The sequence below is a fragment of the Meles meles genome, chromosome 2, assembly GCF_922984935.1.
Source record: "Meles meles chromosome 2, mMelMel3.1 paternal haplotype, whole genome shotgun sequence".
Classification (NCBI taxonomy): Eukaryota; Metazoa; Chordata; class Mammalia; order Carnivora; family Mustelidae; genus Meles; species Meles meles.
In genome coordinates, this window is record NC_060067.1 from 62,833,147 (window position 1) to 63,121,504 (window position 288,358).

Sequence of the window (288,358 nt, forward strand, 5' to 3'; positions counted from 1 at the left end):
TGCTGATAATTTTTTTTTTCTTTGCTAAGATTCTTACTTTTTCATTTGTTTCAAACATGTTCTTAATTGCTCACTGAAGCATTTTTGTGATAGCTCTTTAAACTTTTTCAGATAATTCTGGCATCTCTATCATCTCACTGTTGGCATCTATTGATTGCCTTTTTTTCATTAACCAGAACTTGCTCATTCTTAGTATGATGAGTCATTCTAAATTGAAACTTTAGGGGTGCCTAGGTGGCTCAGTTGGTTAAGCAACTGCCTTCAGCTCAGGTCATGATCCTGGAGTCCTGGGATTGAGTCCCACATCAGGCTCCCTGCTCGGCGGGGATCCTGCTTCTCCCTCTGACCCCTCCCTTCTCATGTTCTCTCTCTCACATTCTCAATCTCTCTCTCTCTCAAATAAACAAATAAAATCTTTTAAATAAATAAATAAATAAATAAATTGAAACTTTATGACTTGGGTTTTATATTATAGGATTCTGATCTTATTTAAAACTTACATTTTAACTGGCATCCTCTGACAAGGGAAGGGAAATGCTGTCTCATTAGTTCCAGGGGCAGTTTGAGTGTAGAAGTCTAGATTCTCCATGTGGCCTCTATAGTATCCAATGTGGTGTGTTCCTTGTTACTGGTAGGTGGATGTGGGAGCTCTCCTCCTAACTGGGTCTCACTTATACCCCCTGTTTGGGGGTTGAGGAATAAGAGTTCTCTTTATAACTCTCACTAGACACATCTGGTGTGTAGAGGGGTGGTGAACACCTCACTACTGCCCAATGAGGAAACCCACATGGTCTCCACAGACACTCTGATGGAGAAGGGGCTCATTATTGTCTGGAAGGGATGAAAGTTCCAGCTCCTTCCTCAGCCTCCTCTGACACCACTCCAGCAGGAGGTTTGGGACCTCTAATGACAAACTGGGAAGATAGAAGTCTAGCTTCCCACTCAGCCTTTGCTGTCCTGAGTGGGCCACAGTTTTTTTTGTGGTGTTTGGGTACAAGAAAGGGATTATTTTTTAGATGTTTTCTGTCTTGGTTGCCTGCCCCTTTCCTGTTCCTCTGGGTAGTGAGGTTATGCTTTTTTGAGGCTGTTTTTTTCTGTGCCTGTTGGCATTTCTGAGTTGCTGGCTTCATTAGCTCTAAGTCTGGGACATGTGAAGAAAAAGAAAATTCAGAAACTCACCACCTTGTTTCTTTTGGAGGTCTAGAAGTCTCCAGCCAGTCTACCATCTCCCCACATTTCAGAGTTTCCACGTACTTTTGTTAATGTAACATCTAGGGCATTTAGTTGTACTTAATGAAAAAAACAGGTCAAAGTCCATGTCTTCCATTTTCCAAGAAGGAATAGTCTGAGGGCATTTTTCAAGATTCCTAAAGAAATATTAAATTGCTCACACATTTGGCCTCAACTGAGACATTTATGTATTTCTTAATAATCCATTTACCTGACTTTACCAAAATTCCAAATCTCAGAAAACAAAAAGTCAGCAGGAGGGGAGAGGACAAAGTCACAGAAGTATTCCTGAGCGAGGAGACTGTCAGTGTTAACACTTAAAGGAGAAATTTCTTGAGAATTAATTCAGATGGAAACTGCTTATTTTTTAATATTGCTTGAAACCTCGATTTGGCGGCATTCACTCAGAAATCCCAATTTTAAAAATAATCTTGCATGCTCAACTTTTGGTTAGATATCATTAAAAAACTTCCCTACCTTTTCAAACAATAGAGACACAGGAAAGGAATTCACTTCTTGATGACTCAGATCCCAATTCTAAGCTGCTGGGGCAGGCAGCTTTGCTTTCTCTCTGCCAGGCAACTGCAAGCTCCCAATGCTGTTCTCACAGATGCCTTTCCCACATCCCTAGCCCCTGCTTATAACGTTCTGGGGAATTAGAAATAAGAATACCATGCTTGGCAGTGTTATGGGTAGATCAAGAGCAAGATGCTTGGGTTGAGGAGACAGGGTCTCTTCTAACATGCGACAGGCAGGGGATTTGACTCATTGTGGGTTTGATAATTTTAGTGTCACTAAATAATTTAAACAATTCAATATTCTTAGTTATACTCTGGAAGGCTGAGATCGCCAAATAACCAGAAGTTAAAGCAAAAGAAGAAGAAGAAGAAGGAAAGAAAGAAGAAAGAGAAATTAAGTGTTATTTTTACAATGGTTGGTTTACTGTTATCCTGTTGGAAACGAATTTGTGGACTGTGGGTATGAACCAGATAATACACCAGATCCATTATGGATGTTATTAATTTGAATAGAGTCTAATTTGCAGAGTCAAGGCAAAATATGTTATCCACATTTTTTTTTTTTTAAATGAGAGAACCAGGTTTGGGTTACACCCACTGCAAACAAAGTAGCTGGATTAAAACCAGTTCTGTTCTTATCTTTTCCAAGACAGTGCTGTAGAGTGGGTGCCACAAAATCTAGTTAAGCACACAGATAATAAATCCCACGTTCCTACAACATGGCTATCTAAAAGAGTGCTTCTCAAACTCTACGGACTTAAGGATTCCAACAGAGTAGGTCTAAGACAGGCAGCCATGTTGTATATTTCTTACAAGCTCTCAGATTTTCCTGATGCTACTGGTGCCCTGGGTACATTTAAATATCAAGGATCTAAAAGATCCACTTTGATATATGCAAAGGGCAGGAATATGAGTTTGATCTTTTAATTGAAGGTATTTCAGGCAGTTCATTGTTTTGGTTATTTTCTTTTTTTTTTCCTTTAAAAAATGCAGCATAGTCATAAAAATTACATGGCTGCTTCATAACTGATACTGAAACTGAATAGGAATGTTGATGTAAGGCAAGGGAAAAAAATTTTAGGGCATATAAATGAATTAAAAGTAAAATAAACATAAAAAAGAAAACTAATTCCTTACCTATTACCAGTAGTATTCAATATTCTTTAGCTTCCATTGACCATAATTACTAAATCAAAATCAGAATACATGATTTGATGATTCAACAAAAGATTAAAAATTAAAATTTGGTAATTAGGTGACTTCTCCACTGAGAGCTAGAATATTTCACTGTTAAAGATATGAAATGAACATGAAAATAACCCCCCCCATATACACATAAATACCCCACTATAAATGTGTTACCTAAAATACTCTAGACTAAAAGAGATCTAAGAGCCTAAGGATGCTTATATACCAGCTGCTATCCTGATTTTTGAAACTGCAATTTGTGTAAATCAAAACAATAACCCTCTGCATACTGATCTGAAAGAAAATATTTAGCCCTTTAAACATATATCTAAGTACATTCCTGATGATTCTATTTCTCAAGCCCCTGCCTCTAAATTCTCTTAAGTAACACAGCACATTTCAGTGAGCTTAAGTCCCAAGTATAATCTTGCTTTACTATTTAAAAAGCATATTTCCTAATTTTAAAAATGAAATTTCAACACTGATTTAGAATTGCATTTCCTCCCCTACCCCTAGTGGAAAGGCTGCACTCAAGAAAGGGCCTCCAGGTGACATTTTCTCTTTCCCCTCCCTAGCACTTTCTCCTACCACTCCCCTCAGAGCCTACCTGTCTAGGTTTGAAGCATGTGGGGAAAGAAGTAACAGAAAGGTTGACTGGAAAGTTCTTGTTTGCTAAATAATACTGTGAGCTGGTAGTCTGGGTTTGGCAGTTCTAACAAGGATGATTAAATATCCAAAAGAGGGTCAACCTCTGAGACACCACTCACCCTTGTGCCTGTTTTTAGCCATCTCCCACTGCAGTTCTCTGATGTGGATGATGCCCCTATCTTCCTCTAGCTTCTCCTCTACCTTCTCTACCTTCTTTTCACAGAAGTCATTCACCCTTCTGGGTGCCATCTTGGTCAGGTGCTAAGATGGCTCCATACCAGCTCTCTCTTGCATATAACACTGATGTTGTCTAGAAAATACTCACTGAGTATTCACAGAGAAATTCAGAATATCCAGCACAGCCAACACCACCTCCCAGCACTGCCAACCCCCATTTCATCCATTTGCAGCTAATCAGCTCTGCCCTTTACACTTTTGATTTGTAAAAGAAGACTCAGATTCCAGAATACTCTGAGCACCCTCCCTCCCACGGCAGGGGATTTACACAAAACTCTCTGAGTGGTCCTGCCAAAACCACCCCCCACCACGTGTGACATGAGTAACACCTACCTCCTCTCTTTCTTCTTTGTGAGGTATAAGGGTTTCACAGCTCAGCGATTATTTTCCAAAAATACGTATTCAAAAAAATTCTCTCACTCTCCACTCTGCTACCCTTTTGATTCCCATATGTGGTGTGACATCCCACTAGCTTTTGATCATCTACTTTGAACTTTCTGCATATGATCTAGTACCTTCTTTGAAAGGCAATATCCATTGTCTCCTGGTGCCTCAGCCAACATTCTGTTAAATATGCTAATGGACCTCTGGAATCCCAAAGAGTGTTTCTGAAACTTCTTCCAGCTTCAAATCTTTTCATAGGACAGATCACAGAACTGGTTTGAAGCACTTTTTTGTAAACACTTTGGTAAGTGGCTGGCATTGAAAAGGACATTAGAAATAACCCTTCCTTTAGTATAGTAAAGAAGGTGATCTGGGGCCCAGAATGTGTATTGATGAAGTAAAGTGACCCAGGTTCTGAACAGGAAAGCTGGAATGAGGTCAGCTATTCAGCTGGCAACTCTTCCACCATACGAGGCCAGGACAGAGACAGAGTTCTCAAAATGTTTGAAATTTGATAAAACTGAAGGAGCCTAAAAATGTCTTACTTTTTTGAAGGGAATTAAACCAGTCTTTCAAAAGAAAAAAAAAAGTCGGTGAAGAAAATATCAGCATTATGTGTTCCCAAGACTCTCTGTTCCAGGATTCTAAGACATCTTGTTTTGTGGATTAATATATATCTTTATATTTCAGAATTATTTGGTAGCTATTCTGTGGAGATACTCTTTTGTGACTCAGCAGTATTAGGCTAGAAGGTCTTGCATGAGATGAAGGATCAGAGTCAGGGCGCACTTTTTTTTTTTTTTTTTTTTTTTTTTTTGACTAAGAAACCAACAGTTCTTGTGTTGTGTTGGAAACCAGGTCCTGCACTGCATTAAAGAAGCTCAGTACTCTCGCTGCCCCTAAAGCCCACAACTTCAGTGTAACAAAGCAGTTAAGAGCAAAGATGCTTTACAGTTTCAGACATAAATTTGACCACTAGCTCACACATTTAGAGAAAGAAGAGCAGGTCACCCACAAGTTCAAATTCTATTACATTGGTCTATAGAGTTTCCTCTTTACTGAGAGTCTAGGATCTTCACACCTTGAGTTAGAAACCACCCAAGTCCAGGTCAAGCCTTTGGGCTCCAAATATTACTCATCCTTTATTAATAGTCAAAGGCCTCGGGTGCCTGGGTGGCTCAGTGTGTTAAGGCCTCTGCCTTTGGCTCTAGGTCATGATCCCAGGGTCCTGGGATCGAGTCCCACATTGGGCTCTCTGCTCAGCAGGGAGCCTGCTTCTCCATCTCTCTCTGCCTACTTGTGATCTCTGTCTGTCAAATGAATAGATAAAATCTTTAAAAAAAAATAGTCAAAGGCCTCAAGCCCAGAAGGAGACATCCTTACAGAATCTGGTATCACATTCAAAACAAATCAGCTTTCCTACTCAACTAATCTATGATGATGCTCTCCTTGCACACCAGAGAATATGTGAAGGCGACCATATTAAAAATTAATAATTAAAAATTCAGGCTGGAAGCTTGAGGAGGTGATAGTGTAAATGGAGGCAGCATGCCCCTCTCTCACCGTACTTACCCGATATGTCGGAGAGGAACCAAGTAGTTTGAGAAAAAAAAAAAAACACCCTAATTTTGGAGTTGTGGACATCACCACAATTCTGTTTCCAAGGTACAGTGACTTCACCTCCTCAGTCAAGCTCCTTTACTTCCAAACAACAGTGTCTTCGGACATAAAATGGGGATAGGGCAATGCCCTGCCTTAAGGAAGTATTGGAAAGATGAACTACTGAGTTAACACCTTCAAATCAGCTAGGATAGGGCCTGACACACAATCAGTGTCCAACACACATTAGCTCATGTCACTGGAAGGACTACACCAAGGAATACATGCCAAATGAACACACAGAAAAGCCTGGTATCCCTTCGCTTCTTTATGAGTGTTCCTGTAGCCCACAATTTTCCCTGCTGCATGGTCATTCTAACTAGCTTCGCTTTCGCCCTCCTCCCAGGAAGCTGGATGGCCACCCCAGCATGAGCCAGTCTCTCATACCTGTCCATCCCCATCACTCATCGCCCTCAGACTGAGGACGACAGAGAAGCACCCACTTCTGATGCCTCATACCTCTTCTCAGAAATCCAAGGAGCAGTTACTGCCCAGAACTTCAATCTCTGCACTTTCTTGACTTATAATTCCCAGAGAGAAGGACACCTGAGGTAGCTCTCTTTTGCTTATTACCTTTCAGAAATGATCCAGTCTAGATACTAAACCAAATGATTATCACATCAGTTATCAGTAATGCTACATAACAAACTCCAACCCAAGGACTTAATAAACATTTATTGAGCTTATGAGTTGGAGGGTTGGACTTGCTGGGCAGTTCTAACCTAATCCCCTCTGTACTACTGTGAGCTGGGTTCATGCCTGCATCTGTGACATCAGCAGGAATATATGATGAAGACTGACCGAGCTAGAATGCCCTCACATGTCTGCAGTGTCAGCTGGGGTGGCAGGGCTCCTGGACCATATGTCTCCTCCCAACTTCCACAATTTAGGCTAGTATTATTCACTTGGTGATCTATGTTCTCCCAGAAATTTGTATGTTGAAGCCCTAACCCCCAGTGTGATGGTATTAGGAGGTGGGACTCCATGATGGGACTAGTGTCCTTCTAAGAGGAAGAAGAGACCAGACATCTCTCCTTCTACCATGTGAGGACACGTGTCACTTAAAACCAGGACAAGGACCCTCACTAAGAACCAAATCACTCAGCACCTTGACTTCTAGTCCTCAAAACTGTGAGAAATAAATGTCTGTTGTCTAAACCCACATCCTTGCTATTTTGTTATACAGCTTGAGTTTACTAAGCCAATGGACTAATTGACAGCATTCTAAGAGAGCTAAGGAATACATGCAAGGTTTCTTGAGGCCTAAGCTTGAAACTGGCACATACTTCCACTTCATTCTACTGGCAGAGAATTCTTGAGACAGTTTAGATTTTGGGGGCAGGGAAGTAGATTTCACCACTTGAGAGGAGGAACAGGGAAATCATGCTGCAAGAGCCCAACTGATAAAAAGAGGATGAGAATCATGACTTCTTCTGCTATCAATCCACCAATGTCATCAAACTCAGAAATAAGGGTTTCCGAGTCAGAAAAATTCAAGTTTGAAATTAGCTGTGAGGTCTTGGGAAAATGATTTATTAATCTCCTGAAGACTCCCATTTCTTCATCTATAAAGTAGCAATAGTAATCACAGCACCCCCACATTGCAGCTCTAATGATTAAACTAGAACATTCCTGAGTATGGAGTCTGGACATAGTTAACTATTGGGTTTTATGGTGGTACTCAATAAACATCAGCTTCATAGATATTTTATGTAAAGTATCTTCCAGTGAACAACATTTTTTGAGTCTCTCAAGGACTATATTTTACAAGTGGGAATACAGAGTATAAGTCTCATTCTCAAAATTCCTGATTCTTGTCAGATACCATACCACTATCTGTGATTAAGGGGATCTTATTAATATAAAGCTTACTTACTAAAACTATTAAGTGAGTATCCTTGCTTATGTAGAGTATTTTAATGCTGCTTCCTGTGTTCATCCAAACTGACTTGTAAAACCAGGTTTTTCAATCGACCTTTTCATTGCAAATAAAACTCTGGAAAGACAGCTTTATAACATAATCATAGAAATTGTCTTTGTGGCATTTTGCCAGTCCTGAGAAGAATCTTGGTCTCTTCTCCTTTAACCTGTGATACTGTGACTTCTTTCTGTGATACTCTAAAGTCTAGGAATAAGGGGTCTTGATCTCTTTCATAAAACTTAAGATTTTCTCCAATATTCTGAAAAGCCAATATTCTGTTTTATCCAGTCTAAGACCTCCTATATATGGCCATCAGAGTGATCACCTTAAAATGAAAATCTGACAAGTCATTCACCCCCTTCTTTGAGCTCTCACAAGATGCCATGCACTTTCTTCTGCCCCTCAGGTTCCCATAGCTGGTCCCAGCTCTGGATATTTTCAGATGCCTCAGGAGGGATTGAAACAGTCTGACCCTTGCCCACTGAAATCCTAATGTTTATGTTGGCATCCTGCTCATAAACCAGGGAGTCCTGCCATGTAAACCTTGGCTGGGAATTTCTGTGTGGAGTCAGCTCAACACAGAAAAAAATTCCAAGATGGTTTCTAAAGGTCTCCTATGTGGGCCCCTTTAACCTTAAATTTACTGTAATAGAAGCACAATCCTTGGGAGGACACTGGAGGTCCAGGAATTCAGACTTTACATGACTATTCTATGGAAGGCCCAGATGAGAAGCAGAAAGGGGGTGACCTTCCCTAAGACACACTCAGCTAGAACTCTGAGATTTTTGAACCTAGTGGGCATTCCACTATACCCATTACCCATGTTCTTCCCTTTTGGTGGGAACTGCCTAGAGTATCTTCAGAAATATGCAATTATGTTAACCCCTTTAGAGAATAAAACAAAACATTATCACAGATCTACTCCTTTCCTGCTTCTTCCTGCTTCCCATAGCAGACAAGGCTACTGATTCACAGGTGAATAAATAGGGAGCGATCCAACTAAATGACTCACTGGCTCACACAGTTCATGAACAGTGACACCAAAACCAGAACCCGTGGCTTCTGAAATTAGTCCAATGCCCCTTACCTAATGTAAACAGCACATTTGATTTTGTGTGACAATGCCAAAGATAGCCATGCCCTCATTTCCAGAAACTGTAAATGTGTTTTTGTGTTATGTAGCAAAGGGGAATTAAGGTTGCTGATGGAATGAGGCTGTTCATCAGTTGACCTTAAAATTGAGAGATCATCTTGGATTATATGGGTGGGCCCAATGTAATGATAGAATCATTAATGTGGAGGAGGGAGGTGGGAGAGAGGGTCAGAGGGATGCCACTGGAGAAAATTCAACCCTACATTGCTAAAGATGAGGGAGATGCCATGTATCGAGGAACCAGGGGCAGCCTCTAGACGCTCATAAGGGTAGAACATAAATTCTCCTATAGAACCTCCTGAAGGAGCACAGCCTTGCCCTCACCTGAATTTTAGCCCAGTGAGACCCAGTTTGGACTTCTGACCCTGAAACCATTAGATTATAACATTGCATTGTTTTAGACACTAAGTTTTTGGCAATTTGTGATAGCAACAAATAAAAAAGCAATACCGTGTCTAGGTATAACTAGTATTTCCCAAGGTCCTACCAACTGAGGAAGGACCAATGGGTCCTAACATGTAAGCGTGTGTTGTGTTCAATTCTTTCTCTATACTTATGGGAGAAGGAGTTTCAGCCTTCAGACCACATTCTTTCTACCCTGTTACTATTGGTGGTTCTTTGCTTCATGAAGGCACATCCTCTACACCGACCTCCTGCACTTGAGCCAAACCATTCTATTCCTCTATACACTTAGATACCACACGGACCACCTTGGTCCAACTTAGGCACTGGAGTCCTTGATGTCCCCAAGGAGAGTGTTGTTTCACCAAGTCTTCCACTCACTAGAGTTCAGTCCCTTCTCCCTAAGCCTCTCATACAGCCCCCCATGGACAAATGTTCAAGAACAAATCTACATGGCAAATACCATCTGATTTAGGTATTTCCTAAATACCTAAATGCCCTGATTTCTGACCCCAGAAACATTTCTAATGATCATGCATATACCCCTGAGCCTGTGTCATCTGAATAATTTTGCTGGGGGATCCTTCCATTCTTCATGGGGCTAAGAAATCTCAAGTCCAGATGGACACCTTTAGAGATGAATTTAAGAAAGGTAGGAAAACCAGTAGGGAGTAGGTCTGTTTTGGTTTATATTCCCTGCAAACCAACTGTGTGACAGGCATTTTACCAGACACTTTATATAATCATGTCATTTATTTCCCAATTCAGGGATCTGAAGTTCAGAGTTAACTCTTCCTCAAACCCACAGCCAGGAAGTAGAGTGTCTGGAATGTCAGGCACAGGGAGGCTGGACCCCATGTGTACAGAGATTCCATCCATACCAGCTACTCTAAGAAAGTATGTCATAGCTGGAATGGGGAGTGGGTACTATCTTAGCAGCTTTCCCCTGCCCAACCTGGGTGATGGACATGGATCTCCTCCAGAGTATGGTTTGACCATGGAGGGAGGGAAGAGAGCTGAAGGCAGCACCACCCCAGGGGCTCGGGGTAGGCAGCTGACATTAACCAGCAAGGGAAAAAAATGCATTTTTAAAATAGCAGAAGAAAAATTAAACTTGCTGCTCCATCATTTCATATAAAAAATCAAGGATGAAAATAACCATGGTTCCAAGTTATTTTATTCTGAATTTATTTTTAATGCCAATAACAACAAAGTAGCTCTTTTATGAGTCATTTTACAAAACAGAAAACATGATTTCCTGAAATGGCATTTTACGGAAGCTTAAAGGAAACTACTATTTGACATGAGAAAGATGGAATGCAGCTAACTCTGTGCACCTGGAGGGGTCTTCTCCCACCCTACTCCCTAGAATACCCTTCCTCTCTTTAGCTACCTCCCCCTTCCTCCTAAAATGTCACTTATGCTGTTATTTCTTCAGGGATTTCTTCTCTGGTCACCTTTCCTTTTTTTTTATTTAAATTCAATTAATTAACATATAGTGTTTCATTAGTTTCAGAGGTAGAGTTCAGTGACTCATCAGTTGCAGATAACACTCGGTGCTCATTACACCAAGTGCCCTCCTTAATGCTCATCATCCATTCCCCTTCCCCCAACCCACCTCCCCTCCTGCAACCCTCAGTTTGTTCCGTAGAGTTAAGAGTCTCTTATGGTTTGTCTCTCCCTCTGTCTCTATTTCATTTTTCCTTCTCTTCCCTTGTATGTCTGTTTTGTTTCTTAAATTCCACATGAGTGAAATCATAATTGTCTTTTGCCGATTGATTTATTTCACTTAGCATAATACCCTCTAGTTCTATCCACATCACTGCAAATGCAAATGGCAAGATTTCATTTTTTATGGCTGAGTAGTATTCCATTGAGTGTATAGGTATGTGTGTGTGTGTATATATATATATAGATATAGATATAGATATATAGATATATATCTCACATCTTCTTTATCCATTCATTTGTTGATGGGCATCTTGGCTCCTTCCATAGTTTGGTATTGCGGACACTGCTGTTATGAATTTTGATGGTCACTCCCTCATTTTATTTTTTTTAAGATTTTATTTGTTTATTTGACAGGCAGAGATCACAAGTAGGCAGAGAGGCTGGCAGGGGTGGGGGGGAAGCAGGCTCCCTCCTGAGCAGAGGGCCCGATGTTGGGGCTAAATCCCAGGACCTTGGGATCATGTCCTGAGGAGAAGGCAGAGACTTTAACTCACTGAGCCACCCAGAAGCCCCCACTCCCTCATTTTAAATAATGTCTCCCCCATTACATGCTCTCAAAGAACATGGTACTATTTCTTCATTGCATTTCCTGAAATTACGATAATTGTTCTGTGTTTATGTGCCAGGCGCTTAGACATGAGATGTGCAGATCCAGACAACCCTTCTCTCTTGGAGCGTAGAGTCTAACTGGGGGAGAGGGATAGTTTCAGTGTCTCTCTCCATCAATTATACTGAGGAGTGCAGAATTCCAGAAAACAAATGGACTTCAGGCAAGAACCATGACAGCAGAGAACAGAGGACATAACTAGTCATGCTTACACATTGAACACACAGATAAATATATGTCTCCTTTTTGAGATGTTGTCTGTCCTGTTTGGCACATATTAGGAGCTCATTAAATGATTATTAAAACACTTAATGAAATGGAAAGTAGCCACTTACAACATGTGGGCTAGTGAGGTAGTTAATGCCTGTGGCTCCTGGTTCAAAGCTGAATGTGCAAGCCTACAAGATAAACATTTCAACAATTATCACTAATAATCCCACAAGGTGCATGCCAACTCTCATCTTTGAGGTGGATTCCAAACCTAACAAGTTACTTGCCATCTTTAACTTAATTGTCCTGTCACATGGGTTCTGCCCTGTTGACACCATCTCCTTAAAGAAATGTGCCTAATGTGACATGAGCTTTTGCTGATGTTCTTCTTAGTCTCTGGATGGTACTTCTAATAATCTTCTTCAATTCATTTCTAAGTTGCTGGTCCTCCTCAGTCTTCTCTCTCTGCTTCCTGCCCAAGGCCCAATATATACAGAGCAAGAAGAGAAAGCTCAGATGCCATCTAGATGGGAGTTCTTTTACTTATTTTGTTGAATAAGTACTTGTACAACAAAGAGTAAGTTCCAGGCACTATTCTAGATGTTTTGGTTAAATAATAATACAATTATGGTTAATAACTTTCACAACTCAAAATAAGACGTGACTAGAAGCAGAATTCCAGACTCGTGTCCAAGAAATGGTGGTGCAAATAGATGATGTTAACAGGACTTGCACTGCCCCATAAAGTCCTACAGCACCTCTTCTCTTGAGATAGAGCCAGTTGTCCAAATCACTAAATACCACTGTGAGAAGCCCCCGGCCACTTCTACCCAGAGTGCCATCTCTCAGCCTCTCCCTCCAGGTGCTGGTCCCTACCATATTCATCTGTAATGTGCCCATATCATCCCAGGCACATGTCCCAAGTACCTCCAGCCCTCCAAAACAGTGCCATCTTCCTCCTGCCTGCTCCATCTAATATGTTCCTATAGATACGTCCAACTTGGCCACAGTTCTCAGCATCTTCCTCTTCACCCACCTAGCCCATCAGTTCCAAGCCTTCTAGTCCGTCTTGGCAGTCTGCTCTTTCTGCCCATACTATCTTTCTGTCCCCTTACACCTAGATGATTGTGAGAGTCTCCCTGCTGCCCTCTTTGCTTTAGATCCCCTCTCTATTTTCTAAATATATACTTCCCTAGATATTAGAGACCCTATATACTTCACTGGATGTTCTATATACTTTACTAGGTGCTCTAGATACTTTCCTTCATACCTCTTCCAAATGACCTCATGGAAAATGGAAATCAGAGCATGGCACTCCTCTTTGTAAAATTTTTCAATGGCTTCTTAAAAAAAAAGATTTTATTTATTTATTTGACAGAGAAAGAGACAGTAAGAGAGGAAAAATAAGCAGGGGGAGTGGGAGAGAGAGAAGCAGGCTCCCTGCTGAGCAGAGAACCTGATGTAGAGCTCCATCCCAGGACCCTGGGTCATATCTAAGCCGAAGGCAGATGTTGAATGACTAAGCCAGCTGGGCACTCCTTTTCAATGGCTTCTTGTCTTCAGAATACAACAGGGCAGTGTTTATCTGGAAGGAGCAAGATAAATATGCTGACAAGTCTAACCTTACCTTTGTCCTATGTGTCTTCATATTTGTGTTCCACAAGCATCCCAAGGTGTAGGTCTCCAACACTCCCTCATCTTTGCAGTCGCCTCTGCCTCTATATAGGCAATTCTTTCTTCAGAGAATCTGCTTCCCAGCTCCCCCCAGTTAACCACTCTTCCCCTGACCACCAGCTGAGAGGATGGCAGCTAAGTATATGAGCCAGTCTACCTGGATTCAAATCTCAACCCCCATACCTGTAGGATGACCTCACACTACTGCTTTTCTATGCCTCAGTTTCCCTGTCTACAAAATAAGGATGATGGTATGTTTATATATATTAGCTTTTCTTGTCCTCACAATAATTCTGTGAAGTAAACATATGGTAACCTATGACAAGCACTATGTGAGTTTTTATTATGATCAACTCCTACACATTACCAGCTTTCTCCACAAACCCCTTATGCATATCTTTTATTTGTTCATTCACCAAATAACTTGTCTATTTTCAGTCACTCACCTCACTGCAAGTTCCTTGAGAGCAGGGACTGGGTTTTATCCATCCCACCAACATCTAGCACAGAACACAGCAAGGTCCAGAAGCTCAGTGGAGATTTGCAGTCCTAACAAATAATGTCAGTTTTCAGCTGTGTTCTCACATAGAGAACCTGATACAGAGTGGCCAGGTCATAACATTTATGTTATGCAGTTTATGTTATATACTATATATATAATATATATTGTGTTATGCGGGACCTTCAACCACACTGGTAGAAAAGAAGCAAGGGAAGGAGTAGTTTTAAGAAGAGGATTATATTTTATGTCCACAGGCAATAGATACAACCAAGCCTGAAATAGACAACTTCTGCTTACAAAATCTGTAGCATGATTTTCAGCATTTGCTTGTCAAAGTATTGACAGAAAAATGAAAAATATGTATCTTATTCATGTCCAGAAAAGTTGGATGGTGATAGCCCCATGGAATCCTGATTTAAAAAATGAAGAATTTATTGAGAGCTTAGATAAATTATGACTAGGCAAAGGGTAGAGCTGCTAAAACCTCTTATAGGTGCAAAAGATAATACTATACGACACTTAACTATAGGAAAAAACTGTAGGTTGCTAGAGGCAAATTAGTTGGGGGGGAGAGTAATTGGGTAAAGAGAATTAAGGAGGGCACTTGATGTAATGAGCACTGGGTGTTATAAGTAACTGACAGATCACTGAACTCTACTCTGAAACTAATAATACATTATATGTTAACTAACTTGAATTTAAATTAAAAAAAAGATGATAACCATTTTTCAACAAGTTGGAATCATCACAATTTGCTGAAATGTTTTAGGAAATAAAAGAGTTGAATGATACAATTTCTAAATGCAAAGCTTCTGTGTAATTATATATATACACCATGCATATATTCTGCAATGACATTTGCATATTCCTGTTTGCATTGTTTACACAAAAGCTTGTTTCTTTTTTTTATGAAAGCAGATTTTTTTCAGGTAATTGTCTCCATCCATGCTTGTTGCCTCAATAGATCCAGTAAGAATCTAAGCTCTTTTATTCATCTCTGAATAAGGGGTGATGCACATGCCTTAGAGTCAGGAAGTCTGAGCTCCAATATGGTTGGTCACTGCATTCAAGCTGCATGATTAACAGGTCTCTTAACTTAGCTGAGTCTCGAGCTTCCTTATCTGTAAAACTAAAAATAGTATCTACATCACAAGTCAGGATCTGAGGTTTGAATGAGGTAATGAGTGCTAAATTTTTGGAGACTATGAAGCACTGTGGATGTATAATGGGAACCCATTTACATCATTCAGGCAAAGTAATGGATAATCCCAGGGTCTCTATAAAATCACCATGAACATATCTTTGGCTTTGGAGTGGGACAGACTTGGATTCCTTTCCATATTTCCTAGATATCTTTAACCACAGTTACTTTAGCTTCCTAGAGAATGACCTTCAGTTTCCTGTAGAATAATCATATCAGTGTCATAGCATTTACTGAGTATTTATGACATTGGATGCATTATGTAGACAATCTCATTTGATCATCACTGCAGTTCATCTTCTTTACCCACAAAGTCAGCACCTTCACTTCCACCTTATTCCTTAAATTCCATAACTAGACATTCTTCCCTTTGTCAAACTTGTTTCTTTTCTAATTTCTATTGAAATACAAATACTTTATACATGAATGTATTAGTCAAGAGTTCTACAAAATCAGACAGAGATGGATAATAAGAAATGGGCTCACATGGTTACAGAGGCTAAAAAAAAGTCCCAAAATGTGCTATGAGTAAGACAGAGATCCAGGGGAGTGAAAGTGTAGTTCCAGACTGAATCCAAAGGCCTGCGAAGTAGGAAAGCATATGGCTTCAGTTCCAGTTTGAAAGCTGGAAGTCTCGAGACCCAAGAAGAGACAATGTTTCAGCCCAAGTCCAAAGGCTAGAAAAGACTATTATCCCACCTCAAACAGTTAAGCAAAAAGATTTCCTTCTTACTCAGCCTTTCTTCTCTTCTAGTCAAGTCTTCAGATGATTAAATAAGGCCCAACCACTTTGGGAAGAACAGTCTGCTTTACTCAATCTACTGATTCCCATTTTAATCTCATGCAGAAACATTCTCGTAGATACACCCAGAAAGATGTTTAGCCAAATGTCTGGGTACTCCATGCCTCAGTCAAATTGACATATATAATGAACAATCCTAATGAGGGTCTATGAGATTCCATCACAACATAAGCTGAATAGTGTTCCCTGACCCTTCCTTGAATATTTCAGTTAGGAGGTGGAATTATCTGAGAAATAGGATTTTGGAAGGTGTTCCATCAAGAGACAGGTGGGTCTTAGTGTGGGAGGAAAAAGCAGAGAATACCAAGTACCAAATTAGCTTCACAGATTTTCAGAAATATGACTAAACCTGTTGTATATATATTGTCAGATTTTATTTTTCCATTAGTCATCCATTCATATATTTACATATTCACTTTTCAACTAACATTTACTGAAGGCATAATATGTTCTAGGTATTACATGGGTGCAAGAGCCAAACAATCAATTGAGGTAAGAAGTTTGCTCTCAAAGTACACTAGAAGCTAAAACCATGTTTTCAAATTTCTTCTAAATGATATGCTCATGAAACTCTAGACATATTTGTTTGGAATTTGCCTTAAGTCTTATGTAGTTCAACACCAGCAACACCACCATCTCCACCAGGGACTTCTGACTTCTAGTCCTACCTACTTAGACTATGATCACTCAACCCACCATCTGAGTTAACATTCCTGTTTTTCAGTTTAATTCTGAGTAGGAAAAAAAAATGCCTATTTCAGCTTTTATCCACACAGTCCTATTTATATCACACAAATCAACACAAAACAGTCAATAATTCCATAGATGCATATCTTGTTACTGTCTTCTTAGCCCAGTTTGGTCACCATAAGGATGAGATGACAATGGCATTTAATGACCATTTCTTAAATTCCTATTCCATGCCATGCCCTTTTATAATTAGCTTCCTCTTATTCTCACAACTTACAAAAGCTAAAGCAAAGTGTCCATTGTCCAAATAAGTAGACCAAAATTTAGACACAAAGAAGAGTTTGCTCAATGTTCCCAAGATAGTGAAGAGCCAAGTTGGGTTTTGAAGCCATTTCTGTGTGACCCCTAGTTCATTCTTCACCTGCCACACTTAGGTAGCTTTGCTGAAAAGGAGCCAGCAAAGACAAATTTAAAGTAAAAGTGCCGTATACATACTCAGTTGCCTTGCTAGCTACATGAAGAATGTGTTTGAGTGTGAGAAGCCCTTCTTGTTGGACCCTTGAATTAGTGAATTATTTGGGAGAAAGTAGGCAAAATGCTTTTCTCCCTCACAAGTTCATTTATTGCTAAAATTTTGTTTTCACTACACAAATACTTGCAAACACTATCATGGTTTCTTTTGTTCACAAAGAGAAATGACGGACTGAAATTTCTTGGCAACTCCAACCCTTATTCTGCAGGGACTTTTCTAATTAAGTCAGTTGGGAAGACTTTTAGAATATTGCCTTAGTTTTGCCAAAATATCCACGTCTTCAGATTTTAGATGTTAAATAAGTTATACTAAGGCTCAGCAATTCCTCATGGTTAACTTTGGGATGGATGAAGGCCTGGCGCCAATCCAGTGTCAGTGAGAATCCTGCCCTGAATCTGTGTGGTAGTTTCTGGTGACTATAGGTACATAACTGACTTTTCTTTCTTTTTTTTTTTAAACTTTATTTTTTGAGTGTTCCAAATTCATTGTTTATGCACTACACCCAGTGCTCCATGCAATATGTGCCCTCCATAATACCCACCACCAGGCTCACCCAACCCCCTAACCCCCTCCCCTCCAAAACCCTCAGTTTGTTTCTCAGAGTCCACAGTCTCTCATGGTTCATCTCCAGAAGCTTTTGATCTTGATGAAGTCCCAAAGTTCATTTTCGCTTTTGTTTCCTTTGCATTTGTAGACATGTCTTGAAAGAAGTTGCTGTGGCCGATGTCAAGGAGGTTACTGCCTATGTTCTCCTCTAGGATTTTGATAGATTCCTTCCTCACATTGAGGTCTTTTATCGATTTCAAGTTTATCTTTGTGTATGGTGTAAGAGAATGGTTGAGTTTCATTCTTCTACACATAGCTGTCCAATTTTTCCAGTCCCATTTATTGAAGAGACTGTCTTTTTTCCATTGTATATTTTTTTCTGCTTTGTCAAAGATTATTTGACCATAAAGTTGAGGGTCCATATCTGAGCTCTCTACTCTGTTACACTGGTCTATGTGTCTGTTTTTGTGTAGGTACCATGCTGTCTTGGTGATCACAGCTTTGTAGTAAAGCTTAAAATAAGACAACATGATGCCCCCAGTTTTGTTTTTCTTTTCAACATTTTCTTAGCAATCTGAGGGTCTCTTCTGGTTCCATACAAATTTTAGGATTGTTTTTTTACATCACTTGGAAAAAATGCTGGTGGAAACTGATTTTTCTTGAATGGGCTTTAATATTTCTTTTGCAATCACGTGTCTGGAATCATTCACTTGTGACAGGAAATGTGTCATAGTTTGGGAGGTGATAGGAGGGTTTGCAAGCCATAGCTAACATTTCTCAGTAGTTCCAGGCAAATAAGATGTCAAGGACATATACTTTGCCCTTCTTCCTCAGTTTATCCTACACTGTAACACTGGTTCTCAGATTCTGATGTACATGAGAGTCACCAGAAATGTCTGTTTAGAATGCACAGCACTATACCTAAAACTCAGAGATTCTAATCATAGGATGGGTCCCTGGAATCTGCATTTTTAACAAGTGTCCCAAATGACTCAGAGAAAACACTATAAAATCAGTGATAGGGGAAATTTGCCTTAACTTTGTTCCCCAGAAAACAGACCTTAAAGCATTAATAGTTGGCCACTTCACTAGGAAATTTCATCCTAGGGAAGCTGGAATGAAGGCACATGGAAATACGACAGGTTAGGAGGGAGACCCAGTGTGATAAGTGACACTGAGCTAGCTGAGCATTTTTTATCATGCCCAAGTAAGAGTTCCATCCCTCTATCACATGGTACTATCTTCCTAGGGCCCTCAAAAAGTATTGAGTCCTAGGCAGTCTTTTTTGAGTAATGAAAGGGAAAAGCTTATCTGTGAGCTTATATTTCCCAATATTCCTTAGGCATTTTAACTCTGTGTGCTTCCATTTGGGTTCTGCATAGGTTTAAGTGAGCACCACAGTACCTCATGCTTCAGTGGCAAGTGAGGTCCTCAGCACTGGAGATAAGAGGCTCAAGTAATGAATACCAGACTGGGTGCTGGTAGATTTTATGAAGTAGATGTGTAATAGGTGCAGCAGAGGTGGCTGATGAAGCTCATGTAGAATATGACTGTCAGCCAGAGCTGACAAATGGCCAAAAGGACCTGTGGTGGCACATAAAAGCCATCTGATACAGAGTCCATGGTCAACTTCTTCCTTACTCCATCTACCAGGGGAAGAATGTCTATGGACCAGGACAAAATGGAGTCCTCAAAGACAGCCAGGGGGAATGAACTCTGTGGGCTATCAAATTAAATTCAGAGCTGGAAACTCCCCTCTTCTCACCATGTGCATCTCCATGCAAGATGGACTGGAAAACCACATGCCTGGAAAGTGGCCCTGGACCAGACTGGGAGGAAGATGAAAGAGAGCCTTGAGTATGTGACTTGGGGGAAGGACTTCATTCCTTCTTCTTATCTCTTACTTCTGTCACAATAAGATTCAGAAGGCCTTGCAGGGTCAGCAGGGGCATAAATAGAAGCAGGCATGGGCATGACATGGAGTTTAGTCTGGGAGGAAAAGCATAGTAAGTAGAGGTTTCAAGTCAGCCAGGTGTGAGTTAGGGCAAGCCTGGATCCAAAGACTATCTGATTTGATAATACTAAACTCTCAGAGAGTCAGTCTCCTTCTCTTTATAGGGATGATGTCCACCTTGAGAAGCTGTACCAGTGCTTACCCAAAACAGCATACACATAGTACCTGGGGATATACAGGTATCCAACCAGTGTAAGTGAACATATTCTTCACCTTCTTGTCCAAGGTGTAGTCTAGTGGTGTTAAGGTAAACAGAAGTCCCACACTCAGTCCCACCTGCTTGGATAGAAATTAAATAGAATTTGGGAATCTTGCACAATCAGCAAAAGAAGTTTTATTGCACTGTATTTGTGCTGTTGGTGTTTATGCTGATGTGGCAACTGTGGGGTCCTGGGGAGTAGTTCAGTGATGGTTTCCACACATCCCGCATAACCAAGAACAAAGACTAGAGGAGCTAGTACACCAAGACAGGGCAGTCTTTCTCTTGAAAGGCCTAGAAGACTTGAATACATTATCTCAGGTGCTAATTAAAGAGAAATTACAACTTCTAGTACAACACAGGATCTCTGGCCACCTGCATTTAAAGCCATGGACTCCTCACTACAACACATGAACATGATCTATCATATTTGCATTCCTGAAAAACCTCAGATCATGTATTTAAATCAAATTATAGGGGCGCCTGTGTGGCTCAGTGGGTTAAAGCCTCTGCCTTCAGCTCAGGTCATGATCCCAGAGTCCTGGGATCAAGCCCCACATTGGGCTTTCTGCTCAGCAGGAAGTCTGCTTCCCCCTCTCTCTGCCTACTTGTGATATCTGTCTGTCAAATAAATAAATAAAATCTTTAAATAAAATTATAAAAACTTTGTTTTAGTGAGGATAAATGGGGTTTGGAACTGGTCATGCAAGTTCTTGAAATAATGGTGTTTTAAAGTTATAAATGTATATCTCTACATTAGTTTCCTAGGGGTGCTATAACAGGTACCACAAACTAGGTGGCTTACAACCACATATATGTCTTCTCTTTCAGTTCTGGAGGTCAGAAGTCTTCCATCAGGGTGTCAGTAAGACTTTGCTCCCTCCAAAACCTATAGCATAGCATCCTTCCTTCCTGCTGCCAGCTTCTACTGGTCCAGGCTTCCTTGGCTTGTGGCCACATCACTCAGATCTTTGCTTTCATCTTCATACAGTCATCTTCTCCCAGTGCATGGCTGAGTCTTAACATGGCATTCTCCTTTCTGCATGTCTATCCTCTTGTTAAAGGAACACCAGTCATATTGGCTAGGAACACCTAAAGGAACTCATCTTAAATTGGTTGCATCTACAAAGAACCCATTTCTAAAAAAGCTTTCATTCTGATATACTTGGGTTATAATTACAACATATCTCTTTAGGGAGGACACAGTTCAACCCCCAGCAGGCTCTAAAATCAAAACATCACTGAACAAATCCATTCTTTAATTATACCTAACTTTCACTCATGAGTCTTTTCTCCCATCCACACCATCAGAATCACTATCACATTGCTTCTTACACATGCTCATCCCTTTCACACCCATTGCTACGATAGACCAAGCTCAAGAAGAACCAAATAAAGCAGCAGCCTTGCAACCCAACAGCTTCCTTGATACCCCATAACTGGTTCTACTTCCCAACTGAAATTCTATTACATATACACTCACAGGTCTATTATGAAAACCCCATCCCCTAATCGATTGATTATAGTATATTCAATCCATATTGAGCAATTGCTCAGTACAGAAGATATGCCTTCATCTAAAACCTAGTACTAACCCTGTGGAAGCTTAGTATTCAAGTTATTTGGCATCGAACCTATTTAACATTTTATTTTCTTTTTCCTTTTGCTAATCTACAAGACTGCATAAGTACTACTTCAGGTGCTAGAACAGAGCTTAAACAACACAGATCAAGCCCAGGCTGCATGGAGTGTGTATCACTGAGAACCTACTCTGTGCCCAGAGATCTTCGCTATGGCAAATTCCAAAAGGGACAAACCCCACCACTGAGGAGCACCCTCTTTGTTCTCCCTCTAAAGGACTATAGAATTCTTTCATTCCTACAAGCTTCTTCTTAGGATCATATTTGGAGAGGACTGAATGTTTTTGGGTCCCCTCAAAATTCAGACATTGAAATCCTACCCTCCACCCCAGTGCAATAGCACAAGTAGATGGCCCCTTTGGGATGTGATTAGGACAAGATTAGGTCATGTGGGTGAGGGGACCCAGGAATGAATCAGTGCTCTTGTAAGAGTCACTAGAGGGCTTGCACCCTCTCTCTGCTGTGAGAATACAGCCAAAAGCTGGCAGTCTACAACTGAAAGACAGCTCTCACCAGACTCTAACCATGCTGGAGCCCTGATCTAGGACTCCCAGCCTCCAAGAATGTGAGGAATAAGTTCCTGTTGTTGATAAGCACCCCCAGGCTATGGCACTTTGTTACAGCAGCCCAAACTAACAAAGACACTAGTCTTCCCCTGGCTCCTACAAAATACTTTTAGTATTTTTGATGTATGATCATTAAGGAACCATGTTCCTACTGTTCCTTAGAAAACCCCTAAGTCATAGAAGGTTCCCAGCACAGCGATGGCAGCATGGATGTGTAACTCCAGCCTTAAAATGATCCAAGTCACAGGACTGCCAGCTTCACAACTGTTTACAGAGGACTCAGCCCCTAATTTTCACTTCATTGAGCTTCTGTGTCCCCCTTTTAAAGAACAAAACATTACTGACTGGGGCAAGAGGCTTGAGGGTTGGAGACCCAGGTTCGTCCTTGCCAGGTTTCCTAGCTGCGGGATCCAGGCAACACTTGTAACTTAACTGCTTTGAATCTCCAAAAATTATGCTGAGTGGTAGGTGCATTACAGACTAAGATGTAAATGAAGAAAACGTTCAGAAAAGCAGGGTGCCTGGGTGGCTCAGTCAGTTAAGCATCCAGCTCTTGATTTTGGCTCAGGTCATGATCTCAGGGTCCTGGGATAGAGCCCTGCATGGGGATTCACATTCAGCAGGGTGTCTGCTTAAAGATTCTCTATCTCGGCCCCTCCCCCGGATCTCTCTTGCTTTCTCTAAAATAATTTTTTTTCTTTTTAAAAGGGAAAAGAATCTAAAAATTGTAATTATCCTACTTATGACAGCTATGGTTATTCCTATTTGTCTCAAAGACAGAAAAGCAATTTTAGTTTCCTTCTCCTTCCTTCTAGAACAGAAAAAAAATTAAGAAAAAGGCAGGGAGAGAGAACGAGAGGCTAAAAGCCCTGTCTCCATTTAAAAGCCAAAGGTCCAATTCCATTTTTGGTGTTAAGCTTTGCCTCCTTCTTCTCTTCTATTCTAAGTCCTGCCTTGCTTCACTGTCTCCCCTAACTATGGTTTGTGCCACGTTCTAAGCAAAACCTATCAAGGGTTGTTCTGTGCTGTTCACGATGTTTTCTTTTTTCTTAATCCGATTCTCACTTCAAGACCTAAATTCAACCAATATGAGGACAGATGGTGTAGGGCCCTTTGCCCTGCCAATTTAGCAACCCTGGCAATGATTCATCTCCTGAACATAGAGGGAGTGATTTTGCCTGCATGATTTAAAAATACCACAGTGTTTTAACCCCCTGGCAAAACTGTTTGGCAAACAACCCCTAGCAGATTTGTATGTGTGTGGATGATGTCACCACTCCTTACCAGATTTGTCTAAACAAGGTTTGCTCAAGATAAACTATGGCTGCCATTTAAATGTAGAATCAGGAGACCAAAGCTGTGCAAGCCTGGAAAGAAATTTAGCTGAGAAGGTGGAACTTGTGCCACTATCTTCATTCTCACCTTGGTGGTCAGTCAAGTTTCCTCTACTTCCTCATTTGAAAATGAGAGATGTAATCTACAGCCAATTCTGTTCATCCAATTGCTGGGTGATACACCATGGGTTCTTGATATTGCAAAGGGTTCCAAGATGAGAAGCAACTACAGCCACCCTCAAGGAATTTATGATTTAATGAAGCATATGAAGTTCATCCCCCAAAGCTCATCTGTTCCTCAACAAATTCTTATGAGGTTATCTCAACTCAGAAATCCCTTCTCTCCAAATTTCCATCTGGCTGAGTACTTTTCCTCACTCAGGCCTCAGCTAAACGTCACCCCTGCAGAGATTCTACCTCACACTGCCTGATATGAAGAAACTCTCTAGCCCATACATTCCTGGCCACTCTCTGTCCTGTTATCATGTATCACTCCTTCATTGAGCTGCCACTTCCACTTATGTATTTCTTTCTTACTGGTACTTCACTAGGTACAGGAGCCTCTGCTGCTACTACTTTCCATGGCCTTGGTAGGAGAGAGACACTAGTGTTCTGGAGCCCTCGTGATGCCAAAGCTAGGAGGGAACCAGTGGAGGCAGTGGGGATAGATGACTCTACCATCAGTGTGGTGACGCTGAGTCTCTGCTCTTTCACATGGATAATAGTAATAGTGATGCCAACATAGAAGCATTATTATGATAATTAAATTATGGATTTATGCAAAATGCCTAGAACAATGAGGTCTTACTTAATGTTAGCCCCATGAGGGTCTTCTGGGAAAAAGTAATGTGAACTAAGCACTGAATTTGTGTTTAATAGATCTTCATTAATGGATAAACAAACTAACATTTCTGTGAATGAAGAATTAAAGGAATCCAAGGAACATCAGTAGAGATTTAAGGGAAAAGCTCTTTCTTTATGCATTTACTTGTCACTTCCACCCTGTGACTTCCAAAGAAGTTATGCATGAATGCAACAAAACTTGGCTAAAAAATCAACCCACAGTCAGAAACCTTCTTATACTCAGAATGGCCCTTGAGCTCTCGTCTGTGAGGTTGAGAGCTCTTACACTGAGCCCCAGGTCTACCTGTGTTGGGGTTTGCCTTCCTATTGGTTGTGTTAGGGTACTCAGCCTAGGAAGCCAGGGATGCCTAAAGGTCCTTTCTGGAGAGAATGGACTTCTATGGGAACAATCCCACCAGCTGTTACTACCCAGATATTGGATGAGTTTGAATATCAACTATGTTTAAGTCGAGTTTTCCTCGGGAGCTACTTCTTGACAGTCATAAAAATTGCCCAAGTGGGGACAGAGACCCAGTTGACACTGAGCCTTTGAAACACAGCACAGAACTCAACTCACACTCACACCAAGATTCCTCTTTCCAGAGTGCTCATGTGATGTGTTAGAGAGAACATAGCTAATGGAGAGAGGCTCATAACATGCTTCCTGGAGGAGATAGGTTATAAAATGAAAAGCCAATAGCATGAGGTGAGTCCCTTTCAGGGGTCCAGAGTCAAACTACCCAAAGCCCAGACACAACGGGTGCTAAGCTATTAAGAAACCAGAAATGCTTGTGGCAATTAACCTAGGTTCTCATAGGAGCTCTTTTATAATTTGTGAAAAGTACGTGGATTTTGATCCATTACAAGAGACAGTACCTTCAACTGGGAATTTTTAAAACAAACACACACCTACCAAGATGATCTTGAATAGTCTCTCTTGTGTTAAGGGGTTTATGAATATATGTGCAACCTGAATATATGTGTCGAACCCAGGCCTTGACACCATCTTGACCAGCTGTCGAGATGTCACACCAGCTGTGTGACAGGATCCTGAATTTGGCAATCACCACCCTCCAAAAGGAGGACACCAAATATCACCCAGTATTAGGATGTTGACCCAGGACCAGGAATTTTTTTTTTAGTCACATGAATTTATTTTGTTCAAAAAATCTTAAAAGAAAACCAATGAGAAAGCAAGAACAGCAAGAAAGTGGTTAAGCCAGGCTTTATCATCGTTTATTTTTCTTTCTTTTCCAACATATCATACCAGCTTTACAGAAAAGTGAGTGCTTCTGTGTAGAATGTTTATTCATAAGAAATCAGTTTCTCCAGGGAAAAGTGGGTGTCATGTACTCCATGGGATCTCTCTATGTGATTTTGGCAATTGCTTGTAAGTCTGTAATTACTCCAAAATAAAAATTGTTTAAATAAGACAATATTTTTTAAATTTTATTATGTTATGTCAGTCACTATACAATACACTTTAGTTTCTGATATAGTGTTCTATGACTCATTGTTTGCATATAAAACCCAGTGCTCCATATAATACACATCCTCCTTAATACCCATCACCAGGCTAACTCATCCCCTCACTCCGCTCCCCTCTGAAACTCTCAGGGTTTTTTCCTGTAGTCCATAGTCTCTCATGGTTCATCTCCCCCTCTGAATCCCCCACCTTCATTAAACTACTGGGTATTTACCCCAAAGATACAGATGCAGTGAAAAGAAGGGCCAAATGCACCCTGATGTTCATAGCAGCAATGCCCACAATAGCCAAACTGTGGAAGGAGCTGAGATGCCCTTCAAGAGATGAATGGATAAAGAAGACATGGTTCATATACAAAATGGAATATTAATCAACCATCAGAAAGGATGAAAACCCACCATTTGTATCGACATGGGTGGAACTGGATGAGATTATGCTAAGTGAAATATGTCAAGCAGAGAAGAAAGGGAAAAATAAATAAGACAATAATTTCTTTTTTATTTATTTTCAGCATAACAGTATTCATTATTTTTGCACCACACCCAGTGCTCCATGCAATACGTCCCCTCCCTATTACCCACCACCAGGTTCCCCAACCTCCCACCCCCCACCCCTTCAAAACCCTCTGGTTGTTTTTCAGAGTCCATAGTCTCTCATGGTTCATCTCCCCTTCCAATTTCCCTCAACTCCCTTCTCCTCTCCATCTCCCCATGTCCTCCATGTTCTTTGTTATGCTCCACAAATAAGTGAAACCATATGATACCTGATTCTCTTTGCTTGACTTATTTCACTCAGCATAATCTCTTCCAGTCCTGTCCATGTTGCTACAAAAGTTGGGTATTCATCCTTTCTGATGGAGGCATAATACTCCTTATCCATTCGTCCGTTGAAGGGCATCTTGGTTCTTTCCACAGTTTCGTGACCATGGCCATTGCTGCTATAAACTTTGGGGTAAAGATGGCTCTTCTTTTCACTACATCTGTATCTTTGGGGTAAATACCCAGCAGTGCTATTGCAGGGTCATAGGGAAGCTGTATTTTTAATTTTTTGAGGAATCTCCACACTGTTCTCCAAAGTGGCTGCACTAACTTGCATCCCCACCAACAGTGTAAAAGGGTTCACCTTTCACCACATCCTCTCCAACACACGTTGTTTCCTGTCTTGCTAATTTTGGCCATTCTGACTGGTGTAAGGTGATATCTCAATGTGGTATTAATTTGAATCTCCCTGATGGCTAGTGATGATGAACATTTTTTCATGTGTCTGATAGCCATTTGTATGTCTTCACTGGAGAAGTGTCTGTTCATATCTTCTGCCCATTTCTTGATATGATTATCTGTTTTGTGTGTGTTGAGTTTGAGGAGTTCTTTATAGATCTTGGATACGAACCTTTTGTCTGTACTGTCATTTGCAAATATCTTCTCCCATTCCGTGGGTTGCCTTTTTGTTTTGTTGACTGTTTCCTTTGCTGTGCAGAAGATTTTGATCTTGATGAAGTCGCAAAAGTTCATTTTCACTTTTGTTTCCTTTGCCTTTGGAGACATATCTTGAAAGAAGTTGCTGTGGCTGATATCAAAGAGGTTACTGCCTATGTTCTCCTCTAGGATTCTGATGGATTCCTGTCTCACGTTGAGGTCTTTTATCCATTTTGAGTTTACCTTTGTGCATGGTGTAAGAGAATGGTTGAGTTTCATTCTCCTACATATCGCTGTCCCGTTTTCCCAGCACCATTTATTGAAGAGACTGTCTTTTTTCCATTGTATATCTTTTCCTGTTTTGTTGAAGATTATTTGACCACAGAGTTGAGGGTGCATATCTGGGCTCTCTACTCTGTTCCACTGGTCTATGTGTCTGTTTTTATGCCAGTACCATGCTGTCTTGGTGATCACAGCTTTGTAGTAAAGCTTGAAATCAGGTAACGTGATGCCGCCAGTTTTCTTTTTGTTTTTCAACATTTCCTTAGCAATTCAGGGTCTCTTCTGATTCCATACAAATTTTAGGATTATTTGCTCCAGCTCTTTGAAAAATACCAGTGGAATTTTGATCAGAATGGCATTAAAAGTATAGATTGCTCTAGACAGTATAGACATTTTAACAATGTTTATGCTTCTAATCCAAGAGCATGGAATGGTCTTCCATCATTTGTGTCTTCTTCAATTTCTTTGATGAGTGTTCTGTAGTTCCTCAAGTACAGATCCTTTACCTCTTTGGTTAGGTTTATTCCCAGGTGTCTTATGGTTCTTGGTGCTATAGTAAATGGAATCAATTCTCAAATTTCCCTTTCTGTATTTTCATTGTTAGTGTATAAGAAAGCCACTGATTTCTGTACATTGACTTTGTATCCTGCCACGTTACTGAATTGCTGTATGAGTTCTAGAAGTTTGGGGGTGGAGTCTTTGGGGTTTTCCATATAAAGAATCATGTCATCTGCGAAGAGAGAGAGTTTGACTTCTTCCTTGCCAATTTGGATACCTTTTATTTCTCTTTGTTTTCTGATTGCCGTTGCTAGGACTTCTAATACTATGTTGAACAAGAGTGGTGAGAGTGGGCATCCTTGTCGTGTTCCTGATCTCAACGGGAAGGCTGCAAGCTTTTTCCCATTGAGGATGATATTTGCTGTGGGTCTTTCATAGATAGATTTTATGAAGTTCAGGAATGTTCCCTCTATCCCTATACTTTGAAACGTTTTAATCAGGAACGGATGCTGGATTTTGTCAAATGCTTTTTCTGCATCAATTGAGAGGACCATGTGGTTCTTCTCTCTTCTCTTATTGATTTGTTCTATCACATTGATTGATTTGCAAACGTTGAACTATCCTTGTAACCCAGGGATGAATCCCACCTGGTCATGGTGGATAATCTTTTGAATGTGCTGCTGGATCCTGTTTGCTAGGATCTTTTTGAGAATCTTAGCATCCATATTCATCAGTGATATTGGTCTGAAATTCTCCTTTTTGGTAGGGTCTTTGCCTGGTTTGGGGATCAGGGTAATGCTGGCTTTATAAAAAGAGTCTGGAAGTTTTCCTTCTGCTTCAATTTTTTGAAATAGCTTCAGGAGAATTGGTGTTATTTCTTCTTTGAAAGTTTGATAGACTTCCCCAGGGAATCTGTCATGTCCTGGGCTCTTGTTTTTTTGTAGGTTTTTGATCACAGCTTCAATCTCGTTACTAGATATCAGTCTATTCAGATTGTCGATTTCTTCCTGGTTCAATTTTGGGAGTTTATAGTTTTCCAGGAATGCATCCATTTCATCTAGGTTGCTTAGCTTACTGGCATATAACTGTTGGTAATAATTTCTGATGATTGTTTCTATTTTCTTGGTGTTAGTTGTGATCTCTCCCTTTTCATTCATAATTTTGTTAATTTGGGCTTTCTTTTATTTTGGATTAGTATGGCCAATGGTTTATTGATTTTATTGATTCTTTCAAAAAACCAGCTTCTAGTTTCATTGATATGTTCTACTGTATCTCTGGTTTCTACCTCATTGATCTCTGCTCTAATCTTGATTATTTCCCTTCTTGCATATGGAGTTGGTTTGATTTGTTGTTGATTCTCCAGTTCTTTAAGGTGTAGAGTCAGCTGGTGTATTCTGGATTTTTTCTTTTTTTTTTTTTTTTTTGAGGAAGGCCTGGATGGCTATGTATTTGCCCCTTAGAACTGCCTTTGCTCTATACCATAGGTTTTGGACCAAAGTGTCTTCATGCTCACTGGTTTCCATGAATTGTTTAAGTTCTTCTTTGATCTCGTGGTTGATCCAAACATTCTTAAGCAAGGTGGTCTTTAGCTTCCAGGTGTTTGAGTTCCTTCCAAACTTTTCCTTGTGATTGAGCTCCAGTTTCAAAGCATTGTGATCTGAGAATATGCAGGGAATAATGTCAGTCTTTTGGTATCGGTTAAGTCCTGCTTGTGACCCAGTATGTGGTCTATTCTGGAGAAGGTTCCATGTGCACTTGAGAAGAATGAATATTCTGTTGTCTTAGGGTGGAATGTTCTGTATATGTCTATGAGGTCCATCTGGTCCAATGTTTCATTCAATGCTCCTATTTCTTTATTGATATTCTGCTTCGATGATCTAAGACAATAATTTTTAAAGTATAGATACGAATTTCAGTTTCTTCTTATGTGCATTAAATTCACATTGAAAAAATATTTAGATAATTCTTTGAAAGGGCTCCAGGTTATTGATATATGGTTACACTTTCTCCTATACCACCATTTATGAGGTAAATTTATCATTTTGTGCACTGGAAATGCTATGAGGTTAGTAGTGTCACACTCCTTTTTAAAGGTGAGAAATGGAATATTACTCAGCCATAAGGGATGAGATCTTGCCATTTGTGACAATGTAGATAGACATAGAGACTGTTATGCTAAGTGAAATAAGTCAGGCAAAGAAAGACAAATACCATGATTTCACTTATATGCAGAATCTAAAATCCAAAAAAAAAAAAAAAAAAAAAAAAGAACAAAAACACAACAAAACAAAGACTCGTACAGAGAACTGGTGGTTACCAGAGGGGATGGGGTGGGAGGGAAGGATGAAATAGGTGAAGGGAATTATGAGGTACAAATCTCCAATTATAAAATGAGTAAGTCACTGAGATAAAAAGTACAGCATATCAGTTGCATTTCTGCACACCAACAACAAGACAGAAGAAAGAGAAATTAAAGAGTCAATCCCATTTACAATTGTACCCAAAACTATAAGATACCTAGGAATAAACCTAACCAAAGAGGCTAAGAATCTATACACAGAAAATTATAAAGTACTCATGAAAGAAATTGAGGAAGACACAAAGAAATGGAAAAATGTTCCATGCTCCTGGATTGGAAGAATAAATATTGTGAAAATGTCTATGCTACCTAAAGCAATCTACACATTTAATGCAATCCCTATCAAAATACCATCCATTTTTTTCAAAGAAATGGAACAAATAATCCTAAAATTTATATGGAACCAGAAAAGACCTCGAATAGCCAAAGGAATATTGAAAAAGAAAGCCAAAGTTGGTGGCATCACAATTCCGGACTTCAAACTCTATTACAAAGCTGTCATCATCAAGACAGCATGGTACTGGCACAAAAACAGACACATAGATCAGTGGAACAGAATAGAGAGCCCAGAAATCGACCCTCAACTCTATGGTCAACTAATCTTCGACAAAGCAGGAAAGAATGTCCAATGGAAAAAAGACAGCCTCTTCAATAAATGGTGCTGGGAAAATTGGACAGCCACATGCAGAAAAATGAAATTGGACCACTTCCTTACACCACACACGAAAATAGACTCCAAATGGATGAAGGACCTCAATGTGAGAAAGGAATCCATCCAAATCCTTGAGGAGAATGCAGGCAGCAACCTCTTCGACCTCAGCCGTAGCAACATCTTCCTAGGAACAACGGCAAAGGCAAGGGAAGCAAGGGCAAAAATGAACTATTGGGATTTCATCAAGATCAAAAGCTTTTGCACAGCAAAGGAAACAGTTAACAAAACCAAAAGACAACTGACAGAATGGGAGAAGATATTTGCAAACGACATATCAGATAAAGGGCTAGTATCCAAAATCTATAAGGAACTTAGCAAACTCAACACCCAAAGAATAAACAGTCCAATCAAGAAATGGGCAGAGGACATGAACAGACATTTCTGCAAAGAAGACATCCAGATGACCAACAGACACATGAAAAAGTGCTCCACGTCACTCGGCATCAGGGAAATACAAATCAAAACCACAATGAGATATCACCTCACACCAGTCAGAATGGCTAAAATTAGCAAGTCAGGAAATGACAGATGCTGGAGAGGATGCAGAGAAAGGGGAACCCTCCTCCACTGTTGGTGGGAATGCAAGCTGGTGCAACCACTCTGGAAAACAGCATGGAGGTTCCTCAAAATGTTGAAAATAGAACTACCCTATGACCCAGCAATTGCACTACTGGGTATTTACCCTAAAGATACAAACATAGTGATCCGAAGGGGCACGTGTACCCGAATGTTTATAGCAGCAATGTCTACAATAGCCAAACTATGGAAAAAACCTAGATGTCCATCAACAGATGAATGGATAAAGAAGATGTGGTATATATACACAATGGAATACTATGCAGCCATCAAAAGAAATGAAATCTTGCCATTTGCAACGACGTGGATGGAACTAGAGCGTATCATGCTTAGTGAAATAAGTCAATCGGAGAAAGACAACTATCATATGATCTCCCTGATATGAGGACATGGAGAAGCAACATGGGGGGTTAGGGGGATAGGAGAAGAATAAATGAAACAAGCTGGGATTGGGAGGGAGACAAACCATAAATGACTCTTAATCTCACAAAACAAACTGGGGGTTGCTGGGGGGAGGTGAGATTGGGAGGGGGGAGGGGGCTATGGACATTGGGAAGGGTATGTGCTATCATGAGTGCTGTGAAGTGTATAAACCTGGCGATTCACAGACCTGTACCCCTGGGGATAAAAATACATTATATGTTTATTAAAAAAAAAAAATTTGGAAGGGGAGGTGAACCATAAGAGACTATGGACTCTGAAAAACAACCTGAGTGTTTTGAAGGGTCAGGGGTGGGAAGTTGAGGGAACAGGTGGTGGGTAATGGGGAGGGCACGTTTTGCATGGAGCACTGGGTGATGTGCAAAAACAATGAATACTGTTACGCTGAAAAAATAAATAAAATGGGGAAAAAAAAGTACAGCATAAGGAATATAGTCAATAATATTGTAATAACTTTGTATGGTGACAGATGGTAACTACACTAATCATGGTGAGCACCACATGATGTATACAACTGTTAAATTACTATATTATACACCTGAAACTAATGTAACATTGTATGTCAACTATATTTCAGTAAAAATATAAAATTAAATTTATTTTTTTTTAAAAAGTTGAGAAATGAAAGAATCAGTTAAGTTAGATAACTTGCTGGAAGTCATTCAATTAAAGCTAGAGTAATTCCAAGGCCCAACAAAGCTAGAGTAATTTCAATGCCCAACAGTCTTGCAGTTCTGCCTCCCCACAGGGCCTACAAGAGCCAGGAAAAGCTTTCTTTTTCTCCATCCCAGGAACTGCAGTCTTGAACATAATTAGGTCTCAAAAGTCTTGCTTTCTGGATTTTTTTGTGTTTATTTGCTTGTCTGTTTGTTTTTCCTGTGATTCTTCCATACAATCTACCCAAGGTCTTCATACCCTAGGTGGACTAACCAGAGTGAAATCTTGACAAACTCACTGTGTCAAGCATTGTTCCTTTCAGACCCAGAATAAGCTCAGCTCAGCCCATACACTACATCCTTTGTTCACAGATGTAGTGGACCATTCATCCACCAGGTAGTATTTCTGGAGGTCTCATATTATGCGTTAGTGACACCGCAAGAGCGTCCCAGGGAAAAGCAAGAGACCAATATTAATAGATGCCAAGCACAGTACAGGACACTCTGCAGGATGCAAACAATGTACCAGATTACAACAGGCATTTGAAAGAACTTGCTGCCAGCTTAAATAAACCAGAAGTAAGGCAGAGAGAAATTAAATATCCTGAGTACCCAATATGTGCCCTAAATCTTGCTACATCTCTTAGCTTACACTATTTTGTTCTTTTCTTGGAACAACTCTAAAATACAGATATTATTATCCCTTGATCATAGACATGGAAGCTATATGAGAAACTGCACCTTGTCCAGGATCACACAACTAACAATTAGTACAAGAGTAAGAGCAAGGCATTTCTCTTTCCAGACCCCATGTTCTCTCCATGACACCTGCGGGATCTGGTCCATGGGTCTTATGTGGTCTCAGGGAGCCACTGGCAACATCAAGTCATAAAATAATTAGTATTCAGTGCACAAGTGAAACAAGACCAGCAAAACCCACCTTTGATGCTTGAGTGCTGTTCAGCAATCCATTTTAGTGTGTTCTATAATTGTGATGGGCCACTCAGGGACTCCATGTATCTTTAAGGACACCCTTTTGGGTCAGAAGACTTCAGCTTCAACGACTTCACGTGCTGTGTTTCGAATGAGGAGGAAGTTCTACTCACACACAGGTCCTACCACCCTAATCTGTGGTCACATTTCACAGGAAACCAAACCTAAAACGGACCTAGGAGGGACTTTCTGCTAAAGGACACTGCTTAGAATTGAGAATAATTCACCTCATTGCATTACGGATTACTGGCTCCCAGAGTATTCTGCAATGCTGCCACGGTGGCCCCTTACAGGAGACCAACATCTCAGCACGGGACCTTGTGCACCTCCACGGCTTTTCAGGTAAACTAAGGAGGCCAGCTCCCTCTGAATGCGCATCTTACTGGCATAAATGATCCTTAGGAAAGAGCTGACACCAAGCAAAAAATGTTTTTATAACATTCAGTGCTGGGCCTTCTTTTTTTTTTTTTTTTTTTTTTTTTTTTTTTTTTTTTTCTCATTTTATTTATTTTTTCAGCGTAACAGTATTCATTCTTTTTGCACAACACCCAGTGCTCCATGCAAAACGTGCCCTCTCCATTACCCACCACCTGTTCCCCCAACCTCCCACCCCTGACCCTTCAAAACCCTCAGGTTGCCCCAACCTCCCACCCCTGACCCTTCAAAACCCTCAGGTTGTTTTTCAGAGTCCATAGTCTCTTATGGTTCGCTTCCCCTCCCCAATGTCCATAGCCCGCTCCCCCTCCCCCAATCCCACCTCCCCGCAGCAACCCCCAGTTTGTTTTGTGAGATTAAGAGTCATTTATGGTTTGTCTCCCTCCCAATCCCATCTTGTTTCATTTATTCTTCTCCTATCTCCTACCCCCCCATGTTGCTTCTCCATGTCCTCATATCAGGGAGATCATATGATAGTTGTCTTTCTCCGATTGACTTATTTCACTAAGCATGATACGCTCTAGGGCATAAAGAAAGCCAGCTCGCTTAACTCAGTTTTTAAAGAACACTTCACTGTGCTGAAAGAAAAAATCAAGATATGTACCAATTAAAAATTAAAAGACTAGATGTTTTCAATCTTCTCATTCTGGAGCTTGGACCCCCTGTTTGGTACTAAAACCTGAAGGCCAGCCTGGTTGCTGGCTCTCTTGGCTGACCTTCATTAGGACAGCCCCCTAGAAAGGCAGACACACTTCAAAGTAGGTCATTGAAAGTAGAAGTTAACTCCTGGAGCCCCTGTGGATATATGTTTCTTTTTTTAATGTTTTAAATTGAAATAATTCCCTTTCTCGTTTGGCGTGACTTTGGAATCATGCCAACCATCCTTCCACTCACAGGGGTGAGGAGTCCAAGAATAAGAGTGAAGGTGGGTACAGTGTTCACCCTCCAAGATGCCAGGAGGCATCTCTGCCAGGTATTTCTTGGAGAGAACAAACAAGACATCAAAGAGTGAGATAGAAAAGAGAGTTGGTGTCCTCAAAGTCTGTCTGCTTTATAAGATACTGACATGGCTGCTATCAATACCGATTTTTTTTTTTAATTGTGTGCCAGTGTTACTTATCTGATTACCCTCTTTGTTCTATTGTAGCATAGACCCTCAATGATGTTGCTCCATTGGATTCCTGGGGGCGGGGGGGCTCAAACCACAGGGAATGGTTATTTCAAATCTCAGGAAGACAGCTGTAGGCCAGGTCAATTGGAGGTCTGCCAGAAAAATGACAAAACTTCAGAAAACCTCTGAGAAACTCAAGATAAAATATGCCCCAGAGAAGCATGAAATGCAACTGGCATTTACAGCTCTGTCTCTTGCTGGCCAGTCTGTAGGTGTTAACACCCTTGATCATCACACCCAACCTTTTGAGTTAGGTTAGTATTTTCCCCCATTTACAGAAGAACTTGAGTGGTCCAAGTAAATGTTCAAGGTTGCCCAGCTACTAATGCCATAAGAGAATTCAAAAGTACTCTGACTGCACCTGAGCTGACTGATAAGAACAATGTGTCTTGGCAGCTTCCTGGGGTTCATCTTGAAGCCGTTCCTGGAGTAGTGTTAGAAATATTTAATGGCGATATTTCTCTTCTCTCCAAGGAGCCCACTTAGACAACTCCATGAACAAGAACATTCTAAAACCAAAGATTATCCTTTTCTGTACCATCTGGCCAGCGCTGGCCTTAGCATCAGGGGACCATATTTCTAGCTCACTTTGCCATGAGTCAGGTTCTGTCCTGGAAAGACTGTGGGATTTAACATCTGACGAGTTGGACAGGATCCAAACTCTTGCCACTAGGACCAATCCTCAATTCCTGCATCTTTATAAGGGACCAATATCACATAACACTTGCACTGACAACTTTTTAGCCTCAATAATATACTATTTATACTAAATGAAATATGGCACATATTTAATACTTAGTAAGTACTCAATAAATGTCAGTTCACTCATCATTACTTTCCTTACCCCAAATCAGTGCTGGCCTTACTCCTAAAACATTCCCATAATTGCCATGGAATTATTAATATGGATGAATTTATGAATATTTTATTTTAATAATCTCATTAAACAATAGTAATATATCACAGTTGCATAGTCTTGCACAAGAAGCCTTTACTAAGTAGACAGGATGACACCAGGTCATTTAAGAGATGTTTCCACTGAGGCTCTGGGAAGTTGATGTGGTTGTACAACATGGTGAAATAGAAAACGAAGGTGCTTTGAGGTCAGTCAACACTGTATGTGAATGTGATGTGTAACTTGTGTGTCTGTTGATGATGTGTTGTAACTCAAAACTGGGTAAAATAATACACTTTGTGAGTTCCTGTGAAGATGAGAGCAAATGTACATATGGTGTCTGACACAGAAATCACGTTCAGGAAATAGACAAGTGGCAGCTGAGTGGTGTCACTGCCAAGGTCAAACAGTGAGTAGCAGAGCTCAGTCTAGAAGCATCTTTTTATGAACACCACTACATAAAGCACTTATATTCTTATCTCAACTATAATTCAATAATAATTTTTTTAAAAAGAAGTTACAGACAACACTGTAGACAATTGACAAGGTCTACCAAGACCTGAGTTCTGAAGAGCTCCCCCAGGCTATCCCTATCTGTTCTAGTGTGAGAAAGATACAGGGCTCTAAGGGGTTACATCATTAAACAGAGATAACTACTTGAATCTAAATTAGGTTGAAGATTTTTACTGATGAAACAAAATGTCCAGTGATGTTGCAAAGTGAATTATCAGTAAGTCTGGAAAGATATGGCTAAAAGTTCAGTATCAGTAACTTAAGAAAGAAAAATTACCATTGAAAACAGAACTGTGAAAAAAGTCATTATGGGAATATACTTTGTGGGTTTTTTTCATTTGTTATTTTGTGGGTGGAATACATTGGAAATCATCTTCATGGTTTACTCGCTTTTTTTAGTAGGTATATTTAGTCTTACTCTGTACAAAAGGATGCTGATGTTCAGAGAGATTCCTTACATTGTCCACTTTACACAGTGAATAAGAGGGAAAGCCAGAAATGAGACCCAGGTCTGCCTGAGTCCCAAGCTCCTGCTTTGTGCACAACGCTTCCTCAGTGCTCTGCTGGATGTGTTCAGGGTCATGATCATAACAACATTTTCTTTCAAACTAAACAACAGCATTTTTTTATCTCTCAGACCACAAGCAATAGCAAAATTGGTGTCTGGGTTTGGTTATTTTATCTCATTGGTGATGCTAATTGAAGGACTATTTCCCAAACACTTAAGCATAAGAAATAGAAGTCCACCATGCTGACACAACACTGTGCATAGTTACCTGCCACCTAAACTAAGAGGAGTCAAAAGATCTGAACATGACATGGAAATTCCCTATCCATGTGTTTGAAGACACAGCCTTCCATTGTCGTGGGTTTTCTATTGAATTAATGTGAGATAAATATGAAGGGTTCCTAAGGCCCAGACCCAACCTCTGAGAGAGTTAAACTTTTGTGGGGTTCTGGTGGACCCATATTTAATCATGGGCTTTGCAGATTTCATCTAAGGCATTCAAAGTTTATAGGACTCAGCAGTATTATCTCATCCTGGCATTCTGGTCCATGTGTCTATCTTCTGTAACTCTGCAGTGTTGAAAGTGACTTTGGTTATAAGTTCCTTACCAATAGACAAATCTATCTAGGAAACCAAATTAATGTAGGGAGGTAGCTTCATGAAAAGAAAGTCAGAGCTGTGTCATTACACTCTCAACTCCCTGAACTATCGATAGTCTGATGTCTTGATAGGCACCTGGGAGCTAATCTGCCCCATAACACCTATGGATGTTCACAGCTCAGGTCCCCCTTAGTCCTGGGCATGTCCGGGGATCTCCTAACTCTATGGGCATTCCCCATAAGAACACTTCCTAACCCCAAACTTTTACTTCTCTTCCCAAGATCTTCCTACTACTTGGCTCCACCTACTCTTTGAAAAAGAAAGAACCTGGGTTTGGGGTCAGACAGTTACTTCCTAGCAGAATGATTTCAATAGCTTATTTAATCTCTCAGAATCCCAAGTCATTCTTTATAATACGGAATTGCAATACTCACCTTCTGGATGTGTGGGGAAGAATGCAATGCAGTACATAAAAAATTACGTATTATAGTGCGTGGCAATTATTAAGAGCCAAGTAAAGGATAGTGGCTATACTATCATTTTTGACACAGTTATCATCAGCTTAATTTGTATTCAAGCAAACTTCCATTAGGTTCCTTGACTTCGTTTCCCTCTTTAAGAGTTTTGACCTAAAGAAGTCCTGTTTTAAGGTGATTTCTCCAGAAAGCTAATTTCCTCATTTTCATATTTATTTTAATCATTCATCTTTCAAAGCTTTGGTAGTATCTTACAACTCCTCAAATGTACCAATCCTCTAAAAATATTAAGACTTAATGAAAAAAGATACGAATTTCTTTAGAACACTTTCCTTGCCAATTTGAAATCCTACTGTCCTTCACAGTACTGACACTTTTAGAAATTGCTCAATAGTTACCAGTTGAACTAGATGGCATAACCATTTATAGTTGCCAAGATACTTTCACTTCCGTCATCCCATTTGGTCTTCAAACCCATCCTATGAGCAAGGGAAGGTGAATGTTTATATCCCCTTTTTTGGGCTGGAGAAACAGAGTCGAAGTTGCACAGTGCTCTGTACAGTTAAGCACACTGGGTCTTAAAGACATGCTTCCTATCTTGCCAGGCCAGTGATCCTGAATAAAAGAAGGGGGAGAAGAAAGAGTTAATTATATGGAGGAAGCTCAATTCAGGGGTTAAGTTCTAAATGCACTTGAAGTTTCAAAGAAAGCAGTGACCTCATCTGAATCCATACTGTGCATTTGTTCACTAGACAGATTTGGCTCAAGAAGGCTCTTGCTGAACAAAATGACAGAACTGTTCAATATTGAAAAATCTAGGTCATTTGGATTGTTGCCTTAGGATGGAATCTAAAGTAAACAGAGTGTCCTACATAGGGTTCTGGCATTCAGGAGATGGTGTTATTGTTATTGTTGTTGTTGTTGTTGTTGTTATCATTGTTACTGATTACATTACTCTCAGTTCAGTGTCTATTAGATTACCTGGCTTTTCTTGTCCTGTCTTTGGGCTTAAAGTTGTTCTCAAACTTCTTTGAGATCTACCTTACCGTGAAACAGATCCTCAGAAAATGACCAGCATATAGCAGATGCTTAATAAATGACTATTTTAAAAATGACAATGCTTTCACTATGGACCTTTATATGTCCATGGGGGAGGTAGGGCCCTTGGACCAGTCTCTACCCAAGGGCCAGCCTGTAAACTGTGTCAGGTAATCGCAGAGAGATGATAGATTGGTAGATAGATAGACAGACAGATAAGGGCCTGGCAGTACTAGCCCCACTCAGTGTGTTTCTGCCTTGATTTTATGAAAGCCATATGTAAACAGGTTGAAGTAAACAGGTAGACTTTTATTTTTTCTGATTTTGTTTCAATTTTTATTGTGTTATTTTAGTCACCACACAATACATCATTAGTTTTTGATGTAGTGTTCCAAGATTCATTTCTTATTATAACACCCAGAGCTCCAAAACATCTGATTAAGCTCTCAATAATCTACATTTTGTTTTTGCTACAGTCTAGTTTTATCTGAGCAGTAAAATCACTTCAATGATAAGAGCAGGAAGAGGGAAGGATGGGAGAGAAGAAGGAGAAGGAGGAGGGGAAGGACGAAGGAAGAGAGGATAGAAGGAAGAGAGGGCAGTGGGAAAACAGCATGAGTGAGTGAGAAAAAGGATAAAGCAAGAGGCTATTTACTACAAAATGGGAAAAGTGGGGAAAGAAAAACCCTACCACGGAAGGAAGGGAACATTTTCTGCAGCAGAGAAAAAGATACGACTTTTGAAAACAAAATTCACCAGGGGGGATATATTCCAAAATCTATAGTTTGCATCAGATCATTAAGGGTGTTTTCAAAAGCATTTAAAATAAAAGAAAAATGGATACAGGTGCACATTACCTTGAGATACTTAAGGGAGGTTATTTCTTACCAAGGCAGTTGCAAAATCTTTTTTTTTAAATATGCCCATACTTAATAGCAGAAAAACTAGGTAAGCAGTCTCCTATATTCCTAAAAAAAAAAAAAATCTATAATAACAATCCATTTGACTCAAATGCCTTCATTTGTTGGAAATCCAATAAAATTAAATGTTATACTTAATTAAATGTAGCTGATTGTTCTGACCAGGGTACAGAAATAGAAATCCAATCAGCATACAGCTTCCTCTACGTCTGAGCATCTCTAAGATGTAACTTTCTCCTTTTTTGTATGAAAATAGAAGAAAGCTGCATATAACTGTGACCAAATCAATAAGCATCTGCATCTGAGAAGTCAGATGTTTCAACATGTTTACTCAAAGCATATGCATGTGTGCATGGACAGACATACATGTGCACGCACAAACACACGAGCACACTCCTTGGTCCTCATCCTCAAAATATTCACACGGTAACCCCTCATTCCCTGCCTCAACTCCAAGTGACATCTGTCATTTGGGATCTGTTGAATATGACTATTTAGAGATCCAGATGTGTACTGTATGCACTTTATGCTGGGTTCTTTCTTGTTTTCATGGTTTAATGAAAAAAAGCATCAAGCCTAAATTCTGACCCTCCCCTCCAGCCTTGACCCAGTTTCAGCTGCAGAGTACATCGTGGCTTCCTGACCATCTCTAATATCCTCCCCGCCAGTTCAGAGTTAGCTTTCAGCCATTTCCTGTGTCCATTCGGGTACAGTCATTACTGGCATGATGTTTCTTAAACTTTGAAATAAAGAGGCTAGCATTTTTATAATAAGTCTTATCTTTGAGGAATAAGTGAGAAGTATTTAAGAGCAAAAAAAAATCTTCACCGTAAATGCATTGTTTTTCTTCATAAAATATTAATTTTAGATCAGGTGAAATGCAGCAGAAATATTTATGATAACATGTCTCTTTGCAAGCTCAGTTTGGTAGCACTGGTGAATTCCCAGTGAAGAACAAGAGTTCTCCAGGATAACAAGGAAATGTGATTTGTTGCTTTACATATTTCCAATTGTTAAACTGCTTATGGTACCATAAGGGTATTAATTATTTTCGGATTAAGATCCACACCAAAATCCAATCCATTTATAAAACAAGTCTTCCCTTCCTAACATATTCACCGAGACCCCAGATGAATTTCAAGCTTAGAAATAGCCATCCTGGTTTTAAAACCCAAATCTAATGTACATCCTTTGGAAATCTTAAGCAAACACCTATCTTAGGACATTGCTTTCTTTATTTTAATAGTTTTCTGAAATATTTATGTGCTTTAACCATAAAATCCATTATCTTCTTAAAAAATGCTTTTCAACACACAAAGTACTTAGTAAGCTAATTGAATGTAGTAACTGAGACCATCCCTCCAAAACTGTGGGGCTATTTGGCCAAAATGGATGTTTAGGGCAGGAACTCCTCTACTCTCAGGACCCCTACCACGCTGTGCTCCTCTCTTTGATATGGCCCTCTGTATCCCTTGAGAGCAATGGATTGGCTTTTAGTGTTGGTACCATAGGGTAAAGCAATGTTGCTCAAACTGGACTCTTTTTGGACCCCAAGGAGTTCCAGAGCCTTAGATGTCTGTAAATCCCATGAGAATTCTGTCACTGAAATGAAAGCACAGATCTCTAAGCCAGAATGAATTAAGAGTGTATTCTGTTTCTCCTGCCTAGGCTTTGGAAGCTGGTACATTAGCCTGGCAATTACATTGCCCATGTTGGCATTTAAGATGAGATTTGCATTGGCATCTAACGTTTAATACAGTTGATATCTCTCCTTGTTGGAGAAATAAACAGTGATCATGAAAAGAGATGGCCTGTCCTCACAGACTCCCCAGGGCCCCAGGATCTCCTGCCGGGTTCCTCCCTGACTGTGGGCCCCCACAGGCAGAGTGCAGTCTCTTTTCGGGAACCCCCCGTGCTTCTGCCACCATCCCCACTGCAGAGCCAGCTCTGGACATATCAGTGCCACTTGCACCAAGGACCCTGCTGTGACTGACAGATGGCACCTGAGCATGCCTTCTCTTTGATCACAAAAGCAAAGTTTAGCCTTTGTTTCTGTGGCTAACTAGGAAGAGAAACCGAAGGAAATGCCCCAATTCCTAAAAATAAATAAATAAATAAATGTACAAACACATGAGATTTTTCTCCCTGGCTGGACCTTATAGTATCTCTGGGTTGCTCTTTTATCTTGGACAATCTCTAGACCCGGAAGCAATATGATGGCCTGGGGGTCCCCTCTCCCTTCCATTATCATGTCCCAAGGAGGAGTCAGGACAACTCATAAGGAGCAGTAGAGAAATGAGTAAGGAAATCTTCCACTGACCCCAAGAAGGTGCATGGACCCCTCTGGGCATGCCTTCCTCTGTGTTCCAATACCACCATATATTCTTCGATTATTTACAGACACATATTTAATATAGTTGCTTACAGTGCCATGAAGAAACAAACCAGTGTTACAAGACAGGGCCTTGTTCTGTGGTCTCTAATTCCTAATATCTACATGGATGGTGCTTAGCACACAGCAGAACTTCACAGAATACATGAACAATTCCAAACCCAAACGACAGTTGTGGGAGCCTGAGTTTTACTCACTCATTGCCTATAGCGAGACCTGATGCAGGAATCACTGCCTGGTGAGATTCGAAGCCTTTCCCACTCTTATCTGTGGTGTCAGTGTTTGGACGCGGTGGGTTTCCTTTATGCATTTCACTGAAAATTAACTCAGAAATAACTCCAAGCATATAGAGTTATTATGAAAAGTGGCATGGCTGAATTTCCATTTAGGATGAGCTGGGGACAGTGAGGCAGATGGACGTGCCCTCCTTTGGTACTTAAGTTAGGAATGAGAAAATGCCAGTGTGTGGCCCCAGGCAGAGAGCTGAGAAGGGAAGCTCTCACGTCCACTTCAATCTACTGCCATGCGCCTCAAAATACCCGGAGCATTTTTAAAAATATCGGTATCTGGGCTCCACCCCATGACAACTGGATAAAATTTTATGGGGCTTCAGTATTTGTAATAGCTCCCCAGGTAATTCTGAAGGGCAGAGAGCTGTGAGAACCCCTGCTTGCCCCACCTGTGGTCATGAGCAGAGGGAAGTGCTTCTCATTTTTGAAGACGAAAGCCTCTAAGTCATACAGGACATTTCATCTTAAAGTTCAAGTTAACGTCAGTCCCTATCTTTCCATATCTTAGCTTAGATATCCTTCCTGTAATCCTCACAGGAGCCCTACCACAGCTGTTGTGTTACCCCCATATCACGTATGAGCAAACTGAGGCTCAGAGCAGGTAGATTGTTGCCCCGATGCATTACTAAAATGTATCAAGGGCAATGGTTTGCAACACCAGCTTATTGTACGTGCAATGTAGGGCCCGTTACTTAACTTCCGTGAATGTCAGTTTGGTTTTGTTTAAAATAAGGATGATAATACAGAACCTACGGGTTATCTGGGGCGGAGCAGGGACACATAATAGGCATCGGATGTTCATTACATACACGTGTCAGGAAGGGAAGAGCCTTGATAATGTACCACCTTTCTAAAGCCTATGGACACGAAATTCTTTCTGTCTGCCTAGCCTCACCTCATTCTCACCACATCCTTTTCAAAGTGACTGAGATCAGATAGAACTACAGCATTCTGGGGCAGCTCTTAGACACTCGGAATAAAGCAAAGAGCAGCTTATCTTGGAAAGCGCCACCCATTACGTCATGCTGATGCCACCACCTGGCTGTCTTGTACTTTGTTGTGGGTCACTAAGACCCCAAATTTTGCTTTCTAAATGCTAGAAAGTTTGGACACCTCTCACGACATTTTAAAACTCTTTTTATACAATAGGCTGTTCACATCTCTCGCAAGCTGCTAGTTATATCTTTTCTGAACACTTACTAAGATTTTAAAAACACGAGCTGTTACAGATCAAATAATTTACAAAGGTTTAAGGACACAGCAAAAGTTAAGGGTTTCCTCCTCAGCCCCTCCCCTGTCCATTCCCGACGCCCTCTGTGTGAGCACCTCAGCAAAGCCTCTGCAGGAAGCTTGAGAGAAGACAGTAAAATGGGAGAAGCATAAGAACATACATCCAACTTTTTTAGACTATTTTTTGTCACCAAATACGAAAGAATTACAGGGGTTTTTCTTTAGGATTTTTTTTTTTAATTTCTTTCAGTGTTCCAGAATTCATTGTATATACACCTCAGCCGGTGCTCCATGCAATACATGCCCTCCACAATACCCACCACCAGGCTTACCCAACCTCCCACCCCCTCTCCCCTCCAAACCCCTCAGTTAGTTCCTCAGAGTCCACAGTCTCTCATAGTTCATCTCCCCCTCCGATTTCCCCCAACTTTGAGAGAGCACAGAGAAAGAGGTAGAAGCAGACTCCCCACTGAGCAGGGAGCCCGACATGGGGCTTAATCCCAGGACCCTGAGCTGAAGGCAGATGCTCAACTGACTGAGCCACCCAGGCACCACAGAATTATAGTTTTTTTTTTAAATAGAACTATTCTTTGTATCTTTTTTATATTCACTTTTATTGTGTTGTATTAGTCACCATACAGTACATCATTAATTTTTCATGTAGTGTTCCATGATTCATGTTTTGCATATAACACTCAGTGCTCCTTGCAATGTATGCCCTCCTTAATACCCATCACAGGACTAACCTATCCCCACACCCCCCACTCCTCTAAAGCCCTCAGATTATTTTACAGAATCTTTGAGCTGGAAGAGACCTATTTGGCCAAACTAATCATTTTTCAGGTGAAAAACTGAGGCAGAACACTTCAGTACCTTGTTCAAGGCTATACAGAAGATGGCAGGTTAGGCTGCCTAAGCAGCTTCTTCCCTGAGCCCACCTCCCCAGGCCTCTGATCTGAAGCAGTAAGCCCTTGGAGGGGACTGTCCTGCACCCTATGATCCTTCCATTAAAATTATCTTCCTGTATCCCATCTCAACATTGCTAACTGATGCACTTAAAGAAATGAAGGGAGTGTTTAAGCAACACATTTAAGTGGTGGATGGTCCTGAAGTGGGGAAGGGGATGCAAATCTGTCCTATGTGACCATAATCAATTTAATTTAATTCCTCTAAATATTAATATCCAAAAATCAATGTCAGCGTAACCCTAGAAACCCAAATGTAACATAGCTGAGGTTACAGCAGTCTGCAGACTTTGTTATACAAGTGATTGCCTGTGCATCTTTCCATAATGTTGTATCATTTGCAAAACATTTTCAGATGCATCAACTGATTTCATACTTAAAACACCACAGTAAAAGAAAGATTTATGCATTAGCATTTATAAATGAGGAGACACCGACTGCTCCTACAAGGTCACACGGACAGTTAACAACAGTGCTGGGACCAAGCAGCATCCTTCAATGTTCAGTGCAGGACCTTTCCAGTATTTGGTGCACATTGTTTGTGTTATATGGGTAAATGTTCAAGCCCTGTTCCCCACTTCCATGGAGGAGACAACCTTCAAAGAGGCCAAGCCCTAGATATACCACACCACATGCAGAGAGGACTGTCCGTGGATGAGAGCCTAGCAGCTGTCTCCCCTTTCCATACAGCGACTCACTGGAAGCAGAAAGTGGGGCATGCAGCTGTGAAGTCACACACAGGGTTTCTGAACACCTGGAGCTTAGTCTGGCTCTTTAATAACTCTCCTGCCATTACTGGTCCAGGACACACAGCTCAAGTCCAAAGCCCAGTCTTTGTCATGCATGGTCCCTAACAATCAAAACCCAGTGGATCCCTTCCCATATACTGTCAACATTCAAGCTGCTGACCCCTGTGTTCCCACAAGCAGGAGAAAGCCTCTCAGAAACACTGGGTATTCTAACATCTTCATATCTTTGCACGTGTCACTGCATTTTCCCAACACACTTCCCCTACTTCTGGGCTAAGAAAAGGTAGACTCACTCTGCAAGACTCAGTTCAAGGACTCTCTCTTTTGTGAAGATTCCCCTGGACTCCAAGGCATAGAGGATTTGTTTTGTTTCATAGGCATTTGTTTTTACAAAGCATTTAGATAACAGCCATCCTAGAAAGAGGCAGAATCTATATGATACTGAGTTTTAGGAGTGCCTTGAGGACAGAGACTATGTCTTATTGGGCACAGTATTTGCACAAAGTAAATTTTCAGTAAATAGCAGTTGGATAGATGGATGGATAAATGCCAACAGATGGCTGGCAGGATGATCTAGAAGTGCCTAGAGCTCAGTGGGGTGTCATACAGTAACTGGCCAAGAAATGGCATTTTTAAGTCCTATGCATTCAGACTTTTCCTGCAGATGGGTGATTTGGGGCACATAAGTTAACTTCCCAGAACTTCATTCTTTCTACCATTGAAGTCCACTCCCTACCTGCTATGCTCAGACGAGAGTCCCAGGAGGCTGATGGGTAGAAACTGCAACAATGCCTCCTCACCCTTGGGTTCCTGTTGAGTTTGGCCAATGGGAGATAGCAGTAGGAGATCCTGGCCAAGAGAAGTGTAAGATGGGGTTTTCTCACCCACCACACTTCCTCTCTGTGTGTCCCTCATACTGTGGAAGCCTCGATTCCTGTCCCACTAGCCCCCTGTCTGGATCCCAGTAACCCCTAGCTCCCCTGACTCCTCCAGGCACAAGCATGGCAAAAACACTCCCAGGCCCTTCACTTTCCTTTATGGTTTCCCCATACCTTGTTCATACCTTTAAAATTTTTTTTAATTTATATATTTGACAGAGAGAGATCACAAGTAGGCAGAGCAGCAGGCAGAGAAAGGAAAGCCGGCTCCCTGCTGAGCAGAGAGCCAAATGTGGGGCTGGATCCCAGGACCCTCAGCGGAAGGCAGAGGCTTAACTCACTGTGCCACATAGGCACCCCTGTTCATAACCTTTAAACCATCTTTTTATTAAACTTCTCTAAATTATCAATTTGAGCATACTGTTTCTTGCTAGAACCCCAACTGATACCATGGGCAATATCCTTCATACCCCCAGGGCCTTTGTGTAGATTAAATGTAATCACTGATGTAAAGATCCTACTGAATACTCCCAGGGTCTCTACGGCTAATTTATATGGTAAACGGAGTTAATAATCTCTCCTATGTGGGTGAATACAAGCCACAAATAAAATGTGTTCCGTGCCAAGTGCTATGGAATTGGAGCTTTCCAATAAATATTTCATGGCAGGTCACGCTTGGAAAGGAGAAGCATTCCTTCTCCTGCCCAAGCACAGGCGCCCAGAGCAGAACCCCCGCACTCCCCTCCAAGCAGGGGATAACACGTCCTGGGTGCCCAGGGGAAGTACACAATTGCACGCTCGGGAAAACCAGACTCAGGATGTGTGTGCTCAGCTCCCCGGGGCAGACAGGATGGATCCTGACAGAAAGAGGACAGCATGTCAGGGAAAAGTCCCCTCCCCCACCCCGCTCCAGAAATAAACCAATTATCGACCTGGATTGATTCTCTCCCCATCACTTCCTCTTAGCTGGCACCTGTGTCCCATTTTAACAAGAAACGACAGTAGCGTTCACCAGAATTAAAACATGATGTGTCTGGCTCAGTAACGAGTTCACTTTTTGTTTCTACAGGCTGAACTGAAGATCCCTCTTATTTGCGGGGCGCCAAGAACTATGAACAGACAGTAAGTACCATGACGTCGCTGTGAGTCCCAACCTCCCCTCTCCTGGCGGAGGAAAGAGGGGTGTCCACGCACCCCCGTGAGAAGGGCATTTCCGGTGTCAGGGCCAAGCCGGAGAGTCTGGGGTCGAGGACGTGCGTGTTCGTGTTCACTGAGCATCTTTCCGATAGCACCGGCTTTTTCTGTGGGCAGTCCACTTGTTCTTGCCCAGCATGGGAGTGCCGCCAGGACAGGGACAAGACACCCCAGCACCAGAATGCTAGAAGACCACCCCAAAATACCACCCATTGTGTTACACCCCATTGCCTGAAGGTAGAACCAAAGCGACCATGGTTGTCACACTTGTTCCCACCGCAGAGAACTTGGAGTCCAGCTGTCTCTTTGAGGAGCACCCAGAGGGGTGAAGTGGTCAGTTTAGGGTATCCTAATGTGTATCTGATTCCACAAAAAATACCCATCCTGCTCCTGATGTCTATGACTATAATAAATAAAAAAGAGCAGACCTCCAATTCGTAAGAGATATTTATAATGCAAAACACACAAAAAAATGTTTTTAATTGAAAAAATTTGATGTACTAATTTGAAAATCAATCTACTTTGCTTTATTGTGCCCTTTGGAAGGGTAGTGCTGTTATTCTCACTGTCATTGTGTGAGATAGAACATGAGTTTCAGAGTTAGGAATTGTGGATCCCTTGTTTTGCTCCATCATTTTACAGCTGTTTGATATTTGGACTTCCCTCCAGAAAACAGGGTCTGTTCTGGAGAAGGAGAACTAACTGGCTGGTTTCTAGGTGGATTCCTGGCCCTGGAGGGAGCCTGGGGGACAGCCCAGGGTAACCAGGTGATGCCTGGGTCTCGTAGGTGGGTGCTGCAGGCAGGGTTGGTGTCCAGAGTGACACGGAGGCGGCAGTTCCAGCATCACAGCTGTCCCAGTTGCCCCCAGGTATCTGGAGGGGGGCAAACTGACACACAGCCAGGCCCAGGCCTGTGGGATGTAGAAGCTGGGGCTGTTGCATCTCTTCTTGCCATGCACAGGTGGGCTCTGCCTTTGGCTCAAGAATCTAGCTCATGGAGCATCTCCTTGGTGTGAGGTGCCAGGACGCCTTTCTTTTCTTTGATCTTACGAGTGTGGTGGCTAGTGTGGCCAGATGGCAGGCACCACCATCTTCTCTGGGCATCAGCTTCTTGGTCTAAGTGACTCCTCTGAGACAGCACAGAAAGTGGGGATGGAGCCAGGGCTGGAACTGGAGTCTGATTCCAAATTCTATTTATCCCGCTCTGCAGGAAACTGAGGAAGGCAGGGGCTGGGCAGGTGAGGCCAGCGTAGGTCAGAGAGTTGGCTGATCAGGGTCACATGACAAAGACAATGAACTATAATCATTGATGGACATGGCAGTCAGCAGCTTCACTGTAAGATAAACAAATAAAGTCTGTGTCAGTGGAATGAATAGTAAGGCAGGTGCATCTGCTTCCCACCTACCTGGGTGGCTTAAAACAACAAAAACTGTGTTCTTTCAGAGTTCACAGAGATAAAATTCCAAAATCAAGATGTTCACAGGTACATCTTCACCCTGCTCACTTCAAAGACTCAGAGGAAAACCCCTTCTTACCACCACCTTGTCCCCAGTTTCTGGTGGTCCCAGGTGATCCTCGGCTTGTGCCTACATCACTCTGCTGACTGTCTCCACTCTCACTGGTCTTTTTCTCTGTGTCTATGCCTTCTCTTACTTTGCCTGGCTCAGATCTCCCTCGTGTTTCTCTTATAAGGACATTTGTCATTTGGTTTAGGGTCCCTCTAATAATCCAGGATGATTTCATCTCAAAATCCTTAACTTAATTACATCTGCAAGGACTCTTCTTCCTCATAAGGTCATGTTCACAAGTGCCTAGGATTTGGGCATGGAAATATTTAGGGCTGTCATTCAACCTGCTAGGGCATGCTTTATTTTCGGACCCACCCCCTTCTTAGGGGGCACTATGGGGTTACTTTGACAATCTCAGCAGTATTTGCTATAAGTTTCCAACTGGTTTTGTGATTGAGAGCCCCTACCCTGCATCCCTGCTTCTGTTTCTCCCTGTGATTCCACACTATGCCAACAATCTCCTGCATCGAGAAGAGAGGTGTCTCCCTCTTATGAGGACTTTAGGTAGCTTTGATTTTTGGTCAGACAGTTGACCTCTTGGGGATCTCATCTCATCAGGCTTCCAAAAGGAGGCTTTAAGAGTTCAGCATTAAAATCGTGTGTGATGTGAACCTCCCAGAGGACAGACTGCATAACCACAACTTCATAAATATTCCTTTTCTCCTCTTAGGATTCTGAATCAGAATCTGTATTTTCACAAGCTCCTCAGTTGATTTCTAGCCACATTTAAGTTTGAGACACACCTGGCTAGAACAGTGACCCAGAGAGCACTCTCCCTCCTGGCATGCTTGAGAAGCAGCTACAATATTTGCCAAGATAGGACTCAGAGAAGGCAGTCACATATGGGATGTTGCAAGAGCATAATTTGGAAATGTTTGACCCTCCCACCATATACACACATACACAAACACAAACACACACACACACACACGTTTTGTCCTGCTCTGCCTTGAGGGAGCACTCCTTTCTCTGTGAAAATCATTAGACCAGGGCAGTAGATTTTAAATCTGACTGAACAATAGGATCATCAACAAGGCTCCAAATGAAAAGCAATTTCAGTGTCCTCCCCCAGACCAAAGGAATCAGAATGCCTGGACACTGACTTTACTTATAATGCTCAACTCAGTCTTATCCACAGCTAGGGTTGCAAAATGCTGTTGCAAGAGTACTTGCAACTCTGTAACCTGGAGTTCCTTGTAATTTTTTAACCTGGAATTCTAAATGGCCTTTGTAACTACAGCTAGTCCCTTACTGTCTCCCATTGGGCACTTTTACAATGAATGAATGAACGAATGAACGAACGAACAAACGAATGAACACAAATGAAAGGATGGTATAGAGATAAATTACACATTTACACACACACATGTATGTATACATATATGCACAATACAAGTATGTGCACATGTATTTCCCTATTAATGTGTTAGTTCAGTCAACAGCATTTACTGAGTATACACTGTACTGGGTTTCAAGCTAGGGACCTCCCTTGTAAAGATGAGAAAGTTCTAGTCCCTACCCTCAAATAGCATTAGCTGTATGTTGTGCAGATCATTTTAGTCTTACACAAAAAGTGATGGGAGAGCACCACCAATGCTAAGGACTCTGGATATCATGGTCCTAAATTCCTTCTGAAATTAGCAGGCTATTTCATATTTCCTCTCCCTGCAACAAACTTTCAGCCTCCTGAACAATCTGTCAAAGTACCTAAAGTTCCACTCCCTGGAGTGCATCGGTGTTGTTAGAGTAGAGTAGATAGACCTACCTACTCCGTTGGGGCTGGATGAAGGGGTCTTGGCGTTTGGTTCCAGGATATCTTCATCATTCTGAACAGAACTGATAAGAACATTGGTGCTACAGCTCTAAGTGTTTTTAAAGAGATGGAGGTCATGGGAGTGATTGCCTTTGGGCCCTTATAGTAAGCAAATGCCCTACCCTGGCCAGGCTGCTTTGGGATCTCAAGAGGGAGACACACTCAACACATCCCAGATTGGAGACTGATGGGGGCAAGCGCCCCTGTGGTGCACACTTTGAACTGTGCTGAAAAGGTATGATGGCTAACTGACTTTGCTCATTGTTAAAATTACTCAGTCTTCATGGAAATTTTAGGAAATATATAAAAGTACAAAGAATGAAACAAAAGTCACCATTTATCTTAGCATCCAAATATAACCACTATTTTGCTGCAGGTTTCTGAAGTCATATTTCTGTATCCTTGTGTAATATATTAAAATTTCAGCAAATCTACTTTTAACACTTCTGCTGTTTTCATTCATTCAGTCACACCATTTTGTGTTATGAGCACGGTCCCACATTATGACCTTCTTCAAAATCACAGTGTTTTAAGGCTCATGCTTAAACAAGGTTCACAATCATTTAACCATGATTCCAAAGCCAAAGCCTCCAAAATACTAAAAACTGTCTGTAACTAATTTGGCAGTAAAACTTGACCTACAATGAAATGAAGTTATGTATGCTCTTCATTTATCCCACTTACTGTTAATATATCTTCATGTTTCACAGCAGAAATATCAGTGTGTTTCATGACCAGGCATTGCTCCAAAACCTACAGGTGAAATTGCTGGTATCATTACATGCACAATACTACTTTCCAAAAATCCAAAATATTCTGAATCCCTGGCCCTAAGGAATTTGGATAAGGAATGGCAGACATGTATTTTATCCAGTGGTTTATTTTATCTTGACCTTGGTGTTGAACATTTCAGTTGTTACCCATAAAGTTTATGAGGCAGTTTTATTGCCAATTTAAACTTTATACTCTAGGAGTATGAGAGAAGGCTGTGTCACTCTGGTCCTAGCATGCAATGCTGTGTGTCCTATCGCATGTAAAACAAATCATGACCGTCTATTATTAAACAGGGACACAGGTTCGTTCAAGTTATCTGACAACAACTCACTATTTCTTCTCTTGTTTTAGGAAACTTGTCTTTCATATTCCTTTATTTGGGCAAGAGTTGATGGTAAACAAAGCAAACCAATAAAATAATTTGGGAGTTAGAGAGAGTCTTAGAGGTATGGAATTCAAGTTGCTACCCATGGCTGTAACTCCAGACTTGAGAATCTTCTTGAATACTCACTACCTTCTGAGGCAGTCAGCTTAAAAATTGGAGGAACGCTCCTCTTTGTATTGACAACAACAAAGCCAGCTTCCAGGCTGTGTTATTCGTTGACCCTGTACATTTCGCTAATGAAATAACAATGTCAAACAACCTGAGGGTTTTGAAGGGTCAGGGGTGGGAGGTTGGGGGAACAGGTGGTGGGTAATAGGGAGGGCACATTTTGCATGGAGCACTGGGTGTTGTGCAAAAACAATGAATACTGTTACGCTGAAAAAATAAATAAAATGGGGAAAAAAAAAAAAAGAAATAACAATGTCCCCTGCCATACTTTTCCAATCTAAGTGCACAGTCTGCTTGTGCGAAAGGAAGGGTAAATGACAAACAGTGCTACAAACCGAGAGTGCCTACAGACCGGCACACCACTAGCCATTTGCATGAGGATCTGTGCCACACTGTGTGGGTACTTAGCACAAGACCCCACTCCCAGGTCACCCCATAAGACTGCAACCAGGGTAACATGTTTCCCAATTCAGAGTCAGCTAGAGTCACAGGTGTTGGATTCCAAAATCCATGATCATTGTGCCATATTGAACTGTTTCATGATGATCAAGAATATCATCTTTATGTATTTCTCATCAGGGACACATCCCCAAATCGAACGACTGTTTTGCTTATGAGAGACATATTTTTCTCTTTGAAACTTGCATGATAAAAGCCACTCAATTGCTGGGTGGGGATGGATATCAGCTTCTCTCCAAAGAGCCCAGCTCACTGTCTGGTACACAGGAGATGGCCCATAAATGACATTTCCCTCCATATGTATGCATGATAAAACTCCCAGTAAACTCTAGGTCATTATTTTCCTCCATGATATAGGTGAACAACCCCTGCCTTCAACCTCGGGGAACAACTTCGTTTTGATTTGCAGAAATTCATAAGTGTAAATCCCACTGAATCTTGGGGAAACGAGAAGCTGCAATTTTGGCCTCCCGAGATCAGAGTCTTGCACCCAGCAGAGTCAGCAGTGTGGCTGCCTTCCTAGTTCCCCAGAAGTAATTATGAACCAGCTCCCGGGCCAACCAGGCCCATCCGCTGGTGCCATCAGAGTCGCATCGCTACCATTCAGCTTCCTGGTTGGCTGGTAATTAAAAAGCTGCCAGCTGTGAGAAACACAGCTGAGATCCAGGGCGAGCGTTTGCCAGAGGTTGCAGACATGGCCGGTGGTTCCTGTGCCGGAACAGCAGGGACGGCTGGCCCTGAGACTCATGGAGATAGGTGGGGATGGGCCAATGGAGAAGTCCAAGATAGCCTTCTTTCCCCTTAATGGCAAAATTACCAGCTGGTGAAGGAACGACCTGACTTCACTCACCGGCCGCCACTCAGGAAACTCCCAGTTGACCAAACTTAGTGTCCTGCTGACTAGCCACAAGGTTGGAGTTTTCATGCTTACGCCTTTAACATCAAGGCTACGACTTATTTTGAGTTTACTGCTGTCATACCAGTAATGTATAGTCATTGTAGGAAATTTAGAAATACAAAGACATCCATACAAAGGAAAATACCTTAACAGAACAACTGAAAAGTGGTCAGCGTTATAGGCATATTTTAAGCTTTCTTATAAAACTATGCATTCTATTTTTTAATGTTAATATATTATAACTGTTTTCCAGTGTTTCTAAAGTCTTTTCCATAGCTTTACAGTCTTTCATCATTTAGACAAGTCATATTTTATATTCTCCCACTGCTAGAAAACAACACTTTGACAAGTTCTATTAATACCTCTATGTCTTAAGATACTGTGTTTTATTACCTGGAAATACACAAAACCAGCCACCCCAGGGAAGTCCCATGAGCCAGGCCAGTGTTTGGAGAACCTGACCCACAATGGCAGTTTATAATAATTGCATAGTATTTGAGTGTGTAAATGTGCAGAGAAATGGAAAGCAAGGTCCAGTCCTCCACGAAGTCTAAACCACTAGTCACCCACTTGTTCTAGTCTCCATATACACAACATTCCCCCACCAATAAGAGACAGGAAGAGAGGAAAGTGGGCCTCATGAAAATTTTGGTCATGTTCAAATTCTCCTGATACCAAAACACTGAAAAAGTTTTCAAAATTGTGGAGGGACTTGATTTGGGATCAAAAATCAGGAATCTAGAAAAAGGTACTCATTAGAAAGAGCAAAAAGAATTTCCCAGAGGTCTGGATACACAGAATTCCAGTATTCCTGGTGAAGACAGATCAGGTCACAAACCAGAGCACAAGCCAAATATCAAGTAGAAGAGTAGGAGGGCATCCTGTATGGTTCTGTTCTCACTTTCCATTCTTTACCATTACTTGTTCTGGACGGGGGTGGGATTTTTTTTTTCAGTGATTTTATTTGTCTTTGTTTCTTAAATAAGTAGGCTTTTATTGAACGTTTAATTTTGAACTACTTTTAGACTTACAGAAAAATTGCAAAATAGTACAGAGTTTCCATGTATCCTTCACATACATACTCCCAATTTTTTTTATTATGTTCAGTTAGGCAACATACAGTTACACCATTAGTTTTTTGTTGTTGTTGTTGTTGTTTTTATTTTATTTGACAGAGAGAAATCACACGAGGCAGAGAGGCAAGCAGAGAGAGAGAGAGGAGGAAGCGGGCTCCCTGTGGAGCAGAGAGCCCAATGTGGGGCTCGATCCCAGGACCCTGGGATCAAGACCTGAGCTGAAGGCAGAGGCCTTAACCCACTGAGCCACCCAGGCGCCCCTACACCCTTAGTTTTTGATGCAGTGTTCAACGATTCATTAGTTGTGTATAATACCACGTGCTGATCATAACACGTGCCCTCCTTTTTTTTAAGATACATAATTTAAGAGCTTAAAAATTATTCTGTTGAGTTAGTCAAAGAGGAAAGTAATAAAGTCAAATGTTTAGTTAGTTCTCACAACAAGGAGGCCAAACACTTCCGTGATTAAGAGAGTGGACTCTGGAGTCATCTACTGGGATTATCAGCTCTGCTACTTACTGGCTGTGACATTTAAGGCAATTAATGAGCCTCTCTGAGCCTTTGTTTATTTGTTTGTTTTGGTTTTGTTTTGTTTTGTTTTTATCTAGTAAGTGGAAGTAGTGGCTATCTCAAAGAAGCCTGAGAAGGGTTAGGTTAAGTGACTTAATATATGCAGTATGGGGTGCTGTGGTGGGTCAGTCATTTAAGCATCTGCCTTTGGCTCAGGAAATAATCTCAGGGTCCTGGGATCAAGTCCTGAGTTGGGCTCCTGGCTCAGCAGGGAGCCTCTTTCTCCTTCTCCCTCTCTCTCTCTCTGCCTCCCCCCTGCTGTTTGCACTCTCTTTTGCTCCTCTCTCAATAAATATAATCATATATATATATATATATGATATATATATATATATATATATATATATATATATATATATGCAATATATTTAGCACTGTGTCTGACACGGAGGGGGCACTCCACAGATGTTATAGCAGATTGTATTTTCCGAACATGACACATGCTCTAGTGCAATGTGACCTGGATACTTCCCATTCAGAAGTGAATGTGTGTGGGCCTGTGACAGCACTGACCAATGGAATATGACAGAAGGGACAACTGTGCCAAGTCTGGGAACAGGGCTTCACAGCCAGGCGGCTCTGGTTCCTGCCTTTGGAAGTTGGCTTCCACTGGTCATAGGCTATGACCACCATGCCATGAGAAGTATAAGCCATGTGAGAGAAGCCCCCATGGAGAGCCAGGGAGGTTAAAGGGCACCAGGCACCAGACGTGAGAGCTGGAAGGCCATCTTGGGCATTCAGCCTGGCCCAGCTCTGAGATAACCAACCAAATGTAACAGCAAGACAGAGCCTCAGAGGAACCCACCCAGCTGAGAGCCTGGAGAGATAAAAATAAATCCTCATTTCTAAGCCACTGCTTTGGAGTGATGATTTATGTAACAATAGATGTCTAGAATAGATATTGTCTACTATTTTTTTATCACAATTATTACTTCATACAAGACCCTTTGCTGTTGAATATTCAGGATATAATTTAGAGATTCTTATGACTTGGTATCCCACTTTAAAGAACTCCATTCTAGATGAGAATGGCAATAAATAACTAATAGTGGGCAAACAGAATGCTAATAAAGTGTTCTTTGCCCCAAGTATGTGTGAAGTGCTAAAGGGACACAGGGTTATTTTGTCTGGGAGCAAGTCTTGGAAAAGGAGGGCAGTGGCTGGTAGAAGAGACATCATCACAGAATAAGTGGCAGTTGAGCTGAGCTTAGAGGCTGATGCGACGTCACTAAGCAGCAAACAGAAGAGGGAGCAGGGATGGAGTAACCACCACAGCTGGAAGAACTCTATAAGGATATAATACAAAGGGGTAACTTTAAATTGACTGATAATTTGATTTTTATTCCTTAAAATCTAAGTAATTGGAGAGAGAATTTCTTGGTGGCTTATGATGGATAGTAGAATTCTACTTCGCACACCTCTTTATTGGTGGGGGGAAAAAAAAAGGAGCCACAATCTATAATCAGAAAGAGATAAAGGTCTGGGTTGGAATAGCAACATTTAAAAACTCCACTGATGTTGCCTTTCAGACAGGCTGCAATTAGAGGAATTCGGACTACTATTTGTTGCCATTGTTTGTTTGAACAAAAATTCTTTGAATAATGAAAATTCTACATCCAGATACTCTTCTGTGGACTTTTCTGAGGATTCCATCAAAGATCCAAGATAAGTTATGTGGAAGAAACAGGAAACTTCCTCTGCCATCATTGGCAAGTTCTTATTTTCTTCCTTTAGTTTCTTCAATTGCTTTCAATATTGATTAGAAACAAAACAGTAGTCATAAATATGCATAAAGCATAAAGAACAATAAAAAAGTTCTGCTATTTAAAATTACCACTGCTTTTGAAGTTGCATCCACTTTTCTGTGATCACAAATTCCCACCCCCACAGGGAAAAACTGTCCTGAATCCTGTGTTCATCCCTTACTTACTTTAATTTTTCATTTTACCATGTGTATTTGTATCAGTAAAAAAAAAAATGCATTTGGTTTTGCTTGGTTTTGAAACTTAGGCGCCCCAAAAATCATACAACAGGGTATATTTTGCACTCAGACTATGTGGTTTTTGACAGCTGGTTCTTCCAATTATGGGCTATGAAATCTTAAGCAAGTTAGTAAATGTCTCTGTACCTGTTTTCTCAACTGCAAAATTGAAATAATAACAGTACCCATTTCTCATGAAGGGGAGCTCATTTGTGTAAGACATTGGAAGTGCTGCCTGGAACACACAGTGTGGGCTCCATAAGTACTAGCCATTATTCTCCAATCCGTTTAATGACTGCCCCAATTTACATTCCAAAGATAATCCATGCTATAGTGGATAGCCATAAATCCTTTGATTTCATGGCTATATACTATTTCTTTATGTGCATAAAATAGTATTTAATTATCCACTGTCTAGTCAGCAGACATTGGATTGTTCTCCAGATTTTGTTTACACCAGTGATGCTAGGAAAATTCTAGTTTGTTGGAGCATATATTCTAGGCTGGGGACAGATACTCTAGAGTTAGCTGTATATAGAGGTATGTTCTCAGAATTAAAATAGCCGGAGCACAGAGCAGGCACACCTTCAACTTTACTAGACATAGTCATAGTTTCCAAAGTTGCCCGGCCATTGCACATGCCCACAAGTGTAAGTGACCCAGCTGCTTTGGAACCTCACCCACCCTCCAGACTGGCAATTTTCATTTCTACCCAGCAGGGGGTGATTTTAATTTACCTTTTTGATGACAGACGCATTTAAGCATCTTTTCAAATACTTGTTAGCAGGGCACCTGGGTAGCCCATTCAGTTAGGTGCCTGGCTCTTGATTTTGGCTCAAGTCATGATCTTAGGGTCCTGGGATTGAGCACCACATCGGGCTGTGTTCAGCTGGGAGTCTGCTTGAGATTCTCTCTCCCTTTCCCTCTACCACCCACCAACCCCCGTGCTCTCTCCATCTCTCAAAAAAATAAATAAATAATAAATCAAGATATCAAAATTCCATGTTTTTGTGTTTGTTGCTGCCAATACATTTTTAGAGATGATATATATATACAGCTGGCCTGCTCATGCTTTATAATTCATTTGTCAGTTTATTCTTTAGGGTTTGCTATGTAGATGACAATATCATCTGCAAATAATTGAATTTTATTTCTTTCTTTTCATTTTTTATACTTTTTTTATTCTTGCCTGATGGTCCTGGTTAGAACCTCCAAAACAAAGCTAATTTAAAGTCATGATAGGGAGCATCCTTGTTCTTAATCTTAAAGGGAATACTTTCAGGGTTTCAGCACAAAGCGTAAGAGATCATTTCCAGATTTTGGTACACTTCAAACACCAGATTAAAGACACTAGGTCCTCAGGAGTCTGTTTATTTTTATTATAAATAAATGTGAAATCTAATCATTGGTTTGTTATGATGATTACGTATATTTTCCCTCCCCTTCTGTTTGAAGGGTCCCCAGATTAACATTAATAGATTTTCTAATTCTCAACAAAACTAGAATTTCTGAGATAAACACAACTCAATCATGACGTTTTGTTATTTTGCAACATATTGGCCCAATGAATTATTATTAATGGGCTTTAGTGAGAATGGCCTATAGTCTTGTCTCTTCCTCTCTTCACTGGACTTGGCATTGGGTTCGTGCTAGCTTCATCAACTGAGTTAGGGTCTTTACCAATTTTTCTGTTCTTAACAGAGATGTGTGGTAGGGAGTAATTTGTCCCTTTAGTGATAAAACTGTCTTGGACAGATATTTCCCTGGGGGGAGATTTTTAACTATTGATTCAGTGTCAGTTATAGAAGGTATCATTGTTGGTTAATAGCCCTTCATAGGTAATTTTGGTTGTACATATTTTTCTAAGTACATGTTTGTCACTAATATTCCTCTAGGATTTTAACCTCTGTTTCATCCTTAGTTATGTCTCCTTTTTCATTTCTAATTTTTTTTTTTTTCATTTTATTTATTTTTTCAGCATAACAGTATTCATTCTTTTTGCACAACACCCAGTGCTCCATGCAAAACGTGCCCTCCCCATTACCCACCACCTGTTCCCCCAACCTCCCACCCCTGACCCTTCAAAACCCTCAGGTTGTTTTTCAGAGTCCATAGTCTCTTATGGTTCGCCTCCCCTCCCCAATGTCCATAGCCCGCTCCCCCTCTCCCAATCCCACCTCCCCCCAGCAACCCCCAGTTTGTTTTGTGAGATTAAGAGTCATTTATGGTTTGTCTCCCTCCCAATCCCATCTTGTTTCATTTATTCTTCTAATTTTGACTGTGGTTCCTTCCCTTTTATTTCAGATCAAGCTTGCCATGGGGTGTAAATCGTATTACTCCTCTGTTGTAATTCCATGCTCTATTTTGGTAACTCCTGATCTTTGCTACTTCCTTCTGTCTGTGTTCTTGGCATGAAGCTTTTGTTATATCACCAATCTACAAAGTTAGTGCATCAGTGATTAAATTTTAGCTTTTCTCCTTTTCTAATATTTCACTTCTATATTTCTACATTATTGTTGTGTCTTAAATTGCTTTATTCTCCTTACCATTTACTCTTTGACTCATGACTTGCTACTTTCCAAATAAATTTGCATTCTTTTAAATTGCCTTTTTGTCACTGATTTCCCTCATAGTATGGCGGTCATAGAAAACGTCTCCATATTATTCTGTGACTTTTTTTTAAGGGAATTCGCATTGCCTTCAATTATAGGGCAATTTCCTTTCAGTATGAAGAATAGAATTTGGAGTGTGTGTGTGTGTGTGTGTGTGTGTGTGTGTGTGTGTGTGTGAAGGCTTATTGTAAGAAAACATTTGTTGGTGCCAAAAAAAAAATTTTTTTTTATTTTGCCCTCATTCTCATAATGATATCTTCATTCAACATGTAATTCCAGACTGGCAATGCAAACCATGGAGTTATTTTTCTACACTCTTTTGTCAACCACTATTGTCATTAACTATTGCTGAAAAATCAATTATCAATACAATTGCCATTCTTGTGAAGATGATATTTCTTTTCTCACTGGATGCCTGTAGGTTCCTCTCTTTGTCTTTGGTTTTCTACAGTTTCAGTATGCTGTACCTAGGTGTGAATTTTTTCTTATTTATCCTTCTTCGGATACATTGAATACTGATTCTCTGTTTTGAAGTTTTTCACCATTTCTGAGAAAAATTCCTTATATTGAAGCCTCTTATTTTTTATTTAAATAAGAGATACTTGGGACGCCTGGGTGGCTCAGTGGGTTAAGCCGCTGCCTTCGGCTCAGGTTATGATCCCGGGGTCCTGGGATTGACTCCCACATCGGGCTCCTTGCTCAGGGCTGAGCCTGCCTCTCTCTCTGCCTCTGCCTGCCTCTCTGCCTGCTTGTGTGCTCTCTCTCTCTTTCTGACAAATAAACAAACAAAATATTTAATAAATAAATAAATAAGAGGTACACACTTGGTGTATATTCTTTGTCTGATAAGTTTAATATCTAAAGACTGAGTAGATGATTCCATTGTCTATTATTTCTTCCATCTTACTTTGGTTCTTTGTTATTTTAAGGGTTTTCTGATTTTGTGTGTATGCTCATTTTTCTTTGAAATTAATTTGGGGGGGGGGCATCTGGGTGGCTCAGTGAGTTAAGCCTCTGCCTTCAACTCAGGTCATGATCTCAAGGTCCTGGGATCTACCCCGGCATCGGGCTCTCTGCTTGGCAGAGAGATTGCTTTCCCCTCTCTCTCTCTGCCTGCCTCTCTGCCTGCTCGTGGTCTCTCTTTCTGTCTCTCTGTCAAATAAGCAAACAAAATATTTTTAAAAAAATTATTTTGTGGGAATTCATTCAGGCCTGGGTTGAAGGTAAGCTCCTCTAGAGAGGATTTGTGCTTACTTTTGTCAAATGCTTGAAGGAACTGCAAAAACAGAACTTATTATATGGTTTCACTTATTTGTGGAGCATAACAAATGACATGGAGGACATTGGGAAATGGAGAGGAGAAGGAAGTTGAGGGAAATTGGAAGGGGAGGCGAACCATAAGAGACTATGGACTCTGAAAAACAACCTGAGGGTTTTGAAGGGGCGGGGGTGGGAGGTTGGGGAACCAGGTGGTGGGTAATAGGGAGGACACGTATTGCATGGAGCACTGGGTGTTGTGCAAAAACAATGAATACTGTTATGCTGAAAAAAATAAATAAATTAATTTAAAAAAACAGAACTTATTTACTCTACCTTCTCAATTTGAAGGTTTTTAGGCATTCTAGGCTAAAAACCAATGTGTACTTATGAATTCTCAGGGGAGAAGCCCTGCCCTCTTCACTCTGCACCAGTTTTAGAGAGTGGGAAAGTGGGCTTCTCTCTAGTTCATTCTTCAACTGAGGCTCTATCAGTTTACACTCCAGTTTATATTGGGGTGGGTTCTCACACTAGACTCTCCATAGTGTAGGTGATCTGAGCCTTATTTCAAGTCCACTGCGTTCTGTGACGTCTTGAAAATCAAAGACCATTTTCCCTGTAGTAGCAATTCCAGCAAAGAGACAGCTGGCTCCCGTGCTCCACTTCCATCGCTGAGTTCTAATCTTCTTTCAGATTTTGGGCTCTCTCTGGGAAGTCCTTACTTTTCCCAGAAATTGATTGCAAAGTTAGTTGTTTTTTCAAAGCTGCTTTCTGTGCAAGATTCAGTCAGGTATCTAGTTCATTATGCTATAAGCAATCAAAGACATTCTCCCATTCTCTGTATGGAATTCAATTTTTTTAACTGTGTTTTGACAAAAAATTTAACTAAAAATAGAATAAAAGAAAATTTCCAAGTTTTCTGTTTTATCAATGATGTTCTTATTTTTATATAAAGAAAAGTAAATCGTGAGTGCTGTGAAGTGTGTAAACCTGGTGATTCACAGACACCTGTACCCCTGGGGATAAAAATACATTATATGTTTATAAAAAAAAAAAAAGAAATTAGAAGGGGAGGCGAACCATAAGAGACTATGGACTCTGAAAAACAACCTGAGGGTTTTGAAGGGGCGGGGGTGGGAGGTTGGGGGAACCAGGTGGTGGTTAACAGGGAGGGCACGTATTGCATGGAGCACTGGGTGTTGTGCAAAAACAATGAATACTGTTACGCTGAAAAAAATAAATAAATTTAAAAAAAACATAATATTACCTACAAAATACTTATTTTTTTAAAAGATTTTATTATTTATTTGGCAGAGAGAGATCACAAGTAGGCAGACAGAGAGACAGAGGGAAGCAGGCTCCCTGCTGAGCAGAGAGCCCGCTGTGGGACTCCATCCCAGGACCCTGAGATCATGACCTGAGCCGAAGGCAGCGGCTTAACCCACTGAGCCACCCAGGCGCCCCCAAAATACTTATTTAGAATGAATGAAGAATTAATAACATAATTTTAAATGCTGACAAATTACATATGTATTACAATATCCTAAATAAATAACTTTTCAAATAAAAAAAAGAAAAGTAACACATCCCTTGGATTGGTGTGTTCTTTGCTTGATGTGATTTATCAAAGTTTTTGCAAATGCTCATTCAATGATCATGAATTAAGCTCTTCCTACATGCCAGACTTTGTGCTATTCATATTTGAATATATTAGCTCATTAGATTTAATCTTCAGAAATAAAGGATTCAGGGGTTACCCTATCCATTAAACTGGGAAAACAGCATTCTGTGCAAAGCTAATAAATGCCTGCCAAGTGCCCAGACGTATTAATAGGTTCATGTGCACATGACAGATTAATTTTTTTATGCGTAAATAAGAAAACAAATAATAAACACATCAATAAATAGATTCAAAATACATGAACAGCCCTATATATATATATATATATATATATATACTGTTATGGAATGATTATAGAGTTTGGCTGTTACATGGGCTATGCTAGTTGTTAAGACAAGAGTACTGGATTACTAATGTCACCTTTCTATGCTACAGTTTCCTGGATCAGCAGGAGACAATATTACTCTACCTCATGGAATAAAAATAGGGATCAAATAGGTAATGTATATGAAAAACACCAGTGTTAGCTCAGCCCTTCTTCTCCTTTTTTTTTTTAATTTTTTAAAGATTTTTATTTATTCATTTGATAGACAGAGATCACAAGTAGGCAGAGAGGCAGGCAGAGAGAGGAAGGGAAGCAGGCTCCCTGACAAGCAGAGATCCCGATGCGGGGCTCGATCCCAGACCCTGAGATCATGACCTGAGCCAAAGGCAGAGGCTTAAACCACTGAGCCACCCACGAGAACCTTTTGAAATTTTTTTAAAGATTTTATTTATTTGACAAAGAGAGACAGCCGGAGAGGGAACAAAAATAGCAGAAGTAGGAGAGGGAGAAGCCAGGCTTCCCTCAGTGCAGGGAGCCTGACATGGGGCTTGATCCCAGGACCCTGGGATCATGACCTGAGCCAAAAGCAGACACTTAACGATTGAGCCACCCAGGTGTTCCCCTTCTTCTTAATCAGTCAAATTATATTTGGTGACATCTCAGCTGTGTGACATTAAACAAATTACTACACCTATGTGTATTCCAGTTTCTTTTTCTGTACAGTGTAGGCAATAATAACACTAATCTCATTAAGTTGTCCTAACTGCTAAATCACAACCTTATATGTGTAGAATGCTTAGAATCTTATCTTGAATATAGTAATCCTTTATAGAGTTTTAGCTCTTCTCAACAGCTATTGCGACCTCAATTTAAGAGAACACCTAATAAGAACTAGGTTTTCTAATATAAGAAATGTTTTTTTTTATTAAGATTATATTTGAGAGAGACAGCATGAGCTGGAGGGAGTGTCAGAGGGAGAGGGAGAAGCAAACTCCCAGCTAAGCAGGGAGCCCAACATGGGGCTCAATCTCAAGGCCCTGAGATCATGACCTGAGCCAAAAGCAGATGCTTAACCGACTGAGCCACTCAGGTGCCCCAAGGAATAAGATTTTTAAAGAACTCTGTTTTTTCTGATTATAAAATAGGAGCACATTCATGTGAAATACAAAGATAAGTCACAGAGGTACAGAAAAAAAGGTAAAAGGAGACAAAAATGTCCATGTCAAAGATCATTGTGCCATTCTAGGTATAAAAATGTCTAAAAGGGTACACACTAAAATGTTAACAGTGATCTCTGCATGTAGGATCAGGACAATTTTTATATGGGTACATAATGTTGATGTTGATGAATAGAAGGTTATTCAGGCTATATATGCGTATGTAGATAGATCCAGCTGTCTGTCTCTTTATAATTCAGTCATTGAAATAGGCTCAGTTAGTGTCTAAATTAAGACTTCAGTTGAAGCAATCCTTTATTATTTTCTTTGCCTATATATTAATCCAGCTCAGTGTCTGTTCATTTGTGCATCCACTCATCCATTTATCTCCTATGTAAAAAGCCCCATGCTGGTTGCTAGAGGCAAATAGATGGAGACATCTCAGTCCCAAATTTAACAATCCAGTGGAGCTGTTACTGCAACGAACCAGTAAACAAGGAGTTTCTAAGCCGTGGTACATATTAAGTACCAGCAGAAAGTGAAGGGCAATGCAGGAGCACAGAAGTAAAGGCACCTATATCTACTCAGGTTGGAAGGTCAGGTGGGAAGTATTATATTGGAGACAAGCAGTTTTTCAGGTATATACATGGAAGGAAATTCTTTCTTAGCCTGAAAGTACTTAGGAAGTTCTGAAAAACATGTGTTTGTTTGTTTTTTTTCTATGCCAGGGAAGACCACTGTTTCTGTCCTCCCAGGAAAACTAGACATCCCTTCTCCGAGGGATGAAAATAAGGGTATTAGCTCAGCATTTGGAAGGTTATTAGTAAATAAAACCTAGCTACTTTAAGCTTTGGGCACTAAGGTTAGTCTAGGATAATAGGGTAACCAATGACTGGGAACCAGAAAGTCTGTCTTTGTCCTCTCTCTGCCACTCACAAGTTCTTTAAATCCATGTAAGATCTTTATGAGTCCTGGAATCCCTTATCTGAAAAGAATATAATAGTACCAATTTTCTCCACCATCTTTCATATGTCAGATACTTGAAATGGCAGTATGTTTGATCATGAAGATAGATGATTATGGTCTCTGTGAAAAAAGATTATGTGAAAAGAGATTAAACCTTAAAATCAACCAGACCACAGTTGCAATCTTTCCCCCATCACTTTCTAGATCTAGATAAGGGTTACACTATATAATGTACATAAAGTACATAGGAAATGCCTAGCATCAGGTGCCCCTTAGTTGTTGTTCCTTGAACTTGGAGCCATAGATGGTAACAGCTCCAAAATTTAGTTGACATTTGAGACTCAGATAAATTGCCCAGTTTCCTCATTTATAAAGCAGAGGTGTCTCAAGATAGCAGTCCTCTAATGTCACTTGAGATAACACGTGGGGAAGACTTAATTAGTTCAGTGGAACCAAAACAACTTGATGTGTCATTACGTGATAATTTGTAGGATGAGATGCTTTGCTGGGAAGATCAGTAACAGGTTGAGGAGCCTGTCCTATAACACCAGGATGCTAGTGACATACAAAACACAATGATGTATCCTTCAAGTTTCTGACCTAGGCAGAAGGGGAAACTGCCAAGAACTCATGTCCAGAGAGGGGTCACAGCAGAACAAGTGAATTTGGCACGTTTGAAGGTAGTGAAATGAGCATGTCTTGGTGTTCCTTCTGTACAAACTTTCACCCAAGCTTAGCTTTTGAGGATCAGAAAAAAAATGTCTATGGGCTTTAGGGCATCTAACATGTCAGCGTTCTTTACTTTTGTATCGCTATCGCTAAGAATAGTGTCTCTTATAAGTGAGCCGTAGGCTCACTTGTAATGAAGCATTTTTTTTTTAGTTAACTCCCTGCTCTGTGAGATGGTGATTATAATACTTACCTCTCAGAAATATGGGGACAGACAGAAAAGTGAGAGGGAGGAAAGAAGGAAAGAAGGAAGGAAGGAATGGAGGGAGGGAGGGAGGAAGGAGGAAAGGAAGAAAGAAAAATATATTTTCTTCGGTGTACTTTTAATAACAAGAATCTTCATTCAGCAATTTCTTCTTGTAGGTAAGTCTATGGACTTGAAAATAATGCTGGGATCAACCCCATTCCTGTAAAAACAAATGCATTGAGTCCATCCTGGTGGACAATTACGGGTTAGAAATAATGGTTTGAATGCTGGCTGCTTAAGGTTCTGTGAGTCAAAGAGAGTTTCATTTGCCCATGAAAACACTTGAAGCTTTACCTATAAAAAAGGAAGGAGCGGGTGGGAGGAGACAGCTTTCCGCTGTCACAGCAGCATGGCCTGGAGGAGACAGGCTTCCCAAGCGTGACTATAGTAGTGAGGCTAGGAAGTCATGCTCCCTGCCAGGAGGCACAGAGCCTGGTGGCCGGCTTCTATCTCCTACTTCTGTCTTCCTTGGCTCAGGTTCAACAACGGTAAGGAATTTCTTCTTGACAAAACAGATTTGCTGGGGCACATCTGCTCCAAAGCTGATAACTTGTCCTGAAAACCCATTATTGGACCATTTCACTTAATACCTCAAGGCTTGGGTCTATTTCCCCAGCTGACACATAAGGGCCATATACAGTCTCTTCTTCCAGAGCTCTCTGGTTTGAAAATAAACCTTCACTTTCCACAGTTCAGCCTCTAATTTGCTTTTGATTGTGTTGTGTTTAAATGAAGCATTAAAGTTAAAAAATGCAATTAGAATTTGAAAATTTCCAAACAGACCTTTTTATATAAAAATGCAAAGTTTGTGTATGTGTGCACATGTGCGCCATTTTTAAAATGCCCAATATGTACCTGGTACATGTGTTATGTCATAAAATCATCCTAAGGATTAAATGAGGGTTAAACGTATTACTGTCTCCAAAGTTAAGCAGTTAAGTATGTAAACAAGCACTTACGCCGCTTCTTAACTCTGCTGATTTGTAAGGTTCCTACCCTGAGAAAGGGAGAGATTGATATTTCAAGATGCATATAGAATCTTAGCACAACAGGGTTAAAAGTCCCCCAAAGTCTCACTTTGCGGGTGTGAAGTGAACTCTATTTTAGGCTGGACACTGATGAAACTCTGAAACAGTGACAGGAGCACGTTGTCAATCATCCTCTTAGCCATGTCTTCCCACCACATCACTGGCTGTTGAGAGACAACAAGGGCTGGGTGCTTGGTATCATGAAGAGGACTTCTGCCACCTCTGGGTGGAGCCAGAGCCCGAGCCCAGATATAAGGGGATCAAGGAAGGTCTTTCAAAGGGAATTTTCATCATTCATTGCACTTCCACTTGTGGCCCAAGTTCTCACAGCACTCTTCACACTAGCCAAGATATGGGAACAACCTCGATGTCCTTAAAGAAAGGATAGATAGATAAGGTGTGGTCTATACTGACCACAGAATACTATTCAGCCCTAAAAAAGAACTTCTGCCATGAGGTATCTAAAACAGTTAAAATCATAGAATCAGCGAGTAGAATGGTGAAGGCCTGGGGGAGGGGAGTAAAGGGAAGTTATTGATCAATAGGTATGGTTTCAGTTGAGCAAGATGAGTAGGTTCTAGAGGAGGTCTGCTGCATAGCATTGTACCTACAGCAAACAATTCTGTCTTGTGCACTTAGAAATTTGTTAGGAGTAGTGCAGATCTCATGTTCTTACCACAATCAAATGATTTATTTAAGGAAGAGATTTGAGTACCACAAGCAAAACAAACCTGGGACAGTTATCCTGCCATAAGCTGGGACCTTCTTGAGAACTAGCAAGGATTGGCATGAACACCCTTCTCATGTTTTAGCAGTTTATAGCCTTACCTAAGAATTTTACAAATCTCAGCATAAGTAACTTCTCAGAACTATCTCTGGTTCAGAGTGGAGGATAAGAACTGAAAATCAACAGGAATATGTGTCTCCCCTTAGTATTGCACTAAGCTATATTTGTAGTCAGTGGGAAAAAGAGAGTCAGTAATGCTCACATGGCCTTTATTTTGAAATGTGACTTTTTTTCATAATTGATTTTTTCCATTAATTTTGATTTTTTTTTACATTATTGCTGCCTAGGGACACCTGGGGGGCTCAGTCGGTTGAGTGTCTGCCTTCAGCTCAGGTCATGAGCACAATCCCAGGAAATAAAAAGATTGCTATCTAACCATATTCAGTTTGGTTACTACTGAGTTTTTTGATGCCCTCTTAAATTTTGTTTCCAAAGTGAATTTGGGAGACCTGCCTCCCCCTGGTCTCCCCACTGAGTCTCCACCATTCTGGACTACAGCATATAAGCTCTCTGAGCCTAACCCTGGACTTTGCCTTCTACTAGAGGGGAGACCTCATACAAATGATTAAGCCTAACTGTGCCTCAGTTTTCTCATCTGAAAATGGAGATGATATCAGCACAACAGTTTTGAGATGTAATTGAGTCAGTACATGGGATGTAACAGAGGAGGCCCTGACACCTAATAAACACAATATTAAGTTATTATGAGAGCACATAAGTAAATATGAGCCACCATCATCCTGAGAGTGTCCCCACTTCTCACTATAGCAACAGCTGGAGTAAGCCTGTTCTGTGAAGCAAAGCCTGGAGATGTAGGGGTAAAGGAGCATGGAGACATCAAACTCACCACCAGCCACAGTTTAGTGCTCGCCATCTGCAGACATCCATCATGGGGCCACATTTCCCTGCTGCTCTATCCCCTACCCCGTGCCTCCAGTGCTCAGTTTCCCAACACCCCACTGGCTTCTCCCTCTGCCCACCACCGTATATGAACCCCTCCCACCTTCTTACTCCTGCGTGGCCCACATGCTGCTCTATGTTGGAACATTTTGACCTTCTCCAGTCCCTTCTTCCAAACTGTGTTGGAAATCCTGGGACTGGTAGGCTAAATTAAGAATATGCAGATTATGACCTGCTGGCTAAGGAGTCACGAGCTGCTATGGGGTGGGCAGGTAGTTCCCTTGGTGTCTCAGCTCCCACTTTGGGGAAGTGAAAAGCCCAGGGCCCTTTTGATTGGAGGTGCAATTTCAATACGGTCACACAAAGGAGATAACTCACAAGGTTTATTAGGTACAGATCCCAGGATAGGGACTCAATGAACCAGGGGTGGAAGCAGTTCTCTGTCCCTGGTCATGAGTGCAGGAGAAAGAGAGCAGAGTTACACCTACTATTTATAAGGTGATTGGGGCAGAGGTCACTAACTTTTCAAGGGCTGACTCTAAGTGGTTATTTGAAAAGTGCCCCCAGGAAAAACAAAGCAAAAATTGGTGGCACTCATCCTAAATTCAAGTGCTTATCTCAATGTCCAGACTCTGAGTGTGAGCAGGTTGTCATCCTGTAAAATGCCTGGACAGAAATGCAGGATGGCTGTTTCTTCAACACATAAACCAAGCATCAGGCCCGCTGCACATAGCCAAGCTCATCGGGGTTGACAGCAGAATAAGGGATTTCCGAGTACCGTGACCTAGGGACCTACGGTTATAAACAACATAAGAGATCAAAGAGCTGAGGAACCACAAGATATTTGGTGTGGGTGGTGCCCAGTGTTGTCACAGTAGGATTTCTCTCTGCGACATCTAGACATTGCTTTGGGACACTAAAAGTTTACAGTTGTGTTGTTACCGTGGATTGCCATGACCTAATCTTGAATGTTTTTTAGGGGTACATCAGAAAGTGGAGGGAGTTTGAGGTTGTGGGGATGCTGTTACACGCTTCCACCCTATGACCAGCCTGTGACTATATGTCTGCATGTGGCACTGTATCTTCTCCTTGTGTGTTGTCTTTTGTCACTTGCACCGATCCTGGTGGCAGCAGGAAATTCTGAGCCAGCAGTGATAGGTAAGAGAAAGGAAATCATTTCCTATAGACAATAATAATAAGCTCTTTTCTTGCTTCTGGACAGCAGGCTCCATAGGGCAAAGACTATGTCACCAGTACATAGCACAGAGCCTAACACAGAGTAGGTGTTCAGTAGGCATTTGTCAATGGGGTTATTGCTAGAGTAATTGATTGAAAGGAGAAGAGAACCTAAAGACGGAATCTCATAGGAGTTCCTCCCCCTGCAGCCATCCCAGGGAGAAGAAACTATGAAGAGCTATCTGCTCCTTTCAGGAGGATCCATGCTTCTCCAGGTGATGTGAGTCAAATATAATCAGCAAAGAGAAACATGAGGCCAGGATCACGTAGTAGTCAAGATCCAGGACATTTACATCTGACAGGTAGACCAGACACTTTCAAGCATCACGCCTGTGAGTCTGCCTATGTGTGTGTGCATAGAGCTGGGTTTTGTGTTTGATAGACATGCCAGCTATCTTGCAATATGGACTTACAGATACCCACTAAAATAAAAAGTTTTAAATTGTGACTGACCGCTTAGCAGCACTTAACATTTTAAGAGACCTTCAGAGTCTACTGTTGTACTTAGCCTTCCCTACAGCTCTGTAAGAATATCAGGGCAGATAGATGGATTCCCACTTGGGAGTTGACAGAGAATTCAAGAAATTGACTCTCCCAGGGCCACCCAGATATGAAATCACAGCGCAGCCTGGTGGGATGGGTAGGGTCATTGTTTTGTTGTTTGTTTTTTTTTGTATTTTTTTAAATTTCCTTTTCTCCTTTCTGTTCAATTGATGGGGAAAAAGAAACTCAAATATTCCAAGCTTGCCCAAGTTCATACAGGTCCCAACACTGCCAGTGTCAGGATTCAGACTAGCAAAGTCAGATGGCCTGGGTTTCCTTTCTAAACCCCATCTCCTTCCACACTGTTGCCTCCCTGGCCCTGTCCAGTAGCCTACTCTGCCTGGAATGACCTCCCTCCCCAACAGGTCTACCTCCCAGATGTAAATTGAGTGACTCTCCTGCAAAATGTGTCCTTTATTCTCCCAGGCCTCCCCAGACATCCTCTCTATACCCACTCACTCTCTCTTTGCTTGCACTCACTTTGCCTCTACATCTCAGTCAGCAGCTCCCTGAAGAAAAATGCAAGGTCTTTGGCCAGTTGCGTGGGGCAGGTATCTAGCAGGAGGCGCTAGGCAAGAAGTCAGAAAACATACAGGGTAAGCTGAAAATAGTAAAGGGCTGTACTTGCGTATTTGTTTTTACCCTCTTATCTTCTTTTCCAAAATTGACTTAAATATATTTATGTCTCACGTGTTAGTTAGTTTGTTAGTTAGTTACTGTAGGGGTGTTCTAGAGAATATCAAATTCATGCATGATGTATTTGAAGTATGTGCTTCCACCATTCATTCATTCATCCACTTCCTCACTCAGATAAAGAAGTCCGACAGTTGTCTAGAAGCAACATGCCCAGTAGCTGGGACAATACATCCCTCGGGCCCCCAGGAGATGGGGCACATGAGAGTATCCATGACAGAGAGCCTTGGCATGGTATGGACCCTATACCGAGGGCAGTCAGGGATCCACTGAAGTGACAATGGTGTCTGCAGTTGACCCTCCACTCCATGTAAACTCTTGTTTTCTACTGAGGTCATACCGGGCTCTTACTGCAGATCCAGATTTAAGATTGTGTCTTTTGGAACCACTTGGTTGTCTCTGCCTCCCCTGAGTCTTCTGCTCTAAGCAGCATAACTTTGGCGATGCACTGAAATTACCCATGCCTCCATGCCAGTCCTCAATTCCGGGGAGCCTGCAGAACCCCACTCAGCACCTGCACACCACCCCCAGCAACATGGCCAGGTTCTTCCCCACCCCAAGCTGTCCCTCAAGGGGCCAATTCCTCTCTACACAGGGGTCCACATCAGACTTGAAAGCACAATCTAATTCCCCTCCAGCTTTAAAACACCCACAGCAAAACTCATTCTGATTTGATGTTTGATTATCATTTCACATGAAAGATGGCCCTAACATGCTCAGAGGTTAGTTGGGTGGGCAACCTTCCAGAGGCATCTGCCATGAGCCCCTCTTAACTGTGGCTTCACCTCCAGCTGGAGCAAACTTCTGCCTCTGAAGTTGGAAGCACAGGCTCTCAGGTGAGCACCTCCCACTGGTTTCAAGCATCTGCTTTTCATCTGCCTATAGGATGGTTTCACGCTGCTGTTTATGCTTGTTGTGAGGAGGACAGCTGTTGGGCAGGAGAGCAGAAGCCTGCAGCGCTTGGGAGAGGCACAAGTATGATAACAAAAAAGAGTGAGACCCATAGCAGCAGCTCATGCATGCAGCCTGCTTCTCACATGTCCATATGGTCAGTGTAGCCTGGCAATAGAATCCTTATGTTACAAGTGAGCGAGAGTGACAGATTTTTATGTGGTTAATTTAACGTTGCTCAGTAGTTAGAAGTAGAAGAAGAATTATGGTACAGGAAGGGTGTGTGTGTGTGTATGCGTGTGACAGAGACAGAGACAAAAATTTTTGTCCAGCATCCTGCCCAGCAGCCATGCCCCAAATAACCACCCTGGCAGAGATTCCAGAGCCAGAAGCTTCCTCATTCCTCAGGGCCTCACAAGTTAGATTCCAGGGTTGTTGATATTAAGGACTGAAGAAAAAGAGTCCATTCAGCTTTAGGTAGGAGGTCGTGTGGGGTAATGAAACAGAACCCAGACTTTAGAAACTGGACAGTTCTGGAGTTGGATCTCAGCTCTTCCATTTCACATGTGACATGGAAGAAGAACTTAAGAAATGATAATGTCCTTCGGGGGGCAAGGTCTGGAAAGTGCCCAGAGTGGCGCAATTCAGCAGGACTTTCTGCAGTGCTGAAAATAACCCAAATCAGGACTAACCAAATGGTGGCCATTCACCACACATGGATGTTGAGAACTTAAATGTGTCTAGGGCAACTGAAGAACTGAAGTTTTATTTTTTACTTGCAATTAAGTATAAATTAAGTAGCCACAAGAGTATGTGGTTGCTATATGGGGTAGTACAGAAATAGAAGCTACAAATCCATGAGCTCACGTGTTCTCCATGAGAACTTTGTGAGTTACATGGTGCAGGAAGTCTGTTCTCATTTTATTGACAAGAAAATTGAGTGTCAAAGAGATCCCACTAGGACCTCATGCGGGTATCTCATGCTGTGAGCTGGCTTCTGAGTTAGGAAGCTATTGGCAGCCCCCTCCCACTCAGTCCAGCAGAGCACAGGCAAGCCCAAAGGCCAGTCAGGCACTGTCTGGGCAGAGAAAGCGCTTTGCACAATGAGCCAAAGCCACTGACAAAATATTATTCGATGTGTCAGTGTTAAGGCATTCTGTCTAAACCATTTCCCATCACCAACAGGAGAGGGCTGGCTGGGTAGGACGCCCAGACTTGTTCAATCAATCTCACGGAGGCTCACTCAGCATGGCCAGAACGGGCTTTGCACTGGTCAGAAATACTCCAGCTCACCATATCAAGAGAAGTTTTGAAATTCCCTCAATACAATGGGTTTTGGCCCTGAACTACACCAGCATTTCTGGGGATGGGGAAGACATCTATTGTGGGCTGAATTGTGTCTCCCCACCACCCCACCAAAATCACATGCTGGAGTCCTAACCCCCAGCACCTTAGAACGGCACTGTGTTTGGAGAAAAGGATTTTGAAAAATTAATGAAGGTAAAGATGAGGCCATTAGGGTGAGCCCTGTCCCATGATGACGGATATCCTTTAAAAAGGGGGAAATAAGGGCATAGATGCACAGAGACACAACCATGTGAAGACACAGGGAGTTGAAGATGGCCATCTGACAGCCAGGGAGGGAAACCTCAGGGAAAGAATCCTGCCCACAGCTTGACCTCAGAAATCCTAGCATCTAAAGCTGTAAGGAAATAAATTTCTGCTGTTTAAGCCACGTGCTCTGCAAATGTGTGTTACAGCAGCCCCAGCAAACTAATACAATTATTTATATTTGATAAATCATCCCAGATAATTCTAGCAAGCAGCACAGGTAAAGAATCCCAACTTCAATTCACTAAAGAATGACAGTTGTTAACAACACCAATGTCAACAACAAGGATGACAATAATAAATTAAAATATTATAGCTTTTCACAGGGAATATGCCACATTCACATACATTTTCAACAAGTTATTGTGAGGACAAGTCATTCTTCCCACTCTACAGATAAGTGACTGGAGCCTCGGGAAGCAGAGTTTGTTCAAATTCACAGAGTCCCTAATTAATGAAGCCAGGTCACATATCCTAGGTCATGGACTCCTCAATCAGTTAGCTGTTTTTCACCAAAACCACCTCTGAGCAGGGTGGCTGGTGCGTCCCGTTTGCCCAAGACAGTCCAAGTTCACACTGTTTCCCCAGAGCCATTAGAAATGGTGTTCCTCTCTCAAAAGCTTTCTGGGATTTTTTGCGATTTATAACATGGTCACCTGACAGATAAGCCATATCGATACTCTAAGTCCCCCGAGAGGTTACACATCTTCAGGAGAGCACAGCAGCTATCTGCATGGAAAGGGAATGCCCTCGTGCAATTGGTGGTCCCATGGGCTCTGCTAGTGGTGTGGACACAGGCTGGATGACAAGTGCAGTGTGAGGAACAAGGTGGGCTTGAGTGCTTAATGAAGGACTCTGGTGCTGTTCCGTGACCTGCTGCGGGTTTACAGACAACCCTGAGCTCTCTCCAGCTTCAATTCTCTGGTTAATTTGATAAGTGCTCAATATGTTCAAGGGGCTGTGGGCAGGAGTCGGCAGTAAAAGAAGAATGATTCCCATGGTGTGGGGTCTTCTCGAGAGGTGGGACATGCATGTAATTCTGATATTCTGCCTCCACACATCTGGACTATGTGTTGCTGGTTTGTCACAGTAACAAGCACACCCCAGAAAGGCCAGTTTCTTCAGGCAGGAAGATTTATTGTTTTGTTCACACACAGTTTGCTGTGAGTCGGGCAGTTCCCCTGGATGGATCCTTTCATGCAGTGGTGCAGAGATGCAGGCTGGCATCTGAGCTATGCCACCTGGAGCAGGTGTCCAAGGCCAGGGGAGAGAGAGCTAGGGGGTGATGATTCTGCTCACACCCCATTGTCCAGAACAATTGCACCCCCACACCCTGGCTGCAAGGTTACCCTGAACATGCCTGCCCTTCAAAATACCATCCCAGAGGCACCTGGGTGGCTCAGGTCGTGATCCCAGGGTTCTGGGATCGAGCCCCCATCTGGCTCCCTATTTGGTAGGAAGACTGCTTCTCCCACTCCCACTGCTTGTGTTCCTGCTCGCTTGTGCACTTGCTCTTTCTCTCTCTCTCTCTGTCAAATAAATAAATAAATAAAATCTTTGAAAAATAAAATAAAATACCATCCCAGTCCAGCACTTCAGTCTCATGGCCAGCAACCCCCTGCCTGCCCTCCCAAGTTCCAGACTCACTCCCAGTACATGAAAGGGAAGCTGCCTCCATGACCTGCCATGCCGCCGTCCCCTCCCAGAACACTTCCTCTCCTCTGCCCAGCACCACTTAGACCCTAAGATCCATGCATGTGGTATCCACTTGTATGAGCTTCCTAGGGCTGTTATAACAAATTATCACAAATTCAGATGGTTTCAAGCGTGGAAATTTATTCTCTTGTGGTTCTAGAGGACAGAAGTCTGAAACCAAGGCTCTTGGAAGGACAACCCTCTCTCTCCTAACTTCTGGTGGTTGCTAGTGGTTGTTGACCTTCTTTGGCTTGCCACTCCTTTACTCCCATTTCTGCCCCATCCTCATGTGGCTCTTTTCTGCTTATCAACATACACCAGTTCTATTGGGTTTAGGGCCCACCCTACCCCAGTATGACCTCAGCTTAAAGTTTTATTATAACTGCAAATACCCTATTTCCAAACAAGGGCATATTCACAGCTACCAGGGATTAGGACTTCAATAAATATATTTGTTTTGTTTTGTTTTGTTTAAGATTTTGTTTATTTATTTATTTATTTATCAGACACAGAAAGAGAGCACACACACAGGGGGGCAGCAGGCAGACGGAGAGCCAGCTCCCCACTGAGCAAGGAAACCTATGCGGGACTTGATCCCACGCCCCTGGGATCATGACCTGAGCTGAAGGGAGACACTTAACCAACTGAGCCACCCATCCCTCAATGTTCACTTTTGGAGGACACAAGGCAACCCACATGACTGCTGAGAAGTCTCCCCAGGCACCCACGAGCAGAATTGCTGTCCCACTTCTGCGTTCTCATGGATCACATGCCACATACCTGAGCACGGCATTGGTGCCAGTGTGGAAGGCAGTGGTTTGCACACCTCCCTGTAGTGGGAGGGACAATGCCTTCTGTGTCCTATGCCTTCTGGCAGCAACTTCCAATGCCTGACTCTGTACAGAGCAGCCTGGTCTAGAAGAACACTGACTTTCTAGAGAGGTGTTAATTTCAACTCCAATTCTGCCACCTGCCAGCTCTGTGATTTGGGGCAAAGTATTTAACCTACAAGATTTTCAGTTTCTTCATCTTTAAAATGGGAATAATAACCCAGCCAAACCAGCATAAGACACAAAAGGAATTTATTCTCTTGAAGACAACCCAGCCCAACAGCACATTTTACCAAAATTCCTTCCAGCAGTTATGTTCTCAGATCTTTCCTCGTCTCTAATGACTTTCACTAATCCGAATGAACCTGAAGGGAAAAGTCAAATTGTTCTCCTGAGCTCTGCACCAGAAGGAAGCAAAAAATCTTCAGAAGGCTGAACAGTGACAGGTGTTTCAAAAAGCCAGTTTGATTGGGAAAGCTGGAAACGCAGAGGTGTCTCTGAGAAGCAGTAGGGCAACCAAAGTACTTAAATTAATTAGCGTTAAAAATGCGCAGTCTTTCGGAGAGCGGCGTAAGCCCAGTAGGCACCATCCAGGCTGCAGAGACATATTCTCTCCCATTAGATCATACATGGGGAGGTGGAGGGCATGAAGCTTGAGGAAATGACAGGCAAATGCAGTAAATAGAACTAATTAACTTCAGCTTCATTCCCCAGGTTGCAAAGTGTGGAGCACACACAGCAAGCCGGCAGGGAAGCTGCGGGGTCTCTGGTCCTGCCCGTTGACAGGGGATAACTTGTAAGATGCCTCCCAAAGTGACAGCCCAAGTGTTCCCTTTGGTCTGAAACTTCCTGGGGGCTACTTTTTCAGGGCAAATATTCAGTCTTCTTCCCTCTGTCTCTCCTCAGTGTCCCCTCTTGTCTCAGAGACCTTCCCTGCAGACCCCAGCAAACTCTATCCTCCTCCTATGAGCTCCAGCACCTTCAAGAAACAAGTGGTGGCCAGGGTCAGGGAGTACCACGCAAGGATTCAGGACAGGGCACAGGGGCACAACTGATGGTCTGAATCCAGCTGATCTGTGTGATTTTGTAAGGGTACTTTCTCCCCTCCCCCCCCCACCCTATGACTTATTTTCCTTGTCTGTAAGATGGGAGTCCTAGTTCTAACCTCACTGGTGGTCCTAAAGACTAATGGGAACACTAAACCCGACGCAGAGCTCTCATCGTCATGCAACCGAGCACCCAACATTGTTTTACTCTGTTCCATTACTACCAACCTCATGGGGTGGACATAGGGAGCAAATGAAATAGTGTATGTGACATCACACAGCAAGGCGTCGCACCTCTCACACTGGGAATGCCCATCCTACTGGCACCATGTGGGTGCGTTCTGTCTGCTTCTTGCATAGGCATCTTTCAGCCCAGTGACATCCCTGCCATTGGGAAGGGTGTGGAGTGGTTATAAAAGTTCAGAGTAGAAAGACAGCAGCACTCCTGGCCTTCAGTGAACTTGCAGGCACCCAAGAGGGTATCATGGTCCAGGGGGAAGAGCTCCAGTTGTAGGGTCAGATGCTCCCAGCTTGGGCATACCACCCCACCAAGCTGCTCATCTCATGTTTCTCCCCTGCAAACCTCAGTTACATGGGAAGTAAGAGTCAAATGAGAGAGTGTGGGTGACAGGTCGCAGATCACCTGACCTGTCATCATCAGTACATCCTCAGGAAAGGCTGGGTTCCATCAAATCCCAGGGAAGCCCCAACCCCATAGCGAAGACAGCGAAGATGATAACAATAGTGAACAGCCCAAAGACCCCGCTCTCAACCTGAGGACCTGCGGGCCTCAATAACATGTAACAAAGCCTCAGTTCTAGAAACGGAGTTCCAGATTTCTGTTGGGAGTTGCCTGGCCAAATTTGTTTCTTTGAGCCTAGGTTTAAAGTATTTAAAAAAATACTATTCAGTTTCATAATATGTGATAAGTGCAAAAGTGGCAAGAGTGTGGAAAGTGGTAGAAATAATGAAGAATTTTTACATGAAAAGTGAATAAAAACCATGTCCTATGGTTCATGTGGCATGACTCTTTTAATACTAGGAACATTCTTGAATACAAGCAGTGAATATGATTTGTTTGAGAGGTGTGGCCAACGTGCACTAGCAGCAGTTACCAAGACACAAGGAAAGCGATCATGGGACCCTGGGCTAGACTCAGAGAGCTGCGTGATAAGGTGGCGGAGGAAGCAGATATCCCACAAATAGTCACAGGAAGGTCAGACATTCTGGATGGAAGTTGTATGTGTAATATGTGTGAAGTGCTGTGCAGATTGCCAGCACAAAATCAGAAGTCCCCGACTTCATCGTTGGTACTTTGGAGGGAAAGTCTCTAAGATCGGGTAACAGATAGTAGCAGATGACTCCTGGACTCTTCTACTGCATAACCAGGTGAGAGAAGGTGCCATTCACAGAACCAAAGAAGCCTGCAGAGATGGGCATTTGAAAGATGTGACTTATATATTGGGTATTTTAATCATTAGATGCCTGTCAAGCATCCAGTAGGAAACATCAAATGATCAACCTCTGCAAGAACTATTCATGCATTCGGCTATATCTAATACTGCAACTCAGGCTGCGAATTAGGTACCCACACACTGAGTGAGCCCTCGACTCAGTGAAAGAGGCTAAGGGCTCGAACAAAAAGGCCTCAGAAGCAGACACATTTGAATCCCCACTCCATTGTCCATTAGCTGTGAGACATCTGAAGGACAATTGGGAAAATCCTTTGGCTTTTTGAACTTCACTAAAAAGCAGAAATAATTCCTCTGTTACAGAGTGGCTTCGAGAATGAAAGGAGATGGAAAACCTTCTAATTGCCAGACATTGTCATTGAACTAATTCCTCTTTTGTTTCATTTCCCTCTTTCTCCTCTATCGCCCCATTACTTGGTGATGAGGCTGAAGGGAATTAATATTAATGTGTAATTAAAGATCACTGAAATAGTTATGTAATGTTGAAGGGTTTCAGTTTTTTTGGTTTTTGTTTTTGTTTTTGTTTATTTTTGCTTTACCACAAGTTCCTGACTATTTCATATAGATAGACCAATCAATAAATTGGTAGATACAGACACACAGAGAGAGGGAGATGGTGGATAGATAGCAATAGATGGGATCTATCCATATAGATCTATCTATTTAGATACAGATACATAAACAACAGGGACATAAACCAAGTGTTCTTATCTTACTGTTAGACAACATGGTGATCTGAAAAGTTTCTACCTCTCTGTAATTGTGATTGTTCCTCTCTGGCCATTTCATTTCCTGTTCCTCCATCTGAGCACCTGCCCCAGTGGGGATGTCTGTCTCCCCTCCACCTTCCTCTAGTTTGAAGCCTCTGCTTTACCCTCTGTTGCCTGTCCAACCACAGAACACAATTAAATGACTTCCCATGGAAGGCAGCTAGAACACTCAGCCTTTGTGTGAGAGGATGCCTACCTCAGGCAGCTTGAGAATGCGTTTCCATCAATGTGCTCTGGGCAGGGATCCCTCAGACAGTTCTTCTGTCCTGCGGGTTCATCAGGAGCTGACCTCATCATGTTGACCCCAAGACAACCAGACACCAGGAGGAGCAGGAGGGAAGTGAATGGAAGGCCAGGAGAGAAGGCTTTCATTATGCTGTGATGGGGAGTGACAGTGAATCAGCAAATGCTGATTCCCTGAAGTAGCTCTGGCATTTGATGCGATACAGTAGAGGATAGAGGATATCTTTTCTTGAGCTTCTCCTCTGTACTTTCTGTAATACCTTCATTACAACCCTTATTCGCATGCCCATCCATTCATTCATTCACTCAGCAAATGCGCCTAGAGTTAATCGTACATGGAGATAAACATCACCCTCCATTCTCTTGCCTGTTTAAGGGGCTGTCCATGATAGCATACATAGGACAATAGAGCCTGCCTGGCTTACAGTAGGTACTCCAGAAACAATAAGTTACTGGTGTAATTGCCAAAGAAAAGTGTGAATTTGTGATTAAGCGAAAGGATGGACAGATTAAACAATGAATGAGAGGGAAGGATGCTCAGTCCAGCCTATGAAATTGTGGATCGTGTGGGTGGGAAATGGGAATGAGGCATGCTGATGAAAGGAAGATAAACATTCCCACTCCCACTGTGTTGCTATAATTAGTTTTATTGGCTCCTCCCTTCCTCAAGTTCACAGTCTGTTTGGAAAGAGTGTCTCCATAATTTCTGAATCTGAAACCCATAGCACAGGGCTCAGCATAGAGCCAGAAGAAAGTCAGGGCAGCACTGAGGTAGGGGCAGGATGGATCCCAACTCCACCACTACCACCTGCAAGAGCTTGAGCCTCCCGGAGCCCTGGGATCTCCACTGTGTTCCTCCCTAAATGACGGTCGTGAAGGCCTCTCCCTGCTTCTCTCTCGGAGTGGTCACAGAGTCCAAATAGACAAATATGCATCATTCAAAGTTGTCAACCACCAAGCAAACTTGTTCAGAGGAAGTTGTCCCTTATTCTGTCAGCAGACAGAAGTAAAATGAATACGAAGCAAACCACATCCAGCGCAGATGTACAGTGTTGAATTGGCATCCACAAGGCTGAGGAATTTTCACAGAAAATAATCCAACTCCTGGAGTGAGTGGGTAGTGAGACTATTCTAGTGTGTCCCCTAATTATTGTGCATCTTTCCCATTTGGGACCCCCAACCCTCGGAGGTCTTCCGGTCCAGTGCTTCTCAGACACTTTGCATGGAGTGGGAATGGCTGGCAGCATCAAAAGCACAGGGAGGGGTTTTTCTATTTTCAAATATTTTATGAAATATTTCTGAGGCGTTGAAAAAACTGGGTTCCCGGCTCTCCCTTGTGCAGGCTCTAATTCTGAATTCTTGAGATAGACTATGACTATCTGTTTATACAAGACCTTCCCAGTGGGCAACCAGGGCTGGGGACCACTGACCCACTCACCACCATGTTCCTCATCCTTTTGGGCTCTACAGCTTGGAAGATGTTGCCTCAAACATACATGGGCTTACGAGACACTGACTTGGGGTGGGGGCGAGGGGTGTCCTCATAGATAAAGGGGAAAACTCCGTGAGTTGGCTGCAACTCCAAACCTTGATTTGAGGTTTTCTAGACCCAAGAATCCCCTTTCATGACTTTGAGAGATGGCAGCGCTTCCTCTCTCCTGCTGGGTCTGTGCCTACTTCCAGTTCCTGGTACAGGTGAAACAGCAGAGGGCCTCCCAAGTGAACACTCTTGTTCTGTGCCTTGGATCTCAGGTTGCCAGTATGTCCTGAGAAGGTAAGCCCAGTATGTCTTAGGACATACTGGCAATCTGAGCCATATTATGAAATGTTATGCAGCCATCAAATATGATTTCATGGAGGTATATTATGCACATATTTCTTACCAAAGAAAAAAAAATTTTACTTGTGTGTGTGCTATAAGCCAGAATATGTCAAGATCTGTATTGTCATCATGGTCAGACCATTGCCCTCAAAGAAATCTTCACTTCATGGCTGTAGAATTTGAGGTCTGGGGCTCTAAGGCAACTTCCCCCAGACTTAGAAGGGAACAAACAGAGCTGGCCCCAAGGACCACAGTGGAAAAGACATGCTCTCTGGGCAAAAAAATTCCTGTCTGTAAGGCTGGTGCCACTACCTGCTAGCTGGACCGGACAGACAAATCAAGGATGAGAATAACCAATCCAGGGCCCAAAGATCCCCGCAAAGCATCAATTAAATGAGCAGCCGAAATTATGTGCCTAGTACAGAGCAGGTCTCAAGTGTGGCTTCTTTTCCTAGTCTAGATAACCTCTTCCCCCTTCCAGACAGGAAACCTCCCCCAAACCATGTTAGCCCTCAGCTATGTCCGTGGAAGTCTGACGGGTCATACAATGAAAGAAGGCTTGGTTTGGGTGCCTATCTGTCTCTTGTCTGTCCCTCTCTGGCTGTCACTCTCATCTCTGCCTCTCTCTCTCTCTGCCTCTGCCCCTCTCTGTCACAGAAGAACAGGCCCCCACACATGTACTCTTAGTCCAATAAATGCCTGGCATTCTTCATTTCCAAAGTTCATAAATGATTTCACTGGATCTAAAAGAAATGATCAACTGGGAAGAGGGAATGAGCCCAGAAGAGCCAAGCTTAGTGTAGAAGCAGTGAGAAAAGCAAACACAAATTGTTCAAATTAACTTGCGGCTGTGTCAGCCTGTCGTGTTTGCCTCCAGGCTCCCCCTTTAAACACAGAACACCTCCCCTCCAGGGCAGGGCACCGCCATGCTTTCAACTATGTCAGCTAATGTTTCCCTGTAACAGCAAGTCTCAAATCCTGTCAGATATCCCCAGGGCTGGGTTGACTGGTTTGTTCAAAGCCTTGGGTGGCTTTACAGCTCCATATGCAGGACATCTTCATGTCAAAGGCATCTTGAAGCCATGTTCTTGGTGTGTCTGGGATTTGGGGGCTGGAAGCTCATTCACATTCACAATATTATGATGGTTATTATCCTCCTGTCCAGGAAAACTACTGCAATTCATTCTTCTTAGAAACCACCAAGAAAGACATTGCACTCTTTGTTCTATAATCAGTAAAGTTGGGGCACCTGGGTGGCTCAGTAGGTTAAGCCTCTGCCTTTGGCTCAGGTCATGATCTCAGGGTCCTGGGATCGAATCCCGCATCGGGCTCTCTGCTCAGCAGGGAGCCTGCTTCCTCCCTCTCTCTCTGCCTGCCTCTCTGCCTACTTGTGATCTCTGTCTGTCAAATAAATAAATAAAATCTTTAAAAAAAAATCAGTGAAGTTGAACAAAGGAATATTTGAGACCTGCCTGGATTCACCACCAGCTGGGTTGGACATATGGGGCTGGTCACTCTCCCTCCATACGGTAGTTCCCTTGGCCCATCCAAGGAGTTTGGATGGAGTCACCATTTCCCAAAGTGTGTTCCTCCAAGCATGAGTCACCAAAATTCTTCAGAAAAATAAAATGGGTTGTTTCTTAACCAAGTAATATGGGAAGGAGGAGAAACCCTCTGTCTTGCTTATTAGCATGTGAAAGTTACTAAGAAGTCTTGCTGGAATGATGCTATGTTTACTATCCAATGGGCTAAACCAAACAACTGGACATTAGTTGCTTCTCCTTGTGCAAAATCTATTATTTAACATGTCTTGATATTAGAGTCCAGCATTACACATTCATGCTTCCCTGTCCCAGCATTGACTGATGTCCCTCCAACTCTAATATCCTAAACTGTTTGAATGATATAAATCTAAATTATGCAAGCTAATTACTTCTCTACCTATGGGTGAGGAGGAAAGAAAGAAACCCAAAATGTTGGGCTGCTCCATTCGCTGGGACAAGCACATCTCCACATTTTAACTTAAACACGTCTTGCTCAGTGTGACATCTAACATGTTTCTTCCCCTCTTCCTGTATACCTTGCTACACTCTAAGTCTCGACATCAGCATCCTGACTAGGGGTCCCACGTGGGCTCGCGGTCCCCTCCAGTGACAGTTTCAGCTCCATGTCACAGTATTCTGTGCTGAGTTGGAACTGCTTGTTCTCTTGGCGATTTCCAATACTATACTCAGAGTCTCTAGAAGTCACAGCACCAAGTTTGTAAGCATTGTATCACTATGTGCCTGACACTTAGAAATAATGTCCAAAATCGTTGAGTGCTTAGAATATGTGAGGCGCCATCTTATTTAGTCATTTCAAGTATCTAGTGAAGTAGATATTGGTACCACCTTTGATGCACAGACGAGCAACCCGGGGCTCAGCAATGTGTACTGACCTTTCCTAAGTCCACACAGCTACGAGATGAGGCTAGAATTTTGAACCCAGGCTATCAGACCCTGGAACTCTTGCTCTCACCACCATATTCTGCTGCCCAGAGGCACTGATGAGATGTTCCATAAATATGTATTGAAAGGAGAAAAGCACAAAACTTTATGCAAGGAACTTTCTGTAAGGGGGTGCTTTTCTGATTCTGCACTCTCTGTATCTTGGGGCTAATAATCTGTTAACCCTCTCCAACCAAGAAATTAATCCCTAAAACCCATAGTGGGACTTGTTAAGTCAGGGGCTCATTAAACCAACTAATGTGTTACTTGAGTTTAGGAGGATCCATTCTGGATTCTCTGGAATGAGAATTGTATATAGTATATATCTTTTATATAATCCATTATCTTTGTTTACTATGTATCTTTTAAATATTTTAACAACTCTGTTAAGGTATAAGATACATAATAAAAATCATTGAACTGTACATTTAAAATAGATGAATGTCATAGTAGAGATTTGTTATGTATTTGTACTGAGGCTTCTTCCATCAAACTGTTGGGGCCAATTCCACATTAAAACCTGTTAAACCCCTAGGGTCTGCTGGGCCTACTTAGCCATAGTGACTCCATGTTGCCTAGATAGACATTTTGTTGTTTAATAAATGCCTCAGCAGTTACTGATATCAGTTCCAGGTAACTGTTGCTAAAACACATACCTAAAACAAGGCCATTTTGTTTAATAAACGCCTCAGCAGTTACTAGTATCGGTTCCGGTAACAGTTACTAAAACACAAAGGTAGGAGACATCCAATCAGCCAAACCCACATATGTAGAGGTCTGCAGTTTTGCCCTATAAAACTAGCCTGTAAGACCAAAGAGGGATTGCTCTCTTCGGAGGCAGCCCTGGCCGGTCAGTCTGACTTCTGATGCTTGGCATAGAATAAAGCTTTACATAACTTTCACTTTGTCTCAGCCTCTTTCCCCTGGCCGGTCAGTCTAACTTCTAATGCTTGGCATAGAGTAAGGCTTTGCATAACTTTCACTTTGTCTCAGTCTCGTTCCTTTGATAACGGACCCAACAAAACCATGACAAGGGTTTGGGGGATTTGGGGGGGAGGGGGTTTTTTGTTTGATTACGTTATGTTAGTCACCATACAGTACATCATTAGTTTTTGATGCAGTGTTCCAAGATTCATTGTTTGCATAAAACACCCAGAGATCCATATAATATATGCCTCATTAATACCCATCACCAGGTCACCCCATCCACCCATTTCTGCCCCCCTGAAACTCTGCTTGTTTTCCTTAGTCCATAGTCTCTCATGGTTTGACTCCCCCTCTGATTTCTGCCCTTCATTTTTCCCTTCTTTCTCCTAATGTCCTCCATGTTATTCCTTATGCTCCACAAGTAAGTGAAACCATATGATAGATGACTTTCTCTGCTTGACTTATTTCACTCCGCATAATCTCCTCAGATCCCCTCCATGTTGATGTAAAAGTTGGGTATTCATCCTTTCTGATGGAGGCATAATACTCAATAGTATACATGGACCATATCTTCTTTATCCATTTGTCTGCTGAAGGGCATCTCGGCTCTTTCCCCAGTTTGGCGACCGTGGCCATTGCTGCTATGAACATTGGGGTACATATGGCCCTTCGTTTCACTACATTTGTATCTTTGGGGTAAATACCCAGTACTGAAATTGTTGGGTCATAGGGGGTAGCTCTATTTTTAACTTTTTGAGGAAACTCCACACTGTTTTTCAAAGTGGCTGCACCAACTTGCATTTCCACCAACAGTGTAAGAGGGTTCCCCTTTCTCCACATCCTCTCCAACACTTGTTGTTCCTCACCTTGCATGACAAGGGTTTGATACCAAAGTCATGCTCTTTTTCAATAAAGAACCAGCAGTGTGGTAGAGACATCTTTGCTGTGGTGTGTAGGCCCCTTTCTGCCCCACACCTTTTTGACCGAGGATTATAAGAAGACCCTCTTCATGGAGTCATGGCCCTCATACCTGTTACAGTTATCTCTGAGCTGTCATAGCCAGTCACATCTAGTGAACTGTGAGCTCTCAGAGGAGGACAAGAGGAACCCAAGAATGAACAAAATAACATAAATGTCTAGAGAAGGGACTTAAAATCAGGTGACCCAAGTTTGCTTTCCAGCATTATCCCTTTTGCACTGGGTGACTATGAGCCTCAACTTTCTGGGTTGAGCTAGATTCCAGGCTGACTCTGTGCCTAACAATCTATATGGCATTTTCCAAATAAAGGGGTAACACTCACAGACATTTAAGTATTTTCTACTCCTGGAAATCTTTTCAGTTCCTAAAATGTCAGGACTCAAATTTTCAAGCAAAACCTTTTCTCTTCTTTCTTTCTTTCTTTTTTTTTTTTTTCTGGTCTAGCCTCTAAGCAACTATTGTTCCCAAACCACTTGCTTTTATGATCTAGACTGCAAATACCAAGTCCTGTTTTGCCCAGATGAAAGAGTGATTGGAGAACCATTTAACAGTGTACATTTTCTCAGCATCTCAATCACAGAAATACTTGGGATAAACGGCTCAGTGCTGATCTGCTGTGAAAATTTGTGCAGTGTTCAATTACCCTTACAATTGTTCATCTCTTACCTGTGGAGCCCCAATGTTAAGTCATGGGACAATGGGCTGCCATTGGGAATTTTTTTTTTTCCTGCACACAAAAGCAGTTCACAGAGAAGTCACAGACCCCAGGCCCCACCTGGAAAATGAGCCATCCTTTGCTTTTCAAAACGTACATCATCCTTTCCTTGACATTTTGTTTTTAATATCTTCCTGGAGAAGACAGAATAATAACAGTGAATCTGACATTGGCTTATGGCATCTGAGGATAGAACTAATTCAAGGGCTAGAGATTGCAGTGGCTAGTATTTGTGGGTCTTCAGACTTGTGGCGCATTTCTGGCAGCAGCTTGCCCTGGCAAGGATTATGCCTTCGACTCAATAGACCCTAAAATGGAAAGGCCCAGCTTTCTCATGTTTGGTTATAGACTTATTCATCCAGTCCTTATTCCACAAATGTTTCATAAGTATCAATTATCTGTCAGTACACTCTTTGGGGCTAGGAATTCAGAGCCACACAAGATAGGTCCCTGCCCTCAGAATCTCCCTGCCTGGAGATGTGTTCCTATTATTCTGACCTCTACAGGATGTTTCTATCCTGTCTCAAGGGACAGACAGGCAAGCAAGCCGGTAGTTCCAGTGCACTACGGTCAACATGATGAGAGCTGTAGGCGCAGAGCACCATGGGAGCCTGGCGATGGGCCATCTAACAGGTGGGGTGGGCAGGACATACTCAAGGAGGCTGAAGGGGATCTTGGTTTTCAAAGGTGAGTAAGAGTGCTGGCTGACGAAGTGTTGGGGAGCAGGAGAAACTCCATGGTTATACCTATTACACACAGAGGCTAGTGCCTTTATGGGAAAATGCAAGGGGGCAAACACTAAGGATAGATAGGGTCCAGCCGAGGAACTCCGGATATAATCAGTGACAGTTCTTTGACGGTTAAGTCAGCGCCTGAGGGAGGAGACTTTATGAGAGGCATAAACCTAGACACTCCAGGTACCAAAAACTCGCTGAAAAGGATAAAGCAATTGGTCCCCCCAAAGAGGCACAGATTCCTAGTAAAACAGTGCATCTCAGAAACAGAAGTATCTCTGGCTATTGCCTGGCTGTAGGGCTTGGTTACGTGGCCCTCTGTTTCTGGACTTCAAGTCTCTTCTTTGCATGAGGAGCTGTGAGCTCTAAGGTTCTGAGATGAGGGGGGTGGTGTAAGAAAAGAGAGGTGCTTGCTCGGTGCTCGTTCTGTATCCCGACACACAGCATCTCCCACTCACGTGTGACGACCAAGGCGGAAGGAGTGTCCAGGCCACAGATTTCTCACATTCTCGTGTAAGAAGAAAACCAGGGATTGTTGTTTAGGCACCCCCCTCCTTCTTGTACCATTTAGTATCCATGAATGACTATTAGGACAGGGTCTTCTGGAAAGAATCCTGGGCTTTAGCCCAAATAGGAATAAGTTAGGCTGGCAGCTCCCACTTACGGGTCTCAACCTCCCTGGGGTCCCTACGTATGGTATTCAATCCCCTTAGCCTCCGTTTCTTTATCTCCAAAATGGGGGAAAGAACACCAGTAGTCTGAGAAGATTTCCTGAGACCCTACATGTGAAGCACACAGCTCGCTGATGCATTTAAACACCTTTCTATTTGTTTGCTTTGATGTTTGCTTTGGAAATCTATTCCAACCCATTCATAATGCTGAACATCCTCTGTCCTTTTTCTATTTCCTTTTCTTTCTTTTTTTTTCTTTTTTTAAATCCTGGTCACAGTCTACTCCCAAAGCTCCCCCTCACACACACACACCTGTGTTTCCTACAGAAATAAAGCTGATTCTAACAACCAATTACTGAGGTCATTGTCACACAGAGAGCGGCTGAGGTGCTCTGAGAAGGTGGTCTGTTTCCTCATAACATTTAATTTTATTTCCGACAAGGTATTGACCACACTGTTTTTACCCAAACACAGTCTCAAAGACTCCATCTGTCTGCTACTGATGGCTCTTCCCAGTCTGCTAGCGACAGCTCAGAAGTCTGGTCAGTTTAAAAACACAAAGTTCCTAAAACCAGAGCCAGTTTATTTTCCTAACACGTGATTAGTGTGTTTGGTTCTAATTTAGCGTGAGAAGCCTCCAGCAATCACTCCGGGGAGAGCTGGGTGGTGGTTGAGTGAATGGTGGCATTTGGTCCACAGGTGCTAGTCCACCTGCAGGCACCGTTCCAGGGGAAGGACAAATCCCTTCTGGAAGCTTAGCCCAGCTGAGTTCAGGGGACCTAGAGCATAGAGCTCCTCGTGGCTGTTCTGTGGACAAGGACATCACAGCCTAGGGCATTCACTGATGAGGGATCAAAGCTGAAGGATACTGCCAATATTCAATTTTCTCCTGAACCTTCTTCTAAATAACTTACTTAGTCCTACGTTACATGTCATCCATTTCAAGCATATGATTCCATTTTCTTTAGTAAGTTTAATGACTTGGGTAACTATCACCATACATCAGCTTGAGAACATTTAGAACATCTCAATTAGATGTCTCACCCCCTTTCACTGCGATTCCAACTCCCCAGCTCCCACCCTCCGCTCCAGGCGACCACTAATCTACTCTCTTTGGGGCTAGATGGTCTTTTCTGGGTTTGTCTATGGTATACTAGGTGGACTCCTGTGTCCAGCTTCTTCTACTTCACATATTTTTGAAGTTTGACCAAGTTGTGGCATTTGTAATGGCTCACTTCTTTTTATTGCTAAATAGTATCCCATTGCATGAATGATGCCACATGCAATCTGTCCACTGACCCAGCAGTGGGCACTGAGGTTGTTCTCCATTCTGGATGCTAAGGAAGAATGCTGCTAAAATCATCCCTGTGAAGTCTTTGTGCAGCTCTATATGGTCATTTCTCTTGGGTAGATACCCAAATGTAGACTTGCAAGGTCATATGGTACATTGGTGTTTACATTTCTAAGATAATGCCTCCAGAATCTTGATTCTTGTAAGCTCATTTGCTCTCCCCTTCCTAACTAAAAGGCCAACAATTCTAGCACAAGGACCCTGCTCCCCTTCTCTCTATTTCCTTATAGCCCAGGATGAAAAACATAAAACAAAAACAAAAACCAAAGCTGTTCTTTCTCTCCTGGTGATACACAAAGTGGAAGAGATGCAAAGGGTTCAAACCCAAAGGAAGCCTGTCGGGGGAGGAAGAAAGTCGTTCTGCTCTCTCCCATTCTCTTTTCTGTGTGGTACAGGGCAGACAGAGGTTACAGGGAAATCAAGCTTCAGATGGTAGTCTTGGCTCATAAATCACTAAAGTCTTTATCTTTAATGCTCTGGGCAAACGTTAACTATTACCTAATTAAAATTTAATTTACTGAAGAGTTTGGGTACCTACTAAGTGCCTGGCACAGAAAAAGGAGCGAGTACAGAAATAATTTCGATCAAGGAGTACCCTCTGTCCTTCATCAGCTTGCATCACCAGTGATGAGAAACCTATCATTATAATCAACGCGTTGTAGTTCAGGAGGGGGTTGTGGATCGGCTCTCCTCCTCGGCTCACATCAACCCTGTTGACAAAGAATTCCTTCCCAGGGAATAAAAGAGAAGGGGATATTTGAACTTGGACCTGCCCTGGGCTTAAATCTCCTCCAGCTACAAAGGAGAGATGCTGGGATTGATCCTGAGTACAGGGAGACAAGTAGTGAAGTCATCCGCATATTTTTGAGGGGATAAGGAGGCACACTGATTTATGAACACTTTGGGACTTGGGACAGGGAGGGAGGGGAGGAAGGCAGCAGGGTTCTATGGGACTTTTATTCCTTCTAGGTTCCTATACTTGAAAGGAGAAGAGAATCAACTGTACTGGGCACCCAGCCTCACATCACACCTACTAAGACATCACTAATGTTGCCACTTTCGAGATAAGAAACTGTGGCTCAGAATACTCTGATCATTGCCCCAGGCCAGAAACCCGGAGTCTAATCACAGGTGCGCTGTGTACCAGCTATTGACGACACCAAAGCTGAGCTCATTCTGTCATAGGACACTCTAAATGGTTATCCTTCTGGTAAACTTTAGTAAATATTTAACAAACCACTCCTGAGCTGGGGGTGCACATAAATGCACACAATTTGCCATAAATGTTACTAATACGTGGAATGTACAGTATGCAATTTACGGATAATAGTGAAATACACAGCACTCTTTAAAATTTCCATAGCGCCAATTGGTTCTCACAGAATGATTTCACTGATTTTTGTTGTACTCTTACATCCCTAACCAACCCATGGTTGCAATTGACAAATGAGCACCGTTCTCACATCAGTATTGACTGAAATCTTCCTTTGCATGAATGAGTAAAACAGAAAGGAAACAACAAAGAAATCTTCCAGAACTTCACTTGTCAGTGATGTGAGTAACTTCTCTGCTGTATCCAGTTTTGAATACTGGAAAAATATCTCCTCAATATCGGTGTATTCATGATATTCCAGCTATAGACATGACATACTTTTTTTTAAGATTTTATTTATTTGAGAAAGAGAGACAGCATGAGTAGGGAGAGGGGCAGAGGGAGAAGGACAAGTAGGCTCCTTGTGAGTGCAGAGCCTGCCTGCAGGGCTCCAACCCACGACCCTGAGATCATGACCTGAGTGGAAGTCAGATGCTCGATCAACCGAGCCACCCAGGTGCCCCTGACATGACACACTTTTTTAACTGGCAGGGACAGTATTTTTTTTTAAGATTTTATTTATTTCTTTGACAGACAGAGATCAGAAGTAGGCAGAGAAGCAGGCAGAGAGAGAAGGGAAAGCAGACTCCCTGACAAGCAGAGAGCCCAATGTGGGGCTCGATTCCAGGACCCTGGGATCATGACCTAAGCTGAAGGCAGAAGCTTAACCCACTGAGCCACCGAGGCACCCCATAACACACTTTTAAATTAAACCTGCTTTATTAACATTTTTCATTCATTTTCTTGAGTTAATCTAGCAACAAAGCAGTAAGCAAACCCTGACTTACATCATGTGTCAAGTTCTGTGATATAAATGTTCCCACAGTGGCCAAAGTCAAAACCAGCTTGAGGTCACTAAATGCAGAATTGGGAAGAATGCACATGTTTCCATCACATGGATACAATAGACGTGAAGAACATCAAACCACAGGTATTAGAAAATGCAGGAAAATAATTAGGAAGAGATGTGTTTTGAGTATTTATTACCTTTGTTTTTACTATGATTTATTCAATTATAAATGTATATAATTTAATTTTCAACAAGTCATTTACCAACTGGCTCTCAAATTCCTACCATGGTTAACAATCAGCCCCACTGTGTAGTGTTAATGCACTCCAGCACATCACCAATAGCCCCTGGTGGCCCCCCCTCACCCTCTTCCACCCCATGCAGGTCTGATGTGGAAGGTCTCCTCAATTCCTGACATCTTACAGCTGGAGAAATAAGATCTGGAGATAGCAAGCATGCCATGAGGCAGAGGCTGAGTGAGAACGAATAACATTTCCTCTCTTCTCCAGCCAGTGTGGCGGTTACCACTGAGAGTTCCCCAGGCCCCCACCAGCTATCTGCTTCTTCTGGAATCCTAAGCACAACTAGCTCAGTGCTCCAGTGGGACAGAGCATCTCCAGGAGGCCATCAAAGGCGAAGCCAAAGGGTTAGAACAATAATGCAAAATGGAATAGGGAAAAACATGAAACGCCGGGATGCTTGCTTTTTGAATGGTTTCCAGGGGAGCCAGCATTAAGGAGAAATTAACTCTGTGGATGAGGTTGGGAGAGGTGATGGGGGAGAATGCCATAGAGTCTCAGCCATTGCTACAAGGGTGATGAAACCTCCCTGGTCCCCCACCAGCTTGTCGTCTTCATGGTCCTGGGTCTCAGCTAGCATCAGTTCCTGTCTGGGTCACTTCAATCACTTCCCCAAAGATCTCTCCACTTTCACCAAATCTGCCAAAAGTCCAGCTATTCTCCACACAACAGTCAGATCCTACAGAAACATACTTGACATCACTGTGTTCTTCTGTCCAAGATCCTGCCATAGCTTCAGTTTTCTCAGAGCTTAAGCCTGAGATCTCTCAATGACTAGGGCCTTACCCCATCTGCCTTCACTCCCCCAAGGACGGGAACTCTTAGATGGTCTCCGTGCTCACTCCTGTTCAGCCACGCTGGCCTCCTCACCTTGACCCAACTACTTAGCCATGTTCCTGCTGTCACCTTCAGGCTGTCAACCTCACTGCTCCCCTGTGCCTGGATGCTATTCCCAAAGATACCCCACAGCTGACTCCCCACAGTGCCTTCTCTTGGCTCTCACCTTGTCAGCAAGTCCAACCCTGGCCACTCTGTGACCTGCCCACCCCTCTTTCTACCTCTTGCGATTGTTTACCTTCTCTTTCCCCAGGACAGAGAGCCTTTTGTGCTTTGTTCTATGGAAGGCAGGAATCCTAGCTTCGTTCACTTACATATCCCAAGCATAAGAGCAATTCTTGGCCCATAATGTGCACTAAAAAATATTGTTGTATTAATCCTGATAAAGATTTCCAACTCAAATATTTATTGAGGATGTATTGTATTCCAAGCTCCGTTTTGTGTACATTATCTCATTTAATTCTCATAGCCTACCCCAACCAGCTCCATGCAAGGTCAGGCCAGTGGCTCATGATGGCTACTATTAGGATGCAAAGCAGAAACCACAGAAAGCTATCTGTGGAAAGTGTCAGGAAGACCATGGAAAGCCTGTGTTCCACGTTTGGGACATGAACCATAAATGCAGTGAGAAGCCCAGCCGCAACATGGCAGATGAATGGGGGGAAGTGAAATAGGGTGGGACTGGAGGGGAAACATTTCGGCCAACAGTGCTGCAAATTCCCACAGTGGGGAGGTTAGAGCCCCAGCCCAGGACGGGCCATCTTGTAGAATCTTCCCCTTTTCCTCTTATTTCCCTTTTCCATCTTGATTTCCCTTCCTTTCTTTGGGCCTTCTGGAGTCAGAACGTGTTGGGCCAGGAAATGGAGGAAAGCCTATTATCTTGAGGGACCATACGCACTAGAGGCCCCTCCCACCATGCAAGCAGGAGGCCCCTCCCTGGCATCCCTGCAGGTACAGGTCAGTTATGTCCCCTTTTACTCTTGAGTTTATGCTGGGTGTATATTTTTTTTTAATATTTTATTTATTTGACAGAGAGAAATCACAACTAGGCAGAGAGGCAGGCAGAGAGAGAGGAAGAAGCAGGATCCCTGTGGAGCAGAGAACCCGATGCGGGGCTCAATCCCAGGACCCTGAGATCATGACCTGAGCCGAAGGCAGAGGCTTTAACCCACTGAGCCACCTAGGCGCCCCTTGCTGGGTGTATATTAACCAGGCACAAATCAAGCATTTGTTTTGAGGGATTTTTTTTTTAAATACACGTATTTTTTTAAGTCCCCTTCTATCCACATCCAGTAACTTTCAGGCATGTCCATCTATAAATTAAGTTCCACTTTGAATACCTCTTTGCATGCATAAAAAGGGTAATTCACTGTTGTTACTGTATTTGCTCATTGCATACCCTGATGGCCTATTAGAAGCTACATCACCTGACAGTCAAGACTGAAGAAAAAAGAGAGAGAGAAAGAGAGAAATCATTTGAAAAGCTGATCTGTAAGACTTCTATTTTTCTTGGTTCATTTGTTTCCTTTTGCTGAATCAAAATTTAAACAAAAAAGCAAGTGGGAATAATGTTTTGTGGGTTTTCTTGAAACTGGACATAAAGGATTCAGGATTACTTTCTTATGGTCTAAATTAAATTATCTTTCTTTTGTCTTTCATTATTTCCTCAAGAAGATTAAAAAGAAAATGAGGAGAAATTATTTACAAGGCACACAAAGAGGTTTAATTAAAAGGGCAAGCCCTGGGGATGCAAAGGCCAAATGAAATGGACCTTGAGCACCACCGGTGGAGCTAGGAGCTGAGCCAGAACTTTCTCTGTCAGCATCTGGCTAACTCGGGCAGGTCATTCCACTTCTCTGGGTCCAACTTCTCCATTAGTAAGATTAGCAGGTTCAAGGAGATGATGTCTGTCCTTCTACTCAGGTTAATGCTCTGAAAACCTTTGAGGCCAAAACTGGAAAAGGAAGGAGATAAATTCATACACCACCCTCCACTCTGTATCTGCAACCTATAGACAGAGATGATCTCTTCTGGAATGTTCTGAGTCCATTTTCTGCCTTAATAAACAAGAATGAGTAATTCCCTCAAGAGAGTCCTGTCTCTATCTAGAGAGCTTCTCGTGCACAAATATTTCCTTTGCTGCTATTCTTGGGGGGGAAGGGGCAGCGACAAGAACAGAGTTTTTGTGGTAGATGTGCACACCATTAAAGACCATGCAGGTAGTAATCTCTGAAAATCCAAGCCTGGTCCATTTCAACAGAGAACCCAGAGCCTTTCTCTGAGTCAGGGGAAGCTAGAGGACAGAGTATAGTCCAAGTGGATCCCAGGAGCCTGTAAAAGGTTCAGAAAGGGGCTACCTCCCAGTCTGATATAAATCCAGCCATTAGTCAAAGCTGTGAACAAAAAAAAAAAAAATCAGGTTAGAACCAAGTGGACTGTCCTATAATTGTGTAAACATTCAAATCAGGAATAAACAAAGATAGGAAGCCATGGATTAAAAAAAAGAGGCAGAAAGATGGACTCTTGGCTCATCAGCTTGGTTCTCACTCATGTGGTTGCCAGCTTCACAAAGGTAGGACCTTCTGTGTCTTGTCCACATGTGTCCCCAGGCCTAATACAATGTCCAGCACATAGTAGCATTGTGGAATACACCAGGGTCTTCTTCCCAATTTCAATTCAGTTCAGTAAAAGACTTGAGTCTAAGAGGACTTTTTTCCCATGACCACAAGACAGAGCCTCTCAGGAGTTCTCAGTGAGGATGCAGAAGAGGCCTTAAGTCCAGGACAGGTGTGGGGGCTTAGGAAACTTGGCTGTCATCTACTAAGGCAGAGACAAGCACCATTCTAACTCACAGAGGGTCATGGGACTTCTTCCTAGACACATTTTTTTAAAGATGTGTTTATTTATTTGAGAGAAAGAGAGAGAGTGCATGTGTGCAAGAGTTGGGGGGAGGGGCAGAAGAAGAGACTCTTCAAGCAGACTCCCCACTGAGTGTGGAGCCCTATACAGAGCTCAACCTCACCTCCCAGGAGATCATGACCTGAGCTGAAACCAAGAGCCAGATGCTTAACTGACTGAGCCACCCAGGCATCCCTTCCTAGATACATTTTCGAAAGATGATTGGAAAAGATGACATCTGTGCTGGGCCCAGAAGAACAAGACATGCTGAAGTTGTGCACGTGCAGAAGGAAAAGAGGAAGAGAGGGAAGTGAATCACAGGCGGAGGCGGCAACATGAACAAAGAGTATCTCAAAGAGCTCTATTTTAGACCAGCAGAGGTTCAGTTTGCCTGAAATGTAGGTCTGTAAAACAAAACTGCTGAGTTGGAATAATAGCCAAGACAAAAATTGTAGGGGCTTCTTGTGGAGAAAGGACTTGATGTTGAGGAGATCAATTAAGGAGCTCTTGTAGCAGGGGATTCAGTGAGCACAGGACGCATGAGTTAAGTCATCCTTTTGCCAAGCCATGTAAAGCATGGTGCATATGCACACCCCACTTATGACATGGTTTTTAACACTCTGCTGCTAGACTTACAGCTGCTCTGATTCACCACTGTTTAACACAGGGACAAGAAAATGCTCAGGATGCATTTAGTGACAGGGTGCATCATGGACACACCTATGCCATGTAACCATCATGGGCCCAGAGTGGTTGAGTGGTGTAGGTGAGATAATACAAGGAGGAAGTAAAGGAGTTGGGGCTCAAACCCTAACTCTAAACCTGAAGTTATGTACCCCAGCTCCCCTTCCCCTCCAGCTGGCTGTCCAGCAGAGTCACTGTCCAGGATTGTAGATAAAAACACAACAGATAGGAGACATTGGACAAGACAGACAGAACCCTCTGGGAAATTCCCTCAAAGCTGAAACTGCTTCGGAACGTAAGTCTGTTCTTTATCTGGACCATTTTCCCCACTTTCTGCTATGCATGTAGTGTCAGAAAAGGCAGAAACAGCCTCCAGAGTCCTTGGATTGTGATCTCCTGGGGTGGAGAGAGTCGGGGAGTACCTTGTCTCTGAGTGTTCTTGTCTCTGAACAGGGACTGAAATATGCCTCATCAGCAGTGCTGGCCTCCCAACAAATGTAGTTTCCAATGGATTATCTAGGCGTGGGTTCACTACAACAACCCAGGTGGACAATGAGGTCATGTCTTATAGACAAGGGCTCCCATTTTGTCCTCACTAGCAACTCAAACTCCACTGTAACTTGGGCACAGAGAAAAAGAGAACATCCCACAGTGGGGGCCACAACAACCAAAGAGGATCTTCTCCCATGGCCTCGCCCCTAGGTCTCCTCCACAGAAATCAGCTCAAAGCCTTGCTGAACCCTAGAAGGATCCATCACGACAAAAAGTCTCCTGTGTGCATATCTTTCCTCTGTTCATCAGACACTTGATGTGGTGTACAGTGGAGTCTACTACATGTGGAGTCCGTTCAGTGAAGGAACAGGTTTTACATCAAGATTTGTCTCAATACAGAACCTCATTAGCTAGAGGCATGAGTCCTCATTTTGTCATCTATAATAAAATGAGGACAACATGAATTGCCCTCCTCTAATATAAAGGTTTGTTGTGAGGATTAAGTTACAACACCTGCAGTACTATCTGGCATATGGTAGACACATACTACCTATTAGTTACATATCCTTTCTTCCCTGTGTGTTGAGAGGCACTTTCCATTAAATAAACTTCTGAGAAGTATATTAGTCAGGGTTCTCCAGGGCATAGAACCAAAAGAATACATGCGTACATACAGAGATTTATTTTAAGAACTTGGCCCACACAATTGTGGGAACTGGCAAATCTGAAATCTATATGGCAGGCCAGCAAGTTGGAAACTCATGTAGAGTTGTGCTGCAATCTTGAATCCAAATTCTGCAGGGCAGAGGCTGGAAACTCAGACAGGGTTTCCATGTTGCTATCTTCTCCTTCAGAAAACCTCAGTCTTGGCTCTTAAGGCTTTCAACTGATTAGGTGAGACCCACCCACACTATGGAAGCTCATCTGCTTTACTCAAAGTTCACCGACTTAAAATGTTAATGACATCTGGGGTACCTGGGTGACTCAGTCGGTTAGGATTCCCAATTCTTGGTTTCAGCTTAGGTCATGATCTCAGGATTGTGAAATCCAGCCCATGTCAGGCTCTACACTGAGCATGGTGCCTCTTTAAGATTCTCTCTTTCCCTCTCCCCTCTCCCTCCACCACTCCCTCCCCGAGTAGGACACACACTCTTTCTGTCTGTCTCTCTCTCTCTCTCAAAAAAAAAAAAAAAAAAGGCATATATATGTATATATGTGTGTGTGTGTGTAAACATATAATATATATAAAATTATATATTATATAATATATAAATGAAAATACCTTTTCAACAACATCTAAACTATTGTTTGACCAGACAAGTGAGCATCATAACCTAGCTAAGTTGACACATAAGATTAGCCATTAAAAAGGTGTGAATACATGAGGGATAGCAATTAAAACATCTCTTTATAGTCAATTCATGAGTTGACTCATATAGTCTACTCATGAGTGGACTACCCTCTAAAATTCCCCTGCAAAGAGTCACCAGCTCAAATTTTAAGGGGTCAATGAGCATGTAGGGAAGTGTAAGATATTCAGGAGCTTGAGATTAAAGGCCCCATGTAAATATATTCAAGTTCAAAATTTTTTAAAAAAGTGGCAAAAAAGTTGTACATGTCCTTCAGCTTTCCTGGGTTCAGCAGCGAAGCACATAATGATATCCAGTATCTAGACTGTAGCACATCATGTTCCCAAGAAACTGAGCTTTTCCAGATGCTCAAGGAGAGCATTTCTTTATATGTATTTTTATTTTATTTTTTCAGTATTCCAAAATTCATTGTTTATGCACCACACCCAGTGCTCCATGCAATACGTGCCCTCCTTAATATCCACCACCAGGCTCACCCAACATCCCACCTCCCACCCCTCCAAAACCTTCAGTTTGTTTCTCAGAGTCCACAGTCTCTCATGGTTCATCTCCCCTTCTGATTTCCTACAACTCACTTCTCCTCTCCATCTCCCAATGTCCTCCCTGTTATTTCTTATGCCCTACAAGTAAGCAAAACCATATGATAATTGACTCTTTCTGCTTGACTTATTTCACTCAGCATAATCTCCTCCAGTCCTATCCATGTTGATACAAAAGTTGGGTATTCATCCTTTCTGATCGAGGCATAAAACTCCATTGTAAATAAGGACCATATCTTCTTTATCCATTCGTCTGCTGAAGGGCATCTTGGTTCTTTCCACACTTTGGCAACTGTGGCCATTGCAGCTATGACCATCGGGGTACAAGTGGCCCTTCTTTTCACTACGTCAGTATCTTTGTGGTAAATACCCAATAGCGCAATTGCAGGGTCATAAGGAGCTCTATTTTTAATTTTTTTTATTTGTTTATTTTCAGCATAACAGTGTTCATTGTTTTTGCACCACACCCAGTGCTACATGCAGTATGTGCCCTCCCTATTACCCACCACCTGGTTCCTCAACCTCCCACCCCTGCCCCCCCTTCAAAACCCTCTGGTTGTTTTTCAGAGTCCATAGTCTCTCATGGTTCATCTCCCCTTCCAGTTTCCCTCAACTCCCTCTCCTCTCCATCTCCCCATGTCCTCCATGTTATTTGTTATGCTCCACAAATAAGTGAGACCATAGGATACTTGACTCTCTCTGCTTCACTTATTTTGCTCAGCATGATCTCTTCCAGTCCCGTCCATGTTGCTACAAAAGTTGGGTATTCATCCTTTCTGATGGAGGCATAATACTCCATTGTGCATATGGACCACATCTTCCTTATCCATTCATCCGTTGAAGGGCATCTTGGTTCTTTCCACAGTTTGGCGACCGTGGCCATTACTGCAATAAACATTGGGGTACAGATGGCTCTTCTTTTCACTAAATCTGTATCTTTGGGGTAAATACCCAGTAGTGCAATTGCAGGGTCATAGGGAAGCTCTATTCTTAATTTATTGAGGAATCTCCACACTGTTCTCCAAAGTGGCTTCACTAACTTACATTCCCACCAACAGTGTAAGAGGGTTCCCCTTTCTCCATATCCTCTCCAACACATGTTGTTTCCTATCTTGCTAATTTTGGCCATTCGAACTGGTGTCAGGTGGTATCTCAATGTAGTTTTAATTTGAATCTCCCTGATGGCTAGTGATGATGAACATTTTTTCATGTGTCTGATAGCCATTTGTATGTCTTCATTGGAGAAGTGTCTGTTCATATCTTCTGCCCATTTTTCGATATGATTATGTGTTTTGTGTGTGTTGAGTTTGAGGAGTTCTTTATAGATCCTGCATACGAACCTTTTGTCTGTACTGTCATTTGCAAATATCTTCTCCCATTCCGTGGGTTGCCTTTTTGTTTTGTTGACTGTTTCCTTTGCTGTGCAGAAGATTTTGATCTTGATGAAGTCCCAAAAGTTCATTTTCGCTTTTGTTTCCTTGGCCTTTGGAGACATATCTTGAAAGAAGTTGCTGTGGCTGATATCGAAGAGGTTACTGCCTATGTTCTCCTCTAGGATTCTGATGGATTCCTGTCTCACGTTGAGGTCTTTTATCTATTTCGAGTTTATCTTTGTGTACGGTGTAAGAGAATGGTCGAGTTTCATTCTTCTACATATCGCTGTCCAGTTTTCCCAGCACCATTTATTGAAGAGACTGTCTTTTTTCCATTGTATATTTTTTCCTGTTTTGTTGAAGATTATTTGACCATAGAGTTGAGGGTCCATATCTGGGCTCTCCACTCTGTTCCACTGGTCAGTGTGTCTGTTTTTATGCCAGTACCATGCTGTCTTGGTGATCACAGCTTTGTAGTAAAGCTTGAAATCGGGTAACGTGATGCCGCCACTTTTCTTTTTGTTTTTCAACATTTCCTTAGCAATTCAGGGTCTCTTCTGATTCCATACAAATTTTAGGATTATTTGCTCCAGCTCTTTGAAAAATATCGGTGGAATTTTGATCAGAATGGCATTAAAGTATAGATTGCTGTAGGCAGTATAGACATTTTAACAATGTTTATGCTTCTAATCCAAGAGCATGGAATGGTCTTCCATCATTTGTGTCTTCTTCAATTTCTTTCATGAGTGTTCTGTAGTTCCTCGAGTACAGGTCCTTTACATCTTTGGTTAGGTTTATTCCCAGGTATGTTGTGGCTCTTGGTGCTACAGTAAATGGAATCAATTCTCAAATTTCCCTTTCTGTATTTTCATTGTTAGTGTATAAGAAAGCCACTGATTTCTGTACATTGACTTTGTATCCTGCCATGTTACTGAATTGCTGTATGAGTTCTAGAAGTTTGGGGGTGGAGTCTTTGGGGTTTTCCATATAAAGAATCATGTCATCTGCGAAGAGAGAGAGTTTGACTTCTTCCTTGCCAATTTGGATACCTTTTATTTCTCTTTGTTGTCTGATTGCCGTTGCTAGGACTTGTAATACTATGTTGAACAAGAGTGGTGAGAGTGGGCATCCTTGTCATGTTCCTGATCTCAACGGGAAGGCTGCAAGCTTTTTCCCATTGAGGATGATATTTGCTGTGGGTCTTTCATAGATAGATTTTATGAGGTTCATGAATGTTCCCACTATCCCTATACTTTGAAGCGTTTTAATCAGGAACGGATGCTGGATTTTGTCAAATGCTTTTTCTGCATCAATTGAGAGGACCATGTGGTTCTTCTCTCTTCTCTTATTGATTTGTTCTATCACATTGATTGATTTGCAAACGTTGAACTATCCTTGTAACCCAGGGATGAATCCCACCTGGTCATGGTGGATAATCTTTTTAATGTGCTGCTGGATCCTGTTTGCTAGGATCTTTTTGAGAATCTTAGCATCCATATTCATCAGTGATATTGGTCTGAAATTCTCCTTTTTGGTAGGGTCTTTGCCTGGTTTGGGGATCAGGGTAATGCTGGCTTTATAAAAAGAGTCTGGAAGTTTTCCTTCTGCTTTAATTTTTTGAAACAGCTTCAGGAGAATTGGTGTTATTTCTTCTTTGAAAGTTTGATAGACTTCCCCAGGGAATCTGTCACGTCCTGGGCTCTTGTTTTTTGGGAGGTTTTTGATCACAGCTTCAATCTCGTTACTAGATATCAGTCTATTCAGATTGTCGATTTCTTCCTGGTTCAATTTTGGGAGTTTATAGTTTTCCAGGAATGCATCCATTTCATCTAGGTTTCTTAGCTTATTGGCATATAACTGTTGGTAATAATTTCTGATGATTGTTTCTATTTTCTTGGTGTTAGTTGTGATCTCTCCCTTTTCATTCATAATTTTGTTAATTTGGGCTTTCTCTCTTTTATTTTGGATTAGTGTGGCCAATGGTTTATTGATTTTATTGATTCTTTCAAAAAACCAGCTTCTAGTTTCATTGATATGTTCTACTGTATCTCTGGTTTCTACCTCATTGATCTCTGCTCTAATCTTGATTATTTCCCTTCTTGCATATGGAGTTGGTTTGATTTGTTGTTGATTCTCCAGTTCTTTAAGGTGTAGAGACAGCTGGTGTATTCTGGATTTTTTCTTTTTCTTTTTTTTTTTTTTTTTTTTTTTTTTTTTGAAGAAGGCCTGGGTGGCTATGTATTTGCCCCTTAGAACCGCCTTTGCTCTATCCCATAGGTTTTGGACCAAAGTGTCTTCATGCTCATTGGTTTCCATGAATTGTTTAAGTTCTTCTTTGATCTTCTGGTTGATCCAAGCATTCTTAAGCAAGGTGGTCTTTAGCTTCCAGGTGTTTGAGTTCCTTCTGAACTTTTCCTTGTGATTGAGTTCCAGTTTCAAAGCATTGTGATCTGAGAATATGCAGGGAATAATGTCAGTCTTTTGGTATCAGTTGAGTCCTGCTTTGTGACCCAGTATGTGGTCTATTCTGGAGAAGGTTCCATGTGCACTTGAGAAGAATGAGTATTCTGTTATTTTAGGGTGGAATGTTCTGTATATGTCTATGAGGTCCATCTGGTCCAATGTTTCATTCAATGCTCTTATTTCTTTATTAATTTTCTGCTTCGATGATCTGTCTATTTCTGAGAGAGGCGTATTAAGATCTCCTACTATTATTGTATTCATATCAATATGACTCTTTATCTTGATTAATAGTTTTCTTATGTAATTGGGTACTCCCATATTGGGGGCATAGATATTTATAATTGTTAGATCATCTTGGTGTATATTCCCTTTAAGAATTATGTAGTGTCCTTCTGTATCTCTGACTACTGTCTTTAGTTTAAAATCTAATTTATCTGATATGAGAATTGCTACCCCGGCCTTCTTTTGAGGCCCATTGGCATGAAAGATGCTTCTCCATCCCTTCACTTTCAGTCTTGGTGTATCCTTAGGTTCAAAATTGGTCTCTTGTAGACAACATATGGATGGGTCCTGTCGTTTTATCCAATCTGCAACCCTGTGTTGTTTTATGGGCACATTAAGTCATTCACATTGAGAGTGATTATTGAGGGATCGGTTTGTTTTTTAAAGATTTTAATTTTATTTTTTTGACAGAGAGAGAGATCACAAGTAGATGGAGAGGCAGGCGGAGAGAGGGGGGGGGGGAAGCAGGCTCCCTGCTGAGCAGAGAGCCTGATGTGGGACTCGATCCAGGACCCTAAGATCATGACCTGAGCCGAAGGCAGCAGCTTAACCCACTGAGCCACCCAGGCGCCCGAGAGATAGGTTTTTATTGACATCGTGTTACCTTTGAAGTCTTTCTGTCTGTAGATTGTTTCTATATTTCTGTTCAATGATATTATTAAGATTTTTTTCTCTTTTATAGGAACCCCCTTAATATTTCCTGCAGTGTCGGCTTGGTGGTTGCATAGTCTTTTAAGCATTGCCGGTCTTGGAAACTCTTTATCTCTCCATCCATTTTAAATGTCAGTTTTGCTGGATAGAGTATTCTTGGCTGCATGTTCTTTTCATTTAGTACTCTGAATATATTTTTCCAGCCCTTCCTGGCTTGCCAGGTCTCTGTGGACAGGTCTGATGTTATTCTAATGGGCTTTCCTCTGTATGTAAGGAGCTTCTTTGTCCTAGCTGCTTTTAAGAGGGTCTGTCTTGAAACATAATTCCTCATTTTAACTATAAGGTGTCGCGAGGACTTCCGAGAATCTAAAATCTTGGGGGAAAATCTCTCTGCCTCTAGTACATGAACGTTGTTTCCGTTCGTGAGATTGGGAAAATTTTCATAGACAACTTCTTCCACTATATCTTCTAGACTTCTTTCTTTTTCCTCCCCTTCAGGGATTCCAATAATTCTGACATTGGAACGTTTCATGGCATCATTTATTTCCCTGATTCTGTTTTCGTGGCTTCTGAGCTGTTTGTTCCAGGCTTCCTCCTGATCCTTTCTCTCTATCTGTTTGTCCTCCAGATCACTAATTCTATCTTCTGTCTCAGTTACCCTAGCTTTTAGAGAATTTAGATTAGATTGGAACTCATTGAGAGCATTTTGAACATCATCCCTGGTGGCTTTCAGTTCTGCCCTAACATTGTGAACATCATCCCTGGTGGCTTTCAGTTCTGCTCTAATCAATTCTGTTTGGTCATCCATGGCTTTCTCCAACCTAGCTATTGCCTGGATAATTGTTAGTCTGAATTCCTTTTCCAACATATTGTCTATGTCAATAGCCATTAGCTCTGTTGCAGAAGGTCCATCCTCTGTATTTTTCTTCTGTTGGGTATTCCTCCTCCTAGTCATTTTGGTAAGAGATGACTGAACAGATGCAGCTGGATTTATCAATTGTGGTGCAGTCAAGGTGCACCCTGGAACGCTTCCGTGCAATCAGGATTCCCCACCCAAATGAGAGAAAAAAGAAAAGAAAAAGAAATAGAGAAGAAGAAAGAAAAAAAAGGAAAAAAAGAGAGAGAGAGAGAGAGAGAGGGAAAAAAGGGAAGATAAAAGTGAAGGCTCAGCCCAAATGGGCCCCAAGGTAAGATTTATGAAGTATACAAACAAAAACAGACAAACAAAGAGACTGTCACTGGCATCTTCTTCTCCTGTAGAGATCTAGACATGTATAATTCTGATCTCAAGCTGATTTCATGGGTGGTCGGAGTTCTTTGGTAGGTAATCAGCTCACTTTAGTGTACAGGTTGAAACGGTGCCTCCTCCTACTTCCCTGTCATCTTGACTCCCATTCCTGTTTGCGGCAACAGCAGCAGCACCCTCAGGCCCTCCCATGAGAGGGTGGCAGCTGCAGCAGCGGCGCATAGATTTAAATAATGAGCCAGTAGTCACCCTGCAGTCACACTGAAAGCATGAAAGACCTGGATCTAAACTGAAACAGGAAGCTGTGAAACAGAGAATCCCACGCATGCGCCCTCTATTTTTAATTTTTTAAGGAATCTTCACACTGTTTTCCAAAGTGGCTGCACCAACTTACATTCCCACCAACAGTGTAAGAGGGTTCCCCTTTTTCCACATCCTCTCCAACACATGTTGTTTATTGTCTTGTTAATTTTGGCCATTCTAACTAGTGTAAGCTAGTATCTCAATGTGACTTTGATTTGAACTTCCCTAATGACTAATGATGATGAGCATTTTCTCATTTGTCTGTTAGCCATTTGTATGTCTTCTTTGGAGAAGTGTCTGTTCATGTCTTCTGCCCATTTTTGACATGGATTATCTGTGTGTTGAGTTTGAGGAGTTCTTTATAGATCTTGGATATCAGCCCTTTGTCTAATTGCCTACTATTAATATATTTATATCAATATGACTCTTTATCTTGATTAATAGTTGTCTTATGTAGTTGGCTGCTCCTGTATTGGGGGCATAAATATTTATATTTGTTAGATCTTCTTGGTGGATAGACCATTGAAGAATGATGTCGTATCCTTCTTTATCTCTGACTACAGTCTTTAGTTTAAAATCTAACTTATCAGATATGAGAATCACTACCAGCTTTCTTTTGAGGCACATTGGCATGAAAGATGCTTTTCCATCCTTTCACTTTCAGTCTGGATGTATCCTTAGACTTTGTATGGGTCTCTTGTAGACAACATATGGATGGGTCCTGTCATTTTTATCCAATCTGCAACCCTGTGTCCATTTATGGGAGAGTTTAGGCCATTCATGTTAAGAGTGATTATTGAAAGATAAGTTTTTATTGACATCATGTTGCCTGTGAAGTCCTTGTTTCTATAGATTGTCTCTATAAATTTCTGTTCTATGACTATCTTGGGTTCTTTCTTCTTTTATATAACCCCCCTTAACATTTCTTGTAGTGCCATCTTGGTGGTCACAAACTCTTTTAAACCTTGCAAGTCTTGGAAGCTCTTTATCTCTCCATCCATTTTGAATGTCAACCTTGTTGGAAAAAGTATTCTTGGCTGCATGTTCTTCTCATTTAGTGCCCTGCATATGCCTTGCCAGCCTCTTCTGGCTTGCCATGTATCTGTGGACAGGTCTGACATTATTCTGATGGACCGTTCTCTGTACAGAAGGACTCTCTTCCCCCTAGCAGCTCTCAAAAGCTCTTATCTAAAATTATGATTCATCAGTCTCATAATCAAGTGTCTCGAGGTCTTTCTAGATTCATTGATCTTGGGGGGTCACCCTTTCTGCCTCTAGGACACAAACGCTGGCTCCATTCCCCAGACTGGGAAAATTTTCATGGAGAATTTGTTCAGCTATATCTTCTAGTCTTCTTTCTTTCTCCTCACCCTCAGGGATCCCAATAATTCTGACATTGGAATGTTTCAAGACATCATTTATTTCCCTAATTCTGTTTTCATGGCTTCTAAGCTGTTTGTTCCAGGCCTCATCCTGATCCTTTTCCTCTATCAGTTTTTCCTCTAGATCACTAATTCAATCTTCTTCCTTGGTTACCTTAGTTGTTAGAGTATTTAGATTAGATTGGATCACACTGATACATTTTTAACTTCTTTCCAGGTGGCTTTCACTTCTGCTCTAATCAATTCCATGTTGTCACTAGTGGTTTTCTCCAACCTAACCATTGCCTGGATAATTGTTACCCTGAATTCCTTTTCCAACATACTGTTTATGTCCATATCCAATAGCTCTGATGGAGAGGGGCCAGTCTCTGAATTTTTCCTCTGTTGGGTATTCCTCCTCCTAGTCATTTTGGTGAGGGGTGGTTGAGGGGATGTGTAGCTGAATATATCAACCATGATCCATGCAAGGTGCACGCAGGAATGCTTCTGAGCATTGGAAGTTACCACCAAAGAGAAAGAGAAAAGAAAAAGAGAAAGAGAGAGACAGAAAAAGAGAGAGAGAGAGAGAGAGAAGACCCAGCCAGAATGGGTCCCAAAGGTAAAATTTTTAAGGTATACAAACAAAAATGGAGAAACAAAAAGACTGACACAAGTAAATGACAAGAAAGAAAAAAAAAAAAAGAACCGTGCCAAAAAGAACCCCAAATATAAGATTTATGTAATACCAGAACAAAAACAAATACACAGAAACACTGATTGAAGAAAAGGATGGGATGGTGGTTATAAATCTTCAGTGTGCGCTAGGGAAGTTATTTTGATTCTTCCTGGATGTACCTTGATATCTTTGTTAAAGGACTCAACTTTCCAGAGATAAAGAGGGATTAAAACTGGTTTTTATATAGGGGAAGAAGATTATCTTGAAGCTTATCTCTATGTGAATATTTTTTAAAAAATAGAAAAGAAAAAGAAAAACACAAGTATATGTATAAAAAAGTTCAAGTTAAAAGGTTATTATGGAATATGTTGTATTAAACCTCTAGTTGTAATGGTAAATAGGTTTTAAAAATTAAACAGAACAAGAATAGTGAGAACTATTCTAAAAAATATATTTTTATTTATTAAAAATAAAAGTTGTATCTATGAAATATACAGGTTTTAGGGCAATACCAGAAGCTTAATATATTGTTTTCCCCTGATATTAGAGCTTTACAGTTTTACGGGGACCCTGTGGTGGTTGTCCTCTCATTGTTTTGGCTGGCTTCCTGGGGGAGGGCCCTGCTGCATTGTTTTTCAGGCAGGCTTGCTTGGACTGAGTCCTCCTGCCCCATATCAAGGGGCTGGGTTCTGTGGAAACCGGTTTTTCAGGCTTTTGTTCTCTGGAGGGTTTTTTTGTTTTTTGGTTTTTGGGTTTTTTTTTCCCCCCTTTGGTGGTTTTTTGTAGCTTTTTGGAGGTTTAGTGGAAAGCAAACTGCACCCAGACCTCCTTCTCAGAGAGAAGCCTCAGTCTGCTCCCCTCTGGGTGGTCCAGAACACACAGACTCCCCCTCTGCAAATTCCTTCTGCTGAGCCATGCAACCTCCCACAGGCAGCGCACGTACTCAGCCACTGTCTCAGGGGTCACCCAAAGCACTCGCTTGTCTCTGCACCCCTGTGCCACTGAAACTGCAAGCACTGCAAGCAATAATGGTCCAGGGAACCCAATTCCTGTGGCTACCTTTGCTGGGACTGTGTCTGGGGTCCAGATTTCAGGCTGCCACCATGGGAGATCGCACTGAGTTCCTCCCAGCCCCAGCTGGGAGAGTCCAGACTCTCCACTGGTCCTAGAGACCACGGGCTAGCACCAGGATGAAGCTTTCTCAGGCGCCTACGGAGAGTGGGTCAGACCTAGTAGCACAGTGCACAAAAGTTCTAGGGAGCGCAGGCTGGCACCATCACCAGACTCCCTCATGCAGGCGCGGGAATGTGCCCAGCTGAGAATGATGCAAGCCTGCAACCCTGGAGGCTCTGCCACACTCTGTCTGGCGTGGGTGGTCGCTGGCAGTGGCCATCCTGGGACCGTGGGTTTAGACCCATGCCCATGACCACCCAATTCCACCAGTTACCCCTTAAGATCTTTTCCCTCTTTTTGAGTGCTTTTAACCAGACTCCAAGTTAATGCTGGTCCACAACCACAGGGCACTCTCATATTGGGGTATTACTTTCCAATGTGTCACTTCTGGTGGCTCCCTCTCCCTTCTGTTTATCCTCTGATCATTCCCACTCTGCTTTACCTCTCCACTGGAGTCTTCTGCTCCCACAGAGATCCAGAAATGTATAATCCTACATCTCAGACTGGTTTCATGGGTGTTCAGAGTGTTCTGGTAGATAATTAACTCACTTTAGGGGACTGGTTGAAACAGGGTCTCAACTTCTCCACCATCTTGCCCCTCTCTTCTTCAAGGAGAGCATTTCTTAGGTTTAGAAGAAACTGTGTAGGAATATACCACTTGAAGGAAGCTTGCACATACCTCCCACACAGCTTAGGGACCAAGTGGAAGAAACAAAATGGGCATTTCTCACTTGGAAAAGTTGAGACAACTGATGTGGTGACTATTTTAAGGGAGTTAGAAGCACTGCATCCCACTACAAAAAAAAAAGATTGCGGTGGCCTCTCATGCGCAAAAGAGTTAGAGAACCAGTTTATTCTGGTCTTGGCTGGAGCTTTCTGTAATTAGCTGAAAAACCTTCAAAAAATGACCTGACATTTTCAGAGGTCATAGAAAGTTATAAAATAGGCCACAAAAGGATTTGAGCTGATTTGGTTTTTAGGTTCGCAAAAAATCCTTCCAGACATTACTAAAGTGTCATCTGTAGTCATGCTTCCACATTGAGTAGACGATATGCATGGCATACAGACACTAAAATGTGTCCTCCCCCCAATTATCTATCCCCTGGTACTCATGTTCCTCCCTGTGTAATCCCCTCCCCTGGAATGTGAACAAGTGTTGTGGTTCAAGGAAATGGGTTGTCACTTCTGTGATTATGTTGCCTAAGATTACAACTTCCTCTTGTCTTCTTGGTTGGCATGCTTTGATAAGGTAAGTGGCATGTTGGGGAGGTCCACATGGCAAGGAACTGAGGACAGCCTCCAGCCAACAAACGCTAAGAACCTGAGGTCCCTAGCCCAATAGGCCTCAAGAAACTGACTCCTGCCAACAATCATGTGTACTTAGGAGCAGTGGAGCTTTCCAACCCTGGCTGATACCTTGACTGAAGCCTCAAAAAGACCCTAAAACAAAGGACCCAGGAAAGCCATGCCTACATTCCTGATCCACAAGAACTGTGAAATAATAAACATGTTGATTAAGCTATAAATTTGTGATAGTATTGATACACAACAATAGGTAACTAATACAGTATGGCACATTTTTTAAGGTGGAAACAAAAGATGATATAACATCTCTAAAGATGCTAAAATAGCAAGTGCATTCTCATCCTTCTGAGGGCACGATAGCAGAAACTATTAGAAGAGAACTGATAATCGTAGAAGAATTGATCAATTGTATAGGAGAGAAAATGATCCTGTGAATTTATATGGGAGAAAAAAAATCCAGTGGATTTTATAAGGGAGTAGAAACTCTCACAGATTGTTTAAAAGAGAAGGAAAGCTCATGGATGCACAAATTAAAGTTCAAGGTGATGCTGGTACGAAGTAGGAGTAACACATAGCATAGTGGAGTCCATGGCTCTTGAAGGGCTGTGCTAATGAGTATGAGGTCTTTTGGTTGGGCTGGACTCAAAGTGGGATCCCAGGAGACCCTATAAAATAATGCTACCACCCTTTCTAGATAGACTCCTCAAGTCAATGAAGACCTGTGCCATTGTGTGGTGTTCATCTCTCAGGCTGAGAAAAAAGACAACACAGTGCTGTGTGTACAGAAGTGTTCCAAGGCTCTGTAGCCAAATTAATGACAGTATAAGGAAACCAGTAGGTTATGGTGTCCATATTTTAAAAGTTCTCATGAGGAGCAAATGTCTTATACTTGGAGGTTGAGTGGCAGAAACAGACTGAGCCAAAGAGATCATATCACATGGACAGCCATGACTTGCTCTTTAAGTATATGCTCTACATAAATTTACTGAAGCATTCAAAGCCACTCACCAGAAACAGCAAGAAAATTGTAGAGTTAAGGCCAATGACATAATCTCTAATGCCTATAAAGTATTGGATTCGATAATGAAGTTGAATTTCCTGCTTTAAAAAAAAAGGTGGGGGGGAGACCTGTTGGAATCCAATATTCTATTTACCTGGAAAAATATTGGGCAATTAACTCACTGCCGAGGAAGCAGTTGTTACATTTAGATTAGATAGGATCCTTATGGATGACCAGCCAGTACAGCCAAGCACCCAAAACAAATGGCTGGGTAAAAGACCAAAATGACAGAGCAGCTTAATTGTACTTTCTGTAAAGTCCCTATCACCAGTAGGTCTCCATTTTTTCTAGCAGATGCTTCTCACTCTCCTAAAGTTAAGGAGAGCTTTATGTTGGTAGCCTCAGCTATATGAGATAATAATCACATGCTGGTTGTTCTCAAAAGAAAAATCAGAAAACTAAAAAGAAGCAACCAACAAACAAATTAAGTAATATTTAATGCCAGGATTTTATATCTCTCCAATAAAATAACCACCATTTTGACGCAGATGAAATATTTTAATTATCAAACTTCCCTTTTCAATGCTATTGGTTGTCCACCTCTGGTAATCTCCAGTCATTCTCAATGAGAATCAGGTCCTAGGTTAAAAAAAAAACAACACTAACGTGCAGTTGATACATGAGGGAGGTATTGTAACTCTGCCTTTCCTTGAGTATAAAATGGGGATAATGAGATAAATCAGTTGGCAGAATTCAAATCCAGATCAAGTACAAGTGTGTGCTCTTTTTTTTTTTTTTTAAGATTTATTTATTTACTTTAGAGGGTGGGGAGCAGGGGTCAAGAGAGAATCCTCAAGCCAACTCCAGGCCGGGTATGGAGCCTGACACAGGGCTCAATCCCACAACCCTGAAATCATGACCTGAGCCAGAATCAAGAGTGGGACACTTGACTATGCCACTCAGGTGCCCCCCCCCCCGAAATGTGTCCTCTTAATGCTGTGTCCACACCATTACCTTTGTGAGGACTGACACCTCTCTGACCTGATAGTCTCCTTCTCGGGGGACAACTGCCCTTAAAATCATTCAACTTTGTCCCCATCCTTCCTTCCAATTTCCTTTCTCTCCTACTGAAAAATAGAGCCAATGCCCATTTTGACTTTGAGATCTCAGACTTTCCAAAGAGCCAGAATGCAATGTGATTTTGTGCTAGACTTTGTGAATCTCCACCTAGGTTTCCCTCAACCTTCTTTGTGAATTGCCTTGGTTGGATTTGGCTTACCTGAAACAGCCCATATCCACTGACTGGTCCACCCAGAGGCACAAAAGGCCAGCTCTCCTACCACAGTTCAGGACACTGTGAAGGGCCGTCGTGACAGCCTCAGAGCACAACCCATATTGTTCCCTTGCCAATCTTGCTCCTTTTCTCTCCTTTCTTGGGGACTGATCCCAGGAGCTCACCCCAGTGCATTTCTTACATGATTCCATTTCAGGGCCTATTTCCTTAGGATCCCAACATCATCAATTCCTGAGGAGACAGAACATGAGTTAAACACGACGTGAAGAAATCCAGTAGAGCAGGGGATAGAATGGGATATGTCTCTTTCAGAGAGTACTGTGAGGACTTCATGGATTAATATGTGTGAAATGCCAAACAATAGCCAGTAAGCTATGAATCCCGTGTAAGTTTTGAGTTGTCATTATGATCATTATATAGTGTTATATATCATTACCAATCATAATCTTGGAGTCAACAATCCAGCTGCACAAGTCATTGAAGGATTATGACTTAAGAGCAATTTATGTGATTTCTCAGGAGTCTGCAAGATCCCTGTGAATGTACAGAATGGGAAGCTTCTGAAAAAGTTGCACTTGATCTGAAAGTTTATGAAGAGAAGTGTAGTTTCACAACAGAAGAAATGGTAGTGCTTTCTCTGTGTTGGTCAGACTGTGTCTGCCATATTGGGTGTGACTCAGAGTACAGAAGGTGAGAAATTTGAGGGAAATGACCAGGACAGATTGAAGCAGGTGTCTTTAGCTTTAGATTTTTTCCACCTTCCTCTCCACCTCCCAGCTCACCCCATCATCTGTCTGAGAACTACCTGTAGATCCTCATCCATCACTTTGGGGAAGCTGCTCTTGACTACCTTCTCACTTAAAGATTTAACCAGTTTCTTCCTTCTTTTTCCTTCCAGATCATATATGGGTTTTGTTGTTATTTTTTTATCGTTGCATCTATTGTTTTGCCTTAATTTGGATTTGGGTCTAATTTATTTTCTGTCCCTTAAGACAGGTTAGACTCTTGTATGTTAGTTTCCTAAGGCTGCCATCATAAATTACCATAAATAGGTGGCTTAAAACAACATAAACTTATTTTCCACAGTTCTGGAACCCAGCAGTTTAAAATCAGCTGTGTTGTGCTCCCTCTAAAGACTCTGCAGGAGAATCCTTCCTTGCCTCTTCCAGCCTTGGGTGGTTCCATGGCTCATGGCTCCAGTCTCTGTCTCCATCTTCATGTGGGTCTTCACACATCCTTCCTCCATGTTCTTTCCTCTCTTCTCAAAAAGCCCTGTCATTGGCTTTAGGGTCCATCGTATTCCCAGGTGATTCCATCTCAAGATCCTTAACAGGATTATATTCTCAAAGAATCTTTTTTTCCAAATACAGTCATATTCATAGGTCTCAGGAACACATATTCTTGGTAGACATCCCTCAATCTACTACAACATGTATATATTGATTTTACCATGGAACTAGTCCACCAGTTCTAAACTGTCAGGTAGGTTAGGTCTACTCAAAAAGCAATGGGAATCATAGAAGGTATATTAAAAAAAAAAAAAAGGAGGGGTCAAGAAAACAAATGTGTGAAGGGATACCAGATGAGTTTTGTTAACTGACCATGCAAGTGGGAGGTGGAGAAGAGAAGAAAATCAAGGATGGCCAGAAGGTGTCAAACCTCAAGTGCTGGGAGGATAATCAAGAAGAGAGGCTGGAGGTGTGGGGTGATGTGTTCTTGCTCTTGTTTTGGCAGGATGTGAGATGTTTGGAAGAACAATTAATTGGCTCACCTGCTGGTTCTCTGTTCCCTTGCCAATCTTGCTCCTTTTCTCTCCTTTCTTGGGGACTGATTCCAGGAGCTCACCCCAATGCATTTCTTACATGATTCCATTTCAGGGCCTATTTCCTTAGGATCCCAACATCATCAATTCCTGAGGAGACAGAACATGAGTTAAACACGACATGAAGAAATCCAGTAGAGCAGGGGATAGAATGGGATATGTTTCCATGGTTTCCCCACAAGCCAGTGGCACTTCTCACTTTTATAGGATGTCCTGAGTTCTCTGGGCAATGAATTAACTTGTGTTGTTTCCCTGGTGGGCACTTGAGTAGGATCAATGACAAGTAATAGAGTAGCAGTTTAAAAATGCTGATGTGATTCATTTTACGACATGGGTGGGACAGGCTGAGTGGCCCCCAGGAAGGACAGCTGGTCCCAAATGTTTGAGGCCTTGTAAAATGATGCATATCTACTTAACACTGCTGTAGTAAACAGAACTGTCATTCCCAGGCTCACAGACACAATGGCCAACTTGGGAATGCTGAACCTTCCAAGGTCAGATCTCAATTTAATGCAAAGCAAACAATCTTGACCCACAATGATTAACATTCTTAAGCACATTTTCTGTGACAGACTGAAACTTTATGATTCTTTCAACATTGTACATTTTTTTAAAAAAATGTGTCTCTAAAAACTGGAGCCCTAAGGAATGATTTGAAATAGAGAAACCTGGTAGGGGGTAAAACTGTGGAACTGGACATTTCAGGTTTCCCTGAGATTAGCAAACAAAATTCAAAGCCAAATAACTGGGAAGGAGCAGGAAACAGGGAGAGAACCACTTTGATTTCTAATCTATGCTCTTTCCATGCATTTCCAAAGCAAATAGACTTTAACTACTTACTATCTAGGTAAGTTGCCATTTATTTGCCAGCTTCACTAACAGTGTCCTCACATAATCCATTGTGGGAGGAGGACCTCTCCGCCCGGCCCATTTTCTCTATGTTCCTCAGTGGTTTTCAGTGAGGTCCAGCCCTGAGCTTCTGGAAATCACTGGCTCCCGGTTCCCCTAAAGCACATCTGACATGCACCTGGCCGGAGGTCAGAGCTCTGGCCTGCAACCAGCCTGCTCACTATAGCCAAACCCCCTTGGCTCTCAGGCTCCTGTGTCTTCATCTGTATCTTGGAGCTGAGAAGGAGACCTGCCCATCTGAGGGTTGCTGTCAACATCAAATACAAAAAGACTTTGAATTCAACTCTCTTCTTAAAGTTCAAAAGTCGAAAACATTATCTGGAAAAGTAAAGGTAGCATCCACGATGTTGGGTTCTTAAGGTATCTAGAAAGAGGTTGAGGAAATTCTCAGAATCTTTCCCATTCTCCTACCATGGGATAAGTTAAAGCCATTTAGGCAAACATTAAGTGGGCTGTCAGAGTGCATGAATGCTCTGACATGATAGAATGAAACTGAGGGCCTCCTTCTCTGTGCAGGGACAAGTCAGGATTTCCCTGGTAGCAGAGAGACCCACAGGATTCGGCACATAAAGGGCATGCTCACTTCTGTGGATGAGTCCAATGAGCAGGCCATTTGTTGATTCTTTATTGATTCATTTATGTGTATCTTATGAACATTCCTGAAGTCAGGGAGCCGGTGTGCTGGGAAAGAAATAATTCCCAGTATATGGCTATACTGTCAAGCCGCTAGTCCAGGGGAACACAAACGCATGAACAGGCAATACAAGGCACTATGATTTAAAAAAAAAAAAGATTTTTGGTTTACTTGTTTATGGCCTATCTCCCCAACAACAGTAAGATTCATGAGGTAGACTCCATCCATCTTCTTTAACAACTGCTTCTCACTGCATGGCCTCCAGCCTGGTACAGAGTAGATTTGATAACTCTTCATTGAGTTAATGAGTGAATATATCTGTGAACAAATGAATGAATGATTAAACAGGGATATATCAAAAGTCCTAAAGAGGAAGGAGCATAGAACTCATGAGAAACTAGTATTGGAACTAGACCCTGAAGAATGGAAAGGTTTTTGGCAGATGGAGAGGAGGCCAAAGAAAAATCTAATCAGTGATGTGGGAGCATGCAGAAGTAGGGCCCAGAGAGAGGACAGTTTGGGGCCCTGGCAGGGGGATGGGATGGGAGGGAACAGAGACACAGACAACAGAAATGGTGCGCAAGGCCGCTGAGGCAAGCATCTCGGCGATCATGGGAATGAGTTTGGATTTTGTGCCCCAGAAAGAGAAAGTGGTGTGGCTTTTCAAGCAGGGAGTTGACGTGATAATATCCTCCTAAGTAGAAAAGTCACAGTCACTCCTGTTGCATTTTGGTGTGTGGATTGGATCCGGAGGCCAGGAAAGCAGGTAACAACTTGATGCTGGGGATTAAACTGAGATAAAGAGAGCAGAATAAAGATGGAATAGAGCGAGGAAGAAGGGGCAGGAGAGGGGAAATCCAGGCATCTGCCAACAGAGCATGGCGATGTTGGTGTTGGGGACGGGAAAGAGAAAGCTCAAGGTTACTACCCATGCTGCTGGTTTGGAAACTCTATGAGCAACAGAGGTGCTCACTGGGAAAGGGGCTCTGTCTGGAGGATAACCAAGCAGAAATGTCCAGAGAAGAGATGCCCATGTCAAGAACTTAGAAGGCATGAAACAAGTTTTGCCCAGATAAATAGAAAATAATGAATTATATGAAATAATACAATAATTAAATGATTTTAAATCATGAAATGATGAAAAAAATAAATGAAAAACAAACTGAGGGTTTTGGAGGGGAGGAGGGTGGGGGGTTGGGTGAGCCTGGTGGTGGGTATTTAGGAGGGCACATATTAGATGGAGCACTGAGTGTGGTACATAAACAGTAAATTTTGGAACACTGAAAAATTTTTAATTTAATTTAAAAAAATAAAATAAAATAAATAAAATAACACTTCATCTTTGTGTCAGTTTATACAATGATGAACTATATCAAACGATGCACTAAATTTTTTTAATTTATTTTATTTTTTTTATTTTTAAGGATTTATATATTTATTTGAGAGAGAGAGCATGAGCAGGGGAAGGGGCAGAGGGAGCGGGAGAAAAAGAAACCTTAAAATAGACTCCCTGCTGAGCACGAAACCCCTGAGATCATGACCTGAGCTGAAACTAAGAGTTGAATGTTTAACTGACTGAGCCACTCAGGAGCCCCACACTAAATTTTTTTTTAAACATTTATTTATCTATTTCAGAGAGACAACAGGGGGAGGGGAAAAGGAAGAGGGAAGGAGAAGTAAATGGAGAGACAGAGGATCTTAAGCAGGCTCCACACCGAGCATAGAGCCCTACGCAGGGCTCGATCCCCACGACTCAGATCATGACCTGAGACTGGATGCTTAAATGACTGAACCACCACAGTGCCCCTCACTAAATTTTTTATTTATCACTTCACAGCCTATAGGCTGCACACAAAATTCAAGATGGACAGCCCAGTCGCTGATAGGCATTTCCCGGAGTCCTTGACTCCTGCATGCACAGGCTGCCCACTGAGGGCCCACTGTAGGCCAGGAGCTGACCCCCACCCTACAGAAGCACAGTCTGCACATCTCTGCCCTCACAGGCATGTCGTTGAGCTAGCTTAGCAGACATGATCACAAGCTACAGCTTAAGACCAAAGGAAAATTACAACTCGGACACATGCTATGAAGGATCCTGTCTCAGAGGGCAGGGAAGGTTCCTCTGAGGACTGGGCACCTGTGCTGAGCTCAGAAGTAGGAGTGAGAAGAGAGACAATAAACAATACCTGAAAGAGTCCTGGGGGTTAGGGCAGAGAAAGTCCAGGGACCCGGAAGAAGCAGGTTTGTCCCATGCGGAGGAAACCAGGAGGACAAGAAGGTCAGCCGAGCTAATGAGGCAGCTATCGAGGAGCATTTGTGGAGGAAACCATTATCAATAAATGTCTGCTAACATTCACAAAATACCTGCAAAAGAAATGGAAGTATCTCAAACGTGGGTAATTGAACGAACGAGGACACATAATAGTGATGGTTTACGACAGTGAGTGTGAACAGATTGACTCAATTTAAAATAATTTAATCTTTTCACAGTAAATGCTATAGCAAAGTTTCTAAGTTATATAGAATTCCAATAAATATTATTTGAATCTGAATTGCTATTGCTAAGTAATCTTCCTTCCTACATTGGATGATGTCTGCTAGCGTGGGGTCAAATTCGACTAACAGAGGAAGCATCTAGAACATTCTTTGACCCACAGGCCCTGTCTCTCTTTGACAGCCTCCCATCAATCACATGGTGAAGGTGTGCTTCATTTTACAGAACAATGTCACAGGGACTCGCGCAGCTTGGGGAGGGTGCCAGCCTGAGCCTGCTGATGTGGGACAGCAGCCCACATTCTCATCCTGACTGGGGTGCTTCTTCACCCCACACTACCGCTCCTTGTAAAATAAAGCTCTTACATTTAAAAGATGTATATTGTAAAGTAATTAAATTACTTTAAACATGGATTTTTTTAATCCCAATGGAAATGCAAAGAGAGATTTGGAATTATGTGTGAGACATTCATTACTTAAATCTGACTGGGTGGCTGTTTCTATGAATGAATGCACTTAATTAATTTTTTCCCCTAGCTTCTTGCTATTTCCTGACTGTAATCTATTTTCCTTCATCCCAGGGGCAACAGAAGGACAACAAAAGAAGGATCCAGTGATTTGAAATTCCAGAACCTCTGTCTGCCAAAAAATAGGTCAGAATATTTCCTTGTTTATTAATAGAGGAGTGAAAACGTAGCGTCTGTGGCAAATCAGCTGACCACCATACACTCACACACGCACGTGTGCACACGCACACACACACACCAGGTTAATGTGATAGAATTTTATTGCTGCCAGTGGTCTTAGAGATCACATGGAGACCAAGATTCAGGAGGAAAAGAAACTCATGTGGGTTGAAGTACCAGCACATGGGTGATGCAGGGAGAGGTTGAGAAGCCCTGCAGTATCTGCAGAATTTCCCATGAGGGCTACTTCCACCACCCACCAGTGGTCCAAACAACCCAGGAGACAGCCACTAAGATGGAAACTTCCATTCCCAGCTCATGAGTGATTTAAATGATGGATCATAAATGCATCAGGCCATGAGCCCACCACCAGCTCTCATGCATGAGGAGAATAGAGGAAGCCATGTACCTGTGTGTGTTTTTCTCTTTGTCCTCCAGCTGAGCAAACACTTACTAAGCAGTCATGGCATTAAGACTTGCACAGGCTAGAGAATATGAGAGATGAAAGACAAAGTCCTACCTCCAAGGGACTCAGAATTGAGTCTAAAAGCTCAGAATAGGGGCTAATTTCGTGAAAGGACAAGATTCCAATCCTGAAGCCAATCCAGGTCAGCCATTGCCCAGCAGCCAGACCCTGGGCAACACCCTGATGCCCAGAGAGGGTTGGTCTCCCTGAGCCCCAGCAGAGCTCCCTCACTGAGCCCTGCCTGAGCAGCCTCTCTGCCCAGAAGCCCACAAGGGTCTCCATATGTTATACCACGCCTTGCATCCCAACACACTTCAACCGAGTCAACTGCCAAACACCCATTCAGTTCCTACTATGTGCCAGGCACCCAGGCATTCTTAGCACCCTAAGATTTACTTGAAGAACTATTTTCCCTAAGACTAGTAAATGAATGCCTGTAAAACAGAATATTTGAAATATTGTCAAAACCACATTAAGCAAAGGAAAATTTGTGGCTATGCTCAGACTTGTTCAATGTTTACATTAAATACATTTGAATAATGCATTTTAAGTCAGTTTTTCTTATTTCTTGACAATAGCAAGAGATGGGAGCTGGAAGGGTTAGAAGTCTTCCTTCAAATGAAGATGGTTGCAGCAATCACATACATCAAAGTAATATTTACAGCTACATTTGAAAAAGAGAGAGAGAGAAAAAGAAAGAGCAGTGCTTTTTTCCGCAGCAAATTATTTCAGGATGTGTCATAGCATGCTCAAGATATATTAAAAAGAGCAACAGACGATGCTTCTGCAACCTGTTCCAAACCATTTATAAACCTAAATTTAAAAAAAAAAATCCCATATGCATACAAATCTCTGTACCACTGCGTATTTTATAATGAAAGTATTATGTGAGTATAAATTCATATTTGAGATATATAAATTAAATCAAAATGTCTGAAAACTACATATTTGGGTCTACTGTCATACATCACAAACTATTAAACCGATTAATTCATTCTCTGTACAAATGACAATTATCAGCATTTGGCAGGGAAGAGAGAAGAAAGGTGCTGGGGGCAAGCAGGGCAGACCCCTGGGGCATCGGGAGCAGACCCGCTCCCTCCCGGAGCGACTCAGTCTGACAAGCCCATTTCCTATCAGCGCCTCATATACTTTAGAAAGGCTATTTGAAAGCGAATGGGTAGGCCATCTTGTCCCCCACTGACCCCTGTACATAAAGCAGTGCCTGTGTGGGGGAAATAAATGGGGGACCCCTGCAGCGTGCCTAGAATATAGTAGGTTCTCAATAAATAACAGTAGCTAATGGTCGCTGAGTGGTCGTGTGACTATCATGTGACCATGTGCTGGGCACCATTTTAAGAGTTTAATAGGTGCTGTCTCCCTGGATTCCCACAGTCCAAGTGTTATTAGTCTCCTTTTTATAGGACAGAAGGCATGCCCAGGATCAGTAACTTCCCCAAGGCTGATGAGCCAGTTGCTTTTCCAGTCGTTACTGGTATCTAAAACAGACTTGGCACTCCATGCGGCTGCCCTCAATACTGCCAGCCCTTAGTTAGGTGAGGGGTCAGTTCCTGCGACAGGTGCAGAGGGCTGTCCCCCAGCCTCCCTCCCCACACACCTCCCCCCCCACACACACACACTCAAACATGCATGCGCCTCCGGACCACAGAAGATGCCCACGCAGATGCTGAGTGCCGGGGCCCCACCCATCTGATGGGGTCCAAAAGATGATCCAAGAAAAACACAGGAGCCCATCCACATCCAGTGCCCACGACGCCTCCACACTGGTGATACGAACACATCCTAGAACTCCCCATAAAATTCATCGAGCTGAATCCCCAGTATCCACTCCTGTTCTGTACTGTGTCCCCAAGTGTACAGAAAATGGAAAGATACTGATTGATGTTTCACTATCGAGTCCAAACTCAAATTCGTAGTTAAGTGCCTAACGTGCACCAGCCACCACGAAAGGAATTTTGGCATTTAATCCTCGCAGTACTGATCTGAAGTAGTTATTCCAAATCCCATCTTATAGTCGAGAAAGAGAGTCTGAGAGAGGTTCCATTTGTGGTCAGTCACAGAGCTGGTCACTGGTGACAGCTGGATTTGGATTCAGTCTCACTTCAAGTCAAGTGCCATTTCTGGGTTCTAGGTGACCCCAACTTTCTGCTTTGTCGGCATAGTCATATGGATTTCGCTTTCTGTTCCTGGGAGTATCCATTCGGCTCATGTCAAGACTGACATGAAGAAGAAGCATGTGCATGGGCCCCCTGAGAAGAACGTCCACATCCATGACACAGCCTCACAGCGGCAGGTCCTGGAGTGTGGCCCTGGACCAGCATCCATCACATCACCTGGGAACTCTGTAGAAATGCAGATCCTCAGGCCCTGACCTCCGGAATCAGAAACTCAGGTGTGGGAGCCCAGGCCTCTGTGTTTCAACAAGCCCTCCTGGTGAACCTGTTGCCCGTTCAAGTTTGAGAACCTCGACTTTATCATCGCTACCTGGAGTGCAGCTTAGGAACAGGATTAGGAGGCCTCTGGGCCCAGCACTTACTCTTCCCCTATGCACTATCTCCAGGAAATGGGAAGAAGAGAAGAAGATGCAAGAAGGAGGCTGGGAGGGTAGGAGGAAGGTGGGAGAGTTCAGTGCACTGGGGACATGGAAATGCAGAGATGAAGACGTAGCCCTTGCCATCTAGATGCTCAGTCTCTGGTGGGGGGAAAGTCAAGGCTGATCACAGGACACTGTGCCACGTGCAGTGATAGAAACAGACGCAGGCCCCGGGGGACCTCCAGGGGACACTGGGGGCACTAACGGTCAGGGAGACTAAGGGCTTGCCCACAAGTTTCCCAGCCATGCCTTCACACTCTGCAAGTGGAGACTCTTCCCATTCCCGACGACAGCACTCTAGTTATCACTGTCACTCATGCGTCCCACACTTCAATGCTCCCAATCCCCTCTCCTCATTGACTATCCATGTGTTCCCTTTTGCCAGGAATACCTGAGCCGTAATAGTTAATTCCCCAGAGGTTGGTGGCTGTAATTCCTCAGGGCTAGGAGAGCCAGCCCTGACCCTTCAGATGCAGCAGCCCTGTTCCTATGCTAGGAGGCCCCCTGCAGGACACTCGCAGCAGGCAGCCCTCCCCCAGGAGACAGACCCAGTGTCAGGGTTCCCTCCTGCTTGTTGCTCTTGACCGCTCTGCTTTCACCCTACACCTCTGCAGCGACCCTGAGCATCCACGGCAGTGACAGATCCGAAAGAATACCACTCCCTCTGGCCCTCCTCGCTGGGCAGAAAGGGAGGTATTTTTCTAAAACATGGCCGGCTGAGGGCTTTACAGAGGGCCCAACATGCTTTCACAGAGGGTGTGTGGACTACTGTGCGGTGCCTGGTCCCTGGGAGCTCCCCAAGGTAGATGCTCACGAAACATGGCTGAAGGGACGGGAGGAAGAAGGGCTGGAAGGACCCACCAGGAGGCCGTTGGATCGTACGATGCCCGCGGCCTGGCACATACTAGACACTTGAATAGGTGGTAGAAGGAACTTTTTACCAGAAGAAAAGGATTGAAGGACACAGAAAGAAGACAGAACAAGTCAGGGACACCAGGGGAAAGGGTCAAGGCCATGGACTTAGGACTCGTCCACCAGCTGGAGGGGCGCCAGAGATAAACCGGGCACACAGGGCCTGCCATGCAGCCACAGCCCTGGTTCTCTGCAGTGTAACCTATCCAAATGCCAGATATGGTTGTTTTCACCCTTCAGTATTTGTCAGGGACTTGGAGAGCCCACACAAGAGGGATACTGCGTTCTGTCCTTGTCAAGGAAAGAAAAAACACAAGTTTTAACAATGAGATTTAAATTGGAAATTCATAACTCCATACTCCCTTTGGACTCTCCTAGTGTGTTAGGAGGGCAAACAGTAGAGGGAGGTTCGCAGGCCTCAGAGGGATCCTAAGGGGGTGAGGGGGCAGGGGTCCCCGAGCCTGAAAGGTCCTGGAAGGTGTGAGCATTCACATCTCCAGACTTTTCCCTAGGATCCTTCCAGGGACAGGCATGGCCCAAATATGTGTTTTGTTTTGTAAAAAATAAGATAGAAAAGAGGAGGATTCTTGAAACTAATCAAGCATTCCTTTAACCAAGAATGAGTCCATTCTTTCACTACTTAAATATGAGCATTGACTTGAGGCCACCTTGGTGTGAGTTTCATCTACTGCAAAGTAATGTGTTTTGGGTATTGGGAGTGGTTCTCCAGTCTGGGATCCGTAACGAAAATGCAAACCAGTTCCAGAGGGGTTTATGTGGGATGTGTGTCCACGCGTGGAGCAGGTTCGTCCCGTGTAGTGGACTCTCTGCCAGCCCTTGCCAGGGCAGGTGGGTCCACATAGAGACCCAGACATGGCTGACCATGCATCTCTAAGCTGCTCTACTCTTGCGACGCCCTCTAGTCTCTGCTTGCCTGTGCACCTGTACCCTGCATTCATTCCCTCGTCAGTGCTCTCACGCATGCTTACTTGGCCACACGATTGTGAGTACATGATACGTTCCAGGCATGTTCTGTATTCAGTGCCTGGTCTCTCTTTTAGGGACTGGGGCCCTGAGGAAGGGAGTTTGAGAAATCAAGCTGTACTCTGTTCTGCTTATAGGGGTGTGAGTTCCACTGGAGAAGCACCACATGAGCAGAGAAGGGCTCTGACGGCCACACGGGAAGTTGGGAAAATGCCCACTGCCGAGGCTGGTGCTCACTCTCACTGAGACTGCTGCACACCCACATGGCCTTTCTGTGATGCAGCTCTGAGCAGGCTTTACCCAGCATCTCACCCAATTCCACCTGCTTCCAGGACCACGCGGGCCTTCTAGTGCTCCCCTGCTGGTTCCTCACTTCCGGGGCATGAGCGCACCATGCCTTTCCACACTCAGCTCCACCAGCACCCTCATGCCGACCTGTAACTCCCTCCAGTGCTGGAGAGGAAGGAGGGTGTACCCTACCTACAGACTGGCTGTACCCTGGGGGGAGGGGTAACCTGGGCCTCAGCCAACCCAGCCCCAAAATGAAAGGGCCAGTTCTGGTAGTTAGCCCTAACACTGAGATCAAGATTCCCGTCCACCAAGAGTTGCCAGGAGGTTTGCTGAAATGATTTACATTAGGCTCACCCTTTACCAGCATGGTGCAGGCATCCAAACAGAGGGAGGAAGGCAATGAATTTAGAACTTCAGAGTCACCTTCATTGCTCCTTAGACTGTATTAAAAGTGAGTTTAGCAACTCTTCTCAGTTGTCTGACAAAAATTAGAATTTTAGTCTAAAGAACCCTCTTAATGTCCAAGATGGTGCTTAAGGTAAGATGTGGCGCTGAACCAGTTAATCTTGGAGGCTTGGGACAGGGTGTGGGCTGGCAGGTGAAATTACACTGACCATCTCCCAGGGGGCTTGTTGTGCATTCTGCTCCAGCAATGGGTGCCTGGGGAGACCCAGAGGGGACCATACGCGTCACACTCGAAGGGGCGATGAGGAATTATCTCCACACCAGGAACTTGACCCTGGAGACAGGACCCAATGTTGTCTCTATGGGACAGGAAAAACAACACCACCCAAACTTTGTTCCCATGGAAAAGTAAGACGCAAGTGCACCCCGCCTACCCAATCAGATCCAGTTCTCCCAATCAGATCCAGTTCTCCCAGAAGGCAAGGGGAGGAAAGGAGGGATGGGTTTAATTTAGTGCCCTTTCCAGGTTAAAAATTATTAAGCCTATTAAATTATTAAGAAGTATTAAAAATTAAAGATAATTCAGAAATTGAAATTCTTTATTTGTAATAAGGCTTAAATATTGAAAACCACAAACTGCCAGAGGTCAGTCTTGTTCATTTTATATTCTGTAAACTCCCCCCACCGCAATGTGGACACCTGCCTGCACAAGCCAGAGATGCAAAGGAAGGCAGGTTGCCCAGAGGCCCAGAGGTGGAAGGAGCACGGAGTGGGAAAAGCAGAGGGGTGGCTGCCGTGCCATCCCCCTGTCCAGCCGTGGCCCGTCCACATGTGGCCATGTTATGGATGCCGTTGATGCAAGGGAGCCAAGGAGCATCCTTGTAATTCCCTGGCAAGAGGCAGCTTGCTAACAAACCTGTGGGGCTTTCTTGAGCGTAAAGAACACATCGGATCTCCATGAAGTTTGCCAGCAGCCTCTTTTGCTCATCACCCTGGGCTGTCCAACTGCAAAGAGCATTAACACAGGAGCCTTTTCAGGTAGCCTGTCTGTCAGCTGCCAGTCTGCACTCCAACCAGACATAACTGTGGAGTGCAGGTCCCCTCTGGGGTCCCCTCCTTCCCAGGCCCTCCGAGGACAGTTCCAGGCTTCCTCCTCTCCCTCTCCCCTTTCTGGGCTCAGCTGGAATAACAACGCTGCTCCCGGCTCTGCTGATGCTTCCTCTGCTAATTCATTTGGCTTGTACTGACGCACAGAGGGCCCTGGGGTGCAGAATCCCAGAGGATATGACATATGAATGAGCCCCATCGCTTGGGGACCCCGCCAAGAGAGAGAGTGGATCAGAGAAGCCTGGACAATCAGGAGGAAGCTCCCAAGCACAGAGTGCTGGGCGGTCTACTGGCTGCTATAGGCTTGGAAATAATAAGGGTGGTGGGACAACTCCTGGCCCCGCCGATTGCTTGCTGGGCCATTTCACTTAACCTCTTCCGAACTTGAGCTGCACCTGCAAAGTGAGGAAAGCCAGCCAGCCGGAGCAGAGCCTCGCTCAGTGCCAGACAAGCTCCACTCTTCATAGGTGTCAGAAGACCCCCAGGTCTACCTTTGAGGGTCTGAAACTTGGAACAACAAATTGGACAACATTGCCTCCGATGTGCTTTTTAGCTTTGACAGTCTTTGATTCCAAAACCCAGGTGAAGCCAAGGTCAGAAGGACAGAATCCTAACTTAAAAGTCCAAGCTCTTGCTAGGCTCCCCGAGGAGACTGGCATCCTCTTCTTCACCCCTGGGCCCGGGACGCTGCCTGTGCTAGGTGTGATGCTTCCGGGCAAGGGCCTGGCTTGCCACACTCCCATCAAGCGCGCTGTGCACAGTCGCGAAAGCATATCATTTACATTCCCCATGTCATGAGTGGCAGGTCTGGGGAACCTTCGGAGGCCTTGATCTAAGACAAAGATGTCAAGGAAGAGCCCATGCGTTCAAAGTGTCAAGAGAAAGCTCCGAGGCCCTAGATAAGTGATCTGCCCTTTCCTGGCTGGTTTACTGTTGATTTCTGCAGACTGTCGGGCTGCTTGAAAGGATGCCAAGAGCTAACCACAAGGGCTCCGAGACCACAGCTGCACACTGCTTTTGGGCTCTCCACCATCTGGGGCCTGGGGTCAGGGAGGCGGCGAGGACAGGGGGATCCAACAGTCTGGTGTCAGGCCCCTCACTCTCTGTGGGACTGGGCAAGTTGGGGAGCTCTCTGAACCTCCCATTTCCTCATCTGTAAACTCAGGACAGCATTAACCACCCCACAGGGCCACTCCGAGTATTAGAACGGCAGAGGACGAAGGGCAAACAGGAAGCCAGACTCAAGGGCGGAGGGCTGTGGTCTCCTGGTTACTCTTGTCTCCCAGCTTAACTATTCAGTGCCCGATGTCCCAGCCACCACCCAGGCCTCATAAATATTTACACCTGGTGTGTGTTGCGATGCTCAGTTAATTGCCCCTGTGACGTACTTTGAGAGCCTCGGAGGATAGGTGCTGCATGGGGCCCAGGATTATTAAAGGCACAAACAAGTTGGCTCAGAAGCAGCACCCTCCAGAGCCTTCTGTCGCCCCAGAGTTTTTCAGATCTTCGCCCAAAATCTAACCAAAAGGTGCTTCCAAAGGCACCCTGTCCAATGTGAATGTGGCAGCCAAGAAAAGACCCTACTAGAAAATGGACAAGCACATGTACAGGTAACTCACAGCAGAAAAAATCCACTAAAACCACTTGGAACATAATAACAATAATTCAGTCTTACTAGGCAGCTAGGAAGTAAAACAGGTAAAATAAGGAATCAGGTGCCAAGTAGGCAGGATCATTTTAAAGGATGGATTTAAGGGTGGTGAGATCCAGCGAGACGGTCTCTTCCAGCTCTGTGGATTAGCATCTCCATTGATCCAACCCACGTGGAGAGCAACTGAGTGATCTATGGCGAGGGGCGTGGATGACCCCCATTGTTTGACCTCTTCACTGCACTTGGTGGAGTCTCTCCATGGGAATATTTCAGGGATTAGATGAGAAATGCAAGCATGGATATTCCCTGCAAGATCATTCACCATAATAAAAACTAGAAAGAACCTAAATGTCCCCTCCAAAAATCACCAAATAAATATCACCAAATAAAAATAAAATCACCAAATAAATATCACCAAATAAAAATCACCAAATAAATGTCCAAATAAATATCATGTCTTAGAATAACAGCTAAAGATAGATAATGCATTTTTAACATCAGCAGCCCATAAATTCCTGTGCTACTTTTATACACCTGTATGTTTACACACACATACCCTTATTAACACGTGTGCGTAGGTATAGCAGACTTGCCAAAATATTACCTGAGGCACTGTTATTTTCTTCTCTGTGCATTTTTCTATTTTCTGGATTCTCTATAACAAGATGTTGTTTTGGATCTAGAACAATAAGAAAATGAGGAAATTGTTCCGTAGGTTGATCGAATGTCTGTGATGGTTGCCACTCCTCTGGGGAAGGTATGTGGCCCGCATGCCGCTAACACTGACCTTGGTTCTCTTTCCTGCCCTAGGTCATGGCCTCCAATCCACAATGCCACCGGTGAGTCAGGAGCCCTCTGTCGCCTAAGTAGTGGGAAAGTCAGCATGGCTCTGTTACTCTTCCTTCCATTCTTTTCTGCTTTTCTTTCAATGAAACTATTGGCCTGTTCCAACTGGCATTAGCCACTGATGGTCTCTCCCTCTGGTTGCTCCTGGAGTGCAGCCTGGCCTGTGACTTCCATGAGCTCTGACAGGGAACCCTAGCTCCCCACTTTTAAGCTGTGAAGCATAGGTCCTTTGGGCTCAAGTTCCTTCATCTGGAAAATGGGTGAAAGTCTGCCTAAACGTCAGGGTTGTGGCCATTCCTTAGTGTTCGTACAACTGAACTCTATATAATGGCTTCCCCCAAAAAATATGTGTTACGCAGATGATTGATTCATTTTATGCTTCTCTTGCATCTCTTTTCAGAGCCTAGTTCTGAATCCCTTTAAAGTTTGAGTAAAAGTACATAATATTCATCTTGGAGCATTATTGTTTCAGGTAAAGTCCAATAGAAAGTCCCTAGAAAGCTGGTGGCCACAAATGATGGCTGCAAAGAAACAGAATAAAGTGAGAAATAGACAAGAAGTGTGCAAAGAAGGGATAAAATCATAGGAAGTGATGCAACCTACCAGTGAGCTCCAAGGTTCATATGGTGCATGCTGGAGCATGTCCCAAAGAGCCACGAGGAGGGGAGAAAAGAAAAGTCCGAACTGCAAGTATGAATATAGATAAGAAACAAGCACCCAGCTCTAATCCCTCTTAGAGAAAATGCTTTTAGTAAGCTTCCCAGTCCTTTGCTAACAAAGATTGCTTTCTCTCAAGGTAGACACTTCCAAACTATACCAAAGTCTTTTATCCCAAATACACCTCCCTCCATCAGCTCGCTACCTCTCACCCCTTCCCACCACCCACTTAGAGTCCTGGGGGTACTCTAGACCCTTCCAAAGGGGATGGTCCCTGCAAAGGAAATTGCCAATCTGACACAGGGGCTGGTGAGTTATAAACCACATGACCCATACCCCTCCCCCTTCGCTCCTTCTCCATGCTCCTAAAGACAGAGAAAAACTGACAGGTGGGTATTCCATTTAATTAACAACATTCAAGAGACAGAAGCTGGGGTGAGGTGGGGGGGCGGGGTGTGGACGTGGACAAAAACAAATCAAAATCCCAAGAAAAATGATTGAGATAAAGCTGCCCAGGCCTGCCCATACCCACTGGAATCTATATTCTGCTAAAAATATTAACGACAAATCACACCACCCCAGTCTATGCACCTTTATGAACCAGAGCAGATATCTATTAAAATATAACAGAGCTGATATAATTAAGGATGCTTGGGATTCGCATAGCAGGCTGTTTGCCACGATATTTATAACATTTCTAGATATTTTTAAGTTGCTTGCGATTTTTTACCATGGGATTAATTGAACATATGGTGGGGCTCCAGTAGGAGGGAATACTATATAGCCATTAAAAAGATGACACTGAGGCATATTTAGTGACATGGATATGTTTTCTTCTGCTATTCTATGACAAAGCAGGCAAGAACACAGTGTGCTCAGACCTACAGAGGTTATATCATGTGTGCATGTGTGTGTGGGAGTGATCAGGCTACAATCAAATATTTTTAGTGTGTGTCTTGGTAGAGGGACTTTATAGTAATTTTTATCTCCTTCTTTTTTCCTCAGCTATATCTTATCATTTTCTACAGTAGCATATATTTTATATGCTAAACATTATATATATATATAAAAATACATATTACATAACATATATACATTCATAATATATACTATATATATATTCATTCCAGGCCTGGAAAAGACAAACACCAAACACATGTCCAAACTTGGACAATCTGTCAATACCAATACCTTCTGTGAGGCTGATTTACAGAGAATAGGGCCATGTTTTTCCATAAAATAAACTCAGGAGTTTCTCTCCTTCCACTGATTAAAGAAGGAAATGAAAGAAGATAGCCCTTCTCTCTTAAGGCACCATATACAATAAAAACCCTGATAAAGACATATATTGGCTATTTCAATTAAATGGACAAGAAATTTCGTTTTGTCCAGGGGCACTTGCTTTGTTTTAGTTTTTTGTTTCCCAAGGAAAGCAGTCTTGAAAGGTGGTTTTTCCCACTTTCAAAAGAAAAATTAGGAAGGATTTTAAGAGTAGGAGGAGGAAAGGCAGGAATGGGATACATGCGCATCCAATGCCCCCTGCTGGCCCTTTATAGACATTGCAACATTTGTATTAATTTCGCAGAGGCTGGCTTTCCCGCAAGATATGGGCAAAATCAGTGGACAGAAACAATGTGAAAAGTTGGTGATTGAATACTGGGAAAATGTGTTCCCCCAGTTCGCATAAGCACAAGCCAGAATTTCAAATCGCCCATGATCGGTAAACCCAACGATTCAGAGCTGTCTTTAAAATGTGTTGTGTATCAGAATCACAGTAGTCACAAATGTGTATTCTCAAGCCCACGCCAAGGTCTGTGCTTTCACAGGTCTGTTGTGAGACTAGCGAGTCCTTGCCTTCCTGAGATAATTCCATCTCATGTAGTGCTAGGGCTGTCTTTGGAAAATCACTGGCTGAAGCAACAATAAATAAAAAGGAAGCTATGAAGACTGCCTTCACTAAGAAGCTGCTTGCAATTCCCTGGACGACGACTACCTCAGAATATTTTATTTGAATTTCAACAGAAACCATGCAGTACCTAAAAGACAAACACTGGTGAAGGCAGCACAGGGAAAGAAAAGAACCTGGAGCCCTAGGTCTGGAGCCCAGACTTTGAAAACTGGTTCTCCCATGACATTAACGAGACCTAGGACCTGTGAATGAGAGAAAATGGAAACTAACAACATAATGAGTCCCTAGTTTGTGCCAAGCATTTGATAGATGTCTCTAATTTAGCTCTCAGATGCTGATAATACTCACAGTGTAGATTAGGTAAACTGAGCCCAAGAGAAGTTAGATTCCCTCCAGGGAATAAGTCAGCAGGGTAGAACTCAGATCTGCCACAGTACTCTTGTTCCTGCTGGAAGCGAGCAGTGTTTTTCATCTTTCAGCTGAGGCTGTCAACCAGCCGTGTCACTGAATCCCTGAGCCTCACAGCGAGGCGGGTTGTGCTCAACGGACCACTGGGGAGAATGGACAGAGCCACACCAACAGAGCTAAGTGTTGAAAAACGCGCTGCTTTTTTTTTTTTTTTTTTTTTAATGAGAACTCAGTAACGAACAAGTTTCCAATATAGGTCAGAAGGCAGAGGACTCACAATCTGGATTGAATGGAAAAGATTTGGTCATGACATTGAACTTGAAAGGTGAAACACAGCCATTCATTGGGGGGACACACTACCAAGCAGTTATTTCTTTAAATTTCTCAACTGCTATTTGGGGGAGACACAACTTTTCTCGTTCTACAAGCTGATATCCGTTAACTGAGGCTTACGTGCTTACCTGAGGTCACGTGGCCAGAAACGGCCAGGTTTTGAACCTAGAATTTCTAACTTCTCATTCAGCGTCCATGAAATATGTGTTCATGACTTCTCTTCGGAAGCTCTGCCACCGTTTCGGTGAATTCCAAAGCTGACCTCCTCAAGGAGATTAGACAGTACAGGCTGAAATCACAGGGGCTTAAAACGTGACTTGCTTTCTTCTATGTAACTCAAGTCCAGAGGTAAGCCCTCCAAGGTTGTTTGGCAGCTCTGTTCCCCAGCTCCTCAGAGATGCTGCTCCCTCCCTTGCATTAGCCTCAATCCCATTGCCTAAAATAGTGATAGCTGTGCTCTAGGCAGCAGGAAGGTAGAAGGGAGGAAAAAGAAGAAATCAACAGTGCACAACAACTTCTCTTCTGAAAGTTTCCTGAAAACTGAATTGATTTCCCACCTCTTCCATTTACCAAAACTTAGACGCATGGGCACGTAGGACTACGAGGAAGACCGGGTTGTAGCAAGTACTCGGTCTAGGTGCCCATATAAGCAGCTGATGGTCGGGGCTTCCAGGATGGATGGGGGTAGTGGACATTGAGAGACATACAGCTTTCTCCTCTACAGAGTTCTAGTGACGGGGCCTTGGGACCCACTGGCCTCTCCCTTATCACCAGATGTTGCTGAGTAAGACCAGCTGGCAGCCTCTGGAGCCAGAGCCAATGCTCACCTTCGCCATACCTCTCCCCACCGCCCCCCACCCACCCTCCAAAATCTTGTGACTGCTTTGAAAAGAGAAGCTGGGTCTGCTTGGGGAACCTGACTGGTTTGGGAATGCCATCATCCAAAAAGCCCGCTGACTCCACTTCCCAGAGAAAGGGGAACTTCTAAAGCACTCCAGGCTCCCTACTTTCACTTCCCTTCTTGCACCAGAGAACAAGACTCTCTAATGGGACCTGCTGGGAACTGTTTCAGCCAGTGATTTCCTTTAAATGCAACCATCCCATGGAGCCAGCCCTTGGGGACACAGCCAGCACCGCTGTGCCAGTAGAGGCACTAAAATGCACCAGCATCGGGCTCCAGAAGCTTCCGTTCAAGGATGTGTTTACAAGTGCTGATAGTCCGAGCTTCTCTCTAACTTTATCTAACAAGGCCCATCCCCTCATGGAAGGGAGTTGGAGCTTCTAAGTCAGCACTCCGCAGACATCAGTGTGAGTGGACGTCACCACAGAAGCTTGTGCAGAAACTAACTGGTTTGCACTGTGAGCCTGGTTGTGCTTTCTTTCCTTACTTTTTTGTTTTTGGTTTTTGATTTTGTTTTTTTGAAATGGGAAACAAAAAAAAGTATGTTAATCTGGAAGAGCTAACATCCATAATGCATAAACTACAGATGCTGGTTTAATAAGATAAGGATTTACTTCTTGTTCACATAACAATCCAATGTGAAACGAAGGAAGTCTTTTCCCTAAACACTCATTCGGGATTCACTCTCCTTTTACGCACTGGCTTCCATTATCCCTGAAGACCTCAGGGTCTTCTCTCTCTAGATGAGTGTCGAGAGGGTCACGAGAAGGAGAGGGTCAAGTGGGTCATCCAGGAGGGACGCACATGCACCCACCTTGTCCTGGCAGCTAGAGCACCATGCCATGGCCATGTGGCACAAGGGACACTGGGAGATGTGTGCCAGCCAAGGGTCCACAGAGAGAAAAAAATGGGGCTCAGTGCATCTCCTCACGGTATCTTCAAAGCCATTCGAGGCACGTGAGGTATTGAGGCCCAGGACTAGAGAGGTGCTCCTTCGTTTTTACCTAAGATTGGTAGTCAGGGAAGCTCCCTCCAGGGAGATGACTTTTAAGACATGATCTGATGGATGAAAAGGACCCAGACACAGGTAGAGCCAAGGAAAGAACGTTCCGGACTGTGGCACAGTGTGTGCAGGTCTCTGGGGTGGAAGGAGCTTGGCGTACTGGAGAGACTCGAAAAGAAGCTGGGGTAGCTAGTTTCAAAGGAGAGGAAGAAACTGGAAAGACGTATGATCAGAGAGGGGCCAGGAACAAGACTGTGCTGGAGGCTGGGAGCCACGGCAGAGAATCCAGGTTCCACAGGGTGTGCCATGGGCCATGAGTGACGTGAACCGATTCACAGTTTTAAAAATATGCTTTTAAAATTATATCCCAAACCTGCACTGTTAGGAACATAGGGACTGCAGCAGATAAAGATAACTCCTTCCCTAAAGAACGGCTAAGGACAGGAGCACCTGTGTGGCTCAGTTGGTTAAATGACCCCCTCTTGATTTGGGCTCATGTCATGAGGTCTGTGTCAGAATCCATGTTCAGGGCAGAGTCTGCTTGAGATCCGCTCCCTCTCCCTCCGCTCCTTCCCTGGCACACGTGCTCTCTAAATAAATAAATAAATAAAATCTTTTAAAGGGGGGGTTGAGTACATACCCATCAAAGAAGTTATCAAATGCTGCCTATTTTATGTAGCTGTCCCAGTGAGTGAGACAGAAAGTAACTGTCCTGACAATTCCATGACATTAAGGTCACCTAGAATGGTCAGAGAGGGGAGCCCCAGGAGGATCTCAAACAGCACCGAGCATTATGGAAACCAACACAGAGGAGGTGGGAACTCCAGCTGGATTCAACCCAAGTAAAGACTCAGAAGTGGCATGAAACATATTTGGAGGATCCAGGAGAGTCTCAGGCTGCAGGCTCGTGAAGGAAGAGACCCTACAGCTCTCCATGTCAGAATAATGACCACATCTGAGGAGAACATAAGGACCGCCTGGTCCCTATGGGTGACCTTATTAATGTAACTCAATTCATGAGAGAGTACAGGTTGCTACTGTGAAGGGCCAGAAAACCTGTGGGTTTCTCCACCAGGGCTATAGGTAGGGGTATGATTGTGCTGGGACGGGAAGGTGTCTTCAGTGCCCCAGGACAGTGGTAGCTGCAAGTCCTACCACCGGGATGGGCTGGGACTGGGCAGCAGACGCAGACAGACTTCTGCTCTTGCCTGCTCATTATCTCAAGGAAATTAGCTTTGGCTAGTTAACACGTCCCTGATGCACTGGTCCTAAGCAAATTCCAGAGAGCTGTGTTTCCACTGAGCCAAACTTTCATTAATTTACACATTACAGTCTACACAAGGCTTGGGCATGCTGACACAAATCCCCAGCTATTAATTGCATATTTTGGTATGGTAAAAAAATTCTGGGTGGAAGGGCAAAAGCCTAAGAACATGATGAAGCCAGAACAAGATGCAGAAATACGAATCATCCTGTGGTCCTCTACGTGACTTGGACAGAGGCCAGAAATTTGCCCTCAGATTCTGAACAGCCAAAGGAGGAAGGAAAATAGGATCTCTTGTAAAATCAGTGTTTTCCATTAAATCAAAGCAAACCAATTGCTGAGAAGCACACAGCTCCCGAGACCCACTAGAAACTTCTCACATATGTGCTAATAAAGAGGATGTGATAAGAACATTTTCTGTTTATAATGTTCCTGCATGCAGACTAACAGCATGACACTATAATGCAATTTAGGAAAATTAAGTCTAGAGGAAGCAAAAAACCCTGCAGATCATGTGAGCAGTTCAGTGGTTCTGCATCATCTGAGGGTAGAGTTTAAAGCAGGGCATCGACTGAGTGCACTAGACAACCTCCAGGCAATCTTCCATAAAACAAGTCCCAGTGAGGGGGCCAGGCATTGACAGACCTCACATGAACAACACTCACTCAACAAACACCTGTCAAGAACTCATTTGTTCAGGGGGCGGCTGTGTGGCTCAGTGGGTTAAGTGTCTGACTCTGGATTTTGGCTGGGGTACTGATCTCCAGGTCATGAGATCAGCTGAACATCGGGCTCCGCACTCAGCATGGATTCTACTTGCCTCTCTCTCTGTCCCTCAGCTCCCCTCCTGATCTCTACCTCTCTTTCTCAAATAAATCAATGAAATCTTTTTTTTTTTTTTAAAAAACTCGTTTGTTCAATGTTGGGCCCTGGGCCTAGAGCTAGGGACAGATGAGTGAGTAGACCTGTCCCCCTGCCCATGAAATACTTCAAGTCTGTTCCAGGAGATGGACATACAGCTGATTATAGCAAAATGCAGTGCTGTGCCAGAAGGTGGGGGAGGGGCAAGTAAACCTCCTCATGGGCCCAGACACCCAGGGAGTCATGACTGGGTGTATCTGATGGGGAGAAGGCGAGGGTCCTTCTAACCTGATGCTGACCTTCCATAGAAGGAGCGAGCCTTTCTAGTTTGGATACGATTGTCTAGCCTCCTTTTTTATCACCCTTGCTTTGCGAGAACAGCAGATAGAAGGAAAAGTATGCTAAGCGAAATAGGTCAATCAGATCTCACTGATCTCACTGATATGAGGAATTTGAGAGGCAGAGTGAGGGGTCATAGAGGGTAGGGATGAAAAAAATGAAACAAGATGAGACCGGGGAGACAAGCCATAAGAGACTCTTAATCTCAGGAAACAAACTGAGGGTTGCTCAGGGGAGGGATAGGGTGGCTGGGTGATGGACATTGGGGAGGGTATGTGCTATGGTGAGTGCTGTGAATTGTGTAAGACTGATAATTCACAGACCTGTACCCCTGGGGCAAATAATGCATTATATGTTAATAAATAATAATAATAATAACAAAAGAAGGAAAAGTATGGACATACATACTGCATTTTAGGCGATCTCCTTCAAGAGAAATAAATGGCAATGAGCACAAAACTTCCAGAGAAACACAAGGGTCACTCTTTTCAAAGTGTTTTGTTTTTTTGTTTGTTTGTTTGTTTGTTTTAAGATTTATTTATTTATTTGAGAGAGAGAGGCTGAGCCAGAGGGGCAGAGGGAGAGGGAGAGAAAATCCCAAACAGACCCTGCACAGAATGCGGGACTCGATCCCACGACCTCTGAGATCACGACCCTAGTGGAAACCAAGAGGCAGTCATGTAACCAGTTGTGCCACCCAGGCACCCGCACTCTCCTCAATGTTTTGCAGTAACACTTGGTCCACTTCTGTTCGCAGGCCAGTACCGGGCTATCGAGGAGCCTCTTCTGGAACATGTAAGTCAGCCGCTTGTCGGTCTTTGACATTTACAAAGTGAGTGGTTCTTTTCAAGGTACTTGGGTGAATTTAAAGAAATTTAAACTTCAAGAAACAAAATTTAGAAAAGAAACAAAAACAACAACAAACTTTTCCAAATGGCATGATTTCCTAGCAGAGACACCTGCATTTCGGTTCTTGGGTATATCCTGTCTTCCCACAATATACACTGTAAATCAAACCATTATGCTGTATGCCTTAAACTTACATAGTGATGTATCTCAATTATTTCTCAATTAAACTGAAAAAAATAAATAAGTGGATAATAAGGCATGAATAGACAGACAAAAAAAAAAGAAAGAAAACTGTCTTCCAATTCCTCAGCTATGAAATGCAGACAAAAATTAACTCACATGGCCACTGAAAAGATGAAATAAGATGAAAATACCACCACATGGTGCTGGCAAGAGGGAGACAAGAGAAGCACTTCCTAAGGCTCATGGTGAAATCTTAAATTGGAACTCACTTTCTGGAAAGGCATTTCATAATAACCAATCAACATAAAAATGTCCACTTTCTTTAGCCCAATAATCCTATGGCTGGGAATTTAAACTGAGAAACTAATCTGAAATTTGGATTAACATGTAAACATACTCATTTGTATTTTATAATAATATAGTTAAAGAGAAACACTGGAATCATCCTAGATATTCAATAATAGAAAACAATATTGACTAGATTATGATGTATTCATATGATGAAGCCATTAAGAGTATTGATAAGAATTTTAATGACTAAAGAAAATTTTAAATTTATAACATGAACTCAGCTACCTAATGTTATATCGGTTTATTGTTAAATTGTACATCATTTAAATAGTTTTAACTAGCATATCTATAGATAATATTGGGAACAAGTAGAGAAATGAGAGGGAGAGAGAGAATCTGCCTTTAAGATCATTGGTTCTTCACTGTTTGAAAGCCTTCTTTAGAATCAGATTAAAGCTACAGATCCTCATCCCAGGACACACACGCATAACCAATCAATCAACCAATCAATCAATCACAAATATTTTATAAAGTAGGAGGCTTGTGGACAGAAAAGACTGAGTTTTAGTTAAGAAAACCCCTGCTATTGATAGTAGTAGGTTGATAATGGTTTATTAAATAGATGCAAGTCATTATATTTAAAATAAAATTCTGTCTCTTTCTCATTCTGGAAAGAGATAAACCAAAATATTTACATTTAGTCCTGGGGGCAAGATTCTCAGGGTCTGGTGTAGATTCTTTACAGACCTGGGGTGATGGTTGCTGTTCCCCCTTGTGTCTCTCTGCGTCCTGACACCACAAAGTCTAGCAAGGGGATTAGACTAAAGATCTCTGTCTCAGATTCTTCTAGCGGGTCCAAGATTTCCCAGAGGAACTGCACTCTGCGGAGTCTTGGTAGTTGCTGTAATAGTATGTAAATGATGTCCTTGCACAAAATGTCCATCTGCCAAATCCCAAAAGGAGTTGCTCCAGGTCAGAACTCACTTCTGTGTGCAGTTTTGAGGGAGAACAGCCCAGCCACCTTCCCCTCTTTGCCACGTCAATTGTGAAAACCCCTGGAGTTCCCCTCCTGGCAGGCTAGCTTTGCCCTGGGCACTCAGCTGTACCGAAACTCAGGACATTAACTAGAGAGAAAGGATCTACCACAGGCAGGTGTCATGGGTGGGTGTCAAAGTAGAGCCTTTATGGACATTTTACTCAATTAATCTCCAACAACAACCAAATAAAGCAGATTTAGCCATCTCCAATTTACAGATTAAGTACGTGAGTCAGAGGGATTAAGTTACCTCCCCAAGGTCATAAAGTGGATCCAGTTTAGATCTAGGAGTGGGTGACTCCATCTTGGATCTATGCTGCCCCCAAGCAGACCAATCCTGTCTGGTCTCCCACCCAAGAATTCCTGGTCTGAGCCCTGCTTTCCTCCTAAGACCAGACCAAGAAGGCAGGGTTTCATAGCTGTAACACCTGGTTGCTCGGGGCACAGCGTCCAGGCAACCATGCCAATGGCCCAACTCCAGCTTTGTTCAGTGACCTAACCTCTTTTCTGTTGGTCATCAGGGTCCCCCTTTTGATCCTGTTCCTACTCCTGGGTCATTGTGCTGGTCCCTGTTCTCTTAGACCTGAGCCCCTTGAATTTTATAACTTCATAACTTGCCTGAGCCTCAGTTCTTGTAGGACTTAAGCCTTGGTCTCCTTTAGGAGCACTCCGATAGGAATCAGGGGCAGCACACTGAAAGCCAAACTCATAGTCTTCACCTCCTTTATGCTCTCCCATGGAGAACACTGACGTACTCTTGCATCAAATAAGCAGAGTTACTTAGAGCCCAGGGAAAGCTTAAAAGGCCTTCCAGACAGGGGTTCGTGAGTCCCCACGGCACTCCTGCTCACCTGGAAATTGGGACCATCACGGACATTGTCTTTACCTGTGCCAAACTGCTTTGGCAGAGCAATGATGAAAAGAGTCGTGCTTGGAGCTGGTAAGCAACTTGCCCACATACACTAGAGAACTGGAATCCTGCAGAGCTGGAACTTAAACACAAGCCCCTAATTCCAAGCCCCTCCACGATAATAAAACCACCTCCTAGACTGCTGTGTTCATACAACAAAATAACGTACCTAAAGCATCTAGCGCATGTCAAGTCCTTAACAAACATTAGAGAGGCTCTAGGGGAGGATTGGCAACCTTGCTTTATCTCTGCATTTCTTCAATTGTCATCAGCACAGCAGCAGCCACAGTAATATTTACATATGTATATGGTATTATATACAATACCATCAGGTATTTTGCTCAAAACTTTACATGCATTGTCTCATTTAGCTTCTGGTTGCCAGTATCACTCTATAACTCTGGGTGATTGTAGTAGTGTATCACCTAATTCAAAAATAAATTTGAAGTGGCCTCCAATAAAGATTATCTCTAACTGGGGAAATTACAGGATCAATGAAAAATTTTAAAGCATACCCATTATTACACACTAAATCTAGTTAAAATCCATTATTTCATGTACTTGCTTATTTAACAAGCACATATTAAGAATCTACTATGTGCAAAACAACAACAACAAAAAAAAACACAGATATGGTGAAGGCTATAATGTGGTCACTTTGACGTTAAGCCTTCAGTCTTTGACTATAAAATAACTGGGAGTCCAAAGAAAGATTTAGTGGGCTGCCCAATTCATGTAGTGTGACTAGGATAGGCTGGGAAGAAGTGAAATGCCCTCTATAGAATCAAAAAGGAATTTAAAAACTCAGGATCTGAGCCCAGGCTCACACTGTTTGCCATTGCACTCCCTGGTTAAAAGTCAAAATTACGGATGTTGCAACACAAGGAATGCCCTAGATTCTTTGCCTTTCATCTCAGGCTCAGAACAATTTTAATACCCGGCACTGGATTCTAGAGGAGGTGGATGGGGCAGAAGACCTAGGTTCTGCCTATCGATGGCACCTATGACCTCTGCGGTTTTCAGAAGTCACCATGTCCAGTTTCTATATTTATAAAAGGAAGATGTAAGTTCTTAATCCTGAGGGCCAAACTGCGGGATGTGCATGCCAATCTCTTGTAACTGGATCTGTTATTCATAAGCATGGCCATCTGGGGTCTTAGTGGGAACTTTAAGAGAGACAAGGGATCTTTCTGTATGAAAGACCATTGAGGTTAGCATTTGGGCTGAAAACAGCACAATGCTGAATCCAAATCCCAACACATAAGTGAAGATTCCAGAATTTCTGTGATGGGGATTACATCTCTTGCTGGTTGGTACCCCATCATGCCATCCTCAGTGTTCAGACTTGGATCTCATTAATGGTATATAGAAATACAACCCAAATTTGTGTATTGACCATGTATCCTGACACCTTGCTGAATTGTTTATTAGTTCTAATAATTTTTTTAGTGTGTTCCTTGGAATGTTCTACATGCAAGGTGCCGTCATCTGCAAATAGATCTCCTTTCTTCTTTGAAAGGCTCATGTGATTACACTGAACCACTCAGGTAATCCAGGATAACATCCCTATTTTAAGGACAGACAATGAGTAATCTTAAGTACCTCCTTAATGTCCCTTCATAGCAGTACCCAGATTTTGGATTTTTTTTTATTGAATATTTTTTGATTGAATAACCAAGAATGGGAATATTTGAGGACATCTTTAAGATTCTGCCCACCATAAGAATTTAACTGCCCAGATTCTTACAGGTTTTCATCTAAGAGAATCTATACATCACTGTAGCCCCTCACCTTTGTTATGGCTGAATCTTCCCTTGACTCACTCAACCGTTTCCTCCTGCTTAGGAAAGGAACTTTGCTGTGGCAGTTCTGGATGGATCGAAAGACCACACGGATGGCGACTATGAGGACCCTGAGCGTCACATGGTAGAAGCATGGCCATCAATACAAATTTTGCCAGCCAGGCCTATAAAGGAATCGGAATATGCAGGTAACATCTGGGGTCTAAAATCTGGGAATGCACGTCCACGACGCAATACTGTACGGCAATTAAAGCCGCAGATGCTGAATTAAACAACTCCAGGCTAAAATCCTGCCTCCGTGGCTTACTCGCTGTGTGGCCTTGAGCAAGCCTAAAAAATCCATTTTCTTTACCTAAAAATGGTGTTCATAATAACAGAACTTACCCTCCAAGAGTTCTTTCAAGTTCTCAACAGGGGACTTGGCACAGAGTCAGAACTCTGTAACTACCAGTTGTCACGATCGTGATGCTCTTCCTGAGTCCGAGGAGCAACCGGGGAGCATGGCAGAGGGTGGACAGGCAGCATGGGAAATTTAAGACAGAGTTTGCATAATGGAGAGTAACATGAAAGGGAAGACTTTTCAACTTGGCTGACTTGTTTTTTAGGCAACCAGGATATATGTAGACCCAGGACATGGCAGCAAAGCCACACTTTTTAAGAGTAAGGAAGACATAATTTCACATCCACCCTGCCTCTTCCCAACTGGGACACATTCAAGTTCTTAACTGTAGATACAGCACAGGGCTGTAAGGGAAAAGAGGAGGAAGCCCTTGTGATTTCTCAGGACCTGACCCACAGAGACGAGTCTACAGAAGTTGTTTCAGGAAGAATCACCTTGCAGATAATGATGAAACTCCTTTGTTCATTCACTCAACAAGCAGTTACTGAGTACCAGCCATGTGCAGTTACTGAGTTAGGACTGATCAAGGGACACAAAGATAAACAAAGCAGGATCTCCATTCTTGGGAAGGTCAATCTAGGGGCAGATGCAGAAAGATCAACAGATAATTAGGATAGACTATGTTAGGTATGCAATATAGAAAGAAGAACCACAGTGTTGGTGTTGGTGGGTGGGATCTAGAAAGATTTGCAAAGGGCGTGACAGCACAGGGCTTGAAGGGTGGGCAGGAGTTCCCAGAGACTGAGAAGAGTAAAGGATTCTCAGAGCCAGACTCTGGAATTCACACTTGTGGACCGAGAGGAATACAGGTCCTGTATGACCGAGAGGAATACAGGTCCTATATGTATGAGGAAGTCCTCATACCTATGTTGTGATGATTGAATGAGTTTGTAGATATGCACATATTTTGTTAATTGTAATGTGCTGAGTCCACATAAAGTAAGACTTTGAATTTTTCTCTTTCCACAGATACACGCTATTTCAAGGGTGTGATGGACACTCCCAATCCCTTAGACACCAAGACCTCTGTCCTCACGGAGCGCCATCCCTGGTGCACACAGATGGGGCTGGAGAAAGTGAGTAAAGTTTTGGCCATGTGACCCAAACATGGACAGGGCAATTCCTAGCAGCCGGGAGCTTCCCCATCTCTCATTCCCAAGGCATCTCGCTGGATGAGCACACTGAGTTCAGCAAGGTGTAGGGGAACTGATTTCTATGACTGCTGAAGTCATGGTCCCAGGGAAGGAGCACCAAGAAGGGAAGAGGACTAGCATTTGGGAAGGTTTTCTGTGAGGTGCTGGGGTGGGGACTCCTCACAGGCATTGCACCTGAGGCTTGCCTCCTTTTCCAGAAGCAAAATTTGACTCAGATCTTATTGATAATAACATGTCATTTTGCCCACACTGTAGGCCCAATGCTGGTAGCTGGTAACAGGGTGCTAAGAAGTAAGTCAAGCAACCTCTCTTAGTCCTTTGTAACCTCATCTGTGAAATGGGCCTAACAATCCCTACCATGCTTTACTTTGAAAGGCTGTTTGGACCCTACATATAAGAGACTTATGAGTATATCCTGTAAATACAAATGTTGTTTGTATACAAATGTTGTTGTTTCCTTTGATTATCAATATTAACAGGAGCCCTAAAGTTAAATAGATAGACAGTGTGAACCAATAATGCACAAGGAAAAATGCGCTATAAATATTTAAAAGCATGTTCATGCTCACTAATAAATGTGATACAAATTTAAGAAAAGGACAGTGAAATGCCTTTAAAAATGTGATTAATAAAGCACTAGCCAGTTTTGGTGAGAGTCCTGTGAGGTGCACATTCTCATACAAGGCTTCTGGGAGGGTAAACTGAAGCAATTTTTCAGGAAAGAAATTTTACAACATGTACCAAAGCTTTTAAAATGTTTTTACTCAATGGTTAAGTAAAATTACTAAAAATCCCATGATGAGGTATGATATATCTATAAAGATTATGCCATTAATGCTTGTTTATCTCATGGGAAATCATTTTATAAGAAGAACTTAATAGGAAAAGAAAAAAAAAAAAAAGCAAATGTCTATGACACTGGGACTGTCTTGCATGAAATAGGTCTGCACAGAAAATATGGACACAAAATGTCACATGGCATTGTGCCTGGTAAACCCTGGTAAATCACCACTCCAGGGGTGATTCATTTGTATTTCTGCATTAAGAAAATGTGCTGCGGGGAGGTGGGATTGGGGGAGGGGGAGCGGGCTATGGACATTGGGGAGGGGAAGCGAACCATAAGAGACTATGGACTCTGAAAAACAACCTGAGGGTTTTGAAGGGTCAGGGGTGGGAGGTTGGGGCAACCTGAGGGTTTTGAAGGGTCAGGGGTGGGAGGTTGGGGGAACAGGTGGTGGGTAATGGAGAGGGCACGTTTTGCATGGAGCACTGGGTGTTGTGCAAAAAGAATGAATACTGTTACGCTGAAAAAATAAATAAAATGAGAAAAAAAAAAAAGAAAAAAAAAAAAGAAAATGAATCATTTGAAAAGTGTTACTAAGAATGAAATTTTATAGGGTGCCTGGGTGGCTCAGTGGGTTAAGCCGCTGCCTTCAGCTCAGGTCATGATCTCGGGGTCCTGGGATCGAGTCCCGCATCGGGTTCTCTGCTCAGCGGGGAGCCTGCTTCACTCTCTCTCTCTCTCTCTCTGCTTGCCTCTCTGCCTACTTGTGATCTCTGCCTGTCAAGTAAATAAATAAATAAAATCTTTTAAAAAATGAAATTTTTTATATATATATATGGCATTTATATATATATATATGGCATTTGTATATTTTATATATATATATGGCATTTGTTCTTATGGCATAAGTTCTTCTTATAAAATGATTTCCCATGAGATAAACAAGCATTAATGGCATAATCTTTATAGATATATCATACCTCATCATGGGATTTTTAGTAATTTTACTTAACCATTGAGTAAAAACATTTTAAAAGCTTTGGTACACGTTGTAAAATTTCTTTCCTGAAAAATTGCTTCAGTTTACCCTCCCAGAAGCCTTGTATGAGAATGTGCACCTCACAGGACTCTCACCAAAACTGGCTAGTGCTTTATTAATCACATTTTTAAAGGCATTTCACTGTCCTTTTCTTAAATTTGTATCACATTTATTAGTGAGCATGAACATGCTTTTAAATATTTATAGCGCATTTTTCCTTGTGCATTATTGGTTCACACTATCTATTTAACTTTAGGGCTCCTGTTAATATTGATAATCAAAGGAAACAACAAATATTACCAGGCAATGTCATTTACCCAGAACACATCCAGGAGAGTTTGGGAGAACAGGATGAGGGATGAAATATTGAACACTTCCGCTTTACACAGGCAGCAACCTAAACTTTAATCATTCATTCAACAAATTCATTCAAGAAATATGTGTTGAGTGCCTGCCACGGATCAGACACAATGATGAGCTCCCACGTGCACTGGTGAATAACCAAGGCCCTGGGCTCATGAAATTTACATACTGGTGGGAGGAGACTGGAAATAAATAAATAAACAAGCAAATAAATAAATAATAGACAATATGCTAAGTTATAAATACTTTTTAAAAATCATTAAAGCAGGGTAAGGGTAGTCAAGGAAGGTCCCCCTGAGTAGAGATGGGAATGAATGAATAAATGGAAGAATGAATGACATTTAATCCTAAAATACCCTTGCAAGATGAGCATTATAACCCCCATTTTAACAGCTCCAACATTTTTTTATGATTTTACTTATTTATTTGACAGAGTGAGAGAGATGGGGGAAAACACAAGCAGGGGGAGCAGTAGGCAGCAGGAGAGGGAGAAGCAGGGTCCCTGCTGAGCAAGGAACCAGACTTGGGGCTCCATCCCAGGACCATGGAATCATGACCTGAGCAGAAGATGTTTAACCATTTGAACCACGCAGGCCCCCCAACAGCTCCAACTTTTATGAGCTCTTTGAGCCAGTTACTTACCCTCTCTGAACCTGTATTATCTTAGCTATAAAATCTCATCGTTGTTATGATAATACATACAGAGCATAGTGCCCAGCAGGAAGCAATCAGTCAATAGCAGACCTCTTCTTGAGAACAGGGACCATTTTAGCCCCAGCACTTAGCACAGCACTTTTATGTAAGAGGACCTCAGGAGATAGTGGTTAAATAGAGGAAAATGAATGAACAAAGAAACTCTCAATCATCTGAACTGAATCTTGAAATATGAGCAGCTGTTTCATAGGGAAAGAAACCCAGGCTCTACTGACTTCTGTCCACATGGAACACTTTTCAGCCTGGTCTTCAAAGTTCTCAGGTAAATATTTGCTGCTGTCAGCAACATCTGCACTGGGGCAGCCCCACAGGGGTTGTTGGACAAGGAGGAGGATGCTTCAGGGCACTCATCACGGGAGCATAAAGCATGTTCAGGGAAAAGTAAGAATTGCAGAGCAACTGGACCAGTGGCTGAAGATACATATTCTGGTCTGGTTATTAAAGAATAGAGAATATTCACCTAAAAACTGGAGTTTCTCTTTCCCCCAGAATTCAGTGATTCATTCCCCTTTACATGTAAGTAGGCCTTTGTTAGAAGAATTTTTTTTTTTTAATTAGACTCTAAGTTTAATGGCTAGAGTACAGGTTCTGGATTCAAATACTGCCTCCTGGGTACCTCATTGACTCTAAATTGTTCCTATTCTTTTTTTTTCATTTTATTTATTTTTTCAGCGTAACAGTATTCATTGTTTTTGCACAACACCCAGTGCTCCATGCAATACGTGCCCTCCCTATTACCCACCACCTGTTCCCCCAACCTCCCACCCCTGACTCTTCAAAACCCTCAGATTGTTTTTCAGAGTCCATAGTCTCTTATGGTTCACCTCTCCTTCCAAATTTTTTTTTTAATAAACATATAATGTATTTTTATCCCCAGGGGTACAGGTCTGTGAATCGCCGGGTTTACACACTTCACAGCACTCACGATAGCACATACCCTCCCCAATGTCTATAACCTCCTCCTTCTCTCCCAATCCCACCTCCCCCCAGAAGAATTTTTTTAAAGATAATTCTCGTTGGAGTTTTTAAAACAACTATGCCAGAATGTAAGCCTCCATTCTTATTACTTTATAGTTCCTTCATAATATCCTTATAGCTTTCTGTTACAAAACAGATTTCTTCCTTTAGCTAGATCACTTTGCAAGTGGAACTATAACCTCAGCATTTCAAGTTAAGTGAAATCATGTGAGAAAAAGAATATGGGAGACTCAGCACAATGTTGGCGGCAGGGTGGGGAAGTTGAAGTATTAATTAAGTAAGGGCTTGAGCTCAATTCAAATAAGGAGGGAGTTTTATTCTTATGATCAATACTTGAATAATCACATTTTTATGAGAAGCAAATTCTATTTTTCATTATAGCCTCATTCTCAAGAGTTAATTCTTACTACTTCTATATTCGCTGTAACCTCTGTTGAGAGTAAACCATCAATGAAAGGGATCTTCAATAATCCTGACAAGAGGCCAGTTCCTACCTAGACTCCTTAGGTTGGCTACAACTGTCTTCGACCACTGAGCCTCTGCCCATCTTTTCATTTATTGAGCATTTGCTATGTACCAAACACCGTGCTCAACAACGGGGATGAAAAATGAGCCAGTGCCCAGAGTCTAATGGAAGTGTAATGTGAAGTGCTAAGACAGAAGTGAGCATGGTCACAGAAGCTGCATCACTTAGCCCAGCTAGAGGCTGTTGAGAAGCCTTCTGGAAGAAACAGTGCAAAGCAGTCTTTGATGCATCATTGTATGGTCATCAGTGGCCCTCATTAGGGACCATTTTGCCCCTAGGGGACAGCTGACAATGTCCAGAGACAGGCTGGTTGTCAGGACCAGTTGGGGAGTGCTAGTGACATCTACTGGTGAAGAACAGGGATATTGCTAAGAGTACTATAATGCTCAGGGCAGCTTCCACAACAAGGAATTGTCCAGCCCCAACTTTCAATGGTGCCGAGGTTGAGAAATCTGTGTTATAATGTGCTATAAGGTGTTGTGAGCTCAGACCTGTGTGTATGTCTGAGTCCTTTAGAATCCAAGCTCTTATTCCTCTTTTTCCCTCATATCCCAGCATTGATGCAGGCTTATAGTGGGCACGGATATATATTTATCAGACAGAAAACAGGAGGAGCCCCCTTGGAAGGGGTAGAAAATATTCCCAGTCCTGGAATCCTATACTAACACCATCAGAGGGCACTTACTGCTTGGGCAGGTGTAGGGCAAAGAAGTTCTTTCACACAAAAAGGCCGGATGGATCCAAATGTCCAAAGACACCAAATTAATTTGGACACCAAAGGGGAAAAGTGTGGGAATGCTGAGGAACCCCCATCCCTAAGATCCTAAGCACACTGGGTCCACCTGAGATAGAGACAAGAGAGAACCTCTACTGCTTCTCTAATCGGGCTTGTGGTGGGAGGTGGACATAAGCCTTGAAAGACCCCATCTGAAAGGCAGGCACACAGAGAAAGCTGAAAGTTGAAGGCACAACAGAACATTGAAAAACCCATCCAGCACCCCAACCTCCACAGAGTAACACTTAAGGAACTGCAAGTCGTGAAGGAGGCCATAGTGACAACATCAAAAAGGACGCTCAACTCTTATTAGATTAATGGACCAGTGAAAGACCCACACACCTTCCAGGCATGTACGGTGGTCCCTTATTCCACAGAGGAAAAGAACGAGACATTGAACATCATAGGGTAATAAGTAACAGTCTTTTCAATGATACTTCTCCCTCCCACCATCCATCTTGTCTACCTCAACTTGATGCCAATGAAGAGTAATGCTACAACCTGTACTTTCAGCGTTCTCTAGAAACATAGGAGATAGATGACAACATAGGAGATAGATGACAGAGAGATACAGAGATACAAAGAGACACAGAGACAGAGACATAAAAGAGTGATTATGTGGGCTCCTTTCCTTGATCTACCATCTGAAAGCCGGAGCTCCAGGGAAGCCATTGGTGTAAGTTCTAGTCTGAGTCCGAAAGGCCTGAGAACCAAGAGAATCAATGATGTAAATTTCAGTCTAGGGCAGGAAACCAATATTGCAGCTCAGCACTCAAGTACAGAGACAAAATCCTTCTTTCCTTTCCCTTTCTTATTCTATTCATCCCCAACAGATTAACTGATGCCCACCCACACTGGGGAGGGCCATCTGCCTTACTCAGTCTACTGACTCAAATGCCAATCTCATCTGGAAACACCTTCACAGACACACCCAGAAATGTTTAACCAATTATCTGGGAATTCTGTGCTCCTGCCAACTTAATACATAAAATTAACCATCATAGACCCCACTGCTGACCTAGGCTTAAAGGTTTTCAAAAACACTGGGCATCATTATGATATCTTCATTTTCTTCTCCACACTCTTGCCTAGCAATTGTAGAGCCCCTAATGGTTGACCAGTGCCTTTAATAATATTAATAATGATAGCTAATAACTCTTAAGCTTTGTTGGTGCCATTCCCTATTCTAGGAACCTTGCATGGTATGTCTCATGTAATCACCCCATCCTCATGATGTATCAGTACTTTTGTTACCATAATTTCACAAATGAGGAAATTGAGGCTCAGAAGGTTAAGTGACTTGCCACATTTTCAAACACAAGCATTTTTATGCCAAATACCATCCAAGGCCACTGCAGTTGGCACGGTGGTTCACACATTTAATTTTTTTTACATGTGTTAACTGACAGCCAACCGTACACATACAGTGATTCTCTAAGAATGATGTGTCCAGGGACTTATGCCCTGACCTTGGGGAGTAACCCTACAGAGGTGGCAACACATTTGATGGTATCATAGTCACAACTGAAGAGATAACGGTGCCATGTTGTCTTCCACAGGTGGACAAACCCGTTTCCAAGGATTCCAGAAGCCAACATGTTAAAGGTAAAGTCAAGTCACAAAGTTTGAAACACAAGGATATGTCTTTGCTTCCAAGAAATCTGTTGGTGGTCACAGGTTATCTTTGTTGGTGGTCACAGGTTATCTTAAGCAAGATGATTTATTGGACTGTCCTCCATGAAATAACTACTTTTGGAAAGGCTCTTACACATCTTATGCCTTTTTATCACCTTACCTTATTGATGAAGAAACTGATAGTGAAAATTCATATTCCATGGCTATGCAATTTCAGAGAGGAATTGCTTTGAAACATATGGGTTGCATTAAAATATAACTAAGTTATTTCTCCAAGCATATCCCCTGTAAAATCACAAGATAGAAATCTAATTTTAAAACATTGATTAATTCATATGAAAACAGATTTTGAAAGCTTTAGGCAAAGCAACTCAATTTGGAGATGAAGATACAGGTAGGAAGCTGAAAGGAAATAATCAATTTCAGTAGTGCTGGAAGCACACATGGAGGACAGCCAAAGAAATTTAATTGGATCATACACATTATAGCTCCTCTCATCATCTCTCCCATGCTCCATCTTCTCTCACAATGTCCAAATGGAGAAGAGGGCAATGATTTACACTTCCCAGTACTTGAAACATATCAAATTTATCCGTTATGGGTCTAATGCTATATTCTATAACCTATTATTAACATCGTATTTTCTTTCATGGGAAGGTGTAACAGCTAGAATCCTAATAGGAGACAGATGGCAAACCCAAATTAGGATGACTTACGAAACTTATTTACAAAGGAACAATTTACTGAGGTGTGTGGGGAGTATAGCTGATGTGGGAAGTGGGGCTAACAGCAGTGGCGTTGTCGCCACCCCCCCGCCCAGAGGAATGAGGGGACACTTACAGAAAACCAGAAGCATACCACCTTGAGAGGAGGGACACCACCAGCCCCACTGAGCCTCATGGAGGGGAAGCCAAAGGAACACATGTCCACCAACTTCCCTCTCTAACCTGCCTTTGAATTCCTACAGGGACTTTGCAATGACTGAACCCAGCCAGAAACCAGAGGGCAGGGCAGTCAATATGTGGTCCATGCTGGTTGGTCCTCAGGGATGGAGAGTGGAGTGGAGCAGAGGCAGATGGAGATGGTAGAGGATGCAGGAGCATCCAGGGGCACAGAGGAGATCTGCACAACAGGAAGCATGGTGGAAGGAGCAATCAGAGTAGCCAAAACATAGGCTCTGCCCCTTTCCTGGATGTGGGACCTTAAGTGAGGCACCTAACCTTTCTGGGTCTCACTTTCCTCCTCTTTGAAGTGTGAAATGGGCAGGGTTTTTACGAATACTCAATTCAGGAGCATTCACCGAGGCAGGAAAATATAGCTATTCTCAAACCTCCCTCCTCCCCCGTCTGTCTTCCTTCCATACCACCCTTAAACCTCCCCCAAAATAGGAGCTTCCAAATCGGTGCCTCTTTAGTCCTTAAAATGTCAGTACCTTCAATGTATACAGTACTTGATTCAGTGCTCTTCTCCATGAACTCATGTGTTTTATGAGAACTCATATAACTCAAAGTGAATTATGTAGACCAAGTATTTTCAGACCTCTTGACAGAGAAAGGGACCAGAAGCACAGAGCGATCCCAGATGAGAGCATAATCATTTGATACATGAATGTTCCACGTCATCCTAGAACCTTCACAGACACATGTTGAGAAATGAGTCCTGGAGAGAGAGAAGACAAAATGGACCTCACAATTCCTTCCTTTTTTATAGTTCACCATAGACATCCAACTTCACTTCTTTGATTGCGGAAGCTTCTTGGACCATTATTCTACATTATCGACATGTCTGTTGGTCTATTAAGATGTTTTAATCCCCATTCCAATATGCATGTTGGGGGAGCACTTCCCCCACACCTCCAAGCTGTCCTCAGGCACCAGCTGTGTGTCTACAACTCAACCCAATCCTGATATGATCCACCCAGAGGCAGCATCAGATTACACAAATTGAGGGCTCAGTCCACAAGCCTGTCCCCACTTCAGATGTCAGTCACAAGTCCAGATTGTCACCTGTGTTTCTGACAGAGAGGTCATAGATTAGAGGTCCCAGTGACACCCTTTTCTTAGGTTCCACTAATTTGCTAGAGAGGTCACAGAACTCAAAGCAACGTATTACTCATTAGATTACAGTTTATTATGAAAGGATGTAAGTCAGGAAGAGCCAAACAGAAGAAATGCACAGGATAACATACGTGGGAAAGGGTGTGGCGCTCCCATACTTCCTTTATCTCCAGCCCAAAAGCTCTATGAACCCCAACCTTTTTGGTTTTTATGGAGACTTCATTACATTGGCATAATTGATTAAATCACTGAGCATTGGCAAATGAATTCAATCTCAAGCTTCTCTCCCCTCCCTGGGGTGAGTGTGGGAGGTAGAGAAAGTTCCAATTCTCTAATCATATGGTGGGCTCTCCCCATCCCCCTACAACCATCCTCAGATGCAGTCCAAAAGTCACCTCTTTAACATAAGAAGACACCTTTATAGCTTTCATCACTTAGGAAATTCCAAGTGATTTATGAGCTCTGTGCCAGAATCCTGGAGATGAGGATCAAATATATATTTCTTATTATAAATCACAGTATCATAACTCTCCATGCATATATTTATCTATGCTTTACCTGAGCTCACAAAGCTACTGGGGTGGTTAACAAAAACGTACATAGTAAAATGGAAGAAAATAAAAATAAAATCCTAGATTGAATCTAGGTCGACTATAACATGAAGACAAAGATAAAATTCAGGACCCTCGGGTACACATCACTACACTCTATTAAAATTAAACTACTGGCTCGCCTCCTCAGCTTTCTGGTAGTCTAAGCAAACAGGAGGTCATGCTTCTTAATGTGATATTAATTGCCCATAATGGAAAAGCAAACTAATTTCTAAGAAAGCACAACAAGGACATTTCTTTCAGAGTTATGTCAGTGCTGTCAATCTTGCAGTGAATGTAGGCTGGTATACGGGGACCATGGCTGCAAAAACATGACTGTTTTTGAAAAGGAGCCCCCCACTAGACTGCATACAGGACATCAGTGAAAGCAGAGTTCCCAGAATTCAGGCTTGTAGGGAGTAAGTGAAGGTTGCATGAGAAACTTCTGCAGTAAGAGTTACTCTCTTTACATCCTCTCTTCCTACATTTCCCTAATTGATGGTTCTCCATCACCCCCCAGAGCGCTAAGGAACCACACAGAGAAGGAAGCTCAAAGGGGTGAAATTAATATGAATACCCCCATTTTTAGGACCAGGCATCTTGCTGGAGAATGCTTGAATGATTTATGTGTTTATTACAAAATTCTGTATTTTTGATGGAAACACATTCTCAGATAATTTATTCATTCTCACAAAATGTCATGGAAAAAACATATCGGGTGGTTCAGAAATGACAGAATTTTATGGTGATATTTTTCATCAAGTTGAGCAGTTATAGATTTATGTTAATGTACACTTCATGTCATTTTTCTTGCGATCGTATTCTGACATTATCTGGAAACTGTCAGATTTCAAGATCTTATCTTCCCTGAAACTTGGCTTTTTTAATTCTAAAAATGGGTGAAAGTTTATTTGGGGGCAAAGTATTTATATATAATAGTAGTACAGCTTGTTTGTGATGAGCCATTAGCACTCACCACAAATCCAAAAAAACCGTCTTCTTTTCAGAGAAGGATAGCTGTAATGTTCAAATATAGGGCAGCTTAGCTTATTAATGCTGAGAATAAAGGATGTTAAAGCGAATTTCTCTTGGCCTCAGATGTGAACCACGCACAGACTGTGAACCAATTTTCTCTGAGGTGACAAGCATACCATATGCAAGAGCGAATTTATAATGAAATACAATGTACTATCCCAGAAAAGAAAGAGAATTATGCACAGGTGACTGAACATGTACATCCAGAAACATGAGCTTGGTTGAAAAGAAGCAAAATAGAATTCCACATAATACCATCAAAAGGCCTTTCTTCTCGTTTGCTTTTAGAGGAATTTGGATGCCAACAAAATTAGAATCAGAGATGAGTTTGAGTTAATCTGGTCTAACTCCCTCATTTTATGCAAGGAAATCTAGCAAGAGAAGTGGCTAGCTCAAGGTCACAGAGACCAGAGCCTAGACCAGAACCCAGGGTTTTGTCGATGATGGCAATGTTTCCAGAGTTTTGCTGTATTTACTAGTACCTAAAATCCATTCTGCAAACTCCCCCTCCTGTTCCAGTTATCCCACGCATCCAAACGCTGCAAGGTTTAGTGCTGGACATGAATTGATGGGCGATACTGCCCCCTAGTGCCAGATTATGGCAACACAAAACGTCGCAAAAATGATGGACTTCGGCATCCTTTGGATTGTATCTTAAACAAAAATAACAAGCCTTGGGTCACAGAGGTTATCAGAAATAAATTTCAGATTACTCTCCTATAATTTTAGATTTAAATTTATTTCAGACACGACAAAATCTCAGACATAGCTCAAAAGCAACAGAAGCAGAGATGCCTGGTGGCTCAGTTGGTTAAGCAGCTGACTTCGGCTCAGGTCATGATCCCAGGGTCCTGGGATCTAGTGCCGCATTGGACTCCTTGCTCAGTGGGGAGCCTGCTTCTCCCTCTGCCTCTGCCTGCTTGTGTTCTCTGTCTCTGACAAATAAATCTAAGAAAAAAAATTTTTCAAAAACAACAGAGGCATTGATACAAGATTCAATTCAAAGTTGATGTCATAAATTTATTATAAATGGTATAAATTTTATAAAAATCCCTCAGTAACAGGACTACAGGAAAGCATTTGCCTCTCCATCACATGCATAGGAAAGAATAAGGCTCAGAGAAAAGGAAGGGCGTCTGATAACTGCTCATTTTAACACATACGGTTTTCTGAAAGAAAAATGAAAAGTAGCCACAAATAAAGGAATGAAAAACAAGGGACTTAGCACACTGTGTGATAACTGCCAGGGTCACAGGGCACTTTGTTTAAAATTACTTGTTGCAGGAATTGAATAGCATAAGACCTTAGACCATGAAGAGCCTGCAGTCTGGTGCAGTTAACACTAAGTATTCTGGGAACTCAACAGAGTGAACACTTAATTCTGCCTGGGGGGAGAACTGTGTCTCCCAGGAAGGCTTCACAGAGCAAGGGACATTGGTCTGAAGTGGGAGACAATGACCTCACGGGAAGTCAAACATGGTTTCGGATGCTTAGAAGTAGCTAGAATATGGTTGCATGAATGTGAGACCTGGGGACATGGAGCCCTGGGTTCACATCCCAGCACTACTGCTTTCCAAATAAGAAAACTCCAAGGATCTTAACCTCTCCACATTAGTCTCCACATCTCTAAAGTGGGGGAGATACCAGCTAGATCATACAATATCTGTCTTTTTAAAGGTAAGGACACGTGAAAACCTATAGCACCATCACTGACTCACGGTGGACTCTCCACAGAGGCCTACTGAGCTGACCAGATTCACAGGGTTCTGGGCTCCCTCTGACCCCTTCCTTTCTCCCTCTCTCTCTAAGACTTTAAGAGAGTCTTCCTGAGTCTCTAAGCTAAAACCATTTATGCTCTATCCAGTCTGGTGTTCAGGGTACAAAATAAATCTTGTAGATGAATATGAAAAATGAGTTAGCATCCTCAGTCACAAGGATCAATGTTTATTCAACATTGTTTTCCCTATAGCAAACACATAGCATTGTGCTACACACATAGTGGATGCTTAGTAAATATTTATTCAATTAAGTCTAAAATTTAGTCCATTTTAATAGTGTATTCAATCAGCATTGCCAGGTGTCACCGGACCACCTAGTGATGAACCCGTGAACCCTTAGTGGGGGTCATGTACCTGCACTAGGTGGGGGCCTGTGGAGGAGCAAGTCAAGAGGCCCGTATTGCTTGCTTCTGGTCTCATTTCTTTCTCTGCCTCTAAATCTAGGCAAATGATATTCCCTCACTGGGCCTTAATATCCCATCTGCAGAAAGACAGCAGAACACAATGGTCTCTAGCATTTTGTGAATCTCTTGGTATTGTTCAGACACACAAACCCAACCACCCCACTGCCCATGTCAGCCCTGAAGTATTAGTCCTTCACGTGCCCTGCCTGCCCTCCCACCCTCATTCCCTGAAACACCAGGTCAGGGAAGAAGAGCTTCCCCAGGCTTGTTTGAGGAAGGAGCTTCTGTCCTACAACCATCACCAACCCCAACACACAGCTGTCAATTACATGGTCAAGTGTGTGTTGATGTACACGCTCCTGCCACTGTACTGTCTCACCTGACTTGAGCAGTTGCTTAAGAGTGTGTGTCCCTCTCAAATTCATGGCTTTTCCTAACTTACTCTCTCCCTGCCCCACCCAAAGAATGGTGTCAGCAATTTATTGTTGGAATTAATTTCTGAATGCTTCAACAGACTTGGAGACGTTCCTCAAACAGACCTTGTCAAATCTACATTACCCACTTGGATCATAAGTTGCTTCGTTAGGCTCTTCCATAATTAATCATCAGGACATGCAGTCCTAAAGGTCCATGTCCATATATCCTAAAATCATTAGACATTGTGACTCAGCCCAGATTTTATCCATTTTTGTCCAGAGCCTATTTCTCTAATTACAGAACATTACACTGATGGTCTATTTCTGAAGTAATGATCTTCATGATCATATTTCATAGATAAAGAGTACGGCATATATTGAACACAAATCAAATGGCAGTTAAGTGAAAACCAAGTATTGTTTTATTTAATTCTAACCACATCCAAGGAACTATGCTTCACAATCTGCATTCTACAGACACAGAAACCAAAGCCCAGAATGTTTCCCTAGTGTTCCCAAGGTCACTCAGTGACAGAGGAGGATTAGAATCCCATGTGAATGATTTCAAAGACCCCATTTGTTGCCACTCTGTTGTGTCATTGTCCCTTCTATGAAGAAACACATTCTTGGATCCTACATATCTTTGTCCCTCCATTTAAGTCACAGATGAGGACACTGAACCCCTGAGAGGACTAACAATCTGTGTTAAGTCACTCAGCTCACTAGTGGCAACACCAGCACCAACTCACAAGCCCTGGTAAATGTCTGGAAACAGATCTCTGGGGGAAAAAAGTATGAGAATAGATTTGGAGAGCTGACACTATCCTACTTCCAGACATACTGTAAAGGTCCGGTAATCAGGACAGTGCAATATTGGTGAAGCAACAGACAAATGCATCAGTAGAGCAGAATGGAGAGCCCAGAAATAGACCCACATACAGTCAGCTGATATCTGACAAGGCAGCAGAGGCAATCCGATGGAATAAAGATTGTCTTTCCAACAAATGGTGCTGGAACAACAGGACATCCTCTTGAAAGAAAGAGAGAGAGGAAGAAAGAAACCTAAACACAGACCTTACACCCTTTACAAAAACTTACTCAAAATGGGTCAGAGACTAAATTTAAAATAAAAACTATAAAACTCCTAGAAGATAACACAGGAGAAAACCTTGATGACCTTGGGTGTGGTGATGCCTTTCCAGACACAACACCAAAGGCACAATCCATGAAAGAAATCATTGATGAGTTGCACTTCCTGAAAATTACAAAGTTCTGCCCTGGGAAAGACAATGTGAACAGAATAAGAAGACAAGTCACCTTACCTCTAGAGAATATGTGCCAAAGCCACATCTGATAAAGGACTGTTGTCCGAAATAGGCAGAGAACTCATAAAACTCAACAATTAAAAAACCAACCGTCCAATTAAAAAATGGGCCAAAGACCTCAATAGACACATCACCAAAGTAGATATACAGATGGCAAATACGCATATGGAAAGATGTTCCACATCACACATCATCAGGGGAATACAGATTAAAACAATGAGATGTCACTACACTCCTTGAAGAATGGCCAAAATCCAGAACACTGACAACACCAAATGCTGACAAAGAGGTGGAGCAACAGGAACTCTCATGCACTGCCAGTGGGAACACAAAACAGCACAGCCACTTGGAAGACAGTTTGGCAGTCTCAGATATAATGAAAGTGTGTGTGAAATAATTTATTTTTTGATAATGGCTGTGTTTAACAACCGCATTGCAAAATTCCTAAAGTTCAACAGCAAGCTTCGTAAGCTGGACCAGTTGCTCCAACACAACCACAAGTGGGTCTTGTGATACCTTGTTCTCTGGGATGCTTTGCTTTAACATCCCAGAACCCTGGAAGGTTGACAATTTCTCCGTGATTTCTCCCTAATAAGTCGCGGAGGTAACAGTCCAACCCTATCCATCAGATTCTACAGCCATGCTGTGCTCCCCTCACCACAGTACCTCCGAAGCAGCAATAAATTTTGCAGCGGAAGTGAAATCAATCTTGCTGCAGAAGAGCAAATGAGGACACTCTGTGGGCAGATGGTGCTAATTACACAGATGGCCACCAGATGGCGAGCATGCCCGCCTCCTCCTCGTGAAACCCACTTCACTGAATTTCAAGAAGGGAAGGACCCCAGAGAACAAACGTTTGGGTCTTCTTATGTGACAGAGAGGGAACTTTTCCTAGCATTTGAGAATATTTGTGTGTACTTCACAAGGAGAGTTGATTGTCATTCCCCTTCTAGTTTTCCATCACACAATAATGCTAATAACTGGGTGAGCATTACAAGCCATGTACTTGAAGGGCATTCACCCATGTATTCCACCCGCAAATTCTAGTGAAGTGTGAGTAACCATTTCTCACTTTTCCAGATGAGAAAACAGCCGTCCCTCAACCCATTTGCTTATTTCATAAATATTTTTTGAGCACCTGCTATGATCCTGCCCATAGTAAGTAGCAGAATCAAGATTCAAACTTCAGAAATGTTGCTCTGTATCTCATCTGCTTCCATTATCCCAAATACTAGTACTTTATTAAACAACCCCCCCTAAAACAAAGCTGATTGGATTTTATGAATTATCACAGCATGACATGCTACTTTGCCTATTTGATCCAGTTTTCTCGCTTGTAGGATTCTTGAAATTCACTCTTACCCACTAGTCTGTAGGATTTCAATTACCTAAACAACAAACAAGTGAAGCTCGACAGCAAAAATGACTACTAATAGACATATTTGGTATAGCTGAAATTTCTGCTGCTGTTGACAATGATGCCAGATACAAAAATTTTTAAGTGGGGGGGAGGTAAGTGATGCCAGAGAAAATGTCATTTTATAATGAAGACATGGGATGTGTAAATAGTGTATCCAAAAGATACACCATGTTTAAGACAAAGCTTTTACCACAGCCTACAAGATGGCAGGCGATCTGGGCACTCCCCTACCTCTCCAACCACTACTCAAGTGGTACCTCCCTCTTATTCATCTCACCTCAGGGCCTTTGTACTTACTTTCCCTCTGTCAGGAAACTCCTGTCTACACAGTCATATCATGGGCTCCCTCATGTTCCCCGGGTCTCCATTCTCATCACCTAAACAGAGAGGCTTTCTGGGATCTGCCTAAAAAATAGTCCCCCTGTTCCCCATCTCTCTTGTGTGACAGATGGAGAACTCTTCATACTCCTGCTCTTTCTATGGCCCGACTTTCTCCCTCAGTCTGTCGCATTATTCTTTGGCACATTTGTCATCACCTATCCTTGTCATCAAACACTTTTATCTGTTTTCTATGTCCTGCCACTGAAATGTAAGTTACCTGGGAACAGCAACTTTTGTTTGGGTATTATATTGCCCAGCACCAGCATCAATAAATATATTACAAATGAATCCATGCCTGACATACACTACATGCTCAATAATAAGTCCATGAATAAAAGGATAGATGTCTTTTCCTGAGCTCAGTCACGGAAGCAATGGGATAGATTTCTCTGAAACGATAAATGGAATGCTCCTACTGAATCCCAGATACTCAGTCTCTTTATTGAATTTTTTTTCCAGTATTTTGAATTGATCCCCCACAGATACAGTGGTAGCTAAGAAGAGAGTCCTCTTAGCCAACATCTAGCTTCCCAGGGAAAGTCGTCAGTGTGAGCAGTGAGACAGTCCACCAGGGAGCTCTGAGGGTGAAGCCAATGCACAACAAAGTGAGACGAAGTTAATCTTAGGTCTTGTGACCTGGTGCCTTAAGAAGGCATCATGTGGTCTAAGCTCTTTGGAAATACTGTCGAAATAGCCAAAGATCTCCCATTAACTAGATTGCTGCTGCTGTTGTTGAAAGCCATCCCAGATCCTATTTTGTTTTACAGTGCCAAGAACGTCTACAATTCCTGTTTGCCATCAGTGTTTGAATGTATGCAGAGAAATCCAGTCTATCTATTTAAAAAGTGTTTTCCAAAAACAAAAGACGAAGAATGATAATTTTGCTCACTCAAGTAATTATTTTAGACCCAGAAGAGCCATTGGAATCATCCAAACAACTGTTTGTTGTGTTGTGTTGTTCTGGGCCAGCTGGAATTTTCCCCAAAAGAAATCTGGAAGCAGATGGAATGAAGCCTCCTGTGACATGGGACAATGAGCCAGACACAAGTCCTCTAGCCCTCCTGTTCCTTATGAGTCCCCAGGGGAGCCGAGGGCGCCCTTCAGAGCCTGGTTAAAAACCACTGAACCAGTGTGGCCTCGTTGTTCCACACACAAGGAAATGAAGCTCATGGAGGCCAGTAATCAGCCCAGGGTGAAGTCACCTCTGACAGGAGCCATGTTTTCCCATTGGCTCCTCCCACAGCCATATAAAACACCGTTTAAGACACTACATCCACTCTTACAGATCAGTGAACTTTGCTTTCTCAACTTTGCTTTCTTTGTTTTTCTGAGCCCCCAGATTAACTTAAATCTCCTCTGTGTCCCTTTAATACCATGGCCTTCTTTCTGAAATTCTCAGAGATTTAATAGTGTTTTCAATCTGCACTCTTTAGGTACAAGCCCTGTGGCAACAAGGACAGTGTCTCACCCTCCTCACTGTGTCCCCAGATCCCAGACCTTGGCCTGTAAACCGAACAAACATAAGCACCTTGAGGGGAAGGCTGTGCTGTCTTTGTATCTTGCTACCTAGTCCCACGCTTAGCTCAGAGTAGAAGCCCATTAACTGTCTTTGAATTGAATCCAACTGTGGAAATAAAACTACCTGAGAGTCAGGAAATGCCCTCCTGACCTTCATTCAGGCTTTTCTAGGGTTGGGTGGTCTTAAGCAATTGTTCTACCTAGTTTGTCCTTACTTTGGTCTAAAATAAAAGTTGGATTTGGGAGTCTTAGAAAAGCCTTCCATCTGGAAAATTCTGTGATGCTATTTTCCTTTGCTCAGAAATGTCCAGTGAAGCGTGTTTGGCAGAAATGTGAAACAATGATATAACTGTAGAGATATATAAGGATTTTAATTCTAATCACGAATTAGTGGTCAAGAGGTGCACCTTGAGAGCCATCCCACATGCACTAAAGTCTTCTTTCTACCATTTTCCAGGTGACTAGAGGGTAACTTCCCCATACCTCAGTTGTCACTTCCAGAACAAAGGCCAGGATCAAATGAAATCACCTAACTAGTATTATTAGGTCCTGGGTACCTAATAAGATCTCAACAAAACTTACTTGACATTATCATCAAGATTATTCAAATGGAAATGATTTCCATTCAAACATATGCAAAACTAGCTTGATGACATTTTCCATACACTCACTGCTCTCCCTCTTATGTTTCAGGAGACAGACCCACAAAGGGAAACAAGGTAAGAGAAATCTTTAAAATGTGTTTGTCACCCACTCTTTATCTTAGAGGGATGTGGACAACATGAAGACTTAGCACTTGGAAAATGCATCCCAGATGTTTGGTTGGGATTTGTCATTTCTATTTGTAAACCCCAAAATTGTTAGCCATTATTTCTGCTCAGAGAACAATAAATTTAATTTATGATTCTCTTTCCTTCTGCAGACTCCTTTACCACCTCCTCGGTAAGAGACCTAAAATAGAAATTGTATTTTGCTATGCACTCAACTGATTAGTTCCAGAATTTGAAAAGCTCCAGAATTTAAAAAAGAAAAACACGAACCGTTGATGTGGAGAAACTAAGATGAGCTGGCCAGTGAACAAGGTCGGACAAGCCAACTGCTCCACGTACCTTCACTCATCAATCCGTGATGCGTGCCCTGCATCCTTCCCAGCCTCTCCCATTTCTTCCCTCCGTTAAGTACAGAAACCCCCAGACGTTACCGGCCCTACCAACTGCCTTCAGGAACTTGCAAGGAATAGACCTATATTTATATGTGCACATAGATTTTTCCGTCTAGTATATATAGAAATACTACTGTTATTCTATTATACATATGCATGAAGGCAAGAGCCACAGCCTTGACTTCACAGGCTCCTGGTGAGTCGGTCACTCTACTGTCCTACTCCGGGCCCCAAGAGGACCTCTGTCACAGAGCGAAATACCCTTGCTGGTAACCTCTCATGGTTTCTCTCTCTGCCACCCTGAAGGGAAGTATCTTGAGCATGGACTATGTCTTTGCTCTCTGCATCTCCAGCCTCCAAAAATAGTGCCTGATAGTCTTTATAAATGACTGAGTGTCAAAATAAAAGGGTGTGTGAGACATTCACTGACTCTCAAACATGTTCCTAATTCTGTGGGGGCATTTAAAGAGCTCGTGTCTTTCTCAGTCTCAAACAGGTGGCATATTGGGAACTCTATGATGCCCTACAGAAAATGGCATCACCCCTTCTGGAAAAGAGAACAAAACCAAAGAACATGTTGCAGGAAGGAAGCTCTAAGCTCATTAGGAGAATGACTACCATACTCTGATCATTGCAGCTGCCTAAAAAGGATCAGATTGCTCTGTCAAGCAGCCAGCACCCCAAAACGGACTCCCCACCCAAAGCTGGGGACACAGAGGGCAGAGGGCAGGGATGGCTGATCAGACTCCTGCCCAGCAAACCTTCTCAGACTCTCACTGCAACTCTTCCCACAGGCCACCTGCCACTCTTCCAAAGAAGTACCAGCCATTGCCCCCACAGCCGGAGAGCAGCGGGTCGCCCCTCCCTCAGAGGCTCAGCCTCCCCAACGTCCAGAAAGGACCCAGGTGACAGGTTTGGTGGTGTTGCTGGTGAAATGTCCAGGGAGGCTGGTGGGGTCCCTGGTGGAGGGTGAGGGGGACTTGGGAAACAGGCTCCCTCCTTCCTGTGCTGGGAGGAGCCAGTGATGCCTGAAGGGAAAATACTCTTAGAAAACTGCTCTTGATTCTTTAACAGAAAGTATACCTTCTTGGGGCGCCTGGGTGGCTCAGTTGGTTGGGTATCTGCTTTCAGCTCAGGTCATGATCTCAGGGTCCTGGGATCGAGTCTAGCATCAGTCTCCCTGCTCAGTGGAGAGCCTGCCTCTCCCTCTTCCTCTGCCTGCTGCTCCCCCTGCTTGCGCTCTCTCTTTCTCTCTCTCTCTCTCTCTGTCAAATACATAAATAAACTCGTTAAAAAAAGAAAGAAAGATAACACATCTTCTTTGTAATAAAATGAGTTATTGAAACAAAGGCTCACTTGAGACCTAAATTGTTGTTGAAGAAAATGTTAAGTGCCAGAAAGGAATCAGAACTTGTTATGTAAAAACTGAAAGGGGATTCAGGCTATTTGCAGACCAGTACTGTCCCTCAGCGTCTCACCACCCACCCCAGCTGTGGGAATACTACCCCACGGGAAAACCCATTTGTCAGAAACATTATTGCCATTTTGACAAATATTTAAAAGCCAAGTCTCTGGCATTAAGCTGAGGACAGTGTCCCACTTCCAAATGCGTGGGGCATCAGGCAGCCAGCAACAATCGCAAAATGTAACAAAGGAGAATAGGCGCTTTTCTTTCCCCAAAAGAGTTTGGATTTGCAAAATTTCCTCACTTTAGAAGTCAGAACAGAGTTGAACATTTCTCTCTCGCTCCTGCATGGGATGAATGATGCTTTCCTTGAATCAAGCTTGAATCAGCAGGTTGGAGCATGAGGCATCACTTAGTAAGCATTTTTCGTAGATAACAGAAATTCAAAATATCAGGCACATTTTGAGATTCTGTGGAGAACCTAGTCATCACTGTTTCTGATGGCGAATGCCAATGAGCCTAAAATACCATTTCCACCTTATTTTTCTGGCCAATGTCTCTTCCTCTGTTCATCCTTCGCAGCCCCACGCAAACACACCTCCTCCCCTGGAGGAACAGCCCTCCTTCTCTGCCCAGTGCCATTTCCCTTCGTCTGCTGGTTTCTCCACTGGCCTTGCAGTGTGGGAAGGGACTCAAGCCCTCAGGTGTCAATTCCAGCTGCCCCAGCTGAAATTCAGGTGATCTTTCTTGTGAAATGGAAGATAGGGGCAGCAGTTCTCGGCTGGAGGTGACTCTGGCCTCGGGGAAATTAGCAGTATCCAGAGACATATTTTGTTGTGACGGGTCAGGTGGGGGGAATGCTCCTGGCATCTGGTGGGTAGAGGTCAGATACGTCACCAAACACCCTGCAGCGTATGGGCCAGCCCTGCGACAAAGGATAATGAACACTCCAAGGTCCATCGTGCAGAGGTTGAGGACCTGCTTCAGAGCAAATGACTGATCTTCACCCAGCCCTCATCTTCCTGGGCTGTTAAAGTGAGGATGACGGTAATACCCACCACCTACCTCACGGGCTCATGTGAGAATTACCCAGGACAAATCAGGACAAGCGGTCAACACTTGCCCGCCTAGGACGTAGCTGTGACCTTGAGCCTGTTCCTGTTGGTGCCTTTACCCAACCCCCGCCCCATATAATTATCTGGATACAAGTCTGTTCCACCCAAAAAGTGGGGACTGACTCATTTCAGGATGCGTAGTTCCCAGCACAGGGTCTGCCTGGCACATAGTACACCTTCGATAAATCTGTATTTCCTTCTGCCATTTCCAGAGGGTCCTAGCCAGACGAAGAGTCACCAAATTTGCTCTGTTTTGATTTCTGGTTTCAAAGCACGAGAGACAGGGAGGCAACAACAGCCAACAATAGACCATCAAACCCATGAAGTGATGTCATCAGCGTTGGAAACGTGAAATGTATCATCCCGGACCCTACTGACCGAATAGTCTAATACATCCAGAACTGGTCAAAACTCAGAGAGCAAAGAGGGTAGAACATGGGATGAATAAAACATCAGAGTGGATGAGGTTGTTCCGTATGGAGGGGAAAAGAGGATCTTCTCTTCCTTCAGTGTCTTTATGCCAGAAAGCACAGGTGTTGGAACCCAGAAGAACTGGGTTTGGATCCCAGCTGAGCCACTTCTGGCTACATGAGCTCATAAAGCTCTCAAACATTTGTGAGTTTCCATGTTGGTGAGAACAGTGCAATCCTCCCCACGTGACAAGAGTGGCAGTGATCTCTCTAGAGTTCCTAGGAGAGTATCAGTCACAGCACAGGAAAGAAACACCTGAACATCATTTCCCATTTCTACCCGACAGAATTAAGCACCCATGACCCTATATTCTCTCGAAATACAGACTCTATATCCTAGTACAATGTTCCTCATTCTGGCTTTACATTAAAATAATTAGGAAAGCTCTTTTAAAAAGTACTATTCCCCAGGATCTGCGTTAATCACTCAGAGAGGGAAGAAGCAGCCATCACTCTTTTAAAGCTCTCCTGGGGGCAATCTCATACACAGCCAGGGATAAGGGCCCAGAGGAAGCCAGGTTCCAGGAATCTGTCAATAAAGCTTTGATGGTCTTTCAGCCGTTCCTACATATGTTCCAGCTTCCAGGGTCTAAAATAATACTCCTCGATCTGAAAATGAGTTCCTCTGCAGTCTGGATCACTGCAACCTATCATGCAGCCAATGCCATGGTGTTGGAGTCTTTACAAGTTCGCATTCTGCATCCTCTTGAGTTTCTGCAGCCAGAGCTAAATTTGTTTAATCACTTTTAGATGTGACGAGAACTGGCTGGGTCTCTTTGCCATCAACCCCTCCAGAGTGTCATGACATCCCATCTCACTGTATCCTTCTAAAAGATGGTTTTCTACGGGCTCAGCCCTCTAAAGTATGGTTTTTTTTAAAGATTTTATTTATTTATTTGACACACAGAGAGAGATCACAAGTAGGCAGAGAGGCAAGCAGAGGGAGAGAGGAGGAAGCAGGCTTCCTGCTGAGCAGAGAGCCCAATGCGGGGCTCGATCCCAGGACCCTGAGATCATGACCTGAGCCGAAGGCAGCGGCTTAACCCACTGAGCCACCCAGGCACCCCTAAAGTATGTTTTTTGAAGGCTCACTGGCTGGTTCATAGTAGGTGCCTCATAAAAATCACTTCCTTACCCCTTGGGCATGTAGGTCACTAAGATTCACAGAGGTTAAGTGACTTGGTCAAAGCTATAGGGCTGCTGCAGGACTATGGAGAGGTCAAAAACATGCAGAGCCTGTGTGAGACACTGGGAATACCACCATGAATAAGAAAGAGTTTTGCCGTAAAAGGAGAGCTTCCAAATTCATTTGAGTTGGGTGCCATATTGGGAGTCAGATGGCTGTTACTAATGGCCCACATGTTGCTTGTCAACAACCACAGGAGGCTGTGGCAAGGTTCACTTTCTCTGAAAACAGAAGGGACACTGGAGAGCTGAACTGCTCTAGCCCACACAGGAAGGCTAGTACCCGCTCCCCTCCTACCAGCTGCTCCATGGGCGCTCCGAGATGGACGGCCCTCCATCAAGAGAGGCTGCGATTTACATGTGGTAATCCACTGCAGTCACTGACTGGCAGCCGGCAGCTGCAGCCCTTTATAATGGACTCTGCTCTCCTGAGAGTGAATGCGGGTCTGCCTATTGCTGCAACCGTTTATCTCCGCCAGCTCCGCCAATCTCTACTTGAAAGCTAGGTCTTGGCTTCACAAAACGATTGATGAATCGAAGCACTTCAGTTCATGAAAATGCCACTTAAATCCTTCACTGACGACTGAAAACTAGAGAACTTTGAAGTCTGGGGAATGTTCGTTGGGCGTTCTCAACCATTCGTGTACCGTTATTGTGATTTTTATCATACCCGGGTACTTCATATTTTTGGCTCAGCTCATTTTTTTAAAGTAAGGAAATTTATTTAAAGGGGAAACATCATTAGCGTAACTACAACACAGACAGTTTCAGACCCAAACTTTGAGCCTGTGGCATTTTTTCTCTCTTGAAAGGGAAGAGAAATAAAATGCAAGAGCAATATTTAGATAAAGTCACCACCACATGGAGACTCTCTCTTTGACAGAAAGAGATTTAAAAGGAGTAACTTTCCCACTAACCCTTATAATTTTAATACCATGGCATGTGCACCAAATAAAAGCATCCTGAGTAATCATCAGAGTTACGACATTTGGGGAGCTCTTGTTATACAATGGGTCCACTCTGGGGTCTTTCGGTTGCTTGACCTCCTGCAGTCCCACAACCATACTGTGCAGAAAATAGTATCATAATCCACAGTTTTTTGAGCAAGACACAGAAATGCAGAGAGGTCATGAGCCATGACGTCTCCCTGCAGCTTCAGCAAACTCCAACCCCACGCTGCAGGGTTCCGCCAAAATGTAATTTACAAAAGGTACCTGCTATTTAACCAACAAAACATCTGTCTGCCTAGCTACGGTTTTCCCTTTTCAGCCAGCAAACTAGCACCACCTTAGTTCAAGCCATCTCAGGGACAAAAATGTACATTCTGATGATCTGGGAAGTGAAAACAACAGCAACAACAAAAATCCGTGGAGATATTGAGAAACCAGAGTCCTTGAAGAGAGAGGAAGCATTGATTACCAAGAAGCATACAAATTTGCATGGGAATGGGTACTTACAGGAAATACTGATTTTAGAATGTGACTTTAATTATTATTATCATTATTACAGTGCTGCAAGATATCGCCATTGGGGAAAACTGGATGAGTGCACACAGGATCCCTCTGTGTAAGTTCTTACACGAGCATGAGACCTACAATTATCTCAGAATGAAAGTTTCATTTAAAAGAAAGTTTTTAATGGATGCAGATGGAAGGTGTTATTTTCTTCCAAATAACTTTCATGTATATTATTTCATGAGAACCTTAATCAACCTCTCATTTCTGTGTGAGTTTACCCATTTTACAGGTGGGAAAACCAAGCTTCAGAGAAGGGACTTCACTTCCAGAGGATGAGGGAGCTCACAGATGACAGCACAAGGATCAAACCCAGTTTATGTAAAACTCAGCAAAATCTAAGGGAGGCTCAAGAAGGGTTATTTTTACAGTAAAATGGATTATCCTCAAATACACACAGAGCATGGGGAAGCTTATCCCTGCCATGTAAGCGGTGACCACGGCTTATGGGCCATCTCCAAAACAGAACACAGGACCACTTACACGAGATGAAAGACACTCACAGGGAGGTGGCGTGGTGCGTTGGGGTGGGCAGGCAGGTCCCCACCCTGGTCTGCATTTTGTGAGGGTGCAGGTCTCCCCCAAACACCCCCAATCACCACCAAAGCCAGATGTCTTTATTTTATAGGTAAAGGGAGCAACTAACTTGGGGAGTCTTGTCAACAAAGGCATTCCCAGGTCCAGAGACGTTGACATGCACAGAAAACCCTCCTACAACTGCTTGGGTTATCACGTAAAAATCCATTTTTTAATGCTACCGCTTCCAAAGCCTAGCTTTCCTGAAGCCACCCATTTCCGTTGATCGAGTATAATACTTATTTATAAATCAGGCAATTTTATCTAGTCAGAAGGACACTCTGTCACACTGCATAGGTTAAGGAACCTTAGACAATAAGACTTATTTACAAACTCAGTTAAATCTTAAACATCTGAAATACCTATATACATCTAACTTTAAAACCTAATGAGCGAAACTTACTTTAACAACTTTTATAAATCTAATAAGGTAAATAGATAAATCTAGACAAATTCAAGTTCTCTCAAACAGTTTGCAATATTTATAAATGGAGTTGAGCACAGCTCGACTCTTAGAACTTAAAATCACAAGTCTAAAATCAATTGCACGTCTTAAATTGAAGCCACATGGCCAAAAGCTCAGTAATCCTAAAATGCCAGAGTCTCTTAAACATGAAAAACAAAAATTAGCCTCAACTTAACCTGAATAATTAATACTATGGGTGTCTGTTCAACTTTATTACTTCTGAGCATATCTCTTTTTCTTCCCATTTGCCCCATTGAAAGGGGGAGGCAGGGGGCAGAGGTACCATCTCTGATGGTCTGATGAACTGGTACAAAATATGGCTCTCACTCCACTTGCCTGCTGCTTGGCTGTCTGAGAACAGGATACAGCATCTGAGTGCTGTGTGCTCCTGGGCTCATCTCCATCTCTCTAGATCAACAGTTGCCTTCTGAGGCTGGTGTTGTTGCCTCAACCTCCCCACATTCCCTCAGCACCAGGTTCTCACTGGCAGACCCAGGCAGACAGAATGTGCCTGTCACTCCTCATCAGCCTTTGACCACATCCCAACAGCAGTACCCACTGAGCGCCCCACATTGTTATCCTTATTGCAAGCAATCCTAAATGAATGCTCCTGTGGCCATTTCACAGATGAGAAAGACAAGGGTCAGGGAGGTGAATTGACTGAATTGTCAGTATCCATGAAAGGCTTGCTAGCTCTTCTGAGACGTGCCCAGGACGCACGTCAACACACGGTGCATTGAGTTCTTACCCCATCATCCATTCCATGGTATGTCTCAGTCTCCCTCATGGAAGCATCTTTCCTCTAACCCACGGCTTCCTGGGATCCCGCTGTACCCTACAATGTCATACTTAAGACTCTTTATATTTCCTCAAAACAAAACACTCAGAGTTTTGCAATTAAGATAATAATAGCAGGTCTGACTGTGCTAATGAAACCCAACATGGAAAACCAAATGTGAGGAGAAATGAAGACGTTACTGAAATTCTCCAAAAATGAGAAGCTAGTTAATTCATGTCCTTTCTGTCACCACCTTTTGTATTCCCTCAAAACTTCTGTTTCTTAGAAAATTATGAGAAAAATAACCTGGCTTTCGCTTTAAAGAACAGTGATGAATATCACACTGGACCATGGGCTGTTAATTTGGCAATGAAAATGCAGTCAAAGGTTTTTAAGGGCTCAGAGTGATTTTATCTTGATCATTATGAACTGTATTTTATGTAACACCATATTTCTTTTCCTTACAGGCAGATAAGCTTAAAGGACTTAAGTGAGGTAAGTGGTAATTTTGTCTTCAAAACAAGGAAGGGATTTCTGTGTATTAATGTCTGTGATGGGCAAGACACTATTTGATTCAGAGACTTTATCACAATTAATTTTCATAACAGCTGTACTCAAATGTATTAATATCTCTACTCTAAAGATGAGAAAACTGAAGTAAAAGAAGTTAAGGTCCAGATCTTAGACCAAGGTCTTATTCTGTGACCTGAATTACTCAGAGTTCACTAGTCCAGTGAAGAGCGTCCCAGTTTTCAGAGAAGACATAAAGCTTCCACCAATGGCCTCCAGTCTTCAGCTTTCCAGAAATAAGATGTTGGAAATGGTACTATACCTTACCATTTGTTCTTCAAAAGAAAGACAAGACGGCTCAGTACAAAACATTTTAAATAGAGACCACACAGACCTGGATTTGAATACATACACAACCCCACGGCCACAAAATGGAGAGAGATAATACTTCTTTGCAAGATTGTTGTGAAAAAGTTAAAATAAGTCAAAGAAAGTGCATAACGACCAGGTGAGCTATAGAAGCTCAATAAACACCAGGAAAGTCAGGCATCATGGAGCTGCCTTAGAGCCCTTCCACACTCAGCTCCTTAACTCCCAATGAGGAAATGATGGGTCCACTGTGACTGATGGAAAGCCACTGTCCAACAGCTAGAGTGGCCTCACCTCATTCCCACTGGCTTCCTAAGGAGCATGGTTCTTGTTTTAGTATTTCGACTATGCTCTTATATCTGGACAGCACAGGTCAATCTATTTTCTTTCTTTGTTTTGTTCTGTCTGTCCATCTGTCCTTTCCTATTTGGTTTTATGAGAATGCTAAAATCAAGTCACACTTCTCACTTGCCACTAAACAAGACACTTACTACCTCTCATCCATCAGATAATCATGGCAAAGAGGACAGCACATAACTGTTGAATGAGAAGGCCAGCCCTGGTTCCAAACAGGACCTCACTCAGCTCCTCCTCTACTGGGAGTTTTTGGGTTTTCCAAGTGCCCCCGGGAAGGAGAAAGGTGGGTGTGGTGCTCTGCTGCTGGGCACTCTCCGACTCCACCGCTTTGTTCCTGTGGGTCGAATTTATGTGTCCCCGGTAGCAGATGGCTGGCACACAAGATGATCTATAGTCCGCAACTCATAGGTCAGCCTGTAAGGAAAATAGGCTCTCCAATCATTTAGGAGCAAGAAGGAAGTAGCGAGCCTCAGACAGGAGGGGTCATGCAGGACAGTTTGTTTTCTTTGCGACTTTGGTTGGCATTCTAGAAGTAGATATCATCTAAAACACAACACCGCCTAATGGAAAAACACATTCTTCCTCCTTATCTTTTGCCAAGACACTTCCCCATTGTTTGTCTGGGCTGAGAGTCAAGGCCATTTCTCCACCACAAAAGCCCATCTCATAGGACAAAAGCCAGCCTTGGGTGTGAAGTGCTTACTCATATTATATCTTGGGAACCAGAACTGTTCCCAACAGAAATGCTGTGCTGCCCACCCCAACTCAAATTCACACAGCACATTATAGTTGTCAAAGAGAGACTCGTTGTCTCATTTAATTCTCACAAAACCCTAAGAGAAAAAAGAAGCCTCGAGGGAGATTGAACACTTTCCAGAGTCCCCACAGCTGGCAGAAGACAGGGCCAGCCCCTGAAAATCCTGGTCCACTCCCCACACTATGACGCTCTGCCTCAGGAAACTCAGAGACACTTCTGGGCTAAAGTAGCTTGAAAGAAAAAAAAAAAAAAAGGAAGAAGAAGAAGGGGTGGGGGAGGAGGAGGGAAAGAGAGAAGGATGGGAATGGAGGGAGGGACATAATAAAGCAGGTATTACTATTTAACTTGAATGTTTATTTTCTAACAACAACAACAACAAAAAAGGCAAAGTAGATAAATGAGAGATTTTACCCCACTTTTCTAATTACATTCCATTTTAAATTCAGAGCCCTCAAGCAGAAAATGGGCTGGATCTCAATTAAAGAAAACACCTGCTGTCCCAGAAGGATAGCTTTTCAGCCATGTTTCCAGCTCTGCTCTCCCAACTCCTTCAACAATCCTGAGATTTGTCTTCAACAAGACTATCTCCACAGCAGCCTCTGACTGGGGACTTGGAATTTCCATGTCCAAAGTCCCATGCAAGACGCAGTGGGGAGACTCTCAAACCACTCATTAGAATGGACTCATTACCCTTTTTACTTAGCCTATAGATTTGCCTGATTTGCTGTCCATGATGAAATGTATGGCCTCTTGCCAGAACCCAAGGGGACACTGAGGCTTTCAAAACAGAGGGCTTGCCTGTTGCCGAGCTTCAGTCAAGAGGTTCAATGCCTCTCTGAGCTGTTTGTTGCTAACGGTGTCTTGTCTGGGAAGACAATGTGAGTCAGGAGACCTGGGCTCCAAGGGTCAATACACTCCCCCCCGCACACACCCCCATACCCACAACACACTCCTGCATTGTAAATACATCATAAGTCCATTTTGTAGCCTAAACTTTTCATGTAACATTGAGACAAAATTGGAGCATAATCCTATCCCATACTCTACATAAATACTTGCCATGCATTTATAATTCTGATAAATCAGTATAGCACCAAAATTGACTTAACAGTTCTCACTTAGATGGGCACGTAGATCATTTCCAGGGTTTGACACTATAAGGAATGATGTACTGGACATCTTTGTGCATGGAAATGGGTCCAAGTATTGGTCCAAAAATTTTCTTAGGGAAAAAAGTCTCATCGATGGAATTATTGGAATGAAAATAGGAGCAATACTAAGGTTTCAGAAGAGTCAAAGTAATTTTAACCTCATCAGCAGATTGCATATTTGCCTGTTGCATCACACAGAGAGTATAACATTTTTATTTTTGCTTAGTCTTTTGGAGAATTATTTGTAGGTTTTAAAAAATCTATACTAACAAAAATGTTGTCCAAATTCTACTAACCAATTGCTCCAAAACACAGGTTTAATGTAAAATTCTCTATCACTAAGACTCACTCAACATTATTAATTTTTGTTGTTAATTCAATGCAGGTCCTTGGGACAGATCGAGGTAAGCTGTTTACATTTGTTTTCATACCCTGATGCCATTAGGTTGAGTGCCATTTCCAGATTTATAGCATTAGTCATTTTTAGAAAGGATTGTTTCAGGGCCTGGGATCAAGGAGCACCTGCATATATGCACGATGATGTGATCCAGATGGGCCCGGGGCCTCCTAGTCTACTCAAGAGCCCTCTGGTTGAAACAAGGTGATTAAATTCGGGGCTGAGCTAGAGGTCTTTCTTCTGCCACAGGCACCTGTCAAGAAGGAGGCACACGGTCTGCCCCTGCCACTTTAGAAAGACGTGGCTGGCCCACTGCTCCAGGGAAGCTCTTGGTCTCTCTGGCTTTGATGGAACCCATGCACACACACGCATACCCTCCTCTGATTGTGCAGACACACATGTATGTGTGCACACATCATTGGTGTTGCTGTGCAACACAATCCAACACTCATCCAGTAGTTGGCTTGCTAAGCAACAGTATGTTCGTGCCTACCTTTGAAATACCATTCACCGTTTGCTTATGATGATCAGTTACATCAAAGCCAAGGGCCAGAGCCGTGGCCCAAAGAGTGAACACGGGCAGCATAGTCCCACAAAGCAACACTGGTTCGGATTTCAGAGGCTGCTTCTGACTCACTCGGTGGTTTTAGTCATGTTGTGTTGCCTCTGTAGGTCTCAAGTCTGCTCTTCCTGGGAGTTAGGCTTCAGTGGGCCTAACCTGGGTTTGTAGATCCTCAGGGGTCCCTGATGGAGAAGTGGGGGTCGGTTGGCAATTCTAAATCATTTTAAGACCTAAAGGAAACTGTGCCTTTTCCACACCAAAGCTCAACATCCTCACTAAAATGTTTAGATGCTGTCGCCTTGGACTTCTGAGATTATTAGTGCAGTGATGTCACATTGATCAGCACACGAGGGACAGAGGCTCTGGGTGGCTGCTGATGACATGAAATGATTTTACGGGATAGGTGACTAGTGGACCAGGCATCAACCCCAATTACATTTCAAGTATTCACAGTCCTTCAATCAGAGGTGTCCAGTCTGTGACCCACCTTGTACAGAGAAAGAGCACAGAGTAACAACCAGAATTAAGATATGTCAAGGTCAATATGCTCCCTTAGCTTCACCACTAAGGAGAGCTACAGGGAGAGTGTTTTATGGCATTTCATATCATAGTATGATTATATCCCTTGGTGATTTGGATGGCAGATTAAAATCTATTCATGATGAAAAGCAAATAAATAGTGGTCACATCCATGGCATATGTAATTACTAAAGAACTCCAGTTCATACAGTTGGCAGATCTTTTGAAAACTTAAAGATCAAAGGGGAAATTCTGAGAAAATACAGGCCTGCTGGCAAGCAGGCAGGCATGGCTAGTCTACGTCAGAATCCTGGGAGCTCTCTAGCCCTGTTGCTGAAGAGATGCAAGACTCCAGAAGGGCGTGGACCAGCAGTGGGCAAGCTCCTGCCCAGAGCAGTTCTCAAGTTTCCCTGTTTTATTTATGTTCCTGTGTAAGTTCTCACTTGAATGCAGAATTCAACTTCGGTTCACTTCCACACCAAGCCTTTCCGAGAACAAATACCTTCCAATGTGATATTCTGTATTTCTGGAACCTCAATGATGAATTCCAGATTCAGGACTCTTGATCCTATCGAATATTCACGATTCAAAGTCGTTTTTATAGCCTCAGGGAAAAGCCACCCACAGGAGCCAGGAGAGTTGTAGAATACATAGGCTACAGTTTCTGCTGATCACCAACAACCCGGTCCTACTAATAAGAGATCACTCAGATTAAATTATGGAAGTTCCATTAGGTCCCCAATCCTTTTCTTTTTATCATCTGACCATTATGCGACTCCTTTATGCAGTTCCTCATTATCAGATGAAACCTGAATCAATTCACCTGTCACGAAATCAAAGCCCTCCAGAGATTCCTCTTGCCACTGCCAGGTAAGGAGACAGGAATGCCTTGTTGGGTGGCAGCCTGGGGATCAGGCTGTGTGTTGTCCTGGATAATGACGCACCAAGGCTTCCTGAGGAATGGGAAGTCTTTGGTCTTTGATAATGAAGCCCAGTGATGAGGCCCAAGGGAAATGTGTGAGTCACAGTTGTTAGGGAAGCTGATGGCATTGTTCTTCCTGCAATTTACTAGCGATTGCTTGTTAGAGACTTTTGGGAGATCTGAAGGCTTGGATATGAACTAGACAGGATTAACTGGAATGGATGCAAACCAGTCCGGGGGGAAAATTGGCCATTTCTAGTTATTCTCAGTTGGTAACTTATAGGTAACCACCTGCAAAACGACAGCTACTTTTGAACAAAACTTTATAGATGGTTGGAGGTTGAAAATGCCATTATCTAATTTAACATTCGCCTGATCGGGTTATTGTGACAACTACTGTCCCAGCTGAAGATTCGAGAGAGCAAAGGCTCAGACCAGTGATTCACTGACCAAGGTCACTATAAATCAGTGCTGGCTTCCTTACAACAAAATCCAGGACCTCCAAAATTAGTGCTTCTAAGGTCCCCATGACCCCTGTCTGGTCAGTGGCTCCAAGTTCAGATCATGCCACTTTCCCACTGTCTCAGCCCCTGTTGTCACTTAATGCAGGACATTTGCACACGCTATTCCTCTGTCTACAGCACCTCCCTCCATATTTCCCTCTCAGGACTCTCTCCCTGCTTGGCAAACCCCTCTTCAGCCATCAGACCCCAGCTTAAAGCCACACTGAATTTAAGAGATAGTTCTAACCCACTCTCTGGAAGGAATAAGTGAGGCCCAGAGAGATGGAGTTCCTTACCACTGAAGTCAAGTTCAACTTCGAAACCCAAACAGTAGCCCATACTGCCAATCATGGCTTAATTCTGAAAATGCTGAAAGCTGACTTTCCCTGGTGTCCTGCCCACAGTTAAGATGCTATATTTTATTCACTCAATAAATACTTATAGGGAGTGAACCTTATCTATGGTAGAACAGAGTCATTCATGGTCAGGAGAGACCCACCAGAATCAGACTGCCCAGCCTCATCACTAGCAAACCACATCCTTGGGCAACGTTGCTTGTCCTACAATAGACACTGAGAGCAGATCCAGGCCTATTGCAAGTTCCCGAAAAATGTCAGCTCTCAGCCACCGGTCAGGCCTGCGCATCAAGGGCATGATCTCTATCCCCCGTTACCTCCCCTTTTCTCACTTTCTTACTGTTGTTTCAATTGTCTTTTACTATATTTTAAAATCCTCTTTCTCTTTTGGATTTCCTCATAATAATCCATAGTTTTCTCACTTAGCTCACATTTCAAGAAGGAACAAGATAATTTCTGTGCTCCTCTTGCTTGCTATGGCTCACTCTCCTTCAACTGGTAAACAATTTCTAGAAAATATCAGCCCCAACCTGCCACCTATCTATGGTGGCTATAGTTATGAGGCAAGTCTGAATTCATGGCTTCCAAAAGCAAAGAATCATAATATGTGCTTATTGAAATACGATGGAAAGAACACATATGGGTCACTTTGTTCCATATGTGGTTCCCTGCCTGAAGAAAAGGGAGAAAGAAACAGATGACTACTGCCTTACAAAACAAACCCTTGTAGCACAGCCAGTGAAATAGAAAGTGCTTAGTAAATGGGACTTAGTCCATTATGACTGACCTTGCCTTTGAGTGGAATTTTACCTACCATGGGAACTACCAACATCCTGTCAATTCTAACATTTCCTTTAGCTCACCATTCGTGACCAGGAACCACAGTGTGCAAAACAGAGGTAAGAGCACCTTATGTAAGAATTATAAAACAGGGCGCCTGGGTGGCTCAGTGGGTTAAAGCCTCTGCCTTTGGCTTGGGTCATGATCTCAGGGTCCTGGGATTGAGCCCCACATGGGGCTCTCTGCTCCACAGGGAGCCTGCTTCCTCCTCTCTCTCTGCCTGCTTCTCTGCCTAGTTGTGATTTCTCTCTGTCAAATAGATAAAATATTAAAAAAAAAAGAATTATAAAACAAACAGGTAAGCCATCACACTATGACATCCCTGTACTGTGACTTAGCTTTTGCGAGCCTCAGCATCATTGAGCTGATGCATGTAGGTATAATTAGATCATTTTCATCGATAGATAGTATTCCGTTATGTTAATATCACAATGTGTATCTGTAATCCAATATGATCACTTAGGTAGCTTCCAGAGTTTTCTTCTTATGAACATAATGACGTTATGAACAATATTGTAGAAGTCTTCCCACATACACAACACGGTAACTACTTCTCTGAGAGTGAAATTTCTGGGTTGGAGGCTGTGCCTCTCTTTGATTATACTAGATGTGTCTTCCAGACATGCTAGTTCGCCAACAGCTTATGAGTCCTCCTTGTTCCCCATCATCTCCAACAGTTGTTCTTAACAAACTTTAAGTTCTGCCAATCCTTTGGATGTAAATAGATTTATCTTAAGTCTATCAAACAAAGAAAATCAAATTGACTCCTCTTACTAATTGATGATAAAGATGAACATAGGATACCTGTCTACAGAGTTGTCTTCTGTAGCATATAAATATAGTGTCATATTCCTATTGGTGGTGGGTCTTGATATTATTAGTATTTTTTGTTCAAACAAATCTATCATATTTTTGCATTTCTTTCCTCACCCCATATGCTATGGAGATTCTGTGTTCGGGTCTAATCCTACAATCTCTTTCTGTTGAGCCAGAAGAGGGCTGAGAGCTGCAGGAAGCAGACCCCATGGGACATAGCGGAATGACTGAGGTTCTACTGACCCGAGTCCTAGTGCTGCCTCCTTCCCTGCAACAGGGTCATCTTGAGCAAGTTCATTCTTGGGTCCACATCCTCCCTTCATCCATAAAATCCAAATAATAATATTAACTCACAGGATTTTATACACACACACACACATACACACACACACAGATGTGTGACACATAGTATACAACTGACACATTTTAATAAATATCCTTCCTTCTCCAGGGATTCCCAGCCCAACTGACCCATAAGACCCAAGAGTTTCCTGCCTCTCACCTCCATCCTGTCCTTATCCCTCCTCTGCTCTATACTATCTAGGTCTTAGATTGTAAAACCAATCTGGAAAGCTTATTTCCCCTGATGATTAGCAATGCTACATTGCTAATAAGAGTTGCTTAGGAGGGGCGCCTAGGTGGCTCAGTCATTGAAGCGACTGCCTTTGGCTCTGATCATGATCCCAGAGCCCCAGGATCAAGTCTCTGCTCAGTGAGGAGTCTGCTTCTCCCTCTGGCTCTTTCCCTTCCCCATCTCATACTGTCTTTTGCTCACTCTCTCTCAAATAAAGAAATAAAACCTGTAATTAAAAAAAAGTTTCCCAAGAGAGGATTTCCTTTTTTAAAGGAAGGCAGTCAAAAGGAAAAACTGTGACTAACAGGATGGGCCCAATCCCTAAGAATCAAATGGCAGAAGCGGTAGTCCTGGAGGCCAGACTAGGTGTATGAAGACAGGAAGACTTATAGCATCTGGGGGCAAATCTAGGGACTGAGCAGGGGCTGTGAGAATATGCTACAAGGAAAGCAGAATCAGCTTAGAGAGAATTCCAAAGTCTTCATTTGAAAGACAAAACCATGCACAAGTGAAAAATGAGGAGCAATTTGACTATCGGAACACCAGTGTTCATGAGGCCACTGGCCTTCACAGACAGGAGTCTAGTCAAGCATCCCCAAACTGGGAGTAAATCATCTGTTCTGAGGTCTTACAGGCTGTCCTCCATCCGTGTCCCAAAACAGTTAATGAAGGAAGTAGCCCAGGATGGATGGGGGGGGGGGGGGGGCGGGGGTGTTTCCAGAGCCTTCAAACACCATGGATCCATTCCTCTTTCACTCATCAAGCATCCACGAAGCACATGCTTTTATGCAGAATTGGGCAGGGTGGGTCCTAAGAATACAGAACAGAGGCAGCCCCGCCCTTCAGCTAACCAGTGCTTTCATACCTGCCCCACACCCCCGTCGGCTTACTGAGCAGGTGTTCATTCTACTGAGTAAGAATTCATCGCTCGGGCACCAGGACTTGGCAGAAACTAGATGCATAGAAAACCACACAATCTCAGCACTCAGTTTTCAGTCTAGCAGAGTCTCTAAAGCTTACTGGTTTTAATTTGAATGCCTGAGCCGAAGGAGGCAACACTCTTCGTGTAGAGGAGTGAAATCTATGCCTCTGTCAATGGGTATATTATCATCCTTATTCTACAAATGAGAAAGGAATTTGGGAAATGCTTTTTCTTGATAGTTCAGCAACTACTCGATAAACAGACTTGGCTCAATTCCCTGATTAATGAATTCAAGCTAAGCTATTAGGAGTCTGAGAATTCTGTGCCCAACAATTCCAAAGTGGGGTTGGGGCGGGGGGGTTCACACCACCAGGCAATTCTCAACACCAGCTGGGTGACCTGTAGTTCAACTCTATTCTGACACTACAGGGAGTCCCTTAGAACCCACAAGTTAAGGGTTCAATCCCACAAGATTGCACCCCCACCAGCCCATGTCAGATGTCAATCATATGCCCAGGTTGTCACCTGGGCTTCTGATCAACCAGCTATAGGTCCAGGGTTCCAGTGAACCTCTCCCTAGATTCAGTTAATTTGCCAGAGTGGCTCACAGAACTCACAGAAACATTTTTCTTGCTGGATTACCATTTATTATAAAAGAATACAATTCAGCCACAGCCAGATGATAGGGATACCCAAGACAAGGTCCTGAACAAAGGGGCTTCTGTCCTCATGGACTTTGGGGTCCAGAATGATGGCACATGGAAGAGTTCTGGTTCACCAACCCAGAAGCTCTTTGACCCCATACTCTGAGGTTTGGAGAAGTTTCATTTCATAGGCACAATTGATGAAGTCTTTGGCCATGGGTGACTGATTCAACTTCCAGCCCCTTTCCCCTTCCCTAGGTCAAGGGGGCGGGACTAAAAGTTCCAACCCTTCAGTCACATGGCCGGTTTACCTGTCAACCAGCCCCCATCCTTAGGCACTTTTGGAAAGTCACCTTATTAACATAAACTCAGGTATGGTTGCAAGAGGTTTGTTATACATATTAAAGAACCTGTATCATTCTTTTTACTTAGGAAATTCTAAAGGTCTTAAGAGCTGCTGTTAGAAACTGATTACAACCAAAGATATGTTTCACCACTGCATCACAAAGCCTAAGTGAATGGGTATCAGGACCAAAAACAAATTATTTTGATATATTGGAAGATGGTCCAGAAAGGTTTGGCTCTACTCCAAAATTCTAACATTAATCTCTAAGCCTGGGATTGTAGGGGACCTGTCTTCTTTTTGTTCAAAATTTTTGTTTTCTGACATTTTGTTTTTCTATCAGCGTTTTATAAATATTCTTTAAAAGATATGGCTCTTACCTTATAAAATTTTAAATTGCATGTAAGAGTAAATTAAAACTTGCCAATAAATATGTATGGATACTTGCTTAAAATAAAACACTTTTCTGTAACTTACAAAAGAAAAGTCTAAAACTGTGTTTCTTTTATAGTAGTAACAACAGAAGCAGTGGTGTTTTTTGAGCGATAGTACAGTCAAACACCACACTAACAGCTTTATATACAGAATAGTTTTGAAATGTTAGTAATTACTGATATCAATATGATTCATCAAGCCATGCCTTTTTTATTAGGCTACCCTACCTCAAATTTTATTGCCCACTCACACACCGTCCTCCCCACAATATTCTTCTACTGTCCTCTAAATAAGAGAGTCTTATTTCATGGGGTTATAAAACCAAACTGCAGTCTTATGTAAAAAAAAAAAAATATATATATATATATGTATATGTAAGTATATTTATATATGTACATATGTGTATCTGTATACACATAAATATGTGTATGTATAATATATATTTAATATTATTATAGTATGTGTATATATATGTATATATATATATATAATTTCCAAAGATTAGCTGCCATTATTCTAGAACAAAATCAGTTAAATATTTGCAATGGATTATATGCTCAGAATTTCATTCGTTCATTAAACAAAGAGCCAAAGGGCCTTCAAAGGAAAACAGTACCACAAAGTTGTTCTGTTTGTTTTTTTGTTCCATTTAAATCATTCTCTGCATAGACTACAAATGCATATAGATATTTCTAAATGCTCTTTTTCAAGTTGGACTTTTAAAATATTCAAGCAAGCCACTCAGAGTCGAAATCTAGTAAATCAGTTGCCACAATATAATGAAAAATTCATAATCACTGAAACTATTATGTAAACTACACAAACCAAGTGATAGACAATGCCGATAATGGTTATTTTCTTTTCTGAAGTACGCTCTTATAGTTTCGATCCATTTTGAAAAGATAGCGATGGCCATTTCAGTAATAAGTCTCTATGTACTGTTTCACTCTAATTTAAAATAAAGTTTTTAAAGTATTTTCAAAAATACTACAAAAGCTCTTTTAGCTTTTTCTTGCTTAGGATTTGTCTAGTATATAGTCTCCATCCTCCCATTAGTGACCACTTTGTCATTATATTTCTGTGTCACTATATTTAAGAATAACTGGAATTTTTTAACTCGTCTGTACCTAATTTTTAAATGTTTAGCTTAAACTTTTGACAATTATTGTGATTACTATGTTTTAGATCAGTTTTTTTTATATTATTCTGTGACTCCTATTTGCCCAACTGTTTTGGACTATTTCTTTTCCTGCCAGATAGTGGGTTCATCTCCTACTTCCCCTTTCTTTCTGTCCCCTTGGAAGTTTTATGTTCCAATTCTATTCACTCATTCATGAGCTTTAACATTTTAAATAAAATCGTGTTTGAATTTTAAAAATGTGAGGTTCACATCCTCTTCCCAAGCAATACAAGAAACTCAGAATGCCCTAAATCTGATGGTATGGATGTTTTATGATTTTTATACAGTTAATCCTTGCTTAAAATTACTAACATATTTACTAATATCTTTGCTTGGTATTTCTCCTAACACTCCACTCCTTCCTTGTGGCCTTGATTTCATCCTTTACTAGTGTTTATGAGAATGACATGCAGTGGAATTATGCTATTTTCATTGAATATAAGGAGAAAACACCATGTCAAAACTTGACAAGTGGTAGTATCTTAAAATTTAGGTTCCATGTGAACACTAAACCCTTTAAATTAACTTTTTGTATTCTGCTACTTTAAAGTCCATTGGTCTATCTTGCTCTTTTAAAGAATGTTCTTACCAGGCGTGATTTTGTAACATCATGCATTGGTCACTTGGAATATGATTCACAGACCTGAGCAGATCTTTCCAAAGTTAACACATTTTATAATATTTTTTAAATTACATTTGCAAATAACACCAAAAGTCTCATCAGAAAATTGTGCTGTTATGTAATGATGGTAGATAAAAGTTTTTCCAAATTCCAATTTGCACTAGAAAAATCTAATTTTATAATTGGCAACAAATACTGCCAGTTCTTTTCCATAAAGTGACAGGCTTACTTTGTTCATTTTTAATAAAATATCTGCCAACTGCCCAAGTCTGAATAACCATAATTTAGGGATTAGTCATTCTTTTAGGTTAAAAAAGTGGTATTCCACTAAAATAAAAAGTTATTCTTTCAAGTTAAAAGAAATAGCATTTTCTGAGTTGAGAACCAATTTGGCTTGTTGAAGAAACTGAACAGAGGTCATTATGACCAGAACAGAATGGACAATGTGGGATGGATGGATGGATGGGTAGATAGATAAGATTATTCCAGGTCTTGTGGACAGAAGTAAAACAATTTGGATTTTCTTTCTGGTGTAAAGGAAATCATGGAAGGATTTTTACCAGGTGGAATAGCAAAGTCAGAACTACATTTTGTTATTAGTTCAGATGTCCTAGAGAGGAAGGGGCAAAAGCTGAAGCGAGAGAACAATCCAGAGGAGATTGCTGTCCAGAATGAGATGACAGTAGTGTAGACCAAGAAGTCTACCCCAGACACAGACAGCAGTGATGAGTTCCAGCTCCTTGCTGGAGGGAGGAAATCTAACACAGTAACAAAATCATACTTATATGTGAATTTCCTTTTCCCCAGATCACAAAGAAAGCATGCAGTTTCATTCTCCTCAGAGATGTCAGTCTCCAGCCCACCTCAGCCCTCACGAAAATGCACTGCACTATAAAAACACAAACTGGAGAAAACCTTTCCCCACGAGGTCTGATGAAAAGGTAAAACAAATACTTCTCTTCAGTGTCTTTCTAGATGAACTTAGCATCAACAGAGTGCTTTATTAAACCATGCCTACATGGAGATCATTGTGGTTGGCTTTATTTTATTCCCCTTCTGGCTATATATTACTGATTTTTAACATTTTTACAGTGTTTTGTTATATTTTATATTGCTCTTCTAACCAGTCTTTAATTTGCACATTCTCAGATTCTTCAAGTGGTTTTAATTAATAAAAAAAATAGAGATATCAAAGCCTGTGTTTTATATTCACTAGCTGTTCAGGACTAACAAGGATTTATATATTGCAATACTTTTGCCAATAAAAGAGCCACCTGTCATATTCTGATTGCATTTGAACAGTCCAACAATTTATTGAGCACTTATTTTATGCCACATAATGTGCTAGATGATATTGTCCCTGCCCCAGAGGAAACATAGAGCAAGGAGAGGTGCTAATTCATAACAGATGTATTCTTGTTTGTCCTTCATCTATTTCCTGCTCTCTTTTTAAAATATTCACCATCCCCATTATCTTCTTGTATCATGTTGCACTTACATTTACTATGGGGATGGCATGTGTCAAAACTTTCTTTGTAGTTTCCATGCCCTTCCCTCCATTACTTTATTTAATTTTTTTTATTTTTTATAAACATATAATGTATTTTTATCCCCAGGGGTACAGGTCTGTGAATCGCCAGGTTTACACACTTCACAGCACTCACCATAGAACACACCCTCCCCAATGTCCATAACCCCCCTCCCCCCCCATTACTTTATAGCATTGCTTATTAAATAAAGTCTTTCACTATAAAGCACAGAGGAATATGCTTCTTATGGGTCTCCATCCCATATCCCCATATGCTTGGGGTCCTTCTCTGGAGCTGAGAAAGTGTTTTAAGCAGAAGCAGAGCATATAATGTATCTCTGGTCCAGTCCCACAATCTCTGTAGTATCCTGAAGGTCTTTTACTGTCCTTATATTAATTTCTACCTTAATTCTAAAAGAGGTCTCAAACTCTTAAGTTAGACTTTGGGAAACTTTGGCACATACTTCTGTTATTGTCCCTTTCTATGTACCTGGCTTCTTTTGTCTCTGTCATCTCCTTCATGAGCACTGAAATCCCTGAGTTCTAACCAGGTGTCTCTCCAAATTATACCACTCCCAGACCCTGGATTCCTCACAGGCATGAGAGAAGCTTGCACTAGATCCGGACTGCCCTCATGTCAACAATTTCAATGCACCTTACGATCTGTGACCTACCCATGTACTATCAATAATAAGGTTTACTTATTAATATTCTTTGACTCTTTTTTTTTCACTTTGTATTACCGTTCTAAAGAAAAAGACAGTATTATGTGCCACAGATAGGAAGTAACCTTCAAACTAATTGCAACAATCCACTTAGGGTATATATGCCCCAAAGAACTGAAGGCAGGGACTCAGAGAGGTATTTGTACACCCATGCTTATAGCAGCATTTTTTTTTCCTTTTTTTTTTTATAATTTATTTATTTTTATTTGCTTATTTACAGCATAACAGTGTTCATTGTTTTGGCATCACACCCAGTGCTCCATGCAGTACGTGCCCTCCCTATTACCCACCACCTGGTTCCTCAACCTCCCACCCCACCCCACCCCCTCCCGCCGCCCCTTCATAACCCTCTGGTTGTTTTTCAGAGTCCATAGTCTCTCATGGTTCATCTCCCCTTCCAGTTTCCCTCAACTCCCTCTCCTCTCCATTTTTCACAATAATGCCAAAAAGTGGAAACAATCCAAGTACTCACTTTGTATATATAAAACGTTTATATGATATTAATAATAAAATGTATACTATATATCTATATAATATTTAAATAATTATATATTTATATAACATATCTAATATAAATACATATAATATACAAAATATATAAAAATATATAATATATATAAATAGGGATACTGCAGGGACTTTTATATATTTATTTTTTATTTTATATTTGTATATAAAAATATGTATATGTTTATGTATTTATATTTCTATTTAATATATATATATCTATAGAATCCCTGCAGTATCCTGTTACATACATATATATATGTATATGTATATGTATATGTATAATGAGTATTTGGACTATTACCACCTCCCAGCATACACACACACACACACACACACATATAAACTTCAGTTTGGAATGATGACAAAGTTTTGGAGATGGACAGTGGTGATGGTTGCAAAACCATGAGAATGTACTTGATGTCACTGCATTATACACTTAAAAATGGCTTAAATGGTAAATCTTATGTACATTTTACAACATTTTTAAGTCACTTTAGCTCAAACAAAACAAGGCCATTAAAATGGAGCAAGATCCCACCACTCACTAATGGTTCTCAGGGTAAGGATTGTTCTTCTGTTGCAGAAGAGATCAGAAAAGCCAGAGAGATATTAAGGACATACTAGAACAAAAATGAAATATTCCCCTTGAATTATTCAAAGGGCTAGACAGAGAACTGAAAGGAGGCTACTTCGCCCCCAGGTAACTCAGAGTTATTTAATGCTGTATCTGAGTACCACCTAAACTTGTCTGCCAGCACTCAAGGCCACACCTGGAGAAAAGAGGACTATAAAATCTCTAAGTGCCTTCCAGTTTGAGCAAGTAAATAAAATCAGAATGGCTGAAATGCATCCTGACTGAGCCCTGCCAAGCCCTGATCTATCTGAGAGACCCTCCAGAAGCAGCAGACTGCTCTGAGCTCTGAGAGCCTCCACTTCTGAGGGAGATAGGGCTCTGAGGCTCCTTTCTTTCTGAAGCCTGTAACGTGGCTTTGCAGGAGTCGAGCAGAGCTCCTCCTGCCTCTGGACCTTCCCAAGGGGGCAGGGACTAGGTAGAGGAAATTATTCCAAAGGGAGTCTTAAATAAGAGATGACTTTGCTCCCCAACTGGATGGAAGAGAATGGCAGAGCCAGGCAGGAGAAAAGGGTGAGGCATGGGTTGGTTTCTAGGCAGCAATGCTGGCTCATGCCAAGCCCTGAAGTGATGCATGTCCAGAGACCAACAAGCACATCTGGCTAGCCGGACCCATGTCCTCAGACTGGAGAGAGGCAGCCGGTGAGGTTGCAGACTTAGGCTGGAGCTAGCTCCTTCCTCTCCCAGTGGCACTCACATATGCTTGGTGGTGTACCCATTGCTGGAAGGATCTCCATCCCAGTCTGCACTGGGAGGACCAGACTCAGATGGAGAGAACAAAGACCTGCTGTCCCATACCTAGCTTTTGCCAACCATGTGACAGATGCTGACTCCCTAAGCCTGCACTATCCTGACCTGCCTGCCGCACAGGATTATTATGGGGGTGGACTTAATAATGAATGAAGAATGGCCTTGGAAAGGCTGGACTCACACAGGGGACTGTTTAATGTTATCATTCTTGGAATCCAGTAAAGGAATTGTAGATTCATGGCACATCTCCCTGACTTCCCTTTCTTCTGTTATGGTGTATTTTATCATCAAAATAAATCAGCTAGTGTAATAGGGTATCATGGTACAGAGAGAAATCCAGACAGACCAGGGTTCAAATCCCAGTTCCACCACATGTGACTTCACACACGTGCTACAAAGATGCTCTTGATCTGCATCTTCCCCTCCCTTGCTGGTTTTTCAAGGACTAGGACCACGCCGGCTTCACAAACAATACACCTCCCGTCTCAGCTTCCGCAGGTGCAGATTCAGAAAGCACTGGTAGATAGAGTGTTTATGACCCATCGTGAGCGTGGTGCCGAAGGGCTTTTCTCAATAGATGGGAGTGAAATTTCCCATTACTTTCAATGACAGACAGACTCTGTTGTGCCAGTTTCCTATAACAGTAAGCTGCGGTTATTTTTCTTGTGTCCATTTCCAGATCCAGGGATGGAATTTGGGGGCTGAGTATTTACTATAAATCAAACTGTGGTTTGACCCTAGTGGAACAAAAAGCACACTTTAGATAATTAATTGATTAAAGTTAGTACTTCTTTTTGACCCTAAAATATTCACCATCTATCTGCACTGCAGGATGTCCAACAGAATGACTGGTACATCGGAGAACACAGTCGCCAGGCAGTGGAAGAGGCATTAAGGAAGGAGAATAAGGTAATACCTTGTAGAGGGGACGCTGCACCCTGTCTGCAGCCATCTATGGTTTTCTGCCCAAAGGTTCCAGCACATACGGAGCAGTGTGCTAAGATGCACCAGCCTGGATCTCTCAATGCTCAGGAGGTTGTCATTAAAAGGGGGAAATGGCTGTGTCTCTTATTAATCTTGTGACTTGCCCTTCTTCCAAATTATCTTTAAGGAGGGCATGCGATGTGATGAGCACTGGGTGTTACATGCAACCTATGAATTACTGAACTCTACATCTAAAACTAATGATGTTGGCTAATTGAAATCTTTTTAAAACTATTTTTAAGTTTAGGTTTCTTTATGGATTAAATGAAAACAGTAAAATGAACCCTAAGGAACTACTTTGGAGATCAGATGTGGAAGCTGGGGTATGAATGGAGGTCACCATGGAAAATGCCTTCCTTCTACTTTCTTCCCAGTTCATCTCGTTACTAAAGGTCTGCCCAAAGTACAGGGAGGTCTTTTTTTAATTTTTTTTTAAGATTTTATTTATTTATTTATTTATTTGTTTATTTATTAGAGAGAGAGAAAGAGAGACAGAGAGCACAAGCAGGCAGAGTGGCCGGCAGAGGCAGAGAGAGAAGCCGGCTCCCTGTTGAGCAAGGAGCCCAATGTGGAACTCGATCCAGAACTCTGGGATCATGACCTGAGCTGAAGGCAGTGGCCTAACCAACTGAGCCACCCAGGTGTCCCTAGAGGCGGGCCTTTATATCTCCTGTCTCCAGGAAAGGTGCAGGGATCATGAATAATGTCCTAGTCAGGATATGATAGGTTTCTGTATTAACTACCCCAAGTTCTCAGTTGCTTAGCATAGCAAAACTTTCTTGCTTGAGCTCCATGGTCTACAAAGGTTTGGGTGCATAGATCTAAGCTGGTGGAGACCACGTCTTCATGTGTGCCCTTACCAATCTTCTCAAAAGTAACACTCATCTCTGCTCACATTTCACTGGCCAAAGTGATTCACATAGCCAGGCCTAACTTCCAAGGGGGTGGGGGACGGACAAATCTAACATTTGTCCAAAAGGAGAAAAGACATGAAATTACTTAGGATCAGATCAAATGACTATTAGAACCATCATCACCAACAGCAAGTAGTTATTAAATTACTATTCTATTAAAAGCAGAGAGCTCTACTAGGCTGTGAGAAATCTCTCCGAAGTGACAGAAAGGTTCTCAAAACTGTTGGATCATCAAAACCTCTAACCAGTGCAATGTTTATTGTTGAATGAGGAAATACAAAAATGGAGTTAGTTAATTAGCAAATGGGTGGATAAATGATAGGTCCCCGATAAAGTTTAGTAAAATGTAGTTCTTGGAAATGATATTGTGAAATTAAATGAGATAAACTAGATGATAGTTTCTAGGGTAAATTGAATGATGCCCCCTGACAAGAAACCCACATCCTATTCCCAGACCTTGTGAATACGCCTCCTTACTTGGAAAAAGGGCTTTGCATGTATGCTTAAATTAAGAAGCTTGAGATGAGGACACTATCTTGTATGAGCTGAGCAGATTCAAAGTAATCACAAGAATCCTTAGAAGAGGAAGACATGAGGGCTATAAGTCAAGGACCCCTGGCGGCCTCTGGAAGAAAAAAGTCAAGGAAACGCATTCTTCCCGAGGGCCTCCAGAAGGACCCCAATCCTGCGACCCTTGATTTTAGCCCCGTCAAACCCTTGTCAGACCTCAGCCTCCAGAACTGTAGGAGAATAAATTTGTGTTTTATTCCATGAAGTTCATGGTAGATTGTTCTAACAGCAGGAGGAAATAGTTACAAACAAAGTATCCCAAACATATTAGAAGTCCACGGAATGATCTCATTTTCTAGATGAGGAACCGGAGGCTAAATCAAGGTCTCACTCATAAAGAGGAAAAAGTGGAAAAGGGGACAGAACCTATATTCAAGATCAGTGTTCTTTCCACAAAACCACAGCTGCCTGTAGTAGCCATCAGAGTTCTTTACGTTCCAGTGGATAGCTGTAGGTGGCTAGGTGATGTCCTGCCTAGAGGACCCTCCCTGACCCCTCCCCAGGGAATCCCACCCTAGTTGACCTCTCCTTGGTAGATGGGGGAGCAGGATGTCAGCTTCAACCTTGCCTCCTCCCCTGGCTAATCAGCACCAAATGAGCCACTATACTCTCTGAGCTGTTTGCCAACAGAAAAATTACTCTGAGCGGACCTGCTTCCAGGAGCTGCTGTGTGCTAAAAAGACCAACGTATGCACCCATGTCCTTCCAGCAACATCTGGGCACTCAGTCAAGGCTCCTTTTGCTACCCCCTCCCCCTGTGTGCCTGTTTCTACCTCCTCCCCAAAAAACACTGAGAAAACAGCATCTCAGTTGCATGACTTCATCTTTTCCTATTCTGTTTGTCTCAGTTTTGTCAAAACATGTTTCCAATTAATGAAAAATAATTTCATTTAAATTGCAGGATTGCCCAGATTCATGGTGACAAACTCATTGCAGAGGTTAAGATGATAAATCCAAAAATTGGTTCCGTGTCTTGGCGTCTTCTCCCTTCCTGATCTTGGGCAATGTTCTGTACTTGAATCTTAAGGCTTCAATTACGGCTGAATATTTTATGTAGAACAAGTTCCAGAAGATTCTTCAATCCCACTTTATGTACTCAGAGGCTGATATATTTAAAGGGCAAAAACTTGGACTAGACTATTAGGTAATCTACTAACTAGCCAAGAGGCATTAGTGGATTCACTTAAGTAATTAAGACCCTACTTCCCTTACCTGTAAAAATGGGGATAAAATAACTTCTCAAATTTTATGTAAACATCACATGAAATAATGTTGTAAAATGCTTAGCATCTTTTTTTTAAGATTGTATTTATTTATTTGTGAGAGAGAGAGAGAGCACAAGCAGGAGGAAGGGGCAGAGGGAGAGAGAGAAGCAGACTCTCTATTCAGCAGGGAGCCCAACAAGGGCCTTGATTCCAGGACCCTGAGATCATGACCTAAGCCAAAGGCAGACACTTAGCTGATTGAAACCCCAGGTGCCCCTAAAATGCTTAGCAACTTCAGAGCAAGTCTCAATAAACCTTAGCTATCAGAATTATCACGTCTCTACAGTTTCTTAGTATTATTTATAAACTTAATATATTTATAGTATTAGTATAAGTATTGTAATGATTATTATCTGTATCTATAATGATAAATATTATTTATGCATAATAGGTATATATAGATATAAGATATAGTCTATATGGAGATAATTATATGTAACAATTAATTATAAACATAAATTATTATATGTAATATCTATAAATAGTAAGTCCTCACACATCTAATTAGATCTATTCTAGTAGATTATTTGTAACCATCTATGTAAGAATCTATGCAATTACAGCTACAGACTTTTCAATACTTTTCATCATACAAAAGGCACAGTGTAGCTACAAAACCAGCATTGCAGGGGTGCTTCTGTTTAGGAGACTCACTCCATTTCCTAGCCCTTTATGACCAGACTTTCAGCCTGAGCTATTCCCCAGGCAGGCCTGGTCCCTGCAGTGTGCCTCTTCACAGCCCTCAAGCCATCTCACACTGCTGACCTTCTTTTGGAAACGCCCCATCTCCTCCCTTGGCTCCTGTCACACTGAAGCTTCTGGGTTTCCTTCCTATCCCTCTTCTGTCTCCTCTTCTTCCCTTGCACCTGCCTTCCCCTCACCAGAGGCTATGTTAGCCCCTCCCTCCATGTCTGCCCAGGCTGCTACCAATGACTGAAACCCCACATCTTTTGGGGGAACCCTAGCCCTATATTAATATCTCCCCACTCAGAGGCCCCTTGTATTATGCTAAAAGCCTCCCTTGCTAAAGCCTGCAGTGGCTCCCACTGTCTCTAGACTAACACCTGAGCATCAGGCAGAACAGGATATATGGGAACAGGGGCAGGTGAAGAAAGAACCCTCAGGAGGGGAGGTGGAGGGCTTCTCCATGCAGATGAGGTGGCCTGTGTGAAAGCTGAGAGCCCAAAAGCAAGAGGTGCCTTTCGGAAATCTTGGCTGGAACCAGGATTTTCAGAAACCAAACTCCAGGACAGACTGGAGCATTTATCCCCAAACGTCATGCTAAGGTTGTAGACATGACATTGAGGCCAGTGGGGGATGGTGTAAGATTTGGAAGAAGGGGATGTCCTGATCTGACTGGTACACTTTTCAGAAAGTAACAAGAAGCCTTACACGAGCTGACCCCCAAATATTCACTGAATTAAATTTCACAAAGAACTGTTTTGCCAAAAGGCAAGCCACATGGGAACGTGGCACACACAAATGTCACTACGGCCAACACTGTCAGGCCTGGGATGCTGGCATGTCTGAGAAAAAAACCATTCTTCCTTCTGCTTCAGGATGGCACTTTCTTGGTCCGAGACTGTTCCACGAAATCCAGGGCAGAACCCTACGTGCTGGTGGTGTTTTATGGGAACAAAGTCTACAATGTGAAAATCCGTTTCCTGGAGAAGAATCAGCAGTTTGCCCTGGGGACAGGACTGAGGGGAGATGAGGTGAGTATGACCTAACAGCTTCCCTTTCCCAGACCAAAGACAGCAAGGGGAGACGTTGGGGGGAATGCTGGCCAAGTCACCCATCATATCCCCGTGACTGCTGGGGGAGGAGAAAAGAACGCCACCCTGGAGGTGGAAACTAATTCCCTTCCAGCTCTTTCTACAAGCATCCCTGCCCACCTTAAACTTCAGCCTATGGGCCCCAGCCATTACTGACCATTTCATCCCCTGTCCACACAGATCTGCCCATCGAAGGAAAGTCATTCTGCAGGACACATCCAAGTTCTGCCTCCCCGGAGGTCTCCCCTGACGCTGGAGTTAGTGTTAACACCACATTCCTTCCCCACCCCCACGCCAAACCCCCACAGTTGGCGTTCCACACCCTACCCGCTGGCATTAGGAACATTTAGTCGTGTCTCCAAATTGAATCTGTGCTCAGTCACAGTATTCGGTGCCATGTTGGGCATGCCCGTCCTCAGTACAGACCTACTGACATGCGGCTTCGTGAGAGGATCCATCAGTTAAGGCCTTCCAGATTAACTGCATAAAAAAAAAAGGAGGAAGGAGACTGATTTTTGCTGAGTGTGCTTGCAGTCGGCCTGGTCTCCGTATCACCTCACGTGAACCCTCGACGATTCCTTGCTATAACAATTGCTCCAACCTTAAATGTAGGGAAACTGAGGCTCAGAAAGTTATGTAAATTGCTAAAGACATAGGAGTAATGAGAGGGTGAGGAGAAGCTACTCTTTCAACTGTTCTTGAAAGGAAGGTAGGACAGAGGGATTGGAAGGGAAGGGTAGGGGTCAAGTTCTACATCCCCGCTTACTAAGTATGTGAGCTCAGACCAGTCACTTAACGTCTCTAGGCTTTAGTTTCTTCAAAGTGAAATGCAATGTTCTTTCCTTGTCCAAACTTCTCTAATTCAAGAATTTTCATTTAGCATCTCCAGACCTCAGTGTTATTTGTTGGTCTATATTATGGGCTGAATTGTGTCCCCCTGACTCCTCCCAGATTCCTATGTTGAAGCCCTAACCTCTAGGACCTCCGAATAGGATTGTATTTGGAGCTAAAGTCTTTAAAGGGGGGGATGAAGGTAAAATGAGGTCACGTGTGTGGGCCCTAGAACACTATGTCTGGTGTCTCTGTAAGGAGATTGGACACAGACATGCACAGACGTAAGGTCACAGAAAGAGGATGGCGCCTACACAGCAAGAAGAGAGGCCTCAGGTAGAACCAACCCTGCTAACACCTTGATCTTGGACTTCTAGACTCATGGACTGTTGTTCAGGTGCCCCCACCCTGCCCCATCTGCGGCCCTTTGTCATGGAGGACTGAGAAAACAAAACCAGCGTAGAACCAGAACTTTCACACAACTATCCACTGTTCCTCAGTAGAGATCAAAGTGAAGAACACCGCCAGGGCTGCCAGAGCGCATCAGGAATGTGCGTATGTGAGGATCCCGTTAGTGGCCGCGTGAAGACTGCAGCTTAAACCCAGTATCTGACCCAGAGCCCTTTCAGAGTACTGCATGTAGCTGGGAGGTGTGGTCCACACCGGCCTTTTTAAGAGCCTGGGAAAGTCTGGTCATAAATGAGAGCGTGAGTGGAGAGAAAGATTCATATATAAATCTGCTACATGCAGCCACACTGAGAGAGGAACAGCAAAGATGAAGAGAATAGCCAATTTTCCCTTTTGTGATGGGGATTAGTGACTTAACGAATGCACCCCATTCCCAGCCAGCCTGACACTTAGCACGTTCACAGTAGATGTGAGTTATTATGCTTTCATTCTTATTCCCGAGTCGCTGTAATAACTGGGATACAGTTCTCCGGAATTAGATGTCTGTGGTTAGTGGACATTCCAGTTCAGTCCCGCTCCATCCTTTCTAGCTTCTCCCAGACCCTAGAATTTCCCATGTTCTAAAAAAAAAAAAAAAAAAAAAAAGCTGTATTGTGACTTTTAAATGCTCAGGACACAGAGCAAGTGGAAATCACACGCCCTGACCCACAGGGCCTCTGCAAGATGCTGTGTCACTTGCTTTCTTACCTGGACCTCAAAAAACCTCAGAGAACAGTGCATTACTGAGACCCTCACTGAGTCCAGTGAGGACACAACGGTGAGGACCTAAAGAGGTCACAACAGCTTTCCCCTCCGCATGCCACACTTCGGTCTGCTCATAACAGAGGAGACGGCGATCTTACTCCGGGATGACGTCTGAATAACGTTGAATCAGATCATAATCTGATCCCTGCTGAGGCAGGGAAGCCCTTGCCAACCATGACAGCCCAGATTAGACCGTCAGCTTCCAGGTGAGCTGCTCTAATTATCGTCACCAAGGACCCCTCAAGGATTCAAATGCCTATTTTAAGAAAACCCTTTTTGGGTTATTCCGGAGTTTTCTCCTCCCATTCGTTATCCCCCCAAGCCAGCCTCCTTTTTCCTACATTTATTTAACACCTGCGTGTTTGCCGTGCACAAGGTCTATGCTGTGCAGTGAACAATTACTAATTAACTTCAGCAATTTATGCCTTCCTGGCCAACCTGCAACGATGGTGCCACCCATATTTCCACTTAACAGACAGTGACACTGAGACACAAATGTTAAGTAACGGGCCCCCCAGTCACAGCAGGTACAGTGCAAGGCTGGGCTTCATTTTTCATTCTGCAAAAATACTCATGTGGTCTCGGGTAACATCATGACCTAATGCCAACAATCAGCAGCCTGCCCAAAAACCATCCAGAATGCGGGGTGAAGGAGAGTTAACACTTCCGCGAAGCTTACTATGCACCAGGCACCGGATGAGAAAGGACACTTCCCAACTGTACACTTTCCTGCCTCACGAGCCGGATGCTGGTGCCAGACTGAGACAGTCTAGCTTGCTCTCAGCCCCCTCCTGCCCCTCACCAGGCACGGGAGCCTCCACTTTGCTGGGGAAGACGCTCCCAGCTTTGCAAAAGGGAGAGAGAATTTAATACAGGAAGGCTCTGCTGAGTGCAAGCCAACTCCAGCTACTTCCTCTGGGGCTTGCATAAAGAAATAGCATCGTCTGACTCTGCGGGAGCAAGGTGATGAGATACAGGGTTGTCAAGGATAATTTTGGTTTTGTGTGACTTTTTGGCTGCCTTGCAAACTTGAGAATTTAACCACATATCCAACTCAGTGACACCCCTCTCAAGGAGTTATTACATCTCAGATAAGGTGACATAAACACAGTCACATAGACACTCAGACACACAGAGGCAGGTGCTTAGTGAGTAGGGATTTCCATCAGAAATGATTCCCAAGTGCTTCTGCCGGGGTTTGTGCCCCGGGGCACTAGTGAGGCACAGCTTTCCCCGGGATGTGGGGGTGGCAGGGGATGCCTGGACAAGTCTCCAGAAGGTGAGCATGCCAACATCTTCTCAAGCACAGAAGGGAAGCAAACTCACACACATCTCCCAAGAATAGGCCTGGGGAGGTCCATTTTGCTGCACTGGTAGGTATTTGGGTCATCCTGTTAGCCACATGGCTAGAAACTCATGTCTGAATTCAGATTTAGGAAAGATCCCGTGTCTTCATGCCCTGGGTCCTCTAACAGAGCACAACCAAGTTGGTGACTTCAAATATCAGAAACGCCTTCTCTTGTGGTTTTGGCGGCCAGACATCTCAAATCAAAGTATCAGCAGGGCTTCTGGGCATAGAGGGAAGATTTCTCCTTGCCCCTTTCAGCTGCTAGTGGCTGTGGGCAAGCCTCAGCTCCTTGTCTCGTGGGCCCTATCGCCCCAATCTCTGCATCTGCTCTAATCTCTTCCTCTTCTCTGGATGAATCTCCTCCCTGTGCTTCAATCTGGTATGGGTATGCATGACTGCTTTTAGGGATAACCCAGAATTCCCTCCTCCTACGAAGATCCTCAACTGACCCCATCTTTTTTTTTAATTAACATATATTATTTGCCCCAGGGGTACAGGTCGGTGAATCATCAGGCTTACACATTTCACACCCTCCCAATGTCCATAACCCAACCACACTCTCCATATCCCCCCCAACAACCCTCAATTTGTTTCCTGAGTTTGAGTTTCTTATCGTTTGTCTCCCTTCCGATCACATCTTGTTTCATTTTTTCCTTCCCTACACCCCACAACCCCCCACCCTGCCTCTCAAATTCCTCATATCAGAGAGATCATATGATAATTGTCTTTCTCTGATTGACTTATTTCGCTCAGCATAATACCCTCTAATTCCACCCACATCATTGCAAAGGGCAAGATTTCATTTTTGATGGCTGCATAGTATTCCATTGTATGTGTATGTGTGTGTGTGTACACATGTGTACACACACACACATACACACACATATACATATATATACCATATCTTCTTTATCCATTCATCTGTTGATAGACATCTGGGTTCCTTCCATAGTGTGGCTATTGTGGACATTGCTGCCATAAACATTGGGGTGCATGTGCCCTTTCTGATCACTACATTTGTATCTTTAGGGTAAATACCCATAGTGTGATTGCTTTAACTGATCCCATCTTTTGTCATGAGAAATACTATCCACTCTTGACATATAAGGCAATAGAGATTCCTGGGATTGGGATATGACATATCTCTGGGGGACGAACTTTCAGCCCAGTCTACCCATTTGCTCAATTATTGCCCCACCATTCATTTTATGCCTACACTATGCTAGACTTCATGCTCCATTCTGGGGACACAGAGTCCTTACTACCCAGGGGTTACCCTGCTCATCTGCGCCCATCGATGCACACGCCTAAGCAGGGGTGAGACTGGAAATATTTAGCCACTGCTAAAACACCAGCCCCAGCAAGAGAAGCACCTGCCATTAGTAGCCCACAGAGCTTCACCTGCTGCCAGCCGCTAACCTGCATCTGACTTCAGAAACCATGTGGGTCAAGGTTTCTGTGAAAGCTCATAGAAATGAGCCATTTCCATCATCAGACCTTTCCTTGCCCTGCAAGTGACCAAAAAATTATGCTCGAAGTTTACTTGGTGAATCAAACTTTAAAGACTAGTAGGCAGAGACCAACAATGAACCCACGAGATCACAACTTCTCATTTCCCCTGCCTGCTTCTCTCTTTTCTTTTTCACTCCTACGTGTGCTCGCAGACAGATTTCTTTACTCTTCTGGCACTGAATCATTGCCTACTGTTGTGATATAAGGCAAACACAAAAGGTTTAAAGACATTTTAAGATTTAATATTAGGGTGACATTTGCTCCCCTCCTGGAAAAATCATTTCATATGAAAATAAGAGCTTCATTATAATATTTTTAAGAAGTCTCTTTAGAGTAATAATATATCAGTTGTGGGCCTATCACTACAAGGGCACAATAAGAAATGACAGTAATTATTTATCACTCCTGCCTCACTTGCTTCCTACCATTTATTAAAATTATAATTTCATGTAAAATGGTATCCATGCAGTAGGTTATTAAAACAATTAATATCGCACTCATTATTTCAAGACCATCCTGAAGATAGCAGGAATGAGAAGAGGAAGCAGGCGTTTTCCCTCTGAAGATGAAGATCAGGGAAGAGGCCTTCCTCTGTGCCACGTGGGTTAACCAGTTTTGCAGAAGAGTTCCACATGAGAAGTTTCTTTTCATTACTCACTTTCAGTTTTGTCAAATTTGAAAAAAGAGAAAGAAAACACGGTTCTTAGTTTATAACTGGAAGTGAAATACAAAAAAAAAAAAAAAAAAAGCCTTCCTGGAGGTATACAATGATCATCTATAAACTTCGCCAGTGACCTCATTGCTCTTTGTGCATATTCTTGGCAAACCCAAAAGGGATGAGGTCATGTTAATAAGACATGTATTGAGCACTCACTGTATACCAAGCTGTCTTCTAAATGCTGACTATGTGTCAACTGTCAATTCAATTAATCCTCACAAGGGCCCTTGGAGGTGGGTCCTGATGTTACTTACCATCACTATTCATAGATAGAGAAACTGAAACAGAGAGTGTGAGAAACTTGCCTGAGGCCACACAGCTAGTGAGTGGGAGAGCCTAGTTTGGAACTCAGGCACTTGGTCCCCAAAGGCCCTGCGCATACGACTTCTCTAACACTATCCTTGCATTCCCTGTGGCACAACCAGGAAACCACCTTACTTTAGCATCAGGTAGGAATTAGTATTTATTGTGTATGTCTCAGGGGTGGACAGATGGGTTATCTCCTTGAAACCAGATCCAGTAACATGTGCACAGGAGCAAGTCACAGAGTCAAGCAGGACTGTTGTAGCATGAAAAGACAGAACCTAAGTCAGATGAGTTTTGGTAGGAACAATGGGGAAGCTTGTGGACTCAGTCCTCAGGATGGTCAGGGATGGAGTGCATCTAGGGACTGGGCCATGTCAGGAGATTTGTGGTTCCCTGCCTCTTTCCCTAAGTCTTCCCCTTATTCTTCACATCGGCCACAAGTGGCAGGAAGGAGGGGACCACCACCGTGGTTACAGACCTCTAGCTTTTTAACGCAGTGCTCCCCTGAGGAAAAGAAGTTCCCTCCCAGTAGCCACAGGCAGCCCTGAGGGAAGGTTTGTGGGGGGCCTAGTGATGTTCTTGAGTTCTGAGTTAATTATTTTCAGAGCACATTATTCCTAAGTGAAATTACCTCCTTGTGTAGGAAGCTATTTTCCGTCTGCTCCCACCAGAATGCAATCTCCATGAGGACAGGCACCATGACAATGCCATTCCCTGCTGAATATCCTGAAGGCCTGCAAATATTTCTGTGCTGGGACACACTGGACAGAGGGAGGGTTCACAACACTAGAGCAGCATCAAAGGCTTCCTCACCGGGGCTCCCTCCCTTCAAGCTCTGCCTTCTCTATCCCAGCCTGTTGGAACCCGGGATCTGTGGCTGCAGGCAAGCTGTATAAGGGAAAAGCAGACAACTTGTGTCCAGAAAAACCAGGTTGCATTCCTGGTCCTGGGTCCCTGCCTTTGTGACCTCAAAGCAGGTCACGCCACATCCCTGAGCTGCAGTTTCCTTAGCTCTTCCATGAAAGCCATTCCCCCTGCCCTGCTCACCTCCTAGGGTTACAGCCAAGCCTCCTTGGCTCAACATCGTCTTAAGGCATGCAAGGCCGGCTGAGTGAGCTCTTCCTACTCACCCTCCAGGATTTCCTTTGAGGGCACACCCAAACTCAGTGCATCAGAACCACCCTCTGCATCCTCCCATCTTCAACACCTGCTTTTGTTCATGCTTCTTCCTCTGCTTTTAGAATCCTTAAGCCCTCTTGTCCCTTTATCTAGACACCCAGAAGGTATAGCCCATTTCAGTTCTGCATCTTCAGCAAAGCACATGTTGATTCCCTAAACTTGAAATAATCTCACTGTCCATTCAATCACCACAGCCCTCCATCTGTGCGTTTCCAGGAACATAAAAGTAAAGATCTGCTGTCACCTTGTTATTTCACAAGAAGCCCAGGGAAGGAAATGTCATTGGCTAAAGACTGCCAGGACCTTGTGGCCAGCTCTATTCCTTCTGATTACCCCAGGACCCACTGGAACACAGGGGTTTCTGGAAGGGGAGCCCACTGTAGGCCTTCCCACCAATCCACTCAGTGAAGGTCGAGCCCTGACTTGCTCACTTTTGGTCTCCCCAACCATCTTACTCTCTGATATTAACATTTTTACCACTCATCTTTCAGGAGCTGTCTTTCCAGTTTCTTTTCTTTTCTTTTCTTTTTTTTTTTTTTTTTTTTTTTTTTTTGACACTTTCTGACACAGCTTCACAGTTCGGAAAAAAAATATTGAGTTAACGTCTTCCGTAAGGAAAATGAAGCATCTTATTCTGTGCTTTAACCCACCAACACAAAAGATATTCAAATTTTCATTAACTTTCTTTTCTATGTTTCAGAAGTTTAATTCAGTGGAAGACATCATCGAACACTACAAGTATTTTCCCATCATACTAATTGATGGGAAAGACAAAACTGGAATTCACAGGGAGCAATGCTACCTGACTCAGCCCCTCCCCCTCAGCAGGTGCTTCTCACGTTGGTAGTCGGATTTTGTTTTCTCTGCGGTTCCAATCTCACCGGATCCAATACCTCTACCCACTTCTCATTGATTTCAAAAGATGATTTTTCTCTGGCTTCGAGGGATCCCTTCTTTGACTTCGGAGAAAAGGAAAACATTCTATAATGGAAATTGGGGAACTGATCTCAGTTTTGAAAGTTCAAACCATAGAAGAAATATTGGTAAGAAGCAAAAATAAAAACGGGCTTTTAAAAAATATCTCCTAAAGAGAGAACTATAAATGTGGTCACCATGGGTCACCAACCTTATGAGAAATAAAGGTGATGAGAAACTTTGCTTAGATGTTTGCAGCTAGCATGGGACAAATCTGTGTGAGATTCCCATACCTATGCTCTTTATAGGACCTGGTCCTGCCTTTGTTTCAGAAGTGGCAGGACCTGTGAAGGTACAATGTTTTTGAGATTCCTTATGCTGAAGATATTACTGAATGTAAGCTCTATTTTATTTGTAATCCTGAAACCTCAATTTTAGGGAAGGAATGTAACAGAAAAGGAAAGTGTTTGCAAATATCACCTGTAAGTCAGAAATCAGAAATGCTTTCACTCCAGGGTTAGAGGGTTGTGGGCCCAGCCTCTAGGATTCTGTTTTGAGTGGCTTTAAGACGAATGGAATTAGCAGATTTGCAGTAAGGGAGCAAGCCTAAGTCTGAGCGAAAGTAATTTTTTTTTAAATTCCAATTATGGACTTCCCTTCAAAAGAAGAGAAGTGTCCTCAGATTAGTGCTACTTTGAAGGAATATTGCATGCCTCCTGATACTGCTCCCTCCTAAAGCTAAAAGGATCTTACATTATTCCTATTTTATAATACAAATAAGGAGTAAGAGGCTCAGAGAGGTTACTGGTCCCACTCAATGTAAAAAGGGAGCACACATCTTTGCCCATTTTGCCTGGCTTCATCCTAGCACACCTTCCCAGGTACATTCCCTATGGAATTTTATCATCAAGTTGAAAAGCTAGAGAGACACCATTTGGAAATACAGATTTGTCTGCACTGAAATATATAAATAAATAAACTCTTTAGTGGAGTAAGTTTTTTAAAAAGAGAGAAAGAGAGAGTGTGTGTTCTGATTGAAATCGATCTACATAATGACTTCAAATGTTACGAAAGCCTATACATGAAATGTATGAAATATTTATGCAAGAGTAGCTTTAAGGCAGAAGTAAAATCAAAAACGAATTAGAAGGAAAGAAATAACAATGGGAACCGTGCTTGGGATTCTCTCCTCTAAAACAGCAGCCGAGGAGTGCTCTCAGAGGAGCTCGGAGCCTCTACCTACCAACCAACCCGACAGCTGCATGGGTTCAGCTTTCCCAGGGTTGGTGGGACGTTATGTCTCTAAGTCAGGTCAGGATCATTTGATGAAGAAGCTCTTTGTTGGTTCGGGTTCCTGATGCCCCCTGAGCCTCCCTTCCAGGGCACCTGCACGGGATCACATAGGAACCAGGAGCTGAGCAGACCTGAACTGTGGCTTCTAAGGAGCGTACTGCTCAGAGCTGCAGGAAGTGTGGCTTCCGGTCACTCTCAGCTAGACTTCAGCAAATTCAGACCAGCATGGAAAGAGACCATGGAGGTCCCAGCTGGGGCACAGGAAGAATCTGAGCCTCCCTCTACAAAGCTTTCGGAAGATGCCCTCAAACTCTGATTCGCTGGTTTTCGCCATTCAACACTGTGTGCTCAAGAAATGTCTGAGTCTCCTCAAGCACCGTTGTTGTCAAAAAGGGTGAGCATCTGCTGGTGGCTAACGTTTTATGAGGCTTATGTTCTTCAAAATGCTTCATTCATAAATGCCTGATATGATGGGAAGAGGAAGAGGAGGTAGAAATCAACCATCTTAAAATAAAAAGCCCACCATGCTTATCCATAATGAAAATCTCTGGAAAGAAAGATAAAATTGAAAATATGGACAGCATTGTTTTTTAGATGATTAGGGTTTGAGGGATCATGTTATTTGGGACTTCTGGAACTCAGATGTCAGGACAAGAGTTAGAAATGCAAACATTTATTAGAGGTGATGCCTGAGAAAGATAAGGGGTGAAGGGAAGGAATAGGACTAAGCAGGGAGAGCTTTTGGACTGTGACGTGGTCTCACCCCTATGAGAGGAGAGAGAGAAGGAGTGAGGTGGGAGTAAGGAAACCATCCAGCTGAGATACAGCTCTGAGAGAGTCCTGGCCAGCCCGCTGATACGATTCAGAGCAAGGATTGCTCATAGAGGATACAGTCCCATGTGAGGCAGAAATGGCTAGGTCTTAGGACACACAGCACCTTGTAAGTCATTCCCAGAAACTTCCCAGGGAAAACACAACCTTCTGATGCTATGGGAAATCCAGAAGCTGCTACAGAGGAAGGTTGTCAGATAGCCACTCATCAGCAAGTTCCTCTTTCAAGGGAAAGCCAAGTGGCGCCCCCCACCATGCCTGCCACAGTGACTCTCCTTTTCAGTGTTGATTGTAATGAGGACATATTGCTTATAAATATTACTGAAGAATAAGAATATACATATTTTAATTGCACTTGATTCTCACAACAGTTCTGTAAAGAAGGCAGGGCAGGTCTTCTGGACACCCTGCATGACTGAGGACTCTGTGTCTCCTTGGCCCAAATCTTAAGGTGAAATGGTCATGGCTGAACCAAGGTCTTCAGACACAGTTCTATTCAGTGCCTAGCTGCTTATTGGATCTGTAATTGAAAAAGTTCAATGATATGGGTTTGGCTTGCCCAAATTCCAAAGCGGTTTAATCCCTCTTCAACTCGTATTTCATTTTCAGTGGAAAAGTGTCACTTGATTCCTAGCCACCAGAGTAGTGAAATCTGACTTTATCTGATTATAGCATCTATTCATTCAAGGCATTTCTTGTTGACTAAATAACTATCATTCTGGATCAATTTGTATCTTCCTCAACTTTAATAATACCTTGCTCTAAGCACTTGTTTGTGTACACATATACATTCGTTGCTAGACACTCTTGAGGATGTTTGAATTATAGTGGTGAATTAAGTGGGAGAAACAGACAATGAAAAAGTACCCAGTAAATAAGATAATCTATTTTACTGTATTTCCAGTTGAACACTTACCACTGAGGGCTTACCAGTGAGGCCAACACTTGATGTTTTGAGGAAGCTTATTTGAGATGTTTTCTAAAAGTTCTATACCAGAAAATTTAAAATTTTTCCAAATTTACTTAAAGGAAAATTTACCCACTTGGGTATATGTGTGTGGGAGAGGATGTGGGTGTGTGAGAGTGTGTTTGAGTAACTACATTGTAGCTGAAATCAGTTAAATTTTCCATGGTAATGACCAGAGAGGAACCAAATTTAACCCCATTGTCAAACTCAGCCCATTGCCATGTGTATGTACACATAAACATGTTTTTTATAAGATGGTCTGTATCATAGGTGACTAGCATTTTATTTGTGTACCCATTTTTCTATACTAATATTTGTTCTAGCTAACATTCACTTTCTTTTGAATATTCATGATTGATAGCTATATTAAAATAAATGAAATCAAATATGTAATTGAATGTCATAATATCTCAGTAACTGAGTATTAAAGAAAGGAATTCGAAATATAGTTTAATTTTGTTCATTTCATGCCCTATTAGCCTTAAAGTTTTCTGAAGTCATAGTTAGGATAAACTCATCACAGAATTTGAGGAACAATTTTTGGCATCTGAGCATTATCCCATGCTAGATTTGGGGAATAAAGATGAAAAGACATAATCCCTGTGATTGAGGGTTAAGAGTCTGGCAGGGAAGATACACATGCAATAAAAATCATGCAACACAGAATAATAGATTTGCTAATTCTCTCTCTTGTGCCACCATTGAGTTGTTAGGCAGAAATGGATGTGTGGGGAGGATGTAGTGAGGGAGACCTGCCCAGGGGAAATGTTCAAGCAAAGAGTTGAAGGACAGCCCTAGAACCCAAGCGTTAGAGGTACAAATCTTTTGTCAGTCTATTTCTGAGGGCCCTAACCTTTAGGGCTCCATTCGTGGCCATTCTTGTCACCAGTCAAGCAATGACTACCTAGTGAATGGGTGTGTGAACGATAGAAGTGGCATCTGTGGGGAAAGGACAGATGATTAATCAAGTGGTTCTGGGGAAACGGGCTCACCATATGGGAAAAACATACAATTATGTCCCTACGTCAAATCATATACAAAAATAAATTTACCATAGATCCAAGAGCTAAAAGTGAAAAGAAAACTTTCAGTTGAGCCTCGTATTTTCTTCTGATAATCTCTATGATTTGGGGATAGGAAAAGAGTTCCTAAACCACATGGCAACATGAACTGAAAGATTCATTACACCAAAGCTTAAAATTATTGTAAAAGACGAAGTCCAAAGGCATTTAAGCAACTCCACAGAACTATGAGCAAAGGATATAAGCAGGCAATTCATACGCAACAAGTAACCTCTTAGACCTGTAAGATGTCCATCCCTGCTCTCATAACTGGACAATGATGGAACTGACACAGATGTCAAGAGACACTGTCATAGAATGGAGTTATCTTCAAGGACAAAGGCCGCGGAGCTTAATGGAGCAGAGCAGGAAATGTGGTTCCTGTGGTCTCCATCCCCACACCTGGACGATGGACCTACATGAGGGAGATCTTAGAAGAATGTTTAAAGAGAGACCAGAAGCTTAAAGAGTGGACAACCCCCATGAGAATGCCAAGTGAACTTCTCCTCTGCCCATGGATGGAAGTGAAATGGCCAAATGAAAGCTAGATTATTCCTCCATGTTCCCTGATGGGCTTGCTGAAGCCAAAGGCAGTTACCCAGGAGCCTCCCCCAAGCATGCCTGGGCTTCATGATCATCTGACAGCAACTTCCACAATAGTAGCCAGGGAAACATTAATTAAAATAACAATTACACAGCACAGCACTTTCTACCCAACAGATTGGTCAAAATTAAAGATTTCAGATAATATCCAAAGCTGGTGAGAACCTAAAGAAGTAAAAATTCTCAACTACCGGCTGGAATGTGAATCAGTATGGCTCCATGGAAAGTAATTTTAAAAATAGTAAAATATAAAACACATGACCCACTGCAATAAGAATTCCAATTAAAATATGGCTAAATATGAACTTATCCTTGATCTCTCTGGAAACTCCACTATAATGACAACAGAGGAATTGAAAAGTCAAGAATATGTGATAAAGGGAATGGAAGAAGATAGCAGAAGAGAGACATCCACAAAATTCGGGATGAGGGAAATTAAAAGGACAAATAGTAACTGAGTTAACAAAATAGAAAAAGCTAAAATGTAAGCCTGCTAGGAGGAAATTCAACAAGAAACAAGCTTGACTTATTTCACTCACTTTTTGCTCACTTAATCAGTTTCAAGCTGGTTCCCCTTACAAAAACCTGGAAAGCCTCAGTAATACTTCCCAGCCCTTTCTTTTTTTTTTTTAAATTTTATTTATTCATTTGAGATAGAGTGAGAGTCAGTGAGCTAGAGCAAGACAGAGCACAAGCAGGGGAGTGGCAGGCAGAGGAAAAGGGGGAAACAGGCTCCTTGCTGAATAGGGAGCCTGACCTAGGGCTCAATCCCAGGACCCTGGGACCGTGATCCAAGCCAAAGTCAGACATCTAACCCAATGAGCTACCTAGCTCAGTGAAAAGCACTCTTACCAGCCCTTTTCATAAGGTTGGCACAAACCTAGCCATAAAGAAATAAATAGATAAATCAATCAGCCTGACACAGACAATATAAAGAAATTAACTTCCAGATTAATTTGCTTCACAAACATAGATACAAGAATCTTTAACAAAATATTGGCAAATCAGTGGGGAGAAAAGATGCTGACCTAAATAACTTTGGAACAGAGTGGAGAGTATAAGACCAAAGACAAAAGGATGACACACAGCATTATACTCCAATTGGTAAAGGCATTTCTCATACTGGTACACGTATGTATATACAGTGGGACTGAACACATCAGCATATGCCAACTTTCTCCCTGCTAGAATGGAAGATGCCAGATAAGCAGGGGGATAAGGTCAGAATGAGCCATGGGACACTGCATTATAGTTGGAAGCATCAGTATGGATTCATATTCTTTTTAATATAGATACATACGGATAAACATAGAAATAATTACGGATGTGGATAAGCCTTAGTATAACACATACATTTCTGATCTCTGTCCATTTAGAGGGCCTAGAAGGCATGACACTATTCTCTGTCAACAATTGTCCCCACGGAACTAGAAGCAATGACAGTAGTAATTCACACATTCGAAGGATAGAACTTGGTTTCTAATATGAATATCAAAGAAAAGAAGGGGGGGTGTGGTCCCTGGAGAAATGGCTGATTCTGGGGCTGGGGCAGGGAATATACATGATGATTCTGGAGCATCTGGTCATGACAGAAAGGAAGGAAGTACTCAAAAGCCACTGTACATAAGGGAGGTAAGTGAGAGGACACACAAGCCAACAAAATAACATGGTATTGAATTAAAACCAAAGGTATACAATAAATACTCATGAGTCCACAATGATATAAGTAAATGGCAGACAACAGAAATAATTCACGTACAGAATTCCAAATAATTTATGTAGCTACTATACCATCAGGGAGGAGGACCATAACTCCTCACTCACTATGTGTAGGTTATGCCCAGCAAATTTCTCCCAAAGACTACTATATGGAAAGAAAGGAAAAATGACTAACCTTACAGTGGAGACAGATGATCAAGCTTAACATTATCCGTGATGACTACTGCCCATTGTAGCTGCCCTTGATATGATGTGATGAGATTGGCCCTTTACATCAGTGGTCTTTCTCTCAAAATCCTATAACCACAATCTTACCATGAGAAAAGTATCAGACAAAACCAAAGTGAGATACATTCCACAAAATACCTGTCCAGTATTTTTGATGCCAAGGTCATCAAAAACAAGGAAAGTCTGAGAAACTGTTCCATCTTGAGGAGCTTAAGGAGGCATGTCAAATAAATGCAGTAAGGAATCCTAGATGGGATCCAGGGACAGAAAAATTACGATGATAAAAACTAAAGAAATTCAAAATGGAGTGCAGACTTCAGTTAGTAATAATGTAGCAGTATTTCCTCATTAATTGTAACAAATTTATGTGCAAGTTGTAAATCTTACTGATGTAAGTTTTTAGCAACAGGAGAAATTTAGAAAATTGAGAAAATATCTGGATACAAATGAAAGCAAAAAAAAAAAGACATACAAAAACTAATGGGAGGAAGCAGAAGCAGTACTAAGAGGAAAGTTTACAGTAATAAACAACGGCATTTAAAAAACAGAAAGATCACAAATCAGCAATCTAACTTTATACCTCAAAGAACTGGAAAGAGAACAAATGAAACCAAAAGTTAGCAGAAGAAGATACTATCAAGAGAACTAGGAGATAAGCCACAGGCTGGGAGAAAATATTTGCAAAAGAGACATTTGATAAAGAACTGTCATCCAAAATATACAAAGAACTCTCAGCAGTAAGAAAGTAAAAAACCCAACTAAAAAATGAATGCCCGCACAGACACCTCCCCAAATAATATTTGATACATATATACAACCAAACATATGAAAAGATGCCTCACTTTAAATATCATCAGAGAAATGCAAATTAAAACAAGATACCACTACACGCCTATGAGAATGGCCAAAATCTGGAACAGGGTAATGCCCAGTGTTGGTGAGGATACGGAGCAATGGGAACTCCTCAGATGTTGCTGGTGGGAACACAAAACAGTACAGCCACTTTGGAAGACAGTTTTGCAGATATATACTCTTACCAGATGACCCAGCAATCACCCTTCTTGGTGTTTACCCTACAGAGGTGAAAACTTACGCCTGCACATAAACCTGCATACAGAGGTTTCTAGCAGCTTTATTCCTAACTACAAAAACTTGGAAGCCACCAAGATGCCTGTCAATCAGTAAACTGATCAACGAATGGTGGCATGTGTGACAATGGAATATTGTTCAGTGCTAAAAAGAAACGAGCGACCATGCTGTGGAAAGACATGGATGAGCCTCAAAAGTATATTACAAAGAGAAGGAAGCCAATCTTCAAAAGTGACCTACTGTATGATTCCAACTATATGACAGTCTGGAAAAGGCACACTATAGTAACAATTTAAAAAAAAAAAAGCTGCAGTGAAGGGGTAGGGAGAAGAGAAAGTTGAATAGGCAGAGCACAGATAATTATTACGGTAGTGAGAATATTCCATATGCTATTACAATAATGGGTAAATGTCATTATAGATTTTTCCAAGCCCATAGAATGTATAACACCTAGAGTGAACCTTCAGGTAAACTATGGACTTCAGGGGCGCCTAGGTGGCTCAGTGGGTTAAGCCTCTGCCTTCAGCTCAGGTCATGATCTCAGGATCCTGGGATCGAGCCCCACATCGGGCTCTCTGCTCACCAGGGAGCCTGCTTCCCCCTCTCCCTCTGCCTGCCTCTCTGCCTACTTGTGATTTCTCTCTGTGTCAAATAAATAAATAAAATCTTAAAAAAAAGAAAACTATGGACTTCAGGTGACTGTTGTGTCAATGCAAGTTCACTGACGGTAGCAAATGTCCCTCCCTAGTAGTGATGCTGAGAACAAAGAAGGCTCTGCACATGGGGGAAATCTCGTACCTTCCTCTCCATTTTATTGTAAACTTAAAACTGCTCTTGAACATTAAGGTCTTTCTTAAAAATACCCCCAAAAGTTAAAAGAATGAAAATAATAAAGATTATAGGAGAGAAACAAAGAATAGAAAAACAAAAGGGAAAAAACATCAGTGAAAGAGGTTGACGAACTCTTAGCAAATAAACAACAAAAAAAGAGAAGTTCCAAATAGCTAAAATTAGAAATGAAAGAGGGGACATTACAATGGATGCCACAGAAATAAAAAGTATTATAGGAGACCACAATGAACAGTTATATAGCAACAAACTCAACAATCTAGAAAAATGGATAAATTCCTAGAAACATAAAACCTACCAAGACTGAACTATGAAGAAATACAAAATCTGAACGGAACTATAGCTAGTAAGGAATTAAAGCAGTGATCAAAAACCTCTCAACAAAGAAAAGCCCAGGACCAGATGTCTTCACTGGAGTATTCTACCAAAGCTCTAAAGAATAATTAATCCCAATCTTCCTCAAACTTTTCCAAAGAATTGAAGAGCTGGGCACATTTCCAAACTTATCTATGAGGCCAGAATTATTCTTATTATCAAAACCAGACAAAGCACAAAAAGAAAACCATAGACCAATATCCTTGATGAATATTGATGCAAAATATTGATCCTAATCAAAAAAAAAAAAATCTTAATCAAAATACCAGCAAACTTCATTCAACAACACATTAAGAGGCTTACACACCATGAGCAAGTGAGATTTCTACTTGGAACGCAAGGACTGTTCAACATACAGAAATCAGTAAATGTAATAAACCATACATTAACAGAACCGAAGGCAAAACCCCCGTGATCACCGCAACAGATACAGAAAAAGCTCTTGATAAAATTTAACAGCCTTTCATAGCAAAAAGAATTTCTTAAAAAGCACAACAAATGGTGGGTATTGGAAGAAACTGCCTTAGCAAATGACAAACCCACAGCTAACATCACACTCAATTTCAAGAGAGTGAAAGCTTTCCCTCTAAGATAGAAACAAGGCAAGGATGCTCTCTGGCCACTAATGTTCAACATAGTACTTAAAATCCTACACAGAGCATCATCCAAACTAGACAGGCAGAAGGATATTATCTCTGCTCTCAGATGATACAATCTAATATCTAGAAAACTCTGAAGATTTCACAGAATCAACATGCAAAAATCAGTTGTGTTTCTATACACTAACAATGAAAAAATTTGAAAAGGAAATTTAAAAACAATCCCAATCATGAGAGTATCAAATAGAATAAAATACTTAGGAAAAAACTACCAGGGAGCTAAAAGACTTGCACATGAAAAACTACAAAATACTGCTAAAAGAAATCAATGAAGATACAAATAAATGGAAAGACATCCTGTGTTCATGAATTGGAAAACTTAATATTGTTCAAATGCCCACACTACTCAAAGCTATCTACAGATTCAATGTAATCCTTCTCAAAATTCCAATGTCATTTTTTTGAAAAAATAAGAGAAAACCGTCTTAAAATTTATATGAAAATAGTCAAAGAAATCTTGAAAAAGAAAAACAAATTTGGATACCCCACACTTGATCATTTCAAAACACATTGCAAAGCAATGGTAATTAAGATGGTGTAAGCATAGGCATGAAGACAGATATATAGACCAGTGGAACAGATAGAGAGCCGAGAAATGAAGCCTTGAGTCTATGACCAAATGATCTTTGACAAGGGTGCCAAAGCTGCCCACTGGGGAAAAGACAGCTTCTTCAACAAATGCTGTTTGGAAAACCATGCATCCATATGCAAAAGGATAACTAACTTAGACAACATACCAACATACCAAAATTAACTCAAAGTGAATTACAGACCTAAACCTAAGATCTAAAATGGTAAACCTCCTGTAAGAAATATAGGGTGAAATCTTCAGGACATTGCATTTGACAATGATTTCTTGGATATGGCACAGTCAAGGAAAACAAAAATTGACAAATGGTACCACATCAAACTTAAAAACTTCTGTACAGCAAAGGAAGAACAACTGGGTGATGGGCAACCTATGGAAGAGGAGAAAATATTTACAGGCATTATGTATCTTATAACGGGTAAATATCCAGATTATATAATAGACTCCCAACAACTCAAAACAACAACAAACAAATAACCTGATTAAAAAATGGGTAAGGTACTTAAAAAGACATTTCTTCAGAGAAGACTACAAATGATGCACATGAAAAGTCATTCAACATCACTAATAATCAGCAAGATTCAAATCAAAACCTTATACTCATTAGTATGCTCATTACCAAAAACATAAAAACAAAAGCAATCAAACAAATAGCAGCAAAAAATAAGTCCTAGAGTGGATATGGAGAAATTGGAACCCTGTGCACTGTCTGTAGGACTATAAAATGGTTCAGCTGCTGTGAAAAACAATATGGAGTTTCCCCGAATATAGTAAAAACATAATTGCCATTTGATCCAGCAATTCCAGTTCTTAGTATGTATCCAGAAGGGTTGAAAACAGCATCTCAGAGAGATATTTGCACACCCATGTTCATTGCAGCATTGTTCACAACAGTCAAGGGGCAGAAGCAATGTATGTGTCCATCAACAGATGAATGGATAAAGACAATGTGGTATATCCATACAATGGAATATTATTCAGCTTTAAAAAGGAAGAAAATTCTGTCATACTGTACAGTATGGGCAAATCTTAGGGACATAAAGTGAAACATGCCAGTCATAAAAACACAAATACTGCATGAGATTCCACTTATTTGAGGAATCTAAAGGAGTCAAACTCATGGAAACAGAAAGTAGAATGTGGTTACCAAGGGCTGAGGGGGAGGAGGAAATGTGGAGTTGTTTAGTAAGTAGAAAGTTTCAGTCTTACAAGATGAAAAAGTTCTAAACATCTGTTGCACAAAAATGTGCAAATAGTTAACATCATTGCCCTGTGGACTTGAAACTGGTTAAGATGCTAAATTTTATGTCATGTGAATTTACCAATTTAAAAAAATATAAAAAAGCAACTGACAAAATGTGTATGTGTGTCTCTGTGTGTATCTAGCAATGTATATATAAAGGTAAGTATGTCATGATGAAGTAGGACGTACCCTAGGAATGACATGTTGGTTTAACATTTGAAAATCAATGTAATTTTCCACATTAACAAGGTAAACTAGAAAAACTACTTGATCATCCCAACAAATGCAGAGAAAGCATTAAAAAATAATTTACCATTAATTTTAACAAAACTTCTAGCACTAGGAACAGAAGAAAATTTACTCAGTCTGACTAAGGGGAAATACAAAAACCTTCAGCTAATATGATACTTAATGGTGAAATATTGAATATTGAAAAGAAAGAATTAAATGACATCTTTAACCCATTCTTCCCTGTTATCTGGGAAAAGCCCCTGGAAAAGACAGAAGATGGGTGATCTGATTCAATTTCCTTATAAATATTAAATGACAAACCTCTTGGCAAAGAAACTAATGGTTCTTACTAGTAGGAGAATCTTTACCTGTGGAGTACATTTTGAAGGATGGACAGGTTTGCTTATAGTAAACAAATCTGGAGCCTATGACTTTATGGAGCATTGCTCCCTGGAAAATGTTACATAACTAGCAAAATATAGAACAGATATGTATTCACGACTTAAATGGCTCATTTACGTGTAAATAAAGCGAACTACTCTCATCATTTACAAAGGCACCAGAGCATATCCGAGGTCAGAATAATGGACTTAAAGAGGTCTGTCAATGGTTCTGAAACTCTTCCTTCCTCATCTGTGTAATTTGACTGTTTTCACATCTCTGATTTGGGTGAGTCTGCTTTGATAATATGATCCTTGTTTTAATCACAAATATGATCACCCTAAAAGGACTAGGCAAAGATGTTTGATTCACTATTGTGCTAGAGGCTCTAGCTAGTGCAATAAGGCAAGAAAAACAACAAATAGAAGGCATAAATGTAAGAAAAGAGGAGATAAATCTGTCTTTGTTCAAAGATGTACTTTAAAAAGCCATATGAAGTCTATAAAGTAAACTATTAAAATACTAAATTTAGCAAAGTCATAGCATAAACAGTTAATGTACAAAAAATAATCATATTCCTGTATCTTAGAAATTATCAATTGGAAAACCACTTTTAATTCCATTTTGAATATCATTAATGAAGTTATAAATAAACTGGATGAAATGATGTATAGTATCTTTCAACTAAAAGCTAGAAGCATTGCCATGAACAGTTAAAGGAGACCTCAATAAATGGAGAGGTACCATATCCGTGAACTAAATGAAACCTCTATGTCATTAATATGTCACTTCTCTCCACATTTATCTAAAAATCCTAGCAAACTTTTGTAGAACTTGAAGTGGTGATTAGAAAATTTATATGAAATTGCAAAGGAGGTAAGTCTAGCCAAAATAATCTTGAAAAATTAAGAACAAAGTTTGTATGAAGATGAATAAACACATCAATGAACTGAGTCTAGAATCCAGAAATAGTCTCACACAGGTATCATCAGTTGAATTTTGGCAAAAACATCAAAGAGATTCAGTAGAGAAAGGATAGTGTTTTCCATAAATGGTGCTGGAAAAAACTACATATTCATATGGAGAAAAAAAACGAATTCAATTTCACACCACATAAAACTAAAATTCAAAAATGGGTCATAGATATAAAAACTATAAAACTGCTAGAAGTAAACAAGAGTATACTTTTGACCTGGGGTAGGCAATTTGTTCCAACACCAAAAACAAAAAACTTAATACATTAGATTTCATCCAAAAAAATAGTAAGTTGCATCTCATCAAGATTTAAAGTTTCTGTTCTTCGAAAAGAGACTATTAGGAAAATCAGAGGCAAATCCCAGGTTGGGAGAAAGCAGTATACATATATTTGAGACATATTTCATAGGTAGAAGATATAAAGAACTACATAACAACTTATAGAAGACCTGGAGAAACACTTCACAAAATAAGATATAAAAATGGTCAATAAACATATGAAAAGATGCTCCACATCATGAGCCCTCAGAGAGATGAAAACAGTTGAATATATTTGCCTCTAGAGAGCCAAAATAGAGAAAGGAGATGGGAAAGAAGGCAGGTGACCTCTGTTTTCCATCATGAACTTTTTTGTGCTGACTTCCCAAACCTAGGGGGTAGGGTATGTGTGTTAAAGCAAGAATTAAGTTTTAAAAATGAGTATGCCCTGGAAAATGTTATACCTGGGGTGTCTAGGTGGCTCAGTCTGTTAAGTATCTGACGCCATGATCTCAGGGTTCTGGGATTGAGCCCTGCATCCAGTTCCCCACTCATGGGGTGTCTGCTTGTCCCTTTGCCCCTTGCCCACTCATGCACTCGCACTCTCTCTCATGTAAATAAGTAAATAATGAGCATGTCCTATGAAGCCAATGTGTTCATCTGGTCCTGGTAGAAAACGGTTTATCCAAAATGTTCAAATGAAGAGTCCTTTATGAGGCAACTCCTTAGGGAGAAACAGGCATGGTGAAGAAGACAGCAGATGGTAAGGGACCCAGAAACCTTGCAATGGTTGGAACCTGTAACCTTGCTCAGGGCTCACTGGACAAGGAGAGGACATGAAGCCCAGGCAAACCTGGAACAGGGGAAGGACAGATGGAAGGACAGACCAGCTGCCAGACATGAAGCACGAAAAAAAAAAGAGAGAGGTCAGGAAATATTCAGGAAATAGTACCCAGAGCCCTCCTTCCTGTTCTCTAGTCTTCTATCAACACCTCCACTGACTAAACCCAATGGGAAAGCAATGGACAGTGTGGTCTCCAGGGAACAGTATCCCAGGCCAGAGCAGTCTAGTAAGGATGGAGAATGGAGGGGCAGGACAAATGGAGAACAGTCACCAAACACAGCAACCCCACCTTTTTGACACCTCCTTGAGAAACTTACACATTTGGGGTGAGATGTGCACAGAAAGACCTGTGCCAAGATCTTCTCTTTAGTAGTGCCTGTATCAGTGAGACATTATGTTCCCTGGGCAAAGAACCACATGGCCATTAAGCGTAAAGAGATAGATTATGTATTTCAGCATAACTGGGTCTGAAAAACACATACATGATACTGCACAGTAAATTTTGAGACCACATAAAACAATACCATGTGCTGTTCATGGGTACAAATGAGAGACAAAAAGTATGAATCCTGAGCTGCCTGTGTGCACATTATATACGTGATGTGGAACGGGGACTGGGGAGCACAAAAAACAATTTGTAATAAACTATAATTCAAGAACTCTAATGTGTGCCAATTACTGTTTTAAGCACTTTAGATGTATTGGGGTTATTTTTTAAGATTTATTTATTTATTTGGGAGGAGGGTAGAGTAGAGGGAGAGAGAAGCCCAAAGAAGACCCCCTACTGAGTCCAGAGCCTGATGCAGGGCTGGAAAACCCACCACCCTGAGATCATGACCTGAGCTGAAATCAAGAGTTGGCTGCTTACCTGACTGAGCCACCCAGGTACCCCGGTGTATTGTAGGGTTTTTTGGTGTGTTTTTTTTTTTAAGACTTTATGTTTAAGTAATCTCTACATCCAACACAGGGCTCAAACTCACAACCCCAAGATCAAGAGTAGCAGGCTCCACTGACTGAACAAACTAGGTACACCTAGATGTATTGTTTCATTAAGCCTTTTCAAAGAACCTGTCAGTTAATGGCCAACACACTCTTTCATTTTTAGAAGACAGAAAGAAAGCACAGAAAAGCAAATAACCTTCTCGAGATTCTTCATTTTCATTTATCCTCTCCTTTATCCAGAAAATACTTCTGGAGTTCCATTCTGTGCCAGGAACTGTTCTAGGCACTCTGGTAACAGTAGGGAGAAAACCATGCCCTCCTCCAGCTCTCCCTGTAGGGAGACAACAGAGAGACAACAGAGACAAATTATAAAGACAACAGAGAGAAATTATAAAGTCTGGACATTAAAAAATTCAACGTCTGTTAGAGGAAATTAAGAGTCACAAAGGAATGGATAGGGCAGGGAAGACAGTAAGTGCCAGGCAAGTGGCAATTCTAAATAGGGCAGTCATGGAAGGCTTTACTAGGAGGCGACATTTGAAGAGAAACATGAAGAAGGTGAAGATATAAGACATGTGGATTTCTGGGGCAAGGACATTCTGGGCAGGGACACAGCTAGTGTTCAGAACTGAGGCACCCACAGGCCAGCAAGTTCAAGGAACAGTCAAGAGATTAGTCCCTCCTGTCTCGCACACACGTTTGTCTACTGAGGTCCCAAGCGTCTGTAGCTTCCTGGCACAGAAGTAGACACTCAAAGAATATTTGATGAATGAATGAATGAACAGAGGATTAACTCGATGAGAGCAAGAGTTACCAGAGAGAGGTCAGAGAGGCAACAGGAGCGGATCAGGTGGAAACGTGCTGCCCTTGGGAAGACCGGCTTTGACTCTGAATGGGGTGAGAGGTCTTTGGCCAGACTCGGACTCTACCCAAGACTTCCCGTTTGAAAGGATCGCTCATACCTGGGAATAAACCTAACCAAAGAGGTAAAGGATCTGTACTCGAGGAACTACAGAACACTCATGAAAGAAATTGAAGAAGACACAAAAAGATGGAAGACCATTCCATGCTCTTGGATCAGAAGAATAAACATTGTTAAAATGTCTATACTGCCTAGAGCAATCTATACTTTTAATGCCATTCAGATCAAAATTCCACTGATATTTTTCAAAGAGCTGGAGCAAATAATCCTAAAATTTGTATGGAATCAGAAGAGACCCTGAATTGCTAAGGAAATGTTGAAAAACAAAAACAAAACTGGCAGCATCACGTTACCTGATTTCAAGCTTTACTACAAAGCTGTGATCACCAAGACAGCATGGTACTGGCATAAAAACAGACACATAGACCAGTGGAACAGAGTAGAGCCCAGATATGCACCCTCAACTCTATGGTCAAATAATCTTCGACAAAACAGGAAAAATATACAGTGGAAAAAAGTCTCTTCAATAAATGGTACTGGGAAAACTGGACAGCTATATGTAGAAGAATGAAACTCGAACATTCTCTTACACCGTACACAAAGATAAACTCGAAATGGATAAAAGACCTCAACATGAGACAGGAATCCATCAGAATCCTAGAGGAGAACATAAGCAGTAACCTCTTCGATATCAGCCACAGCAACTTCTTTCAAGATATGTCTCCAAAGGCAAAAGAAACAAAAGTGAAAATGAACTTTTGGGACTTCATCAAGATCAAAAGCTTCTGCACAGCAAAGGAAACAGTCAACAAAACAAAAAGGCAACCCACAGAATGGGAGAAGATATTTGCAAATGACAGTACAGACAAAAGGTTGATATCCAGGATCTATAAAGAACTCCTTAAACTCAACACACACAAAACAGATAATCATATCAAAAAATGGGCAGAAGATATGAACAGACACTTCTCCAACGAAGACATACAAATGGCTATCAAACACATGAAAAAATGTTCATCATCACTAGCCATCAGGGAGATTCAAATTAAAACTACATTGAGATACCACCTGACACCAGTTAGAATGGCCAAAATTAGCAAGACAGGAAACAACATGTGTTGGAGAGGATGTGGAGAAAGGGGAACCCTCTTACACTGTTGGTGGGAATGCAAGTTGGTGCAGCCAATTTGGAGAACAGTGTGGAGATTCCTTAAGAAATTAAAAATAGGGGCGCCTGGGTGGCTCAGCGGGTTAAAGCCTCTGCCTTCAGCTCAGGTCATGATCCCAGGGTCCTGGGATCGAGCCCCGCATCGGGCTCTCTGCTTGGCTGGGAGCCTGCTTCCTCCTCTCTCTCTCTCTGCCTGCCTCTCTGCCTACTTGTGATCTCTATCTGTCAAATAAATAAATCTTTAAAAAAAAAAAAAGAAAAAAAAAGAAATTAAAAATAGAGCTTCCCTATGACCCTGCAATTGCCCTGCTGGGTATTTACCCCAAAGATACAGATGTAGTGAAAAGAAGGACCATCTGTACCCCAATGTTTATAGCAGCAATGGCCACGGTCGCCAAACTGTGGAAAGAACCAAGATGCCCTTCAGCGGACGAATGGATAAGGAAGATGTGGTCCATATACACGATGGAGTATTATGCCTGTATCAGAAAGGATGAATACCCAACTTTTGTAGCAACATGGACAGGACTGGAAGAGATTATGCTGAGTGAAATAATTCAAGCAGAGAGAGTAAAATATCATATGGTTTCACTTATTTGTGGAACATAACAAATAACATGGAGGACATGGGGAGATGGAGAGGAGAAGGGAGTTGAGGGAAATTGGAAGGGGAGGGGAACCATGAGAGACTATGGACTCTGAAAAACAACCTGAGGGTTTTGAAGGGGCAGGGGTGGGAGGTTGGGGGAATCAGGTGGTGGGTAATAGGGAGGGCACATATTGCATGCAGCACTGGGTGTGATGCAAAAACAATGAATACTGTTACGCTGAAAAGAAATTTAAAGCAAAAGTGAAATAAAAATAAAAGGATCACTCAGGCTGTGGGGCTGAGAACAGACTGAAGATGAAGACCGAAGACCGGGGAGGGCAGAAGCAAGGAGAGCATTCAAGAGACCACCCTCACACAAGCAGGTGGCACTGCTACCCTAGGCTAAAAGGCAGCAAGGGCACAGAAAGTGGTCACCTATTTTGAAAGTGCGGAGATCCAGAAAGAGAGGTGCTCAACGTTGGGATTCAATGCAAGGGGTCTGAGGCACCACAGCCAGCCTGGGCACTGCAGCCAAGCTGTTTTCTGGGGGATAATAGAGCAGTGGGGTGGGCACAAAAGGGGGCGGGGGCAGCTTTAACTAGGGTGGGCTCTCTGTTCTGCTTCTCTGGTAGTTCCGGCCCTGGAGGTCCGCTGCTAATGTGGGGCTTTTGTGTGAATTACGAGGCACCCTTCAGAGTAAGAAGGACCCATATGAGACAAGAACACCAGCTGCATTTCACCCTATGGCCCCAGCCCCCACTCCAGCCGCCCCAGCAGTTTCCTGGACCCCTGCAGCAACAAGTGCCCCCCATGGTCACTTTCTGCGCCTAAGGGAGGGGCGAACCACCAAGAAGGTGCCGGGGTCGGGTGGGGGGGGGTGTCAGGCTAGTCATCCAAGAGGATGCTTGATTAAATCAGTCCAATTCTGTAGCCCTTAGTACCAGCATAAAAGGTGAAAACAAACAAAACTTCTATTTCACAAAGAGGATAAATATCAAAGGATACCTTAAAAAACCCTAATGGGGAAAAAAAAAAAAAACATAGTGGAGAAGGGGGGAGCAGGCAATCTTGATTGCCGGATTTTTTTTTAACAGAAAGTCACCCTAACTGAAACATACTAAAAATTCACAAGTAGGAACCCTAAAGGAGGCAAAGGTGGTATTACAAGTCAGTGAGAGAAGGTTGGTTCCTTTAAATACAGATTGCTGCATCCAAAACCTTGTCACACAGGGAGGAAAAGGCACATTCTTCCTTTTATCTACAGAAAAAAGTAATTTGCCCAAGAGTGAAATCTTTAAAGATAAAAAATATATAATAATCACTATTTAGGAAAAAGTGTATGAAAATATGGGTATGCTCTTCGCATTTGTGGCAGCATGTGTCCCGGGGATTTTTTAAGACAGGACAATGGAAAAAAAAGAAAATGTAACATTTGACTATGTAAGTATTTAAAATATGACAAAAAGAGAATAAGCAAAGTTGGAAAGAATAGACTGTGAAAAATCTTTGAAGTACCTGTGTCAGATAAAAGATTCTTATGTATTCTACTCCAGTAACTGACGTAAATTGATAATGTAAGGACAAATAGTCCAGATGAAAAATAATCAAAGGATTAAAAATAGCCGTTTGATAGAAGGGGAAATCCTGATGCTCATAGACAAGTGAAAAGGAGCTCAACTTCACAATTATCAGGGAAATTCCAATTAAAGTAACAATGAGTTAACATGTTTTTCACCCAAGAGGTGGCAAAAAGTTCAGAAGAATGTTACAATCAATCTTAGTAGGGAGCGAGGGAACCCAACTGCTAATAACAATGGGCACTGAAATTACTTCAGGACTTAGGAAATTAACCTGGCAAACTCTGTTAAAATATATATCTTTCTACTCATAAATTTCAATTCTAGAAATTCATCTTATAGAATTAAAAGTAGAGTAGTTCATTAATCTACTAAATTACTACTTGATACTAAATCTACTAATCTACTAATCTACTAAATCTACTACTTGATACTAAAAATCAAGTATCATGTTTTGGTTGGAGAATAAATTTGTTCAAAATATAGATGACAATGCAATGTACATTCTGCAGCACTGGAAATACAGTTTTCGTGACTGGCTACCTATAATTTTCACCTGTTTATTTGTGAATGATAAGGAAGATTTTCAGATGTATTTGCAAGCACTTGTCTGCAAATAACACATCCCCAGTGGGGTGGGAGAGGGCTCTTTATTTCCAATAAATGTAAAGCCAAATTGAACATTATGATACTAGATATAATTTTCTCTTTTTATTATTTTTTTAAAGATTCTATTTATTTAACAGAGAGAGACACTGAGAGAGAAGGAACACAAGCAGGGGGAATGAAGAGGGAGAAGCAGGCTTCCCACGAAGCAGAGAGCCTATGTGGGGCTCGATATGGGGCTTGATCTCAGGACTCTGGGATCATGACCTAAGCTGAAGGCAGGCGCTTAACAACTGAACCACACAGGTGCCCCTTCTTTTTATTATTTTTAATTACTTGAGGAATCTTGACACTGATCGCCGTCCTGCTGGGGAAAATGACATGCCAACTTAGTACATGATTTTGAGTATAGACATCTGAATTTAAGGAACCATGACAGGCACACAGAGCCACACCTAGCTACAAGCAAGACTTGACATTTTAGTCCTTCCTTCTGAGAACTTCTTGCTGGAAGTTTAAGTTTAACTCAATTAAGCCAAGTTCTCCTTTTTGCCTTGGCAACTTCAGTTGGTTGCTGCTTTGTTAGCCTGGCTGATGTGAAGGAGCCAAGTTCTTGGCAATCTATGGGGGACATATGGCATAAATGAAAAATAAATCTATGTCTTTTAAACCACCGAGATTTGGGCGTTGTTTATTGCTATGATATAACCTAGCCCATCCAAAATGATACAATGGCTAAATTACCTGGGGCTCTCAATCTGAGCATCTCTTCCAATCTTCTACAGAGTTAACTCATCTCAGTTTCAGATATTATTATTATCCCCATCATTTCCCAGATAAGAAAATTTAGAGATGAACGAATAGAGGAAGAGTTAAGTGTCAATATTTGGACCTACAGATTCCAAGTCTGCTTTCAGCTCTGGCCACTCACACCAAGATAGTAGGCATTCAACTATCATAGGTGTCTATTGAGTGCCAGGTCCACTCCTTAGGTGAATAACACAGACCAATAACTTATTTCGTTGTGTAGGAGAATGAGAAGACCCAAGTAAACAAATAATAAATGATTTCAGTTTGTTATAAAAAACGTAAACACAAAGATGTGCTAAAGTGTAGGGAGGGTGTGGCTATGGGAGACGAAACCGTTAGAAAGATCTCTAAGGGGGGGGGAGCGGGTTTGAGCTGAGAGGAGAAAGATGAGAGATGTCGCAGACAGAAGGAACGCCTGCTAGGGTCCCGGGACACAGTAGCCCTGTGCATCAGCGCTGCAGAAGGAGCCAGCGTGGCAGAGCACAGGGATGAGAAGGGAGGAAGGGATGCTGTTGGAGGTCAGGTCTTATAGGACTGGAGGGTCCTGCAAGGACTCCAGCTGGGGAGTGGCCCCATCCCACTTGCTTTGTGGAAGGGGCACTCTGGATGCTTCAGCATGTTTGAGAGTAGAAGCAGGGAGCTGGGGCGGGAGGCTATCATCGCAGGCTAGAGCTATCTGTCTCAAAGGACCAGGTGTTCCCCCGCCCCCATCTTTTCTCAACACACAGGCAACCACTGATGCAGCCTGGGCCAGGAGACCTGAGTTAGAGTACACACCCGAATTCCCCTACCTTGTTCCGCGGATCCCGCGCTGGGATGCCGACGCTGTGTCGGATTGCGAAGAACGTTCTAAACGCTCCTCTCCTTTTTTGCATTCCCTTTTGTACCTCCCTCGGGAACCTCTTTGGGGACGGCCCTGTCTTATTCAGGCTTTGGCTACCCCCTGGTCCAAGCAAGGGATGTTGGCGGCTTAGGCCAGCTTGGTCCTGGAACCGGGTCTGTTCGGGCCTGGCATATGCTAACTCTGGCGAGTCACTGATGAACAAAATAGCCGTGACAAGGACACGTGTACTGGTGGAACGGACAGTCCAGAGGCAGGGGGGCACACTTACTTGTCAAAGAAAATGTGAAGAATGGGAGGCTGTGAATCATCAGGAGCCCCTTTGATCCCACTCTTCTGGACCCCCAGGTAGGCATTTGCCATTGGTTAAATAGCAACTTTGAAAACGCCGGTCGCGAGAGCGCACGCGTCTGGGCCGGGAGTCTCGCCAGCGCAGAGAGTCCAGCCTCCGCCTCTCCCGCGGTCTAGGAGAAACAAAAGCAAAGCAGCACTTCGCGAAGAAACAAGTCGGGGAGAGGTTGCTCCGCAGGCTGGGGGCGCCCAGGTTGCTGTGCCAGCGATCAGGTGAACGCAAAGCTGCCCGCCCCGGGTAGAGCTCTACAGGCTCGGAGCCCGCGAGGCCGGCCGCGCTGCGGCCCCACAGGACGCCCGAGGTACTACAGCTCCCGCGCACGCCGCCGCAGCGCGGGGAGGGGGGGAGCGATAGCGCGGGGAGTGGGGGGCGGGGAGGCGGAAAGACTGCCTCCAATGGTTCTACCAGACGCGCATGCCCGATGCGCTGCTCCCCGCTCCGCGTGCCCTACTGCGCCGGCCCGCGGGGCTCCAGAGGCGGTGGAGCAGGGCGCGTGCCCCCAGAACGCAGCGCAGCCAGGTGGCACAGGGTGTCTGGAAACCGAGCCTAGTCTCAGGCGCGGGTGTCCGCCCCCTTTTGAGTTGATAAAAGCATCTCAGAGACCGGCAGTAACTTGTCCAAGGTCACACAGCCAGTACCAAAAAGTAACGGGATTGAGACTGGGACTCTGCAGCCTCCACCCAATGCGTCTCAGGAATGGGAGGAGCACTGAATTTGAGTATCTTTGTAGTCCTTCATGGCTTTGGAGAACCTGAGCAAAGAGACGTCCCCCCCCCCCCTTTCACGGGTGAGCAAACTAAAGCTCAAAGAACTTACTAGACATTTCTGAAATATTTTTAACAAACTAACAAAGCCACTTCCTAGGGTCTCATCTTTATGCACAGTCTTGAAATGCCTGAAATATACATGTCTTTGCCTGCCTCCGCCCCCTCCCCCCCAAACTCCTGCAACTAGCTCAAAGATCCAGACCCTGTTGTTAGAGACCTGGCCCATTTCTGGGGCACATTGAGGGTGCAGCCCCTTCTTCTGAGCCACAAGATCCTCACTAGCAGAATCCCAATAAATGACTCCCCAAGATCACAATCCAGCATTATCTAGAACTGCAGTCCTTCCTTCTCTCCTTCAAACATGCCCAACTCTGCGCATCTCAGGGTCTTTGCATGTGCTCTTACCCTATGTGTGAAGCTCTCTTCCCATGCTGGATCCTACTGATGGCTTAGAGCCCACCTTCAAAGTCCCCTTCACTGAGCCTTTTTGATCATCCTTTCTCTTGCTTTCACTCCCTTCCACACCACACTACCTAGTTTTTTCCCCTTTGACCTCAAGCCCTCCCTAATATTAATTATATATTCCATTAATTGTCTGACCACCACCCCTAGCAACAGGAAGCCTCCCTGAAGAAGCCTGATTTTGTTCCTCGAGTACTCTGTCCTCAGCACCTAGCTTGCTTGTGTCTGCACTAAATTAGTGCTCAGTGAATGTTTGTTGAATGAATAAGTAAATGAATGGACATCTCCCAACCCTTATACTCAAGGACTGGTTTTGTTCGCATGTCTTCCCTCCTTTCTTCTATTCATCAGACAATCAAATCCGGCAGCCTGTATTAGTTTCTTAGGCCTGCTGTGACAAACAGAAATTTATCATCTCACAGTTCTGGAGAGGAAATGTAAAATGAAGGTGTCAGCAGGCCCATGCTCCTTGGGAATGCTACAGGAAGAGATTTTTTTCTTGCCTTTCCCAGTTTCTGACAGCCCTGGGTGCTCCTTGGCTTGTGGCAACATAACCCCACACTGGCCTTGTCTTTGCATGATGACCTTTCTCCCTGTGTTTCTCTGTGTCTTCACATGGCATTCGCTTCTCTGGATTTCTTCTTTTTTAAGGACATCAATTGCATTAGATTAGGGCACACCTAATGACCTCATTTTAATTATGTCTGGGAAGACATTTATTTCCAGATAAGGTCACATCCACAAGTGTGAATTTGCATTTACATTCACTGAGGATTGGGGCTTTAACGTATCTTTTGCGGGGACATAATTCAGCCTATAACAGAGGTGATCTATGGAACACTGAAAAGGGATTTAGGCAAACTAAGCAGGATAAGGAAGAAGACAAGATGGCAGCTGTAAAGGTCAGCCATGTGCCCTGGCTGAAGGTGCAGAAATAACATTTCCAGGTGAAGTCTCCTTTTCTTAAAGAGGGAACAATACGTCAACTTGAAGGGTTTCAATGGGAGTGATCTCTATTCCTTCTTGGCACTTTTCCAAGCTGTAAACACTCCCACTTCCAGACCCTCCACAAAGCATTTTAATCTGACTGAATGTGGGCTTCTGGGAAATGTAAATCTGTCAGGGACTGCACTAAGCCTTGACCTGCTTTCTCTTGTCTATGGTAGACAATTCACCTGTGAGCTAGGTCTTACTGTTAGCTGAATTTTACAGGAAAAGCTGAGGTTCAGACAGGTTAGGGAGCAGACTCACAGCTTCTCTGTGCCTGACCTGGAATTCATAACCAGCTCTATCGAACTCCAGAAAAATTGCCAGGAAAGCCAGAGGTACTCTTTCATCAGTTGTGTGACCCAAGAGGGCAGAATTGTAAGGCATGAGTGGAAGTTACAAGGAGAGGCAACAATTGAGCTACGATTTAGGGAAAATTCTCTAATGCTTAGACTTCTGATTCTCTGATACTTAGAATTAACAGTGTTACTGAGTTAGCTGCTTCTGCCACTACACGATTTCTAGGCTGTTTAGATTCTCAGTGTCCTTCCCAAGCCCACCCCTCTCTGAAGGAGAAGGAACTCTTTGTGCACAAATGGGTTTTTCTGAGAAAAGGTCCACTAGAGTTTCTGAGCGGTAGGAGATATAGGACAAGGAGGCTCCCTTATGAGGAATGAAGGTCGGGTCTTGCAGCAGGAGCAGTTGCAAGAATTTGCCCCTGATGTTCAGTCTCGGGATTGGCATTCTCTTTGCCCTACTCCTGCTATTCAGCGATGGGCATTTCTGCCTGGCTGCTGGCCCTGTGCCTCACACTGTCTTCCTGAACTTCACTTCTCTGTGTTGAAGAACCGCCCCCAGCTCTGCCTCTCCTCCCTGCCTCTGGCCAATGTCCACGCACCCTGACCTTCAGCCTCCAACAGGAAGGTGTTGGAAACCAGTCGTGCTCCTTCCGGAGTTTTGAAATAAACTTTCGGCTGTTATTCCTGGAGAAACTGTGCTTGCCAGTGCCGGTGCCGCAGCTCCCTGCCACAGTCCGCCGTTCCTTGGGAGCACTTGCATTTTGTAGGGAGCCGCATCTGAGTCACTGATTATTGGGACTGGTCCCCTTCGTTCCTCAGAAAGGGGTCTATTCTAGGTACACTTTCTTTCCGGAAGGTCAAACGTACGCGTGTGCTTGGGAGTGCAGCGAGGTTCCCAGAAAATGGTATTGGAGTCCAGGTAGCAGGAAAAAACACTAGCATTAAATGAGCTGACACCATCTCCAGACTCTCCCAACAATCATTGTCTCGCCTGGCCTTCAACAACCACCTACGTGATAGGTAAGACTCTGAGCTGCAGGTACGGTCTTCCCCGCTTTTAGTAAAGGCAACTCCGAGCCTCGGAGAGGTCAGGCGATTAGGGGGCTTCTTTGCCCAAGGTCCCAAAGCTAGAATGCAAACAAGTCCGGGAGTCTCGGGATTCGAACCCGACTCAAGGCCGTATCATTCACTGCTGCTTTCAAAAGAGGAAGGATTTGGAGGGTGAATAGCTGGGCTCCTTTTCTCTCTCACCCTCCATCAGTCTCTGCCGGACTTCAAGCTCCATGCGGGCAGGGAGCTACGGCGCCCTGGGCTTACACCCAGCACCGGCACACAGCGGGCGCTCGCGAACAGTCCTCCCCGGCGACATTGGAAGGAGATGGTTCCTCACTTGCCGGAGGCTCCTGAGCTTGCGGGCAACCAGGTAAAGGCCACTGCATGCAGTGAGTGTGGACGAGCTAGGTCGAGCTGGGAGCCCAGCACCCGGACCGAGACGCGTCCCCGGATCCCGCGAGCGCGGAGACCCGGGCCCAGCAGGCTCTGGCTTGGGGACCACCGGCGCCGCCAGCGCCGCAGCCGAGCCTCTGCGTCGTACTGCGCACGCGCGGCGCCGGCCCGACTCCGCCCCCCCGAGTAGGGACCTACAGCGGGCGCGGCGGAGGCGGAGGCGGTGGCGGCCTGCGGCCGGCGGTGTAGACGCCCCTTCCCGGGAGCCGGGACCCGCCGGCCGGGTGAGTGGCTGCGCCGGAGGGCGAGGGCCCCGGGTTCGCGCACGGGACAGGCGGGGCGGGCCGGGGTGCGGAGGCGGCTGCGGGGGCCGCGCGGGGTGGGGGGCGGCCTGAGGAGGCCGCGCCGGGGCGGAACGGGGCGGGCAGTCCGGGGTCGGGTCGTGCGGGCCACGATCCCCGCGTGTCGCGCGGTCGACCGGCGAGCCGCGTCGTAGCGTGAAGGCCCCCGGGGCGGGCCGGGGACAGGCAGGGGGCTCCGGGCCGGGGGCCGCCCAGACCCCGGGGCCGCGGTTGCGGCGGCATGCGGGGCCTTTGTGCCGCCGCGACCCCGCAGGCTCGCCCCCCGCGCATCAGTCGCGAGTCGCGGCAGCGGCGTGCGGGCTGCGGGGCCGCGGGTGTGGAGCCGCCGAGCCGGCCTCCTCCGCCCGCCCCCAGCGTTTTAAATGATGCATCTCCTGCGAGGATTTCTACCGGTCGCTCCGAGCAGGAAGTGTCGTCAGGAGGCCATTTTTAAAGCCTCCTGCGGGCCTGGGAGGTAAGCGTTGACGTGGTGGGACTCTCCGTCCGTAGTTGGAGGAGACCCCGCAGCCCAGCCACGGCCCGACCAGCCCCGGGAGACCACGCAGTGAGCCCCGGCGCCCGTCCCTCCCTTCCTAGCACCACGCTGTTAGATGAGGACTCGCCTTGGAGACCGTGTGCCCTCGGTGTGAGAGTGCCAACAATAAACTTGAAAACCAGACTGGCATTGTCTTTCCTTGGGAGTTGCGCGGCGTGTGCCCCGGGAAGGGCTTGTGCACGGAGGACCTGGGCACCTTCTGCCAGAGAGGGGAATCAGGGGAGGGTGGATGGTGAAGGTTTGACTTGTTCCGACGCTGATGCAGCCTTTGTGGGGCCTCCCCATCCCAGCTGTCCTTTCTCTATTGCGATCTTGGGTTGTTGGGCAGTTTCAGGCAGGGTGCGAAGGAGTGACTATTTCTTCACCGGAAAGGGAAACCAAAGGAGAGAAAGAAAGGGAACACTTAAGTTCCTTTTGTAAATGTAGCCCATTAAAATAACGCTGACTTTAAAAACTGGGATAATGAACAATTAGCCTAACGTTAAACAAGTTAAAAAGTGACATAGCACTTTGTCCTCTGTTTAAAAGTCTACAAAGCCGAACTGTAATGTGTTAGATCCTTTAAGAATTATATCTCTTGAGTTTAGAACTGAAGTCACCAAGGTTAAGACAGCCGTGGTCTCCAGGAGCTTGCTGTGCTTTTCTAGAGGAAAGGAGGAAGAATAAGAATGTATGCCTTTATCTTTATTTGAGTCAGGGATGCAAAGTTCAGCCCCTCGGTCATGTGTGTACACAATAGGAGATACTGGTGGAGGGTTCTCGAATCCCAGCACAGAGTTGTTTAGAAATCAGTGTCATATAGTCGCTTCAGAATGCCAGGAGAACCTGAGCCTGTCTTAATCGTCTGATATTGATGTTCTCTTTCACATAGGATGCACTCTTTAAAATTATTTCTTATCCTAGATATAATATAGCCTTGAAAGATAACCCTTTTGTATGTATCCAGTTTTGTTATGCTGATAACGTTCATTACGGATGCATTTTGAAAACAGACAAAGGAGGGTATTATTCCATTAAGCCTCCTTGCTGACATTATGTCAAACTAATGTATATTTTTTAAAAATTCAGTGATACCAATGTGGAAAAAAAAAAAACACAATACCAGGATCTGCCCTGGTATATTTGCCTTTAAGTAAAGAAATCTAGGCCAGTTTTTGGGCAAGAGAAAGAACAAAGAACATTTTCATGTTCATTGCCATGAAGGCTGACATTTCATTCATTCGCTCATTTATTCATTCATTCCCTCAACCGATATGTATTGAGTGCCTCCTGTGCCAAGCCCTGTGCTGTTGATGGGTAAACAAGGCCCTCAGAGTGAGGCCTCCCAGTCTTGACTGTTCTCAAGCTGCCTAGGGTAGACTGCATTTTCTTTGTTCACATATGCCAGCCCAGCTAATTGCAGTTTCCAGAAGCCATCCTTGGAATAAAGGGGGAGGGGGGGGTTCCAGAGACTGTAATCCAGATGTTTTCATCATGGAATAGGGATGGCAAGGCAGCAGAATCACCTGGAAAAAAATTGTAAACTGCGTGCCTCAGCCCAGGAAAAGAGCAGTCTGATTTAATAGGTCACCTGAGTCCTAGGAAACCTTTTCTTTTTATTTTAAGCTCCTGTGTAACCTTGCCATACATCCCTGCTTGAAAAACGTCTTGGGGGCTCATTCTCCTTATTTTCTGGAAGACAATTCCTGGGGAACCAAGGCTGCACAGACCCAGGACTTACATCCAGATGCCTGGCTTCTGCTGCACAGTATTTGCGCAGTGCTTGCAGCCTCGCAGGATCCCTGGTGTGGAAGCCTGTGCCAGGGCCTGCAGGTGTGAGGCTAGATGGGGCTTGGTGCCTGAGAAGACAAGGCCTGAAAGAAGGAATAACCTGGAACTTGCCACACTTTTGACTCATCTGCAGCTCGACAGCCCCAGGCAGAAAGTAAGAACAGTATCTGAGTGACAGCAGATGCTGTGACTTCAGTTCACAGTCTCGCACAGCCCGCTAGCAGAAAGCAAAAGAATTTTCATTAGACAGCAGCTGACCAACTCCATGACCTGGGAAAAGACACACAGCCTCTGCAGCTCTGTTATCTTAGAAGCAGCAGATAATTGAAGGTGTACTTTGAAGAATATTGAGGTAATGTATGAATGTGCCTCTGCAGGCACCTGGCACCCCATCCACCTGACTTCAGTCAAGATGCTCCAGGATTGCCAAGGCCAGCCAGCCACCGAGAGCGTCCTGATCAGATCACTGATACACCATTTACTGCTTCACTGAAACCACCCATTTACGACTGCTCTCTATCTCCCATTACACTCCTGAAAGACAGTAGCCCACAGGTATGGGGATAAAATAGTCTTGGTTTGTGTTCATTATATGCACACACTGCCAGGCATCGGTACCATGCCAGAAACAGTTACATTTCCAAGAATCTGCAAAGTGGTTACTGTCATTACATACTTTACAGAGAGTATCAGTGATGACATTTCCAAGGTCAAATGGCTAAGCAAGGGTAGGACCAGCATCCCCTTGCCCAGTCATCCCACCACCGTCCAAGGCAGTGGCCTTGCCCCCATTTCCAGCACCCTTGGCTGGGATGGGTATAAGATTATACAACGACGTAAGTAATATTCTTGCCATTCCCAAACAGTTCTGTGCACCTGTAATGTCAGGTAGTGGTTCTTAACCTTGGCTGTATATTAGATTTACCTGGAAAGCTTTCAAAACTCCCAGAGCCTCCCCGACACACAGTGGGGCCCAGGCATCATAACTTTTAAAGCTCTCCAGGTAATTCTAGTGTGCAGTAGGGTGACCATCCCAGGTACCTCCTTCAAAAATAAGTTTACCATCCTGGGGGTATTATGACAAGTGGGTCACCCTAATGCAGTCAAGGTTAATAATCACTGCTGTGGTGGAAGATACTTCTGTATTTGATTATACTTTTTATTAAACCCTTAATCCGTTTCATCTACAAAACTTGGTTTTTCTTTAAGCAAAAACGGGGGGAGGGGGGATACAAAAATATATGCGTCTTCATTTTTGTCACCTTTAGAGACCTTAAGTCCCTAGATATGTTCAGTAACACACAATTTTGTAATGTTGCTTGTAATACTACTTTGTTTTTTACCTTGTATTTTTTTAATGCTAACAAGAGCATAATTTCCCCATAACATTTCTTTTCCACATAGAGAACTGTAAGTTTGATACTTTAACACTATCATTGGTCATATTCTTTTTGTTGAAAAGTCTTCTCTTAAATTGTTAAAAAAAAAAAAAAAACTATGTAATATCTTAGTTTTCTGATATAGTCTCAGTTGAAGAGCTTCACTGTGTCAAGTCTGTCTCTAAATAACTCCTTTGTAGATGGGGCTGTGGAGGAGATCCTGGCCTCCAGCCCCCCAGCCTCCATCTGGCTGATTTGTTAAGCTAAGAGTTTCTGCTTCTCAGGAGTTTCCCGGACTCCTCTACATTCAAAGGAGTCTTACAATAACAAGTTGACTTATTTCTTAACAGAACATGTACTGTTTGTTAAGCATAAGGTTACCTGCTGTCTGCATACACCTTTTCCTTACATCAGTGTGTAAATTAGGCATTACCATTCCTACTTTACAAGTGAGAAAACTCAGGCTCAGGGGAGGTTAATAGATCCAGATTTACACAGCTATTAAGTCCAAAACCTAGCTTTTAAACCTTGATCTTGATCTCCCAAGGTCATTGTCTTTTCCACTCTTACACTTTCCCCCTGGAAAGTAAAGGAATCAATACAGCGGCTTTCTTGTCCAGCCTTCTTGTCCCATTCTGTGCCCCAAGTGGTACATTTGGTTTCAAAAGGAAATCTAGAATCCCAAAAGCTATATACTTGTCAGCAACATTTGGAAGTATTTTTTTATTTTTATTTTTTAAATTTTTGTCATTCAGGGGCCATCAATTTGCACTTCAGTCATTTCAGAGTGCAGGGTAGTTTGGCAAAAAGAAAGTAACACTTGGTGTTTTTCTTTCTTTAGAACTATGTACCCTTTCAGTTCAGTTCTGATTCTTTGTAATGGTCTGAAAGAGTTCTTGCTGAGTGAGCTACCAGCGTCTTCATAAACACCAGTTACCTGGGCAGTGGTAGCACTTTACAGGCCTAATGTTGCTAGCCCCCCACCCCACCCCCACCCCATCAGGTGTTACTGTCTACACGCTGCTGGGTACTTTGAGGTAGAATGCTTTAAAATTTTGCTAGCTGGGAAACATTTCTTAGACCAGTCTTTGCTATAACTAAGTAGACAAAAGGAACAGAAAAAAATTTTTGAGCCTCTCTGTTGCTGGCTGAGTGCTTTGTGTATGTTCTCTTGTTTGGCTTTCCTAATTACCTTTTAAATCTGAAGATCCTAAAGCCTGTTTCCTTGCCTGACAATGCACAGAGGGAATTACTTGCCTAAGGACCCCAAGACATAGGGAAAGAATCACAATTTGAACTGCAAATCTTCTGACTCCATTCCCTTTGCTCATAGTACTGCAGCTCCATCCCTGCACTGGCAGTGGATTTGGTAGAAGCCCCATGGAAGGATTCCTGGAGAGAGCGTCCTGACTCTCCTTCTCCATCCAGAAGTGATGTGGCCAGTCAACTACTACTACTTAGTTTGGGGGACATCTCAGGATCCAAAACTAGGTGTTGATGTGGGCGGCATGTATGTGATGTAATTGGCTGGCCACCTCTCACATTACCATCTAGCTTGTAAATGTCCTTGCACTTACAGGGATATTTCACAGTTCAGCTGGGCTTGGAGAGGATCAGGGAATTCAGTAACTAACTTATACATAAACCCAAGTTGTAGTGAGTACTCCTTTATATGGTTCTTGCATCTTTTCACATAAGCCACTTTGCCTCTAAGGCTAGGTGACGGTCTTGGTTCCAGAGGTAAATTGTGTTTTAGGCTATACAACCCAGTAACTGTAATTAAAATCATGATGTGAGATTCAGTGTACATTTGGGAAAAAGCAATCGTTAGGCAGTGAAGAAGCATGTATTTTAGACCCTTTGACTCTCCATGGGATTGGCTTGATTTCTTTATTTTTTTAAGAGTTTATGATGTGTAACTGACCTAAGCACTTTACATCACATTGTCACGTAATCTTCATGACGCACCTGTGACATAGGGACCGTAAACAGGAATCGGACAGTTGGCCTCAGGTCACACACCTAGAAAGGGATGGCACTGGGATTTGAATCCCTGTGCTATGATTCTGGAATCTGCAGCTTTAAATCGTGTCAATACTTACTTCTCTTTAATTCTGTTGAGCATTTGACATTTCCAGTATTTAGAAGTGTGTTGTTTCCATCTTAATGAGAACTTGTATAACCCTCATGGTTTTTGTAGGCTTTTCTTTTTAATAGGTTTTTATAGTGTCACTGACCTGGTGTCTGACAAACTTAGTCTTTTTCTCTATCCATCTGCATAGTAAACTTAAGACACCAGGCCAGGTGAGCTCAAAATCAAAAGGAAAAGGCAGCAGCAGGGAACGCTACACGGCCTCTCCCTAGGAAGAGACAAGACTCATGAAGCACATTTATGACAAACTATGCCCTCCTCTTTGGGGTGTGTCAGTCATCTTTGGCTGATGCTGTAGATAATTCTGCCTTAAAAAGCTCATTGCGTGCTGTGAAAAAAACAGACAACTTAATATTCATTGGACATTTTATTTCTTGTGTCCACGGTTAATAATACTAAGTATTTTCTGTGCTTTTGAAAGCCCTCCTAAGTTATCTTTAAAAATATATGTTTCTAGTCCTAGGAGGTCAAATGCAGAGGTTTTGGGATAGAAACATGAGTTGGAAAGGTAGGTCAACACTGAAACTGCAGTTTACTGAGCGCCCTTCCAGTGTCGGGCATGCACAGCTGTTTATCATCTCATATAAGCTTCAGTCATCAGCCCCCCCTGGGCAGTGGTTTGCCAAGAGGACCCAGCTTCCCAGGTGGTTGGACCCTGTGTGAGCCAGACAGAATGAGTTGCACGAAGAGAGTGGGTTCGTGAGCCGGTCACTCGGGTGCACCTGCAGCAACATCAAATGCACTCATGTGTGGCACCAGCGGCAAAGACATCTTACTTCTTCCCTGCCATTCACCGCATCCATTCACACCTGTCATGGGGTGCACTCAGATCTTTACCCCCCACGATTAGCCACAAGCATGGCATCTTTGTCACCTGGACTGAGGAAGTGCCAGTGTAGAAACACTGCATTATCTTGAGAATGGTTTAGAAGCCAGGAAGACACTTGGAAACAGGTGACTGTAATCCAAATGTGGCTTAGATGTCTTGCCTCCCATTAAACATATTTGCTAATCACCAGCCTCACACTTCCTACTGGCACTTGCTCCTAAGGATTCTTTAATTCAGAATAACTGGCAAGATAGTTTTATGGAGACACTTCTGAGAGGACTGCACTCCTTCAGCCTTGTAGATGGTTTGGTTCTTTCCCTGGGGACTTTCCTCCATCAGGATGCATTCCAATTCTTGCCAAGTATGTGCTCTTACCATCTAGTCTGTCTGGGATTTCAAGTTTTCGGTTTTAGGAGGAATAATGTCTACAAGTTTTAAGAGGACTTGGAAAGAAAATGGCAAAACTGCTTTCTATAAATTATGAAGAATCCCGGAGACTGGGAAAAGTGCTGGAAAACTAAAAATACACAGTTGGAATGCTGGTTTGGGTGAGTCTTCAAATGGAGGAATCTCATCTTAAGATTCTTGAGGATTTCTTAGAATTAATATGTAAGATGTTGAAGTAGTTGGTAAGCAGGTATGTGCCTGGCAAGTGAGTTACTTCTTTCCTCCCCTCTCTGCCCTCCCATCCTCCTGTCCTCTTGCCCCCTCCCTCTCTCTAGATAGTAGGATTACGGGGCTAGTAGACAGCAGATTTGATATCAGCTGGTATGCAGATCTTTGGAACAGAATTGAGAATGAAGGACTAAATGAGAGAAAAGGTGTGCAGGTTGATCACAGTTCTATCAAGAGGGATGAGGATGTTTGTAGCCCCAGAACCAGGATATAAGAAAGTTACAAGGACAGTAGTTTCATTTTCATTTAAGGGCAAATTCTCAACAACGAGAACTACGGGACAATAAAATTAGCAGCCTTAAGAGGGGAGCAGTTTTGTTTATGGCAATATTAGACCATCAGTTGCGTGATCAACTGGTGAAGATGACTTAAGGGTTTGAAATGTTGCTGGCAGTTTCTTCCAGTGATTTCTAATGCTGGCTTTTCACCACAACTCACTAGCATAGGGGTAAGTCCAGAATTGTCTGTCTCACCTATGACACTGAGACTCCTCCACATTTGGGAGCCACTGGACCAGTCCCTAACATAACCCAGTATGTTAGAGTCCCTTTTCACCCGTGCATTCTTGGAGCCATGGTTTTCTTAGCTTCTGGCCACAGATCTTGTTCCATTTTTGTTTTGTTTTATTTTGTTTTTATTTTTTTTTTAAGATTTTATTTATTTACTTGACAGAGATCACAAGTAGGCAGAGAGGCAGGTAGAGAGAGGCGGGGAAGCAGGCTCCCTGCTAAGCAGAGAGCCCAATGTGGGGCTCGATCCCAGGATCCTGGGATCATGACCTGAGCTGAAGGCAGAGGCTTTAACCCACTGAGCCACCCAGGTGCCCCTCTTGTTCTGTTTTAATGGGATGAAAATGCCCATGTAAACACATTGACAATAGCAGTATTCTCAGATGGTAGAATCCTGTGATTTCAGGGGTCAGCACTGGGAAACTGGGCTTGGAAATCATGTAGATGAATGTAGGTAAATAAGCAGGTGCGAAAGGGTGACTCGCTTGAGGAGTAGTAGAAGTTCTGCTTCTAGAAGTTCTGGTACTAGTATTGTCCCTGGGGTCTCCCTTCACTAAATTCAGTTTACAACTCTGGAAAATGAAGTGTGTGGGAGCTTCTACGAGTGACTCCTAAAACTTCCACCTGTTGTGTATGCCAGGAGTGCAGTGGGAAATGGAAGTCCTTGTCTTTGCCTATTACCAGTTTGCTAGCTGAAGGCATTTGCACATCTTGCCCTCTTCACAGTCCTCTTCCATAGGTATGTGTTCAAACACTAAAGGCAGAGGGAGCACCTTGTGACCCCACAGACCTCTGCCCACTTGCTGTCTAATTATTACATCCACATTCATGGTGCGGCAAGTCTGATTGAGTACTAAATGCCACCAGGGTTCTGCTGCATACTGGGAATTGCCTTTGAAAGGAAGTGGCTATCTTTTGCAAAAGCAAAATAGGGAAAGACAACACTGTCAAAGAAAATAAACCCTGTAGTCAAACATGGTATGTTCTTAAGTGGTCCTTTCCAAGAATGCTTTTAAAGACAGGTTTTATGCTGGATTTGAATATACAATAATTACTTCTCTTGACTCTACAGAAGGGCCTTCTGCTCCCGCAGGTTGGCCTTTCAGACTTAAGTTTGCATGGCTCTGGGCCTGTGAGCACTGTGCCAGAACAAAGCTGCTAATTCCCCCTCATACTGCTGCTCATCATTGAACAGACACTCACTGGGTATCTCTGTATGCCTCTTGACACTTAGAGAAGCACTTTGAAACTTCAGAAGTGTTCTCTTACGCTCTCGAGCATTTTAGTCATCGTGGCAGCGCTGTGGGAGAGGTTGGATAAGTGTGCTTCGTTCTAATTGCCAGATGAAAAAATTGAGGCTCAGAAGGCTTCAGTGGATTTTAGAAGGTCATAAAATAAAGGCTTTTTAGCAGATCCCCAAATAGAATTTTTTTGTTTGGCTCCAAGTTCTTCTATGTTCTGGAAAAAAGCATGTGTACTTAAACTTTTTATAACTTTGTTATAACTTTTTGTAACTTTTTATAGAAGTCATTGTCAGCATTACACCTGTTGTGGCACTTGCTGTAGGGACATTCGTGTCTCTGCCACCGCTGCCTGGGCTGCCGCCACCTCTCACCTCAGCCCCCCACACTGTCATTCCACCCTCACAGATACTTGTCCGTGCAGCGGCTGGGGGTTTGGTGGGGGTGCAAATCACAGTGGGCCAAGTCACTGTTCCAGTCTCCCCTGTTATCTGTCTCAGGGACAGGAAAAGCCACATCCTTATGACTCTGTGCTAGAGCTTTCCTTGATTGGCACCCCTATTGCCTCTGACCATGTGGACTACTCCTCCTCTTCCGTCCTCTCCTCACTCAATACCCTCTGTTCTCTACCTCCTTGCCATTCCTCAGGTGGTCCAGGCCTACATCCCACAGACCTTTGCCTTTTCTCTGCCGGAAACTCCCTTCTCCCAGACAACCCAGTCCTTGCTCCCTGGCCACCCTGAGGTCTCTGCTCAGAGGTCAGCCTAAAGGGAGGCTCTCCTGACTCTCCACACCATCCCATGCCAGCCCTGCAGCCTCATCACCTTCTTATTCCCTGGCCCCTGGCCTGGCTTTATGGCTGTATTTTTATCAATTACTCATCACCACCTAAGAAATAACTACGTTGCCTGTTTCCCCTCTCTAGACCCTCCTGATGTACGGACTGATCCTGGGTTTTGCTCACTGCTGGCTTGTAATAGACGCTCAGTAAGATGTTGATGGAATCAGTGTCTGTCTACCCAACATTGCCGGTGTATTACTGATTTCTTACATTTGTGAAAGCAAATGGAGCAAATGAGAGAACTGGGAATCCAAGCTGCCAGTGAGCTCTCAGATAGAAACAAATGAACACCAGAGTCGAAGCCCTGGCTCTCTCCACCACTGGATAATTTGTGTGTTTACAGTTGAAATAGCACCCTCCTGCACAAAGCTTTATTCAGGCTAATACGAAATTATACCAGTGAAATCGCTGGGATGCTGTCCGTGACCCCTAAAAATAACTGTCACATATCAGGGGCTCTTCTGAACAACAGCTGTGGTTTCCTTGCTGCTGGCCTGTTATGGTTGGTCTAAAGGGATGAGTTTTAGGGGGCCAAATTTAAAACTGTCTTCCATTTAGGCTTCTTATTTGCCATTTCTGTTGTATTACATTTTAATGTCAATTTATGTTTAAGAAAATATGTCAAAATTTAGCGTAAAAATCAAAGGTCATTGAAATAGAGGATGCGTGTGGAAATAGCTTAACTAAACCTTAAGTTCAAGTATTAACTGTGCTTTATGATGTTTTTTCCCCCCCTTTAGTGTTGCCTGGACTATTAGAGAATTGAGAACAATCCTATTTGGGGATCATACACTGTGGTTTATAAACAAGGATAACTAATGACGCCCCTCAGGAAGTCACTGCTTCTCCACCAGTCACGAAGTTAAATGAAGGATGGCCCCTAAGGGTTTTATCATGTGAAGTCTTCCTGAATTTTCTGGCTTTCTCTTTTTGGAAATGCAAATAAAGAAGATGAAGGATATTGGACAGCAGTTATATACCACTCAAGTGAATGATGGACATAATTCCTTGACCATGTCCCCCAAACAACCGAATGCCAATAGAGCCACTCGACCAGATAGACAAGAAGCGCAAGCTCTCTTGTGTCAAGGCTCAGAGGCAGAGGCTGCCATGATGACCATCGCTACATGTATGAAGTGCAAGAGTGTTGACAAAATCCCGCTTCAAGATTTGAAAAAGGGTACTGGGCCAAGCCAGAAGGAAGACAAATATGTTTGCTTCAGATGCAACCTCAGTGTGGCCACTTCCCATTTCCATTTTGTGAATAGTAATCCCAGTGCTACTCCTGTAGGAAATAAAGCTGAAGCCATCACCAGTTCCATCAATAACAAATTTAAGGTAAGGAACTTTAAGCCAGGCAAATACTATTGCGATAAATGTCGATTTTCCACAAAGGACCCTCTCCAGTACAAAAAGCACACGCTCCAACATGAAGAGATTAAATTCATCTGTTCTCACTGCAGCTACATTTCCTACACAAAAGGGGAGTTCCAGAGGCACCTGGTGAAACACACAGGCATATTCCCTTATCAATGTGAGTACTGCGACTATGGTGCTATTCGGAATGACTACATTGTCAAACACAGGCGCAGAGTGCATGAGAGGGCAGGGGGACGGCGACCGCCCAGAACTGTTGCCAAGCTGGAGCCAAAAAGAATCAGCACATCAAAACAAAACACAGAGCTCCTAAAATCTCCCAATCCAAGGACTGCACTTCAAAATAAGTTGTCAGATCAACTCTCAAGGTTCTCCCTCCATACAAATAAAGACAAAATGCACAATATCATGTTGTTGCCAGAATCAAAGGAATACCAAAAAGATGTAGTATGTATTCCAAATAAAGTGACCCTGATGGAGACAAACGAAGGCAGTCTGTTTGAAAACAAAAGCGTGGAGGTGGAAGTGTTGTCCCCAGCGAAAGAGCCCGTCCAGCCAGGAATGCCATTGACAGTGGTGGCACCAGCAGAACTTGTGGTCCCTGCCAACTGCTTGGCCCAGCTGATCGATGTGAAGGTCGTCAATGGGACCCAGCAGCTTGTCCTGAAACTGTTTCCTCTGGAAGAAAGTAACCGCCCTGAAGCTGGTGGGGGTGAAGGGGGTAATTCTGAGCATATGATTAAAGAGAAGGGTTCGGCTGAACCAGAAAAAATGGTTTCTGCAAGCCAAACAAAGTCACTGGTGATTGAAGGGAATGTTGGAAAACTGGCAGGCACTGATCATCTTCAATCGTCAGTTCAGAAACAACTTAGAAATGTGAAGTGGGTCAGGTCTTATGATTTTTTCATGTCAAATTCTAGTGTGCACAATCGTGAGTCACTTCTCTACCCAGATAGAGCTGAGGACTTCCAGAAAAAAAGTAGTATCTATCCACATAGACCAGCTCTTCCTTCTCTCTCTTTAAGAGGTCATTCTCCAGCATCTATAGTAAAAAACAGTGTTTTCCACAGTTTCAGAGCTGCATCAAACCCTTTTCCATATAAAGCTGCTGTTTCTTTTGCTGAAGATGGAAGGAACTCACTTGGTGACTCACAGCAGTTATATCCCCTGGCTGTGTCACCTGCAACCATGTCCTTCTCTGGAGAAAAGGGCTTGTTGCCTGTAAGTCCAAGTAACTTGGAATCTAGACATGAGATCAGTATTCCTATAAAAATGGTTCCCTCTCATAGGAAGTTGAAAGACAAGCAGACCGAGGAACACAAGGCAGTTTCAAGCACAGGCCAGATTTCTTCCCAACATAAAAGCGAGTATTTACACGTAAATATACCAGGAGAAGATAGAATCAGGTCTCAGCCGCCTGTGGAGGAGCCTTTAGAATTAAAGAATCCTGAAAGGACTAAGGACTCTTTCGATGGTCCAGTCATCTCGTCAGTATTTTCTCTGAGCTCTGGGTCTGAAAACGTCCCTGAGGGCGTTAAGTGGAATAGTTCAACGTCCAAAATAAAGTCAATTGAACTCTTGCGCAGAAAGATAGCTCAGTTAATTGAATCCTGTGGCAAGCCGTCATCTTTGTCTGCAAATAACGCACATCGCCGTTCTGTAGGGCAGGCCTCGAAGGGAACTTCGCAAGCTGCTTCTGAAGGTATTCATGAAATTAACGTGTCATTTGCCGGCACTGGCTATTCCACAGGTGCACTCCCAAAACCTCAGGATGATGGTGGTATCAGTGGGCCACTCACTCCTCAGCAAATATATCCACAGTTTATAGAAGGCAGCAGTGGGAAAACAGAAAGCAGAGTGACCAGGAAGGCCCATGTTACTACTCCAGTATTGATCCCCAAAGGGGCTGTGTTGAGGGTTCTTAATTCTTCTGAGGACACCCACATTATAGAGGCAACGTGTGAAGCACCGGTCAGCATACCTCGCCATGAGACCCAGTTAATAAAACCCATTCCGTTCTGCCCAGTGAGACAGACAGACTCAGACTTACCGTCTTTGACAAGTGAAAGTGGGCCCATAGATATGTCCCAAAATCTTGATATACCTCTTCGGCCAAAACCAAGAAAAGAGAGTGCTTTTTGTGGCACCATGCCTAAAAAAACTGGCCCCCTACACGGTCAGCAAGGAAGCAGTGAACTGAGTAAGCACGGCAAACTGCTTTCCAGAAGTCTTCCTATAAGTAAAAACAAAACCAAACAAGTGAATTCATCCAAGAAGAAAAGCAAAATCCAGGCTGATCCCAGCCGCTATCTCAAGGATCCTTCAATTTTTCAGGTTGCAAGACAGCTTCGACTGATTGCCGCTAAGCCAGACCAGTTGATTAAATGCCCCCGTCGGAACCAGCCCGTCATCGTGTTAAACCATCCTGATGTTGACTCTCCAGAAGTCACCAACGTGATGAAGGTAATCAATAAGTACAAAGGCAATGTCCTCAAAGTCGTCCTATCAGAGAGGACTAGGTGTCAGTTAGGCATCAGACGGCATCATGTTCGCCTGACGTACCAGAACGCAGAAGAGGCCAATCAGATAAAAAGGCAAATGATGTTGAAAATGAAACTTAAGAAGGTGCATAAAAACAACTACCAGGTGGTGGATTCCTTGCCTGATGACTCATCGCAGTGTATATTTAAGTGCTGGTTTTGTGGGCGGCTTTATGAAGACCAGGAAGAGTGGATGAGTCACGGCCAGCGGCATTTGATAGAGGCAACTAGAGATTGGGATGTTCTTTCTTCCAAGGGCAAATAAGTAAAAAATGGTCTTTGAAGCAAATTGGTTTTCTTACTTTTAGTTTATTCTAGTTTGTTTGTTTTTCCCCTCCCTCCCTGGCTCAGTGGGAGAAATGCAGATTGTAGGAATGGGAGGATCATTCATTCTTCGGAAACCTTGTGAGAATGTTGAGAGCCAGGAGTCTTAACCTGAGATGACTGACCGGACCTTGGCAGGTGTTTGTAGCCCCCGGAATCGTATGCACAGATCTATGTACGTGTGTTTTTCTGGAGAGAAGTGAAACTTCCAGATTTCCAGTTGAGATCTGAGATGTCTTTGTTTAGCACCCCTTTTTCTGAGTAGAAACAAATCTGGTGATCTGTTCAGGGGGGGATGTTTAGGGTGTTCTACACTATGCTCTTTATTCAAAATGCTACTGAGGAATGAAACCCATATCTTGGTGTACACATCCATTTTTCTCTGCACTAACTCGTGCTGAATATTTGATACATAATGGAAATCATACTTTCTACTTCGTTATCTTAAATTGGCTTATAGAAAAGTGGCTCTTCCTTGAAATTCCTCACCCACTGGGCAGTACTCAGAAGTGTTGTCTCTAGCACAGAGCATAAGCTTTGCTTGCCCACTTGAAAGAATGATGGTAAGGGTTTGCCTGAATTTATTACTTCAGCAGTAGACTTTCGGGGAGGAAAGAAACATTTTCAAAGCTTTGCTTTCTTTTTAAATGTCCTGATTTGTGACAGCTGGGGAGGGATTGTGCCTTTTAAAAAAAAGAAGAAAAACAATGGTCACAGAGGTAAAATATCCAAAATTAAGGCTCCTGTGTGCCCTTACCATCCTCACAAACGTAACTAGTTTAAAATGTGAATGAACAGGCTTCTTACGACATAGGTAAAACTTGGGAAGACAGTTCAAGGTAGGACTGTGAAGAGAGTTATGACTTTATCGTGATCACTGGTTTCCTTTGAGAACTCTCAGACCAGGGCGAAGGCTGCGTGCACTTTCTCCACCACTTAGGATCTCAGACACTGCCCCTACCCCCGGCCCCCAGCTCAGAGCCTGCTCTTCTTCTGCCAGTTTTCTGAACAGGCTCTCCTGTGGAGTGAGACACTTCCCTGCTCACTTCCTGTCCCCTTTCTTTTGTGCCTTTGAGGCCCATTAAGGCTTTCCCTCATGAAAATCAACAAAATAGAAACATCCCACCATCTTCGTTGAGGTTACAGAAACACTATTCCTGGTTTTCACTGATAGTCACAGTCGGCTTCTAACTTCTCTTTTCCACAGTCTGTTCTCTCAATTGCTCACGTTTCCCAGGTAGTAACTTCCGAGAACCCCTTCTTCCCTCTCCACCGATAGACACCAGCACCACTGCTGGTCCACAGGACACCTTGTGTGTGTTAGGAAAAACTTCCGCACCTTTACCACCTCGTGGGCAGATTGGTGGCCTGGCAGAGGGAGCTCGGGCTGGATTTCGTCCTCACTTGCCCACTCCACTAGGCAACAACCATCACGCAGAACATACCCACACACCCGGCACAGCCACAAGGTGGCTCCAGCTCTGTTTTCCTTCCCCCATTAAGACTGCTCCATCCTTAGGGAATTCGTTAGTGCAGTGAATGGAACTGGGGGCCGTTATAACTGAAAAAACCTTGAGTGAGATTTCCATTGCACTGGTTAGTTGGAACTTTGTGTTTGTTTTGTTTTTTTTTTTGTTTTTACATGCGTGAAAGTCTTAGACTATCTACCGATAGGTGGAATTGTAATTCTTTGCAGTTGGTTCTCATTACAGATAATCAACATCTCTTATGTCTAATTGAATGCATGATCATTAAGTTGGCTAATTGGTTAATTTTTATTGAAATTTAAAACTTGGGTTTTTTAGATGTGTATATATGCATGTGTGTACACATATAAATATTTTTTACCATATGAAAACCAGTAGCTAATTTTCTGATTTCCTATTTTATAATGAAATTATGTGGGCTGGAAAAATAGACATTTTATATTCTAGAAATTATTTTGGAAGCACATTTTTATAATGGTGTGATCTCATTTTTAAGAAAATGAAAGCACAAGTAAGTGATGAGTCTGGTTTATATGAACAAACAGGAGTAGAAACCCCTGAGGATCATTCTGTTGCAGTATTTCATCCCTGCGCATTTCTAGTTGGTGCTTTCCAGGAACTGGATCCCGCATACCACTTCACCACATAGAGGAGAACGCTGCAATGTGAGCCGTGTGTAGATGTGTGCCCTGCCGGCAGAATGGAAGGCTCCTAACATACTGAGAAGAAAAGGCTGTGATTTTTTATTTTTTGTTTTTTCTCCTTCTATACCTCACTGCTTCGTAGCATCTTTCTTGAGAGGCTAGAGCATGACCTTTCAGGAAAAGTGACCATGAATCAGGTCAGAGTGTTGTGTCAACATGAAATATTTATACTTTGCAGCATCAACCGTTTTTCAAGTATTACCTAAAACTGAGCTTATGTACTTGTATGGAGCTAAATTTTTATGAGTAGACTACGCAGCAAAGTTTTTTTTTTTTGGAGATTTCCAGAGCTACAACACTTTTTTGAGGAATCAAGAAGGCTCCTGAAAGTCATAAAAAATGAGAAAGCAAAACATGTCTGTTCTCCCTATATGAAGAACTTTACGAAATAGCTTGTTAACGTGTAGGTAAATGTCAGGAAACATTTCTAACAAAATTGAACAAGGTAGGATTAGAACCATGTTGAGTATTTACATACTCCTACCTTGATTTTGAAGGACCTATACTCGCTAAATTTTATTAATAGTACTTACTAATAAAATTTCACACTTATTTCTTAGAGTTTCTTACTTTTGGGGGCCAGAAGTGAGATGATCTTGTTATAGTTATGACAGAGTGAAAATTAAAAAAAAAAAAACAACTCATAGTCTCATAGATAATATTTTGCCCAAATTTTTATCCCCTCCCCAAAACATTTTGTGAGCCCTACTGTGGGCCAAATGCTGTTTGTTAAACTAACCTGAACACAGTATATTAACCCCCAAAAGCTCCACCCCTCTTTCTTTATGATCTACTAGGTGTAAACACATACCTGGAAACAAAGATGTGGTGTTGCTTGGCCTTTGGAATAATTTTTGAATCTATAAATGTCAATATGAGCAGAAAACAAAACATTGACACGTTTTAAGCATTATTGTAAGTCTTGTGTGAACAGTTTGTCTGCTGCTCTGGTTTTGAAACACTTTTGTATATAGATATAGAAGTTGGCGTAAATTTTGTTAAATAAAGCAACTGTAAAATGTTCTCTGTCCTTTCATTTCAGTGTTCAGGGGGCTATTCATGACATAGCCTATCTTGTGGGATAGGTCTCTGAAACATGGAAAGGTGTCCTATACAGCACAGGTCCCTTGAGTTCCAGAGGGTATATTTTGAACTCAATGCACTGCTGGCTAGCCATGCATACTCTGAAATGACACCAGGTCCCTTTTTTTCTTTTGCTCTGCCTTAAAGTCACAAGAGGTGCTGGTTTGGGCAGCAGTAACAATTTTCATCTCATGGTCTGTAGCCTGGTCAGAGATGGTATGTGGCCACTGCACCTGCCTCTCAGCTGGGAGGGGTCTGGGGTGGGAGAGCTCCCAAGTGGTTGATGAGCCTTCGGAACATGTGGGCAGCTGCACTGTGCCACCGTCTGTCCAAACATCCTCTCATCTGGTTCCAGGCATACCTGGGAGGAAAGAGGATGAGGATGTTCAGGGCAGGGGTGGGGAGGGGAGGTTCCCACATTTCATTACAAGAAGTCAAAAAGGGAAAAGGAGAAATGGACTTGAGTTTTGGCAGATCCTGAGGAAAACTAAGAGATGTGAGTTGCTTAAATTCAGCAGTTTGCTGTTCTCATTCGTTAGCTGAGAGGAGTTGTCATCCTCCATCCTATAGACTTAGTCCAATAAGTTGTTGCCTTTGGTTATTTGGGGGAAGTGGAAATCAAGGCGGTGGAAGCCTCAAGGGGGGTTTACATTGGGTGTGGATGGCCAGAGGGGGCTGCGGAGTGAACAGAGAAGGGGCCTGAGCAGAAGCTGATGTCCAGGCCAGAAAGCAAGGGAGGGGCAGTCGCTAAGCCACATTTTATTGTGAAGGAACCTCGAGCTCCAGAAAGACGAACATTTACATGAAGCTGAGCGAAGTCATGGGCAAGCTGGGGTTTTAGGAGGAAGCTCCAGGCAGCTGAAAATCTTTTTGCTTTGTAACATGCGTAGAGCCCTTGGCTGCCACCAATTACACTCAATATGAACTGACTTCTTGAGAGTCTAACAGGGGTCAGAGCCCTTAGCTGGAGCGAGATAGTGTTCTGGGGAATGTGTACTTCATCTAGGATGGTGCTGTCCAGTAGGGATATAATGTCAGCCACATATGGAATCTGAGCTTTCTGGTAGCCACATTTAGGAGAATAAAAAGAGTGGGTGATGTTAAATGTTTTATTCGACCCAATACATCTAAAATACTGAAACATTTTCGGTAAAAATAAAATGGAGGTATTTCGTGTATATAAGCACACACATGTGGACAAATATACTGCTTAAAACACAATCTTTAGGGGCGCCTGGGTGGCTCAGTGTGTTAAAGCCTCTGCCTTCGGCTCAGGTCATGATCCTAGGGTCCTGGGATGGAGCCCGGTATCAGGCTCTCTGCTCCCTGGGGAGCCTGCTTCCCTTCCTCCCTCTCTGCCTGTCTGTCTACTTGTGGTCTCTGTCAAATAAATAAATAAAATCTTTAAAAAAACACACACACATAATCTTTAGAAACCTGGGTATTATGGAGGGCACACATTGCATGGAGCACTGAGTGTGGTGCAAAAACAATGAATTCTGTTACGCTGAAAAGAAATTAAAAAAAGAAAAAAGAAAAAGAAACCTGGTATATATCTTCAACTTACAAGAGGTTTAAATTTTAATGCTAAATTTTCATTTATAATGAGATGTCATCTCACCAAAGCACTTCAGCTGTGTTTAGTGGCAAGATTTTTAACAGCTTCCATTTTTCTATTGAAATGAGAAATTCGGTTTTTCAGGCACCCTAGCCACACCAGATGTTTACTACCCACGTGTGTCCAGTGTTTACGCATTGAACCACCTAGGACTGAGTAAATCATACTGTGTTGTAAATATCAGCTTGGTTGTCTGGGCTCCTTGACAGGAAGAAGTGGGTTTTATTTATCCACGTATCTCTAAAACTAGGGTAGGCCAGGCGAGGTCCCACTAACTCACATTAATGATATGCCCACTCTGTGCCAGATTCACATTCATGCCCTGCCCTTCTATCCCTAGACCTGTACCTACCTTAGAGAAATGGTTGCACATGTGACTTTTTAAGGTCAATTAACATTTATTTTGCAGCCTTAGCTTGTCAACCAAACAAGAATTTATTTCTCATTGACACTGCACCCACCATGCCAGGGAGGGGGGTCCCATCTTGTAGCAGCACAATTCCAACCATTTGGGCTCCTTCCTTGGTGTGACAGCAAGAGGAGAGGATCTTATACAAGTGGGAAACAACACACAGAACTTGGGCTCATGAACTGCCGCCCCAGCAGTGGTCACAAAACCTCCCCAAGGGGCAATGCCATCCCACTGCCTCTGTGTGCAGAACAGCATACTGACCACTAGTGACATCTAACACAGTGGGCCACAGGCTGAGTGCTGCTGGAGGGGCATGGATGGCAATTGCCCTGTGTGGAAAGCAACTCATTAACCTGATAGTTGTGAAATGGTAACCGCCGGCTAAGGCGGGTTGAAGATATGGAGAAAGAGGAACTTCAACCTGTATTTGGCAATGTCTAAGCTTGAAGAAGCAATGTACTGTTTTCATTTGCATTGCCCTGATTCCTAGTGAGATGTATATATTTTGTAAGTATTTCTTGGACATTCTCGTTTTCTGTGCATAGGCTACTGGTATTCCTTGTCCGTTTTTGCTATTGAATTATTCATTTTAAACTTTTTTTTTAAAGATTTATTTATTTATTTATTTGACAGACAGAGATCACAAGTAGGCAGAGAGGCAGGCAGAAAGAGAGAGAGGGAAGCAAGCTCCCCTCTGAGCAGAGAGCCCGATAGGGAGCTCAATCCCTGGACTCTGAGACCATGACCTGAGCCAAAAGCAGAGGATTAACCCACTGAGCCACCCAGGTGCCCCTATTTTAAACTTTTAAAAGGAAATATAGACCCTATTAAAAATCCATAAAGAAACATTTTTTTTTTCCCCTTTGGGTTTGTTGTTTTTGTACTTTATTTTAGAAATCTCTCCCTAGGGGCGCCTGGGTGGCTCAGTGGGTTAAAGCCTCTGCCTTCGGCTCGGGTCATGATCCCAGGATCCTGGGATCGAGCCCCACGTCAGGCTCTCTGCTCAGCAGGAGGCCTGCTTCCCCCTCTCTCTCTTCCTGCCTCTCTGCCTACTTGTGATCTCTCTCTCTCTCACTGTCAAATAAATAAATAAAATAAAATCTTAAAAAAAAAAAAGAAAAAAAAAAAAGAAATCTCTCCCTACCTTGACATCAAAAAAGAAGGCTTTTTGTATTAAATGTAATATTAAAAATAAACTTCCATACAACAGTGAACACTATAACAAAACACAAACTGTCAGATAAAGGCTTTGTACAAGTCTTTTCCAAAAGGATCTGGGTCCCAATCTTTTTACATGTCAGTTCCGGGTGAATTACTCAGTTGTCCTAACCCTCATTATGGCAGAGTCTGCTTTTATCCCTGTGTGGGACACTACCTCCATATACCCAGGTTCCGTATTTGTGTGGATCTATGGTTGGGTCTCTGTGTTGCTGCATTACACTATTCATTGTGATTCTTTTTCAAAGTTAATTCTATTTGTTGAATGAATAAACATGAATTTCAAAGTTAATTCTAATAGGATAGTTTACCATTGACAGAGGTATATATGAAGTGCAGACACTTTCCTTGCCAGATATTAGAAAGCTGTATAATGACCTTGGTTATTCTTGGCTCTTTGCTGTCCATATGCATTTGAAAATCAGCCTGTCAATCCCTCTTGAGATTTTGATTGAAAGAGCGTTGAATTTACAGATGCATTTGAAGAATATTTCCATCAGTGGGAACATGTTATTACCATTTAGTCTGCTAATTGATTTGAAAACGTAATAGAAATAAAGTTGTGCTGGACCAATGTTTTATAATTTATTCCCTTTTGGGGAGGGGGGAAGATTTCATTCATAGTAACAATAAAAACTCTAGGTTGCATAATCAATTAAAACCATGAGGAAGGAAGGAAGAGAAATTTTAGACCACCATATCACTTGCAATCAGAGTAGCAAAATTGCCAAGTGCAAATTCAATATTTTAAAAATCAGTGGAATTTCTACACATCGGCATGGAAATAGCTCTCATAGGAATGTTCCTATTACCTCCACTATTCAATAGTTTAAGAAATGTCCTAACTAATGTATATGAAATTAAAAATTAAAATGTGTCTCTTTGTATTTTCTATGTGAGCAAAAGCTTAGAGTTTGAAAGAAAGAAATATCGGAAGAGACAAATTTTCCATAGAGTTTCACCATAATTTTAGAGTTCCAGCATAATTTTTCCATAGGTTCTTGGAAGATATATTTTATCATCTTAAGGCAATTCTCTTCTATCCATAAGTTGCTTAGGTTGTTTTCTTTTTCGTAACTACATTTGTTAAATTTATGTAACATATTTGTTACAAATATGTAACATATTTGAGTACTTTTTCTTTCTTAGAATTCTAACGCAATGTATTACTTAAATACATTTTTCTCATGTTAAATCTTCCTTATATTCCTGGGATAAACCATATGTCGTCATGATCTATTTGTGTGTATATAATGCTGAATTTCCAGATCTAATGCTAGAATCTATGTAAATGGTACAGGTCTGTAATTTCCTCTTTTAGTATTGTCCCTATACTATTTTATCAAGATATAACACTCTCATATATATACAATGGAATACTATGTAGCCATCAAAAGAAGTGAAATTTTGCCATTTGCAACTACGTGGATGGAACTAGAGGGTATTATGCTGAGCGAAATAAGTCAATCAGAGAAAGACTTATCACATGATCTCTCTGATATGAGGAATTTGAGACGCAGGGCAGGGTGGAGGGGTTGTGAGGAGTAGGGAAGGAAAAGATGAAACAAGATGGGATCAGGAGGGAGACAAACCATAAGAGACGCTCAATATCACAAAACAAACTGATGGTTGCTGGGGCGAGGGGGCAAGGGAGAGGATGGCCGGGTTACGGACTTTGGGGAGGGTATGTGCAATGGTAAGTGCTGTGAAATGTGTAAGTCTGATGATTCACACACCCTGTACCCCTGGGGCAAATAATACATGGTATGTTAATTAAAAATAATTAAGAAAAAAATGATATACCACTCTCACAGATTGGGCAGGGGGGTTGCTTCTTCTACTCCACTTGATGTAAATTGTTGCAGAGAATAGAGATCAGTTGGTCCTTGGAGAGTTAATCCTTCAGCAAAAACATCCTGACCAGGCATCTTTAATAGAAAAGGAGAAACATAGATAGAGGGAGAAAAAGGTTGGAAAGTCTCAAATATGGATTTGATTTCTACAATAATTATCGATTTTTTCAGGTTATCTATTTTGTATTAAGTCAATTATGCTCCTCTAATCTGTTCAATTCCATAGACCTAGAAAAATAGAAACAGTAGTCCTGTCTTTTTGATGTTTCCCGGTAAGTAGAATGATGCATCTTATATTATTTGGTGGGACTTACAAGTCCATATGCCATCATGTAGAAAAACTGTATCCAGTCTGACCGAGTCAATAGAAGTCATAAAGTCAATCACTTGAAAAGGTTTGCATTCGTAATGTTCCAAAAATAAGAATTCATTCAGCTCATGAATGCAGCCCATAAACCCTATGAAAGCAAGGTTCACCTCAATGCCAAGCACGCTTGAGGACATGCCTCTATGTGGATAAAGAACAGCTAGACAACAAAAGGTGCCTAGCAGAGAAGGAGACTTCACCAAGTTGTGGAGAACATTTTGCTGTTGTCACTAAAGTTTTTGTCTTCCGATGTTTCTCAGGGCACCTGTCATTCATTTTTCACAGTCCCAGGGCCTAGCATCTGAGTTCCCCCTGTGGCACAATTGTGGCATGCCTCATCTTGGGGTATGCTCCCCTTTAGAGGATGTAGGATGCCAGACAAAAAGCCCATTATGCAGAGTTGTCTGATTGCAGCACTGAGCCCATACTAGTCAGAGTAACATGATAACAAACTCAAATTCATCATGTTCATGTCCAGCTAAGATTTATGTATCCTGTGTGTAGTCCACTCCAGGCTGGGTAGCATTCCTGCAAATCTTACCTTGGGGGCCATATATTTCAGATTGCAGGGTACAGAACAGATAAGAAAGGAATGGAGGAGGAAAGAGGGCTGGCTCTTAATTGCTTCCGCTAGGAGTGACAGCCCTTTGGTTAGAATTAGTTCAACAGCTTCAACTAACTGCATGGGAGATTAGGAAATGGGGTGGGGGGGGCACATGGAATATCCGGTAAACAATTTGCCACATTAACTGTGTGACTTTGAGCAAGTAACTCAACCTCTCTGTGCCTCAATACATGTAGTATTAGCCCCGATTTTGGAGCTAAAGTGAACACATTTTATATCTTGCATCTTATGAGAATTCAAACAGCCAGGTGGTATCTCAGATATTAAGCATTTAATTCAGTAGGTATTCACTAATCTATTGAACACATTTTCTGGGGCAGACATGCATGATCTTGATATTGCCATGATTAGAACACTAAGATCCGTGTCTTCACATAGCCTGGAATTTGGAGTGTGGTCTGTGGGCCAGTAGTGTGGGGATCACCTGTTATCTTGCAAGAACTACAGACTTCAGCCCCATCCCTGACCTCCTGATTCAGAATCCACAAATCCCTGGGTGACGTGTGTGCACATGACAGTTCGAGGAGCACTGGCCTAGAATACTGATCCTTCATTTCTGGCTTCATCTGGCTCATTCTTTGTTTCCCGTCTCAAGAACACCTGCTCTGATTCTCTCAACCCCACCCCCATCTCGAGGTTAGGGATTAGACGTTGCCATGGCACTGCTGTTGCTCTTAGAAAATGAAAGGGGAGAAAGTACTCATGGTCCAGTGGGGAAGCCCGCATACTTTGTGTTATCAGAACAAGTGGCATATGCAGAGCCATGGGCTATAATTAATGGTAATATGAACCAGGGGGACAGGGTGCAGGCAGCAAGCAGGAAGGAAGACAGCAGGGAACTGAAAGTCAGTGCCTTGGGCTGGACAAGCTGGGCCCCGAGTCACAGAGAGGAACCCAGGCTGAAAGAAGTGAACCAAGATGCTGCTGCAGCCAAGTGGTTTAGAGCTTGAGGCTCAGGGTTCATCTCTTAAACTCACCTCCTGTAAGCTGACCTCCTGCTTTCTCTGTGCCTGTCATTTTATGGCCCCCGGTTTACAAGATTGCTGGGACTGAGGGCAAGACCTCTCAGGGGCTCGTGCACAGTAAACTTGTGAGTTAAACGCTAAAGTTTAAGAAGCATTACTTTACTATGCGTACAAATCACAATGGATCTCATTAAAATACAGATTCCAGCTCAGACTGTCTGATGATGCCGACGCTGCTGTTCTAGGGACGAAGCATCAAAACCTTCAAGTTTTCTTTTATAAAAACAGAACGAACAACAGCTGTGGGGGAAAGCAGTGTGGAGCCTATTCAAATATTCTTACTTACTTTTATGAACCGATACAGAAAGTAACTGCCTTCCTTGCTATTTGCCTTTCTGAGCTCAATACATACAACCATAAATTCCTATCTTCTCTCAAAAACTAAAGAGCAATTAGCTAATCCGACCGTGGAGTGGCCAGCTTTCCACCATCTCAGCAACTCAAACGAGGTTGATCCTAAGTACCTCGCCCTGAATCCCTCCCCTTGGATGTCAAACCTGGAGATTCTGATCCTGAAGTTTCCTCATAAGGCAATTGGAAGCATGGATATGTACGCTTCACTGGGGCATTTTGAATAATGGTTTGTAATGAACTCCTAGAACTGGCCATTACATGGGTGAGACTCTGGAAATCCTGGAGCTTGTCTAATGGCTTTAAAACTCCCTGGGCAGGAGCACCTGGGTGGCTCAGTCTGTTGAGTGGCTCTCTCTTGATTTTGGTCCAGGTCATGATCTCAGGGTCCTGGGATCGAGCCCCACACTGGGCTTCAAGCTCAGCAGGGAGTCTGCTTGTGGATTCTCTCTCTCTCTGTCCCTTACCCAGCTCGTGCTCTCTCTCACTCTAAAATAAATGAATAAATAAATCTTAAAAATATATATATCACTGGTGAGTCTGGTCAGGTGCTTCACCACCAAGCAGACAACACTAGAGTCTTATCCCTCATCCACACTCCAGCCAGAACCTGTTTGCCTTGTTAATATTGTTGCACTTGTCTCCAGACTTTTTCAAGGAACAAAGCAACTTGACCCTTGAAAAACTAATGTAGCCTTTACCTTTTGTTTTAGGAATCATAAACCTGGCAAGTCACTTCACTTCTTCCAGCCCCCATGTTATGCAAATCCTTGTCTTTTAAAGGATTGTGTAAGGAGGGCATGTATTGCATGGAGCACTGGGTGTGGTGCATAAACAATGAATCCTGGAACACTGAAAAAAAATTTTAATTTAACTTAAAAAAAATTAAAAATAGGGGCGCCTGGGTGGCTCAGAGGATTAAGCCTCTGCCTTCAATTCAGGTCATGACCTCAGGGTCTTGGGATTGAGACCCGCATCGGGCTCTCTGCTCTGCGGACAGCCTGCTTCCTCCTCTCTCTCTGCCTGCCTCTCTGCCTACTTGTGATCTCTGTCTGTCAAATAAATAAATAAAATCTTAAAAAAAAAATGAAGGGCTGTGTATTCTATTTGCAGGGAAAAGGGTGTTCCTTTTTCTAGTCTCTATTCATTTTGGCAGAGATTTCACTAAGAAATCAATAAAAGAAAATTGTGATTTAGAATGCAGAGTTTCTCAGATAAAATGAAAGATCATGGTTGGCAATTGTGTTTGTAATTCACACAAATACCCTCTAAAACCTGGAAGTTTTTTTGTGTGCAAATACTGCTAGAACTGAGATTTGAAGGGAAGCTAAAAATAATAAAAACTTAGCTAAATATTATACTGAGACATTTATTTTAAGAGTAAAATACCTTTTAACCGGTAAAGTGTGGGGGTTGGACTAGATCATAATAATCGTGCCATTTTTTATTACTATTACTATCATTACGCACAGCTGAAAGGGACTTTCAGTACCCCTAAACTGCAGGCAGGCAACGTGCTGACGCCATGGCGCAGGAACACATGGGACAGGCCCCTCTACCGGCAGAAAGGTGGGTAGCAATGGAGGAGAACACAGAAGGTACCGGTCCCTCCGTACGTTTAATGGTTTACGTCATTCTTCTTCCAGGGGGCTGAGCGAGTGGGGGTAGGCACCGATGGAAGGGGTCCTGCGCAAGCCCCAACCTGACAACATGAGGTTTCCTCTGTGCTGGAAGTGACCTGTTTGCCCCTTTGCCGCTCTGCTTTGTCCCTCGAAAGGCTAAAGTCTACGGACTAGAATAATTGTGTCCCCTTGCCTTCTGGCTTCACTTCGGGTGGGAGGATAAAGAGATTCCCAGTTCCCCTTTAGAGGTGCCGCAGCCAGGGATAGAACTAGCTTTGCGGGGTAGAAGTTTACACACACTTAAGTCCTCCTTAAGGAAAAAAATACAAAAAGTTTATCACGACATAGTCAGGTATAAAATGAAAATATGGGGCGCCTGGGTGGCTTATCGGGTTAAAGCCTCTGCCTTCTTCTCAGGTCACGATTTCAGGGTCCTGGGATCGAACCCCCCATCGGCTCTCTGCTCAGTGGGGAGCCTGCTTCCCCCTCTCTCTCTGCCTGCCTCTCTGCCTACTTGTGATCTCTGTCAAATAAATAAATAAAATCTTTAAAAAATAAAATGAAATGAAAATGTGTTTTAGAATGAGAAGCAAAATCATAACTTTCAAAATTAAAAAAAAAACTTACAAATAACACAAACTTCTATCTACACATACCTCAATAATATCTTTCCTGTACATTTTGATCTGCCTTCTCTTTATTATGATGAGGATTTCATCAACTTGGTAATATTGCAACAGAGAAAACTGAAGATTTTAATCTTTTTTTAGCTGCTTGAATGCTGCAATCACTGCGTTATTAACATGCCAAACTTCTATTTAAATGGGAATAGACTGAAATAGAATTTATTTCTGATATGAGAACATTTGTTTTGACCAGGGGGTCAATGCAAACTGAACCCTCTGCTTACAATTTTACATGTCTGTTAGCTGGAAAAATTTCCCATAGAGTGGCTCTGGCTTTGTATACTCCAAATTCCTTCTTTTCCCTTCACTACACACATACTTCTGGTGGCTAGGGTCCATAGACCACGTCTGTATGACAGTATAGCCCATGGTCTTGCAACTTTGTGTCCTAATACTTCAATGTCTCCTGTGACAACTCAAGTTCTGGAGGCCATTCCTATGTGATGGGTCTCACAGTAACCGTCCACAGAAGGGACTGGGTTTGGTGAGGTATATGTAAACATTTCCTAAACTCAACACCTCCTTAGCTAGATTTAAATTACTCCAAACCACCCAACAGGAAGGGAAGTGTGATGAAGGAAAAGTCTGAGTGGAAAGAGAGATCTTATGCAACAGTGGGTTTAAGATCTTACTTTGGAACAGTTTACAAAAGCATAGGACCATGCGAACACATTGCTAGCTACATGCTCTAGCAAAGCTTAAGTTTGTTGGAGGGTCCCTTCTGCAACTGCACTTGTCCCTGAGTTCCAGTGGTCACCTCTTCCCCTTGCTCCTTTATCCAGGTGTCCTTGACCGCACCCTTAAACAGGTCAAATATTTCCTGCCAGATCCATACTGGTGTGCGCCCCCAGCCCTGCCAGCAATGATAATGACGAAGCCAACGTTTATCATCTCCCCAGTGTCCCATCACTGTGCAGAGAACTTAACGCAGATTGACCTGTTTGTCTTTACACCAACCCAAGAAAGTGCTATAAGTACTGTCGTGGCTTGAGCCCTAGCCTGTCACTCTAGTTCTGTGACCTGGAGCCCTAGAGAGTTGAAACAGCTTCACCAAGATCCTTGCAGGCAAAATTAGGATAATCTGAGTTTGTACAGTATTCAATGGGGACAAGCATATGGAGCACGTGTCATACTTATGAGAGATAGGAAAGGAAATAGATCTAGTACAGAAGCTTGAGGGGGTGCCTGGGTGGCTCAGTGGGTTAAAGCCTCTGCCTTCGGCTCAGGTCATGATCCCAGGGTCCTGGGATCGAGCCCCACGTCGGGCTCTCTGCTCTGCGGACAGCCTGCTTCCTCCTCTCTCTCTGCCTGCCTCTCTGCCTACTTGTGATCTCTGTCTGTCGAATAAATAAATAAAATCTTAAAAAAAAAAAAGAAGGTTGAGGAACAGCAGCTGAAGTAGTGAAAGGCAGCCCAGGACAGAAACAGCTTCATGGACAATGAGTGTGGGAGCTGTGGGGGATGCCTCCAAGAGAACACAGTGTGAGTGTCTCAATATAGTGAACAGATGTCAATTTTCATTCATTCATTCATTCATTCATTCTTCATGCATTCAGGACTACTTATTGAGTGTCTACTACCTGTCATGCATTGGTAAGCCTTGGGGATCCACTGGTGAAGGAGACAGGAAAAGTCCATACGCTCGTGGAGTCTCACATCCTGTTGGTGAAGATGGCAATGAATGCATTTACTTTTTATTTCATTTGTCCTTACAGCAGCTCTTCACCTAACATGAGAACAGGGTAATGTTTGCAGAGTGACCTGGAAGGAGAGGGTGAATTATTTTACATGTAGTATTCAGAAGGACCTCTCTGAGGAGGTGTATGTAAGCAGAGATCTCCAAAAAGTGGGGGAAAGGAGGTACCCAATACCAAAGGGCAGGACTTCCAACACTGGTTCCTTTGCCTCTTGTTGGATCTCCCCACATAACGAATAAATTATGGGGAGGGTCATCTGTAACTCCTTTTATCCTTCTCCCTGCAACTATTCTTTGATATACTGTTTATAAACACTTCCCCCCACCCCCATTGGTACCTATCTTCAAAAGAAAGATATCTGCACAAGATCCAAGAAACCTAGGAATGGTCAGATCCTATCAGTAGCTAGATACACAGAAGAGAATTACCCCACCCCTGCTCTCCACCAGACCATCTGTAGCATGAGGGGCTGGATGATTATGTCTCTAAGGTCTCCAACACAGCCTGATCCCTCTCTTAGTCTGTATTTCCAATCCATCTTTCCATTGGCTGGTATTTTCCAAATGTGTTTCCATTGTACAATGTGGGTCCCCTTGTCAGTTCTTTGCTGTCATGTTCTTATTGTTTCAGTTGACAGTGAAAAGTGAATTTGGTACACCTAAAAAGTTTGTAATTCTCACTTGCAGAGCATTGAGAGTAACACTGAATAAAACCACTCTTTGTGCTAATCCCTCCAACAGCTCAGAAGTATTTCCAACTCAACTCATTACATGGAAATGTGTTGGTGCTCTTGCTTTTCTTCATTACACAGCCTGAGCTTATCCTGAGAATTCCCCAGTGTGGGGCGGGGGTGGGGTGGTCACTTAGCGCCCAGTGCAGGCATGCTGTTGTTTGGCAAAGGGCCTCTGCACCAGGCAGGGACTGCTGCAAAACCCTGAGGGAGAGAGTTGATGATGGACTTATTCATTCAACAGACAACATATTTCAGTTGTTTCCCCAAAGAGGACTTCTTTGCCATCATTTATTTTTAATGGGTTTTTGAGAGTCTGCGGGGCATACTGATAGGCACCCCTGTGCATGTTTCAAGAAGAAGCAATATGAGAGAAGATCACAGCATGTGGGGCTACTATGAAAGAGAGGGCTCAAAGGACACCAAGAAGGAGAAACCCACCTTCTCCTTACTTTTAGTTTAACACAGGAATGTAGAAATAACAGGAATGAGAAGGAAGTACTGAGAATATTTCAAAGGGCTGAAATGAATGCCATGTTTGGTTTTGTCTTTTTGCTGTTCTATGCCTTGCTTTTTTTTTTTACTTTTTAATTTTTCCAGTCTTATTTAAATTCCAGTTAGTTAATATACAATGTGATATTAGTTTCAGATATACAATATAGTGATTCAACACTTCCATACATCACCCAGTGCCCATCATAACAAGTGCCCTCCATTAATCGCCATCACCTTTTTCCCCAACCCTTCCACCCCCACCCCCATCTCCCCTCTGGTGACCATCAGTGTGTCCTCTATAGTTAAAAGTGTCTTTCTTGGTTAGGGCTGAAATGAATTTTAGTGAAGTGTCGAGTTGCGAGCTCAGTCAGTTAAGCATCTGCCTTGGGCTCAGGTCATGATGTCGGGGTCCTGGGATTGAGCCCTGAATCATTAGGCTTCCTGCTCAGCAGGGAGTCTGCTTCTCCCTCTGCCCCTCCCCCACCATCTGTACTCTTTCTCTCTAATAAATAGATAAAATCTTTTAAAAAAAACTAGAAAAGAAATGGAACAAATAATCCTAAAATTTATATGGAACCAGAAAGGACCTCGAATAGCCAAAGGAATATTGAAAAAGAAAGCCAAAGTTGGTGGCATCACAATTCCGGACTTCAAGCTCTATTACAAAGCTGTCATCATCAAGACAGCATGGTACTGGCACAAAAACAGACACATAGATCAGTGGAACAGAATAGAGAGCCCAGAAATAGACCCTCAACTCTATGGTCAACTAATCTTCGACAAAGCAGGAAAGAATGTCCAATGGAAAAAAGACAGCCTCTTCAATAAATGGTGCTGGGAAAATTGGACAGCCACATGCAGAAAAATGAAATTGGACCACTTCCTTACACCACACACGAAAATAGACTCCAAATGGATGAAGGACCTCAATGTGAGAAAGGAATCCATCCAAATCCTTGAGGAGAATGCAGGCAGCAACCTCTTCGACCTCAGCCGTAGCAACATCTTCCTAGGAACGACGGCAAAGGCAAGGGAAGCAAGGGCAAAAATGAACTATTGGGATTTCATCAAGATCAAAAGCTTTTGCACAGCAAAGGAAACAGTTAACAAAACCAAAAGACAACTGACAGAATGGGAGAAGATATTTGCAAACGACATATCAGATAAAGGGCTAGTATCCAAAATCTATAAGGAACTTAGCAAACTCAACACCCAAAGAACAAACAATCCAATCAAGAAATGGGCAGAGGACATGAACAGACATTTCTGCAAAGAAGACATCCAGATGGCCAACAGACACATGAAAAAGTGCTCCACGTCACTCGGCATCAGGGAAATACAAATCAAAACCATAATGAGATATCACCTCACACCAGTCAGAATGGCTAAAATTAACAAGTCAGGAAATGACAGATGCTGGCGAGGATGCGGAGAAAGGGGAACCCTCCTCCACTGTTGGTGGGAATGCAAGCTGGTGTAACCACTCTGGAAAACAGCATGGAGGTTCCTCAAAATGTTGAAAATAGAACTACCCTATGACCCAGCAATTGCACTACTGGGTATTTACCCTAAAGATACAAACATAGTGATCCGAAGGGGCACGTGTACCCGAATGTTTATAGCAGCAATGTCTACAATAGCCAAACTATGGAAAGAACCTAGATGTCCATCAACAGATGAATGGATAAAGAAGATGTGGTATATATACACAATGGAATACTATGCAGCCATCAAAAGAAATGAAATCTTGCCATTTGCGACGACATGGATGGAACTAGAGCGTATCATGCTTAGTGAAATAAGTCAATCGGAGAAAGACAACTATCATATGATCTCCCTGATATGAGGACATGGAGAAGCAACATGGGGGGTTAGGAGGATAGGAGAAGAATAAATGAAACAAGATGGGATTAGGAGGGAGACAAACCATAAATGACTCTTAATCTCACAAAACAAACTGGGGGTTGCTGGGGGGAGGTGGGATTGGGGGGGGGCCATGGACATTGGGGAGGGTATGTACTATCGTGAGTGCTGTGAAGTGTGTAAACCTGGCGATTCACAGACCTGTACCCCTGGGGATAAAAATACATTATATGTTTATTAAAAAAAAAAAATTGGAAGGGGAGGCCAACCATAAGAGACTATGGACTCTGAAAAACAACCTGAGGGTTTTGAAGGGTCAGGGGTGGGAGGTTGGGGGAACAGGTGGTGGGTAATAGGGAGGGCACGTTTTGCATGGAGCACTGGGTGTTGTGCAAAAACAATGAATACTGTTACGCTGAAAAAATAAATAAAATGGAAAAAAAAAACTAGAAGAGCTAGTGGAGTTGAAAGACAAACCAAGAGGATTGGAATGTTACTTAATCATTTGCAAGTCATGTATGTTTATTTTATTCCACATCTAAATACCGTCAGCCCATCCGCAGAGTCACGGACATGCATAATTAAATTCAGTCATCTCTGACATTTTGCAGCCATTTGGATTTATGAAGTCATATCTTTGCACACTTTTATTTCTATATTTCATATTACTAGAGTATACTTGTCAAAGTAGGAGGATAGAACATACAAGTGAGCTAACAAACTGTGAGGTACTTTTACATATTCAGACATGTGCATCAGAGCCCCCACTGGGCTTTCACACAAGGACTTGCTCTAAGTGGAGGCACGCCACCTCTCCCAGTGAGACTTGGAGCCTTCCTTAGATGTTGGTGGACCTTCACAGACCCAGTTCACTCAGTGATCAAGTTCCTTGTGTAAGGAGGATTGGTTCTCTTGAACTAGCATTCCTCGTTGAGTGCGTCTGCTTCTATTTGATGAACTGCTCTTTCATAGTTAGAAAATAATCAAGCATTTTGAAAATTAAAGATAGAATTCATATCAGGTACTTTACACAATGACTGTGTGTATGTGCTGGGGCATGCATTAGTTTCCCAGTGCTGCGTAACAAAGTACCACAAACGGAGCAGCTTGGAACAACAGAAACACAGTCACTGTGCTGAAAGCTAAATTTCCAACATCAGGATGTTGGTAGGGTCCTCCTCTCCCCAAAGTCCCTGGGGAAGAGTCCTTCCTTGTTGCTTCTAACATCTAGCAGGTGCCAACATATTTCGTGTTCCCTGGCTTTGTAGATCAGCACTTCAGTCTACGCCCCAGTCTCCACATGGCCACCTTCCCTCTGCATCTCTGTCTCTGTGTCCAAATTCTCCTCTTCTCATATCCATACCAGGGCTTTAACTTGACTACATCCACAAAGACCCAATTTCCAAATAAAGTCTCATTCATAGGTTCCTGAGTTAAGACTTGAACAGAACTTCCCTGGGGACACAAGTCAATCCATGACAAGGCACACATGTGTAGTTCCTCTGGTATCTTTTTAAACTTCTAGTAAGACAATCTGGCCTTTAAAAGAAACAATTCAATGGAAGAGCACGGATCCCCTTGCTTCACTTTGGCAGTGCTCATTGCCTAGTCTTTTGGCTAAAATACCTTATTTAGCTTTTTGTAAACAGTTTTAAGAGTTCCTATTTAAGCTCAGTATCACTCAGCAGTATTTGGAAATTGGGTATTCCAGTCAATTTTCCTTCCCTAGCCTCTCAAATCAATTTTTTCCTGATCTTCCCTTTATCTTTCCAAATCCACCTTTAATTCTCCATGTCAAGAATTCCAAGAGCATTCCGGTCCAGCAATTTGCTAGATGAACTCGCCAGACTCAACACAGTTGTAATCACAGCTGAGATTTATTAGAGTGAAGACATACAAAACAGAACAAGCAGTAGGAGAAGGCACATGGGGGTGAGTCCAGGGAATATTTGGTACCAGCTCCTGAGAGCCCTGTTTTAGTGGAGTCATCCTGGAGGGTTTCATTCCTACAACAATGGGTTGTGACCACACATGTGAAGTTCAGTCCACCAGGGAAGCTCACGGCAGGCTCTGCTCTGGGGCTTTACTAGGGGCTGGTGGTGTATTCAGCCTCTACCTCTCATGTACCAAAGTTCCCAACTACCAGGAGGAAAACGTGCTCAACATGAACCACATTGTTTGTCTGGACAGTCTAGGCAGTGACTCACTCTCATCACTGAGAAGATATCTTGTATCAGCATAGGAAACTGTTCACCAACCCAGGACCACCCTTGTGTACAGAACATTCTAAAGATGAGTCTCAGGCTTGCTGTGTAAACCCTCCACCTACCACCACTTCCTTTCTTGTGTCCCTCCCTCAACTCTTCCTAAGTTTGTGTTCCTCCAGATGAATTAATTGCTTTAGTAAAGGAACATTTCAACTGAACTTTTCTCTCTTTTTTTTGGAATGGTGAGTATCACTTGAGATTATCGTTTATTTATGGTCTAATTTATGGAGAGTTATTTCCCCTTTTAACATGCTGAGAAAAAGGACAGATGACAGATAGGCAGAAAGACATCTTGTGCTTGGGGAGGAAGGATCAACATTAAGATTGGTTCATGACAGTCCTGTACATTTCCTAGGCTTATTCTTATGTGTTTAATGATTTTCTCTTGATAGTATAAATATGATCTTTCCTCCCACTATATTTCAAATGTTTCTGAACATATACAGCTTTTTTGCCCCATTAATTTCTATAAATTAAAGTTTCAACTAGCCATATTTCTTTTTCCCCTTTTTTCATCTTTAAATTTAATTAAGCTACATATGGCACATCATTAGTTTCAGATGTACAGTTCAATAATTCACCTGTTGCGCTTAACACCCAGTGCTCATCACATCATGTACTCTCCTTAATGCCCATCACCCAAATACTCCATCTCCCACCCTCCTCCCCTCCAGCAACCCTCAGTTTGTTTCCTAGAGTTAAGAGTCTCTTATGGTTTGTCTCCCTCTGATGACTTCCCATTCAGTTTTCCCTCCCTTCCCCTATGATCCTCTGCACTGTTTCTCGTATTCCACTGGGGTGCAGGTGCCCCTTCAGATCACTACATTTGTATCTTATGGGTAAACACCTAGTAGAGCAATTGTTGGGTGGTAGGGTAGCTCTATTTTTAACTTCTTGAGGAACCCCCATACTGTTTTTCACATTGGTTGTACCAGCTTGCATTCCTATCAACAGTGAAAGATGGTTCCCTTTTCTCTGCATCCTCAACAACATTTTAGCCATTTTGACTGGTGTGAGGTGGCATCTCATTGTGGTTTTGATTGTTTTTCCCTCTTGTCTAGTGATGTTGAACATTTTTTCATGTATCTGTTATACTTGTATGTCTTTGGAGGAGTGTCTGTTCCTATCTTCTGCCCATATCTTTTTTTTTCATTTTATTTATTTTTTCAGTGTAACAGTATTCATTCTTTTTGCACAACACCCAGTGCTCCATGCAAAACGTGCCCTCCCCATTACCCACCACCTGTTCCCCCAAACTCCCACCCCTGACCCTTCAAAACCCTCAGGTTGCCCCAACCTCCCACCCCTGACCCTTCAAAACCCTCAGGTTGTTTTTCAGAGTACATAGTCTCTTATGGTTCGCCTCCCCTCCCCAATGTCCATAGCCCGCTCCCCCTCTCCCAATCCCACCTCCCCCCAGCAACCCCCAGTTTGTTTTTTGAGATTAAGAGTCATTTATGCTTTGTCTCCCTCCCAATCCCATCTTGTTTCATTTACTCTTCTCCTATCCCCCTACCCCCCCATGTTGCTTCTCCATGTCCTCATATCAGGGAGATCATATGATAGTTGTCTTTCTCCGATTGACTTATTTCACTAAGCATGATACGCTCTAGTTCCATCCACGTCATCGCAAATGGCATGATTTCATTTCTTTTGATGGCTGCATAGTATTCCATTGTGTATATATACCACATCTTCTTTATCCATTCATCTGTTGATGGACATCTAGGTTCTTTCCATAGTTTGGCTATTGTAGACATTGCTGCTATAAACATTCGGGTACACGTGCCCCTTCGGATCACTATGTTTGTATCTTTAGGGTAAATACCCAGTAGTGCAATTGCTGGGTCATAGGGTAGTTCTATTTTCAACATTTTGAGGAACCTCCATGCTGTTTTCCAGAGTGGTTGCACCAGCTTGCATTCCCACCAACAGTGGAGGAGGATTCCCCTTTCTCCGCATCCTCGCCAGCATCTGTCATTTCCTGACTTGTTAATTTTAGCCATTCTGACTGGTGTGAGGTGATATCTCATTGTGGTTTTGATTTGTATTTCCCTGATGCCGAGTGACGTGGAGCACTTTTTCATGTGTCTGTTGGCCATCTGGATGTCTTCTTTGCAGAAATGTCTGTTCATGTCCTCTGCCCATTTCTTGATTGGATTGTTTGTTCTTTGGGTGTTGAGTTTGCTAAGTTCCTTATAGATTTTGGATACTAGCCCTTTATCTGATATGTTGTTTGCAAATATCTTCTTCCATTCTGTCAGTTGTCTTTTGGTTTTGTTAACTGTTTCCTTTGCTGTGCAAAAGCTTTTGATCCTGATGAAATCCCAATAGTTCATTTTTGCCCTTGCTTCCCTTGCCTTTGCCGTCGTTCCTAGGAAGATGTTGCTACGGCTGAGGTCGAAGAGGTTGCTGCCTGCATTCTCCTCAAGGATTTTGATGGATTCCTTTCTCACATTGAGGTCCTTCATCCATTTGGAGTCTATTTTCGTATGTGGTGTAAGGAAGTGGTCCAATTTCATTTTTCTGCATGTGGCTGTCCAATTTTCCCAGCACCATTTACTGAAGAGGCTGTCTTTTTTCCATTGGACATTCTTTCCTGCTTTGTCGAAGATTAGTTGACCATAGAGTTGAGGGTCTATTTCTGGGCTCTCTATTCTGTTCCACTGATCTATGTGTCTGTTTTTGTGCCAGTACCGTGCTGTCTTGATGATGACAGCATTGTAATAGAGCTTGAAGTCCGGAATTGTGATGCCACCAACTTTGGCTTTCTTTTTCAATATTCCTTTGGCTATTCGAGGTCTTTTCTGGTTCCATATAAATTTGAGGATTATTTGTTCCATTTCTTTGAAAAAAATGGATGGTATTTTGATAGGGATTGCATTAAATGTGTAGATTGCTTTAAGTAGCATAGACATTTTCACAATATTTATTCTTCCAATCCAGGAGCATGGAACATTTTTCCATTTTTTTTTGTGTCTTCCTCAATTTCTTTCATGAGTACTTTATAATTTTCTGTGTATAGATTCTTAGTCTCTTTGGTTAGGTTTATTCCTAGGTATCTTATAGTTTTGGGTACAATTGTAAATGGGATTGACTTCTTAATTTCTCTTTCTTCAGTCTTGTTGTTGGTGTACAGAAATGCAACTGATTTCTGTGCATTGATTTTATATCCTGACACTTTACTGAATTCCTGGACAAGTTCTAGCAGTTTTGGAGTGGAGTCTTTTGGGTTTTCCACATATAGTATCATATCATCTGCGAAGAGTAATAGTTTGACTTCTTCTTTACCGATTTGGATGCCTTTAATTTCTTTTTGTTGTCTGATTGCTGAGGCTAGGACTTCTAGTACTATGTTGACTAGCAGTGGTGATAATGGACATCCGTGCCGTGTTCCTGACCTTAACGGAAAAGCTTTCAGTTTTTCTCCATTGAGAATGATATTTGCGGTGGGTTTTTCATAGATGGCTTTGATAATATTGAGGTATGTGCCCTCTATCCCCACACTTTGAAGAGTTTTGATCAGGAAGGGATGCTGTACTTTGTCAAATGCTTTTTCAGCATCTATTGAGAGTATCATATGGTTCTTGTTCTTTCTTTTATTAATGTGTTCTATCACATTGATTGATTTGCGGATGTTGAACCAACCCTGCAGCCCTGGAATAAATCCCACTTGATCGTGGTGAATAATCCTTTTAATGTATTGTTGAATCCTATTGGGTAGTATTTTGGCGAGAATTTTTGCATCTGTGTTCATCAAGGATATTGGTCTGTAGTTCTCTTTTTTGGTGGGATCCTTGTCTGGTTTTGGGATCAAGGTGATGCTGGCCTCATAAAATGAGTTTGGAAGTTTTCCTTCCGTTTCTATTTTTTGGAACAGTTTCAAGAGAATAGGAATGAGTTCTTCTTTAAATGTTTGGTAGAATTCCCCTGGGAAGCCGTCTGGCCCTGGGCTTTTGTTTGTTTGGAGATTTTTGATGACTGTTTCAATCTCCTTACTGGTTATGGGCCTGTTCAGGTTTTCTATTTCTTCCTGGTTCAGTTGTGGTAGTTTATATGTCTCTAGGAATGCATCCATTTCTTCCAGATTGTCCAATTTGTTGGCGTAGAGTTGCTCATAGTATGTTCTTATAATTGTCTGTATTTCTTTGGTGTTAGTTGTGATCTCTCCTCTTTCATTCATGATTTTATTGATTTGGGTCCTTTCTCTTTTCTTTTTGATGAGTCTGGCCAGGGGTTTATCAATCTTATTGATTCTTTCAAAGAACCAGCTCCTAGTTTCATTGATTTTTTCTATTGTTTTTTTGGTTTCTATTTCATTGATTTCTGCTCTGATCTTTATGATTTCTCTTCTCCTGCTGGGTTTAGGGTTTCTTTCTTGTTCTTTCTCCAGATCCTTTACGTGTAGGGTTAGGTTGTGTACTTGAGACCTTTCTTGTTTCTTGAGAAAGGCTTGTACTGCTATATATTTTCCTCTCAGGACTGCCTTTGCTGTGTCCCACAGATTTTGAACTGTTGTGTTTTCATTATCATTTGTTTCCATGAATTTTTTCAATTCTTCTTTAATTTCCTGGTTAACCCATTCATTCTTTAGAAGGATGCTGTTTAGTCTCCATGTATTTGGGTTCTTTCCAGCTTTCCTCTTGTGATTGAGTTCTAGCTTCAGAGCATTGTGGTCTGAAAATATGCAGGGAATGATCCTAATCTTTTGATACCGGTTGAGACCTGATTTGTGACCCAGGATGTGATCTATTCTGGAGAAGGTTCCATGTGCACTAGAGAAGAATGTGTATTCTGTTGCTTTGGGATGAAATGTTCTGAATATATCTGTGATGTCCATCTGGTCCAGTGTGTCATTTAAGGCCTTTATGTCCTTGTTGATCTTTTGCTTGGATGATCTGTCCATTTCAGTGAGGGGAGTGTTCAAGTCCCCTACTATTATTGTATTATTATTGATGTGTTTCTTTGATTTTGTTATTAATTGGTTGATATAGTTGGCTGCTCCCACGTTAGGGGCATAGATATTTAAAATTGTTAGATCTTCTTGTTGGACAGACCCTTTGAGTAGGATATAGTGTCCTTCCTCATCTCATTATAGTCTTTGGCTTAAAATCTAATTGATCTGATATAAGGATTGCCACCCCAGCTTTCTTCTGATGCCCATTAGCATGGTAAATTGTTTTCCACCCCCTCACTTTAAATCTGGAGGTGTCTTCGCGTCTAAAATGAGTTTCTTGTAGGCAACATACTGATGGGTTTTGTTTTTTTATCCATTCTGTTACCCTGTGTCTTTTGATTGGGGCATTTAGCCCATTAACATTCAGGGTAACTATTGAGAGATATGAATTTAGTGCCATTATTAGCCTGTAAGGTGACTGTTACTGTATATTGTCTCTGTACCTTTCTGATCTACTACTTTTAGGCTCTCTCTTTGCTTAGAGGACCCCTTTCAATATTTCCTGGAGAGCTGGTTTGGTGTTTGCAAATTCTTTCAGTTTTTGTTTGTCCTGGAAGCTTTTGATCTCTCCTTCTATTTTCAATGATAGCCTAGCTGGATAGAGTATTCTTGGCTGCATGTTTTTCTCGTTGAGTGCTCTGAATATATCATGCCAGCTCTTTCTGGCCTGCCAGGTCTCTGTGGATAAGTCTGCCGCCAATCTAATATTTTTACCATTGTATGTTACAGACTTCTTTTCTCGGGCTGCTTTCAGGATTTTCTCTTTGTCACTAAGACTTGTAAATTTTACTATTAGGTGACGGGGTGTGGACCTATTCTTGTTGACTTTGAGGGGGGTTCTCTGCATCTCCTGGATTTTGATGCTTGTTCCCTTTGCCATATTAGGGAAATTCTCTCCAATGATTCTCTCCAATAGACCTTCTGCTCCCCTCTCTGTTTCTTCTTCTTCTGGAATCCCAATTATTCTAATGTTGTTTCGTCTTATGGTGTCACTTATCTCTCGAATTCTCCCCTCATGGTCCAGTAGCTGTTTGTCCCTCTTTTGCTCGGCTTCCTTATTCTCTGTCATTTGGTCTTCTATATCACTAATTCTTTCTTCTGCCTCATTTATCCTAGCAGTGAGAGCCTCCATTTTTGATTGCACCTCATTAATAGCTTTTTTGATTTCAACTTGGTTAGATTTTAGTTCTTTAATTTCTCCAGAAAGAGCTTTAATATCTCCAGAGAGGGTTTCTCTAATATCTTCCATGCCTTTTTCGAGCCCGGCTAGAATGTTCAGAATCGTCATTCTGAACTCTTGATCTGACATATTACCCATGTCTGTGTTGATTAGGTCCCTAGCCTTCGGTACTGTCTCTTGTTCTTTTGTTTGTGGTGATTTTTTCCGCCTTGTCATTTTGTCCAGATAAGAGAATATGAAGGAGCAAATAAACTACTAAAAGGGTGGCAAAGACCCTAGAAAAATGCGCTGTAACCAAATCAGAAGAGACCCCAAATTGTGGGGGGGAGAAAGGGGATAAAAACAGCTTCTGAAAAAAAAAGAAAGAAAGAAAAAAATTTAAAAAATAAAACAAATAAAAAATATAAAAAAGAAAGAAAAAATATATATATTTAGATGAACTAGTCAAAAAATGTTAAAAAAAGAAAAGGGTAAAAGTTTAAAAAAAATTTAGCAGAAGAAGAAAAAAGAAAAAAGAAAAAAAAATTGAAAAAAGAAAAAAAATTGAAGTAGCCGCAAGACTAAAGAATCATGGGGAGAAAGCCATGAGTTCCGTGCTTTGCTTTCTCCTCCTCTTGAATTCCGCTGCTGCCTTAGGAATCGAATCTGCTTTCTCCTTGATAGATGAACTTCATCCTGGCTGGATATTTTGTTGATCTTCTGGGGGAGGGGCCTGTTGTAGTGACTCTCAAGTGTCTTTGCCCGAGGCGGGATTGCACCGCCCTTACCGGCGGCCAGACTAAGTAATTGGCTCGGGTTCGCTTTTGGGAGCTTCTGTTCCCTGAACGCTTTCCGTAGAGTTCCGGAAGACGGGAATGAAAATGGCGGCCTCCCAGTCTCCGGCCCAGAGGAGCCGAGAGCCTGGGGCCCCACTCCTCAGTGCGCCCCCAGAGGACAGCACCCAATCACTCCCGTATCCCCAGCCTCTAGCCGCGCTCCGAGCTCACCCAGCCCGCGACCAGTTCAAGGTAACCCCGAGCTGAGAGTTTAGTCCTCGGCTCTGTCTCTGCAGCCGGCTTCTCCGTTCTAATACCTGCGAGCTCTCCGACACTCCGACACCCCCGATCCTTCTGTGACCCTGCGGGGCCTGGGGCCACGCTGGCCCGCGTGGGCTTCACCCCGGTTTAGCCCCTGGAGCAATGTCCCTCAGTGGAACAGACTTTTAAAAGTCCTGATTTTGTGCTCCATTGCTCCGCCGCTTGCCGGGAGCCGGCCCCTCCCCCCGCGGTCTATCTTCCCGTCGTTTTAGATTCACTTCTCCGCCAGTCCTATCTTTCAGAAAGTGGTTGATTTTCTGTTTCTAGAGTTGCTGTTCTTCTTCTCTTCGCTCTCCCGTTGGATTTGTAGGTGTTTGCAATGTTTAGATAAGCTATCGAGCTGATCTCCTGCTACCTGATGTAGTCTCAGGCTGCTACTTCTCCGCCATCTTGACTCCTCCTCCCTCTGCCCATATCTTGACTTATTTATTTGTTTTTTGGGTGTTGAGGTCAGTGACTTCTTTATAGATTTTAGATAATAACCTTTTACGTCATTTGCAAATATCTTCTCCCATTCTGTAGCTTTCCTTTTGGTTTAACTGACCATTTCCTTTGTTGTCCAGAAGATTTTTATCTTGATGAAGTCCCAATAGTTCATTTTTGCTTTTGTTTCCCTTATCCTTGGAGATGTGTCTAGCAAGAAGTTGCTGTGGCTGAGGTCAAAGAGGTTGCTACCTCTGTTCTCCTCTAGGATTTTGATGGACTTCTGTCTCACATTTAGGTCTTTCATCCATTTTGAGTTTATCTTTGTGTATAGTGTATGAAAATTGTCCAGTTTCATTCTTCTACATGTGGCTGCTCAATTTTCCCAATACCATTTGTTGAAGGGACTGCCATTTTTCCATTTTTCTTTGTCAAAGATTAGTTAACCTTAGAGTTAAGGGTCCATTTCTGTGTTCTCTATTCTGTTCCATTGATCTATGTGTCTATTTTTGTGTCAGTACACTTTGTAATAGAACTTGAAGTCCAGCATTGTTATCTCACCAGCTTTGGTTTTCTTTTTCAATACTCCTGTAGCTCTTTTGGGTCTTTTCTGGAATAAATTTTGGTTATTATTTGTTCCAGATATGTGAAAAATGTTGATAGTATTTTGATAGGGATTGCATTGAATATATAGATTTATCTGGGTAGCATAGACATTTTAAAAAATGTGTGATCTCGGGCGCCTGGGTGGCTCAGTGGTTTAAGCTGCTGCCTTCGGCTCAGGTCATGATCTCAGGGTCCTGGGATCAAGTCCCACATCGGGCTCTCTGCTCAGCAGGGAGCCTGCTTCCCTCTCACTCTCTCTGTCTGCCTCTCTGCCTACTTGTGATCTCTCTCTGTCAAATAAATAAATAAAATCTTTTAAAAAAAAATGTGTGATCTTCCAATCCATGAGCATGGAATGTTTTTCCATTTCTTTCTGTTTTCCTCAATTTCTTTCATATGTGTTTTGTAGTTTTTAGATTGTAGATCCTTTACCTCTTTGGCTAGGTTTATTCCTAGGTATCTTATGGTTTTTGGTACCAGTCTAAATGGGATGGATTCCTTAATTTCTTTCTCTTATGTTTCATTGTTAGTGTACAGAAATGCAACTGTTCTGTGCATTGATTTTGTATTCTGCCATGTTGCTGAATTGCTATATGAGTTCTAGGAATTTGGGGTTGGAGTCTTTTGGGTTTTCCACATAGAGTATCATGTAATCTCTGAAGAGTGAGAGTTTGACTTCTTCTTTACCAATATGAATGCCTTTTGTTTCTTTTTGTTGTCTGATTGTTAAAGCTAGGACTTCTAGTACTATGTTGAACAACAGTGGAGAGAGAGGGCATTCCTTTCATGTTCCTGACCTTAGGGAAAAAGCTTTCCATTTTACCCCATTGAGAATGATATTCCCTGTGGGCTTTGCATATATGGCTACACTGTGCAGAGTTTTAACCAGGAAAGGATGTGGTGTTTTGCCAAATGCTTCTTTCTGCATTAATTGAGAGGATATATAGCTCTTGTCCTTTCTTTTATTTATTTTTTAAAATATTTTATTTGACAGACAGATCACAAGTAGGCTGAGAGAGAGGGGGGAGGAAGCATGCTCCCTGCTGAGCAGAGAGTCCAATGCTGGGCTCTATCCCAGGACCCTGAGATCATGACCTGAGCTGAAGGCAGAGGCTTAACCTACTGAGCCACTCAGGCACCCCTTGTCCTTTCATTTATTAATGTGATGTATCACACTGATTGATTTGTGAATGTTGAACCACCCTTGTGCCCAGGAATGAATCCCACTTGGCCGTGGTGCATAATCATTTTAATGTACTGTTGGATCCTGTTGGCTACTATTTTGTGGAGAATTTTTACATCCATGTTCATCAGGAATATTGGTCTATAATTCTCCTTTTTTCTGATTTATGATCAAAGTAATACTGGCCTCATAGAAATGAGTTTGAAAGTTGTCCTTCCACTTCTTTTTTTTTTTTTTTTTTGAAACAGCTTCAGAAGAATAAGTATTATTTCTTTAAATGTTTGGTAGAATTCCCATGGGAAGCCATCTGGCCCTGGACTCTTGTTTGTTGGGAGATTTTTTTGATTACTGCTTCAATTTCTTGCTAGTTAGGGATCTGTTCAGGTTTTCTATTTTTGTTTGTTTGTTTCAATTCTGGTAGTTTATACGTTTCTAAGAATACATCCATTTCTTCTAGATTGCCCATATAGTTATTCGTAGTATGTTCTTAACATCATGAATGGAAGAGGAGAGAAAATGACCAACACCAAGAAAATACAAACAGTTTTATTATTTTTTTTATTTTTTCAGCGTAACAGTATTCATTGTTTTTGCACAACACCCAGTGCTCCATGCAAAACGTGCCCTCCCTATTACCCACCACCTGTTCCCCCAACCTCCCACCCCTGACCCTTCAAAACCCTCAGGTTGTTTTTCAGAGTCCATAGTCTCTTATGGTTGGCCTCCCCTTCCAATTTTTTTTTTTTAATAAACATATAATGTATTTTTATCCCCAGGGGTACAGGTCTGTGAATCGCCAGGTACAAACAGTTTTATTAATTTGGCTCCTTTCTCTTTTCTTTTTGATATGTCTGGCTAGGCATTTATTGATCTTACTAAAATTCTTTCAAGGAGCCAGATTCTAGTTCTATGGATCTATTCTACTATTCTTTTGGTTTCTAGTTCATTGATTTCTGCTCTAATCTTTATTATTTCTTTTCTCTTACTTGGTTTGGCTTTATTTGTTGTTCTTTCTCCAACTCCTTTCATGTAAGTTTTGTTTGTGTTTTTGAGACTTTTCTAATTTCTTGGGAAAGGCTTGTATTGCTATGTACTTTACTCTTAGGACCACCTTTGCTGCATCCCAAAGTTTTTGAATAGTAGTATTTTCATTTTCCTTTGTTTCTTCTTTAATTTTGTGATTGGCCCATTCATTCTTTAGTAGGATGCCCCTTAACCTCCAAGTGTCTGAGGTCTTTCCAAATTTCCTCTCATGATTGAGTTCCAGTTTCAAAGTATTGTGGTCCAAAAATATGCAGGAAATAATTCCAGTCTTTTGGTACTCGTTGAGACCTGGTTTGTGATCAGTATGTGATCTATTCTGGAGAATGTTCTATGTGCACTCTAGAAGAATGTGTATTCTGTTGCTTTAGGATAGAATGCTCTGTATGTATCTGTGAAGTCCATCTGGTCCAGTGTGACCCTGGGATCATGACCCAAGCCAAAGGTAGACACTTAAAGACTGAACCACTCAGGTACCCCAGGTCAGAAATTTAAACAGACAGCTATATTCCATGTGGGGTTGAGAGCATTCCTGTAGGCTTCCTGTAAGTCATATGATGTTAACCCTACACCAACTACCCCAGATTCAGTTACTATTTATGCTGTTTAGAATTGTATTTGGAGCCAATGTTGGGAATCATTTAGCTAGTTAAAGAAATAGGAATCAAATGTAATTAAGGACTTTATTCAGATTTTAATTTAAACAATATATTTTCAGACTATTAGGGATATTTAAAGGTAGGTTGGGTATTAGAAAATACCAAGGAGTTATTTATAATTTTGTTAGATGTAATAATGTTCTGACTTATGTAAGAAGACGTGCACTTTTTAAAGAGATGCCTATTGAACTATGTAGGAATGTCATGTTTGTTATTAATTTTAAAAGAAAACACTTTGGGTCTCTAAATCAATGTGAAATATTAGGAAGTGCATGGTTACTACACATATAAACCATATTTTGTTGGATGTGATAATAGCATCAATAATAAATCAAGTAAATAGAATTCAGGATGTCTCAATGATTCACTTTATTAATAGCCCCAAGGAGAAAAAAAAAACACATATCTTAATGTGGAAACAACATTTGAAAAAAATTCAACAGCTATCTAAAAAGCAATTATTAGGTGGTAGGTGTTAAAGTTTATTATAAAGCTTCAATAATTAAGGGTGCAGTATAAGAGGAAAAACCACACATTAGTGAGAAAAGACCATATGTTCACATAGAGACCCATACCCATATGAAGATGTATTAGACTAAAACATTAGCAAGTATCACTGTATCAAAATCATTTCCAAAGCCATTGCTTTTCTCACTACAAAAACCAAACGGCTTTCAAAGTTATGATTCATGAAACAAACTAGATTCACAGGCCTTTTCCTCTGAGTATTCTAGTTCCAACTCAGTAATTCCTAGACATTGTAATGACCTAGGACCCAGGGCTGTGGGGAGGTGGATAAAAGGCAGAGAAGTTGGCAGGAACCAAGTCTTTAACATTCCCCTAGGCTCATTTTCCTGCAGAAAGCTTTAAATTCTGTGGCTGGGCCTAGTCAATATGCTATCATGAGAAAAGATATTGATTTGATGTTCACTATCCATCATTCCAAAGACTGAGGAACAACAGGAAAAGAACTGCTTTGGTTGGAAGGAAAATAGAATGTCTGTCAAGTTGTTTCTATTCATTTGCATTCACAAACCCTGTCTCTCTCAGTGTATTACCCGTCAAGTCTAACAGGATGGAAGCAGACAGGTATAATAGCTCTAAATTACATGTACTGGGAAAAACAAATGAAAAACAGCAAGCGAGAAGATCCAAGGAAATAAGTATGGCTTGTTGCTCAGTTATCATGCTCCCTGTCAGAGGCTGAGGAAGGTAACTAGCATTTTTATTCAACTCAGTCCAAAAGTTGTTAGGAACTAGAGATGTCAGGGTGAAGATACCATCGTAACCCTAGAGGAGCTCAGATTAGAAGGGGAGGCTGAGGATACAGCAAGGCAAGAGCAGTGATAAAATGGTCCCACATAAGACAGCAGAAGAGTCCCCCTCCCCCAAGAGTCTTGGAAGGCCCTCTGAAAGAGATGATATGGGAGCTGAGTCAAAGGTTGAGCAGGAGTGAGCCACGTTAAGAGGAGCAGTGGGACAAACTCAGCAATGAGAGAATTCTAAACAGAGGAAATAGTGTCTAACACCAAACCCAATTGCCTCCTAGTGTTGTGCCACTTGCTTTTCACAAAATCTCTTTAAACCCTAATAACAAATATGTATTTTGTCTTCATTTCCCTTTCTGGCACAGAACCCCTAAAACTCTTGGAATTTCCTAAGCAGTGAGAATGACTTTTATTATGCTAATGAGGGGACTTTGGGACTTTTCCTAAGGATGGGGGCTTGCTGCCAGCCAAATTAATGCTTTGATGAGAGTGTTAGAAATTTCAGTCCCACCACTGACCCCACAAGGGGTCACAAAATTTTGCTCCCATCTCTTCCAATTCTCGAGTACCAATCTGTAGACCCTTATATTTTCCCTGATCACAGCCACACAAAGTACTTTCCATGGTATAGCTTCTTTGTACCCCGATCTCTCTCCAAACTACGATGCCTGCCATAGATTCTTTAGATTTTTCTACTACAAAGCTACAGCTGCTCATGCAAAATGCTGGGGCAATATGGCTCAGTATCTTAGGGGGTAGGGATAGGGGTAGATATTGAGTCATCTACCAATCAGTCATGACTAGGTAATAAAGCCTCAATAAAAACCCAGAAGGACAGGGTTCCAAGAACTTCTCAGTTGGTGACCATGTGGAGGAGCTGGGAGCTGGGAGAGTGAGGTAGCTGAGAGGGTAGGGAAGTTCCGCACCCTTTCCCACATACCTTGCTCTATGCTTCTATTCCATGTGGCTCTTCCTTTATATTAAACCAGTAATCCAGGAAGTAAAATACTTTTTAGAATTCTGTGAGCTGCCCTAGCAACGTAATGGAACCCAAAGATGGGGGGTTGTTGGAACCTCCATCTATAGCCAATTGGTCAGAAGCACAGATGACAACCTGGGCTTGTGACTGAAGTGGGAGGGAGGAAATGGGGGATAGTTTTATAGGACAGAGCCCTTAACCTGTAGAATCTGATGCTATCTCTGGGTAGATAGTGCTAGAATTACATTGAATTGTAAGACACCCAGTTGGCATCTCAACAATTACTGGTATTCAAACACTGCCCCCAAACACACACACCTGTTGAAATTGGATCTGGAAGCTTTAAACTCTCATGGCAACATGCTCATGAGAACATCCTGATTTCTCAAATGAGACAATGGAGGCTAGAGAGGATAAGTGGCTTGCCCAAGTAGAAGTTGGCATACAACAGAATGACGATTCAAGTCTAGGTCAGTAGAATTTCAAAGCCTAACTTTCAATAGAGGCAGGCTATGCTGCCTTCCCAATGTGATGAGCAATAGCACAGAGGTGTGTTTGTCCATGGGTAACTACAACGAGTGCTAGTTCTGGATTGTTATGGGGAAAGCAGACATAGTTAAACATTCCATAGAAAATTTTGTGTGCCATGTGAAGACGTTGGATGCTATTCTGGGATAGCCAGATATCAAATGGCTTTAAGCAGACAAATGTTGTGGTCAGATGAGTTTTATGTCAATTTATTTTCTTTGGTTTCATCACAGTAACGTGAAACAAGACTAGAGACAAAAAGATTGGTTAGGAAACACTAAAGGTAATCTGAAGAGAAGGTGGTGGGTGTCTAAACTAGGTGGTGAGAGATGAGAAGGCAAAACTGGAGCAGTTGGAGAAATCGTGGAGAGCTAACAGCAGGACTGTTGGATCCAATGGGTATAAAGAGGATGCAGCAGGGGTAGTTAAGGGGGACTCTGGGTCATTAGTTGGGATGACTGGGTGAATTGTTGGTGTCTCCAATGAAACACAAGGAGAACTGTCTGAGAAAATGAGCCAACATGTTGTGTGTTCTTAACTTGAGACCATGAGCCTATCTAATGCAATGGATTCCTAATTGTATTAGCTATTTCCCATTTTTATATAAGCTACTTTGGACTGGTTTTGAAATGCCTCATGGTTATACCTGCCACAGCTGGATTCAAAGACTCAACCAAAGTCATAAATAACCTTTCAGCTTCTTAGTTCAAATTCCCTGTTACCTCATTCTTCATCTCCTTCTTCACAGCAGTGTTAATGGCTGACAACTCCAGATGGAACTACACAACCATCACCACAGCTGAAAATGCCCCTTGCTTTTTCAACAACCATGCCAACTCCTGAAAAGGAGCTTTAAATAGCCCTCATAGGGACAGGTCTGCCCCTGGAAAATCACTGAGTGAACCAAGGAGATACTTTGAACAGAAACTGTGGATTATGTATCCTTCCCTTCCCTCTAGTGGGAGGAATAGGGTCAGGGAAATCCCTGGGAGGAAAAAGAGTTCTAGTACCAAAAGGAATTCTATTTAATAGGCCAAAGCAACAGAAATTCACACCATGGGAAAATATCCATCTGGGGTTTATGACAGGACTGGTCTGTGGAGGAAGAGGTCAAGGTTGGAGGTGAACACTTGGAAGTCACCAGCAATGCATTAGAACTCAAGGAGAGTATAAATGTTAAGAAGATTACTAGGCCAAGGCTGAAAGTACTCAGGGAACATCACCCCCTAAGACAGGAAAAGAGGAACACATAAACTAGAAACAAAACAGAGAAGGAAGAGAATCATGTGCCAAGGAATGTACGAACATTTTTTTTCATTTAATTTTCACTACAACAACATAAGGAAGGTAGGAAATTTTCTATTTTACCAGAAGAAGAATTTAAATCAGAGCTATTTGTCGTGCCAGTGTGCAAACACAAATCTGACAGGTGGAAAGGGGATTGGAAACTTTGGTTATGAGGCTCCAAACTCTGTTCTGCCACAGAGTATGGAGATCCCCACTGACAGCAAAAGGGCTGAGGAAGTATTCTGTTCCCAGGTGTTTTCTCCTCCCATGGAGGAGAGGATTGCACTTTTAAATACCTACTTGTTTCTTGGCAGTAAATATCTTTATTCCACAAACCATCCCCCCAAAACTCCACCCCAAATTAAAAACAGTTCTAATCACTCTTCAGAAGAGCTTATACTTAAACTTTTGCAATCTGTCCTTGATTAAGTTTGTACAGACTTGAGAAAACCTAGAAGTATGAGAACTAAAAAGACCATTGGAAATCATCCCATAAGGGATTCAGTGATGGATTCCAAGAGAATCCAGTAAACCTTGGAATTTGAATATAAAATTGTGTTTGTGCATAAAGGCATTCTCTTTTGAGATCAGAATCTATAGTTTTCTTTGGATTCTCAAAGGAATCTAAGAGCTGGGAAGTGGCCAAGCTCAGGGGTGACCCCAGCCCAGTCTTCTTCCTGAGGTTGAGCTCCTAACTATTCTCCCGCCTTCCGAGGGCTCCAGTGGTTCTCCTCATGTCACCCATTCCTTTCTCCTGGATGCTTTTTCAAATCCTACCTGACCTCTAATGCTTAGCTCAACCCTTTCAAATAAGTATTAATGAATTACACAGGGCAAATTTGAATTCTTCCTTGATAACCTGAGTTTTCCTTTGGAAAATGAGGTTAAGGAGAAAAGAAAGAAAGGAAGTCCAAAAAAATGTTGCTACTTTTTTCTAGATAGGTCTCCTAAGGTAAGGGAAAGAAAAGCAAAAATAAACTATTAGGACTATACCAAAATAAAAAGCTTTTGCACAGCAAAGGAAATTCATCCACAGAATGTAAGGGCAACCTACTGATTGGGAGAAGATACTTGAAAATGATATATCTGGTAAGGGGTTAATATTCAACATATATAAATTAAAAACTTATATAACTCAACATCAAAAAAATCAGATTAGGGGCGCCTGGGTGGCTCAGTGGATTAAGCCGCTGCCTTCGGCTCAGGTCATGATCTCAGGGTCCTGGGATCGAGCCCCGCATCAGGCTCTCTGCTCCGTGGGGAGCCTGCTTCCTCCTCTCTCTCTGCCTGCCTCTCTGCCTACTTGTGATCTCTCTCTGTCAAATAAATAAATAAAATCTTTAAAAAAAAATCAGATTAAAAATGGGCAGATGTGAATAGACATTTTTTCTAAAAAAGACAATAGAACATAAAGATGCTCGACATCAATCATCATCAGGGAAATACAAACCAAAACCACAGTGAAATATCATTTTATACCTCTTGGAATGGTTAGTATCAAAAAGATAAGAAATAACAAGCATGGGGTGGGGGATGTGGAGAAAAAAGAAATTTCATGCACTGATGGTGGGAATGTGCAACCACTGGAAAACAGGAAGGAGGTTCCTCAAAACTAAAAAAAATAAATAAATAGGATTACCATATGATCCAATAATTTGGCTATTTAACCAAAGAAAACAAAACACTAACTTCAAAAGATATGCACCCCTATGTCTATTGCAACATTATTTACAATAACCAAGATATGGAAACAGCCCAAGGATCTATCAATAGATGAATGGGATAAAGAAGATGTGATACACACACAGAATGGAATATTACTCAGCCATAAAAAAAAACTAGATCTTGCCATTTACAACACCATGAATGGCCCTAGAAGGTATTATGCTAAGTGAAATAAGCCAGACAGAGAAAAACAAATACTACATGATTTCATGTATATGTGGAATCTTAAAACCAAATGAATAAAAACAGACCCTTAAATTAAGAGAACTGGTGGTTCCAAGAGGGGACATGTGTAGGGGTATGAGTGAAATAGATGAAGGAGATTAGTAGGTACAAACTTCCAGTTCTAAAAGAAATAACTCACAAATGAAAAGTACAGCACAGAGAATACAGTAACAAATATTGTGATAATGTTCAATGACAGATGGTAATTATACGTTTCGTGGTGAGCACTGACAAATATATAGGATTGTTGAATCAATGTTGTACATCTGAAACCAATGTATCATCGTAAGTTAATATACTTCACTAAAATTTTCAAAAATGCCTACCACCCAAAAAAAGAAAAGAAAGGAAGCAAGTGATTTTTACGGACTCTCTGGGATTTGAATCCCTGAGAGTTCCTACATTTATGCACCAGATGGCAGTGTTCAATTAGTCAAAAGAAAAATCCCAGGGTAAGGATTTGCTGTATAAAATAGGCATTTAACTATTTCTAAACTGTTCTTAGACTCCTCAGAGCTTCTTGGAGTTTCTTTGGAAACTATGAACAGTCATAAGTGGTTCTACTATATTCTCACAGCAATCTTGAGACTAGTGGACATGTGGATTGGACTTCACGTTTGTGATGGGGAAACTCATTCAGGCCAAGTGTGAATGGAAAGTCAGGGAGTATGTAAGTGGCTGGCCAAGAATTAGGACCCAGGTCTCCTGGCTTATAGTTTAGTGTCCATTATATGTATGTGAACTGAGTTATATTAAAGATTATTTTTTCTTCCAATCTTCCTCTCAGACAAGAAACCCTTCTTGCCCATTGGCCCACATTCTTGCCCAAGCCTTCACCCACCTCCACTGTACCTTCCATGTTGCTAAATTATCTCAACATAACTGTTCCCAAGGTGGTCTGATGACAATAGGTGGATGCAAGTAGAAGGAACAAACCAAGAAAAACCAGAAAGAAATCAAGTCCTGTAATAGTCGTTCTTTTCAAGAGCTACTTTTGAGAGTGTGAGGCTCCCTTTATGAAATAGATTCTATTTTTTCTATTGACCTTCTAGCCTTTTTTTTTTCATCTTTATACTGTTGCTCTAGGAGTCACAATATCCATCCTTCATATTTCGTACTCAGAATTGGTGTAGTACCACTTCACAAAATACATAATAATCCTGTAAATGTATATGTCCTTTCACCACCATCCTTTTTTCTAGGTTTATCATATGTATTATTACCTCAACCTGCATTATAAACCTCAGAAGACAATGACATAATTTTTGCTTTAAACAGTCCTATGTATTTTAGAGAAACTAAAAATTAGGTTTTGAAATTTAAATATTAAGCATTTCCGGCAACACTCTTTATTCCTTCCTTAAGATTTAAGTTCTCCTCTCATATTCTTTCTCTTCAATCTGAAGAAATTAGCCTTTCTTTTACTGTGGTAGTAAAGGAACACAGAAAACAAATTCTCTTTTAACTGAAGAGGTCTTTATTTTACTTCCATCTTTGAAGGAGACTTTTGCTCAATATGGAATTCTAGGTTGACAGTTGTTTCTTGCAGTACTTTTAGATGATGGTCCCTTGTCTACAGGTCTCTATCATTTCAGATAAGTCAGTGATAATGCGAATCCTTGTTCCTTATGTATACATTCTTCTCTGTACTCTTAACAAAATTCTTTTTTCTTTGGGGCTCAGTAAAGACGTGCCTAGCCACGACTTTCGTGAATTTATCCTACCTAGGATTTGTGGAGCTTCTTAGATCCTTGCATTTGCATCTTTCCCCAAATTTAGAAAAAAAAAAAAACTGGCTGTCATTTCTTCAAATACTTTTTCTGCCCAGTTTATGCTCTCCTTTGTAATCCTTCCAGAATTACAATTAATCCTACAGTATCTTTTGATATTATTCCACAAGTTCCTAAGTCTCCCTATTTTTTCCCAGTATTTTCCTCCATTTTTGAACTGTGTAATTTGAAAACTATATTGTATTTTTTAAATTGTATAATTTGAAAATATTGTTATATATATTCTATTGCTCTTAGACTCTAAGTTATCAACTCCTCCAACAAATGTACTTAAAGCAAAAAGCACTAACAGAAATTCTCCATCATGAATTCTTTTTTCCATTATGGATTTATCATATCTGGGAGAAAATCTGCCTATATACAGAACTCCTTGGTATCAGACATGGATGGGACTTGGAGCTCATCAGTGTGATACACCCCATTGGATACTGCCCCCCTCATCTAAATCTTCCTGTGTTCAAAAAAATCTCCAAAAAATTGGGAGGAGATTTCTATTAAATGCACAAGAGAACACCAAATACAGCCACAAAAGTGCCAGAAAATGGAAGGCGCTTATAACTCTAGCAAGACCCTTACCAGCACAGGAGAGCCTCTTACCTTCCCAGGAGGACTGTGCTCAAATGACAAGAACCCTGTCTTGGCTCCAGTCACTCTGGGTGGGAAAAAATTCTTTTAACTTAGCTCCATCTGAGAAGAAGTGTTGGCCCCAACTCTCCAAATCCAGAAGAGGAGAAGGAGAAAGAAAAGGAACAGAAGGAAGGGAGCGAGTCTACGGAATCCAGACCAGGGTGCTTCCCAGGCTTACATTGTCAGGAGGTAGGAAGAGGAGAGAGGAATAGGAGACACAAGGAAATAGTCAAGCCCTGGGGGTCCTTTGTTGGGAGCGACAGTCCTGATGATTCAGGCCTTAAGGACAGAACACCACTATGGCTTTGAAGAATGCTTAGAGTGTAGGTGAACAGGAAGAAATGGCCCTGGGAGACTAGGAACCGGAGGAGCTCTGATTACTTGGCAGAAACATGGTTGTATTCACCCTGATAGCACAGGATATGGTCCTTTTCCAACATGGGCTCATGTGTGCTCACCCCACCGCAACTAGGGCCCAAGACCTCTAGATGTAGAATCCTGCACCATGCTGACACTGAAGGCCAGGGAGGGGGCCACATGTGCAATTGTGTAAGGGAGAAAAAAGGTGTTTGAGGGACACAGAGGTACTATGGGTTCCTGGCTATTACTGACCATTTCCATTTTCAGTGACTATAAAAAAAGACTTCCAGAGGCTTAGGGATCTGTCCACCTGTGAGAAAAACATACTACTTAAAATGGGGGCAGGGGGAAGGAAAGGGACCCTCAACATTTTTTTTTTAATTTATTTGACAGACAGAGGTTATAAGTAGGCAGAGAGGCAGGCAGAGAGAGAAGGAGGGGAAGCAGGCTCCCCATTGAGCAGAGAGCCCGATGCAGGGCTCGATCCCAGAACCCTGGGATCATGACCTGAGCTGAAGGCAGAGGCTTTAACCCACTGAGCCACCCAGGCGCCCTGACCCTCAACATTTTTTAATTACTCTTTCAAAACACAGAAAAGTAGAGGAAGTTATAATGGTTTATTGTGGACATTTTCTTGTCTTTATTTAAAATTTTGTAACACATAGAAAGATACTGATAAGATATTCCCTTCCCCACCCTCTGCCCCACCACAGCCAGACTGACATGGGATCCTGGGGTTATTTTAGATATAAAAGTTATGTGGTCCCTATTCCACTTAATAGGTTTCAACCTTCTCATAGCCCTTTTTTCCCCCTTTTGGTGCAAGTTAATGGAATTGCTTTGAAACTCCCTAATCACCTCTCCTTTCTAAAGTTTCTGCATGAGAAAAGGGAAGATTGAGTTTGGGCTTGAACCCCTTGGCATCCCTGCTGAGCTACTGAATAAAAACCAAAGATATGCAAATGGACATGAGAACTGGTATTAGTGATCCTGAAAGCTTATAAGAAATTTTCAACCCAAGATTTTGGACTTGGGGGATTGGTGAAGATTTTGAGGTAAAAAGAAAACAATTACATTTAATTCAAGTCCACATGACACATTAAACCATCTGCTAATTCAAACTGTTCAATGAATTTGGGGTTTAAGAAAGAATCAGGGAGAAAACATAACTATTATTGTGAAATGAAAACGGAAAAATGTTTTAGATTTTATTTCATGCAAGACTTCAGATTTTAAAAAAAGGGGGGAAGCAACTACCTTAAATGGAATGCCCTTAATTCTTAACTCTTGCCTCGTAAGTTACTTTTATTAACATTTAAGATTATATAAATGTAAATAGATGTTCAATAGAGTATAATAAAACTAGTATCTTTAGAAAAGGAAAAACTCTTGGGGCACCTGGGTGGCTCAGTGGGTTAAGCCACTGCCTTCGGCTCAGGTCATGACCTCAGGGTCCTGGGATCGAGTCCCGCATCGGGCTCTCTGCTCAGCAGGGAGCCTGCTTCCCTCTCTCTCTCTCTCTCTGCCTGCCTCTCTGCCTGCTTCTCTGCCTGCTTGTGGTCTCTCTCTCTCTGTCAAATAAATAAATAAAATCTTTAAAAAAAAAACAAAAAAGAAAAGGAAAAACTCTTTAAAAATCTTATATTGCAAAATATGTAGCTCTAAAAATTATTCCATTTACCGTAAAACTTCACTAAGTGTATTAATTTCTCCGTCAAATTCTTGAATTCTTAGCAACAGAGACTATATTGTTCTTTAATCAAACTTTATTTTATAAAATGCCTAATTGGCTTTGGTAACTCAAGACAGCGACAATACTGAGGTTATTAAAATTTGTTTTCTGGGGATTTCTAAAAAAATGATTTCTTCTTTCTCTTCCTGAATTACATTCATAGTCATTAGACTATTTGCACGTGTGTCCCAGTGCATTGTCTGTTTATATCTGTTCTTTATAACACTCAAGATGATTAAAATCATTGTATTATAAACACTTAGGACTGCATGTACACATGTATGTATGTATTTACATATAAATAGACATAAATGTAAGTTAATATTTAAGAAAATATAATTGTCTCAATGGAACAGAGAGGGCTGGTAAATCAGAGAAAAGAAATTGGCTTGGTAAATATGCTCTTCCCAGGAGGTACAATTTATTTGAAAAGTGATGCTTTGGATATGTTTCTCCCTCACAGACTCTTGAATTTTTCTTTTGGGGATGTTGGATTTCATTTCCAACAGGGAACCCACATAAACATGAGATTCCAAAACAGACAAAATAAAAGTATATAGGTCCTTCCCAACCTAGGAGAAGGGGATAGGGAATAGGACTTCAAAGGGAAGAAAGACAATTCACAGGAAGATGAGGAGCAAATGTTTGGTAAACAAACATTTGTTGACCCATCCAGGAACCATGAGACACAGAGAGGAATTTTAACAAACAGACCTTGCTTGTTTCCTCTGACTACCACCCCTAGTTCCTATTAAAATGTCTATGGTGATAGCTCCCTTCCTGAAGCAGGTTTTCTATATAAATTCTTTTAGGCAGTTAGAGGGAAGGTCAGAGTTTCTTCCGGGATCTTTTGGGACTTGATTGTTTTCAGTTTAAAATACTGTGCATGCCCAAAAGTCAATTCCTCTGAACTCCTGCAGGGCCTAATTTACTGAACTCAGAAATCAAAGGAGTAACAAAAAGAAAGAAGGCACTCAGGTTCAGCAAGCTGTGCCTGACTTTAGTGCAATGGGAAAGGGAAGGAAGTCAGGCTGGTAACACACTCAAGGGGCCATTCCTCAAAGGAATAGAAGAGAGGAGGGAAAATTTAGGCACACCAACCACTACAAGGAAAGATATACTGCAAACAGATGCTACCCAAGGCTGGAATGGTCAGAGACAGAATTAATACACACAACTGTGAGACAAGAATATCAAAGGACCTGGTAGTGTTGGAGAGAGGGAGAGTTACAGGCCATAGACTCCCAAATTAAAAACTGTGGTAAGGTAGTATTTCCCTGATCTACCACTAAAGGACCATGCAGCAAATACCCAAAATATGATAATAAGAATCCAAGCAAAATCTGCTCTAAGATGCTGATGTGGAAAAAAAAAAAAAAGTTTTCAAGAATATTGTTCAAACCAAGACTGGGGTGGAAACAATGTCATGCTAGAGCTGCTCCTGAGCTGAGTGTGTGATGTGGCACTGTGATCCCATCATCAGACAAGGTGGGAGAATTTACCCTTGAAAAGTGGCCAACATACAAACCAGAACATGTTCCCTCCTGGAGAACTGCATTTACCAGCATACTATTGGATGAAAAGTCTTGAAATTTTTATGTTTCTGGTAAAAGGCAGAACTTATTTTCTTAGAAAGTACTCTAAAGATCAATTTAGTAACTTGACAATTTTTAAAGCTGAACACAGTCATAAAAAACAGGATTAAATAGACAAACCATGAGAGACTCTTGACTCTGGGAAACAAACTGAGGGCTGTGTAAGGAGAGGTGTGAAGGGGGATGAGGTAGCTGGGGGATGGGCATTAAGGAGGGTATATGATGTAATGAACACTGGGTGTTATACACAACTGATAAGTCACTGAACACTGCATATGAAACTAAAATTGTACTACAGTGGGCTAATTGAATTTAAATTAAAAAATAGGATTAAATTTATCATGGTGGGGATGTTAAAACGGGAACGAGTGATTTTAGTGATTTTTAGTGATTAAGTGATTTTAAGAAATCCAGTAAAAGAGAACAGTCAATGCTATTAAGGTAATCATAGTTAGATTTGGCAACATACCATCACATATATTGATTATAGGATTAAGACTTTAGATAGTCCCAATGTTGGAAGCCCTTAATTATTTGTATCTTTATGCCAGTAAAACTAAAATGACTTCTCTGGAAGACCCATTTACTGGAAAGGTGTCACTGTGTTTGAACATATATTGCCCCAGAAGACCTGGCTGGGAAGGTGGCAGCAGAGTAGGAGGACCCTAGGCTCACTTTGACCCAGGAATACAACTAGATAATTATTAAAACCATCCTATATACTCCAGAAATCAATCTGAAGATGGGAAGAACAAACTCCACAACTAACGGTACAGAAGAGGCCACACAGAAGTAGCAAGTGTGGAAAAGTGGTTTGGGAGAGAGACAGAGCATGGCCACTATGGTGGGGAGTGAGCCACAGTAGCCTACAGGACACAAGAATGACACAGCCTACTAGCACACAAGAATGCAGGGTGGTGAGGGGAATTAATACCCATAACAATTGTCCCGAGGGTGAGAGGGCAAGATTTTCCTAAATTCTTACAGTCAGTGAGGCCTAAAGCCTGGAGTTTTGAAGGCCAGCATGCTTGGTTCTGAGAGAGGTCAGAGGACATTGGGGATGCTCTTGGAGAGAAGGCAGGTAAACATCCCACAGACATACAGTGCAGAAGCAGTGATCCAAAAGAGCACCTGGGGCACACAATGGGGAGGTTATTTGCTTATCTTGGAATGTATCCCAGAGAGGCAGCATTCCTCAAGACTCCTCTGGGAACAAAGGAACTGTCAGGTGCCATTTACCTCCCCTGACCCTCAGCACAAACACAGGGCCAATGTGGGAAACAGGGCAGCACTAACACTCACGACCTAACTTGCTTACACCAAGCCCCACCCCTTCCCCCCACACTCCAGAAGAACTGCCCTTCCCAGTCATGTTTGTCTTAGTCCCACCATTCTGGCCCCCACCCCCAGGAGAGCAGCCCACAATCCTGCCAACAATGCATCTCCCAAACCAGGAGTTTTTTGAGGCCCTGGGGCTGGCAACAGGTTTCATTTCACATGTAGACAAGAGCACCTACTTTAAATGTGCAAAATTCAGGCCAGGAGTCAAACATTGCCTGCAATGGTCAAAGAGAGCCTCTGCAGATGACTGGCCTGAAGGATAGTATGGCTAGGACAAAAGAGCAGAGCACATGTAGCACACATTGAAGACATACTGGGAAATGCCATTCCTGGAAATACCATTCTGGGGAACAGAGGACACTACTACACTGCAGGGAACTACTGGACCTCTTCTTAATAAGGCAGGAGATATAGCTGACTTTCATAACACAGAAATAGGCACAGAGACTTAGAAGAAATGAGAAGACAGAGGAATTTGTTCCAAATGAAAGAACAGGATAAGGCCACAGCCGGAGATCTAAGCAAAATCATCATGCCCGATGGAGAATTTATTTTTAAGATTGATTCATTAGAGAGAGAGAGAGCGCACATGAGCAGGGGGTAGGGGGGGGGGGGCAGAGGAGAAGCAAACTCCTCGCTGAGCTGACGATGAGGCTCTATCCCAGGACCCTGAGATCATGACCTGAGCAGGAGGCAGACACTTAACTGACTGAGCCGCTCAGGCACTCCCTGATGGGGAATTTAAAGCCCTGATCATAAGGATAATAACTGGACTTGAGAAAAAGGTGGAGGACACCAATGAGATCATTAACACAGAGATAAGGAGTAATATACCAGAGATAAAGGGCTCAATAAATGAAATGAGAAACATGCCTAAAGGAATGAATAGGAAGAAGCAGAGGAACAAATTAATGATCTAAATACAGTAATGGAAAGTAATCAAGCTGAACAAAAGAAAGAAAAAAGAATTATGCAAACAAGAATAGACGCAGGGAACTCAGTGACTCCATCAAACATAATAACATTCATTTTATAGGAATCCCAAAAGAAGAGAGAAAGAAGAGCAGATAATTTGAAGAAATAATAGCTGAAAACTTCCCTAATCTAGGGAAGGAAACATGTCCAGATCCAGGAGGTACAGAGAATGCCCAACAAAATCAACAAAAACAGAACAATACCAAGACATAGTATAAGTAAAACGGCAAAATATAGTGATAGAGAAAAATACTAAAAGCAGCAAGACAAAAGAAGGCATTACATGCAAAAGAAACTCCATAAGGCAATCAATAGATTTTTCAGCAGAAACACTCCAAGCCAAAAAGGAATGGCATGTTATATTCACAGTATATTCATAGCATCTGAGTGGCTCAGTCAGTTAAGCGCCTCCTTCGGCTCAGGTCATGATCTAGGCTTCTGGGATTGAGCCCTGCTTTGGGCTGCCTGCTTGGCGGGGGAACTTGCTTCTCTGCCTGCAGCAACCCCTGCTTGTGTGCATATGCATTCTTTCTCTAGTAAATCAATCAATTGAAGTGCTAAATGGGGAAAATCTGCAGCCAACAACAGAAGGAGAGATAAAGAGCTTCCCAGACAAACAGAAACCAAAGGAGTTTATGACCATTAAACCAGCCCTACAAGATATATTAAAAGGAATTCTTTGGGTGGAAATATTAAAAATGAGAGCATGAAAGTATGAAATGCAAAAACAGTAAAAATGGATATTTTGTAAAAATTCAGTCAAGGAATTCACAAATAAAAAGATGTAAAATATGACACCATATACTTAAAACATGGAAAGGAGTAAAGAATAAGTTCAATCTTAAACTACACTCAACTTAATATTGAAAGCTATATGCAGAAGTGGTTGTATACAAAATGGTAACCACAAGTCAAAAACCATTAATAAATATGCAAAGAATAAGGAGAAAGAAATCCAAATATATCACTAAAGGAAACCAGCAAACCATGAATGAGAGAAAGACAAGAAAAGATCAAAGAAAATCTTCAGTGTAACAAACACAAGTAATAAAATAGCAAATACTTATCAATAATTACTATAAACCCCTAAGTGAACTGAATGTTTCAATCAAAAGACATAGATATGGTGACAGAATGGATTAAAAAAAAAAAATCCACACACACAAGACCCATCTATATGCTCCCTACAAGAGACTCATTTTATTTTATTTTTTAGGGGCATAAAACTAACTTTTTAATATGATAATGACGAATACATATCATTATGTATTTGTCAAAACTGTAGAATGCACAACTCCAAGGCTGAACTGTAAGGATCATTTTAGAACTAAAGTCACCTGCAGATTGAAAGTGAGGAGATGAGGAAAGATTTATCATGCAAATGAATGTCAAAAGAAAGCTGGAGTAGTAATACTTACATTTGACAAAATAGACTTTAAAACCAAGATTGTAACAAGAGACCAAGGAGGACACTATAATAAAGAGGACAATTGAACAAGAAAATGTAACAATTGCAAATATTTACGCACTCAACATGGGAACACCAAAATAACAAACAAAGGAAGTACTCAATAAAAATACAATAATAGGGGACTTTAATACCCTGCTACATCAATGAACATATCATCTAGACAGAAAATCAACAAGGAAACAATGGCTTTGAATGATACCCTGGACCAGATGCATTTAACAGATTCAGAACATTCCATCCTAAAACAGAATAAATATTCTCTTCAAGAACACAAAGATCATTCTCCAGAATAGATCACATATTAGGCCACAAAACAAGCCTTAACAAATTCAATCTTTTCTGACAATGGTATGAAACTAAAAGTCAACCACAAGAAAAATATGGAATGATCACAAATACAGGAAGGTTAAATAACAAGGTACTAAACAATGAATGGGTCCACCAGGAAATAAAAGAAATTAAGAAGTACATGGAAACAAATGAAAATGAAAGCACAATGGACCAAAACCTTTAGGATGCAGCAAAAACAGTTCTAAGAGGGAAGTTTATAGCAATACAGGCCTACTTCAAGAAGCAAGAAAAATCTCAAATAAACAACCTAACCCTACACCTAAAGGAACTGGAAAAAGAACAACAAAACAACAAAACCTAAAACCAGCAGAAGGAAATAATAAAGCAGACTCCCCACTGAGAGCAGAGTCTGCTGTGGGCCCATGGCAGAATCCTGAGATCATGACCTGAGCTAAAGTCATAATCTATAATCATTTTCTCCCTCAACCCCCATTTTTCCCCACCTTGGAATTTGTTGAAGAAACAAAGTTGACTTATAGAATTTCCCTCATTATGGATAAGACTGACTGTGTCCCTCTGTCCAACATGTTTGTATTACGGCAGATTTCCTAAGAGCAGAGCCTGAGATGGGAACTTTTGTGAAAGTGCTCTCAGAAGAGGAGAATGTAATGGGGTGAGGGGGCAGGAGAGTTAAGCAGAGATCAGGTCTCAGGTCTGGCCCCACAAGTTGATTCTTCTTTCAAGAAAGGGGCCAGCCTGGCTGCCCCATGTCAATTCCTGGCTATGGGTTCCCTGAGTGGGTGGGCGTAGTAACCTCTCAGACAGTCCATAGGCAATTCTCCTAGAAAGGATCTGCGGAGAACATTTAGCAGCCAATGGTTCCAGCAGCAGATGTAAAGATCAGGAAGGA

The 288,358-nt window shown here is 42.4% G+C and overlaps 2 protein-coding genes across 5 annotated transcripts; both read left to right on the forward strand.

Annotated features, from left to right (window-relative positions):
- The first annotated feature begins 34,031 nt into the window (after positions 1–34,031).
- On the forward strand, positions 34,032–202,900 carry CLNK (cytokine dependent hematopoietic cell linker). Of its 2 annotated transcripts, XM_045984963.1 has the most exons (20): positions 34,032–34,191; positions 47,979–48,031; positions 118,988–119,059; positions 128,333–128,361; positions 136,801–136,838; positions 141,158–141,302; positions 142,484–142,590; positions 149,407–149,452; positions 161,100–161,125; positions 161,329–161,348; positions 162,363–162,473; positions 167,253–167,309; positions 169,545–169,572; positions 172,607–172,625; positions 174,488–174,569; positions 176,339–176,379; positions 182,664–182,797; positions 186,832–186,909; positions 191,293–191,448; positions 199,315–202,900. In XM_045984963.1, the coding sequence occupies exons 2-20, from the start codon at positions 48,021–48,023 to the stop codon at positions 199,459–199,461; spliced, it is 1,347 nt and encodes a 448-aa protein (XP_045840919.1). In that variant the 5' UTR covers positions 34,032–34,191; positions 47,979–48,020; the 3' UTR covers positions 199,462–202,900. The 2 variants fall into 2 exon arrangements, with proteins under 2 accessions (XP_045840919.1, XP_045840928.1); XM_045984972.1 differs by lacking the exon at positions 191,293–191,448.
- Positions 202,901–224,753: 21,853 nt separating this feature from the next.
- ZNF518B (zinc finger protein 518B) lies at positions 224,754–243,241 on the forward strand. 3 transcript variants are annotated; one of them, XM_045997608.1, is made up of 3 exons: positions 225,688–225,776; positions 228,537–228,714; positions 236,526–243,241. In XM_045997608.1, exon 3 carries the CDS (start codon positions 236,722–236,724, stop codon positions 239,965–239,967), a length of 3,246 nt encoding a protein of 1,081 aa, XP_045853564.1. In that variant the 5' UTR covers positions 225,688–225,776; positions 228,537–228,714; positions 236,526–236,721; the 3' UTR covers positions 239,968–243,241. The 3 variants fall into 3 exon arrangements, with proteins under 3 accessions (XP_045853561.1, XP_045853564.1, XP_045853562.1); XM_045997605.1 differs by lacking the exons at positions 225,688–225,776; positions 228,537–228,714 and adding an exon at positions 224,754–225,066; XM_045997606.1 differs by lacking the exon at positions 228,537–228,714 and having other exon boundaries at positions 225,702–225,776.
- The last annotated feature ends 45,117 nt before the right edge of the window (positions 243,242–288,358 follow it).

Bases quoted from the DNA above. Each gene is read 5' to 3' on its own strand.
- CLNK (XM_045984963.1), top strand. The intron at 167,310-169,544 runs GTAAGTTCTTAC...TTTTCCTTACAG, and splicing joins TGCACACAGGATCCCTCTGT to GCAGATAAGCTTAAAGGACT. The intron at 176,380-182,663 runs GTAAGAGCACCT...CCTTTTCCCCAG, and splicing joins CCACAGTGTGCAAAACAGAG to ATCACAAAGAAAGCATGCAG.
- ZNF518B (XM_045997605.1), top strand. From the start codon at position 236,722: ATGCAAATAAAGAAGATGAAGGATATTGGACAGCAGTTATATACCACT.